Source organism: Harpia harpyja, chromosome 13, assembly GCF_026419915.1.
Source record: "Harpia harpyja isolate bHarHar1 chromosome 13, bHarHar1 primary haplotype, whole genome shotgun sequence".
Lineage (NCBI taxonomy): Eukaryota > Metazoa > Chordata > Aves > Accipitriformes > Accipitridae > Harpia > Harpia harpyja.
The window spans coordinates 34,955,252-35,243,609 of NC_068952.1; the positions used below are offsets into that span (position 1 = coordinate 34,955,252).

General features: G+C 40.3%; 1 protein-coding gene and 1 long non-coding RNA gene across 7 annotated transcripts in view; both read left to right on the forward strand.

Moving 5' to 3' along the window:
- Window positions 1-3,132, forward strand: part of LOC128150167 (uncharacterized) — a 4,083-nt gene extending 951 nt beyond the window's left edge. The window contains exons 2-3 of the long non-coding RNA XR_008237962.1: window positions 1,906-2,016; window positions 2,626-3,132. This is a non-coding gene — a long non-coding RNA (uncharacterized LOC128150167). The remainder of the gene's footprint in view (window positions 1-1,905; window positions 2,017-2,625) is intronic.
- Window positions 3,133-62,292: 59,160 nt separating this feature from the next.
- Window positions 62,293-215,100, forward strand: SIPA1L2 (signal induced proliferation associated 1 like 2). Of its 6 annotated transcripts, none has more exons than XM_052805827.1 (24): window positions 62,293-62,650; window positions 93,384-93,456; window positions 127,032-128,733; window positions 135,224-135,357; window positions 136,744-136,932; window positions 142,691-142,865; window positions 148,622-148,725; window positions 151,472-151,549; window positions 155,256-155,413; window positions 156,937-157,513; window positions 162,335-162,609; window positions 177,639-177,896; window positions 181,437-181,520; window positions 183,042-183,145; window positions 183,555-183,658; window positions 186,355-186,743; window positions 190,386-190,610; window positions 193,236-193,389; window positions 196,229-196,448; window positions 203,484-203,615; window positions 210,147-210,200; window positions 211,147-211,270; window positions 212,939-213,020; window positions 213,861-215,100. In XM_052805827.1, the coding sequence occupies exons 3-24, from the start codon at window positions 127,269-127,271 to the stop codon at window positions 214,005-214,007; spliced, it is 5,232 nt and encodes a 1,743-aa protein (XP_052661787.1). In that variant the 5' UTR covers window positions 62,293-62,650; window positions 93,384-93,456; window positions 127,032-127,268; the 3' UTR covers window positions 214,008-215,100. The 6 variants fall into 6 exon arrangements, with proteins under 6 accessions (XP_052661787.1, XP_052661789.1, XP_052661790.1 ...); XM_052805828.1 differs by lacking the exon at window positions 62,293-62,650 and adding an exon at window positions 63,475-63,582; XM_052805829.1 differs by lacking the exon at window positions 210,147-210,200 and having other exon boundaries at window positions 62,294-62,650.
- The last annotated feature ends 73,258 nt before the right edge of the window (window positions 215,101-288,358 follow it).

A 288,358-nucleotide genomic window follows, 5' to 3' on the forward strand; every position in this document is an offset into this window, starting at 1 on the left:
ATACAGTGGGTGAGCAATGTGCTGGCCTGCTGTATACACATTTCAAGTGTGTAGTTGCACCCCTACTGAGACCCAGGGAAAAGCAACAGCAGAAAAACAAGAGCTTTTGCAGGATGGACGGTTTCCTTTGAAATGTGGTAGGCATGTGATTTCTTTAAAGGGAAGAAAATCAATAGAAGGATTTTTTAGGTTGGAAAAAACACCATCCCCAGTGTTGTCTTTGGGAGTGAACTTTCAAAACACATCTCGGTTTGGGCAATACCCGCTGCTTATCCAGCACGCACACAACGTACAACTCGACTTTTTATTCAGCTGAACTTTTTGCCATGCTGGCAAAATTTCTTACATATAGCTGGTGTCATGAGTTTTTTCTGTTTAGGTGTAAAATCCTAGGAGGTTTCTGTAATACGCAGTTTAACCCACAACACACTGAACTGTAATCTGATTTTAAGCAAAATCTGACTGTGGCTCTTTCAGCACATCCATAATCCCAGCTAGCTTCCAGCAAATATTGTATACATCTACATTATATATGTATTTCTTCTGCTTTATATTAAACCTCTTGTTGGCTGTTAGGGTTTTTGCCATGCGTTTCTTTTTGAGTGCTTTTAACTTGTTTACTTTTGTTTTCCTAGCAGTTAGAATACAAGTTTAAAAAAGCATGTTAATGTGATACACCTTTTCAACTGAAGTAAAAGTCCTTTAGCATACACATTTACTCAAAGTGGGACTGAGGGAGGAACAGGATTTATCCTTACCAGTGTCATTCTTTCCTGTGGAAATTTCCCCTTAAAAATGATTTTGCATTTGGGACAGCTTCCTGTGGATCAAGCACTTTCTGCGTTTGGTGGTACAAGCCAGGATGTTTCCCCACCCTCAGTCAAACTGAGTGCAGTGCTGCCTGCTGGTTTTCCCCTATCAATAATTAATACATCAGTTGATAGGCAATGAACATTTTATAAAGGCCATTTAAACAAAACAGAACAGTGTCTTCATATATCAATGAGAAACTTTTTCATCTCTCTTTTGCAAATTCTCTCATTTTCCTTCTGAAAGTTGGAAACCTCTGCCAAGAAAACACAAATGGGAGACTCTCTGTTATCATAACACTGAGTTTTGAAGGAATGCTCTCACCTTAGACAACTACATTTCTGCCTGAAAGGTTTTACCTCAGTGTTATGAGGACAGCATGAAACTTACTGAAAGTTTAGGGGATATGTTTCTCCTTGTTTTTCACTTTTACTTCCTCCTTCTGACAGTTTTTTTTCTCACTACTTAGCCTCAAGGGTTCCCTACAGCCCATCACTGAGCTCCCTGTCCTTGTACAATGGGGGCACAGGCCAGTTTTAAACATACAGGTGCGGAACTCCACAACGTGTGCAGGAGTCACAGGTGTATTGCAGTAAAGCTGTTTTGAAATTAGGGTTGGGTTTTTGTTTTGGTTTTTAGTTTATCTGAAAATCTTGGTGGTTACTCTTTAGACAACCCTATATTTATCTGGAAAATAGGTCTGATGTGGACGGGGGTAGTTCTCACCCACAGATTCCCTCCTCCTGCAGCTGCATGCTACAGCATGGCCTGGAGGCCTCTGTAAAGGCACAGATATACCAGGGAAGGAGCTGGGAAGTCATACACTGTGGAGTTAGTAGCCCAGAGGGAGTGGTAGTGATGGATAGGAGCTATTTATATTTTGAGCAGTGACCACAAAAGTACGCTGCGGAGAGGCCTGGGACCACTGGCTGTACTTGCTTCTGCGTTGGAAGAGTCCCCAGGGAGTAGCACACCATGAGTGACCTCACACAGCTGGCAGAACCAACCAGCCTTGTGAAAATCTTCCTGCATATTCTCACTACTACAAGTGACAAAAAGCCTATTTATTATCCTGACAAAATGTTCTCTGCTCAGGTGGAAGTCTTAAACACTGAAATTTTTGGCCTTCGTCTGGACTTGCAGCATGGCCACAAAGTTGCTGTGTGCTGTTTCCAGATTGCTGGAGGTATCTGACCCACCTGCCAGGTGCCTTTTGTTTCTGTTTGCATGCCCTTGGTGTTGAGCTGTTTATGTGTTGTTGTTTGGTCCACTCTCAGCATTCCTGTGGGCAGTGCTGGTACCTGAGCTGAGTCATGGGTTGGTAACAACTGTCACTGGCTGAGGATCTGGCCCATCATGTGCTGCAGTGTCCTGGCAGAAAAAAGTCCAATAAATGAAACGCAGTATATAATCTGCACTTTGCAATGATGGATTTAATTAATTTATCTCTTAGCATTTTATGCTTGAGTTTTGCATGCTTTTCAAATCAAATGTAACACTTTCTGAGCTACATCAGACTCTTTTCCATTTTTGTTATGTTTCATGTCTTTTCCTCACACCATCTTTCAATGGCTAGCATTTCCCAAGTGTTTTCTAAGGGAGCTGTATAATCTTTTGATTATAGAAAGTATATAATAGTTGATGCAGTTTTACATAATTTGCTGTTTGTAGTGTACATTAACTTGTCCACTTGTGCCTTATTGAATAGGTTTTCTTTCTCATGGAGCTCAATACTGGGTTTTAGTTAAAGAAAAAACTGAGTGTCCCTTATCTTTCTCCCTCCCTTTTGTAATTATTATTATGCTTAATTTCTAGGTCATTTTCAACCAAAATTATGTGGCAGGCCAGTGAGGAGTTAAGATTCAGATAAAGCAGAATTGATACACCAGTTACTATTTTGGGGATAGGCACAGAAATATTTGGAATGCTATCAAGCAGCTGTTATGGTCTTTTAACCCCTCTAAGCTGGGAGCTACTTGGGTAGGGGAAGAAAATGAGTCTATCTTTTTTTCCCTGTAAGTCGGATGATGCATGTATATGGATTGCTTACTGATATGATTCAACTGTATGAGCAGAATAACAATGATGTTACTGTGTACTCATAGGAGTATTTCTCAAAGATTTCCTATATACCTGAATTTTGTCCCCCATCCCATTGCTCTGTCTTTTAATTAAATTCTACCCTGAATTGATTACATCTAGATTTTCCCATGAGGCTGTAGAAGTGAATTTACTTCTGTTCTTCTATCTGTAAAGCTTGTTGTTTAAATCTTTTCTCTCTCTGTCCTTTTTTTTAAAGAAGATTTGCTGATTGCAATTTGATTACCTGTTCAGCTTTTTACAAATTATGTTACTCTAACTGAAGCCTAGAAATAGAAATCCAATAAATGGCTCTAAAAGTAAACCTTAGAAATGTTTGATTTTGTATTATTCTATTCTGTTCATCTCAAGATTCCGTGTTATAGTAGACGATACTTTTTAAGCCTCTGTAGAAAATCCTGAATTAAAAAAACAACAAAGCAGAATACTTGCATTTATTCAGTAGCTCTCCTTAGAGACTGCAAATGTGGACAGATGCTGAGTCTATTGTCATTTTCTAAATAAGACCACTGTTATCTTGGTGGAAACCAGGACTTTTAGAGTCAGATTTTCAAAAAAGCTCCTAAGGAGTTTAGAGGCATGAGTTTCATTCAAAGGCAGATTTACACCAGCCAGAGATTCCTGTTATGTGTGGGGGGACACACGATGTTATCGGAGGGAAAAGCAAATTCACTTTGTATATGTCTCTGAGTGAATTTTGCTTGTGGGCAAATCTGGCTATCTGCAACAGAAACGTGATATTCTTCAGCATTTCAAGCTGTCCTGAAATCTCACTTCAGCATTAAGTTGCATGTAAACCCTTGTCTGGCTGGAAAGGCTTTTCTTCACAGCATGCTTTCCCAACGCCATTGTCCCAGCTGCACCGTCCCCAGCAGAGTGTGTCCCACGTGTTTCATACAGCAGCATTTCCCTATTAACCGTGTGCTGTGGGACACTGTGGAGCTGGCTGCTCTCTGGCTGTTCGCCTTTCAGTCCCATGCTCCTCTGTCTTCTGATGTATAGTACAGAATCTGTGTACTTCGCTGCAGCTTAACTGAATTACTCTTGTGTCACCCAGGCCCCGTAATGCTATAAAGGCTGGTTAACATATATATGAAAGCCATGGCTCACCACTGTGCTTTCTGTGACACATGCTCTTGTCAAAGGCTTTCATCACACAAAACCATTAAAAAGTCATGACCGCTACTGAAAAGATCCAGAAACAGGACTAACAAGTAAAGAAATCAAGAAGCAACCCCCCTTGGGTTTCGGATGGGGAGGGGAATCTCGTTTTAGTCACTTTTCATTTTCTGTGCCCCCTCAGTGCATGGTGCTAAAGCACTTAATGCCTCACTGGGCTCACGCTGAAGGCCTCTTGCTGCCAAACACCTGCAATCAGTAGCTGATCATTTGGCTGGGAAGTCAAAGGCAAGACACATGCGATGCTGAAACCACATCACGCCCTTCTCTGAATGCCACAAAGCTGCAGGAGGGGCACCCGACAGTGCCTTAGGGTATACAGTAAGCTATAGGGTGCATGTTTGTCTTACGTGTGGTCAACAGTTAAGTACAGAGAGCCTCTGTGGAAAGTATCACGTCCCCCAGGATCAGAGAGAGCGCACTACCTGTTGTGAAAATAGGATGATGACGACAATGCTGCTAAAGCACACTGAAGGCCGAATTGCAATATGTTGCTCGTATTGCTCGCTTGAGCAATTATTATAATCTGTTTGCCTGTAAATGCGCTTTCTGTTGTTATATCATTAACCTTAACAATGTCAGCGTGCTCCCCATATGCGGTTCCATTATACGACTTCATGGGGTAAGAGTGCGGAACACGTCTCATACAGGGAAGAGTGTTCAGAGCCCAAGCTTTACTGATGCCTGAGGAGAACAGCAAGTCCTATGGACGGAGCCCGGCGGCAGAGAGGTGCTTGTTTCGCTGTAAAGGGAAATGGGAAGCTGTTTAATCTGCTACTGCCTGATTGTTGCGAGGGGAGGCAGATTTTCTGCCAGAGGTGTGAGTCCTGGGAAGAGGCCACATCCCTGGGGAGCAGTGGTGTCCGCAGGGCAGTGTGGGCAAAGCAGCCGCAGGAGCACGTGGGAGATGTTTGTTTCCTCTTGTATTCAGCCGCATTACTCCCAGTTAGTACCTGTGGAAGCGAGAGAGGAGACGAACCATGTTTTCAAGGTTTTATGCTTTTCAGAGTGCTCTGAATGTGAAGAGGTTGTTTTGAGGCTATTAGTTACTTACACGTATAATAGAAATAAAAAAATGCAGACCAGCAACCTCAGACTGTTCTCTTCTGTGCAGAGGTCTGTTACATGACTCAGACTGTATATAGAGAGTCTTTACAATCAGCTAAAATGTAATGCAGAATATGATTTGTAAACATAAGCTTTTTTCCTCTCACAGCTCACAATATAGCAATGAAGTGGGTATTTTTTTTTTCACTGAAGTAGGTAAAAGCTTAATACTGGTTCCTGTACTTCCAGATAAAACAGGTTGGTCATTTCCAGAGGGACTATTGTCAAGAAGGTTTCTATGTAAAGATGGCTATTATTTACTGTATTCAAGATGTCTAAGTAGATGTAATAATACGTACTTATCTAAAGGGCTAGAGAACACTGGCCCTTTAAACGAAAGCTATGTGATGCTGAAGGATTTAAGACATTACTGAGCAGCTGTCTTTAGCTAATAGTGTCAGAAAAGGGACCGAATTGCTATCTGAAGTGCAGCAAGGATGCTTTGCACCCAGTGCCTACCTCATGCTGCAGAAAATAGTGTCCTTTCATCAGCCATACTCCAGCAGCCTCCGTGGAACTGCACAGAGTCTTGCGTTGCACCTCCGGCTTGGGGCTTGTCTGCAAGTGCCTGCTGGGGGATGACTGGGGTACTTGCAGCTGCATCTTACACTGTTTGCAGTAGGGGTAGCCACTGGATGTTTTGGGGCTTCCTTTATACCTCTGTGGCCTTTCTTTCTTACAGCACAGATCCAGAGCTGGGAGAAGTGATCTCAGCCTGGCTCTCTGCTTCCTACATTTTGGAGGGTGCCAGATCTTGCAGTGGGTATCTGGACAAAGCAGCTCAGAGGAGGATGCCCAGATTCATTCATGCAATGTGCTATGTTGGCCCTAGTGGTTAGTGGTAACTGATGTAGGAGTTGCTGATGGTCATTTTGGACAGAAACATTCAAGCACTGTGAGGATGGACTGCAGGCAGACCTCTGGGCACGATACTGCCCAGTTTCCTACTTTCACCTCTGCCATTTCCAACATATGGAAGATATGTTTGACTTCGTAAAAAGGGTCGCAGTAGGTCACCCATTCTACGTAGACTTTGTTGAGAATCACTAGCCAGAAGCTGTCTCTAGTCACAGCTTTTGGGAGATTTATGCTGGCGTTGGACAAGTGTCAGAAACGCAAAGAGCAACAAACTCAGGCTGTGGTGGGGATTTGTTCTAAGGCCACTCCCTGTCTGACACACGCGCTCTGGTGTCTGTCTTGTGCTTGCTGTGTCCGAGTTGTTACTGCCCCAGTTGTCCACCCCATTCCTTTGTCATGGTTTATCACCAGAAAATTAAGTGGTGGTGGACTAAAAAAAGAGACCTGTAACCATGTCAGGTGCTAGCATTGGTATTTCAGTGCAAACTGCCCTTCGCTCTGGTTTACTCATCTGCCCACTGCTGCCGGCTGAGGCGAGGGGACGTACGGCAGAGGACAGGGCTGAGGCGGTTTGCCCTGGTTTGGGGAAGACCCTGTCCTCTAGCCCAGACCTTGGCATTAGTCTCAGCACAGTTTCTATCTATCAGCACACTCTCTTCTATCCAAACACATGTGCAGAAATAAATTCAGAAGATTTAATTGGCCTTTCAGCAGGCCAGTCACTTAGCATTATCATCAGGCAGTTGACCATGGGCATGTTTGCCAGTGACCCAAAGGAAGGCAGAGTCCTCTTTCTTTCTCTCTCTCATTTAGCTTCCTTCAGATGGATGCTGCTGCTTCCATGCCTGGGTGCTGCAGGGGTCCGGGTGACGCCGCTTGGTGCAGGGCTGCCTGAGAGCAGGAGGAGCGTCGGGCCTGGGCGAGGCAGCACATCCCCCCTCTGCTTAAAGCCTGCCTGATGAGCACTACTCTTAACTCCATGCTGTTTCTCTTATCAGTGGAAAAGGGATTATTGGTGAGATTCTCAAGGCTGACTAGAAGACTGAGCTATATAGCTGCCATTGAAATTAATGACAGTTATACAGCTGAACCCACTGGCTGGCTTTGGGAGAGCCAGCTTCTCCCTGTCTGTGCTTGTTTACTGGAGAGCACTGTTGTAAGAAGCTGCAAAGTAGCCGAGGATGCAGTAGTATTCAGTTGCTGCAGAAGCTAAAGAGAATTAGATGCTCTTTTTTTGCCAGATCCCCAGCTGCCGTAAACTGGCTGCTCTCTGCCAAAGTCAATAGAGCTATACCAATTTGCTCCAGCTCAGGATTTGGATCTTTCAGGCTGTATCAGAGTATCTGCCATTTCCCTTTGCAGGCAGGTGAAACACTAATGAATATGGAAAAAGATCTTGCAGTCAGGGGATTTTAATAAATAAAAATATATTAACAAAAATCAATGCAGGGTCTTGCTCCTGTCAGCATTTGTTCTGTTTCCCCCACCCACCCTATTCCTTCTTTGTTCATTGTGATTGCATCTGCATCACTATGGTAACTAACGAATGATTATTTAATTTACCAATCTCTGGATGTGGCAGTTTAGTGTTTAAAATATTCCAGCACTGTCATACACATATGCACAAACACATACAGTCTGTCACACAGGAAATACTATAGGTGCTTGATATTCTTATTTTAAGCTAAATCTGTTTACCTGTCTCTTCAAATGGGACGTGAGAGCTTTATCTACAGTGATGATGGCCACAAGCTAAACAGTATGTGCAGATAAACATAGTTGTATTATTTCATGTTTACTGTCAGTATGTGTCAGCTGTCAGCCAGCACACCTGAAATGAAGGCAGCACCATTTACATCCCAGAGGATTTCTGCGCAACTCCCAGGTCTTAAGAGTTATTGCATGTTCACAGGAAGTTTTCAGAAGAAAAATGGTATCTCCTGTTTCTAAGAGCCAGTTTAAAACAGTTATGTTGGAGGAGTGAAAGGGGAAGAACAACTGCCACTGGCTTTTCAAAGGGATGGTGAGCCTTCAGCCATCTGAAGTCTTCAAGAAAAGGATAAGTAATTGCTGGAGGAATGCTAGGGCAGCTACATGCTCTTCCTTGGGGCTGATATAGGCAGGGACTGTCTGGAAAAGATAGATCAGCTTCTACTTTCATCATGTTTTCTCCCAGCTCTCTACCTATTTCAGTGCTTTGATGAACTGGAGATTTTCAGGAGATCCCTAGATACCCAGGTACGTTTTTGCTTGGAGGGGACTCAGTTTTATTCTATCCTAAAGAATTGTGCAGCTGACTTTTAATCTGCAAAGCGAATACTTTCTCAGTAGAATATATTCCTGCTACATGTGAAGCAGGTAGTTTTAATAAAGTTACTGGTTTCTTTTTTTTTTCTGTGACTGCTTGAGGAAATGCGGGTGAAAGAGTGAAGGGACAAGAGTGACAGTATACATCCAAGCATGGTACGCTCTTATGCCTGCTGCAAGAGAAGTGACATGTTTCCCTCCTGGAGGTGGTGGGACCTAAGACCTGACCATTTCAGAGGCACCTTGTTCAGGGCCTGGGGAGGCAGGTTTGCCTGGGCTTGAGGAGAAGGAGGAGATTTCAGGTTCTCTGGGAAGAGCTGTGAGAAGTTTAATGCTACACAGTCCTTCAGCTCTGCTCACGTGGCAATACACAGCAAATTGGACTGTGCAGCTACCTTGTTGGCCATGGGCTGCAGGAGGTAGCCTGCTTCTTTTGCCCATCCTTTGAGCCATCCTGGGATGCTCAAAGGTAAAAATTCCAGGCTGCATGCAGGCAGTTGTTCCTGCCTCACTTAGTTGTACATGTATATATGTATATATGCAGACTGTATTTGTAATGGCACAACTCAGAAACAGCTGATTTGCATAGGTGAAGCTGAAATCTGCTGGGTACACTGTACTTTGCCCAAACCCTGGCCCCAAGAGTGGCTTTTGACATGATGGCTATGCTCCATTGCAGTTTCATATCTGAAACAGCAGGACCAAGGACTCCTAAATCATGTCCTATTGTTGATATATGTGTGCAGTGATCCAGATGGGTAGTTTTATTGCTGGTTACATGAAACAATAACTGGTTGTATGATGGCCCCCAGTTAACCTGTGGTAAGGTGAAAGCAGGGGCACTAGACTAGAATGAACTGTTATATCCCAAGGTTGATTTAAGGCTAAAATGGCACCTAGATCCACCCAAACTGTGAAACTGCATGGTCCCTCTGCAACAAATGTTTTATGTCATTGCCCATATCCGAAGCAGGCTGCTTTAAAAAAAACATTCTCTTTCCTGAATCCTGATCCCCCTGAGCATGAGTAGAGCCCTGGTAGAGAGACAGGCAAAGTATAAACCCTGCAACTTCTCAGCTCCTGCAGCTCTCTCCCTCTAACTCCACGTTAAACCTGGATATCTGCTCCCAAACTCCAAGGAGCCTCATTTAATCCAGGCTTGCTTTAGAAGCCCCTACAGTTCAGGACATGCCCATTATGTGCTGCACTGCTGCTCACCTGGAAGCTATTGAACGTCCTAAAAGAAAATTACAGTCATGTTACAGGGATGAGTCATCTCTAACAGCTGGGTGAGAGATGATTTTCCAGTTGTACACAACTTTGAGGTTTAAAAAAAACAAACCCTTTTCTGTTCCGTATAGGGCTGAAACCACGTTCCTTCTGTTCTTACGGGGAAAAAATGCAGAAAGAAAGAAAGATCCTCACTTAACATATCCAACAGTTCATTAATCAACTCACATCAGGTGAAAAAGATTCAACATTGCCGGCCTCCCACATTCCAGAAAAGTGCTCTGACCACAGAAATAGCAGGGATCTTCTTTGCAGTCTTCAATTTTTTTAATGCAAAATGGAGCAGTGCCAACCTGTGAAAGTGAGAGGCTGACTTTGGTAGGTAGTTAATAGCTTGGTGATTTATAGAACCTGCCTAATACACAGGGTTCCTAAGTTCAGGTCTGTGAAAGCCCAGGACTTTAGGCTGTTGTCAATTCTAAGCCTTTCTCTGGTTTTGACCATAAATCACACCCTAGAGATGAAAAATCATTCCTGACAAAAGTTCTGGCAATGCTGCTATGTTTCCCTGCAAAACACTTGTTTCAGTCACTTGCTACTTTCTGATAAAAAAAATATTCATTGAAGAACTTCATGAACTTCTCTCTTAAGTGTTTGGCAGCATTGGATCTTTCGAAGAGCTCAGAAAAATTAAACTAATTTTATTGTATTTTGGATTGCGAAGTCTTTTGGGAGGTTTCCAAAGACCTTTTTTTTCAGGGTGGTACATTTTATATGGCTTGCTAGTATCTGATATGCATTTTTTATAACTTAGTTCGAGGACTTCGGAACAAGACCCCGGTGCACTGTGTAGTAAAAAGAAAGAGAATTTCCAAAGCTTGAAAAATTTACACTTCCATGTGGATGAAAAATGAGAGGAAATAGCTATTTTCTCCCATTTTTAGTAGAGCAAATTAAGAGAAATCTATTAGAGTACTTGATGCCACAGAAAGGTTTGGGGCTGGCTGATGACAAAGCATAATTTTGGTGGCTTTACTGGGATCCATGTGACCAGATTAAAAATTGCATCAACCATAAAAGCAGAGAGGCCGTTCTAGTGTCTGTGTGACTTCCAGCATAGCATAGACCTGGGATTCCCCTGCTGACCTGGTTGGGAAAGGAGAAGGTGGTCTGCTTTTCTCCTTTCTAATGAGTACCATTTGAAAAGTCTAGCTCTTCTGGCTCCTAAGCAAGGTGTCCTGCTTGTTTTCTCACCCGAGGACTCTCCCCTGCCTTCAGAAGAGGTCTGCTCAGAGGGCTCCTGCGTGGGATTTCTCAGCTCTTGAACAAATGAGAAAGGTTGATGAATCTTTAACAAATCCTTCCCTTCAGCTGTTTGTCAGACTGAGGAGATAAATAACACTGGCAGTCCCATCCCAAGTGCTTTTGCCCAAGACAAGTCCTATCTCAGCTACTAACAGAGAAGTGGCATTTTTTATTTTCCCCAAGAGACTCACTTAACCCATGATGGCTGCAGCCCATCATCGGGGATTTGTGTTCCTGATTTCAGCAGATGGACACAGAGCTGACTGAGGGCTATAAGACAATAGTTGAGCCTTACTTTTATGAATAAGCCTAGCAAGAAAAAGACAAAAGCATAAAGATAATTTAATCTGTTTGTCTGCTTGTGGGTACTGTACCAATGGGGAGAAAATCAATTTAGAAAGACTAGTGAGGATGCTGTAGGCAGACTGGATTAAGGAGAGAGAAAGCGTAGTCTTGGCAGTAACGCTGTAAGCACTGACCAGAAGGATGTTTCAAAAGGACTGTCTGCTCTTTGCATGCAGTGAATTCAAGGGGAGAGCATTTCCTTCTCCCCACACTGAGACCATCTCTGTGCTGAACAGTAGCAATGCAGTGCAGAGATGGCATCATGCCTCAGCCCTGCATATGGAAAACATGCACTTGGCTTGTGTCAGCCAGGCGTTTTAGTGCAGATGCTGTGTTGCCCTGTTCTGGCTGTACTTTTGCTGGCTCTGGAGCTAGCACAAGCATCTCTGCTCCACACCTCCATGCACAACGGAGGCATTTCCTTGGAGTTGAAGGAAAATCCTTGGGGGACTGCAGCTTGCATTACTCAAGGGGATTGCCTGCATGTGTGCATGGGTATATGACTGTTCTGTGTATAACTAATCTGTTTCGTGTCTTGAGATCAGGCCTGAAGTGTCTGTTTAACATCTTTGTCGGTGACACGGCCAGTGGGATTGAGCACACCCTCAGCAAGTGTGCCGAGGACACCAAGCTGTGTGGTGCGGTCGACACACTGGAGGGAAGGGATGTCATCCAGAGGGACCTTGACAGGCTTGAGAGGTGGGCCTGTGCCAACATCATGAAGTGCAACAAGGCCAAGTGCAAGGTCCTGCACATGGGTTGGGCTAATCCCAAGCACAAGCACAGGCTGGGCGATGAGTGGATTGAAAGCAGCCCTGTGGAGAAGGACTTGGGGGTATTAGCAGATGAAAAACTGAATATGAGCCAGCAATGTGTGCTTGCAGCCCAGAAAGCCAACCATATCCTGGGCTGCATCAAAAGAATTGTGGCCAGCAGGTCAAGGGAGGTGATTCTCCCCCTCTACTCTGCTCTCATGAGAGCCCAGCTGGAGTACTGTGCTCAGCTTTGGGGCCCCCAGCGTGAGAAAGACATGGACCTGCTTGAGTGGGTCCAGAGGAGGGCCACGAAGATGATCAGGGGGCTGGAGCACCTCTCCTATGAGGACAGGCTGAGAGAGTTGGGGTTGTTCAACCTGGAGAAGAGAAGGCTCCGGGGAGACCTTACAGCAGCCTTCCAGTACTTAAAGGGGGCCTACAGGAAAGATGGGGAGGGATTCTTTATCAGGGAGTGTAATGATAGGATGAAGGGTAATGGTTTTAAACTGAAAGAGAGTAGATTTAGATTAGACATTAGGAAGAAATTCTTCACTGTGAGGGTGGTGAGGCAGGTTGCCCAGAGAGATTGTGGATGCCCCATCCCTGGCAGTGTTCAAGGCCAGGTTGGAAGGGGCTTTGAGCAACCTGGTCTAGTAGAAGTTGTCCCTGCCCATGGCAGGGGGGCTGGAACTAAATGATCTTTAAGGTCCCTTCCAACCCAAACCATTCCATGGTTCTATGATTTCTGCGTCATTGGTTTCTTTCTGGGTTTGAGAAAGAGTGAGCTCACTAGCTTACATATTTTTATCTTTACTTAAATATCCTTAAAATAAATCTTTTACTTAACTATCTTTACTTAAAACTCCAGTGTTCATGACTAGCGTCAGCATTTTTAGTTAGTTTTCTACTCAGGAAGCACTGATACAACATGAACAAGGGCATAAAGGTCCTTTTACTCTCTGAGTACCAGCTAGCAGAGCTAGTCTTTGTGAGCTTCTGAAGTAGCCAGGGACACAAGAGAGATGAGTACACTTTAATGTTGTTCCTCTCAAGTGTCACATTGGGGTGACTTCTTACTTATAAAACTGCTTGGGGTTCTCTCAAGTTAAGATTGCTCCAAGGCAACACTTTTGATCAGGCATGACAGTGAAGTACATCCACCGAGGCATAACATTGTATGTGTCCTGCACAATAAATAGCAGTCAGATACAGGGACAAGCCGCAGCAAATCACTGCAGGCTATCACACAGCACTGCCGGCTGTCCCACGGGCATCCTGTGGCAGCCAGGACGCGCTAGTGGCCTTCCCCAGTGCTAGCTGCCAAACTGGGGTGCAAGTTTCAAAGGCAAAAAGAGCAGCGTTCTGAAATGCTGGTTACATTTTGTCTGTCTCTTGGACTTTCTTTTATTTCTTAACACTTCAGCAAGAAACAGCTTTGCTTTGCTTTTCCCCGCCCATCACTGGCTGTCTATTATTGCCTGGTGTGAACATTTTCAGTACTCTTTCTTTCTTCTTGCCAAGTACAGTAACAGGGGAAAGGGGAACAGACTTACACTGGTGGCAGTCTCTCTGTGCATCCGCTTCTTTGCAGAAAGGGGAAATGATGCTTCTTTTTTTTGCCATTTTTTGCCACATCGTGTTGAATTGCCACTCTATGCTGAGAAAGAGACTCATCGTCATTTTCCCTTTTGCCACCAGTGGATTGTAATACTGCAGTGTAAAAGCCTGAATCTGTTTCCAAGCTGATGGGAAAAGGAATGTACTGGCAAGCCAGGATGGTGTGTACTGAGCACAAATAAGGGTCAATACACAGTTTAAACAGTATATTTAAACACGAGTTTCTGTCTGAACATCAGGAAACACTTTTTTACTGTGAGGGTGACCAAGCGCTGGCACAGGTTGCCCAGGGAGGTTGTGGAGTCTCCGTCTTTGGAGATATTCAAAAGCCACCTGGACATGGTGTTAGGCAACCAGCCCTAGGTAACCCCGCTTGAGCAGGAGGGTTGGATGAGGTGACCTCCAGAGGTCCCTCCCAACCTCAACCCTTCTATGATCCTGTGATCATGCACTTTAGGCTGTTATAGCTATAGTTCTGTCAGGTCATAAGGGAGATAAGGTTTGTGAGTAGAGTAGTATTACTTTTTAATACACCAATAGTATTTTTAGGAAAAAAATGGACAGACTTTTGGACATAAGCTTTCATCATGTTCTATGTGCCTAAAATCTTGGGTATTTTTTTAAGTACGGTGGCTGTTTTAATAAAAGATGCTGACTTTATCCACAAAATTGTTTTGGCTTAATATGAACACATGCATACAATGCAGATCCTGATAGTCCTCAGAATTAAGGAGAAAGGTAACTAATTCCTTTATAATTTATGACTGTGAGCCATGATCAGCAAATGTGCACCCAGACCACAGTGACGTCCCCCTGATAGCAATAGCTGCTTTTTCCAAAGGAAAGCCCTGAACAGTCAGCTGTGGAAATGGAAAGTCCTCAGGAAACAGAAAAAAAGGGGTGTTCATTGCCAGTTTGAGTCAGTTTATCAGATAGTTGCTTCTAGTTAATATAGTCCATTATGCTGAGATATAAATGGTCTGAAGGAGTAAGGAAATTTTTAGCGGAATTGTTGGATTAGGCTTTTTGAATCAGCTAAGTAGATCCCCACAACATAGATGTGACCAGAAAGATACTCCAGTGAACAGTATGAGTTACAAGCATGAAGAACTTGCAAGATCTAAGCAAGTGACATGCTCAGTCATCAACTCTGCAAAATATGTAGCAAAGCAGGGGCTACATCGCAACTTCCAGATCAGTGCTGCTGGAAATTGTCTAACCTACAGCCAGTCATTGGACTCTCCGCTTCCTCAGCCTTGCCAAGTAGTCCCATACCTACCTAATTTATTTCTGACACATTTCCACAATGTTTAAATAATTTCTCCTCTCAGATATGACCAGTTTGCCAGAAACTGATGCCCCCCTCCAGGTAAAGCTGTGACTTGGTGCCAAAAATGATTGACTTCAGGGAAATGTACCCAGAGATGCAGAGGTGTTAAGACAGGAAAAAAAGAAAAAGGTAGAGGGGCTATTTCATGGCTTGCAGATTGACTTCTTTAATGACATTTTCATTAACAGTTCTTGCTGCTAAATGCCATGGGTTTCTCCCTTTACAGCTGTCTGCATTAATAATGTGTGACTACTGGGAAGTGATTTACATAAAACATGCTTCTCTCATTACAGACAGGAGCTCTGTGCTGGGCCAGAGAGAGAAGGAGAAGGAAGGTAAGTGCACTCTGTAAATGAAGGGCAGTTTCCTATGTTGGGCCATGAGTACCCGTGAAAAGTCTCCCTCCCCTCCACCAGCACCCTGGCCTGAAATGTTTCCCAGCTCAGAGTCCATACCTCATCAAGGCAAATGTTTTTACACAGGTCTGACACAGAGTATTGTGGTGGAAGGGCTGGGATCAGCTGATGCAGACCAACGCTGCAGAGAAGCTGTAGATGGGAGTAAACTCAGCTTCCCCTGAAGGGCCTTTTCTGCATGTTTTGCATCACTTTTGCAGTGCAAAGCGGCTGGGGCCTCTGATCACAGACTTCTGCGTTTCTCCAGCTTTAAGTGTCACAGAAATAGGTTCATATTTTGTGGTCTGTCAAGTTCTAGACAGACACCAATGTGAAACTAGAAAACAGAAAATAAAAAAATGTTTATTTAATTTCTTCCTAAATATGACTGGGAATTTACATTATGGCTTTTTTTCTAAGTTGGTTACAAAGCAGCCTGGACCATTTGTTGCTCAGTCATCCTCTGCATGCTTTTTTGTTACAGTTGAAATTGTTTATGTCGACTCATAAAGAGATGTACAGCTTCTTCCCACAATGTTGCAATAAATTAATAAGAAACATACTGCTGAGACTGTGCTCTCAAAGTAGATTCCAGTTAAAGTAGCTACCGAGATGTCAGTTAAGTTGAGCTTTCTGAGAGGTAGTGATCTAAGCTGTCCAATGCATGGTTTCCTAGAAGGAAACAGTGACCTCCAAAATGGCTCAGCTCTCTTATCTAAGCCACCTATTTTAAGATGAGATTAATTGTTTTCTGAGGGTTCTTATCTCTCTCCATTGACTATGGAGAAAGATACAGGTGACTTAGCTTAGATGTGAAGAATTTCAAAGATAGCTTGGTAGTTTGAGGGATTTTTTAAAGAGAGGATGGAATGGTTTGGAAATGGAAGTACAGCTGACATGAGATTAGTTTCATTTTATATTTTCATTTATATATATAAATAACATATATACACTTAGCACATTTTAAAGTGAAACAAAGATAAGATTGTCCATAAAGAGTCCTTGAAAAGGCAAAAATAATCATCTCTTGCCTGTGGTGGACACTTAAGCCATTGAAATTATGTTGTAGATACAGCCGAGAACTTTGATTTCTGAAAAATAACATCTTAGACCACTGGGAAGTTACTTACAGGAAAATAAGGCATCATTTGTGCATAATTAAGTAAACCCTTTCTGTTTCTCATATCTCCATGGAAATAGGTTTGTTATTCAGTTCATTAGAAATAAACATTTTGCTGGTACTTCCAACAGGAGGACTAGCCTGCCAATGCCATTAAGGATCAGAGAAGAAATCAAAGACTTTAGAAGAGAAGCACTTTTACTTCATGAACCCTTGTTAATTTGATAGTTGGAAATTAAGGACAGTGGATGAAAACTTGCACTGGCACCTGGATTCATCTCACAGAAAATGCCAGTAAAAATTCAGTTCATGCTTTCTAATTGATAGATTTGATTTCACAGTAGTAAGGAGGGTAGTCTTGTGTTCTCGGTCATGATGTCTTCTGTGAAACTACATGCAGACCAAAGTGATTTGTCCACATTGGTTTATTTGCTGAGTTTGGGCTTGTAGTACTGCACCCAAACTATCCTTTCAGCAGAATCAATTATAAAAAAATTGTTTCACATTTTGCCTTCCTTTTCTTTACCTAATTTCTACATCAGCTAAAAACATTGAAATCTAAAAAGTAACGTATCCCTGATTTTCCTGGGGGATTGTGCAGATCAACGTTTCTGGGAAGTTGACTGAAATGCAGCTGTAAGCTTTTGATTCTTTAAAAAGCCTTGATGAAATGTTAACAGTTCTTCTGTATCGTATCTGTAACAAAGTGGGAAGATTAGAAGTGAGTTTTGGATTCAGCAAATCATATTGTTGTCTTTTAAATTAGTTCTGCTGTGGGCATGGTGCCTGTAGTTTGCTTAATCTGTTAAACCTTTCTTGGTAAATTAATATTTTGGACAATGATGAATATAAATAATTTACATCTACAGCTTTCATGTTGCATGTTCGCTGAGCTGGATTTGCAAAGGCATCAAGCCAGGATGTAATTCCTGGCTTTATTAGGTTATGAAACAGAATCTAGCCAGAAAATATAATGTCCTTAAACTATAACATCAGCAGCAACAGACAGACCTTAATGCTGCTGGACCTAATGGAATTAGATTTCATGTATGCTTAATGAATGCAAATGCCACTTAATTTTTACAGCTTGAGTTGTAATACATTGCATGTGACACATCTGCTACTGAAAAAAATATTCAAATGTGTGATTCTTACACCCAGTGTCCAATTTCAGCACTGTAAAATGTATCCTCTTAGGGAAGAGGGACTGGAGAAACTTGCCAGCAATATTACTGCATAATTTAAAGCAGCCACCAAAGAGAAATGTTAAAATATGCACCAGGCAATTACAAGCGTTGTATATGTTTTTATTCTCCTTTGCTGCTGTTCAACAAGGAGTAGTAAAGAGATTTAGAGCAAGTGGCAACCATAGCAACAAGGAATTTTCAGTTCAACCTGGTGCTGTATAACTTCTGGCAGAGAAACACATTTCAGGACACTTTGTCAAGTGTTGATTCTTCCAAAAGATATGTGCAGCGCTTTCAGTTCTGCCTCTCAGGCACTGGTCCCACAGAGATACGTGAGAGCCAATTTCAGTGCAAGCCCAAGCAGAAGCAATTACAATCAGGTTACGCCAGAGCTGGTCATGGTACTTGTTCAGTGGTGGTCCTTCGGGTTTGTTAATTATCAGAGCTAGTAAGTCCCATTCTGCTCTCTGTGAGAGAGAAGGGAAATAGATGGGATGTGGAAGAAGGTCTCTATCCCTTACCAGTCCCCTGCTCCATCTGGCTGTGGCTGTGAGAAGTGCCAAGCAGAGCTTTGCTCCTCTGGCCTGGTCATAATAACTACCCTGCTGGGGGGGCACAACGGGCCCCCCCAAGCAGAAGCTCCTCAGGAGTGGTGATTACCAGAGTGACTGTGTCCTTAGACTTTTGTTTGTGCTTCCTGGCACGTCCATTTTACTTGCAGACAGCTAGGTGGGCCACTGACCCTGAAACCAAGTCAGTGAAAACTCAAGGGGAGTGTGGGTGGTATGCAGAAATCAATCATGTACGCAAAGAGCCCAGTATTCAGTCGAGGAGGGTCTGAGGGTTTTTCAAAGACAGTCCAGTGTTTAGTCACTGTGCATTTTACAAAATTGAGTGGGTATGCATAATATTCAAGATTATGGCAGGCATAGTAGTTGCGAAGAAGTCTGCCTACTGATCACAAACTAAGCTGTGCAAAGCCAGAAGGATCTGGGACTCTCACTTAGGTGAAGAAGTTGACCTTCACAGCTAGATGCCAAAATGAAATGTCCATTGCTTCTTGTGACAAAGAGTTAATTTGCACAGTTAATTCTGAAATGAGAACAGCAGCAAGATGACAGGACAACAAATGGTATGCAATTTTAAAGATGAGATCGATGTTATTCCAGAGAACATGTTAGAAACAACTGTCATTAAATGTCAGGTTTTTTCTAACTCTATTGGAGGCAATCCTTCTACTTTTCTGTATAAGACAGAGCTGTTCTACACACTGACTTAGAGCAGCCTGAGGGCTTTTTATTTTTATTTGATGGGCCTGACACATCCTCTGGTAGAGGTACTGAGGTATGTAAGCCTCTTACATTAATAGTCTTGTTTTCCTTAACCTTTCCTCGTGGTCATCTTGGGAAGATACTTTGTATGCCCCAGGTCTGCAGATCCCAGGCTGAAAGCCACTACATGATGAGGTGCCCCTTGAAAGTCCCTTAGCCAGGCATTAATTCTTGTCATTGAATAAGCAGCTCCATGCTTCCAGGGGTAGCTGGAGTCCTTAGTCACTAACCAAGGAACTCCCACATTTTTACAAGGAATTTGCCGATTGTTTTTTTCCAGACATGCAGAGTTGGGGATAGGTCGCAGAAACGATGCATGTAAAGTACACATCTGACCACTTTATCTAACACTCCTTTGAAGGTTACTTATCACGAGATGCTGTGATAGCACTCGTTACACCTTAATTTGGGATCCTGAGACTATAAAATTGTTTCGTAAATTATCTGGAAATAGCTGTGGCTGACTCTGCATCCTGGAGGGGGAAACCTATTGCCTTTTGGCAAGACTTATGAAGTTACCTATGATCAAGGCAGCACTTTCTTAAATACTTTATCTCCAATCGCTGTATCAAGTTACAACAGCAGGAAGTAGAAGAAAAGTATTGCCAACGCTTAAGAATATAGATGTTTAGAAAGGAGTGAATTAAGTGAGGCAGAAATCTAGGATCTGCTACTTTCATTTTTTTTCAGTAACACCATTTTTTGGACAGCCTGGGATAAAAAAAGCAGAAGGTGGGTAGTATTTGAACAAAGTTCCTAGCAACTATTGCCTTTGTATTGTGCAGATTGTTTTCCTCCACACACATATTTTGTTTCTTGCATTGGAGCACTTAATGCATATCCAGCAGAGTTATACATCTGCATAAATATTTGATAACTCTAATTGTGCAGCCTACACCATACTTTGACCCTTGGGCATGTAGTGCAAGTAAATGTGCATACCACCGTATAGAAAATGTTAAGGTGATCAGGGAATGTGTGAGATTGCCTGAAGCATCAATTTAAAGCAACAGCTCTATTTGTGCTGTTTCAAAATCAGAGGAAAGATATGTTCTTGTTTCATAATTAAAGCAAGTTACTGTTAAATGATTTCACATTATTTGTTAAATTAACATGAAAATCATCAACTTCTCATTGTCACTTCCATTATAAACACCTGTCCTTCAAAAATCTTTCACATGTGAAAGAATCTCATCTTTAGAAATGTAACAAGATAAGAAAGAGGTTTGGGGCATAGGATGGTCTAAATACCATTTTTGTTCTTAGCAAAAGTGTTGTTAGTCATGGATTTAATTTATCTTGAAAAGAGGTGAACTATAATTATACCTCCTAGAAATACATACTGCAGGATTTCTATCTTTTATTTTCTGCTAAATATAATTTTAAAACAAAAAAAAAAGCTGGCTATTTTCATTTTTAAAAAGCTGCCTCCGAATGTGTATCAGTAGACTCTGTTCTTCCTGAATCATTGATAAACTGAAATACTAATGTTGAGAAAGAAAAATCTCATTTTTTCACTTCCTGTCCACATCCATCTTAAATGCAGAGAACCTGAGGTCATTCTTGTAGGTGGGCGTAAGACCAGGATTTCCATTCTGTGGAAAATTCTGATACTTCTAATATTTCTTCCTCATGACTTGGGGAACTCCCAAACTTTCCAGTCTCACATTTACTTATAGTCCTTGTTTAACTGAAATGAAATGCTTCTTTTAATCTTGTTTGTTTGTTTTAAACCTGTAATGTGTCCAGAGGACTGAGAATCTGACTCTTGTGTGACTTTTACTTCCAGCTCCTCTGCTTTCAATTTTTCTCTCCAGGTTGAGTGTCTTGCTTGGACTGAACCTGTTTGGCCACACCACAGTCATGCACTGCCCATCTAGGTGTATTGTTTCAGCTGAAGGGGCAGCATGAGAAACTGTCCTCTTGGGAAAGCTCATGTTGTGCTGCAGTCTCATGTATAGCACTGTGGTGATTCAAGTGGACGCAGCTTAGTGCTGAACTGACACATCACAAATTCATCAGAGACCTTTCTGTTCAGGCCAACGTGATTCAAAGGCATTTCATTTCTGTGCTCTAATGAAAAACAGAAAACTTACTTTTGCCCACAGAAACTTTGACTTTTGAAGAGCTGCATTTCCAGTTATAAAGACAAAGATATTTTTTTCTGAACAGCATAAATCAAAGTTGTTTTCCTGTTTACAAACATCCCAGCCTTGCCTATGGAATAGAGAAAGCAGAGCATGTCCTCCTGTATTTCAGTGTAACTGCTCTCCATCAGCTGTCCTTCTCAGCCTGGTTGAGGGTAATGGGAAAGGACCCATACTAAAAAATAATACTACCTGCTTTTTGCTTTTCAAAAATAAGAAAACCTATGTGAAGAGTGGAATGTGCTTCTTTAACATGTCTCTGATAATCTAGGCCAAGCCCTTGGCCTTCCGCTTGAGTATCTTCCCCTTCAATCTGTCATAGCGCCTGGGGCCATTACCAGAATGAAGGCGGCAGGCAGTCCCGGTGGGACCCTTCTTGCTGAACGTGAAAGTCTCCAGCCTCCAAGAGCTGAACCGATCACCCTGCGCGCCCGTTATCGTTAAGGGAAGAAATAGTCCCTTTTATGGCTCAGTTCATTTGCCCTTTCCAGGCACCCATACTGGGACACGAGCATCATGCTCCGCAAGTGTCTGTTCGCTCCCCTGTCTGTGCAGAGACTCAAGGCAGCTATCACAGGGGAAGAGGTCTGTGTTTCGTTAAATCAGTCAAGGAGCCTGTGAAGATATCTCCTAACTCCAGACATAAGGAAGTATGACAAGTATTTTAAAATTGGTAACAATCCGTCATTATAAATGCTTCACTGAAATTGGTTTGTTACTTGTTATGCATTGTTACATTGACATCGTTATACTCTTAATGACATACTCTTAGCCTGAGAAATGTTAATAACTGTGAATAAGTGAGATTCAGATCCAGGAACCATCACCTTATGAAAGCAAAACATTTGCCTTCAGTTTCAACAGAGCTTTGCTTTTTATAGTAAAACTAGCTGGATATATGAAGCTACCACTCAATATACTGGGGCACACATAAGTAGTTTTGGCAAATCTCCGATTTCTAAATGGCCTGGCCTGTTTTACACAGAGGCATCCAAGACCCATCAGAGCTCCTGCACATATGTCTATAAATCTGAGAAAGTACATTTATAATAAGTTATCTATATCTGAGGTTGTTATGATTTTTAATTTGCTTCTGAAGGTGAAGCCCTCTGTGCTAAATTATATGGACTGAGGGTTTTCCAGGTTTTTGAACACACAAATGAACTTAGCAGCTAAGGAAATGTTCTTCTGTCCCTAGCGGAAAATTGACTTTAAGATGAAGCAGAGGGAGAGAGAGGCTGGATATGGAGTCTCCTGGGATAGTTGGCAGAGATTTTTTTAAGCTAAGAAACTGCCTGCTTTTCTTCACTGCAAGAAACAAGATTTGGGAAACTATTCAGCAATTTGCAAGCATGTCGCATCGTTTGAGGTGCTCTAACAGTATTCTACTTACTTAGACTCCTACCTCCCTCTCCAGCGGGCAATGGCCTCCCAGAAGTCCCATGTCAGATGTGGTTTGGATGTCCTAGGAGGTCTCAAATGGTGCTAGATATGTCCAATGTACTTTACATCTCACCCCAACAGAAAAAATCCAAAGCTCGCTGCTTGAGCCGAAGAAACAGCAATGTAGCACCCATGGAATGCTCTTTTTAAGCATTTGCCATCCTGCATAATATCAGTAATTTTCTCCTGTATTAAAAAACAGTAAATGCAAATGGGATTTCAGTGAATTTTTATACATATGGATTCTAAATCAAATATTCTGAGTGCACCAAATGTGCACTCTTTGCTTGAGAATGACAAATATATGGGGAAACATTAGGTTTTCTGGGGCAGAGGAAGAGGGCAGACAAACCTCTGAAGTAAAACAAAACCTTTCAAGACTTTTGTTCTCTAACACTGTATTTGGCTTCCTGTAAAAATTAACTGTGAGGAGTGGAGATGGTAAGTAGGATGTCTCTAAAAGCATTCACTGATGTCTTGACGCCTCATCTGCTGGGAGAGACTTCCAATAGAGCACCGTGCTGCACCCTGCGACTGGAGTCATCCAGGCTGCACTTAATGTCAGCTACATAGGAAACATTTGTAAGAAATCAGAAATTTGGGTAACCTGAGTATTTTTAATGAATTTAAATCATTACTTCCTTGGTTGTTGGTATACACACATACAGTCTGATTTTAGCAAAGCATTCAAGGGAATTGTCACTGTAAAGGGAGGTATTGGAGCACATATATTGGAGCAGGTGTGGTGGTAAATTCCTGGAATAAGTGATCAGTCTGATTGCTGTGAGTTAAGGCCAGGAGTCTCAGATGGCAGTACCTGATGTTAGCCCCAGTAAAGTAATATTTACGCCACTTTAGATATCTGACATTAAACCTAGTTGTCTGCAGAAGCAGCAACAGTCCAGCCATCCTGCCTTCCTAAGTGCTTATTAAAGACAAAAAGTGCTGCAACGCCAGCATATTTGTTGCTTTTCATGGCCAGCGTACAGACATCTTCCTCGTACCAGCAGAAGTAAAGGCTGAAGTTACGCCAACCTACCGCTCCCTGGCACCGAGGGCAGTGCCGGCTGATCTGGTTAGAGACCTCGGGGGAATCAGTGGGCAGCGACAGACGCTCGTCCTGCCAGAAGTGCCCTGTGCTGCCTATGGGCAGTGGGCTGCACCTTGATCTCAGGTTTGCTTAACCCGGTGCAATAAAGAGCATCGTAGATTTATTCGGGCTGGATGGGCCCTGAGGAGGTCATTTTCCCCTTGGATATAGGAGTCAGGGAAGGGTCATAGTTTTTTGCATGGTATGCATGTGCGTGGCTTTAGTGCCTCTGTGATTTGAATGAGGTCTGGTAGCACATGTTTAAAAGGAGGGGGCCTGACACTGGGGCTCAGGACATTCCCTACCTAGAGCTGTTACTGTGTCTTCGTCTGGACCAGCAACATTCCTGCTCTTCCAGTCCTAGGGTTTCTCTCAGGTGCGTTCCAAGTTGACGAATTTATGGTGGCTTGAATGCTGACGAATGACTGATTGCCAACATGAAACAGATGCTTCTTGTGATATTATGCTGGAATTGGACCCTGCTTTTGAGAACAAAACAAATGGATTAAACCCTTTCATTACTTTTGCCCTCCTGAGAGATAAAATGTCTGCTTGTCTTCTGGAAGACTGGCCAGGACATGCGATTGCTTGTGACATATTGCTCTGATCTTGCTCATCGCTGCAATCTCACATCACTTTGCAGAATTTTAGGTATGTGCTGTTCTATGCTGAAAATCTGTTTGATTTGGGAAGACTGCAATAGAGGTTTACCACTGTTCTGTGCTTTATTAGATGATCATGCTGGCAGGTTGCCATAGATGCAGGTGCCAAATAGACAGAGCTCTTCCTTTTCCATAAGGACTTCAACTTCTCTGTCGAAAGAAAGGAAATATTTTTTCTTTTGTCATTTACTGCAGCAGTTTACGTCATCGTTACCGAAGAGTATGTAGCAAGAACACAGGAAGTGATTCACCAGTGAGAAACAAGTATAAAGACAATTTAGAAAACTGTCATTTACATAGACTAATGGAGAGGTCTGATTTTATAGTGTCTTACACCTGCATTATTTGCAGAAAATAGTTGTATAAAGATGCAAGGCTTTGTATTCTGTGTTATTTTCTTCACACAATGTTATTTTTTTTCAGTTCTGCATTGCTCTGGTTTCATGAATAATTCAGGTTTCTGAAGCTTATTTTGTTCTATGGACAGTAAGTGACACAGCCATAATGATAACAGCCTTCTTGAAGTCATCACTCTGTCACGGTTGCCTGGAAGGAAACATTTCAGATGAGTGACTAGTGAGCTTTACCGTCACATTAACTAAAAAGTCACAGCCAGTTTGAATTTGCACTAATGTAAATCAGAAATGAATCAGCTTTACACCAGTGTGACTTTAGTGCCAAGCACACTGTTAATCTACGTTTCTCACATTGACTCCTCTAATATGCTCACTTATTTTCCTCCTGTAGTAAAATAAATCCACATTTCTGTAGGAAATCCTTTTGTATATACAGTTACCATGCATGTTATGTTAACTTGTTGCATGGATAAAATCAACAGGTAGTCTTTTGTGGTTTGTTTTCCCTGACACAAGATGTTCAAGATGTGTTGAAGTAAGCATTCTTGAGCAGACACAAGTCAAGTCCATGCTCCAAACCAATTAAAGAGATGGGTTTTTAGTCCTTGATATGGTGTAGTTTATAAAAAAGCAGACATAATGCTAGGCTTTAGGAGGATGGCTAGGAACTTTTTGCTCAAGTAGAAATGATGGAGAAAATAGCTGTTCAGTCTCTCCAGGTTTTATAGAACAAACAGTGGTGGAAATACAGAGGTTTTATTTCCCTCTGCTCTGTTTCATTAGTTTTAGACAGCTGACTGAGGTGAAGCCATCTTTTGTTAACATTAATGAAGGAAAGATCAGGATCGAGCTACATTTCCCTTGTAAAGTAAACTTTACTACTTGTAGACCAACAAAGCCAACAGGACCTTAGTGTGGAAGGTGATATCAAAATCTAGCCCTTCAGAGATTATAAAGGTAAAAACAAAACCCACCAAAATTCAAGTTCTTGTCACATTGAAGTAAGGAATCCAAAAAAACATGAGCTGAAGGGGAAAATAATTCGCAATTAAGAAAGCAATTTCAGTTTCAAAGAGTTTGTTTGTTTTGAATGAGTGGTCTCATTTCTTTTTAATTATGAAGATTGTATTGGTGAGTTTTTTCCTAAGCATCGTGAGTCCTACAATGTATTTCAGATGGGAAGCTGATTAATATTATATTGCTCATGTCTGAGCTGTGAACTTTCTGCCTTTTTTTTTTTTTTCTAATCAGCAAATGTTAATCACTACCTCACTAAGACTGAGTTTCAGACTGGAGAAACCAGAACCATCAGTCCCGTGCTAATCGGGCATCGCCCCTGCTCGCTTGCCTCTCGCGGAGCCCCAGAGCTGCTTCCCTGGGAGTGGGTGCAGGAGCCGAGCTGGGCACGGGCCGTTCACATCCCATAGGCAGCTGCTCAGGGACTCACCTGTGGCGGAGCTGAGCCCTTGCTTCGGCTTGAAATTCACCACATTCTCTTACTTTTGTATATCTGGCCACGGTGGAGCTGGCTGGTTTTCAGCTTTGGCTTCACTGGCTCTTTCCTCTGGGTCCTGAGGAGTCTCGTATTTTGGCTCAGCGATACTGACCCCTCTTCCAACTGCACTGCTGCTCCCCCGTGACGTTCCTTACAGCTGCCTTTCTTCTCTGGGTATTCGATCACTGAGGAACTCCTCTCCCACTGCCTAAACTCTGGGCTTCTCACTGACCCCGCTGCAAGTGTCCTGGCCCTTGTTTGGCTGCCGTCTTCCTCCGATTTCTGCCTGTGACAAGTGTCTAACGCTCCCATTTTCAGATGACCGAAATGGTACATTTTCTTCACAAACCATCTCATTGGTGCCAAATGCCCCTGTCCATGCACCCTAATTGTAAGTGCTACAGGCCTGTCAAATCTTGCACATCTGAAGCTTTGCACCTTGAGAGCTCTGAAGTGGAAAGAAACAAGTCTGTTATTAATGGACTCTCCTTTCCCCTCCAGACCTGATTCTTCTGGATGACCTACTGTGGCATTTCTCTAATCTTCCAGCTCGCCTTCATCTCTGGTTTTCAGACATACGAGTCCATCAACTTGAGTTGTACATGTTTGAGAAACTATGGATATTTCTCAGCAAGCCTGGAAAGGAGGGCAAGCAAGGCAATAGGCTGCAAGGGTGTAGAAGGAGGACTTGGAAAGGTATCTTAATTACTTATGTTCATTAAAATGAGGACGGGGGTATTTTATCTACATACCTGGTCTTTTAAGCGATATTGTTCACAGTCTGTGTTATGAGATACAGAAATTTGCATGACATCATGTCTGCCCAGATGTCATCAGGTGACAGCCTCATCCTGGTGATCCCTTTTCTGTATGCATTTGCTGATAAGTCCTGCTGGTGAAGGTAAAAAGGTAAAGACCTTCTAAATGCAGAGGGGACTGACTACATAGCAACATGAACAGAGCATCATAAATCAGTCTTTCCTCAGGAAAAAAAAAATATCCCTGCAGACTCCAGCCTGCTACAGAGGGAGCATAAATATCTTTTAAATACAGGAAGCAGATCACGTTTCTGGAAGAAACTTTACTCTCCAGAGTTTATATATTACGGATCTTCCTTCACATAAGTTGATGTAAAGCTGGGCTAAAATTGGTATAAGTGAGATCAGGCCCTTTGTTGTAGGCTGAGATATTTATAAACAGCTTTGTCTTCAAACAATGTGGGCCATCCATCATGTGTCTCAGCCTTAGAAAGTAGTGCACGGTTCTGAGGAGCGGGACTGGAGTTTAGTTTGCTTTGCAGGAGGCAACGTTCAAAGAAAAATGTCGTCTTTGCTCAGCAAAATCGTTCCGATTTCCATGGTACCACACCGAGCACATTCTAAAGGGAATGTTTCTCCCCATTAACCTTAGCCAGTGCTGCTGCTTCATCAGCTGCGTGAGGGCTCTTATTGCCTCAAATATATTAAGCTACATATTTCTCCCTGGCAAGCCCAGGTCAGCTAAGGAAACTAAAGGAATTCAATAAGTTAAATTTTGGAAGGAAATGTGTCATGGCCGTAAAAAAAGAACTCCCTACAGAAATATACTTCCAGCAATGAACTCTGAATGAGCTGTAGGAAGAGATATTATTTATTAAATGGACAAAGAAACAGTGAAAATTAGGTTGAACTATAAAACCATAGGGCACTTTGTCCGGCAAAACCCGGTTAGAAAATAGAAATTTGAAAACTGATATTCTGAAGAGGAATCAAAGTTTTAAAAGTACTGAAAAGGAAATTCCTGCTTAAAGTTCATTTGAAAATATTTAATTGTCTCATTCTAGTCACGTTGCAATAGTTTAGTATCAATTAGTAAACATAATGCCTTAGTATTTTAATAGAAAGTCAAAATAATCAGGTTAAATGTAAACAGTTTTGTCTCACAAAAACAATTTGGCCTGAATGGGATGGAACAGCTGATGTAAACGCAAAGCTGTGGAAATTATTTATTTAAGCTTTCACTTATTCATAACTTGGCCCAGATCAATGCGTTCCCTTTAAAAGTTTCACTTCTGGAGAAGCTTTAAAAAAACATTTGGCCACCGAATATTTTTTAACCAACACTAGGCTAATAATTGCGTCCTACCACAGGGCGGTAGGCTCGGGGTGTTCCTACCAGCAACCTGGCTGCTCCCAATTACTCCGTGAAACAGTGGTTCTCACAAACGGCAAGTGTCAGGCACCCTCTCACCGGTTTGAGATTCAGCCTCACAGCTGCCCCTCCAGAGCAGTAAATCACAGACCAAATTGTTTTGCTTTCTGCAAACATAGGTTGTCTTTTCTGGCTTTCAAAATTGTGCACACTTGCAATAACTAAAAGTCTAGCTCGGCTTTATTCTCTCTGTTAGAGCAAAACACAAGCAAACCAGCTTCCTTTCTGTTAGTTAAAGTTTACTGTTTCCTATAACTGTGACAATTAACAGGACTCATAAAAATAAATCCTGCAGGTTGCTGGGACTTTAAATAGTAAACGTGATAATCCTCTTATATTTATACTTCTCTTTCTAAAAGGAAATCCTTGAATCTGTGGTAGTGCTCTCATTTTCCACACAGAAGGAGCAAACAGTCAACTAACCTTAGAAGCCAGGCTCACAAAACTGACCAAAATAGACTTTTGCTGGAAGAACAGAGTAAAAAATAGTTTGCAAACCCCTCCTTCTCAAACTTTAAAGTAAGAAAACTGAAGTCCTGGGATAGGTCTCCTCTATTCTTTTCTGGGGAAGAAGATCTTTATGGGAACAAAGCATATGAGATGTAAAATAAGCAGAGATAATGCCAGTATATGTTCTGTTGAATTTTAATATGGATTTTTTCATATGGATAATTTACTCCAAGATTCTATGGAATTAAATATGCTGTATCTGCCTTTTTCCTTTTTTTTTCTTTTTTAACATGCCATAAAAAGTAATTTTAAGAACTTATTGCTTTAATACGTTTTATAGGAGCTTCTATAATGGAAATATTATTTCTTCTGTTGTGTTGTACAGTAATGCTTTAGCATTTTTTTTTTTGGTGTTTCAGCTTTACTACCTACAAAATGGAAATAACGTGTTACCTCCTATGAAAAGCAGTATAGAAGGAGCAATATAAAAGACCAAGATATTAGTGCTCTTCCTGTTTTTATCCTTTTTGACGCAAGCATTCAGCTAAATAAAAAGTGTCATGATAGATTGTTTCCATAGCTGGAGGAAATGGTGATGGAATCAAGAGTTTCTTTTAATTTCTTCTTCTTTGTCGAGCCAGAGTCTTGTTTTTCTGACGGCACAGGGATTCCAGCTACCTGTGGTGTTGAGCCCCTTTCCGCTCAGCACGTAGGTGCAGAAGTGTCTTTGTTTTAGTTTTCTTAGGACTGTGTGCCTAGTGTTGTCCTGCCTCTGATCTGGTGTTTCTTGGCAGCCTTCTCCCTTAGCTTCTCTGTTTCTTTTTGTGTTTGTAATTGATACTCAAGCCTTTGCAAATAGAGAAACCTTTCTGCACACACGTGCCTTTGTTTTGGGTGATCTGGGCTTGCTCGTGGGACAGGGGCTGCCTTGGACCTGCTCTCTGGTTCCATAAGGGCTCTCCTGGAACTCTCTGTAATCCATGGTAAATGACGGGCAGCAATTACACCCAACCTTTAGCACTGTTTTAAGAGGATAATGATACCTATTGTGAAAAAAATTATCCGTGATACTGCTGCAGCATCTGATCACCTAATTGCCTATTTCATCTTCTGCTCATATAAATAGCAGCCATGAAAGAAATATAATTAATATTGCAGCTAAGAAAATGTTCTAGCGGCTGTAATTAGGGCTGGATAAATTGTTAACTGTGAATAAATAATCCAAAGTGTTCTTGATCCTTTTGGTTTGTGCATCAATTAGGGAGTTTTAATTTCTCTCTTTTCTTCCCTCTCTCTTTCTTTTTTTCCCCTAAATGCAACTGTTATTAACATGGCAGAAAATGTCGAATTTCCATGGCGTTCAAATTATGTACTTCATGGGGTAGAATTGCTTAACCAAACTGCATGGTGCTGATGGGTAAAACTTTCTGAGGAGCATAACAAATAAAAAACCACCAGTAATGGGAGGGGATGGGTGCAAATCCTCAGGAGGTATGAATTTTCAAGGCAGCTGAAGACCTACCTTCAGCTGTCATTGGTGTCTTTGCCAGCATGAGAGCGTGTTCCCAGGGCTTCCCAAGCTTTATGGTGAATGAACTCTCATGTGAGTAAATAGCAATTAATAGTAGAGATGTGTGTGGTCAAGGTGAGCTATGTTTGGAGTTCAGGTGAACGTCCATCCCTGTTACCAGCCTGGATTGCTACTGCTCTGCATTTTATGTTGGTATTTCTACCAGCACAGAAGGGATCCTGTATGATGTTACAAAGTGGGAGAGTAATTTTTACAATTTTTCCTTGGCGTGAATATCTCTCTAAGGTCCATGACACCGAAGAATTCGGCTGTGCCACCACAGCATTTGCTTTAGGTCTGGTGCACCCAGCTCACACACAGACACTGCGTCGTCGGGATTTTAAACTCAGCTTATTCTTTTTTCTCTACTTTTGTCTTCTGTCCTGGTTTCAGCTGGGATAGAGTTAACTGTCTTCCTAGTAGCTGGTACAGTGCTATGTTTTGAGTTCAGAGCGAAGAATGTTGATAACACTGATGTTTTCAGTTGTTGCTCAGTAGTGTTTAGACTAATGTCAAGGATTTTTCAGCTTCTCATGCCCAGCCAGTGAGAAAGCTGGAGGGGCACAAGAAGTTGGCACAGGACACAGCCAGGGCACCTGACCCAAACTGGCCAACGGTGTATTCCATACCATGTGACGTCCCATCCAGTACAGAAACGGGGAAGTGGGGGGCAGGGATTCGCCGCTCAGGGACTGGCTGGGTGTCGGTCGGCGGGTGGTGAGCAATTGCACTGTGTATCATTTGTACATTCCAATCCTTTCATTATCGCTGTTGTCATTTTATTAGTGTTATCATTATCATTATTAGTTTCTTCTTTTCTGTTCTATTAAACCGTTCTTATCTCAACCCACGGGTTTTGCTTCTTTTCCCAATTTTCTCCCCCATCCCACTGGGTGGGGGGGAGTGAGTGAGCGGCTGCGTGGTGTTTAGTTGCTGGCTGGGGTTAAACCACGACATCTTCTAAAACTGTCTAGATCACCGGTTGCTCAAAGGAAAGGCTCACAGAAGGGCATTCCAAATTTACTGAAATGTACTGAAAACATTTCCTAAACTGTTATTGTTTTGCCACAGTGAACCCATCCCTCCAGGGACTGCTCTGACTGGATGATTTGAAACCACTTAAAATCAGCCGTTGCTTCAGACAAAATTTAGTCTGTGAATGCTAAGTCACGAGTCCCTCATTTCCCCCAATTTCCCACAAACGTGAGATTTCAAGAAACCTGCGCACAGCATTGGCGGAAAAATCATCGAAGGCAGTTCACAAGCTCCAGCTGTCACTTGAGAGGGCTGGCTTGTTGTCAGCATACCTTGAATTTCACTGTCATTAAGTGCCAATTGGTCCAGCAAGATGCAGAAGGTGCACTGCAGCATTGTGTTGGTTGTTGCACTTGCTGATATAAATTGACTAACCCTCTAATTACCCAAATCTTGGGACTAATAATTTACATACTTTATTTTCCACTCAGTAAAATTTATTTGAGACCCAGAGGAGCACAAACTCTATCTACTTAAATGCCAATTTTGAAAGCCAGAGGCTAACTACAAGTACTTCAACATATGTGTGGGGGTGTCAGAAGCATTTGGGCTCAGCCTTGAGCTGACTAAGCTCAGTTTGCAATTTAGCCTAGAGCTTATCTCCTGGTTTTGGCAGAAGCAGCAAAATTTATGATCTGTCCTGGTGACATTGGAAACACCCTCATGAACATGTCTGAATTGTTTTGTGAGCTTTGCAAATTCATGGCTGAAAAGATCAGGTCTCACCTTGAAGAAAGACCAGAACAGATCACATTTCAAGGTTCTGTAAAAATACTGAGAGAATAATCATATTTTTTCTAAGAGACTCCAGGCAGGCTATTCTCCAGAGGTAGGTAGGATATTCTCAGGTGGTGGGACAGGTGGTGAGAGATGCTAGTTGTATTGATCAAAGACATTGTGACAGATAAAACCAATAGAGTGGTCTCTTTGCCTGACCCATGTTACTTCCTCCTTAATCTAAACCACCAGCACTGCTACATTTGGTATTCAGATATAAATGTTTATTGACTCTGACATGATTACGAGCAAGGGAATGGTTTAAGATGTGACCTTCGCTACAAAGGCTACTGGGTAGTTCAGCCCGAGAGATCCATCATGTGCGTTTTTAAACCTCAGCCACCCTGCAACTCACAGTGGGGCCAACTCAATGAATCAAATGAAAAAAAATCAAAGCGGAGTGCAGAGAGGATAATTAATATCATCTTGGTTTCCTTTACATTGGCATAATTAACATTTATACATAAACATGCTTTTGTTGACATATTCTAAATAACTAACATGAAAAATATCTGCTAGGCGAGTGGCATTGTACTGTGCAAACAGAGGGGTGGCAAAATGCAATACCCACATGTTGTTCATTTGCTCATCTTGCCCTTCTAAGGTGTCTTGTCCTTGCCCTAAGCTGTAGCGGGGGGATTGTTTCACGTGCCATCTAGCACGGCGTTCCTAATGGCAGGGAGCAAATTACAAAAATACCACTGCTGACAGTGTTTAGCCATTACTGCAATATGAATATCTAATATGCTTTCATGGGAGGTTTGGGGTTGTGATGCCCCATATACATAAATACGAGTGTGTATATCTCTGAGCACTTAATTGAACTACACCGGTAATCTGATAGGATTTTGATCTTCATGGTTCCCGGACTACAATAGCATCACAGTCTAGGCTCTTACCTACTCTTTCTGCCCGACCAGTCAGACACTCCTTGAATCCACCTCATATCTTCCCAGATTAGAATTTCTTGCAACACTCTGAAAAAACCACGTGTCAGACAGTAAATGTGGTTTGCTGCAGAGGGACTCCACGATGTGGGCCGATTCTTTTCTGAATCTCTCATACTGGTTTTCCTGCCTCACTTCCAGCTTCCAAACTGCACCAAGAGAAAATTCAATAGAGTTGAATATTTATGACTTTTCAATATAAAAATGTTCTGGAGCTGACATGTAAAAAGGACTCCGCAGTTATGAACAGTAAAAGGCAGTCTGTAAAACTGAAAGTCTTTCCACCACTGTTAAATTCCAGCCTATGCAAAATGTAGCTATATTGGAAATCAATAGCAAAACCCCCATAGACTTTGATGGGAGAAAAATTAGGTCACTGTTGGTTGTCTTTGAATTCCCACCCTGGGTACGTCTATCGTTTGCTTGGCTGGCATTGTCTTGAAAAACCTACTGGCTTTTTTTCCTTTGTTCTGGGTTGCTTACATAGATTAACTGCAGTAATTCTTATACTAAAGCCTACTTGTAACGGAGGGGAATAGGCCAACTTTTAAATTGTATGTATGTGACTTGTTTCCTGGCCCTACTGTGGTTCAAAAGACTACTAGCACTGCAAAATGCTCATGTAACACCTCGTGCAGAGTTAATAAGCACAGTTATTTGAACCTTACTGTGCTTTCCTGTAGGATTATTGTGAAAAGAAGAAAGATAATAGCAGTTTTTCCATGCAGATATGAAATAACCCTCCTTTGAGGCACTCTAACACTATCTAGTGGCGACTTGCACCCACTTATGGTATCCTCACAGGAGCCTCAGGTATGAGTAAGAATTGGACCAAGGGTTGTGGATTCGCTCATCTGCTGCAAAGCAGAGGGTGTGGACTGGGGCAGGTGCCCGAGGCTGTGCTGTGTCAGCATAAGTACTCCTGCGCTGTGATTTGGGTCAGGGAACTGAAAGAGTTGACAACATTTTTATTTTATTTTATTTTATTTTATTTTATTTTACTTTATTTTATTTTATTTTATTTATGCTGAGTTGGATCTGCCCGTTCCCTTGATCACCCTGCAGCCAGATAATCACTAATGGTAGAACGGAGGAGGGAGTGGGGTACTTGGCGAGGTGGGAGGGAAGGTGGGCTCCCCCCTTTTCCCAGCAGCCCTAAAGCTGAAGTATGGTTTAGCAAGGGTGTAGGAGCCTGGGCACCTTACGGGAGGGCACAGGCGGACCTGGGTCCTGGGTGGAGGGGCCCCAGCTGAAGAGCACTCCCTGCTGTGCTGGGCAGGGCAGAGGCTGCTTGGGGTTGTTATCAATTAATATGTATAATATGACTGAAATAACCAGGGAGCTGCTGAAGTCCTGTTAGGACAACAGGGTGAGGAGGCTCTTGCCTGCCTGGGCTCCTCCCTTGGTGGCGAGCGAGAGCTGAGAGATGATATCCGCAGCTGGCCTAACTTGGGACAAAATCACTGAGATCAGAGGAGCTGCCCCATCTCGGTGAGCTGACAATATGAGCCTCTTTATGGCTGGATGAAACCCAGCACCGCTGAGCGGCACGGGGAAGCGTGAGGCAGGGGTGGTGGCCGCTTTCGCATGGGTGGAGGGCACCTTTTCACACATGGGGTCCCCCCTTTGTTTGCTGATCCCATCTAACTGGGTCCTCTGAGCCGGGGGGGGGGGAATCTGTGGTGCCTTCATGCTTTGTCAAGGCAAGGCTTGGTGGGAGGCTCTGTGGCAGCAGAGAATAGGGGGTCCATGGGGGTGGGACTGAATGTAACAGTGTGGGTAGGCTGCTGGGCTTGCACCTCTCTAATGTGCATGTATTTATTGTTTTCCTTTGCGCCTTGGGGTTTTCTCTTGGCCTGGGTGTTTTTTAAAGCTCACACAAAGCCTTGCCCTGGCACTGCCCTGGCATTAGGAAAGCAGAAGATAACAGAGCCTCCAGTTTGAAGAGACAAATATTCGTAAGTATGTCTTGGGTGGTTTTCCCTGCACAATATCCTCTTTCTGCGTGCTCGTTTGGAGAAGCTGTTCTTCAGTTCTCCTCTAAAATGCTTTTGTGCAGCATTGCTGATGCAGAATGGTTGTCACAGCCCCTGCAGAGGGGACTGATTGATCCCTACACATACACATATATAATCTGTTGAGTGACTCTTCACAATAAGAGGCACTTTGCAGAAGTAAATTATTATTACTATCATACCATTACTTCACTCCTTTGGAACAAGGCCATTTTCCCCCCACTATCAGCATTCCCTGCTAGACAAATAGTAGTGCAGATATTCTCAGGATGAGTCACCGGGCTGCTGCAATAGGATGGCAGCTCATCCTCAGATAAGAAGCCCATTACCAGTGCAATGTGTCCAGTCACCACTGACTCAGAAACTGGAATCCCAAGGTTGCTCTTGAGTCAGCATTGGTACGACTCCATCACTAGGCTGCCTTAGCTTGCCTGACATTTTCACTTATGATGAAAATACCAGGCTGTTGATGTCAAAGCAGGACCTGTGTGACTCCAGCGGACTCTGAATAACTACTCTAACACATTATCCTAGTGGAAATAATTCCAGGGTAGGGGTTTCCAAACCTGTGTTCATGCAGAGCTATCTCATGGCAACCTGAGAGCCATGCTACAAAATTAATCTTGAAAGCTGTACTTTTACATTTGGTCACATAAACAAGTGTTGTCCTGAAGGTGACAGCCCTGGCAATGGGACGTCCCTGGCAGCAGCTTGATGTTGTCACCCCCAGATATCCCTCGCTGTCCCCTGGGGCCTCTACTGAGTCCTGATACAACCCCGAAGAAGTTACCTGCAGACGCATCATCAGTCGTCCGATTCTCTCAATGATAGGCACAACTCAAAAACTATTTCTGGGCCTCATTCAAAAGCTTCACCGGCTTCTAGCAGCTGGCAAGCTGCTCTTTGGGAAGAATTTGGGGTGGGGTGGGGATTTGTTCCTTAAGTAATCCTGTAGCAGTAATGTCTGCTTTATTGTGTACTGAGGAATATCTTTAGATCTTACTTTCTCCTGACTTTTGATGACCAGGGCTTTGGCTGTCATTAATTTTCAGGTACCTTTTGTACTTGGGAAGGCTGTGGATTGAGCTCAACTGAGAGAGCAAAGATGCTTGTCTAAGGGATGCCTACCTTTCTCACTGTACTCTGTTTAGTCACTGTGGTATAGGGGAGGGTGCACTTTGTCCTGTAACGGCAGGATTCAGTGTGGTTTAATGTGCAGTGGTGTCTGAGCCGTGGGTAACAATAAGTGATCTGTGTCCAAAGACCTTGGCAGACAGTGGTTTGGAGATGGAGTGCTGGTACCTGTGCATGTTTGCCTCCTCTGGGGTATGATAAAGGGCCACGTCTCTACATCCGGAGCTGTGTGCTAATACGTAATGGAAATTACCACAAGGTCTAGAGCAAGCTTGTTCTGAGGAGTATGGCACACTGACTGTTGCCAACCAAACTGCTAGGAGGCTTGAAAAAGCTATTGAAAACCACATCTAGAAACCAGTGACGAATATGGAACCTGCTTGCCCTTAGTAATTTGGCTGATTTCACTACCTTGATTTAAGAATCATCAATAAAAAGAGGCTAGACCTGCAAGGTGGTGCAAGTCAGTGCAATTTCACTGAACTAAATGGAGCTGTGGAAACGTACACCAGTGAGCCATCGGGTTCAAGGCCTTAAAAGCTTTAAGTTGATGAAAATTCCCTGCTGATGGCTGATTATTATTGGTACGCTTTGGTACAATGCCTCTGAGATGCAGTACTCTATCAGTTCAGCACAGCATATGAGCCTCAGGCTTGCTTCACTTTTGTTCAACTTTTTTTGGGCACCAGAATTCATTCTCATTTTATGGTGATGTCAGTCTGGAATAAAGCCACAATACACTGGCAGCACTCCTTCAGGTATGGATTTGTGCAAACAAGGAGAAGTGTGTTTGTCCCTGTCTGAAAGTCCTTGCTGGCTTGATAAGTTGGGTGTTTTTCAGGTTATTTTTGTTTATTTATTTTCTTTTTCTTATTGCTCACTCACTGCAGCAAAAGGGCTAGCCACACTTACAGTATATACAGATGTACATGCCTTGCTTTCAGATTCCCCGCAGGCAAACGATGATAAATGTGGAGGAAAAGAAAGATGGCTTTTAAAGAATGACCTTAGGAAACAAAAACTGCAAAAATAGTTGCTGTGCCTGATGTTTCATCTATGAATACCCAGGGAAATCAATTCAAATGCAAGTGGGAAATGCATCCATATCTTTGGGTAGAGGAAACTGAATTTTTTTGCACAGCAGCTGGCTCTTTGGGGCCAGTCTTCCACTGATGTATCCATGGGTTTCTTCATTGAAAGCGGAAAGAGGTCATTGCTGGAAGATATTTTAAATGAAATATCAAATGTGCAGTAACTCTTTTATTGCCTAATAGTCCTCGTTTTTCTGGTCAGATCTCCCCTTGGCTTGAGAAGCAAGTATCTTCTGAGGTCAGTCTCCATCACACAGCAGCGGGGCTGTTTGTTTGGTTAACTATTTTCAAGACTTACATCTTCTTTTTCTTTTTCTTTCTGTGAAATATGTTTACGGTGTATTTGGCCTTATTGCCTTTGGCATTGGTTCTGAATGGTACCTGACCTAGCAGGACAGTTGCATCATTGGATATTTATATAAGGAATCAATGTTTGTTTCATTAGTTCCACAACTGAAGCTGGGATCCTAGAGTAAACCTTTTGTTGCCTTTGGGTATTTCTACCAGAATGTTCTTATGCATAAAATTTCTGAGATTCTCCTTGTTAAAAGAGAGAAATTAAAAAGTGAAATAATTACTGACAAAAGCCTAGAAGAACGCTCAGTTTGGAAACTCACTTTCACACAGGAGCATAGTTGTTAAATGCAGGTTAGCTATGCACATGGGGAGATAATTTTGCCTTGCTCTTGGCAATGGAGGCAGAGACACCATCACTTTCCCGTGCTCCCTTTGATCTCTGGTGTCACCTGCACATTTCTACGCTTTGCAAGCTCAGTGCCATTTTTCTGACTGCCATTTCTTGCTGAGGCTGAGATTATCTGACAAATGCACATTTGAACCTTATGCAACCTTCAGCTTTCTCAGAAGGGAAAGAAGCAGGGCTTGAAAGTCCTGTTGAGGGATCTTGAAAATAGGAGAGGGAGAAATAGTAGGCAGTAAAATCAAAGACTTTTCTGACCTTTTTTAGCCTGTTTTTAGTTACCTTGGCTGAATATAGCCTTGCCTGCCATTGGTCATATAGATTGGATGCTCGTCACCTTTCGGTCTACATCAGTCTACATGTGTCTGTGGGAAAGTAAATTCCATCTTCCAGGGAGTCAATCTCAACTTCTGCTGGGACATGAGAAAGTGGTAGAGGTAGTTCATAAATGATGCCAGGAAAGAGCTACTCTGAATAGGTATCTCTGAGGTAGTAACCTTAACTTCTCTTTAAAGTTAAAGAAGTGTTTTCCTTTCACGTATCCAAAACTGATTAGATGACTCATTTGCTAAAACTATTGATTTCTCTCCAAAGCCTATGAAGAAGACCTAGCTTAGCTTAGCTCAGTTGTAAATGTACGTTGACAGATGCCTTAAGGTCTGGTGAAGCCCACTCTTGATAGCTCTAAGGATGCAAAGAGGAGCTGAGGATACTTACAGTTTGCAGGAAGTGCCAACCCCAGATTTAGAACAAGGGAATAGCTGTTCAAATTAGACACAACTGACAAATGAGCCTTAATTCAGCAAATTTCTCGTAACATCACACTCAGCACAAAAAGAACATGATGTTTCCTGTTCTCTGTGGGCTTTTTTAGACATGGGAAAAAATCTGATATAGCATAAAATTGTCACAGAAGACTGCATATGGCTGATGCCTTAAATAGATTTAAAGGAAATTCCCACGACCGCATTTGACCTTCCTGTTTTTTAAAACACAGTCAGCATCCATATAGTTGTGCACCTGTGTATTATCATGTACTTTGCACATGATGAAGCTGCTGATTTATGTTAGAATTGGCGGGATGCAAGCTGATACACCTGCCAAGGCATGAGAAAAATTAAGTTGTCTGTAAAATACGTGCCTTCACTTTAACAAACTTGGTTTAGCTATGGCACAAAACACTCATCAGAGTGCTGAATAAAATAGTCATTTCAATGAGTACAGAAAGAATACCAGAGTGTGTTTTTTGAAATACACTCTCTTGATGCAATTCCCTTGCTGAGTACTTTCTTCTGGGAAATAAACATCGTCGTACATGGTCCATTTTGTTTGAAACTAATCTCATTTATTCACCTGAGTTTCACATAGGTCAGTTTTAAATCTGCAGAAGGAAAATCTTGCCATATAAAGGATGGGCTCCAAGCTGCTGTTTGACTACACAGAAAATCATACTATACCTTGAATCACAGATTTTTTGGTACTTACTGGATCTTTATTACTTCAGTGAAAAGAGTAGATGACATGAATAGTTGTTCTGATTGATAGATTGGGGCCAGAACACCCAGAACCTTGCGGGATTGAGTATCTAAGACCAAACCTGACAAGACTCATACCCAAAATTAACATCAGGCACTGTGCACAATCCTATTGACATCTCTGGAGACAGATGCCCAGCATACCATTAAGAACCTGTAGAAGTCTTTGAACAGCCAAAGTTTGAGCTTCCAGGTTAAGAAACGTGTATTTTAAATATAGCACTAACCCCCCCCAAAGGCTGAGTTCTAGTTTCCATTTGGCTCTAGACTAAGAGTTACTTCACCTGGGAAATGAATCATAACTCAGAAGAAAGGTGTGCTGTTTGACTGAATAGAGCAATTTGAATTCCCAGGATAAAATGTACTCAAGATACAATAGACACTTCTATAAATGCTTTGAATTTAAGTAGGAATAAATCACACGTAGGGATCAATTGGCCATTTATTTGTTCATTTATTTATTGACAGAATTGTATTTTTAGTACTGAAGAGTATAGATCCATACAAGTGGCGCTGCACTTCATTTGCTTTGACAGTAATTTTGTTTCTAAATATTTTACCGAGTTTTCTTGCAGCCGCAGAATTCCTGGCTGAACACTGAGGACACATCTGGTCTTGGCTGCTGCAGTTAGTAGTGCCACCGTCACCAAAGAATGAGTGGGCAAGCACACATTGCCAATGCCAGGCTCATGTTTGGGGATCTTTAACAGCATTGGATCAGGAGGATGGATCCTATATAGGATGGATGACTAGACGCAAAAGTAGGATCTGAAACTGTTTCAAGGAAAATACAAATGTGATTCCAGGCCTTTGCGTAAGAATTTCCTCCTGGGGAGAAGAAGGGCATCTAATCTCACCTCATGTTAGACAGCTGCAGTGCAGGTGCCTGCCTTTGGGATAACCTCCTCCATAAGAAGGGGAGAGAAAGAGGTGCCCAAAGGTCGTGATTGATTTGCCCTGTCCTACAATCTGTCTCAGGATGAGATTGATCACAGCTGCACTTACAAAATCCTGTTTCTCCATTGACTACAGAGAGACCCTGAAGGGTAGTTGAGGTGTACATGTTTACACTGCCATCATCTACAGTTAAGGGAGGTGAATGTTATCCCTGCACCTCTTGTCCCAGGACCCCTCTGTATCCCTGCAACTGAGTCAGGTAGCAATGTTCATCTGCTATGAAATACCTTCCTACAATTTTCCTAATTCTTCTGCTGAATTTTCTCTAGCCTCCAGATGACATGGAAAAATGCTTTCAAGAGGCCCCAGTTTGAATCAGGTCCATAACTTGAAGCTAGGAATATACTTAAATTACCTGATGAACTGATATCTCATCGATTTAGACATGACTTATCCACCTTTAAGCAGGCCGTGGGACAAAGCGCTCAGACCCCAAACCTATCAAACACTCACATGCATAAAATATTTCATCATAGGCAGAGTGATTTTAAATTGTTACAAGAAATAAGTAGATGGTAGTTTTACCTACTGTTGTGGAGAAACTGTTGGAACCAATTGTCCAAAGCCTTTGTTGTAACCACATTACAACATTATTATTTTCTCTGAGGGTGGTAATGACGATGAATTAGGCAATAGTGCAAATCCCTTTGAAAATGAAAAATAACACATAGGATCATTGTTTCTGCGCCCTTTGTGTGCAAAGGCTAAAATAAAGATCTAAGTCTTCTTCCTCTTCTTTCCAATAGCCTGTCTCTTTGCAACCTTAGGTTTATGATTTCCTCAAGCTCATAAATCTCATGCAAGAGGTAAGGATTGTAAGGAGAGAAAAATCACTCTATCAGGTGAGTTTACATCATTCCTCCTCATTGCCCTTGTGTTCAATTATTTTCGTGCTTAATGGTCTTGTTATTGTCCCTGTATATAAGTCAAACTACACTGACATGCAAAATTAAGTATAGGAAAATCAGGTACTTGCTTTATTACCTGATGAGGATGGACTACAGAGGTGTTTGATGCTACTAGCATCCGGGAAAAGGGACCTGAAAAAGAGTTGCCCTTTTGTGCAAAATTTTCTTGATACTGTCTGCACCTTCTAGCCTTCATCTTTAAAAAGAGGGAGAGTGTGATCTTGTTGCTGTTGTATTGGCCTGCAGATCAGTGGGTACCTTGGCCATGCCAGGGGCAGCTGACAGATCTTAGGCAAAGCTCCTTCACCTCTGTGTCTCTTTCCCACCTAAATACTTGCCTTTTAAAAGGTCCTCGTATTTTACACCAGTAAGACCTTCTATTTGCAGCTACAATTATTTTGATATGTTGTTCTTCATAAGAAATTGAATAGACAATTCTGGAGAGAGGGAAGATTTTAATTTATCTTTTTTACACAGCAGTTTTCTACTCAGTAAGTTGAGTTGGAGTGTAAAGTTCTGCTTTTTGGGTAAGCGTGTACGATTGCTTAAAAGAGTTGGCAGATTTTCCTACTCCTTTCCATTTTACCAACTGGAATGGTGTTTCAAACTTAACATGAACTGTTGGTACGCTTCCCAGTTCCCTCATTAGAACAAGCCTGATGGTGGTGCCTACTCATTTGATTGTAAGCTTTTCCCGACCCATTTCCTTTTCTTGTACACTTAAAAGCACTAAAGACGACAGGATCCGGATTCTAGTAGAGGCTTTTGGGCATTGCTACAGTAAAAAGACAATAAATGTTGAACTTCTGCAGCCCTTTAAGCCACAACAGAGTAGGTCAAATATTTGAACCGAGGTAGGAAATGTTAAATGTCATGTTGATTTGGAAATTGTATTTGATACTGTCTCAGAACATAGAACTGCATTTCAGCTGGTATAAGAGTTATAACTTTTTTGAGGTCAATGGATCTCATACTGATTTAACTATTACTATCTGTTTGGATAGTAATTGTTTGGAATGAATGAGACAGCTAAAGATTTTTCTACTATAGATGATGCCTCTTCTACATGATTTGAAAAAGAGCAAAGCTTAGAAGGAAGGAAGGGCAGAGACTGTAAAATAACATGGGCATGAGAAACCAAAGCATGTGTCTCGGAGGGAAAAGATGTTGAAGCTGGAGGACTCAAGATTTGTGCTCAGGTTTGGGACAGTCTAATTAGAGGAAGACTGAATGCTGAATGTTCACCTTTGTGCAAATCAATTGGGTATTTTGTACAGAGATCTTGGCAGCAGCACACTATGGGCCAAAGAACATTTGTTTGCTTTCAAATGATTTTCAAGAAATGAATGCTTTTTTGCATTGCTAGTGCCTAAGTATCATTGCATGCACTTCTCTTGGGAAACTCACAAGCTCTGTCACTCACTGGCTTTAATTTGCCTTCTTTGGTTTGTTTCTTTTAATTCTTCAATTTTCCTTTTTTTTGCTGGGGTGAACTTTATGCTTATGCTTCCCGGTCCATGATACTGTAAGCTTTTACTTAGGCACAGAAAGCTGTGATGCTGGCCACACAGGTGCAGGCTTTCACGCTCCATCCTGGCACATTGTTTGTGATTACCACTTTGCATTATCCACACACCCCTGACCTCTTTAGTGATCATCTGACAGTGCCAGCGAGCACCAGTTGTGATGGTACCTTCTTGCATCTTGACCACTTACCTACTTTGTATTGGATTGATGCTACCAGTTTTTTTAGGGCAGAGCTTCATATAGGCATGAGGCAGTAAAAATATGTTGAGTTTATTGTTCTGGAGCTGTGACACCAGATAAAAGAATCTGTAGCCCATATGGCCATCCATACCGTTCTTCTTTGACCGAGAGGTACCGGTACAGTCAGCACCTGGGAGGCTGCCTTGCAATGTTCTCTCTCCATATTTTGCCGCCTTACTGATTATTTACTGGAGTAACAAAGTTGGGTGGTTAAAACACTGGACTGAGATCCAGGAGAGACAGGATAACTTTTGCGTCAGCCACAGATGTTCCTTCTGATATTGGAGAAGTTGTTTGATGTCTCTGTGACTGTTGGGAGTAAGAGCTCTTCTCTGTCTTACAGGAGTGTGGACAGAGGGTTAACTTGTTTGTGGCAAATAGATCCTGCTAAAATTGGCTGAGGTGGAGAAGGCAACAAATGAGAAGGAAGGCAGAAGTTACTATAAGGGACAGGCTGAACACACAGGTCCAAGGCAACCAGGCTACGTCACTTAGTTTTATAAAGATAAATTGATTAATCCTTATGAGGTGCTGAGATATGTGAAAGCCACAGAAAATCCCAAATATAAATACACTGACTAACAGAATATCCACTTGCACTTCTATGAAAATCCCTGCCAGTTTTTTATTTTGAAACTGAACCTAGCGTGTACAGCATTTTTTTTTTTAGTCTGCAGAATTACACAGTGCAATATTCAGAGCAGGGAAAAGTTTAAATTCAAATAAACCTCAGGACTGAATTTTTGGCTATAAGACAAACTGAGCTGAAACTTAATTGCATCCTTGGAAGCTAATGTAATGGCCATTTGCAGTGTGGGGGCACATTAAGGAGTTTTTTTCCATTCACAGCTTTCTTTTCTAATATGTATTCAAATGTAAGAGCAACTTCTCATTTTAGAAATACATCCAGAAGTAAATCCTACTTCACCAGTGCAGTAACAGAGGTGGGTCTGGGGAGTGAGGAGTTATACTTGCAGTTCTCCATTTGCTGCTTTTGAAGGTGTCACCTTCACACGAAGCATCAATCTGTTCCACACTGCAGAGGCCAGAATGGCCTTTGCTACCTGCAAAATGTACGATGCTTCTGCTGCTCCCCCATTTCCACACTAATCAAAGTTCTTGGCACTGATTTCTTTAATTGCACAGGTGAGATGTGAATGAAAATTAACGTCTCATGGGTTCCAATCTGACTGAATTAGCCTACAACAGGATTCCCTCGATTTCTGAAACGGCTCAATGTCCTTTAGACTCTTAAATGAAAGAGTCATTTTTTTCACAAGCACTGTTCAAGTACAGTGCACAGTGATGGGGTGAGGGGTGTCTGTTTTTCTGGGCAGGGACATATATGAAAAAAAAATTATCACCTAACTGACCAGGAAAGCAACACTTTCACCCCCTCACACACTTAGTTTATACTTTTGCCAGTATTTCTGGGAGGTGGCGTACGTAGACTAGCACACTAATGACTTGCATCAATGACTTACTTAACTCAGGGGCTCTGCAAACGTGCTGGAGTTTTTGTAGTGTAAACAGATTCTGCAGGTGGATGCCTGGCTGTGAGGAGCTTTTGAAAAGTGCTCTGAAGGCAAGAACAGCTTCATGTTGGCATACCTCACATCAGTGCTTTTACACTAAGGGTGGACTTGGGTTTGTAACTGTTACCTGTCTTCAGCCTTCGTAACTCAAGGAACCAAGAGTGAAATAAAAGGCAATGAAGAAAGGGTCCCTTACTCACTCGGCAGCCAGCAGCAGGGAAGCAAAGAAGACAAGCCTGGGGCATGACCATGTGGGTGTTGGAAGTGATGCCTGGGACTCCCTGATTTCATTATGCTCCACTGTGCCGAGCAGCAAATGGGTCTCCATTCAACCCTTCTCTCCCACCTTCCCCCCTTATTTCCCTCTTTTCCCCTCCCTCTTTTTACTTATTCTCACAAGTTGCTCGCCTCCCCTTCTTCCTTCCTCTGCCTATATCGTCAACCGCTAAAAAACCTGCTTGCCTCAGGATGGCATTGGCTGGCAACTCTCTGGGAATACTACAGTTACCAGAGCACAGACACAAAACTTGGCCTTACAAAGTGCTCCCTGGGTTTGTACTCCATGCCCATGACTGTTGCTTGCCACCCCACTGAGCAGAATTAAGCAGGGAGCTAGAAGATGCTCTCTTCTCTCCTCTCAGCAGCTGTGTTTGCAGAGAGTAAAAACATGTCCAGGTTTTTTTCTACTTTTATCTCTTGATCATGTCTGATCATCCTGTCTGCCTCATGATTTATTTCCCTACATTGGAGGAAATTGCCATTGTTTATGAATTCTGATTTGCAGAGACCAAGGAGCTGAATGCAAAGGGCTTCCATACAGAACTCAATGCTTGCATCAAAGGTCAGGGGAAATGATCAGAAAAATAATCTGTCTTGGTCCATCACGTTCATTTTGCCTTGAGAAGATCAGAAAATCACACATACTTAGTCATATTGCTAACAGTAGTCCTTTGACTTCAGATTGGGCTAAGATCCTGATTTCTACTGACTTATCCTAGGTTGACAGTAATTAATTTCTTTGTTGTGACACAAAATAAACTATAAATTCTTAGTGAAAGACTGAAAGCAGATAGAAGCATATTCATCCTAAATCTGTTGACTTTTGCTGCTTTATCAAAATCAAAACATTTCAAAGAAATTTTCATTTTTGTTCTTCTTTTATTTGCTTTCACTTATTTTCAGATGTTCAGGTGAGCATTCCTGAAGACCAAAGCCTTCTGGTCAATTCTGATCAGAGGAAATAAGAACAACACAGATTAACAAAGAAAAAAACCAAAGAGCCCCTCTTTAGAGTTACAAATCCCATTTTGGTAAGATTGCATTTTACATAGGTTTGTGAATGCTTCTGCTTTTGTAACCGCTGATACTTTTTTTTTTTTTTTTGCAAAAAATGTTAGTCTCCAGGTAACTCACCTGAAACATTGGAAATGTCTTTGTTCCATAGTGAGAAAGATCCTTACCTCTGTGGGAACAGGTGGCTCAGACCATGAGTGCTTGTCACCTGGGGTAGATAAGCCTACTGCACTTACTCCTTTTATTTCTATCCTGATGCTGACATGACAATTCCATGCTTTTTTTTTAGAGAAAAGAGGTCAGTTTTAATTGTCATCTTAAATATAGTAGCAAATTTCAGTTGAACATTTGAATAGTCGTTCAAGGCCTATTTTTGTAAGTGAAGAAAATCTCATAGCCTTGATTTCTGCTGTTTTGACACTTTCTTTTATGAAGGTGTCAGCCTCTGACTTGTAGTGCAATTATTGCACTGACACTGACACTATATATTGGTGCTATTAACACTTCCATTTCATGTCCTCTAGATAAGAGCTGGATCTTGGAAATCCTTTGGTTATTTGCCTCAGGATGTGCCTGCAATGCAAAAATAAACAAACCATAGGATTTCTGGCTTTTTAAAACTGAAATGAAAATTTTAGTTGTCTTTATATGTGACACATTCAATGGTGCTAATTTTCAGTTGAAGCTGCATTTGTTATACGTGTTATTTAATGTGACGGTGTTGATAGAGAGACACAGAGGACTACAATAGTTTGTATTAAATTCCTGGAGGAAATTCCTCCTTAAAATACAAGGATCAGTTCAGATTGTTGCACTAGGTATAGAACTTGGCAATGGCACTTTCTGGCTGACTAGATCTTTGAATTTATGGTCCATCAACCAGAACCAGGAGGGAGAAGTTGAAAGACTGTCATGACATTCACTGGCATTTTCACCACTAAAACAGCATGGCTATACATAAGAGTAGATATTATTGCTGCACAACACAAGCAGCTGTCCTGGAGGGAAGCAGAAGAAATGCCCTTAGTGTGAGACTTCCAAACACAGCAGAATTTGTCAGTGTCTCTAGGACACTAGTAAAACTATAACCACAGAAATTCTCTCAAAAGCTGATGAAAGAAAAAAAAAAATTGCATTTTACTAAGCATATTACTTTAATCTGACATAAACTTGTGCTGCCATTTGTGCTGCCATGGGGTCATGTTCCTGCTCCTAACCCTTACTAACCACTTGTGCCTGCTGCTGCCTCTTTTCTGATGACATGAACATTGATATGATTCGTGATGAATCAGATGGGATAAGAGAAGGAGCTGAAAAGTACCTCATCTGAAAGTATGGTCTGCTGGGTCACTTGCATGTGCTTGCCCAACACTGGTGTTGGTACAAGGGAGGCACCAAAAGCAAGGAGCCAGATGAAGGAGCTCACTGGCCATGGCCTTGGTTATGCATTGCAGAGAATAAAAAAAGTGTACTTAAATCACAAGTATTCTCAGAAAGAGCTTGACCGGTCCCCCTGTAGAGAGCAAATTGGGTACAGGCTTGGTTTTTCTAGTCAGAAGAGTGGGTGAGGAAGATTCAGGGATTCTCAAGTCCTGACTCTCATGCCAGTGCATGACTCAGATACACAGAGGTGTACCAGGATCAACAGCAAGCTCAGACCTTCTCATGATGCTCATCACGATGCTCACGAAGTGCTTAGTTCAGTCTGAATCAGAAGCAACTCTTTCAGAGTCAGCAGAGTTATGCTATCATAAAACCAGCCTGACAGGACAATCAGGTCTTATGTTGATAATTATCCGGTTAATTCACTTTGAGCATTCCCAACCATTTTAGCAATCCTTTCCACATCTTCCCCATGTGTTGTTATCTTGTCTGGCGTACTGGGGTTGTTTGATTTTCTCCTGGTGCCAGCCATTGGACTCAACATTGGTTTTGTGGCTTTGTTTGAGGAGCAGAGGGCTGCCAGTGCTGCTTGCTGGGTTGGCAGCCTCCCCCATGTGTAGTCAGGGAGAATAGATAGATGATGCCTTAACGGTGATGTGGGAGAGGAGGTCTTGTGCTCACTCCTCTGCTGTGACAGGCACTCCAGCGAAAGTCTCGTAACTCCCTCTCATCTGAGTTGTCCTTTTGAACTCCAATTTCACTAGTTTGAAAATGGTTTCTGTATTAATTAGTTGATCTCTCCCCTTGAAATTTTCAAATCTAACAGTTGACAACACACACACATACAAACACAAACACATCTATGCTTATTCACTGCTATTAATAATTTTTTTAAAAAGATCGTGGGTAGACTGCAGTTTATGAATCTACATAAGGTAGCATAAAAAGAGGATGAATTAGTAGTTCTAGTATAAATCTCTTTTGCAGGAAAATACATTCTTTCATGCTGAGAGCTGCTGAAATGACAAGTTTTGATAAGCTTGCATCCACAATTTTATTTTTTTTAATATGTCTTCCTCTTTCTACGGTGCCAGTTGTGTGGCTTATTTAAGAAAATGTAACATATACACCTTCTTCTCCACTCCTTGCAGCCTCCTGGCAAAAGAGTCAGTGTTCTCAGAAAATTCAGAGGTGCCTAATCAGAGTTGCTAAAGGGCTTGACTCAACTTTTTTGAGACTTCATTGAACAAATTTTATTTTACCTGGAGGAACCGTCAGGTGCAACATAGCAGATGTCCAGACACCAGTGTCATTTGCTGCCTTGCCTCAGAATATTTTAGAGACAAAATACAATGCCTAGCTTTTTCCTCAACTTTTCTTTTTTGGACAGCTTAAGCTACGTGAGATGATTCTACCCTCCATAGCTTCCCGTTGCTGCCAGATGACTGAAAAAGAAAAGCTGAAGCTAAATTTGGGTGTGCTTTCTCTTTTGGAATACATTTAGTGTGCAGTCCCTTTTCTTTCTCAATTCAAGCATTGCTTCTAAAGCATATCTGTGAATCATTCTTAAAAGCATCAGCCACGGCCATTTCGAAGCATCATCTGCTTAACAAATTCAAAGCAGATTGACCTGTTTCCCTGTGCTAAAACAGTTTCACTGACTTGTTAATTTTAGAAGATGTTTCCAGACAGTAGCTTTCTTATTTCTAGAGCCTGATGGATCTGATTTTGATGCCCTCAAGTCAGTAATAATTTACCCCACATGCGCTAACATACCATTAAGTATGAATAAGAGTATCGCCATCAAGCCTTACGTAAACTTGTTTCAGACTCACCCAATATGCTTTATTCTGTTCTTTCCCCATTCTTATTTCTCTCTTCCCCCTTTGATTTTCTTATAGTCTTGTCAGTCGTTTCAACAGCAGATCCTGTCCTCTAGAACAACTTTCTGCTACTGGTCTTTTACTTTCCAAATCATTCCAGGTGGGATCTTATGGTAATGAAACCTGTTGTCAGTCAGGTGTAACATTTAAGCACTGTTAGAGAAGCAACAAATGTTGATTTGACATCACCTTGAGGTTCCTCAGTGCTGGCTGATCTTCCAGTGTCCAGAGCCTCCAGATGTGAAGAGAGTTGCAGGAGGTTGGCTTATGCAGCTGCACTATGATAGAAACACCCAAGAAGCTATTTTAGGTACTGAAAACAACATTAAAAAAAAAAAAAAAGCAGCACAGGGCTGGTCTGCTGCTGAGACCCATAGGAAACTTAGGTGGGTAGAGCACCATGGCTCGCTATGCTTCTGCAGCTTTCTCTGCCCAGCACTGCCCTCTGCACAGCGCCTGCTGGGTCCTGACATTGCAGCCTGAGAGAGGGGGGGAAGCAGGCCCAGACACCGGAGACCTGCATTCAGTTCTTGGCTGTGTCAAGGATTTCCTGTCCTTTACTTATCTTCTGTTACTATTTCCATCTGTAAAATAGGGAGAACATGTTTCAACTCCTCATAGAATAATTGTGAAGATAAATCCAAGAAAACATTCAAATACTATTATAATAAGTAATAATGCCAGTAATACAATTTATGAATCAGGTTGGAACAGAAGTTCCTGTTTCTGAAGAAGGCAAAGCTTATTCCAGTTTCTTTTTATAGTATTCTTTACTTTTCTAGAGGTGCTCCTGGTTTCCTAATTAAATAGTTTCATAAAGAGAGCTCTTCTTGGTGCCAATGCATTGGAACCCAGCAGTGGAGCACAGGCAGCTCATGGGTAACGTCTGTTGGTCGCAAGATCTCTTGGGGTTTGACTTCAAGCAAAATGTGTTTGTAGCCATTTAAAAGAAGGCCATGCTATGTAAACAAAAAGTTGCATTTTGGTGTCAGTGGAGATTCAAAAAGTTATCTCTGTCCTGGGCTTGATCCTGTTCCAGTTGGAGGTGATGGGAACTTTGCTGCTCATTTCACAGGGAGCTGAGGTGAGTAAGCTAGCAGTGACATTTAAAGAGAAGCAATGCCAGCCAGGTAATCACTTCCAGAGCTCTGGGGAAGGCGAGCGTGTTTTGTACCTTTCTGTCTGAAAACACAAGACTCTGACTAGTCCACACAGCCAGGGGCAGGCTCCAGAAATTAATCAGTCTCCCATGTTGGGTTCGCTAAGCCATTCTGCAAGAAGGCTTCATTCCCCTAAGGGTTCTTTTGTCTTCCTCTACACTCCTTCCCAAAGGATCGCTGCTAGTCCCCTGGAAACCTGCCTCAGGGCCACTGTCTGTGCTGGAGTCCTTGATTTACCCCCCCCAAGATCACTACTTTTCTTCAGCACCCATCCTGCTTGCAGCAGCACCGCTTTCAGTACGTAGTGCCTTGCAACCTTGCTGCAAAGCTGCTGCTGCATCCTTGTGCTACAGGGCTGCCAAGAGGCAGTGGTAGAGCTGAGGCAGCTTGCTGAGGAACAGAGTGGAAGGTGCTCCGTGTCTTAAACATGACACTTGCCTGATTGCTCATGAACCCAGTATCAGACTGTCTCCAAGAAGCTTCCCAGCACACAAAGGACAAGACCCCTGTAGGCCAGTCTTGGGGAGATGCTCTCTGCTTACGAGCTCCTTGCACTGCTCAGCCCTGCGTGGGATGTCCTGTGCCACACTTGTGAGGAAGGCAGGCAACTCTGCTTGACTTCCTCAGGATCAGCCCATGCACAAAAGGGTGCTGGCTCCCACCTTTTCTTCACCACTGTGCAAAGCAGGTTGGCACCTGGGTTGCCACATTGCATGCAGTGAAACCAACTGTGCTCAAGGAGCTAGACAGAGACGGCAGAGCTAAAGCTGGGTTGCTATATTTAGCACTTAACCAGTGAGCCACAGTTCGCATGAGGAAAGATGGATCTTCCTCACTGCTCAGGACAGATTTAGGAGTATGCATAGCAGCATTATCTCATGTTACTATGTCTTCATTATTTCAACAGTGGCCTGTTTCAACTGGCTGTAAGACAGCGCTTCATGAGGCATTAGGCATAATTAAAATTAACTTTCAACTGCCAAAACAAATAACCAGACTAAATGCATTTTCTTTTCCTTTATTTTGAGCTGTCTTTGTTCCTTTAGTGAGTGAAGTTACATGGTCCTTCAGAACTGTTTTCCCAACCCTTCTCAAGTTTGGAGTAACCTGAAGTAAAGAGCTGGAGATCACTTCTGCAGTATCAGCTTGGCTCCATCCACAATAAGAGCATATGCAAAATGAGGTGGGAGTTCCTGTCTGGGGAAAGGTGAAAGGCACAGTGCAAAAACAAAAGCCAATTTACAGCTTTTCTATAACTCATCATGGAGTGACATTGTTTTGACAGGTGAGAGGCAGTATAGCTCACTGTACTGAGGGAGGAATTTCTGAGTAGCCAGAATCTCCCTTTGTAATGTGTGTGAAAAGGAAAGTAGGCCAGGGAAAGAAATACTTCTCTCCTAGTACTGTCATGCTTGCTCAACAAAATTTAGAAGATAGTATCTACAGAAATACCAGCCTTTCAAAAGCAACAAGAATTAGGAGATTACCTGCATGTCACTACCTCATTTACTGGATCTCTGGAAAACTCTCTGGAAACTTGATCCACATGCCTGCTCATTTTTTGGCTATTATGCAAAGAGTAATTACATTATCAACCAACCAGTAAAACAGGCAGAAACCTGTGGTGAATGCTACTGTTCCACTGATCTATTTAATGGATGAATGATCTTTTTACTTCATCTGCATCTGACTTGTAAAGGAGAGAAGGCAAAATAGAGTAACAGCAATAAAATAATGAAAAAGGGGGATGGGGGTGTTCGCATTGTTCTATGACGCACTGTGCAAAGACCCACTTTTGTCCAAGTTTGCACTGATAAATACATGTGACTAAATTTAGCACTACGTGGACCTATGTGTCCTGAAAGCAGTACAGCCCTGTGACCATTACGCTCCAGACTCCACAGACCTACCCCTCAGCAGGGCTTGCTATTTTGGGTACTGCACTGCACCGCCTGGCTGGCACACCTCCTGCTCTGGCTCTAGGGCAGCCTCTCCAAGTTTAGGCCAACTCCATGGTGATTTGTAAACGTACCCAAGCTCTGAACCAGTGTGACGTTTTTCATGCAGGGAGGAGAATACAGGGAAAAGACCAATGTTATCTGGCATTTGAAAGCTGTGTACCTGACCTCTCTCTCCTTTTCTGTGTACTAGATTCTTGCTGTAATACTCCCATAGAAAACTCACTGAAGAAAAATAAAAGACTCCTACAACATCATTAAGCTTTTAATCGGGCCAAAAGAGCAAGGTTATGTGGTTGCCTAGCTGCTCCGGTTCTCCTATGTCCACAGTGGCAGGCTGTCAAATCCAGTAATTCACATAAAATAACCTTCTAGCATAAAATGGAAAAAGCAACAGCAACAAATGAAAATTATAAAACTGAGAAGAAAAAGAAAAAAAGGAAAAGAAGATGATGCATTCTTAAGTGTCTCAAATACACAAGTAGTTAAAGAATGAATAGCTGCAACTGAAAATATCATGGCTGACCTAATGCCATGTGTGTCTGTCATAACCCTCCCGTGATGCTGGTGTGATCAACCAGCCCAGAGAACCTGAAATGTCCCTCTTTTCCAGGCCTGGCAGGGCAAATGTGTCTCCTAGTGACTGGATCATTTTGCAAACTCTGGCCACCTAAGTAGCTGTGGGTAGCAGAGCTGCTCAAATTGACACCAGCTGGCTGAGCAATAAAGCCTCCACTATAAAGTTCCCTCTTGGGTTGACTACCCCAAACTTTTACTGCTCAAACCTGTCGTTGCCCCTGTGCAGGAAGTCTGCCCAGAATGGGCACGCAACTGAGCAAAACTGCCATTGCCCCAGCTCTCCTGGGGTGCCAAGCCTTGCTGCCAAAGTCATGCAAATAACTCGTTGGTGCGGAACAAAATCAGGTCAAAGAACTCCAGAATTTGGTCTGAATCACTTAAGCACAAAGAAGCCTGAGGGTATTTGCAATGTTTCTTCTCTGGCCTGCTCATTTCTGAAGCAGAGTACTCAATGAATTCACAAGTTTTAATGCAGCGTCAGAAGAAACATAAAGGTAATGTTGTTATACTACTCCAAGTGCTGGGTGAAGAGTCATGGCAGAAAAACAAACCTCACTGAACTGTTAGCTGTCTCATGATAGGTGAGTCAGAAACTCTTAGTTTCCTGCTACACTGTCACCAATTTAGCAGGCTGCAAAACGAGAAAATGGAGCTGTGGATGACAAAGAGGAGATAATTTGTGAAAAATGCCCACAGCTTGTGGGGTAGATGAAAGACAAGATACAGCAATTACAAAATACCAGGAGACACACTATGTGGGCAAAGGGTGTGTCCAGGTTCTTCAAGCATTTGAGCAATTAAAATCCAAGTTATCATTCTTTCCAATAGTTTTCAGTGAGCAGGAGCAGGTGCCTTCTCCGAAGACCACTAGTAGATACATCAGATCCACGTTGTGTCTGGCACCAAATGAAAGGCAAACATTTAGGATCTAGTGATCCTCAGTTTGCATCCTTTGTGAATTCCAGGGGGAAAAAGTGTTCCCTGCTAGGAAAGTGTAGAAAATAGTGCTATCAGTGGGATGTCACAGCACAGAACAAGAGCAGAAGTTCAGAGGTTATTATGAGGCCCAGGTTCAAGATTACTCACCTTTGCTTCTCTCGTGTGAGCCAGACTTACCAGTGAAATTCATTTCGTGTAGGTGATCCAAGCAAGGCTTCATCATCTACCACATAACCCCAAAGATAAAGAGTTAAATACTGCTTTGGGCCATGTGTGAACCACCAAAAGTAAGTGAATTTGCATTTTGATTACACTAGATATAGTTTGGTGAACTAAAACAAATGACTTCTATAAGATTTGTGAATCCCCCTGTGAATTAAAATGTTCTGTATTTCAACTCCAAATGTTGGTCAGCAGAGCAATGCTATATAATAGGTCTACAGAATAAGCCGTGATTGTTTCCTGTCATTCTGCTGTTTCAGACTGAATGCCTTAAAAACAAGAACTGGGAGACGCGAGGTAGCATGGGAGCTTAGATTCTATCGGCACAATCTGAAAAGGAACTAAACAGTTCAATAGCAACTTAACAAAGACCCATGCTTGAGGAAGACATCTCACCAGGGTTCTTGACAGTATGGTGTCTACATTCTCCTGTATTTCAGGAAGGAATTTAGAACGAGCTCAGAGGGAAAACAATTCAGAGAAAAGCCATGAGAATTATTATGGGAAATGAAAAACAGATCATACTGAAAAACTCTGAGTGCACTAATTCCTTTATAAAAGAACTGATTGAGGAGAAACAGAGTTACAGTCTGTATGTATCAGCACTGAGCACACAGCATGAATGAACTTTTCAGTATAGTGGACAAAAGTATAACAAGATACATTAACTGAAAGGCAGACAGTTCAAACTAGGAGTAAGGCACACATTTTTAACAGTGAAAGTAATTGAAACATTTACCAACGACTTCAGTGAATTTTCCATCAATGAGAATACATATAGAATGACTGGAAATTTTTCTAGAAGACACCTAGTTGAAACAAAAATTAATTCATGGCAGTTCAATGGCATGTCAAATATAGGAGCTCAGACTAGATTATCACAAATGCGCTCAAGTCTAAGAATTTATGGGAGATTGAAAAGATATTAACAAATTTTCTTCCAGTAGAATGCCCTTAATCAATCTCTCTATCTATCAATGGATTTTCCATACTTTCCATCACTGTCTTAAGTCTTTCCCAAATAAATTAGATGAGTGTAGTGAGATCAATAGGGATTTCATAGCGTCTTCTCTTTTTCAGCCTGCCTCAGTTATTGAAAGAACTATTTAGTCTAAATATATACAATCTTTTATTCCATTTGAGAAACAACCCATCCAATTATATCTCATTAAAGAATCTTAAAATGAAAGTTTTCATGAACATTAGTAAAACTGCCAACTAAGAAATGCCAAAACTTCAAAACTTCTTAAAAAATTAGCTCTGAACATTTTTCTATCAAGAGCTAAGTATTTTTACAAAATAATTTTGTTTACAGTTTCTAATTTCAGATTTTTCTGAGTTAGTCAAGTGAAAAAAATCTGGTTGGACCATGTGGAAAAAATTCTTTACATGCTTTAATAGCTCTGCTAACTTTCTTTCATCTTTCAAATACCACAAACTTGTCATGTGCTAAAACCAAGTCTGGAAAATGTCAGTCCCAGAAAACATGCCTGTCAAATTAATAGCAACCAAAAAAAGAGAGGAGTGGTCACATTAAAAACTGAACTCAGTGATAATTATAATGGACTTTTGGTATATATTATCAGTTTGCCTGACCTAAGATGCAGACATTAAGAGACGTGCCAGCAGAAGTTGCCGGGGAGATGTGTCAAAGCAGCCTGTCTAGTGATGCCTAGGCTGGCTTTTCTCTCTGGCTGACTTCATTCACATGCCTTGTCATGCCAATTTACTCCAGTCCTTTCCCCTCCCTCCTCAGCAGAGTCAGATGTTGCAACCTATTTACAGTGAGGAGATGCCCTTACTGGCTGAACTTTCTGTTACCTGGCAGGAGAAGTTCCTTGGGAATGAATGCGGTCTCAGTATCTGTGAAACAGCGAAGGGATTAGAGATGTCTTTTCAAGTCACTGAAGGTTTCTGATAAAGAGCACAGCAGCACTCTGCCGGAAGTGCGGAAGAGTACTGATCCCATAAAAGACTATGGGAGATTTTCTGCAAGTAGAAACTGAGCATCCATGCTAGATATTGGCTATTATTGCCCCAGTCCTGGTGAAAAGTGATGTATGCGATGGCTGCACATTTCACAGGCTTTATGCAAGTCAACTCACTTTGCTGCAGAGTGGTTATATGTTACCCAGCACGACAATGCATAGAGAATTCAGACTGGGAATATCCACAGTACAGTGAGATCCACATGGTGCAAGAGAAATTCACCTTTTTCCTGCTTCTGTCTGCCTCTCTTCTTTCATATATATACTCTTAAGGTTCTGTGTCCAGTGAAGGGCCCTCAGGTGGAACCTGTGGTAGAAATGTACGGAGCTAGGCACACTCTTGTCTCACCACCACTAGAAGGAAGCCACTTGGTGGCTTTCCAAGAGCTCCTTGGCAGAGGAGAGGCTACAGCTGCCTTGCTTTACCATAGTCTTACCCTTGGAGATACGTCCACTGCCAGGACACCCAGGTTCTGCTTCCTGCTACATTCAACTAGGGTGAACCTAGCTTATTATCTGAAGTGCATTTCAGTGGAAAAAAAAAAAAAATTGCCTGTCACAAGTGAAATAGTTGAGAATTAGTGTAATAGTGTGGACGCAAAAGAATGGCTTCTTTCCACAGTGAATGGAGGCCAAAATGGCTGTGAATCTCATTTCAGCATCTAGCAGAAAAACTGTCAGCCTGGTTATAGTAAAGATGATAATATTATGTTGTTTAATCTTATCTGGATATGTCCCCTCCAGTGGTTTCCTGCTGGTAAGCCACAGAGAAGAGAGGCAGTAGTAAGTAAACTAGAGGAAGTGAGATGAAATATAGCATGCTCCTTTGGTTAATAGGGGATTCATGTGAAGGATAAACCAATAGTATTTTCCTCTGTCTGGGCTTTCAAAACCAGTTTCAGAGGATACAGAGGATGTTTTGTTTCACTGAATTGCTCGTAGTTTAGGGAAGCCACTGGGATGAAATATTAGCATTGTGGTAAACTGTGCTTGTGCTTTAAGAGCAACATGTGAAATAGGCGCTTTACAGATTGTGAGTGCATGGTTTCACCCACATAATGTCCAAATGAAAGGGCAGCTTGGGGTTAGAAGAGCAAAATCCACCCTCAGCCTACTCTGAGGTACAAGAAACTGCCAAACAGTCGTGGTTACTCAAATAAGAGCTCTTGTGTCCCTAGGCTATGCCTGTGTGGCTCCAGGGCTGCTGGATCTACAGAAGCGTAAGTCTGGGGATTTGCCTGCAGTGCTGACCTTCAGACCAGCTTGTGGATGATTCACAGGGAATGTGCGAAGCCAGTGGCTGCCTCCCTGCTGCTGCTCACAGCTTTCCTCTGGTGTGACCAGACGGAGCTGAGGTTGCTCCAAAGACCTAGCCAGAATTCCCTTATAGAGCACCTCACCTTATTAACTTCATCAGGAAATACTGAGCAACGTCAGCAAAAAGATTTGTGAGTGAGATGACATCTTTATGCATTGGTGTGATCTTGTGCTCAGTGCTTGCTTAATTCACCTGGATTCTAGGCTTGTGCCCAAGGCTGAGGAAACAAACCTAAACTTTCTTCAGCTTGCCTATTCATGAGTGCCTTGTGTCAGCAAAACATGCCTCATCATGTGGCTACCGGATGTTTTCTCCACCTCCTGCACCACTTCCAAGGATCCCACTCTGACCCACTTCCCCAACAACGAATGGAAAAGTCCACTTTTGTTGTTAGAGTTGTCTTTACATCACTGGAAACAAACAGTCTGTAGGAGGTGTTGGAACGATTCCCTGCGTATTAATAGTGTCTGAAGACTGGCTTCAAATGTGGCTGAGCCGTGTACTTTGAAACTAAGTATGAACGGGAGAAGTGAAGAAAAGGTACTGCAGGAAAAAGTTGGCACCCCTCTTAATCAGAGCTGTCCAAGCTGTGGCCTGTGGGATGTCTTCTGTCTGGCTTCTGCTTGTATGTTACCTGGCCTATAGCTGAACCGTTGTAATACCTTCTGGGTCCATATCGTCAAAGGCTGGACTGTCCTGCTGTAAGTGACTTATCCCAAATTTGCGGCAAGTGATTGTCCTTCATGAGACAATTCAAGTAAAATACATGCATCCTGGAAGCATTAGAAGCTGACGGGAAAATCAGTCTCCTCCTTTCTCCCCACCCTTTTCAATTACATTTTTATGCTTATCAGTTTTTAGTTTGGGCAAGGGATTCCTCTTACCCCATTTGCTCTTGTGCTCTTGAGGCTTGAACAGCCCCTTATTATTGCAAGAAGCTCCTGTTTACCTCTTTTCACCTGTGTTCTGGTTTCTGGCTCTTGTTCTTCTCTTGTGACTCCTTGAGGGTACACAGATGGTAGCCTGGAAGCCAAAAGGAATGATACTGGAGGAGTGAGAGGGGAAAAATGTAAGAGAGGAAAAAAAAAAGACAGAAAAAAGAGTGGTGATCACAGCAAGCCTCCAGACTCTCCTAACAGCAAAACCCTAATACATATCAGTGTGCTGGATCTTGTCAAGGTGCAGGTAATGTATAATTTTGGGAATGCAACCTAAACAACATTTAGCTTGTTGGCTGTAAACGTTTAGACCTGTTACGTAAGGTGTCACAGTTCTGTCATGAAGTACATTCTGTCACCTGAGAAATATTTTTTTATTCACAGGCAGCGCCATAGTTAGTCTGTTCTTTAATGGTGGACGTCAGCCGCAGGGGCAGCACACGGCAGAATGCCTAAGGATTTCTCATGTCCACATTAAGCCCCCTCACACAGGTTGTGGGCACAGTATGCAGAGGGGCGAATTCACCCTGTGTGCAGGAAGGAGTTAATCTCACCACTGCAGTCTGGTGAGGATTGACTGGCATTTTCAACGCCTGACTTACAGGTAACTTCGGTCGGGTTTTTTTTAAGCATAGTGTTCTTCGGGATAGTAGGTGAAACACCGAAATATTCTTGGCGGAAGCTGATTTGCATCCACGGCGCTTTGTAAAACGAGCCTTTAAAAGACAACGCAGTAAGTAAACGCAAATACTGTTCTTAGCGTACAAAATACTCCAGCTCTGTTACCTATTAGTACGCTACCGGCTTCCTCAGTTTCCACATGAAACGTAGCCAAGCTTATAAAAGAACAACTTCGCTTCCCTGACGAAACAGGCAGCAGAAAATCAGCCACAGCAGAGATCGGTTAGTCATTACACCCAGGCAAGCGTAGCCAAGCGGAGGGAGAAGGCAGCCCCCGCGCAGAGCTCGCCGCCATTGCCAGCGGACGCTCTCCTCCCGCCATTGCCAGAGGACACCTAGCGGCCGTCCGCGCGCCAGCGCCTCACCGGGCGGGCCTCGCGCCGCTTCCCGCCCGCCTTCCCGCTGCTGCCCCGCAGGTAAGCCGGGCCTGGCCGGGCCGGGCCGGGCCGGGCCGAGGGGTCCCCAGCACAACGGCCCCGCGCCGTGCCCTGGGGAGAGCTCAGCAGCGAGGTCCGGCAGGACTTGCAGAAAACAAACGTCTGGTCAAGTTCTGCTCGGGCGTCCAGCCTCGACCGGACGCTGCCGAAAATAGCCTTCGGTCAAGAGTGCTTTGCGTAGCTCGGTATTCAGGCGGAGTTGTCAAGTGAGGGATGTTGATGACTGGGTGCAGAGAGGCGCTTTCAAACCTGAGCGGAAGGACGAAAATGCGTAGCACGATGTAGAGGGGGTGAGGGGTGGCTGAGAAGACTGAAAAAGAGAAGAGAAATGAGGAAGGGCTGGGGAGGGCGCTTGCTGAAGAAGGTCCTGACAGAGTCTGGAGAACAACTGTTCCGGTCATCCAGTTTTCCTTCAGAGCAAGAGATGCAGCGTACAACATGAATGACAGCAAGGAGAGAAAATTCAGCAATTGTTGCAAAGAGTCTGAACTCCAGAAAGGCAGCTTGTCCTCAGAGTGAAAGGGACTCATTGAAATAAGCAGCCGGAGCACTCCAGTAATGAGAACTTGGCCAGCGCAGAGATTGGAGACAAGTACTGCCTACCATACTCTGTGCACGCTTAACGCCTCTCCTGATTCCTTGTCTTTCCATCGACATTTTCTGGGCTAGTTTTTAAAGCAATGAATCTTCCAGGAAGGACACTGACTATAACATGATTAAAGTGGAAAAATACACCGTTCCTTTCACTTGCAGTGTTTTTTTCTGAGGCTCTTTGTCAAGACAGTAATAATATTATTCCTGTGGTCGTGCTTCGGTGCAGAGGCAGTCTGCTGCCTAACTGGACTAGTGATTTTGGGTAGAAATGGTAACATTCAACAATATCATTTTGACCAAAACAATAACATTCAAGAAGGCATCCAAACACTAACTAAGGAATGCAGTGTTTGCCAGTGCTTTTAGAGTAAATGTTGACACCGTCAAGTTTGTTCTAATAAGCCTGCATGAGCCTGTGCTTCAATTTATGATTGTGGACTGTATTTCTTGATTTAAAATGTGTATTAAAGGAACAGTTAAGCACAAGAATCTTAAAATTTGGCCTGCCCTGGGTGTTTTGGATCTTTGGCATACACGTGGCAGTTCCTTTCCACTAAAGCCTTCTGCTCTGTTTCCAGCTAAGGGCAGGCAGTGAGGAGAAGTTTACGAGGCAGCGGAATACTTGTAAATGTCAACACGCAGCCTGCTCACCAGAGCTGAGCGAACTGGTACAACCAGAAAGTTACATACCCATGAGAGGTGGGCGCGGGTGGAGGGGAAAGCAAGGGAGAGAGGACTAGAAAAACATAAAAGAATCCTGGGTTGTTTCTGTAGGGTTCTGTAGGAGTAGACTTTATTCCAATGATGTTGCAGGCCTTGTAATTTGGGGTAGCAGATGGGAGCAGCCACATCAGTCCTGATAACATCTGGTATTTTGCAACCTCTGCGTAGAAGTGGGCCCTATGATTGCAGATACAGCCCCTTGCAGAACTGGCCCGCAGAGCAGAAATCAGGAAATTCAAATTCCCAAACCAGACTTTGGTTTGCTTACCGGAACGCGTGGAGGAGGTGGGGGAAATGCGGATACCTAGCCATGGCTTATTTGGCAGGCAAACTAAACATGTTCCGGGCTGTACAACACAGAGGGAAAGCACTGCTGCTCCTGACCATGTGAAATTTAAGAGCGGTATACAGGAGGCAGAGCACACAGGGCGATTCCTAGGACTCCACTGCCATGTGTTTCTTCACTATAGGTATCTCCGGCTTCAAGCTATAGGTGAGAACAGTTGCTGCGGGATGCGAACAACGCTGAAGGCTTGGCTGGGGTCGCTCCCCACGGCAAGCCCAGAGGGTCTCTCTCGGACGGGCTTTCGCCGAGGCAACACAGAGCCCAGTAGGATGGCACAGAGGCCCGGTCACCCCGCTGCTCGACACCCCCGGGGCTCCCGAGGGAAGGAGCCGGGGAGGGCGGGCGGTGCCGGGCCCGCGCGCGGCAGCGGCGGTGTGCAGTAACGGCAGCGGGGCAGGGGCGGGGGCCGGGGCTGAGAGACCGGGTCGGGCCGGGTCGGGTCGGGCCCGGCCGGGCGGCGTTGTCCAGGGTCTTGAAAGCGAAGACGAAGACCCGTGCGGGGCAGGGGCCGTGCCGCCGCGCTGCAGCCGCGCCGCTCTGCCTCGGCGCTCCGCTGGGGCTTGGCTGGGCACGGCGGCGGCTGGGGGGCCCGATCCGGCTGAAGGACCGGGGCGGCAGCCCGCCCTCACCGGCTCGTTGCCGGGTAGGGCCCTTCCCGGTGACCCGTGCTCTCCTCTCCCTCCACCCCACCTGTTACTCGCTTCTGTTCGCAAACTCGCAGCCTGGCCCCGGGGAGCCCCGCGACGCCCCGGGGATCCCCTCCCGCGACCCGCGCCGCTGGTGGGTGACGGGCGGGGGGGGGGGGGGGGAGAGGAGGGAGGTGGCGGGCACGCCGCGGGGCGGGGCCCGGTGTTTTGGTTGCGCGACAGCGCGAGTGGCCAATGCGGAGTTCGCGTTCCCCCGGGGCCGAGCCGGCGAAGCCAATGAGAGGCGGGGCCGGCGCGGAGGGGTGGGGCTTACGGGTGTGCGAGGGAAGGCGAGAGCGTGTGTGTGTCGGTGCTGTTCCCGCCCCTCCCTCCGCCTCTCCTCCCTGTCCGGCGGCTGAGGCGCACTCGAGACCCAGCGCCGGGCAGAGCGCGAGGCAGCGGGCGAGCGCGAGGAAGGGGGTGGCGGGGGGACGAGAGGAGGAGGAGCAGGAGCGGCGCGCCCGCCTAGCCCGCGAGACCCCAACGGACACCCCCCTCACCCCCCCCCTCCCCCCGGTTCCGTTAACGGCTCCGGCGCCCCGCGGGCGGCGTGTCCCGCGGGAGGCGGCGAGGAGCGCGCGCCGCTGGCGGGGAGCGGAGCGGGGCGGGCGGGGGGGGGGGTGGGTGGGGGTGGAGCGCGGAGAGAAGCCTGTGTGCGCAGGAGGGGGGGGGGGGCGCGGGGAGCATGGGGGTCCCGCGGCGGGAGCAGCCGGAGAGCGGGCAGCAGCAGCGGCAGCACCAGGTAAGGAGCGGCGCCTGCCACCGCGTCCGTGCCCCGCGGCGCGGGGGGACGGGGACGGGCCGGGGACAGACGACGGGCGGGCGGGGTGCGGGCGTACGAGCGCTTTCCCTGCTGGGAAGGGCTCGGGAGCAGTTTGGGAGGGGGGGGGGGGGGGCTGCGCCATCTCCTCTCCCCTCAGGTGCCGTTGGGAGGGAGACGCGGCTTCTCCGGGCTCCGCGGGAGGACGGCCGGCTGCGGGCGGGGGAAGCGGCGGGGAGCCGCGGGTCCCCCTTCCCCACCGGCACCCCGTCCTCGCCCCAGCTCGCTCCTATTTATAAATAGCGTTGTGATCTGCTGCATAAATAATACCCGTGGCGGCGGCGGGGGTGTTCGTGGGGTCGCCGGTCACCTGCCGGGGCGGTTCTGCCACCGGCCGCAGCAGCTCTGCGCCCTGTCACGTTGCTGCCGTCTCCGAAGCGCACTTAAAGAATAATGGCAATTACGGAGTAAGTTTGCCCAGATCGGACGTCTCTGGGCTATAGCTGTTTTTCAGAGCGGAGACGGTGCGGTGGGGACCGCCAAGCGTTTGGGGTAGCCGAGGGAAAGATTCTTTAGCTCGTGCAGTTTCCTTAAGTGATTTTAATGTTATTTATTTAGTTACTGTATACGAGGCGCAACCTGTATCCTTTTGCACTCTTTGTTATCTTGCAGCACTCCAATACGTGTTCGGTGGTCCGTTCTCCAAACTTTGATTCGTGAAATGATAGTCAGCTGAGCTCAGCTTTGCTTTAGATTTTATTTTCCTGCCTCTGTACCTCTTCTGTGGTGCTCCGCAGCGTTTTGCTGAGGTGGTGTATGTCCGTGTGAATGTAGAAGTAGCCTTACGCAGTCTCGACAAAGACAACTCTGAAGTTGACAAATTTCAGATATGGCTATTAACGTTCACGGAGTAGGTCAGTAGACTAGCTTAGTACTTGATGCTGGATTATGTTAACACGCTAGTAGTTTGAATATTTGCTTTCAGCCTGGGTTTTCTAGAGGAAACGAGTTCTATTTTTTATGATGCAGAAGATACGCAAAGTTGAAGAGAATTGCACATGTAAATGCTCCCGAGCTCTTTTGTGCGCAATTTTCACTTCTAAAAGTTAACACTAGATGGCTTGCTTATATCAGATATCCAACAGAGAAGGAAAGCATGTAATCTCTCTCTGCAGCCTACTATTTCTCTATTTGTCTTTTTTTTTTTTTTTCCCTTCGCGTGAACAGTAACCTACCTTCTTGATCAGTTCTGCACTGACTGGACCAGAGCAGAATTTGAAGTTTGCTTACTAGCTGACATAATTCATTGTTTTGATCGGCTCATCTTGTTGCTTATGGACGTTATTTTATATATGTACTACCAATATCTAAAGGAGGTTTGTTGGAAGGTAGTGCTGCAAAATATTTAGGTTGCTTTAGAGGAAGGCAGCTGGATAAGGAGGGATGTTTGAAAATGAGGAAAAACCAAGAATTCAGTCACAGTTGTTGCTTAGTTTGAAGGACTTATTTTAGAAAGGACCATAGTGCATTAATGTTGTTTGTTCAGCTATTTTTTCCCAGATTCTGTACCTAACTGTCTTAGACTGAAGCATTTTGGAGTTGGATTCAGAAACATAGTGCATCACAGCCTGCTGGATATAGGAATGCCTAGGCCTGATGCCTTATTAATCTATTTCTCATGTTTTTCCAAACCTGTGACTGTTGTCAGTGAAATGAGTTATTTGCCCCCCGTTTGCTTCTCTAGTAGTAGCTCTCTCTGAAATACTTCAGTCTTAAATTTGATCTTTGAAAATCTTTTATTATTAATGCAAACATGTTTAAATCATCAAGAGCTGTAATGCATTATGGATATTTAAACATCACTTAGGCTCCACAACAGTTGATTTATAATTTATGTAGTATTCATATAAAGCTAGATTTCAGAGAGGTCGCTGAATGTATTGTCTTAGTTTTGCATGCCCAGTGGTTTACCTTACCAGGTCATGCAGCTCTTAGATGTAACAAGAAGAAATACTTACTTGTAAGGATGCCAGACTGTTTCACCAATCGCATTGGATCGATTAAAGATCATGTCATTCATCTATGTCAAGGGTATGATGTGAAACCTAGAACTAAACAAAACCTCAACTCTTTGTAGCTGGTATTTGCTTACTGTGCAAATCAGCGTGTTTTTAAAGGTTTCTGTTCTATTTTCCTGAAAGAAAGATAATATGGTCTTTTTTTGTAGACATTTACTGATATACCATTACTCAAGTGCATTGTGAAATACTCTTGCAAATGAAGAGAGTCAAATGAGGAACTAAGCAAAGCAGTGGTCAAACAGGCAAAACTATCCCTTTCTTTTGCTGTTTGACCTTTACAAGTGAACCGAGGCAGTTCGTTTTTTCACTTTCAGCTTCATATTGGACATAGCAGTTGGGCGTTGCACCTAAGCTTTTTAAGGGCAGATCAGCAGTTCAAACTGCAGGAGAAAGTAAATATTTCCTCCTTGCCTTGGCTAGAATTAATATTATATTTAGATGGTTGGATGTTTAAATATTTTTGGTAGGTTCCTACCTGTTACCAATGAGTGATCCAGTTTGGTAATATTGAGTGAGAAATGCTATGTTAATATGAAAATATAAGAGAAGTTACAGATTGTGGAAAGAGGGTGGGGCGCTGGGTTATCTAGTTTCTTGTGTTAGTCATCCAAGATTACCAACAGTAGCTGCATTGATAGCTTGAAATGAAATAATGATTTGAGAAATGCACTTTTCTCTTTCCATGCAATTTTTGCTTTTTGCAATTTAAAATGCTTTGCAATTTTAAAATATTTGGGCAAGCTGGGTTGTGAATCAGTGAAGTGGAGATGGCTGTTTATTTTATGTATTGCAGTATTGTACTCATAGTAGCAATTTTTGATATGTTAGGTAGCATAATTTATGTCTGATTCTTTAAAACATTACCTTTTGCAAAGTTAAGACAAACTTCAGTTTATCTCTCTATTTTTAAGGGAATTTTCATCCCATCTTATAAATCTGAACAGTTCAGGAAGTTTAGGGTAGGGGTGCCCCTCACAGTCTTTTTCTACCCTGTTTTTTCTACCCGAATTATTTTGATAAAATACTGTGAGGACTGTCTACCAAATCCAAGAATCCAATAAGAAGAATTCATGAGGACTGTTATGATGTATAGCTCTGACTGTAGAATTTGTATTCAGTAGATTGAAAAGTCTGTTTCACATTTTTCTTTATTTTAAAAATACTAGTTTTTCACATAGGTTGCATTAAGAATAACATTAATTCCTCATGACATTCAGTGTTGATGCTGTATGACTGGTTACATTTTCAAGAATTGCTAGGACTTCATATGAATAGCTGTCTTATTTTTTTAGTTTGTTGTGAAAGAGCGAACTGAATGTTAAACATCTGATTTACCCTGACAGAAGTAAATGAGAGAGACCCTGCCTTCCTTTGTAGTAAAGCACTGACCCCAGATTTAAAGGCGTTTTCAGGCATAATTGAATGAACTGAAGATTGAGAAGGATTATTATAATTGGTGATACTCTTGTAGTTTTTAGCTAAAGACACGACAGCAGTAGGCAGAAATGTCATTGTGATTATTTCGCACCATAGTTCTTGCTAGAAGATATGTAGACTCTTGTTTGGATCATGAAAGTGTAATTACATCAGCAGTTAGCTACTCATGATTTATACGTGGATTCTTCCGGTTTTCTGGAATTTCTTAAATAGTGATCAGTTCATACATAATCAAAGGTCTTGTTTAAAGAATGTCTTGAATCTGTATGGAGATAATCTTCTGAACATGTAATAAATGTAAGCAGCTGCTGTCCCATCTTTTTGGATCTGCAAGCAAACAGCTTGATTGGGTCTGATGCTTGTAAAACACTTTAAGAATAGTAGATGTTTGAAGTGAAGTAAGCATTTGTTTTTAGTTGCTGTTAACTGGGGATTCTATGTTCCTGAGGAAAATCACCTGTACTCCTTTTTTTTTTTTTTTTTCCGGGGGGGGGTGTGGGGTGGGGGGGTGGGGGCAGGGGAAGCTGAGAGATGCCATGTGGAAAGATACCATAGCTGTTCTGGAAGTAGGGGAATCTGGAAGGAGGCTGGAGGAAAGGTACAGTAAATTGTCCTGTGGTAGCTAAGAGGCTGGAAGGCGGCAGTAGCAGAAGTTACCATGATTTCCCCTCCCCCTCAGCAGCTCAAATGAAATTCTGAGCACAGGACTTGGAGTTTTGCCATTGACTTTGAATCTTTTCTTATATAATGTCTTCATTTGTTGTCCTGGATCTTGCAAAGTGACATATCCAGCTCTGCAGATATTTGTATAATCCTCCTAGATTATTTGCCGTTCCTTCCTTCCTCCCCCTCTCCCTTCACTGCCCGAATTCTCACTGGCACAGTGGCTGTGGATTGTGATAATGCCTGCCTGCTACCTCCTCTTTTAGGGAGGCTTTTGAATCACAGGTATTTCACAATGTGACTTTTCAGACTTAAGTTATATGAAAATGATTTGATGAGATTTATGTTAGAGGACACATAATAGAGATACAAAGCTCTCCTACAACTCAACAATTTGCCCTTCCGTTTCCCTTTTGGTTCATCAACCTTTATTTTAAACCTGATACAACCTGTGATGAAATTATAGAAGTCTTTTACAGTTTACATAAACAACAGATTACAGTACTTAATAAAATGTATTTATAGGGAAAGGTACTCTGAGAACGCTAGAGGTTCTGTGACAGATTAATTCAAATGGAATAAAATGGGTTTTTTTAAACCTAGTATATGCTCTTGAACACCTTCATAAAATTTTTCTGGTGGTTTTTTTATTGGTTTGTTGGTTTGTTTTTTTTTTTTTAAATACTTGTTTATTCCATATATATGAGAGGAAAAGGAGATTCTGGGCCACCTTGTATTTCATGTTGGATTTTTACATTCACTCCAATCAAATAGGATAAATTGTGAAATGATGTGAGAACGTAATGGCAATTAAGGTGAGTAAGGACAGAATAAAGCTTTCTGTAGGTGTTATAAATCCATGTATTGTTAAAATACTTTTGCTGTTTTTTTTCCTTTCATGTGGGGGAGTAAGAAGGAATCCTGCATTTAGAAAAACTGTCACTGCAAAAGCAGTTCTGTCTCCTATATTTTATGGAGAAGGCATTTGTGAGAGAGAGGAAATGTCAGTCTGTGTTTATTTGGTTTTGTGTTTTTTTCCATTTGTTTAGGTTGGGGTTTTTTTCACCTGAGAGTTACAAGTTATTTAATCACATTCTTCTTCTCTGGCTGTTTTCATTTATGGCTTTCTGTTCAAAACTAATTATTTCCTACTTTTAGATACCTAAAATACATTCAAGGAAAAGAGAGCTCCTAAGTATTTTTCTAGCCTCTCAGCACTGAAAATGAGTTCCTGACATGTTTTAGCATGAAATCTCATTACAATAGTAGTGTGACACAAAATGGGGGGGAAAAAGTGGGGGGGGAAGTGTGGCTGTGTATATGCATACATTCTCATGCATAATGTGCATATCATCTACAGCGTGTAGGAAATCGTACATATTTTGCTGTGCTGGTCTTGCTTATTGCAGTGGCCAGCTGCTCTTGAAGAATTAGGAACAGTTTATGGTGATCAGGTTATCCTTGCTCTTCTGCTGTAGTAAAGTAAGCCTTGGTTTTGCTTTGTAAGGTTGTCAGGACAACAGATTATTATTATTGTTCCTAGTGGTTTTTCTCTACAGCAATGGAGGGAGCTGTTTCAAAGAGAGTGGCTGCCTTGCCACATTGGGCTGCAGGATTGCCAGCTGTGATTTGGGTTCAGCAGGATGCTCTGGGTTTGTCATGTAAAAATTCTAATTGATGATGAATGCAAACCCAGTGTGAGAATAATTTTGTTCATTGGACTAATGCAAAACAACCCATTGTATTTACAAACCCATGGCCTATTTTCTCAGCAGTATTGTCATTACTCCTCTGTTCTCTTCTGTCTGAGGCTCAGAGAAAAATGTTTTATGTTTGACAGTATGGAGCATATGATATGAGTTGAGACAAGGTAGGAATTAGTTTAAGGCTATGTTACATGAGTGTGCTCCAGTCTGACACTGGAGCTAACAAGTGAAACCACTGGGGATTTCTGTTAGGTTTAGTTTGTCATGTCTTCGACAGAAACATCGTTATGAAGTTGGTGTTCAATGAGAAGCCATACAGTAACTGTTTTAGTGTTGTAATTTTGAAAAGCTACTGTTCTTGTTACATGGTAAATGAGAAAAAGAATGCCTGTTACTACATCTAGCAATCTAAATGACTACAAAGGTGCTTCTCTGCATGTGGTCATTATATGCAAGAGGTGCAATAATTTCAACTGAAATAACTCTAAGATTGTTGGCATGTTCAGGGGTGGGAAACTTGTTGTGATGTTCAGCAGGGAGAATTCTATGAAGAAAGCTTTCAAAAAACTTTGAGGAATTTTTTTTTATTTCATAAAATATGCTGACACATTGGACTTATTTTTGTACTTCCATAGCTTCCTTTATATTGTTGATATAAAGATATCCCTTAGTTTAATCTTCAAATTGTTTGATCTGGGTTGAGCTGTAGTAGTCAATTAAGTGATGTCCAGGTAGTTAAAATCCTTTATCAAAACAGTAACCTTCCATTTCAAATTCCCTTTTCAGACAACTGAAACAACAGTTCATTCACAGAGTAATTTGGCAGAGATACATAGGCATCTGCATTCAGTTGTGGAAGCTGGCTGACAGAATTAGAAGCTATTGGGATAAACCTGTCAATGCCGAAAATGTTTTCTCCTTTATCTGGCTGCCAGTTTTCTGAGATCAGGCAGGTTACTCCAGAGGTGTCTTCCCCCTCTCATATTCTCTGCTACTTGCCACCCCCTCCCCCCAACAACTTTTTTAGTATATTTGTGCATCTCCTTGAATCACACAGCCTTATAGGAAACCATTTCAAATGATTATTTTTTAAAGGTGGTGAGACAAAGTGGGGTAAATATAGTGATTGGTCTAATCTGTAACGATGTGAAAACAGGTTTGCTCATTTCTGCTTCTCGTCAAATGTAGAATTTAATCAGTTTGCCACAAGAAGGAAACAGGATAGATGAGATTATCTGAATTGGTCAAGAGCTGTACAGGTGGTTGCTCAGAATGCTACACTGAAAAACCCCAGGCTATCAAATATAAATCGAGCTCCAACAATGTTTTCTATATGAGATGAGGTTTCTACTGTTCGAGCAGAGGGATCTTCTGGAATTCTGAGCTTTTGCTGGCTTCTTACCCTGGACTCCTGGAAATCATTATTTTTGGTGGAGATTTCGGAGTGAAGGGCAAGCAGTACTTCATTAGTCTGTGAGATTCTCAGATTTGATAATTTTGCTAATGTCAGTGTTTCTCTTACACTTGGGACGCTTTGTGCTTTTTCTCTGTGGTTGTGTAACTTTTAAAATAAAGTTTCTATGAGCATAATTACCCTTGAAACTTTATCTTTTCTACCAAATTTTGCTGAGTCAAACAGCCGCCTCAAAAAATCTTAAGGCGGAGGGAGGTGTTGCACTGTGTGATTGCATAAGGCTTGTTTCCTTAGAAAATAACTCCTAAAAATAGCTGACCATTCTTTCCATCATACTGATTTGCAGCAAATGGATGCAACACTTTGTAAAGTGTTTTGGTTTTACTTTGAATTTTACTGCTGCATTTTTTTTAAGTATTGTTAAATATATAAGATTATATTAATGCTGTCAATGTAGAGAGTGTACTTTTGTGCCTGATAATGGGCATACAAACTGTGTCTTTGTATTCACAAACAGTTAATTGAATATCTGCCTTGCTTTGTGCCTATTAAAATATTGTGACTGAGTGTTAAAATAGAATATTTACATATATGCATAGTAATAATAATTTCTTCCTGGGAAAATAGATGCTTAATGGTAATGTTGTTCTCTTTCTTATGTAGACTGTACCCAACAGTGTCGATGTTCCTGTTTACTCATTTTACAACATTCAGTATGCCTGTAGGTCAGAGGTGTTTAAAGTTGCAAATTGGAGATTCTCAGAAACCACTTCTTTTCCATACCAGCTGTCTCAACCACATCTCTCTGTACAATTGTATGAATTTTTTGTGGCAGCTACAGGAATCACTGTGGGGAAAAGTAATAATAAGAGAGATCTAAAATATGTTAGATAGTCCTCTCTGTGACTTAACAGCAGGTTATAAGGTTGAAAAAACAACTCCACCAGACAAACCATTCTTAATGGACTCCCAGCAAGTGCTTTCCAGGCTCCTAGTCACCTGTGGGTCACTGTGTGAAAATTTGCTCAACTGGAAATCCCCTAAGTAGAGGTCAACATATCTGTTGCAGCTGTATATGAAATACTAATCAATTAAAATGATAAATAAGTTTTAACTTTCGTTTAAGTAATTCTTTATATTGCTTTTTTTTTGTCATAACGTGAAGTCTTGCCCATTTCATCATTCATGTATAAGGGGGATAATGACTTTGGGTTTCCCTGGTTGGGTGGTGAAATTAGTTTTTATTTTCATGGACTATATTTACAGATTCTGAAACTTAAAACCTTTCTGTTTTATGCATAAACATATTTTTCTTTAGTCCTATGTTTTCTTCCCTAATTGGAAGAAATCTAGTGCAATTGTTTTGTTATGGGGACTTTTTTTTTTTTCTTGCCCAAGCAGTAATTAAAATGGCCTTGCGTGAAGTTCCTGAGTACCTTTCGTATGCTTATCAATAGTCCTGGGACCTTTCTGTATACTGCTGAAACTGTAAATGCCATCAGATTAGATTTAATATTGCTTATGGCAGTTTACTCATAATCTACTTTGAGTTTATCGAGGCTTTTAGCGTGGTTTTCACAGCATCTGCATAACCAAGTTGCAATGTTGTGATTTGGATGGGAGGACCGGCTGGATTGTCAGGCTCAAAACATAGTAGTTAATGGTTCGTATTCCACCTGGAGAGCAGTTACAAGTGGAGTACTGTACTGTACTGCTGAACATCCCAACAAACTATCCTCTGTAGTACCTTGATGAATGACCTGGAGGAAGGGATGAAGTGCATCCTTATCAAATTTGCATGTGACATCACATTGGAGGAGTAGTTGACATGTTTGAGGACAGTGCTCTGCAGTTTAGAGAGGCTGGAGGAATGAACCATAACAGCATACTAGGCTTTATGAACAGGAGCATAGCCAGTGGATTGCCAGTATTCAGCATTCCTTAGACCACCACGTTGGATATACCCCATCCAGTTTTGGTTCCCCAAATACGTGAGAAACATTGAGTGAACTGAAGCTGGTTCAGTGGAGAGCCAGCAAAATGAGGGGCTTGCAGCACATAAGGAGAGGCTGAGAGAACTGGTTTTGCATAGCCTGGACAACAGAAAGCTCAGGGGATACTTCATAGCTGCCTCCTAAGGTGATACCTAAGAGGTTATTAAGAAGACAGAGCCAGGCCCTTTATAGAGGTACTTGGCAGGAGGAAAACAGACAGTAGTCATAATCTAAAACAGGTGAGGTTCTGATTTGGCACTAGGAAACAAAAATCACCCTGAGGACACTAAGGAATTGGAACAGGTAGTGCAGGCAGGTTGTGAAATCTACACCCTTTCCAGTTTTTAAGACCAGACTGGCCAAAGCCCTAAGCAAGTCGGTCTGAATTCAGTGCTTTGAGCAGGAGGCTGGGTTAGATGATGTTCTGTGGTGCCTTCCAGTGTGAATTATTCTGTGAAATATCACAACTTTTTTTCTGATAGTTGGTCTGATAATTGAGAATTTTAGCTGATATTCCAGTGTACTGTGTTTACACTTTATTATAGTACAGAATATCTGTATGGAATATTTCGCTATTATGAAGTTGGGAAGATTTTTTTTACAAGACTAAGAAATAGAAAATTATGTACTCATATTATACTTTGTTTAAACCAGTTGACAAGAATTCCCAAATAAATTATTGGCAGTTAAATATTTTATAACTATAGTACTTAACAAAAGAATAAGCACTTAAAGAAAATAGTATCCTTTCAGGTTTGGCTTCAGATACACTTTGCTCACCTTGTCACTGAATTCTAAAACATGATTAGCAATACTAGAATTTGAATGTGTGAACTTCTATTGAGTGATCCTGTTGGATCTCTTCCAAAAGATAGTTTTACTGTTAAAGAGCAGGACATGTGAGTTTGAAATTGGCTCTCAGCCAGTCAAACCTACATTTGTATTTAGTTCTTTTGCTTTGACTACTCATTTTAGTACTGTGAAACTTTTGATAATCTATGCTAGTCATCCACGTGGCTGGAAAAAAAATGTTGTGATTTGTCAAATTATTTAAAAATCCCAATTAAAGTTGTTCAGTTCTGAAAAGAGCTGCTGTTTGCACCTTTTTATGTTCAGTCTTAACCTCTTAGCTTTGTTAACTATAAACAAGAGCCAGCAGAACCTCAGAAGACTGAGATGATTCCTGTTCATCCAACTTCACAGTAATTATACTTCTAAGTATTTCTATGTTTACCAAAGCATGAACCAGATCTTCAGATCTCTGTTTTGGTTTTTATAATCCATTTTATTAAGTGTTTAAAAATTCAGGGTTTTGTATAACATTCAGCTTCAGTATGAAAGAGGTTGTAAATGAATGCTGAGTTAAGCATAACAAACAGGAAAGGGAATGGAAAGAATTTCCTTTAGGGTAAAATTCCTTAAAGTTGAAATAACCCTGATAATGCTTGTCACTTGGCAGAGAGGGTTATGACTTGGCTTCTGAAGGTTTTTTGCCTAAAGGTGAGAGGACATGGAGAAGCTCAGTCTGATATCCTTTTGAGTCATATTTTCAACAAAAGAAGTAAAACCATTAATTTTATTAAACTGATAGATCTCCAAAATTGTTGAATTAAGACTGATGATAGGTACAGATCAGCAGGCCTAGCCTGAAACTTCCTTTGCCCTGAACTGAACTACTCGGTTCTTTTCTAATCCAGTTGCTGTAGGAAACATCTACATCATTGATCTCTCTCATAAATCAGTTGCACTCAATTTGCATTTACTGATGGGTTGCTGTTGTTTTGGTTTGGTTTTGTTTTCTCCCACCTCATACTTGTAGGCTTCATACTTGAAGGCTGTTCAGGGACTCACTATACTGCGGACCAGAATTTCCTGTGAACCTGTATGTGGAGATTGCAGCTCATTTGTTTGATTTTACCAATATCCTTGTTTAACCTGAATACTTTTTCTTTCTTCCTGATACTTACAGACAACTTGCTGTGTCAGACCTCATTTTTCTGAGGTTAATGTAGCCAAATTTTTAGCCAGTCTTTAAACAAGACACTTAGCTTCCTCTTGTACAGTACAGTGGCTGGGGAACAGAAGGCCCTTTTCTACACTTGTTCTGTTTGTGTGTTTTTGTTATGGCTAAGAAGAATTTAAGCAGGATTCTACACAGTCTTGTCCATGGCAAATAAAATGGCATTAAAGCTTTGTCTCTACTGGAAATACTGTGCAGTTTTGTCTTCACGTTGAGTACAATGTCATGGTTATTCTCTTTCTGGTGTTTTCTGCTGATGTGCTGTCAGACTGATCAAAATTTTATCCTGTAGTTCTTGAGGGAGTGGCTTCAAACATAAAATAAAAGTGCAATGAAGTTGTTCCTCAAAAGTAACTTTGTTCTTTCTTGGTTATATTTTTTTTTTTACCATCCTTTGCAGTGCCAGTGCTTCTCAACTTTGTGTTGTATTTGTATTTCATTAATAACTTCCACTTTGTGTCAAGGTTGTTACTGAAAATACAAGGTAAGACTGATTCCAAGATTGATCTTAGGCCTCATCTAATAAAATGTTTTAGGGTTTTTTTTTTTTTTTTTTCAGGACAGCCTGTTGTCTCTTGTTGTATTTTCAGTATGGTACCGTATCAGATACTTTCTTAATTCCAGGTTGTACCACCAGCAATTTTTTTTGTATACCATTGATGAGCTGATCTAGGGAATCTTTCTACTGTGTAGAGCTGCAGCTCCTAAGCCAGCCTTTCCTTGATGCTTGTGGGAACCCAGCTGAAGCAGTAGCTCTTGCTGAGCTCCTAAATAGGTCAAGTATGGCTTATGTACCAAGCAGTGACAGTATAGTAATTCAAAATACAGTGGTAGGAGTATGGAAGGCTCCTGCACCTCAACAATAGTTGAGAAAGTAATCCATGAAAAGCAGGCTTCCAAAATCAACAGGGAATTGTTATGTCTTTGAAAAGATTTGATTTGACCAGTTATTGTTTATTTAAAACATTCTTCCAGCTTTGATATAAATAGAGATATGCTCCAAATTAATGTCCTGCTATTATGATTTTGATGCAGAATAGTACCTTAAGTGCAAAATGGTGTCCTAACATGTGGCCTTGGTTAGTGCAAGAATGAGGTTTTCACATGCAGAGTAGCTTCCAGTATTGTATAGGTCTCAGTATATTTACATCAGCTCACATCAAACCTTCAGAAAATGGCAGTACTGAATCCTGATTTCTTATGACATGTTTTTCAAACCAGTTATTTTGTTTCACCTTTGCTGAACCTAATCCTAGCTGCTGATATCAGAATCGGTAACTGTTTCCATCTGATGTGTAGTTTCAAACCTTTACCTAAAAACTAAAAAAAAAAAAAGCTTGAAAGCTCTATAAGTACTTGCTCACTTTGCAATTATCGGCTTTCCCACCTGTGAATATACATTGGAATATGGAATACAGTAACTGGTACTTGGTAAAGGATATAAAGTGATGCTGTCAAACTGGAAAGCCAGAAGGTAAACTATGGGTTTCTACTTAATCTGCCCAGTTTTTGAAGGGTGCTAGGTTTAGTTCCAAAGTGTGTTTCAACTGAAAATTTAAAGTCTGCCTAGAATTTTCGTAGCTGTGAAATGTGAGCTTCCTTGCTCTAAACTGTGTTCTTTCACACAGCCCAACTAATCTTTTGATTTTATTAAGGCTGGCACAATTGCTAATGGAATATACAGGACAAAGCAGACCTTGGAACATAATGTCAAACCAAGTTCTGCAGCTAGCCAGCTCACAAATGAGACAGAGTAGAGTTGCTGCTTTTTGTAAGTAAATGTGTCTTATAAAACCTGCAGAACTAAATCATAGAACCACAGGATGGTTTGGGTTGGAAGGGACCTTAAAGATCATCTAGTTCCAACCCTGCTGCCATGGGCAGGGACACCTTCCACTAGACCAGGCTTCTCAAAGCCCCATCCAACCTTGCTTTGAACACTGCCAGGGATGGAGCATCCACAGCCTCTCTGGGCAACCTGTGCCAGTGCCTCGCCACCCTCACAGGGAAGAATTTCTTACTTGCATCTAATCTGAATCTACCCTCTTTCAGTTTAAAGCCATTACCCCTTGTCCTATCACTACATGCCCTTGTAAAAAGCCCCTTTCCATCTTTCTTGGTAGCCCCCATTAGGTACTGGAAGGCAGCTGTATGGTCTCCCTGGAGCCTTCTCTTCTCCAGGCTGAACAACCTCAACTCTCTCAGCATGTCCTCATAGGGGAGGTGCTCCAGACCCCTGATCATCTTCGTGGCCCTCCTCTGGACTAGCTCCAACAGGTCCATGTCTTTCCTGTGCTGGAAGCCCCAGAGCTGAATGCAGTACTCCAGGTGGGGTCTCACCAGAGTAGAGCAGAGGGGCAGAATCGCCTCCCTCCACCTGCTGGTCACAATTCTTTTGATGCAGCCCAGGATGCAATTGGCTTTCTGGGCTGCGAGCGCACATTGCTGGCTCATACTCAGTTTTTCATCCACTAATACCCCCAAGTCCTTCTCCGCAGGGCTGCTCTCAATCCACTCATCGCCCAGCCTGTATTTGTGCTTGGGATTGCCCCGACCCATGTGCAGGACCTTGCACTTGGCCTTGTTGCACTTCATGATGTTGGCATGGGCCCACCGTGCCTCAAGCCTGTCAAGGTCCCTCTGGACGACATCCCTACCCTCCAGCATGTCAACCGCACCACACAGCTTGGTGTCCTCGGCACACTTGCTGAGGGTGTGCTCAATCCCACTGGCCGTGTTGTCGACAAAGATGTTAAACAGCACCGGTCCCAATACTGACCCCTGAGGAACGCCACTCAAGTTTCCAAAAATGCCAAACAAGTCAATAAAAGATCTGGTAAACTGTAAACTATACTGAAAATTATATTACAGGGAGCAAGGAGTTTTATTTTTCTTTTAAGGCTTTTGACTCTGATTCTTATGTCAGTTACTCATGATTTCCATTCATTAGTGGGTTTAAAAAGTTTGTTCATTGGCATTTTATTTTCAGAGCAAGACTAAGCTTTTGAAATTAATCTCATGATCTTCCCACTTACCAATATTTTGTTTGCATGATGGAACAGTTTCAGAGAATGTCAGTTATATTCCTTTGTAATGAAACTAACCCAAATAAAATGTTGACCTTAGCATAAACTGCATTTCTAATTCTGAATGCTATACAGTGTGGCTGAATAGTTGAGAAATGGAAGTTAAAAGCAATATGGCTGAAGGTGATATGCTTTACAAAAATTTAAGATGAATATGTGAGAAGAAAGCAAATAGCAAAAGGAAACAAAGTTTACAGAGTAAACGCTTATTTCTAAGTGTTCAGGAAGTAATTTTTTTCTCTAACTTGTTATGACTTGAACAGAATTATAAAAAGTATTGTGTCTTCATTTTGGCCAGCTCACTAAAATTGAGTTGTGTAATCTGAGATATGGTCACTCAATGGGAAGGGTACTTAAACAAAACAAACGAAACCCACCAAAAACCCCATACTACTAAGGAAGTGTGATTGAGAACTGTTGTACTGGAGGTTTAAAAGCATTATGTCAGCAGCACCTACTTTGCTCTTTATTTTTTTTGTTAAGGTTCAGCTTGAGGTGGAAAAAATACGTATCCCTTGGGCTGTCCCCCCATCTCTCCTCCCTTTTCTCCTCATAAAGGCAGTATGGCTGTCATTTAAATTCTTAATGGAAAGATCACAGATTACTATCTTGTAATGGTTACTTTTTTTCAGTGTTTTATTTTTACAGCTTTTGCTTGCTCTAATAGTTTGACTCACAGATCTGATCACATACCAGTGTTTTGGTTACGTACACCAAAATAAACACACGGCTTCCTGTATTTTTGTTTTGTGTTCATTTAAACTAGATTTCAACAAAATTGCAACTAATTGCCAGTAGCCTGGCTGATTTATAGCAATATTATAAAAATTCTCATTGTTGAGCTGACCACAGTAAAACCTTGCAGTTATAAGATGTTAAGAAACCTAAAACCTGAGCTTCTAATAAAACATTTATGGCCTTCAACTTTTTTGGCAATAAATTAAAAAAAATCTGTTTAGAATGCATTTTTTTCTTAAACTGTAATTACATAATTTCCACTCTAATACTTTCCTCCTCCCACGTACAGTCTTTCATTCTACAGTAAAACTTTTCATGCCCTTCACTCATGCTCTATTCTGTCTCCCACACCCCTCTACTGACTTGCCTTTACCCACTTGTAGAACAAAAAATCACTTCTCTTCTTTGTTTAAAAAGCGTAGGCCTGTGGTACAACAGCATAACTCACTTAAGACCTGGGTGTTTTATTGCACCCAGAGGGGCACGGGGTGTTGTTTGTCTCTCCAGAGGCTGGAGGCAGTGCGTACCTCCTGGTGAAAGACAGCTGACTGTCAGCTCATGGGTACCTTCTGGCTGGGAAGTGTGTGCTCAGATTTGCTTCTTGCCTTGTGCCCATAAGGTTTCACGTTTACTGTTGCCAAGAGGACATGCTCTCAGCCCCCGAGTAGGCCAACAGCACAGGTTGCCTCTTGACCACTGGCAAATCAGTGAAATTCCTTTTCGAGCTATGTGTTTTAGGGGACTTGTACAGTATGTAATGTAAGAGATCTCAGAGCAGAGTGAGGTTTTTTGCAGTTTTGTTTTAAAATTCTTTTTCCTGCGATAGCATGTCCTTTCGATAAAGGTGTAGATGGTAGTATGCTTTTTCTAAATTTATGGAGAATGTTCTGTCCTTTCAAGCTAGTTAGACTTTAAATGATTTTCTGTCTCATCAGTTAGAGGAAATAAAAACATTGCAGGAGGTTCCATAGATCAGAAAGTCTGTATATGGTTCACAAAGATGATGGGGTTTTTGTTTGTTTATTCAATGGATTTTAAATGCCTAAACACTTTTCAGGGTACAAATCTTGGCCTTTTTTTCTATATGATACCCATAGGATTAGTACCCTTTATCACATGGATGAAATATTAAAATAAATAAACAGTCTGATGTTCAGGTATGATGGTGGTGAAAGCCTCTTGAGCTCTGTATGTCATCAATATTTTGAATAATTTGACTGAAGGGTTTTGTCTCCTGTAGAATGAGGGGATTTTTTCTTTCTTTTTTTGTTGTTTTAACATCTTGCCTGGTACATACCGTTAGTATCTGTACTGTGGAGGTTATTCATAAGTTTAATGACAACCCTGGTATCCTTGACAGAGATTCCTTGTTCCTTCACTCTTCTTTTTCTCTCTCCTATGTGACTACTGTAGCCACTGGTATGTTTTAATAATATTTTTATGATCAAAGATGAGCAATTTGCAAAACTTACAAACTACTAGCACATGGAGAAGGTAAGTTAATAAAGATGCCATTATCTTATTAGAAAACTTGATACTATTTATGTTTATGAGGTAACAAGCTGTAGGGTTATGTCTTCTGGGAAGTTAGTATATTAACAGCAGTTTCTCTCTACAGACTGATGGGCTGTAGAATAGGTCCTCATTTGTTCAGCTCTCCATACTTCTATATATTGTATAAAAAGTGGATATTTGTTGCCTTCAAGATGCTCTTAAATGCAGGGAGAGTGAGAAGACCAAGTGAATGGAAACGTGTGGAATATGAAAGTATTTATTGAGAATACCCTCCATATATATAAAATGCTCTCAATTTTTCTGTTAGATTGAAAGAATTGTTCATCTGAAAAAAAAGATCACCTCAAGTTTCATTGTTAGATATTAAGCACTATGACAGGTGAATTTAGAAATTTTTTTTTTCTTATATCAAAAGAATCCCCTTCAGCTCTTTCCTGGCTGTTCTTTGACAAGTACAGATGAGTGCGCAGATCTGTATTTTGTGGTCATTGATATTTTGAGTAGAATATTTGAGAATTTGGACTCTATATAAAGCAAACCTCAAGCTTGCCTTGTATGGTCTTTACGTAATTTTTTTTTTCAAGACTACTTTTCCATTATTATACTGGGAGCAGTTTATGACAAAGTGGTGACCTATTTGTATAGGAGTTCACAAGTGAGTAACTGGTCTGAATGGCCTAACCTTATGGCCTTAACAGAACAGAAAAGATGTGTCTGAAACTTAATGCTATCTTTTGTGATTGAGTGATATATGAGAAAAATGAAAAACTTGCAAAATGAGCCTCTTTTTGTACAGAACTGTCACTGCTGTGCTTAGCTGATACAGACTCTTTTCAGCTGTCACTTTCAGTACAAAAGAGACGAAGTCCATGCCTGGACTTACTCCCACTATCCTAGTCTGATTTTTATCTAAAGCCAAGTCTGATGCCTGCAAGGTTATCGACCATTTGTCCCATCAGAGTGCCAAGGTCTAGAATCCTGACTTTTCTGTGTTTTGTAAGTTCATTGTCAGTTTTTAAAGTGTCTTTGTTTCAATAATCAACACTAGATACTATTTTTCTCCTGGTGGGGGATAAAAAAAATTGTCAAACACAAATATTCTGCTCTTTTCATACTCCAAAATATATGATGGTCTTTTAAGTTCTTTTTTCTTTTTGTCTATACATCTTAGAAGTATGTTAACTTGAAAATACTTCCGTTTTCAGCAAAAAGCAGCTGTGTACCTATTTCGTTCTTAAAAGTAGGAGCTGCTTTAAAGTCCTACAGCCAGTAATCATGACTGAAACAAGAAATACTAATCCCTTTGTGGGAAGGGGAAGGAAGGGCTGGGTGATATTTAGGATATTTGTGATAGCTGCAAAGTGTGTGTATTGCAATTGTACAGTTGTCTCAAGCATTTTTTTCAGTACTGCTTAGTCTTGATGTGCTGTTTTCTTGTCAATCCAGTCTCAACATTCTAGCTAAGTGGTAGGAATTTCTTCGGTAGAGCCTTCTGCTAGAAATAAATACAATAAAACAACAGTAATGCTTTTGGGTTGGGGAGTGGGGAAATATTTGCCAGACAGGAGAGGGATGAGTGAATGGGGTGTATATGAGTGCATGCCTCTGCACACATCTGAAATGTAGAAAGAGAAATAAAACATAACTGTGAGTGGCTGTTTCATTTTCTGTTCCACATGTGCAAAAGAAGCAAAACACTCTCAGGTCTGAAATAGAGCAGTGGTTCTTAATTGTTCTTTTGGTGATCTTGGTTTTATAAGTCAGCAGAAAGAGACAGTTTATCCTTGGTCTATGATGTTTATGATTTAGAATTTTTTTTTTTTTTGATTGCTAGAGAACAATTCCTGGTGGGAATGCTGTACTACTTGGCTGCTGGTTTTCATTACTCTTTCATCCTATTGCAGTTTTTAGAATGAAATATACTGTAGGTAGCATCTCTAATGGGTATAAATTGTTATACAAGTGCATTATTGAGATAACACTATATGGCGGCACATGCAGTTTCAAAATGCCTTGTAAATCAGGTAGTATTTTACTCCAACCTTCTTCCTAGTAGCAACTGAAGCTTTATAACAGAAGGGTTTGTCTTGGTTTAGTTTTGATTCAACGGTTGAGATAAAGGATGTGTTTCTAGAACTTTAGCAACCTTGAAAGTTTGTTTCAGGTCAGGTTAAATTCCTCTTAGTTACTGAATGTTTTTAACAAGACCAAAAGGCTGTGTTCACAACAACGCTGAAGATCAAGGCACTGAACAAGTGAGGGAGACTTACTTTTGAGGCAGAAATGTGGCATGGCATGGTGCCAAAGCTACTGAGCTCTCCTCAACCTGCGCTAGCTAGCAGAATGCACGAAGGTGCGGAGCCTTGCTGTCTTTCTCAAGTAACATTATCTGTAAAATGTTTGGGTATAAAAGATGGCAAGAAACTTGATGTCCTTTTAAATCCCAGTTAAGGTACGCAACACTCGTTACTTTAATTTGCAGTTTTTCCTATGCATGGACTAGGAGCATGAACCTTAAATTAGAGCTATTATAACTAATGTTTGGGATAAAAAGTACAACTCGTGACTTAGAAAACACACATTGAGAGAATAAGTTGTTCTTTCTATAAATGTAGTCATTTGCATTTTGTTTCACCAAAAACTTACTTGAATATATTGAACTATATTATCCTAATGTAGTCTCCTAATTTTATATTTACATTTATTTTGAAGCTCTTAAATAAATATGTCTAAAACCTGCTTACTATTGTTTTATTTAGAAGTAGGTTAGGTCATATCTGAATCATGTTGTAATCTGTTACATCTTAACTGTTAGAGTTTTAAACTGAGATTTTAAATGCCTTTTTTAACACTTTTTATTTCTGTGATGTGTGCTGATTTCTAAACTGTGTGCAAAAATATGGGGAATGGATTTGTCTCTTGGCCAACTATTTTTTTTTTTCCATCTTATAGGTGGCTATTATTCCTATTTCACAAATACTGAATAGCTGTAGTTGCTCCACAGTTAAGGACATTTATATAAAGTTCAGCAGCAGCAGATGACCGAGGGACTATCTTACGGAAGATGGAAAGAAAATTGCTGTATATGGCACATGGCAAAGTGAAACTGTTATCCCTACTAATTATTCAGTAATTTAGATGTGTTGTATTTTTTTTCTTTTCCCCAGACAGTAAAGTCTATAAAAGTCCGTGACAAATACTGCTTTCACATATTTCTGGTACAGCAAACAAACCTTGTTCTTAGTAAGTTTTTGTTTTACAGGAGGCAGGCTATTATCTGTGCCTTTCCTCATCTCTCTTCTTGTGCAATAGTGCCTTTGCGATGCTTCTAGTTTGATTGGCAGGTTGGCATATTTAGGCATGTCTGAAATACAGACTGTGTGTTTTTCATTCAGAATCACACAAACTATGCCATGTTTGAAGTAAGTTATTGAAGCTTTATCTGCAAGAATAATGTGTTTAAGAATTTAAACTGGAAAACTTGTACAATCAAAATTCTGTGGGTTTTTTTTTTTAAATAGAAGAGAAAAAATACATCCATCAAACATGAATGGAAAAGGAATCAAAAATGAGGCAATCCTGACCAGAAACCAAGTTCTAGTCTGAAGTTTCCTCACTGACTCTTCTTGTGTTTTGCCATTCAGTAAAAAACAAAGGGCTGGGAAGCAGCAGTAGAGGTGGCAACTCTAATTGCCTGTATTAATAATGCTTGTGAATGAGCCTTCTCTGCAGCTGTATCCGGGAGATGGGGGTGGGGGAGTGGAGGGGAACCAAACCCAACAACGTCCCCTGCCCGCCCAACAGAAACACTGGATGAGTGAAAGTGTGATGAGCAAATTTTTGGCTTTTTTGGTCAGGCAAACAGAATATACCCTAGACTGTAGTGTAAGTATATAAATATTGGGCTCTAGTTGCAATGGGAATCCAAAACATAGTAAAAATGTTTCCTTAGTCAAAGTAATTGAAGAAGAATTAGTTTAATTTTGTAAAGTATGTAAAGATGCGTTATCTCATTCCAACCTCCAAAACATGTTTATTCAAATAAAAATTGTTATATAAAATTTACACTTTCATGGACTTCAAGTTTTTTTAATGTAAGACAGCTACCATATCCTAAAACATCCAGTGTTACAACCTTCCTAAAAGATATTATTTCCCCCAGTTCACTTGATGGGTGAAATCATAGTGATTTTTGTCTATGACAGCCCTTCTTTGACTTCAGTGAAGGTAGGATCAATGTGTACCCAAAACCTGTCACCAAATCCTGTTGATCTATGGATATGGATTAATGGTATTTGGGATGCTGAAGGTTTTGGGCTGCTTCCAAGTTAGTCCCTCTGGACCTGAAAGAGGGATAGTGTTCTTGTTACAGTATGTTATAGTGTACTTATCAGCTTAGATGATAGCTCAGATCTCTGTACTCCTCAAAAGGGTCACTATTAATTCTTTATTTTCTATTGTGTAGTTACCTTATATATTCCACTTTGTTTTGCATTGTGTGTGTGTTTAATCCAGCTTATTCCACTCTACACCCTGTAATTGAGTGTTGACTATAAAAAGCAATGGTAGTAAATTATGAGACTTATATTCTTGGAATGAATTTGATGACCAATTATCCTATTTTTGTCTCTGATATTTGAAGGGAAATGGGAGACATTCAAATGCAATTCTGGGCATTGTCAATCTTTTCACTGTTGTTTCAGTATTCAGGTTGAAAGAGGACTATACAGAATTTTGAATAGGATTTTCAATCAAATGCGTAAGTTCAGTGTGTATGAAAAGCACTGTGAGGTGGTTATAATTGTGTTCAATGAAGAAATGATCAAATTAATTTCTATATTCGGCAAACTAGTAAGACCTAAGAGTATCCCATAGCTGCTTGAAGGATAGTTACAAAAATGATGGAGCTGAATTTTTCTCAGTGGCACCAGATTGGCCACAAACTGTGACATGGTATGTTCAGGTTAGACACGAGGAAGAAGTAGGAGGAACACTACTGGGAGGCCAATACAGTCCTGGAACAGGCTGCCTGGAGAAGCTGTTGAATTTTCCATCTTTGGAGGTCTTGAAGACTCAGCAAGACAAAGCCATGCCTGACCTTTTCTAGTGTTGATGACAGTCCTGCTCTGAGCAGAAGGCTGGACTGCATGACTTCCAGAAGTATCTCTCAGCTGCTCCAAAACTTAAACCAATGAGGTTTTTGTTCATCCTCTATTCTCTTTCTTTTATTTCCCCATTCTAAAGTGACTGTGGCTCATATGTTTATTTGAAAAAGCAAACACCACTATCAAAAGGCATATCCTACACAGAGTAAGACATTCACAAATGTCATTCACAAACTCTTCTTTCTGAGAGAAAATAATAATACCAAAAGAAAATTCCCTCCACTGATAGCATTTGAAAACCATCCTACTTTTCACTCTTGAAGAAAACAGAGCTGATAAAGAAATGTTTTGGGTTTTTCCATAGTACTTAAAATCTTGCTTTCCACTTGAAAAAATAACGAAAATATTTTTTTCACCCCAGAAAAAAGTTAATGACAAATAAAATATTAAGCAGACCTATGGGAACAATATATAAAAAAATTCATCTTATTATTTCTGTGAATAGCATTCACAACACTGTAATTTAGTTAAGTTTATTTCAAACCTGTTTTATGACCTGTGAATAATTTTTATATCTTTGCTGCTTTTAAGTAGTTGCCCTAAGTCAGTTGCCGTATTCTTCTTACCTTTAATTGGAAATTGTCAGGTACTACCTCATCCTCTAGCTGATTTTTTTTTTTTTTTTTAATCTGCTTTTCTGTGGATACCATCCATGATTTCTGTCTTGTTTAGTAACTTCAGTTCCAAGCTGGTAACTCATCTTTATCATTAATATTTTCAGGATTTACACTTTCACGAGGTTTCCTTTTTATTGTGTTTAGCACTGCAAATGTCTTATTGCTGTACTCTGAAATTCAGGGAAGTTAAGAGCCCCTGTCTCTTTCATGGTGAGGTGTGGTACGCAGCTTTTCTGTGGTTATACCAAGTCACTCACATTTCAGCTGTTTCCCTCTTCGTTTCTGTGATGAAGTCTGGCATAGTACAATGTAAAAAAATATAAACGTGAGGACTAAATGCTGAGCTATTCCTGGCAGAGAACAGAAAAGCAGCAAAGACAGAATAGATCTGAAAGGGGTTATACTATCTACTCAATGTTATCTACTGTATTTTTTGTAATTTGTGGTCCAAATGTGATATTTTGTAGTGCCAGAATTGATACTGTTTTGTGCTCTCTTTGTGGTCTTGATTATTACATGCTTTTGCTGTGTGGTCAAAATGAGGTGTTGCAGAGGGAGAAAAAAATGCCTGGAGCTGAACATTGTTTCATAGAAGAAAGATAAAAAACGGTGGGAGTGAAGGTGGTGTTCACATTATGTACATGAATGGCAGTGTGTGAAGTGGCATGTTGAAAATATAAATGATAAAGATTTAGCTCTTTGTTTATCGCCTTTTATTAAAAATAATTACATTCCATATTAATTGCCAATTTATAAAAAGACATCTAGCGAAATGATGGGCAATGTAGGGTGTTCTGTTCGTTTCTGACAAAAATCATTTTGGTGTAATGCACAAACCCTTTCCCAATGGAAAAGGCATTTCAAAAGGTAGAGCTATCTCTGCCTTACATTTTCTGTTTTCATAATGAAGAATATTCTTTACTTGAGGTGGTAGAACTCTTCCAGGTCAAAGCAGGGTTAGTTGATTTTTCGTATTCAGGAGAAAGGTATAGTTACATTTGAGTGCATATAAGAAAATTATGATGGCCTAAGGGTAGACCTATTTACACTACTAAAGAGTGAACCAAAAGTGTATATTGCACTGTCCACCTTATATGTCTCTTAGCAAGTGCTCTTTATTATCCAGCTCAGAGGAAGGGTCATCCAAAGTTACAGGTTGCTCAGCAGGTTCCATAAACAATTCTTCTCAGTCAATCTGAGACTTAAGCAGACAAAAGCTGAATGGATATTGCTTTTCAAATTAGTACTGCTGTGTAATTAATTGCCCTTAATTAGCAAATCTTTCTTTAAGTATTCAGACTGCAGTGATGTAATTTGTTTTGCCAGGTAACTCATCACATAACAGGACAGTTCAGCTTGGTATGGAAAGCTGCTTTTAACATACTCCAAGTAATTGCATGTTTCATTGAAAGTGTTTTGATTGAAACAGTGGTGATGTATCTGATGAGCCTCAAATTGTCTTGGGCCCACCCTGTCCTTCCAGCTGGCTTGCTGTTGCTTTATGATAAGAGATGAGTGTTTGGGCAGTGTGCTCTCTGGTAATTGAATGCTGTTCCCTGTGCTACGCTCAGCTAGATGCTCAGAGTTTGGAAGGGCATCCATGGGGGAGGCATCCCTCCTTTGCTGCACCCACAGGGACTGGTATGTGGAACTAGGAACAGTGTTTACTGTGATGGTGAAATACCTGCAAACTGACCTGTAGCTGGTGAGGTTAGGCCAGCCTGGATCAAATAAGGTATCCCTTCCACAGAGAGGCAAATTTAACTTTGTGATAGTATTTTTATATTTTATATAATTTTATATTGTGGCAGTATTTGTGATAGATGTGCTGTGGTAGTATGTGGTGGTGATAAAATTCTCAATTTCCTTTTAAACTGAGTGGTATGTGTAGCCTAGTACATAGTTAGTGCCCTCATCTACTTGAATTATTTTATTATTTGAATTTTCCACACACTACTGGGCAATAGAGAAATATAGATCTTGGAGAGATGAATGTAATTCTTACTATGATGAATGTTGGTATTTCTGAAACTCACAAACAAGCGTACAAACTGAGGTGCCAGGCATCCTGAACCAACACAAGTTATTTTGCACTGTGCTCGTGGCTTTGCTACAGCAGTTCAGAATAGAGTCCAAGAAAAATCTGTAAATGGGGTATTCCAGTTTCGGTTTTAAATAGACATTGTAACATTGCAACCAGCATTTGTATCAAAAAAAATCCCCCAACTTGTCAAATAAGGGAGGATTTTTTTTTTTTTTTTTTTTGTAGTCAGAGGTGGCTGGAACGTTGATTTTTACACGTTTATCTGGGCAGCATAAAAATAAGAAAGAACTTACAGATCTAGAAGGAAAACCCAGTTCACAAGTCAACATATAAAAGAATTGTGGTGCCCAAAGCCAGGGATTTTACAAGTTTTAAAGCAAAGATACTGCTTTGTTTAGCTTACATTTAGGACCTTGAAAAAACACTTCTGAGTGTGTTACAGCAGGAACTACATGGAAGAAGGAAAGACAGAGGGTGGAGTTTGGGGAGAACTGGAGTGCAGTACAAACCAAGTGAATGCCTGATCAGGAATATCTGTTGTTTTCTTGAGTCCATGCTTTTATTACATTTCACTTTCTGTCTTGGTGCCTTTTGTTTTTCTGTGTCTCATTATACAGAGCTGAGGGGGGAAAAATACATGTTGATCTTGTTTATGGCTTGTTTATTGTATATCTGTGTTTTGTTTCACAGTAAAGTGTGCTGCTACTTCCTTAACTTTATTGTTTTCTATTTCTCAGTCTGTATTTCAAAAAGAAGCTGCATGTTTTCTCTTCAAAATGAAGAATTACAATAGATTTCATGTATGAAACACCTGCACAGTAGGAAGTGAAACAGAACTTTTTAGCTCTCACTGTTTTATAGCAAGATTTCTGTTGCCTTTCCTTCCTGTAAACAAAAGGAGTCACTTAGAGAATAGGAAATAGGCTGTTTACAGGATATTTTCTGTATGAAAGGAAGGAAAAGTGCCTTTACAGAGATCAGCCTATTGTGTTGGGAGTATTGGAAGTTATATGCAGTTAAATTGAGTTTAGTGTTCGGAGCAAAAATAAACGGCAAAATACATGTAATCACTGCAGTGTTGACCCTGAGAAGCGCTAGGTGCCCCCATTAGTTGCTGAAATGAAAGCAGGAGTTAGGATATGGAGTGCTTTGGTTTGGTCCCCAATCCTATGTGTAACCTGTGATCATTGTAAGAACTTGATCAGGTATAAGCTACATGTCAAAATAAAAGCTAAGAGCTTATGGAATGTGGCTTTTATTTAAAAACAAGCACTTTTGATACTTGTACTTTTAATTACTGATTCAAGTTACTTTTGCACATCTGTCTTCCAGCTGGCTGTCTTTGAAATACAGTTGTCTTTGCTAAAAAAAGTCATAATTGGATTTGTCTTGAAAGTAACAGTTTCAAATGTATATGTAGAGTGTACATATTTTCAAAGTTCTGCTTCACCTGTGAAATATATTAACTATAATTCTGGTGTGCATCAGGATATCTTATTCTTGCCTGTGTTATAAAATGAATTTCTGTGAATGGCTATTTGATTTTCATTTATCTTTTGTAGCACTAGCAAGAACCTTTATCACCAGTAAGAATTGTGGATTAGGTATTTAACTCTAAATTCTGGTTAAGCATTGTAGAATAATCTGACTTTCTTGAAACTTCAGGTGTATATATAAGCTGATAGGACAGACAATAGTTTTGCCAATAAAACTGAGCAGGGTAGAGAAAAATATGCATACAATATTACTTGTCATTAGCTGTATCTTTTATCTGCAGTTCTTTTGCTGTAGTCACACCTGAAGATAGAAATTTGTTGTAGCAGGTTTTGCCATTTCTTTTGCTCCATATATTTAAAGTAGTTAATGCTTGAATACTGAGGAAAAGCAATTGTAAGCATGGAAATGAAGAAAGCAAAAAATCTTGCTTGCTTAATAGATACCGAACTCCACTTCTGGTTTCAAAAGTGGTACTTAAATACAAAAAGCCTTAACAGCAGTGTTCCCTGTTACAGAAATGATTTTTTTTTTTTTTTTTCTGCATGATGGATCCAGTTCCTCACACAGAAATCCTAATGCCTGGGTATTTCAGTCTAATTTGGCAAATAAGACTGGTGTGTGTGCATGTGTGTATGTAAATGGCAACTGAGAGTGGTCTATCTTCTGGCATGTCTTGGCGAATGGAGTATGTGCCCTGTCTTTGTCCTTATAGAAGAAACAGAATGATTCCTTTGCTGCCTGTGTTTGGTTTTGTGTTCTTCTAGGCCAGAAGTGTCTGTCTGCTTGTTTGCTTTCTCTCTGTATTTTTTAATTCTTTCTTCATTCTAGGTAGAGTGTTACCAAAAGAGCTACTGCAAGTCATGAATGAGACTTTGTCTAGGTGTAGAGGAAAGCATAAGGTTTCTTCTTAAAACTTAGGAGTCTTGAAGAAACAAATGCCCATAGTATCCTACAATCTAGACCAAATGACTCCAGCAAGGCATTAGTTAGTCTTTGTGGTGCTATGTGGAATTTATTTTGCTGGACTACCTATAATTTTGAACATAATATTTTTTCAAAGTGAATGGGATCTCAGATGTAATTATGTTCTTGTCCTGAATATTCTTTCATGAGGAAACTACTAGGTTTATATTTCACATGTAAGACACGGTTTCTTTATACATCTTGCAAATGTAATAAATCCAGCTTCTTTTTGTATGTATGGAGTTTGAGACAAACTTCTCTCGTAGATTTGCTAGGCTTACCTGTCAGAGATTCACTGCTGCTTCTTCCCTCCCATGAAAGTTCTTCTATTTTGCCTCAGATAACCCAACAGAAATATGGCCCCTATACTACGAGTCGAGCATGTTCAGGGTACATCAGACTTGCTGTGGAGACTGACTGCAGCAGGTTGATATTCTGGACATACTGAACTTGCTGTGGAGCTTACCTTTGCAGTGACTGTCCGTAGAGTGTTTCAGAGCACTAGGAAGCCTGCTTGCCACTGGGCTCTCCTGACTAGGATGCTGCCCTTATGCCCATTCTTTCTGGAATCAGTTTCTTCTGCATAGCCTAAACTTACAGGGTAGAGAAAGAAAACTGGGCTGAAGAAAATCAGTTGTCTGGTACTGGTATTATTCTCTCTTTCCACTTTTCCTATGATAACAAAGTAGGAATAGAAAATATTAAAAGATTGGACATAAGTAATATCAAAGATTCATGCAGAAAATTCATGTTTTCGTAGTTGAAAATGAGGTGCATTGTATGGCAGGCAACAGTTATGAATGTCTGACCTTTTGCCAAACAGGCGTACTAATAAGGATTGGCCTTCTTAATCTATTTAGGAATTACTTGTACCTGTGTTTCAGATTATCTTCTTACGTGAACTCTTCTTTGCCTTGTCATTGGCCAAGTTGGCTTCCTCATGACACACTGTAGAAGCAGGGCTCTAGTTTTCAATTCCAGAGGACATTTAGAACAAGAAAAGACTAACAAACCAGCAAACAAAATGCATGTATTACTTCCTGGAGAGTAAAGCAACCCAGGTGGGACTCTGGGAATAGTAAAAGATGAGATGTCCAATTAAAACAGATGTATGATAATCGCCTTAGGCACACAAGTCTTATGATGTCTAATGCTACAAATAAGTTTTAAAGTACATTTAGAGAAAATAGGCGTAGTTACTCCTGATTTCTGATTTAGAGTTTGTTACTTTATGTGAGTTTAAGGGAACATACATTACTTTAAGTTTTGAGTATTGTTTCTTCATTTGTGGACCTTCATGACTGTAGGGGTAAGATGTTATGAAGAAAACTCTTAGAATGCTGGTGAAATCATGAATTATTTTTTAAATACATTAAAATATTTTTCTTTTCAATTCTTAAATATTTTTTTTCCTGATGCAGTGTTCTGCATAAGACTTTGGATTAAAAAAAAATTAATATGTGGACAAAGCCTAGTGTTTTCCTTTTTGGCTGCCTCAGAAAAGAGCTACATAATCCTCTAAATCCTACTTTACTCTGTGGATCAATTGATTCCACTTTCTTCTCCCATAAACAGGCAATCTGGAAATTGTCTTTGAGACAGATATTTTGAAGCTTGATTTGCAATGTATGAAGACATTTTAAGGTTTTTTTTTTGTGAGAAAGACAATATTAATAATAATAATATTTTCACAAAATTATTTATAGAAAATTGAATCCAGTGTCTTTTGGAAAATTGACCAGATTCCATAGCCATTCAAAAAAATTTATCTTCCATTTTTGCGGTTGCTTTCTTCTTGTGTATTTACTTTTCTGGTTCTCCCTCTGTGCTGACTAATGGCTGATGTTTCCTCTTATCCGGATAATATAATTTATGAATCCAGAGGCTCCTATTGGAAAATAAGGATGGATTCTGGTTATTCTTATCTGTAACATAGCCTGGACAGGCTTATTGAATATTTTCATGTGTTTTTATATATATATATATATATATTTGATTTAGTTTATGATTAAATTTCAGTTTTACATTGGAATAAATGTCTATCTCACAGTGACACTATGACACTATAGGATGGAGTTGTACCTATGTTAGAAGTATGTGTATAATTTATGAATTGTGGTAATCCTTGTTTTAAATCATTGTCTCCGGTTTGTCAGATTAGACTAAAACACATGCTAGTCTACAATTGGTACAAGGATGTATAGTTTTGCTCCCAGTAATAATCTAGGTGAGAAAACAAATCTGTCCTGCTGCACTTCCTTTCATTCTTCAGCTGTTTGTTTTACCATATACAAGGATTGTTTAGAATTTGGATACTCTTATTTCTTAGGGGTTTTAGATGTTGTTAGTGTGTTCTCAAGTTCTTCCACGATTCATGAAGAAAAAAGTTAAAATGCTTGTCTCTGGCTTTAGTTTCAGCTTTTACTTGAGTGAGGTTTACGTTTGAAATTTGTCTTCATCACATGCAATTTTTAGGCTAGGAATGAGATTTTTCTTTTTAATATCCTGTTTTTTTAATTTTGTCTTCTGTTGGCAAACAGATTAGTCATCTAATGAGGTTTGTCAACACTACTACTGGTATAGTTTAGTTTAGTTTTACCTCTCCCATAAAAGCTATACTGGCAAAGTGTTTGCTCAAGCTCTAGGTTGTAACTACACCAGGAGGTTTTTGCTACTGTGAGCATACTGGTAAAATTAGACTTAAGTGGCTGCCTAGTTTTGGCTAGGCCTAAGATGAGGATGATGGTAAACTGTCCTGCGTTCCATCTGTATGGGCTTTTTGTTTGTTTATGTTACTGCTGTCTATAATACCTAGATTTGCAGTTGACTTAGGATTTTGAGGCTTTGTGGTGTTCTCCATTGTATGCACTATTCTGTAAAATACTCACTAGAATTATTTTTATACCTATGGTGGTGATTTAGTACAGGAAGTAACATCTGTTCCTGCTGTGTGTGTGTTTTCTTTTTCCTTTCTTTCAATATGAATGTAACATTGTGTATTTTCAAGCTAGATTTTACTATCTGAGGTCATGCTAAAATGAACTCCCTTTGAAACTGTGTTAGCACAGATATAAAATAGAAAGCCAAATCACCTTATCGGTACATGATAGTTTTATGTTCTATATCTCTGTACGTTGATCAGACAGACCTACCTAAAATATTTTTACTTTACATATACTTTTATTTTTCTTCATTCAGAAGTAAATGTAAAAATGTCAAATGTAAAGTTTGCAGTGTTAGATACTTTATTAGGTGTAAGTCATCCCACAGATTCTCACAGAATGTTTCTAAACTTTTTGGATGAACTGACCACTATCTTCCTTCAAAACATTTTATGGAACTTCACAAATTTTTCTCGTAATTGAAAACATTATTAGACCACTTGCTTTTTATAATATGGTTCTAGGAATAGCTGCGGATGCTTTATCATGACCTTTGAAGCAAAGCCGTAATGAAACAGTCTGATGGTTCAGTAGCTACTGGTTCATAACCTCTTCCCCTAGCAAAGCTTTTTTTCCAGTTATTGCCAGGAACTTGCAGAGATAACAGCTTTAAATTCTCTGTGGCAACACATACATATGGTATGTGTTACACCGCTGAATTTTAAAGCCATCGAGTTGTTCTTGATATTTTATTTTCACATATAAATTAGTAGATTCTCATTTTACACAAGTGTTCATTTAAGATTATTGTTTTTACTTATGCCTTAGTAGCATAAGTGGACAAGTTCACCTAAAAAGAAAAAAAACCCAAACCTTTTTCATTTGACTTGCAGGTATCTCCATTTTACTGATATCAGAAAAAAAGTGACTCAAGTTGGCATCCTTTGGGAATCCTTCTAGCCAAAGGTAAGCATAATTTCTAATGAGTGACAAATATATTTTTAGTATGTTTGTAGCATTACACTACCTTTTAGATAAAATGGCAGCTGTGCTACTATCTTTCTTGATGTTTGACATCTCACAAACAGAATTTCTTTGGGATATCTAGAGCATCTTAACAAACCCATAAGAGAATCGTTTACATGGCTCAGCATACAAGTGAAGTTCAGTCTTTTTTTTAAATCTGAACTTGGCAGATTGCCTCTCATTAATATTGAAGCATATGGTACAATGACTTTGAGGCAACATTTATTATACAGCTGTTATTATATAGAAGGATGATTGCATTCCTTAATGTATTGGATAAGCCAAAAATAAAATCATAATTTTGGTGATTTGGAAATTCTTGGCTTGGTCTTCCTCTGGAAAAGAGCTAATATGACCGGAAATAGACACTAGCATAATACGCTGAAAGAGCACCCTTTGTAAGGGCTAATTAGGCTGTTTTTAGAAAATCCTGAGCCTACAGTTGCCAAAAATCATGATATCTTGATATTTTCTGCAACAGAAATTAAGAGGTGCAGTCATTCTCCTATAGCTCCTAACTCTGCAAACTCTTTGATCTAGTCCAACTGGATTGCTTTATAGTTCTAGCGTGTGGCTCAGGTTTAGAAATGCCTCATGTTGGCTGAACACAATCTGTCATCTAATGAAGACATGCTCCCTTGCAGCACAGTGAAGAAATGAGTAATTTATTGGGGGATGAACACCTTCCTGTCCGTGTGTGCATGCGTGTTTATTCTAAACACTGAAAACAAAAACTGAATAAAACCTGCTTTTGGGCATTTATAGATAAATTGTTTACTTTCAACAACATGCAAACATTTGGGAAGTATTTCACTACAAACTTGAAAAACTTCATTCAAATTAATTCATTATATTTTCACTCCATGGGTTCACCAAGAATACTAAAATCTAGAGAGAAATCTGCCACGTAAATAATTCTTCAGTTAATATATCTAGTAATGTGGTCACTGTCAGACATTGTAGATATGTACTGTAACTACTTTTGTTGGAAGAATGGAGTATCATATTGATAATGATAAAAAGTGGAAAATAAATTATGTATAATTGTGTGAGACTTGAGTAAGAGTTTCAGAATTATGCTTGGTTGCTTGTGGTCCAGATGAAAAACTTCCAGTCTTTTACAAACTGTTGAAGAAAACTAACTTAAAAGAAAAGCAATGATATATGTGCAAAATTAGCAATATGGATTTCTCATATTACAAGGTGAGAGAGATAGTAGCGAGAAGGGAGTAGTAGTTGTGGGAGATTTCTCTTGTAGAGAAGAAATAGACTAGCATAGGGCCACAGTATAACTTGTGGCTCATGCAATGTTCCTGGGGTAGTCTAATGTCAAACATGTATCAGAGGTGTGTACCAAAAATTAAAGGTAAGAGGTAAATGTTTGTAGATTTAAGGCTACACTTTGATATAACTCAGGATTTCACAATTTTACAGCTGCTGTAGGAGAAAGTAGGAAAGTAAAATGCTGAAAACTTTTCTTGAAGACAAGCTCTCAAATTGTTCCCACTTTCATGTTAGCACTAAGTTACCCTTCAGTGGGTGTCATAGGAAGAAGTGCTGTACTTGTGTTCCCTCTTTCTATATAATGGCCAGGTTTGGAGGGGAAGGGGGGAAAGTTGAGTCCCTTCTACCTCCCTTCTTTCGAGATTAGTAATATTATGAGTATATGCCGAATCTGAAATCAAGTCGGTTAGAAGAAGGTAATCTTCTAAGCTAGGCTGCTAATTTTTGTAGTAGTCACTTCTTCTCTTTTCTCTTTTGTCTTTCTCTTTTGCACAAAGCACAAAAAAAAAGGAATGATATACCTTTATACCTAGGAAAATAGTAAATGTTCTGAGAAACTAGTTGAATTTAGCTTTTTTCAGATTATTGTTATAACTGAAATGTTGGGCTTTGTAAGAGTAGATAAATTTTATATAGACAAACTATAAATTATATATGATTATAAATAAATTATATTAAATAAGTTACACTTCATATTTTTGTGTTCATTCTAGTCTCTTCATTTCCAGTCTTTTCAAGCACCATACTTCTGCAGTAAATACAGTGTTCCACTACTCTATGTTCTTTTACACAAGAAGAATGTAAAAGATCATTACTGAAGCTGGTTAGAAGCTTCTATTTTATGACAAAAACTTATTTTGCATGATCCATTTTTTCTAAAATATTCCTATTTTGGAGCAGGAAAATAAAACTAGAATCTATTTCTTTCTTTCTTTTTTTTTTTTTTTTTTTTTTTTTTTTTTTAAATGGAACTATCCCAAAATCTTTCACTGTCTGTAAGTTCAACACTAAACTATGTTTGCCTAGGAGGCAAACTGAACTTGTAAAGTTGTGCTCAAGCATCTAATGTCCATGCTGGTGGCCAGCTTTTCTGACTAGGCTGCATCTGGTGTGAGGCAATAGTTTTCTTTCTGACTGAGCCTGGTATAGTCCTGCAGTTCCCATGACAGACATCTACAGCGTAGGCAAGATACCTGACCAGGGAGGCCAGCCAAACGTGGGAGATGGAGCAGAGAGAGGGCAGAATTTCTAACAACAGCTGCTTGTGAAGTACCCATGCCTGTTTAAGATACAGGACAGGGTTGTCCTTCCAGAATATTCCAGGTGTTCCAAATGCAGGCTTGAAGATAATTTCTGCTTTATACTTTATAATATTCTACATGCAATTGCAATTTGTACTTTTTTTTTTCCAGTGTAGTAGTTTTCTGTCTGTACCATATTGATGACACCAGTAAAACTTTTAACTTTCATTTCCAACTACATATTGTTTCTAGGAGAAAAAAAAATTCTGAAAGAAGGATTTTTTTTTTTTTATTTTATTTACATTTATTATGCATTCAGAGATTTGTATGAAGTAAGATAACCACTTTTGGATTCTGTACAGGTTTGTCAATCTATTCAAAAGATCGTAGATTTAGGGGAGTCTGAATGATTGACAGTACTTGCCCGTGGTTTGGCATGGTTGGCTTATGCTTTGATGCAAGAAAATCGAACTTTCTGTCCAGCCACCTGAGCCCCTCTGCCTTCTGTGTGCTACAGCAGTTAAACTAGGTGGATGCTCAATAGCTCAATCGTTTATCAGGTTTTAAGTGGCTTCCTTTGCTCAACTTAATAGTTTCTTTCCCCTTCTCATGTAAGACTCCATTTTTCAATGAATGGTCTGTTCTGTAATGTGAAATAAGATCACCAGACTCCTGTGTTACTGAGCCTGATGAAGCTCTGCTATATTAATCGCAGTGTAGAACATACCTCTGAAAATCTTACCTACTACTTTTCGCATAAACAATGTGTTTTGCTTCAGAAACAGTCAGACTGAGACAATATTGTAACATATTTTGTATTATGTGTTGTCAAGAATATCTGCATTTGAATAATGCTGATTATGTAATAAACAAGAACTTAACAGTGGTAAATCTAGTCTAGTATTGTATGATAACCACTTCTAGTATTGCATTTGCTTTATCTTTTGGCTGTATAGTTAGCCAAGGGATAGTAAGTGTTTAAAGAAATCTGGAAGAAGCTGAAAAATATAATTTGTAATTCTCTTTTGCTCTCTTTCAGTAGTTCAAAGTTAGAGTAGTTGTAATATAATAATGCTGCAAAAAGAATGAGGATTACAGATGTCTCATCTTGCACGTGCTGATATATTAATGAGGTGCATTCTTTTTCTTTCATAATTTGCAAGGTATGCAACACAAGGAATATTGCTGTTTACAGCTGGGAAAAGAAACTTGTGGTTTGCTCATCCATGAACTAAATACACATTGACTTTTGGTTTTTGTTTGTTTGGTTTTGTTCCATATATCCTGCGAAAATGCTTATGTCAAAATAATTCTCTGGGTATAGCTTACAATTATGGTAGCATTGGTACTGATTAGCAGTTTTGGGAATCCTGATTTTGAAGTACATAAACCTAGAGTATTTTGTAGACCATAAGAACTTAGTCACTCTTTTGCTATCATAAGTACAAGCATAAGAAGATAGGAAGTTATTCTCATTGTAGAAAACTGATAGTGGTTTTGCATCTGAAGACAATTAAGTAGTTAACCATTTATTAAAGAGTGGTAACACTAAAAAGTAAAAAATATCTGAAGTTTGTTTCTGTTTAAGAGGTATTTTAAAAGTGGTTACACAAAACTAAATGTTTGTGAAATGTTTACAATTTCAGCTACTTAAAAAGGAATCTAAATTACTTACATTAGGTTGTTTAGCTCTTGTGACTGCACAGGCCTACATTATGTCTGTAGATGTACTGTTAAGGCAGAGGAACAGATAATAAAATTAGAGGCTGTAAATCCACATAGAATATATAAGTGCCAGATTTAAGTGATAAACTTACCCATATTTGCCTAAGTCATCATCTGCTTCCTGGGTGACCTTTTCATTGGGAGTATGTGTCCTAACATATGAAGCGAATATAGAATCAGTAAACCTAAATGCAGCATTTGGTCTTAGTTTTGCATCTAGTGGCATATTCCCTTTTAATAATAATAAATAAATTTAAAATAAGTCCACCCCTTTTCACCTTTAGCTACTGATAAACTGAACCACTAGCTACTGAACCACTATTCCTTTCATATTTCTGATAGTTATTGTATAGGGACACAGGTAAGTGGGACAATTTATCCAATCTTGAAGTTTGGTATTTTGGTAGTATATTTGTGACCTGGGAAAGAACCTGCTTCTAGAGGCTTGTGTATTTATGTAAATTAATGAAAACCTAAACTATTGACAGTTTGTATATGGTGTTGATAGTTATACGGGTGTAGACAGAACATTGTAGTTTGTGCATAAACATACCATATTTTCAGAAACTAATGCAAAGAAAGAATGTGTAGCAGTAAATTTGATCCAATGATATATGTAGAGTATAGTGTGATATAACTTTTTCCTGGAAAACATGGCTTGCATTTGGTGCAAAGAAAATTGTTTTCAGAAGCTGAACTGTAGTAGGCAAATGACAGAATTGCAGAGGTGGGCAGGCACCTCTTGAGATCACGTAGTCCAACCCCGCTGCTTAAGGATGGTCAGCTAGAGCAGGTTGCTGACCGCCAAGTCCAGTCAGGTTTTAAATGTCTTCAAGCGTGGAGACTCCACAACCTCTCTGGGCCACCTGTTCTGTTGTCTGACTCTCGTGTTTTCTTATGTTTAGATGGAGTTTCACATGTTTCAGTTTGTGTTTATTGCCTCTTGTTCTGTCTTTGAACACCAATGAGAAGAGTCTGGCTCCCATTTCATTGCCCCTGATCAGGCACCGGTGAGATCCCCCCAGAGCCGTCTCTTCTCCAGGCCCAACAGTCCTAGCTCTCAGCCTTTCCTCGTGTGAAAAATGCTCCAATCTCTTAATCATTTTAGTGGTGCTTTGCTGGGTTTGCTTCAGTAATTCCACGTCTGTCTTGTACTGGGGAACCTAGAATGCAGTATTGCAGATGTGGTGAGGGAATGATGATGGAATTTTAGCTCTAACCAGTAAGTGAAAAATAACTAGCTAGAAATGCAGGTAGGCACATACTGTTTTTGTCAATAGCAATGTAATATATTCAGTAATTCTGTATGATGTCTGATGTCTCAAATATCCTTTTTCAATCTCCAAATTGTTATCCTTTATTTCCTCTGTGAGAAGAATTAAAATATACTTAGGTATAAATAAAATAGCAAGCTGCTTTATTTTTCAAGGCATGGTGTGCTACGTGCTTCAGTTTTGGAGCAGTACATTGTCATAATAGTTCTTTCATCTGTCACCTGGGTGGAGAGGTCATGGGTAAGGGATCCAATATTTTGTTAAGAAGTTATTAGGTCACATAGTACAAAATACTATTAATGTTATGGGTTGTTTGTTTGTTTTTGTAAAATCATATCAATCTGCAGAGTTGATTTTCCCAGTCTGATTCCCTTCTGACTGTCGTAAATCGGGCAGGACTTACCAGTTGAGGCAGAGGGCTATTTTGGTTCCGAAAGGCAGCGAGCCAGAAAAATACCTGTGCTGTGTTAGATTTCTCTGCACTGTGTTTCACAAAGTCTGCGGTTCTGCGAAGACTTATTAGTTTGACTGGATCTGTCCATTCAGCTCACTGAAGCTTGGAAAGTAGTAGGACCCTCTCACCTATTCCAATGCTATATCACTGTAATAAAGAGGTAACAGTAAGAAGCACTAGTAGACCACTTGTGAAGGCATGCATTATTAGTGAGGTTCACCAAAAATAGAAGTTAAGGTGGATTAACTTGCAAGTTAATAAAACAGAAGAGCTTACTAATTTGTGTTTTGTGCTAGCTGTTTTGGAGAGGGCATGGGGAAAAAAAGAGGGAGTGTTGGCAGGTTGGGTATAAGCAAAGGAGAGCTAGGATCAAGAGCTGGAGAGTGATGAGTCTTAGTAGGGAAAGGGATGGCTATTTTCAAAAAATTGGGAGAACCTAGTGTAAAATCTTTCCCTAGCTCTCAGCAAATGCAGTATGTATTTTCTTTTTGAGGAAGAGGCTGATGCACCACTGGTGCTAACTAAAAAGATGTAAGAAACAACAAATGCCCTTAATAACCAAATAAAAAGAATTGAAAGAAAGTTTTTGGGAGGGAGAGGGGAAAGGATGCACACCATCTTGATCTCTTAATTCATATAATCTAATTTATTTCAGTAAAATGAATTGTGTATTGTTCTTTTATACAAAGTGAAGGATTACAATAAATTATCTTAATTGAAGTCCTTTGTTTCTGGCTCATGCAGAAAAAGATCTCTAATGAAATATTTGAAATAATTAAGAATTAACGCAAATACTTTTGAAGATAAACTGAAGAATGGGTCAAAAACATATCCTATGAGCTTGTTTTTACTTGGTACCAGAACTGTGCAGAATGAGTGGGAAGGTTGGAAAAAAGAGCTATGCATTTGAGAAGGAGAGAATTCTCAGAGAAAGTTGGAGAAACAGAACATGTAACAGAATGGGAAAGATGAGAAATGAAAAAAAAAAACAAACCCAAAACAAACCAGAAAAAAACCCAAGAATTTGAAAGTGGTTCAGGGAGAGTGAAAGCCTTTCTGGAATTAAAGCTGGTGAAGGATGTGAAGGGCAAGAAAAAACCTGCTACAAGTACATAAGCAGTAGAAGGAATGCTAGGGAAAATGTGAGCCCACTGATGAATGGGGTAGGGGATCTGGTGACAAAGGACAAAGAAAAGGCTGAAGTACTCAATACATTTTTCACCTCAGTTTTCACTGGAAAGACTGGCCTTCAAGAATCCTGGAGAGTGTGAAGCAAGGAAGATTTACCCTCAATGGAGGAGGATTAAATTAAGGAATATTTAAACAAACTGAGCATAAAGAAGTCTGTGGGACTTGATAGGATGCACCCATGAATGCTGAGGGAGTTGACTGATGTCAGTGTGAGGGCACTCTTGATTTTCCTCAACAGGTCATGGAAATTTGGAGAGGTTCCTGAGGACTGGAGAAAAGCAAATGTCCAGGAAGGATCTGGGAAAGTACAGGCAGATCAGCCTTGCCTGTCTCTGTGAAGGTGACAGAGCAAGCAATCCTGGAAGGTATTTCCAGATATGTGAAGGAAAAGAATGTGACTAGGCGTAGTGAGCATGGATTTAAAAAGGGGAAAATCCTGCTTAACCCACCTGATAGCCTTCTATGATGAGATGGCTGTCTTGGTGGATGAGGGGAGATGGCCTTGATAAATGGACAGTGAGATAGACTGAAAACCAGCTGAACTGCCAGGCTCAGAGGGCTGTGATCAGCAGCACAAAGTTGAGTGGGAGGCCAGTTACTAGTGGTGTACCCTAGGGGCCGATACTGGGTTCAGTACTGTTTAATGTCTTCATTAGTGATCCAGATGATGGGACTGCGTGCATCCTCAGCAAGTTTTCTGGTGATACACAACTGGGGAGTGTGTGATATCCCAGATGGTTGGGCTGCCATCCAGAGGGACCTCGACAGGCTGGAGAAGTGGGCAGAGAAGAACCTCCCTAGTTCAACAAAGGAGAATGCCAAGTCCTGCAGCTGGAGAGAAGTAACCCTATGAACCAGTACGTACTGGAGGTCAACCATCTGGAAAGCAGCACTGCAGAAAAGGACCTGGAGATTTGGGTGGACAGCAAGTTGAACATGAGCCAGCAATGTGTCCTTGTGGCAAGGAAGGCTAATGGTGTTCTAGGCTGTATGAGGAAGAGTGTTGCCAGCAGGTTGAGAGGGGTGGTCCTACCCCTCAGCGCTGGTGAGGCCACACCTGGAATACTGTGTCTAGTTCTGGGTTTCTCGGTACAAGAGAGATGTAGACGTGCTGGAGAGCATCCAGTGCAGGCCACAAAGAAGGTTAAGGGAGGGGAGCATCTCTCATATGGGGAAAGGCTGAGTGAGCTGGGACTGTTTGGCCTACAGAAGGCTCAGGGGCATCTCATCAATGTGTAAGTTCTTGAAGGGAGGCTGTAAAGAGGATGGAACCAGGCTCTTTTCAGTGGTGCTCAGTGACAGAACAAGAGACAATGGGCATAAGTTGAAATACGTGAAATTCCATCTGAACATAAGAAAAGACTTCTACTGTAAGGGTGGTTGGGTACTGGAACAGGCTTCCAGGAGAGGTTGTGGATTCTGTATCCCTGAAGATACTTAAAACCTGACCGGACATGGGCATGAGCAGCCAATCTATCTGATCCAGCTTGAGCAGGGGGGTTGGGCTAGATAATCTCCAGTGGTCCCTTCCAACCTCAACTATGCAGTGATTCTGTGCAATTCTGAGAAAATTTACAGGAAAAGGGGAGAAACTGATGAGTGTTTTCCAAGCAGAAAAAAGCTAGAACATATCGATAAATTCCATGAATTAAAAAGCTTAAGTCAAGGTCACTTGCAGCTCTTTCTTAATCAAGTTGTAGGGAAAGTGCTCAGGTCATTTATTCCTTGGTTAGTGAGCTTAGATAGCAGGGTAATAGACATCAGAATTGTTTTTCAGGCTCAGTTCATTACGGGGGAAAGATTTAATGAGGTTTTGGAAACATTTTTCAGGGTCAAAATGGATTGTCTAAAAGAACTATCAGTGCTTTGAATTTTGTGAAACTGGCTATGCCGTAATATTTTTACCCTGTCTAGGGAATGTCTAAGTGTTTGTTTTCAGTAAATTTTAGTCTTGAAATATCGATAATATGATACAGGCGACCTCTTGTTATATTTGGTCTTCTCTTGGTAGCCTGTCACATCCACTCCTATCTAAAAAATGCAGACAGCTTAAAATAATCTCTTGCAGGCTGACCTGGTCTGGTTATTAACCCAGCACACTCGGAGCCCTGTCTATTTGCAAAGATGGGGGGGGAGAGGAGGGGGCAGGAGGAGAGGAAGGATCTAGTTTCAAAAATAGAAATCTCACAAGCACTCTATTTATCTTTGTTAGTCCTCTGAAAAGTTACTCATTTGCTATGAACCATACTTCATAGTTCTTACCTGTTAGACTTTTTGCAGTTTTTTCTTTGTCTTGCCATCTCACTGTTGTCATTTAGCCTGGTAAACTAAATTGCTGCCTTGTCAAATTCCTCCTTATGAATGGAGTGTGTACTCTGTCATGCCTGGGAGGGGCAGGGAAGGAGGAATACAACATTTTCCCAGATCCTCCACTTCATCTACTGTCTGCTTGTATACAGTTTTTGTATTTCACCTAATTGCAAATGGGAGAAAGTGCTATGGATGGAAAGGAATCATACTTTAAAAAAAATAAACAGGAAGATTTTCTTCTTGAAATTTCTTGAGATTTCTCTGTCATCTTTAAGACCAGTGACATGAACTGCTCTGCACAGCTTCAGGGAGGGCAGGGCTACATGCCAGCAAATGCTGAGGATCAAAGTCCACTGCAGCAACAAAGTTTTCTCAAAAATATAAACTAAATTTGTAAACATTTTTTGAAGTCATTATTTCTGAGAGGGGCAGGAACACATACTTCCATTTCATGTGCTTTTTGTTAAGCATATAAACTGACTGTCTCCTTAGAAGAAAGGAGGAGTTAGCCATTTCTGTATGAGACATCCTTTCGTCATTTGTCTCTTGGAGGTTGTAGAAAAGTGATCTTCATTATTGTTAATGATGATAATGGCTAATTATGTTTGGGTGACTGACAGATTAGATAGACTGTCTATTTCTACTTTGCCTTTATTTTTCAGTTGCCTCCAAAGCGCCATTCACAGATACTTACTTAATTTCTCTTACTTAGTGGTGAATGCTCCTCTCATATCATGTTTAGAAGCCCAGATACAAAGAATGCAACTTCGATTTTTTACTCTGTTTTCTCCTTCCCTAAAGTAGGATTTATTTATTTATTTTTTTAAGAAGAGAACATTTATAAATATCTTCCTGCTCATTTTAAAATTTAGAATACACCTGTAAATAGATTTCATTGTTTTTTCCTGTTTTGTTCTCTTTGGCAAGCTTTTTTTTTAGAATTTTGAAGGTCAGAGTGGGCTGTAGGTTTAATTCAAAACTATTTTCTAAGGAGCAGATAAACTGATGTCATAGTCTAGCCCTTTTGCTTTACATATGCTAATTATTAGATTACATTTGGCAGTTGGTAGCTTTGCCTGAGGAGGAGGAAGAGTGTGGATTATATGACAGCTGCATGCATTTCAGCTAACTTGGTCTCCAGGGCAGCCAGCATTTACAGTACTTTTAGATTTAGCAAGGTAGTCTTGGGTCTCTCTTACTTTGCATTTGATATAGTTTGACTTGGAAACAGTGTTCTTAAACTACATAATAGAAATAAGTGTTTGAAATACTTTGTTTTTCTTGAACAGGTTAGTATATGCAACCATGATAGATTTTAAGTTACTGAAGTGTGGTGTTACTGGATGACATTGAAAGGAAACTTGTTCTGTCATAGGATTATTACCACTATAATGAGTTGTTGGGATTGACGTTTTGTATCAAGGTAATGAAGTGATGTAGCTAAAAGAATTAAAATCAAGGCTGTTTTTTAATTTAAGCTTTCTTTTTTTCTTTTCTTTTTGGGGGGTTAGCAGAGTGTCTCTTCAAAGAAGTAACTGTGAAAATATAAAAATTGACAGACTGCGTACTGAAATTATGTTGTAGTTGACAAGTGTGTTTTATGAAATAAGATGATTTTGTCTTGAACCTCCATGTTTATATTCCTGTTGCCCTTGCATTTTTTTTGTTATAAGCTCACACAGGAAACTAAAATAGAATTCTCCATCATGTTAGGTGTTCGTGGCTTACTATGAGGTGTTGTGTGCATGGCTTCTAGAACTATATACTGAAGTAATTATTTCATTGTTGGAAGCTTCAGGTTTCCTGGTTTGACAAAAGTGAACTAAAGCACAATTTGAAACCAGATATATTCATGACAGAGGAACAACATGATAGTTACCAGTGGAACAGCTGCAAGTCTACAGAAAGTATAGGGCCTAGTGAAGTTATACCTGTGACTGTATTTCTGAAGCAAAAATGGAAAACTTAGTATTTTGGTGCTGCTATGATGCAGGGTGTGTGTGTGTATATATATATATATATATAAAATATATATATATAAATAAAAACCTTTTGCAGAGATATAGTTTGTTAGTTTCTAAATTTTTGAAGTCATCATCCAGAAAATTTAAAATCTTCAAGGAGATTAAAACTTTAAAGTTAGTTTTAAAATGAGAATGAATAAAGGTAAATATTTTAGTAGATCTTGTAGAAACATAATCAAACAAATATTCTGGATAGACATAAGGTGTTTTGTTCAGGGTCACATGAGGTATAGACCTTTGTGTAGAGCATTATTAGAAATAATGGTATCTTGGAGTATTGGGATAAAATGAGAGTTCCATCCCAGTAAAACCCCCATAATATCTTGTCTCTCTTCTTTGTGAATATCCAGCTGATGTGGATGATGTAGTATTAATGCATCACTCATCTGATTGATTTAAAATTAGGGGTTTTTTTAAATCTATTACTTTGGTGCTGAGTGAAATATGAATAAATCTTAACTAAACTGAATTTCTTTTTATTTCTTTTGCCAGAAAAATCAGTCCCTCATACTAACCCTCCCCCAGTGTTGGCCATAAGCTCACTGGATGGGTGGTGGGCTGGTGATAGGGTGTATTCCATAGGGACATGCATTCTACTGCATGTCCTCATTGCTCACATGCTCCCTTTTCTGGAGCTTTCTCATACTCTTTCCTTCTCTTTGTTTCACCCACTAATGCAATACTCTCCCCTGTCTTTTATCCCTTCCCTAAAATAATAAAATAATTGTCCAACAGCTTCTTTCCTTTTGCTTTAATTAAACCACAAGATTATGTGCATGTGATCCACACAGTTGCAAAAGAGAAGTGAACTGAGCTCGGCTGGCACGTGCAAACGTCCTGGCCCTACTGGTGCATGCATTTATATCTGGTATGTATTTTAGGCATATGTGTTCACATACTTCCTAACCTGAGGGATCAAGCAATCCAATCTTGCTCAGGCCGTGGGCAGAAGAGAGACTGCAGAACTGATTTGTTTTGGATATTGTATAGACTTGGAGGTTGAGAGAAACACTGGTAAGGAAATTATAATTTTAGTTAGAATTAATTGGTAGTGCTTAATTTAATTGTCTAGTCAGAGTAAAAATTATTTTCTCTAGCAGCTCACTTTATAGTTAATTTACTTTTTTCTTCCTCTTTTTCCCTTCTCCCAACTCCATGCCTGGACTGTTAACATGTAACTTAAGTTTTCTAACTGACAGATGATGATGATTTTTTTTCTTTATTTCTCTTACTGACTTCTGAGTGTTAGTGTTGACTAGAATATACTTACTGTCTCCTTTCAACCCCTGATAACCATGCTGATTTGCATGCAGGCAATAGCCCCATTATTTTCATTGAAGTGTTATCACCTTGATGCTCTGTCCTTTTTACATGGTACGTTTCCCTTAAGTATTCAGCCCTGCAACTGCCCAACTATGTTGGGCATACCGCTCAGTGAAGATTTTACTAAAATAGTTTTTTTACTTGGGATTTCTTCTCTAGTTAGCAGAAGTAGAGCTAAGCACAGTGTAAACAGATATTTCTCTACTTATGTTTAAATTACAGAATGGTGTAAATTGACCTTGTTTCATAGCATGGAAGGAGGCCTTACTGGTATCCCATACCTGCTATGAGGGCTATCTGTATGATGGATTGGGGGTGGGTGGTTGTTTTTGTTTCAGCACTTTTAGTTCTTGTGCTCTTTTAGAAAAAATGCCCTTACAAAGGCAGGATAGAAGTGTCTGTATGTATTTTATGGACGAATCTTTGCAGCGTATCATTCACACTTAATTTATTCCATAATGCGCATGCTACATTCTTTATTAAATTGTTATGAAATCTACTTATTAATTGAATCAGACAACATCTGTTTTTGATACTGATTCATGTTTAAAAAATCTTTCAGCTGACCACATATGTGGTCTGTCAAGTGGTATTCATTCCTTCTTTGGAAGCAAACATTCCCAGAAAAGTACTGCCTACATGTCCATTGCCCAGACTCAAGATCTACTTCCGTTGTCTTGTCTACAGTTATTAGATGTTGATGATAGCTGGAACTGGGAATAAATTGTTTTTTTTTTTTCCTGTTACATGAATATTTTGGTTTCTAAGTGTTTCTGTATTTGGTGAGGATGAAGCAGAGATCTGCAAACTTTCCTCTAGATGCATCCTCACTTCAGAGTAGCCAGTTGCTTGGTAGTTTTGGTATTTCACTGGGGTGTTGACTCCTGAGGTTCTGTTTTGTAGACTTGTTGCAATAAGATTTTATTTACTTCCCTGTATTAAACAGAGAAGTGAGAACTTACTTCTTACTGGAATCTGAATAATATTGCACGATAGCAGGAATACATAGGTATAAATGTAGCTTAGAAAACAAGCTGTATATTGGACAGACTGTACTCATTTTTTTTTATTAATAAAATAACTTTTTTCTAACCCCCCCCCCCCCAAAAAAAACCCAAACCCAAACCACAAACAAAAACAAGTAAACACACGCAAAAATCACCACCAAAAAACAAACTCAAATTCAGTTCCTTCTCAGAGTGTTTCAGAGTAGGAAGATGTTTCCTGTGTTGTACTGTGTAGCTGCTCTGGATAATTTTTTCTGTATTTGTACTTCAGTTCTGCAGTTTTCCACAAAGCTGCTTTTCTCCAGTAGACTCAGAATCTTTATGTTAATGTGTACTCTTTCCTCAGTCGCTTCACACTGTCACTGGGGTTCTATAGAGTTCAATGGAAATAATGCCTGTCTTGTTTAGCTTAAGCACAATATACTACTATAGTAGGTTTTACCCAACTTTTTTTTACGTGCAAAGCAGTTTGCATGGTGTATTGAATTCTCTCTCATTCTAATGTAGAGTCATTGTGTGTGTAGGAGCAATTAATTGTATATCAGTAAATTGCATTCAATTTTAGTGTGTTTGTTTAATAATGTGCATTTTTCTAACTTAGTTACAAGTGTTGTTGCTGATGCCTGCTTTAAAAATTAGGTTTATTAAAATTTATTAAAAATTAAAAGAGATTCAACAAAAACTCATTCAACTTATACCTTGTTTGAGCACCAAATATGAAAAGAACTGTTGCATTAAGATGACCTTTGCAGCTTTTAATTGCTTTTGTCTTAACTAGAAAGTCAGTTCTAATAATGCTTTAAGACAATATTAAACTACTGATACATTTTTAAGAAGTTAACTAACTTATTCTAGTTTCTGAAGTAGTTGGGGGGGAATTAGATGGACTCATTGCTTTACCTCCAGATGAGTTGGCAGGTATGTCTGACAAAGCACGTGGCCTTACGGCAGCCGTAATGTTAGCTGCTTGTACAGACTTGTGACGAAATTATGTTCTTGCGGAAAACACAGCAGTAAAGAACTATTCCCTTCTAAAATTTTCCCTTGAGTGGTTCCTGTGTACAACAAGGTTACCTCTTGGGTGCGGTTGGTGCTCGACTGAGTCCATTCAAATAGGAGAGACACTTTCATCTGAAATTGGTGAAGGGGGGAGTCAAACACAGCAAATGGGGAAGGGTCGGTGTTCTACCTGAGAAATGTGACTATAGATTTGCTTTTAATTTTCTGCGAAGACTAACAAATTGGTCTGCGGCCTCTTGCTATGACTAATTCTGTTAGTTCTATTTAACTGGCATTTGTTGGAAGGAATAGTATTTGGCTTAGTTTCAAATATTTTAGGACTTCCACATTGATTATTAGAATGGAAGAACTGATTGACTCATGAGTTGATAGGCCTTTATTTCTTTCATGAAGAGTTTTATTAGTAAGCATAGAGAGAGCCCCACTTTAATTTAATCAGTGGAAGAATTGTTTTGACTGGAACACTAAGTCTAGTCTTTATTATTAAATGGTATTTTTGAAGTGTCTTAGCAAGCAAAAACTAATTCCAGTTAACACATTACTCCTTTTATGAAATGCATGTTTCCAGGAAGATGTGGCAAAATAATATAGCATTCCCATTTCATCTTCAAGATGAGTTCTTGCATTCGTAAAGTACTTTGATCAAGAACAATTATTTCAGTTATTCTATTGATACAGGTGTTATAATTTTTTTTTCCTTCATACATGTTCCATTTGTTCAAATTATTTTGTGGCTTCGATATGCATCTTTGAAGTTTTTACATAGTAATCTCAGTGTTCAAACTTAAAGATTAATTGAACACTTTCAAGTAGCTTTAATCAGTTCTGAAGTATTTAATTATTATTTTTTTTTTTAAAAGCAAAGGCTAAATATTTGTTACATTTCCTCTAAAATTAATAGCTGAAAAGTGACATAGATTTAAAAAAATAATTCTAGTTTTTAAAAAAATGTATGATATAGCAACACAGGGCTACTATACATTCTGTTTTCTGTATTAATGTCTCATTTTATCTTTACTGAAACCGTGTAATTTGTGATCTTTAAGATCTTATTTGTGTTTACTTATTTTCTCACTAGGCTTGTCATTTTTTGTAATTCAAGGAGGGTTGCTGACAGTGGTCTCTGAGGGGCTTTGATCCTTGGAATTCTCTCTAAGCTATTGTTTGAAGTAGATAATTTGCTGACTTTAAGGACGCATTGAAGTACATATTTGTTTTGCCTTAGTTTTGACAGGAGATGGATGGATGGATTATCACCTAAGCGTAATGCATGGTATTAACTGTTGAGCAGAGCTACAGACCCTTCTCATTCAAAGGAAAATAAACAACATTTAAATAATTATACAGCATAGTGGACATTTTAAAAAGTCCCATAGCTTCCTTACTCGCCTGGAAAGAAGGATAAAGGAAAGTAAGGTAACTGATGCTAGTAATGTTGTACAGTGTCTCATCTGACTGTCTTGGATACCACAGAGATGTGTCTTGGTAGAATAGAAAGGACTGTTGAATGATATTTTAGGAAGATATTAATAAGAAAGAAAAAAAAATCAAGGTAAATGAAGCGGCAGTAGAGGAACAGTAGTGACATCAAAGAGGACAAAGCATTCAGTGAGGAAATGAATAATAAAACTGCAGAATGAAATAGGACTCAAACTGAATATTTCTAGGTAAGAAGGCTAAACCAAAGAGACGTGCTTTTAAAGTCAGCTGAACTTAAATGCTATGTTGGAAAGCTGGACTTTTGACAGGGTAGTAGACCTTGGAAAGGACAAGGAAAAGTATATTTATAGAAGAGGAAGAAATGGGCTTGGGGGAAGACAATGGTGTAGGATGTTTCTTTTGATTTCAGGATGTTATAGGAGGCTGAACTTGCCGAGACCAGATAGATCACTTCTTGATAACAGATCATTTTGAACAAGAAGTCGCATTAATTGTGAGTTTTCCAGGATGGTTTTAGGCACCAGTGTGCAGAAACCAATTGATTTGGGTGGAAAACAGAAAGAAGATAGTGTGGGCATGTGGGAGCTTTTGGCTGGTGATTAGCAAAGCTGCTAGCTTTTGCCATCTCTGTAATTGCCTGCAAATTAAATAAATGGTTGATGACAACCATTACCATCCTAACTTCTTCGGCGGGCATCTTAATTTACTTTATTGGCCTGTTTATGTTCTGAATAGCTATGCCTGAGTAACTGTTATTTGTGAACACTCTCATTCCAGACCAAAGGGTGTCGTGGTACTAACACATGTAAACTATCTGACTATCTGGCTTGTGCTCCTTGAAAGGAGAATGATTTAAGTATGGACTGAGAAGGAAAATGTTGCGTGAATTGGATATGATTTGGTGAATACATGGTTCCTAGTTTATGGAAATAGAGAAAAGAGGAAGTGAAGAAGCACACAGAATCCTCAACGTCAGATAAAAACGGGAGACTGAAAGACTCCTGCATTAGAAGGAAAACACTGGAATAAATATGGATGGGAGGAGCTACATCATGAGAGGCAAAGAATTCCAGGTGTAGGCAGCAAACATGGCATGCAGATGCACACTGTCACTTCTATGGAAAGTTAACAAATCCTTAGAATGGAAGGAAAACGGTATATATGCTATTTGTTTTGTAAATATAAATTTGCATAATGAAATCTTCCTAGTGAAGTGTGGACAACCCAGTTAGTTAATGATGTGATGAAAGGCTGCTATATGCTGAAACAGCAATTCGTGAGACTTTGGCACTGTTTTTTTCCCTCAAGACTTGGCATTTTGGATAGAAAATATGAGCAGATTCCTGAATAAGACTAATAAGAAAAATAAGACTGAAACTGCGCAACCTTCTTTTAAGCAGAATGACATGGTTCCTTAAAACATAGTTTTAGCGAGTGTCCCCCACACCCCCATTCTCAGAGCAGTCTGCTACAATTTACTAATTTAAATTTGTGTCACTGCCAATGCAGGCGTCATGTAATCAAGCCTTCTGAAGTGCAAGTAGCCTTTTAATTTTTCTAAATACAGCTTTAGATGGTTACTTAGCAAGTTTGCACCCCTCTGTTTTGACCCGGATTGCTGACTAAGCTTGTTATTTTAACATAGTTCTCTAGCTAAGGGCGGGGTGGGGGGGAAGCCTTGCTTCATGTAAAGTCAAAACTGTTGACCAGAAATTTAGTCTGCATTTTCAGAAAGCTATTTATCCTCTAGGAAGAAGAGGTGGTTTTCCTCTTAGATACCGTAGTCTTAAAAATATACTAGAGTCTATAAAATCTCTGCTTAGTTCAACTTAAGCCTATAAAACAGTGTTTAGAGTAGTTAAAGAACAAGATGAGAGGGAATTTGTGAATATATTTAACTTTAAAGATGGTACTAAAATTTACGTATGCTTTTTTTTGCAAAATCATTGTTAACATAGACATACAGACTGAGAGTTTGATGCATTTGTATGCAAAGGTATTTTTTCTTACTTATGCACACACTGTAGTGTGAGTGTCCATATTGAGGAATGCAGCCTTGAACATGCACAAAAAATTTGCTCCTGTACAGTTAAGCTGGAAGAAATTCAAACAACTGAACTATACACTTGCATAGAAAGATAAGCATTTATTAAAATTCTGGATATCTTTGGGGTTGGGTTGGTTTGTTCTGTTTGGTTTTTTTAAGTGAGAAATAACTTATCACAGTTGATGGTTATTAAGTCCCTGACTATTTTGATTTTATCGCCTTTTGCATTACAGAAGACTGTTGATCATAATTTATTCAAGCCAGTAGAAATTCACATTCACTTGTTGTATGGATATTTTAGTGCATCTTTAATTGCCTTGGTTGTTTGGATGTTTTATTCTCATGTACATTTATTTGTTTAAAAAATGCAGAAAAGCTAGCTGGGCAGATTCTGTAGAAAATTCTTTAAAATCACTCACATTATCAATTGCCCCAGATAAGGATACTTTTCTTAAAGGGTCATACATAATGTTGACATGAATAGCTGAGACCTTGTGGAAGCAATTTATAATTTGTTGACAAATATGCAGTCAGGGTTCAGTTTAAGGGGAAATATTTCTCTAGGTTCTAAAGAAAATAGGATTTATTTGATAATGTCCTAAATTTTGGGGAAAAATAATCTGTGGGTTTTACTGATAAAGTAGGTGAGTATGCATTGGGAAGGAGAAGGAATGCCATTTACTTAGGTTATATGTCTAATGTGTAGTTTCTCTTACAATGTAATATGAGCTTTCCAAGTCAGAAACTTAGCAAATGTGATTGTTCCTTTCTAAATTCAGATTTTTGAAATAAATCTGTAGTTTCTGTAATGCAAATATGCTGCAAAAAAGAGGGAGATATGCACTGACGCCAAGTAAAAACACAGTTCCAGAAATGTGTAGTCTGTATGAATGATATACAGTTTGTTGGCCGACCAGAAACTTTGTGCTAAATTGAGGCCAATAATGAAATTCAGAGGCAGATTTTTTTACAATGCCTACACTGCATTACTATGCCTGTGTGTGAACACTTTGGATCGGTTAATTATACCCTCCTATTTGAGCATTTTCATTTACATAAGGAACAGAACTTGATAAATCAAATATAAAATTCAGTGTCTGAATTATTGGATGGGGTGTTATGTAATCAGAATTTTAAAAGCAAAAGTTAAAACAAAATTGGCCTGATAAAGCAAACCAATCCAGATGAATGTGAATTTATAATCCATATTCCCCATGCTTACCAACAGCGGGCCACCGTTATATTTTTCATACTTCCTAATAGTGTTACTTCTTATTAGTGTTTTCATAGAGCTATTTAAAGGTAAATTACTGATTATTAAATTATTGAGTATTTCACTAAGTCATCTTAAAGCAAGACTTCTTTTTCCAAAAGTTTTGCCTTTTGGTCCTTTATCATAAAGCAGTGAAGCTCTGAAGATGATAGCACACTTACGATAGCTTGTAGCTATCATCTCATGTGTCATCCCATACAAGAGTTTTTCAGAATCCAAAGAAAGAGGTAAGACTGAGAGTAGCATGGGTGGGGGTGCAAAGAAGTAAGATTCCTGAATTATTAAAAACTTACTTTTAGGCTTATAGCTTTCTAAAGTCTAGTTTACTCCATTGTTGTCATGCTAAGAATCAAGAAAGGCTTATAGACGTTTTATTTAATGTCTCTCTAACAGGAAGGAATACAACATTGAATCTGCATTCCTTAACCCTAGTCATGATGATGACTTTGGAAAATGCATATATATGACAAGAAGACTTCTTTGCAATTTAGGAAAATGAAGTCTTGCTGATCTGGCCCAGAATTTGTGAAAGATGTGTTTCCACACTATAATTTTGAAGACAGTTATTTTCTTCCTGTTTCAAATGAAAATATACAGCGTATTTTCTCAGTAGGACAATTCCAGAAAGTTCTCTGACATGTGCTTTAACTTAAAAAACTAAAGGCAAAACTGTAGAGCAGTGATTAAGCTATCTTACTGGTGTTTTGTTTTTTGTTTTGTTTGGTTTGGGGTTTTTTGAGGGGGAGCAGAAGGAAGTGTTCCATAAAGTTTACACAAAACTTTAACCAAAATTATTTTCCGTTACCACCTTTTTAAGTCTCATCGATAACAAGTTTTTTAGATTGACAGCAATTTGATCCTAGATAAGATATCAAATGATCACTGAACAGATGGCAATGCCTTTTTATTGCTATCAGGTTGTGCCGAATTTGAGTGGACTGCTGAAAAATAAAGAACAATATTCTGCTAGCAACTCTCTCACTCCAGCTACTGTTCTTCTGTTTATGTCTAGAATTATGTGAAAAGGTTTCATTCATCAAAAAAGAACTGTGGCTCTACAAAGTAGTAGAACAACTGGCCTATAGGTTGGCTGTCTCAGAGAGGCACTTGTTTGCCCAAGCTGTATTGTTCAGTGCCAGGTGGTCCAGGCTCAATTGCATGTGCTTGGAAATGTCATGTGGACACGAGTTACCAAGTTAATTGGTAACTACCAAGATATTTAATGTATTTTGTTAATATTATGAAATCTGCTTTCCAAATTTACATTGTAAAATTAAGAACAAAATTGGTTTTATGTAGTAAGACTGTATGGATTAAGTGTATTATGGTTACCAGAGATTTCAATGTGTTTTCTTTCTATATGGAATTTCTGCTCTTTTGATTCAGAGAGAAAGGATAGAAAAAAGTGAAATCTCTGTTTTCAAAAAATAAATTATTTAAAAGATCTTGATATGCAGTGACCTGAAATAATACTTTAGAGCTCTAAAGTGATGCAGAAGTACATGAGAAGTTACTTGCTGACATCTGAAACTGCGGAACCCCAGTCAGTTTGAAAGACTCAGAAAACTGGCTGGTAACATTACCAGTTTATGCTACCTCACAGTTCATGCCAGTTAATAAAAAAAACAAGGTCAAACTAAAACAGTTTCCATAAAAAACAATGGAGATAAAGGCTAATGTTTCCTTTTTCTTTAAAACTTATTTTAATTTAACCAACCACTTCTTTCATTACTACTAAAAATAATTCAGAACGATGACATCAGAGCCATTCTACTGCCAAATGACATGGCATAAAACTTATTTTCTATTTTACTGTCTTGAAAACATAAGAAACAGAAGCAAAGCTAGTATTTCTATTTTTTTTTTCATAAAATGTGCCTCTATACTCCCTTCCTACTGAATAGTTTATATCTCTTCCACACTAGAATGTTTTGAGTTTTTGAACACTTCATCTGTTGTCATAGGCAGTCTTCAGTGTTTCTTTCTTAATTAGAGAGAGAGCATGTTCTTTTAGGTTTTTTCATTCTTGTGAACTTTTATGATGGGTGAGATTATTCAAATTCTCCTTTGCTTTAACAATGAAGTGGACTTCAGCTCTTTTTTTTTTTTCCCCTAGAAATGAACTAACTTGAACTTCTAAAACGGCATTTATCCACTTTGTGATTTCCTCATTGCCCAGAGGTTGCAAAATGTTAGAAAAAGTGGTGTTAGCTGCAGCAGCTCAGTTTCTGAAGAGTGTGTAAGTGAATGTCTGCAGTTGCATTTAGTGATTACAGACTATTTTCATCCATCCTGGAGGAACATGGCACAAAGACAGGATTTTTAACAGGACCCACACTGAAAAATTTTGGAAACACTGTGTTCCTTATTGTAAATACTCACTTGGTAAGAACTAGGTAATAGCCATATGAAGCTGTAGAACAGCCGGCCTCTAGGCTGGCTGTCTCAGAGGTGCTTTTTGCTCAAACTGTATTGTTGGGTGCCAGGTGGTGTTTGGAAATGTCAAGTGAATGTGATAGGTCTAGCAGAAGAAGGGAAGGGAATCAGCACATTGGCTTTGTGCATTCCATTGGGAAACTGTAGAATGTTTGAGGAATCACTGGATGATGCTGCATATATGCAGAGAGGCTGCATTGTGCATTTGCTGTTTGCCTATGTCGTGGTTTCAGCCCGGCCGGTAACAAAGGACCACGCAGCCGCTCGCTCACTCCTCCCGCCCCCCTCCGGTGGGATAGGGAGGAGACGGAGGAGAGAAAAGAAAAAAAACCTGGAACCTCGAGGGTTGAGACAAGGGCAGTTTACTGGGACAACACAAAAAAAAGTTACAACAACAACAACGGTACTAATGAAAGAATGTACAAAAAGAGTGATGCACAGTGCAACTGCTCACCACCCGGAACCCGACGCTCCGCCACCGAAAGTCGAGAGCCCTCCCCCCGGCCCGCTCCCCATTTATATACTGAGCATGATGTCACATGGTATGGAATAGCTCCTTGGCTAGTTCAGGTCGGCTGCCCCGGCTATGCCCCCCCCCCCCACCTCCCAGGTTCCTGTAAAAATTAACTCTATCCCAGCTGAACCCAGGACAGCCTAATTAGATGACAGGGTAGGAGCTGGAGGATAACCCTCTGCTTTCACAGGCCTACAGTTGTAAGGCCTGTCTATAGGAATTCTCTAGAGCATCACCAAAATAGTGTTTTTCTAGAATACTATTTTTTTCCCCAAAGAAGATGGAACAATTAACTTTGTGTAAGCCTTTCTAATAGATACAGAAATGGGAGTCCTGTGGTAGACCAACTTGAGTATCAGCAGATAGTGTTATTACAGGAAGACTCACAAAGAACATGAACATGTCTGATATTGGGGGGGAAATATAAGGACAAATCTAAAACAAAATCTGTGTTTAGCAAAGTTGCTCAAATCTTATTTTAATCATTGCAGTTTTCTCTCAAATATCCCTGTACAACAGGAAATGGGATAAAATAGTACGTGTAACAAAATAGTGTAATTTTGTAGGCACTCAGTATTAATGTCATATCCAGATGTTCTGTGGTACTCAGTTTTATACAGTTGATGGACCTTTGAGACGTTGTCTGTAAAATATATTCTTGTACATATGCCTTAAATGCAAATCTCTGATTATTTTAAGCCAGCAAGGTCTGCTGCAAGTAAGTATATGGCGACCTGCAGGATGACATATCCGTTTCTCATGAACATAAGCAGAACAAAAGTTCAGCCTTTTCTCGGTTATCACTTACAGTCCTTACAGTTTATACCGTTGAATCCGCTTTGGAATGTCTGTTTCCATTAGGCACTAACAGTCTTATTGATGGTAATTTGTCAAAACAGAAGATGTTTGGAATAGAATAGGGAGTTTGTTTCTCAAACTCAAGCCGTTGTGTCCCCATGATTAAAATCCATGCACCCTCTTTGGTTATCTCTTTCACTGATGGATGTACTGGTTGTGTCTTGTGCTTTAAGGAGGCTCGCTCTTTCTACTTCAGAAAAATTAGATGCCCTTAAAAGTCATATGCAGTATGCCTCATGATGCATTGGAGAGAGTATTTCTGGTGGAAGTAGTATACTGTTCTAGTACTAAGTATTTTGCTGTTTGGAGGAATTTAGGGATCTCTGGAGACAATGTCCAATGCATGGGTTTCTGAGCTCATACCACGGAATACAAGCAAGTGCTTAGGACAATACAAATAGTCTGACCTCTCCAAAGTGAACATGGCAGGCTTAATCTCTGCTCCTGTCTGAAGCAGCATTTTACTGTGAAACACAGTTATAACAGAAACATATGAAAGAACTTCCTTGTTCTGGCTAAAAATGGCTTTGTACATTTCAAAAGCACTCTTTGACTACTGAGTCAGAATCTGAAACCTGCTTCATGGAATAGGCAGCCTCAGCTGTTTAATAGATTTATTGTTTTATCTTTTCGCTGAGTGGATGAAAAAATTTTATTTTGGGCCTCACTGTAGTAGACTTATAAAAAGTGGAATTACCTCTTATGAATTTTTGTGACATACTGACTCTGAAAAGTCAAAGCTTGCAATCTTGTTCTCTCTTACTGAACAATTTCTTGTCTTCCAGTACTTGACTTTGTTATTCAACTTCATTGCAGCCTCTGAACCTGCTTCCAAATTTCTACCTCTGAATGTGAAATAGCAGTCAAAATGTTAGCACGTCTCTCCTTTCCTATCAACCTTTAATTAAAAACCGTTTCTTCAGATACCCCAGGAGGCACCAACTCCAATATTCTTTTTTTTTTTCAGAATAATCGAAAGCAATTGTATGCAGTATGTGAAAACAGCTTATACACACATATCCCCCCAAAAGTTCGAGATAATTTCTCTAGAAAATACAGTGCTAACACATTCAGGCAGAAATTTATGTAAACATTTTTCTGTTAGAAATCACCCTCTGTTTTATGTTTTTATAGATTGATAAGTATAGATTATGATGTTACTTAACTACTTCTAATTTTTCTATAATATCATTCCATCTGTAGCAATTTGTTATATATTGTGAGGGCAAAAATTCTTACAGTGCTACCTTTTTTTTTTGGTTTTTTTTTATGAACTGGACAAGACATTTCTTAATATTCTGTGGGTTGTTTTGTTTCTTTTTTCCCCCTGGTTTTTTCTATGCCTGCTCTTGGGCAGAGTGATTTTCCTTTGGAATTTTGACAACTGTTTTGTATGCTGAGCTAGAATTTTAACAAAGATGATAATTTCTGATGTGACTAATTCTGGAAGAAGGTAAGTATGTTCTTTTCATTGTTTTAAAATAACAGAATACACTTCCATTATTTCCATTATTTCCTCTAAATCACTGAGTTGATTTTTGTTTCTGCCAGTATTTTATAAGAACTACACAAAAACCCTAGCATTCTTAGTATTTGTTAATGTGTATTAGCTTGAAGGTAAGAAGTTTGTTTTGAAACGAAACATGTGTAGTATGTTCCTTTCTCAATATACAATATGACTATTCTCCTTTCTGTATAATCTTCTGCTAGTTGGTTTACAGCTCCTGAATTTCTCTTTTGAGTGTTATCCCAATACATACAGTTGGTTGTCAAAAGCTCATTTTCATGTGACAGGTTATTCAGCAACTACTGACTTTCCTTTTGGATTATGCAAATGACTGCTTAGAGTCAGTACATGTTAGTCCTTTTCCTTGTGTTTGAATGATGATGTGAATGTGGTGCACAAGTCCTGTCTATCTTTCTAAGCTTTGCCTCTGAAAGTGACTTGGTACACTTGTTGTTTACCAACTGGATTATCATAGTATTTAGCATCCTGTACAGTGGGGTCATCGTATGAGGATCCTGTTGGAGAAGGACAAAGAAATAGTCCCTGCCTTGGGGATTATACAATTTAAATGAGAATACATGCATGCAAGCAGGAAGGGGCAATTCAAGAATCAGTGGACATATGACAATTTCTGAGCCTGTACACAGTATGGTTTCTACTGAGGATTCGGAGGTTGTTCAACTTGCTTGAGAAGACCACTCAAAATGACTTTTTTGTTTTTGAGTGGAACTTGCTTCAATGCAATGTTTCAGTATTGTAACTGAAGGTGAATCATCTTTAGTCTTCCAGAATAATTCATGCTCTGTCTAATCTGAGCTCTCTTGCAGAATAGGTTCTACTAGCTGAGGAAAAGTACATGTCATGCAAACAGATCTTTACTCCCTGCTTTGTAAGCTGTTGAACTACACTGAATATATAAAGTATTATACAAAATTTACTTGTGTTTATCTGCTGACTGATATTTCTTTGTATTAATCTTGTTTGACATACCTGTGTCATTATGTGTTGAAGACTCTTTATTCTCAAAGATGAAACCAGAATTAAAATTCTGTATTATCAGTATTTTAAGGACAAATATATTTACAAGGAAATAGTAATTACTATGAAATGTTGGAAGCACAGAGATAATTTTAAGATAGGGAAATGTCTTAGAGTCATCCAGTCTGCCATACTTCTTTCTGTCCTGAAGAGATAATATGCATGCATGTAAATTATGTTCTGGATGTCATTTGAGTCTCCCTGTAGAAAACAGATTATTTAATGCTCAATAAGTAGGGTTCTTTTTTGTTATCCTGCCCTTTGACACTTTGATTCATGAATGGAAAGAATGAAAGGAAACAAAGACAGTTTGGATTCTGTTTGTTTAAAATTTTCACTGATACAAGAACTTGACTGACAGGTATATAGCTTCTATTTGCAATTAGTAAAGATTGCCAAAAAATGGTATTGGTTAATAATAATCTATGAGAAGTTTGGTGCATTCTTTTTTTTTTTTCTTTTTTTTTTTTTCTTCCCCCCCCCCCCCCCCCCCTCTCTCTCATGGGCTAATAAGTGGTCAGTGCTTGCAGATGTCTTTTCAACCCTTCCCTGGAAAAATTCCTTGGTCTAAGAATTTCGTGTTAAGATGTTTCCTTTTTACCTCATTAATTGCATTATGTTGTAGGCTTTACTGTATTTTGTTAGGTTCCATAACTTCAGTTAAAAATAACTGAACTGAATTGGAAGAGTACAAATGAAAGATTCTCAGTGTGTGTGTCAGTGATAGTTTTGCTATTGATTTCGCTCTGGTACTTTACATGGTTTAACCTGAACAAGATATAACTTCAGTTCCAGGTTTGTAGTTAAACTCTGCATGGGCTGCGTAATTGAACTGTTTATAATAGAGCTGTAAGAATAGGAGGATATCCAGTTTGTTCTGGAAATCGTATTAGCCTTAATGCATCTCAGTGTCAAAACTTGTGCTAATGGAACAATAGAATATTGGTATTAATATTCCAAGAAGAGTGCTAAAATACTCAGTCACAAATTTATCTAAACATATTTTTCAGTAACAGAAGGTGATTTCTAACAAAGTTTAAAATCAGTGACAGTAATGCTATAGTCAGTAGTAACTCTATATAAAACATTGATATTCACTGAGAGATAACCCAGGTTGCTTGATGAGAAACTTACATAGTGTTTTTTACACTTACACAGTGAAACAAAGCATGAATTGAGATACAATGTGTAGGAGTGAATATTCAGGGAAATTAATAGAAGATACGCTAAAGAGAAGCTGCTGGAACTTTGTGATAGGTATTCTTTGGTATAATGAGTTACACCAGAGAAAGTATATAACTTTCTGCTTTTTTAGTTCTTTTTAATAAATGGCTGTAGTATATTTAAAAAAAAACAAACCTAACTAATATTAGTGAGTTTAGTATTTAGTATTTGGAAGGTGTGATTTATAAATTATTTTCTCTGGAAAAGCCAAGGTGACAGGTGGGGGATCTTGACCATAAGACAAACACAAGTCTAACATTTTTGAGGGGGTCTGTTTTTTACTGTTAAATCTTATACAATTATTCTTGCAGATGATGATGATATTTTTCTCAGCCTGTAAATGAAGGAGAGCAGTTATGATAGGAGGTCTCTCTTTCTTAAAAATAAAACACCTTCCATTGAACAGTACTGAACAGCTGTGGATTTCAAAGTTCTGTTCTAAAGATCCATTGCTCCAAAATTACACGTTACATCTCTGTCTCAATATTTATGTGTATCTGCTATTTTCTTTGTTGGAGAAGGGAGCCGTATTTGAAGAACAAACAGAATATGATTTTTAAATTTTTTTTTTTTTTTTTTCCCCCCCCCCAAATCTTGCACCAATCCCAAACTAGTGCAATTCCACTGTTTTGGTAAGAAATGTGATGGTCTTACAGCAGCACTGGGAATCATGTAGGCTGTTGTCACTCTTAGTTATAACTTCTTCCCCCCAACCACCAAATCAGCTAAGCTGTGGTATGATTGTTGGTGGATTATTCTGTAGATACATTTCTATGCAACTATGTCATTTCAACAAAGGATTCTTTTCAGTTTCTATTCTTGGATTTCTCTCGCAAGCAAAGACTGTAAATGTGAAGAAATATGGCACAACTAAGGAAGTGTGCAACAATGTTCACTACACAGCAGCTCATATGTATTTCCATTAGTCAAATGAGGGGCTTCCCATCCGTCTTCTGGCTCTTGTCTATGTCTGCATATTAATCAAGTATCTGAAATATGCATATGAGAAGTAACCATTTATACTGTAGTGGTTATAGCTTTAATTGTAAATTTGATGTATAATAATTTGAACCATTTTTTTCATGAGCTGTGCTCATAATTTCTTCATTGTATTATTTCCAGTCCATTTTCCACAGCTGCAATCTGAATAAGTGGCTCAATTATAGTTAGTGTTATCCTTTAATATTCACTGTGCCTCATGGAAAACTTTGAAAGAAATATTCTATTTGAAGACAATCATGCTTAAATATCATGGTTTTCTAAAGACATTTGCATGAAAACAAATGCATGAAGAACTCATTTTTCTCTTCCATACTCCTATATCCAGTAATAATTCTCCTGTGTGACATCATAATCAACTGTCATATGATATGATATCACAGTTCAGTGTGACCAGAATTTTCTGGCTTGGACACACAAATAAGTAGCATGGCTTGAAAAGCAGGCATAGCCCTCATTTTGCTTCTGAAAATTGGATAGTTCTGATTTAGGAGTCATGAAGAGATAAATGTTGTTAACAGATATACTGAAAATATGTAAATCTAAAAACATTTGCTAACATAGTCTGTTTTGAAAAATAAGCAAACTGAAATAAGTTTGAACGTGCATTAAAAAACTTTTTTGTATGATTTTCTTCTTTTTCAAAAATTACTTACTTTTTTCTAGTGGCAACCTCAGTTTTAGGAAATGATACCTTTTGACAGATTTATTCAGTGGGTTGTCTGGTCCAGAACTTGTGAAAATACAGGCAGCTTACAAACCATGTTCATTTCTCCTTTGCACTGTTCTTTTTCATTGCACTTAAAAGTATGGGCCTGAAGGCAGAATTTTCTTGCAAACTTTGGATTCCCATAAAGTAGCCATTGTGTAACTGCTACTTAGCTATACTGGCAAAATACGTAAGGCTACTACCCTACTATGTTTCTCTGAAGAGTGGAAACTAACCTGAATCTGAGCACACAGAAAATGCTGTGTAGAATCAATTGAATGCAAATTAAATGTCTGGTCTTCAGCTTTTGGCATATTATTCCTGCCTATACTCCTATTTTATCAAATTGCACTTCCCATTTTTTAAGATTAGTAGAGCTTGAGAGTCATGGTTTATAGAATTGTCATCTTGATAAATAGTAGAGATTAATGCTTTCATCCAAATTATGCATTCTTTTTAGGATGATAACATTACATAATAATAGGGGCAGATTTCCAAAGTCTTGATCAACAAAATGATCACAGAAAGACTTCTTAAATAATTCATTTCCATCTATCAAGGCTGACATGAGGCAGCGTTACCAAACAGCCTCCTTTTGACAGGATAGTCCAATAGTACAGTTCTTATTCATTGCTCTGCTACTGGCACAGGAACATTTGCGGGCATGTGTCCAGGTCCCCAGGAAACTTGGAATCATTCCACGTTAAAGAACTGTAACTGTGGCTAACAAACCAGCTGCTGTATTGAACTCAGAAGGAAGTCTTTGTAGCTGTGGGGAAGGAACTTAAGTTATTTGCATAACATCCAGCAGCCTTAGTGGGAAGGGTTGGCAGGAGCACAACAGCAGGGTAGGCATCCAGCTTTTCTTCTCTGACCATATCTGTCAGTGATTCCATTCTTAAATGCTAGGATGAGACGAAAAGGGAGAGAAGTGAAGAACTTGACCAAAAGGACTGTACAGGTCTGAAGAGAAGGGTACTCATGATCATATTGACAGCATTCTTTGTGGAAGTAATAGTTTATTAAATTTCAGCAAACAAAATTGGTTTATAATAAATAGCATCGACATCAATAAGGGAATGTTTGTGAATTGCTAAATTCTTACCATGGAGAGAGAACAACAAATACAGGAGAATATCGTGCTATCCGTCGGCATAGGTCAGCTGTCAGCAAAAACATGCTGTTGCACTGAGTTATAGGAATTTACAGGAATGGTCATTTATATTAAAAAGAGGAATATTTTGTCAATTGGGCCAATTTCAGATTTTAAAAAAAATTTACTAGTATACCTTAAATATACTGCATCACATCTTCAAATACTAGTATTTCCAATAAAATGTCAATCTACAGTTCCAGAACAGGTATTTCTTTGGTCTTCTATCACCAACTGTACACCAACTGTACACTGTAAAGAAAAATAATTCCCTTTTTAAATACTACATTTTGCAATGTACCTTTGTTTTAAAGTACTCAGGCCATATTTCATCAAGTATTTAAGCTACCACCACCAAAAAAAAAAAAAAAGTCTTGTTTTCCTGTGGCCTTCAGTCTCTCTCCTGCTTTCCACAGATACAACTGTTTGTGAGGCCAAACAGTAAATCACATTGTGGATTTGAATTGAAAATAAATGGGGTGGTGGTGTGCATTTGTTGCTCTTTTCTTCTGCCTCCCACCACCTCATCCCAAATTTAATTTCAACCTGGATTTTGTTCCTGGTCCAATTCACTACTTTTGCACAAATACTTATGACAGAAAAAGGGTTAACACAAGGGAAGAAAAGACTGGAATTTTTACAGGATAGCCTTTTCTGACCTTATATGTATTTTCCCATTTTGTAAGAGACTATTTTTATTTTTAAAAAATGCATATACTAATGACTTCTATGAATGGTTTTTATGTAGGAGAAGGCAAAAAGGCTAGGAGATGTAATTCACCGTAATTTCAAAGAAAATTGAATTAATCTTCAATAAGAAGTTAAATATCTTTCCCAATAAATGAAATTGACCTTTCTGTGTTCTCACTATTTTATATTCTTGCAGAAACAGAAAAGGTGATTCTGGAATAGTTTAGTTTTCCTTCAGTGTTTTTATTTGGCAAAGGTTTCTCACACTTCTATGATTGTATAAAGAACGCTCTAAGAGATGATAAAATAGCTGTCAGCAGTTCATGTTAACGTCTATTCCACAGAAGTTTTCTTGTATTTCACCTTTATAGTATTACTTGTGCCCCCCAAATATTAAGCATATTGACGTATCTGGAGAAGGACTTAGGGGTATTGGTGGATGAAAATCTGGCCATGAGCCAGCAATGTGCGCTTGCAGCCCAGAAAGCCAATCACGTCCTGGGCTGCATCAAAAGCAGCGTGGCCAGTAGGTCGAGGGATGGGATTCTGCCCCTCTACTCCACTCTGGTGAGACCCCACCTGCAGTACTGTGTTCAGCTCTGGGGTCCCCAGCATAAGAAAGACATGGACCTGCGCCAGCGGGTCCAGAGGAGGGCCACAAAGATGATCAGGGGGCTGGAGCACCTCCCCTAAGAGGACAGGCTGAGAGAGTTGGGGTTTTTCAGCTTGGAGAAGAGAAGGCTCTGGGGAGACCTTACAGCAGCCTTCCAGTACTTAAAGGGGGGGCCTACAGGAAAGATGGGGAGGGATTCTTTAACAGAGATTCTAGTGATAGGACAAGGGGTAGCAGTTTTAAACTGAAAGAGGTTAGATTGAGATTAGATGTAAGGAAGAAATTCTTCCCTGTGAGGGTGGTGAGGCACTGGCACAGGTTGCCCAGAGAGGCTGTGGATGCTCCATCCCTGGCAGTGTTCGAGGCCAGGTTGGATGGGGCTTTGAGCAACCTGCTCTAGTGGAAGGTGTCCCTGCCCATGGCAGGGGGGTTGGAACTAGATGATCTTTAAGGTCCCTTCCAACCCAAATCATTCTGTGATTCTATGACTGATATTTTCCTTTTTGTGTTGTATTTTCATGAGTCAATGTTTAAAAATCCTACATGCCACTTGTGAAATAGTGTTTCTCTGAACACATCAGTTGTTTAAACGATCTTTTGGACTCCTGTAAGGAGTATTAATTAAAACTTGTTTTAATTGATTTCATTGGCCATCAAACAGGAGTTCTGAGGAATTCGTATGTAGCAAAAGTAAGCTGCAATGATATATTGTTCTTGTTACCTATTCCTAGTAACAGTCACATAGAAACTGTGTCAATCATGATGCTACTGTAACTCTAACGTGTTTATTAACCCATTACAGTAGAAGAGTCCTAAAGTTTGCTGTATCAAACACAACTTTGTGTTGATTTCTGACAAGCAGAAAAAATAATCTGTCAAGTCTTAATTTATATTATTCCTTTGCCCCCTTGCCTCACACTCTCTCTTCTTTCTTTCTTTCTTTTTTTTTTTTTTTTGAGAATTTTTCTGGTACTAAATGTAGAGGAAAAAACCATTTATCTTCTGAGCTCCTATTACCACCTCATATCTTCACTGAAGTAAGGGGAGAATTCATATTCCAGCGTAATTTGACTTGAACTTTTTTTCTAAACTCTGGTAAATGCATATTATGCTTATTTGCAGCATCTTAAAAGATCATTATGTTGGCATTTTTGTTCAAGGAACAAAAGCTGAAAAGGAAGTACATAACATGCTGTCTTGTCTCAAATTTTAGTCTAATTTTATGCAGTGGGTTAAAGGATGGCCTCTGCCTGCAAATGAATCTTCACAGCATGAGTCATGGTCATTCTTAAGACCATTACAGCCATTGAAGAATATTTTTATATCCTAACAATCCCAATTTTGAAATTAAATGAACACTTATTAAAAGGGCTACTATCTTTTCTTATTTGTGGAAGACAACAGACATGTTCTTTAGTACAGTAACTGAGTTAACAGTCAAGGTTTCCAACCGGAGGAAGGTAATGTAACAGAAACAACTATAGCTCTTTTACACAGCTAAATAATAATTTACACTCTAAAGGAATGTAAGTAAATCTCCCTTTGGGGGGGGGGGGGGGGGGGGGGAAGCGAAATACATTTTTTTCACTGAATTCTAGTGGAGAGCCTACTTATCTTTCAAATGTTCTTTTAAATGGGACAAAACACTTTTGTCTGTGTAAGGTGCGCTTTGTTTCATATACCTTACTTATATTTTCTACCAGTCTTGCCCCAGTAACTCCCGTGTGCATTAACCACTTTCAAGCAAACTTGAAAAAGGTGCTTAGAGATAGGTATGTTCTTTCATGTTATGTAAAAAACCCCAGTGATTAGACAGAGAATAAGAATCTGAGTTGCTGTCAGCATTGAAGGAAATGCAGAGAGAATTTTATGTGGCTATTCTGCTTGGCAGAACCTGGTCTGCTATTCAGTGTGTGTACTGGTTAGCCCATGAGAGAGATGCAGGTTCAAACTGCTCATATCCTGTGGGCATCATGGGAAACTGGGATTATTGCATTTGCTGGGTTTTAAGGAGGCAGAGGATAGAAAACCATACAAAGTAAGACTTATTAATTCCAGTTTCATGGGGTATTGTGTATATACAAGCAACATTGGAATCTTACCATTATTGACTAGAAACATTTTAATACACTTTCTCTTTTTTTTTTTTTTTTATGAACAGATAAATTTGTCTGGATTAATACTGAACTGAATGCGTCTGAACTGAAGGAAACATTTTAAGACTGGTCTCCCGACAGAAGTTGTAGAAAAATGGTACACTGAGGTTTCTGCTTGTACTTCTGGGAAGACTGTAACTGTATTTTTATATTGCAGTTTATTGGCCTACAAAAGACAATGTAATAACAAACGTAACAATAAATTTATGCAATAGTAGCAGTTCCCTTCCCACTGACTGGACATGAGTGATCAAAGGTCTTTGCAAGAAGATAAGCACAAAGTTAGCAGAACTTCCTCCAAGTTCAGGGAGTCTTCAAGAAGCATGCAATCTGATGATTATTTTGCTAGAAAACTTAAAACTTTGAATGGTAGCATGGGTCCTCCTGTTTCTTCAAATGCATCTAGCAAAACTGAAAATAATCAAACAAATGGTACACCAGCTGTGCCTAAAATGGGTGTTCGAGCAAGGGTATCTGAATGGCCTCCTAAAAAGGATTGCTCTAAAGAGCTGAGTAAAGCTGCTTGGGAAAACAGACCTCCAACCAGTTACGAAAGTGTTGTCTCAGTACTTCCAAATGGACAAAATGACCAAAGTGACGGACAGCAAGAAGAGCTAGAACTGGAATTTACAGAGGGAAAATATTCGATTGGAGATCTTTTTGTTCATTCGCCTCAAAGGGGACTTCATCCCATAAGGCAAAGAAGCAACAGTGATGTGACAATAAGTGATATTGATGCTGAAGATGTGTTAGACCAGAATGCTGTTAACCCAAATACTGGAGCAGCTCTTCATAGAGAATATGGCAGTACCTCTTCAATTGATAGACAAGGCTTGTCTGGAGAAAATTTTTTTGCAATGCTAAGAGGATACCGAGTAGAAAATTTTGAACATAAACCCCTTGCTCCATTTGGATTTTCTGAGTTTTTCCACTGTGATCCTACAGTTTCTCCAAGTCTTCATGCTGCTGCGCAGATTTCCAGGGGAGAATTTGTCAGGATTTCTGGCTTGGATTATATGGATAGTGCCCTGCTTATTGGTCGAGACAGGGAGAAATCTTTCAAGAGGAGACTAAAATCAGAAGCAGTAGAAACATCTCTATTTAGAAAATTGCGAACAGTTAAAAGTGAGCATGAAACTTTTAAGTTTTCATCTGATCTGGATGATAGACTTGACAGAAATGTTCGTTCTTGGAACTGTCAGAAATGTTTTGCACATTATGATGTTCAGAGCATTTTGTTTAACATAAATGAAGCAATGGCAACCAGACTAAATGTAGGAAAAAGAAAAAATATAACCACTGGGGCTTCAGCTGCGTCACAAACTCAGATGCCAGCAGGCCAAACGGGAAACTGTGAATCTCCTTTGGGAAGCAAAGAGGACCTCAATTCAAAAGAGAATTTAGATGCTGATGAGGGTGATGGGAAAAGCAATGATTTAGTATTGAGTTGCCCTTACTTCCGGAACGAAACTGGTGGGGAAGGAGATAGACGGATTGCACTTTCTAGGGCAAATTCAGCATCTTTTTCTTCAGGTGAAAGTTGTTCTTTTGAGTCCTCTCTGAGTTCCCATTGCACAAACGCTGGTGTTTCAGTACTGGAAGTACCAAGAGAAAACCAGTCCATTCACAGAGAGAAAGTGAAGCGTTACATCATAGAACACATTGATCTTGGAGCATATTATTACCGCAAGTTCTTCTATGGAAAAGGTAAATTTTTTCTGATGCAACTTTTCTGAGATATTCATGCATTAGATCTAAGTTGCTTAGTAAAGATTTTTTTTTTTCCTCTTTCTTCTCTATAGAGAGACCTAAGTATTACAGGGGATCCTGAAACTCTTTACTAAAATTAAGCCTGTTATTTTTGCTCTCCCAGAGGGATATTCAACAACCAGTGGGTTATGTATAAAGTTATGCAATACTTGTGTAAGTTCACTAAGTGTGGGGTCATTTAAATTAGTACGTAAACTAACTTCTCTGAACCAAATTTTCTTGGTGGGCAGGAGGAAAAGACGACATTTATATCCAGTAAATGCATTGGAAATATGGATATCCAGAGTGGAAATCAGTATTTCCTAAATGTGCCTCCAAAAGAGAAGGTTTTATTATGAGGCTTCTGACTCCCTTCTAGATTCTGTTGTCTCCAAGTGTCTCTTGGGGCCTTTCCTACTGTATACACATAAACATACTCCTTAAACAGAGAGCTTCTGATGACATTTAGTTTTTCAGATTAAAGAAGGTTCGTATATGCCTTTCTTTTATCCTTTTACCCTGTTCTTTTCGGATATGTTCACACTGCAAAATGCCAGGGTACTCTTCTCAGCAGAGTCATTATCTTGGTTTGAATCGTTATTCAGATAAACTGTTTCCACTCTGTGATCTACTTTGGCTGTCTACAGACAGGAGATTCAGTACTGCATCGTGCAGTGCGTGTGAAATCTCTGTTTTTGTGGGGACAACCCCAAAATACCTGTCTCTGTCCTTTCTGTATTATGAATTACAGCTCAGTCTTTTTGCTGCTATTAAAAGAAAAGAAAAAAAAAAATCTGCACCTGTCCTTAAAAGACTGTTTGTTACTGCCCAAGTCTTCCTGAAATCATACTTCCTCTGCTTTCTAACTATATTTGAACAGCAGGAAATAAGAACTATACTGTACTCCTTCCTCCCCTGACCCTTTAAGGGGGCTCGAAAGACGATCCAGTACAGTGCTTGTTTTCCCAATACAGAAGGCACCTAGAACATATTGGCTGTAAAAACACTGTATTTAAAAGGCAAGGAAGAAAAGAATCTTGATCTGTCATGGAAGAGGAAGAAAAAGACCCAGAGCTAAGGAAGGAATGGGCAGTAAATTTAGACGTTCAAAATGGCTTTTAAGCTAGGCAGGTTATAAAGGATAAAAAAGGGCTGAGGGAGTCAGAGTGGAAGAGAATGAATGGAAACTTGTAACAAAAGGGTAGCATATTTTTTGAGGGGCAGAGAGGAGAAAGGATTGGCATAGATGGAAATAAAAGGAAGATTGTCAATGGACAAAGGTGGTGGCAGGATAGGGAAAAAAAAAAAAAAAGACAAGGATTAAGCCAAATGATAGAGGACTTGTTTGTGAAATGTTTTTATCATGGATGAGTTCCAGGTTCTGAAGGGCTGAACATGTTTTGTGAAGAAAAAATCTTGTCAGAGAGATTAAGAAAAGGAAAATAGAAAGAGTACTCAAAACCACTTTAAATAATATACTATAAACAAACCTAATGACCTTTCTGGAAAGTTGATGGGACTGTAATTAGTTTTAATTAACTTCTGTTCTGGTGTTATGTATATAAGATCTCTTGACTAAAAGTAAAGTATGTTTATATTGATATAGTATTAAAAAGTTAAGAAGTAGCATCTGAGAATTTTATGCCACGTAGTATAACAGTAGGAAACTTAAATTGTTATGCCCTTGTTAGTAATTGTTCTGTAGGGGGAGTTCTTCAAAAGTAAATATGTTGTGATGCATTTAATATCCAGTAATAAATTGTTACCCTCTCACATTTACAGTGATATGTAAGTCATGCCCTGTTCCACATTATCTTTCTATAGAGCTGTGACAGAAGCTACATGAGAGAAATCTGTATTGGATGGCTCTTATGAGACAGATAGCAAGTCAGGGCAAACATGTTGGTGGAACTAAAAACTAAATTTTCAATACCAATTATCTCAAGGGATCAAGCATGTAAGGAATCTCCAGATAATTTCCAGCTGAACACAGTTCTTACCTAAGCAAAGTTTATTGTGGATGGAGGAAATAAACCAGGCATTTTGCCTTGGGCACCAAAATGTCTTGCTGCTGTGCTGATCTCTCCTATAAGAAAAAGTGACATTTATATGCATACTGAGTCTTACTTGATGCTCTTCCATGACAGTGAGCTCTCCTAGCTGATTGTTCATTGAACTGTAGATTTAATAGCACAGTTGAATCTAGCAAAATAATTGTGGAAGGATGAAATAAAAATTTAGCGAACAATATTCACTTGTATGTAGAGACATATGTAATGCCACCAATTTTCTTTGCCTTTAATAAGGTATCTATGAAAAAGAAGTAACTTTCTGAATATTTGATTTAGTTTGCAGTTTTATAATTGGCACTTGTCAGCATACAAGTTCTATTTCTGTTTTAAGATGCATGGAAGAAACACCCTGGCATGTATAGCACTAGTTATTCCATTCCCTTTCAAGAAATGAGAGATTTGGAATTCAGTGTCTTCTGAAATGAGCTGTAGTTTTATACTGCATATTTATAAGCTTTGTAACTATTGTTAAAATCAAATCCAACACGACTGATGTTAAAATATGTTAATGTTTATGGAAAATATCTTCTCAGTTTTCAGTTAAGGTTTGTAAAAGCTAGAATATTTTCTTTTATCTCATGGTCTTGATTTATTAATGGTGTCCTTTAGTGAACTATATTTTTGTGGGATAAAGGGGATAAGAAGGGGGGGGGAAAGCTATGCTGATTTTTAAAAAGGATAATTGAAATACACTTTTATTATCATTGATTTGTCCTTTTCCCCTTGTGCAATTATCCTCATAATACTTGAGACTTGACTATTACTACCATGCTTTTTATTTGAGGGGTGCTTGCAACCATTTCTTAATGTGCTATTGTATCTATCTGCTGATATGAGACTGAAAAAATATCCTAGAAGAAATGTACAGGCTTAGCAGGCTTTTGGTATTAACTAAGTTTTGTATAAGTAAGACTTTTGTATTAGAAGAAAAGTTGACAATTATTCCTCAGAATGAAAAAGTAAGAAATGAGGAATATTTTACCATTTCTCTTTAAACAGCTAGAAAATAGCACTTATTTTCTTCTCTTCTCTCCAGTCAATACTTTTAAATCAACATAAATACATTTAAATGAGCTTAATGAGTTTGTACTTTATGATATTTAAGAAAAAAAGCGCCTTGAATTAAAAATGTTTTCCCCAAATCCCAGAATATCAGTAGCCATGCTACTCTTTAATTTATTTCAGCTTCTTTAATTCCCATTCTTGAAACTGTTCTATCTATTTTAATTTTAATGTACATTAAAAATAACATCTTTGGGTTTGTGTCTTTCATATTGTACAAGAAATAAGCAGATATCTGCCAAGCTAGCATTTTTCTGCTCAGTAATACTGCAGCCAAGAAATCTAGTAACTGTGTAATACCCTTTTCTAGATTTACATCAAAATGGAAGGCTATAGAAACCCTAACTGAGAAGTTTACCTTTTGTCAAAGCCTGAATATGCAGCTGTGGGGAGTTTTTATGTTGTTGAATGTGTTTGGCCTCTGAATCTCTCTCTCTCTCGTCTGTGAAATCCTGTTCTATTTGATAAATTTGTCCATTAAAGCTCAAAGTTTTAATTTAACACTGGGAAATCCATGAGGTAAAATTTATCCATGCAGGTAGAATGCTCAGGTGGGGAAGGAATGTAGTTGATGAGCATGAGTGAACAATTTAATGTCTGTGCCCCTTTGATCCCAAGTGTTCCTTCCAAAAGTAGGATGCTAGTTGTAATGTCTTGCTACTCATTTTCTCTCCACTGGGAGATGGACTGTAACAACCAACTTACATAGACAGATTTTTTGAAAGGCTAATGGAAACTTAATTTAAACTTGATTTGACAAATAAGACTGTCATTTATGTAGAGATAACTTTATCTTTTTGTACCCATTCTGAGAGCATGGATGACTTCTCAGTGAAAGACATTTTGTGAAAACTTTCTTACGCATTTCTATAAATGCATTGTTAAAAAATATCAAACTAGCTCAAAATTGCTAGCAAGTGTTTTTTAATTGAGACAATCTGAAAAGGAGAAATTAGTCTATTACTTCATTGCTATTTAAAATATGGAGTTATAGCATAATTGGATTGGAAGACATTTTGGAGGTCATCCAGTCTTAATTCCCTGTTTGAAGCTGCTTTTAAAGGTAGATTCTGAACAGGTTGCTCAGAACCTATTCCCCTTTAGCTGTCCTTTTAGCTTTTGGCCATCTCTAAGGATGGAGATTTCACAAACCCTCCTGGCAACCTGTTGCTGTGTTTGATTCCCCTCAAGGCTTCACTTTATAATGGTTGCATTTTGTCCTTTCTGTACCTTGGAGAAGAGTCTGGCTCTCCCTTCTCCATTAACCCCCCATCAGCTAGTGGGATCCTGCAATTATTTCCTCCCTCAACCTGCTCTTCTCCAGGCTGCACAAGCCCATCTTCTTCAGCCTCTCCTCATCTGTTATATGCTCCAGCCCCTTAATTATCTTGGTAGTTGTCTGCTGGCCTTGTCCCACTCTGTCCAAAACTGAACGCTACTCCTTTTGTGGCTTCACAAGTGCCAAACAGAGGCATAATGTCTTCTCCTGACTTGCTGGTATGCTCTTGCTAGTGCAGCCCAGAGTGTGGTTAGCCTTCATCTCTGCAGGGGGTTCTGCTGGCTGCTGTGCAGCCTGTTGCTCACCAGGGTCCCCAGTACTTTGCTACAGAGCTGCTCCTGAGGCTCTTGGTCCCCAGCCTGTGCTGTTTTATGAGCTTGTTCTGCTCTAGATACAGGTCTATGTTTGTCTTCAGGAGATTTTTTTGTCAGTCCATTTTTTCAGATTGTCAAAGGGAGAGTTTGTTTTAACATGTCAGGTTGCAAACTTCAGTGGGTTAGGAGTTGCTTCACATGCAGCTCAGCTGTTCTGTCTCAGCAGCAGCTGCCTCCAGGGGAAGGGGAGAGTGGGCAGTGAAGCACAGAGACCCTCCAGCTATAGGACTCTACCTCTGTGGATGAGTTAAATGCCTTTGCCCGCTTCTGTAAAATACTGCAAGGTTTATGCATTTCAGTATCTGCCCTATGCACGTGTTACTCATTTGTTAAAAGCCTGCCGGTTATTCCCCTTCATCTGTTGCACCCAGCTACAGCCCTAACCTCTGTACATGAACTGTTCTCCTTGAGCTTGGTCATGTACATGAACTTGTTGAGGATGCATTCCATTCCATCATTTAGGTAATTTAAAAAAAATATTAAACAGTTACAGCTCCACTATCAACTTTTGTTAAACCTTTTAGTAACTGGCCACTAATTGGAACTTGTATTCCTGATCACAGTCCTTTGAGGCCAGCTGTCCAGCCAGTTTATGTCCACCTTGTAATTTGCATGTCCAAACCATGTCTTTTCAGTTTAGCTACACGGATACTGTGGGAGACTGTGTAAAAAGCATTGCTAAAATGAAAGTAGGTGACATTCATTGCTCCTTTCTCTCATCCATAAAGCCAGTCATCTCATTGTAGAAAGCAACTGGGTTGGTCATGCATGATTTGCGTTTGGTAAATCTATGCAGGCTGTTTCCAAGAATCTTTTTGTCCTTCATGTGTCTGGAAATGTCTTCCATGAGAATTTGTTCCTTAATCTCCCTGGGAACTGAAGTTTATGGTGACTAGTCTATAGCTTCCCAGACCCTCTTTCTTGCCTTTTTAAAGGTGGGTGTAACCACTCACTATGACCTTTCAAAGGTGATAAAGAGTGGCCTTACAGTGACACTAGCTAGTTCCCTCAACATGTATCCTGTTTGGTCCCATGGACTTGAGTGGGTCTAGTCTGCTTAAACAGTCTCTAACTTGATCTTTCTCTTCTGTCAGTAGCGCTTTACTCTTTCCCAGACTGGGACAGTTGGCTCAAGGATGGATTTAATTATTCATCAAAGACTGAAGAGTTACTAGCCTCAGTTTTCACTTGTTCAAGCTGAGTTGCTGCTTTGAATGTAAAGCTTTAAATAAGAATAAATTGAATGAAATGGAAGGGAGCTACATAGCACCTTATTTGTTTGAAGACTCTTAGCTTTTATTGACGACTCTATGTAGATATAGTTTCTCCAAAGTAGCTTCTTACAGCATCAAGCAAAATGATTAATTTCATAATAACAAAAAATGCAAAAACTGCAAAAAACTATTATTTCATAGTAGCAGCAATTGCAGTAATTTGAGCTATGTGATATGACTGGCCATTCTGCTCATCAAAATTAGCATTTTGTGATTTATGTACTTATTGTGCAGTTCAGAAGATCACAAGCTAGTGTATTTTACAAATCTCATAGCTCAAAAATAATATTTTTTTCTTGCTGAAGAAATTTTTAATGAGATTTGATAAACACTTTCTAGGAGACTCATAGTTCATTATTCTCTTCTCTCTTCACTCTTGTGCAAAAGAGCATCAGAACTACTTTGGAATAGATGAAAATCTTGGACCTGTAGCAGTCAGCATCCGGAGGGAGAAGGTTGAAGATGCCAAGGAGAAAGAAGGATCTCAGTTCAACTATCGTATAGTTTTCAGGACAAGTGAGGTAATGTTCTTTCAGTAATTCTGCAAAGGAATGGAAAAGTTAACTTAGATGTTAGGATACTAGTTGGTTGTCTGTGGATATGTTGCTAACTTTGAAAGTAAGTCTGTTAATGGGAAAGGGATGCATCTTGTACCATTAGTAAATGTAGTTGCTCCTGGAACAAAGTTTTCCTCTTCTGTACAGCATAAAATTTTTCTCTTTTTGAGTGGGCACGCAAAAGGAAGTAAGTTGGCTGAATGGAACTGCAAGGGGCAAGCAAGGGAACAGATAATAAGAACAAATCTGAAGATAAGTTTGGATCAAGCTACTTTATGTTAAGTTTCTAATCATAGAAAAAAAAGATTAAGAAATGTGGGGAAAAAAGGGAAGGGAAAAATATGAAAGCTAGTACTATGACTTATTTGTATTTTTCTGTTTTGTTTCAAAACACTTTCTAAGAAGCTTTTTTCTGTGAATTTTTTTTTATACTGCTACGTACATGATTTGTGGAAGGAATATTAATACGTTGATAAAATTAATTATCTTATTTGGAAGAATAGCTCACTTGTGATTGTTGTGGAAGGACATGTCTCTCAACTTCTATTTCAAGTGAATTAGTATCTCTTGCAAACTAATTTCTTCTTTATCACAGCAACTAGCTTTCATTTGTATGAAAATATGCGATGTTATTATTGTAGCAAGCAACTATAAATTTTCATAATCCTTAGGACTATTGCTTTTTATTGTGATTAGGACATAGAGAAGTGTTAGCTAGACCTCCTGATATCTCTGGCCTCATGTGCTTTTACAAACAGAGATAGAAACAGATATATATAAATTTTTTGTTTAGGCTAGGTTTTTCTTTTATTGTCAAACAAGGGGTGCCTCTGTAAGTATGTGTGGAGAGGTGATTCAGCTGACTCACTTCTGAGAAATGACTCTCTTTTTGCCAAATCCAATGAAGATAAAGCAACATGGTCTAAAACATAGGTGGATGGGTTAAATGAAGGTGCCATTAGCTGTGGCTTACCTCACCTGTCCAACCTCACATTCAACTACTGTGTCTGCTAGGGTAGTATGGCATTAAAACTAACAATTTTTAGTTTTCCTGGTGTTTTAAATATTTTTTTCCAAAAAAAGTAATAGTCTTAGGAATTAGAGTAAGTTAATAAGATCATCAGTGAATTTCTTTAAACAAAAAATATATTTGTCACTGAGACAATAAGAGCCTGTCTCCTCTTCAAAAGTTATTTAGTAATCTTTTTTTCTGGTTAAAAAAATTAAAAATAAGGACCTTTTTCTTCCCATTCTTTCTTCCATGCTTTTGCTAAAACCTGAAGTTTATATCTTTAAAAGTCATTGTAGTATTTGAACTAAAAATGTTTTGTGTGTTTTACTTTACTGCAGCTTACTACACTCAGAGGAGCAATTTTAGAAGATGCTATACCATCCACTGCTCGGCATGGCACAGCAAGAGGTCTGCCTCTCAAAGAGGTACTAGAGTATGTAATACCAGAGCTGAGCGTTCAGTGCCTGAGGCAGGCTTCCAACTCACCCAAAGTACCTGAACAGCTGCTTAAACTGGATGAACAAGGGGTATGTAGCACATGACTTTTCTTTAAAGACTATTCATTTAAAAAAAAATAAATGATCTTAAATATTTTGGAGGCAATGTTAATAAACATGGGTCTGTAATGCAAACCATTCACTTTCCTGGTTTTGGAGATACTTGTGTATTTTCATTGACAAAATGAGGTTTGCTTATCTAAGCAAATTATTTTTGAAATACATTGCAGCTTAGGAAAAAATTACTGGTCTATGGAGATTCTCTTTAGATCGAGTGAATGAGAGAAAGATTATAACTAAAGTTTTAACGTCAGTAAGAAGTGATTTTCATAATCTGTATGTGCACTTTAATGTGTACAAATGCTGAATGCAAATGAAAATACATCTAACGTTTTATTAATATTATGTATAGGTAAGGAGGCAAAAGGATATAACACATTATGTCTCCACATCTAAAATTTTGGGTTGCTTTTACAATAACATTTTCTGATTAACTTGCAGTAGTCTTACTAGAATATAATGCTTCTGGGTTCAAACAACTGAAATTGTGATTGAGACTAATGAATTCACTACATTGCAAGGAAATATTCGTATGGTTTAAATTTGGGGAGAAAATGGTGAGGCTTATTGGGTTCAATAGAGTGAATCTGCTTCATTCAGAGCTAGTGATTAAATTTATAGCTTCTGAGTATTTTGTGAAGGACAGGCTTGTGATGGCTTTTAAATCAATTTTTAAAACCATGTTTTTTAAAAAAATGTTCATTTAAAGTGAAGATTGCACTTTCTAGGCAAAAGTCAGTATCTATCTGTTGAAGTTGAATCAGCTGATGGATCCAGTTCATTATGATGGTGGTATAATTAATTTTTTTAATGCTAATTCCGTTTCGAATGTAGTGATTGCATCTAGCATTGATGTCTACCAGGATTCTTCTGTCTTCTCTTGTGGCTGTAACAATTGCTCAAAACCAAGTAAATGTAGGCAGAGGAAGAGAATTGCTTTTTGGGGTGGTTTGTTAAGCTGGTTTTGTATGTAACTTTTACTACTTTTGTTCACTGTAGTCTTTGAGGAGGACTTGTAATTGAAAATTCATTTTGCCAAATGTCCTTATTTTCTCCTGTGTTTGTCAGTTGTTCTGGTAAAACAATGAAGGGGAATCAGAAGCACTCAGTTCTGAATTTAAGAGTTCCTGATGTACTGTTGCTCTCTGTCTTTTCTGTTTGAGCTCCAGAGTAAATTTAGTTTAATCTAATAAATAATATTCACTGCTCAGAGGGGCAGTATGTTTTAGGCAGTATAGAGTACTACTTTATTTGACCTGACCTGAATATTTCCCAAACTCACTATAAGTATTTCCCCAAAATTGGAAATGGGGATTGTCCACTGAACCGACCAAAGTAATTATTTAATCATCAACCCCTGATTTTGAGAAACAGCAGTACCTAGCACTTCTTTTTATTTTGGGTGATCAATTCTGAAAATTCAATCCTGTTGTGAAATGGGCTGTCACCAGGCAAAATGTAATATTAATGTATCTTATGTGCTGCTTATTATGAGATAATTACTTGAACGTAGACAGAAAGCTGTGGATAGAACTGGCATGAGATCCATTTATGCTTTTAATCCTCTTATGTACTTGATGCTTTCAGTTTATTAATCAAGCAAATATAAAAAGAATTATGCTTGGCAACTGAAGGTGATGACTGGCTGAAGTGTCATGAATTTGAAAATATGAATCATGATCTGGAGGATTAATACTGTCATCAGAATAATATTCATTTTGCGTAACAGTGTATTAAAAGTTTGCGTAGTTCCTCAGCAGACTGAAGACTGTTCTGGTGTTTTGATTTCATTTTCTATCTGTCTCATAGTTTTCAGTGAAATCTAGTATGGATTATGGAGGAAATGTGTGGCTAAGACTTTGTCTCTAAAATGACAGTAGAAGGTAGATGCAAATTGGATGGTTGACCTAATTTGAATATATAAATAAAGAATCTGTATTTTCCCAATTTATTCTGTCATATGGTGATCAGCATTAGAATTGGCTGTAAATTTACAAGAAAAGTCAACTATTCATCTATAACCTGGACAGGATTTTATTTTTATTTTTTTTTACATCTCTCTAATTCCCCCCTAGTTCCCCCTCCCCATTTCTGCTAATGGTTGTTTATTGTATATATGCTTTTTGGTTCCTCTCACATCGCTCTGGGAATGTTCACTTCTTTCGAGGCCAAAGGCTGAAGTTTATGAAAAGCCCAAGGAAATTAGGAGCTTTGACTGCAGTGATATTTAGTGGCTATTGAGTGTCTAATCTCCTGAGATTCCTTGCCAGAAAAACTCTAAAATCTTCACATGATGAAAGTCAACCAGTTGTTGTTACATGGTAAAGAATCTATACTGTACAAGAAGACGACAAGATGCGAAGATTCAGTAGTGAGTGATTCTGACTAGAACATAGTCATTTTGAGTCAGGAAGGACTGCTATGCACCTTTAATACATATCATATACCCAAGTAGCTAAATGGGTTTGAAATTATTTTCCGATGTCACATTATTAAATTGTTCTCAGTGTTACACTAAATCTAAAATTTCTAATTTAGAAATCATGAAATCAGAACCATGTGTGCAATTATTTACTCAAAAAGACCTGAATAAGCATGCGGTACCATTTCAAAACTGGCCAACTTTATCAGTTTTAAATATTCTGATAGTTTTACATGCCAGTTAAATGCATCACATAAGAAGATCCTGCCAAAACTCATTTAGTTATTTCTTTCTTAGGCATTGATGTTCTAAAGGTACCTCGATTTCTGCTTCTGCACAGTCCCCATGACCTTGGCATGCAAGTTCTTTTGCTTAAGTCTTCTAATTTCATAGTCACGAGTGCTCCTAGAACACGGGTAGGAGGTTCAGATTACTACAAATGAGCTTGCAGCTGCTGCCTTGTTTAGGAATAGTGGTATTGGTAGAATCAAATTTGTACATAATTGCCTAGTGTTTACAGTACTTGTCCATGAAGTGAAAACCCAGGATTAGCTCCTTCCTTGGGCTGGGGGGTTTCAGATCCTCATCTTCAATGTCTCCTAGGACAATGTTTAAACCATGAGATGGTAGGTTGTTTTGGAAGATTGAGGCGTACTTCACTCCTGTTTTGGAACTATATTGATATTCATGAACAGATTCAGGAATGACTGGTGTCATTAGAAAGAATGAAGGAGTGTGACTGCGTATTTCTAGACCAAGTATTTTGCCCAGGTGCTTCTTTACTGTTAGCTGTTGCCCCTCTTGTTGGTGGCTCAGTTAGCATTTAACTTCTCCACTCCTCAATTCTAGTGTGAAGTCAAGGAAATTAACTTAAATTCCCTGTGGTTTAGGCTAAACTATTTGACACGGAGCTGGGATAGAGGTGGCAGTGTGCTCACAATCATTTTAAGTCTGCTGGGAAGTGTCAAGTAACAGCACTGCTTCCTGTAATCTAATGTTTATATGATCAGTTCTTTTCCAGTTTCCTGCATGAAATGTTCATGCTAGCTTTCCACTGAATAAAATAGTCACCAGTGTGCAATCTGGAACCTTTTGTTAAATACCTAACTCTCTCCAGGCAGTGCTTCAAAATGAGGATCAAACAAGGAAACACTCTGGATGGATAGCATCTAATGCCAGTCAAAAGGAAATGACAGTGAGCAAGCTGGTATCTTAACCCTGCCCTGCTCCAGAGTTCAGCAGTCTGACTCGGGCAGCTCCTACAAAATCTCCTTTTATTTCAGATGGTCATCGCTCCCATTCCACATCAAACTTTGGCACAGCTCCCAGTTCTTCCATGCTCTGTGCTGCCCAGGTGAAACCTTATTGCAGCACCATTCCTCATTCCTGTCCTTACTAAGCCTGTTCTTTGTCCCTAACTGCTCTGTGGTCAATGGCCTCCTGCCAGAGTATGTTCCACAGGGGCTCACCTCTACATAAAGAAGTGAACAGAGGCAGAGGATGGATTGGGGCTCACCAGAGTGGTGGGAGGGCTGCCATCATACATTACTCTTATTCCTGCTGTGCTGCAGGTTTTCTACACCAGTAGACCAAGTTCTGTAATGTGCATTGCTGTGAATATAGATCTGCTGAAATCAGAGTTAGGCCTGTTTGTATTAGTTAAAATGAGAAGAAATCATCCTACTGGTAGGCGTAACTTCATAGTAAGAAAAGAACTCCAGGCCCAATAGATGTTCTGAAGTCCCTGTTACTTCATTTTAATACATTTACCTTTTGGGCATGAGATTCTTAGTGTCAATGATTCTATCTATGGCCTTCAAAAATCTTCATTAACTTGGACATCTTGGGGATTCCTTGTGTGTTGGTTGTGCATGAAGGTAAATAGTTAAACCAAGAATGCTGTCAAGTTAAATCTTGAATTGCATGGGAGACAAAGAAAGAATACTAGCTTAAAAAAGCAGTAGCATCATGAAAACACAGAAGACTAGGTTAGTAAAAGCATAGTGAAAGCTTTTATTTCGCCAGGGGTGATGAGGATTTGGGTAGTGGTTTTCTTTTATTTTTGAACTGCCTTATATACAACTCTCCACTTACAATGGAGATATGCAGCATTTATTGAAAAGGGAAGGTTAAGGATTATTTGAAGTCTGGAATGATATTTTTGATACTTTCTTCTTTCATGTATGTATGTTTTCTTGACTTGGCCTTTAAGTATTCTCATCTTGTAGCTTTTTCTCAAAACTGGTGTGGTAAAACATTGGTGCAGTAGTATGTCTATGGATTTGAGTTTTACAGTATACTTGACATGGCAGACCTTGTGTTACATATGACTAAGGTGAAGCAGACTGTTCTTGTCACCTTTGCTCTAATAGGAATATATGCAGTCTTCGTATAACACGTTTTGGAGACTAATCCTGAAGTTTGATTAAGAGAAGTCTACAGCTGGAGAGTTGATTTGAGTTGTGAATATAGATAAATGTCTTAAGGGAATCTGGTGTGACTGATAGTCTCTGTCAGTTTGCAAAGCTCTTAAAAGTTGTCAGTTAAGAATAATAGGACTAATATATTCACGTGGAGGTTTCCTGTTTTTCATCTTAAGTATGCATTAAAGCTAAGAAAACAAGACAATACTCTGCTTAAGAAGTGATCACCTTTTTATACTTAACTTTTTATAGGTTTTATACTTATTTTTTTATAGAAGTAATTTATCTCTTTTTAATGTTCTGGAATTGAGACTGGTTTGTTTAACAAAACTATTTAACTGCAATCTGATTTCTAGCTTGAAGTATACTTTTGAAAATGGGGAATGATTTTTAACGGATGATTTTATGGGGAGGGTAAAAGATTACATATAATGGAAATTACTGTTCTGAGGGCCTGTTTGAACTGCATTGAACTTTAAAGGGTAGAAATAAGGGAAAATAAGCTCACCTGGTTTTGAATCTGAGAAAGAAGACAGTTATAAAAATATTGCCAGTTAAAGTTCTCATACGATAACATGCAGTAGAGTGTGCTTTTATAGATAACTGGCTAAGTCAAAAGTCTTCATGTACTGCTGTTATCTGTGTTTGGATAGTGACAATCCAGTTTTCTTTCAAGATAGTTGTTGTGGATTTTTTGTTTGTTTGTTTTCTTTGTGTGGTGACTTAATTTCCCAAATCAGAACACTTATTTTTTCACTTTCAGATAACTTCTGCCGGGGGTTATAACAGTGCTAATATTTTAATTGTTAATATTTGTTCTAGTATTGACTTTCCTTTGCTTCTATAATTTTTCTTTTCCTTTATTTATTTTTTTTTATTTCAGCTGAGTTTTCAACATAAGATTGGTATCCTATACTGCAAAGCAGGCCAAAGCACAGAGGAAGAAATGTATAACAATGAGATGGCAGGACCAGCTTTTGAAGAGTTCCTTGATCTGCTGGGTCAGAGAGTACGGCTAAAAGGATTTAGTAAATACAGGGCTCAGCTAGATAATAAAAGTAAGTTATGTTTCTGACCTATGGTAGAAACTATAATTATCCAGTTGATGTTCTGCAAATCCTGTTTTGTCTTTCCATGCTCTAGACTTTGGGTTTTGATTAGTAAGATTATATGGTAAGTGAAGAAAATGAAGCATATGATAAGAGCATGTATCACACCTTGTCTGAATGGTTATTTACCTTTTCTGTGGCATTAGTAGAACTGAAAATCAAAGCAACTTTTTTCATTTGATTGCACTTAGTTAAAATCGTACTGAGAGTGATATTTTTTATATATTTCAGTATTTCCCAGCTACACTTTAACTTCTTATCCTTAAAAAGGCAAAAGAAAAGATATGTATTTTAAAATACGGAGTCATGACAAGGGACCATTTTCATTTCAACGAAACTTTTGGGCTTCTTTTTAATCAACATACATATTGATGTTTATATTTGAGGAGCAATCAAGTTTTCTCAGTTTTCTAGTTTCTCACACATGCACAGTAGGCATGTTATCATTTGGCAGTTGATAAACATTCATTTACCTAACCACTGCATTATTAATGCCATTTCCTCAGGTCTTTCAGTTTCCCTAAGTGCAATAGTATAATAATTTAATTGCACAAATTTGTTGGGTTTTGTAGAAAAAATAGGAACTGAAGTATTGCTGTTAAAAAAGTCAATGATATGATAACGTACTTCTTTATTAGCACTGCTTTTCACTGCCCTTTAACTTGACTCATGCTTAGTTTAATGTAGTTTTAACAGGATTTTGACAACTGATCACTATGAGCTGTGATCTAAGAATATCTAGGTGTTCATCTACTTTATTGTAACATACTGGTTTTATAGGTATAAAGACTAGATATAAGGAAGAAATTTTTTACCATGAGGGTTGTGAAACACTGGCACAGGTTGCCCAGAGAGGTTGTGGCTGCCCCATCCCTGGCAGTGTTTGAGGCCAGGTTGGATGGGGCTTTGAGCAACCTGCTCTAGTGGAAGGTGTCCCTGCCCACGGCAGGGGAGTTGGAACTAGATGATCTTTAAGGTCCCTTCCAACCCAAACCATTCTATGATTTGTATCCTTATTTTTGTTGTAGCTTGCATATTACATTGTGAAAATAGAAATTTTTTTTTTATATACTGTATATGGCCTGTGTATAATAGAAAAGGAATATTTTTGTTAGTGAAGTACATCTTTTTAAACTATTAAATCATGCTACTTGTGTGTGTATTCTACTTACTCTTCTAATCAAATGGGAAAGTTCCTTGAACTGCCAGAGATAAGCTGCCAAGAAGAAAGCTTAGGAAGATGTACTTAAATGAAATTAAGGGAAGATCTTTTCTTGCAAGGGATATTTTGCCTTTCAGATAGTCACAGAAATCTAGTAATCAATAAGTCCTCTTACTTGCTTCTCTGTTCCTCCTGCCACTTATCCAGCTGATCTAGCCTGGCTCTTTGGAATCTGTTGCACGTTTTTCCTACTTCAATGTCAGTCTTCATTTAACTGGAATACATCTGAATTTTTTATTATTTTTTTTTAAATGGTACATTTGAACACTGATCAGTGTCATAGTCATAAAAGGATTTCTCTTCTGTTATCAAACTAGTAATGCCCTGATGGACTGTCATCTCCTGTACATTGTTAGGAGAGAGACTTAATGATTCATATTAGAATTTTTTGGAAATGTCTAGTGCCTGTACCTTGCGGTTGGTACCCAGTGCAGATAAACTGTCCGTAGGCCAATCTCCAGTGGGGAATGAGATATGTGAAGCTGGTGGTAAAACCTCATGCTTTTGCAAAGAAGGGAGACCAGCTTTGCAACACAAGAAGTCTTTCACACTCTGCATCTCTAGTAGTGGTGGGAAATGGTGAAAAAAGTGAGCTGAATCCTATGACAGATTCTAATTTATGACTTACAAGGTGGGAAAGCTGCAATTTCATAGCCCTGTCAACCTGCGTAAGCACCACATTTATTTTTATTAACATTATTGCCTCTTTGCTTAAATCCATGCTTGTTTCACTTTAATAATTCAGGCTTGATAGAGACTATTGCATCATATTTCAGTACCGAATACTAACTCATTTTTCAAATTAATGTGTAAAAATATTTATTAACATGCTGTGGATGTCAGACTTCTGGGATGAATTGATATATAGGAATGAAAAATTCAAAGGAGTAAGGGGTGTTTTGGTTTTGCTTTTTTTTCCCCAGTCAGAGCATGACTGAATATCACCTAGTAATTTTTACATATGAAAATATACGCTGGTCTGTCAAGCAAATTCAGTTTCTGTATTTGCCATGCTTCAGTATGAATGTACATTGCTGATTGGCATTGTGTACATATCATTCAGTAACATAATTTTAATGTTTTACTAATGCTGTGTGCCATTAATGATATTGGCCTGTAATAATAAGTTCTCATGTTTCTCATGTTCTCATAGTTTGCAACAAAGAGAATGGAATTAAGAGAGTTGACAAAAATATGGTCTTCAGTTTTGTATTAAATGTAAAATACTGAGTTAATTATCATCTTTTTTGTGTTATACTTGGTTTTTTTAATATAATGGCACAACAAGTATTGCTGCGTGTCATATTTATAATTGGATAATACGTTGATCTGACTGCCTGCAGGTTCAGAATAGTGTAATAATTTCATCTCTAGTAGCTAAATTTTTGGCATGCATAATGTTTCAGTAATAATTTATTTCTCAGTTTTCATAGGGTTCACATTTATTAAGTTTTTCTAGTCTCAAATGTTTGACTAGCTGTGGGTTTTTTCTTTAAAAAGTTCTGTTATTTTCATTTTTTATTTGGACTGTTTATTTAATATTTTGATAATTAATTATTTGGTCCATTTCTTATGGAATACAGAATATAGGAAGTTGTGGTGGGTTGACCTATCTGGCAGGTGAGCTCCCACCCACTTGTTTTCTCACTCACCCCCCCAACAGGGTGGAGGAGAAAATCAGAAGGGCAAAAGCAAGAAAATCTTGTGAGTTGAGATTAAGACAGTTCAATAAGTGAAGGAAAGAAAGGAAAAAAACCGCACACCACACCCCCAAAAAGAAACCCCACCAAAAAACCAAACCACCACCACAACAATCAACCGACAACCCCCACCCACCCCCCCACCCCAAAACAAGTGATGCAAAGGCAATCACTTGCCACCTCCCGTCAGCAGACTGATGCCCAGCCAGTCTCTGAGCAACAGCTACCATGGAAAAACTCCCCCCGCTCCAGTTTTACTGCAGAGCATGACGTTTTATGGTATGGAATATGTCTTTGGTCAGGTTGAGTCAGCTGTCCTGGCTGTGTCCCATCCCAAACTCTTGCCCACCTACCTACACACTTGCCTAGCCTACTCCCGGGGGCGGGGGGGGACAGTGTGAGCAACAGAGAAAGCCCTGATGCTGCACAAGCACTCTTCAGCAATAGCTAAAACAATCGTGTGTTATCAGCGCCGTTTTGATCACATATAGAAAACACAGCACCAGATGGGCTGCTATGAAGAAAATTAACTCCATCCAAGCCAGACCCAGTGCAAATGTGAAGAACATGTGGAATATGTTAACTACAAACTCTTTTCTGCCGTTCTTTAGTGCAGTTTTAATGGCATGTAATTCTAAATCCCAAGATCAAGAAATAAGAAAGTTAGAGGAAATTTTACCAATTCAACACTATATAATTTGTTTAGTATATGTTTTAAAACATATCCATCTACTAGAAATGAGGAATTAAAGTGTTGTTATTGGAACATTAATATTCTCATTTGTAATGTTCAGATTTTCATTATGGATTATATTATGGGTAAATTGGATTATGTTTGCATTTAATTTCCTTATACCTGTAAAGAGAGAAATGAAGGTGAAAGAAATTGAGGAAACGTTGCAATTTTATATCTACAGAGGAATAGTGCTGTTTCACTTTGTTTGGTAAAAGGTGCTTTTCTGCAAAAAAGCAGCAATGTTTCATAACTAAAAAAAAAATTAGCCAATTTTTCTCAAACTTTGTGAAATAAAACTAATGTTCAGAAAGCAATGAGGTGCAAAAATGTCAGCCCAGATACAATTTTTTTTCCCACTAAAATTGTCAGCAGAGTAATGTTTGTAGTAGCAACCGTTATGTAAATGTAATCACAGTGGGCCTTTAGTAGGTGTTCAGTAAAGCATCTGTTGAGTTAGAAGATTTCAGCTTGCTTAGTGTAAGGAAGGGACTAAATTTCAGAAGAAAAACTTGCTAGCTCATTTCCAGACAGGTGCTAAATCAAAAGTATTCAACTAAGTAGGATGTTGTATTAGGAAAGCATTGATTTAAGGGTAAGGAATCTGCCTTTTGGTAATAAGTATTTAAAGGGACTGTTTTGTGCAGTATCTGTTCAAGAAAATTTGGCTTTATTTAATATCTAATTGCAAAAGGAGTCAGGGAGTAGGGTTGCTGAGATCAGTGTAGTTTAGGCAGATACTTGCATTTCACAATATAATTTATTCCCTCCTATCTCTTCAAAACTCTGTCTTTCTAAAATGCCATGGAAAGGTTATAATGGAATTACATTTTCAACAAAGATTTTAAAATAGAGGAGTGCAATAATGTTTGCTTTTTTTTGGTAACACTTAAGTAAGAAACTTCAGTGGAAATTATGCTCCTATTTCTTATGTAAGTGTAATTTATATTACATCAATATTAATAAATGAATTTTATTATTGTACAAACATAACTGATAAAGCCAGTTGTAATGTGAATGTGTTCAAAATTATACATGCACATAGATATTTTCAGATTTAGGACTGCAGATACAGTATTGTTACTGTTGAATTTTATACTTAAGTGTATGTTTATATACTTGTAACCGGAGAACTAACATGGCCAATCGATTTCTATTTGGAATACAGTTACTATTTAAAAGAAATCAAACCCCCAAAACCTTAAACAGTGTGTGGAAGAGAGTGCAGGAGAACATTTATTGGTGTAGATGATAAAAAACTGTATTAAAAGATGAGTGAACATGGAAAAAGAGAAGAAAAATTGATAGTTGTCTTGACTCAATAGTGTGTTCGCAACCTCCTGCTTTAAAGTTAATTGTACTTACTTAAATAATCCATACGTATTAAAGAAGGTGAATAAAAAGGATTAATTTACAACTACAGAGTAAAACTCATCTAATTTGCTGTAAACGTTCTGAAATGCTATCCCTATTTATAAACTTCCTAAATAAAATAAATAAAAATATTAAGTCATATTGTATATGAAATGTATTTTAATAATTTTTAAAGATCTGAAAATTCCCAATAAAATTATTTGACATTGTACTACAATGTATTATGTACATATTTCATGTTTTAAAAATGTCTGATCTGAGGTATGTGTTTTAATGTCAGATTTGGAGTAGCATTGTCAGTTTATTTTTGGTAAAGTATGGGATTAGTCAATTGTCCTTATTAATGTTTTAAATAATGAAAATATTTATTATATAAAACTATTCTCAAGTAGCTAAGTGATTGTTCTTTTTGTTGTGAAATGCCAATATATTCAAAATTAGATCACTTAGGCCTCATAGATAGCAAACTCTTTGGGCAATTTCTTGCAGGACCCTTCTATGTCATAATACGAAGCTAAGAGCAGATCTTTAGCTGATGCAAACTGGTTTTGTTCTGTTGAAAAAGGTTTTAAATTGCATTAATAGATTTAAATCATAGCTTGTGAAGAGTGGTGTCCTAAAAAGTAGTATGAATGTTCTATTTTACTGACCTTCTTGCAATTAAATCCATTTTCAGCTGATTCAACAGGAACTCATTCCCTCTATACTACCTATAAAGATTATGAGTTAATGTTTCATGTATCAACAATGCTTCCATACATGCCCAGTAACAGGCAACAGGTATGTTTTTTAACTTTTCATTGTAATTTTACACTATAACTATTGGAGATTGAGGGGTTTTTTTAAAAGTAATACTGTTTTAAAACTGAATTGTTTTATATGAAGTATGACTCAATTGTATTTTATTTTTTTCTTGAAATATTGTAAGGCATTAGAAATCTCATAGGATAAGTTCCTGAATTATATAATATAAAAATCCTATCTCCCCCATATCATGATATTATTAAAAGGTAATGTTGCCTGTGGTGAAGAGTTATTTTCAGTTTGGACTGGATTTACATCTTATGTATGTTTTAAACATTAAATGGAATGAAGCTTGAAAATAGTCTGATGGTTAAAATATGCATGTAATAAGATTTTTGAAACGATTCCACTTAATCCTTATATAACAGATCTTGAAATGTTTATTAATGTGACAGCTTAGTAATAAATGCTTAACTTTATCCTTCAAGGTGTCTGCTTGTGAAGACAGAAAACTGCAGTGTACTTATTTTATTTCTGGAGTATTCCCTTTGCTTGTATAATAATTCAGGATATCTTTAAAGCATTAAGGATGGCTAAAAAACAGCACAGCATCCAAAGTGTGCAGTGCACCAGTAAGGTTACTCTGTCTTGCCTGTCTCGAATATTTCTTGTGACTGAATAAAAAAGTACAAGCACATTTGGTATAATATATCAACATTAACACTTTAAAAAAAAAAAAAAAAGTGGTAGAATTGCTCATAGGTCAGACTGATGATAGTTCGTAACTTTCTGCGCTGCCACTCTGCATTTTTCTAGGTCTGCAGAAATAAGTGTTGGATTTATTTAGTTAGTTTTAGAATATTCTCTCATTGCCATGCAAGATACAAAGATTTCAGTCATTTTGGAGGGTTCTAATGAAAAAAAGACGCTATCTCACTTTCTTTTTGAACAGCATACAAAAGATGGTTACTGATTGTTAAACCATATGTGAGTTGTATCTTTCATGTCTACCCCATCAATAGGTCTTGTGGGAAGGAAAAGAGATGTGTCAAGGCAGCAAAAAAAAGATAAAGGAAAATGATTAAAATTCTTGAGAAAGGATAAATGAAAACTGAAATGGAAGAAAGTATATAATGTATTTATGTGTTTTAAATAGTCAGTGCATAATGTTCTGAACTGTTTGAAGAACTGTTTCAAGTGAACAGTTAAGACAACTGCAAATTTTACTCCATTACACTTACGATTTAGATGTGGTTTAAAGAAACTAAATTAAGAATCAAAAGGCAGAAACTCTTCACCATATGAATAATATGAATGTTTAGATGACTCACATCTTAAAATGTGTGGCTTTCAGAAGACAGAATGTTCAGCTATATCACACACTCAACTGTGCCAATAGCTAGGAATCAAGGTAGAGGATCATCATCACTGATTTGAGATTGCTTCACTTCTCTAAACTTTCACTTAATCCTGTATTGTGATAAGGTGTAATTTAGTAAGCGCACTAGGAGTTGTTCTGTCTGTAATCAGCCATAACACACTTTGACTGGAAAGGACATGTAAATAGGGAAAACTGTACACTGTTAAGAAGATATAATACACCGAATGAGCTTGCCTTAAAAGGAAAAAAAAATAATATTTGCATGGCTAATCACAGGCACTGACAGTAAATATGGCCTTACTTGGAGTTTATTACTTTTGTTGTCTTTCGTGACTTTCCCTTGTTTGTGAGAACAGGATATCCTCTCGCCACGATCCACTAATTTTCATGATTTTTTGCTGTTTGTCAACTTCACTCCTGTGTTGCTCAGCCACCTCCTATTACTGTCCTTTCACTTCTTCCCATGCTTTCCTTTCATTCTCATAATTTCCTTATGCGTCTTTCTTTATAGTCAGGTGCTGATTCTTGTGTATAGCAAAATCTTCCAATTTTAACTTAATGATTTTCCCCAGCAACAAGCAGTCCCTTTCCACAGTGTTGTAAGCTCTCATCATTGTCACTTTAACAGGTTCAATATTTAGTAAAGCACCATGTTGTTATTCATGCCTTTCTTGAGATCAAAATAATGTGGCAGTTTTCCAAGTTCAAGTAGCATGCCTATCTGAAGACCCACCACATTATTTTTTTAGGTGCTGGAATCTAGCAGTGTTTGCACAGCATGGACACTCTCTTAATGAAATGTGACAAGTGCACCCAAATGACCAGAATTTAGCCAGCCTTAATGTGCAAAAGGGTTCTGTAATCATTGTTTAATTTTCTCCTATTACTGTTTAGTTCCAAAATACATACTGAAGTGTGAAATGTATCAACAGTGTTATTTCTCACAAGCTAGGATAAAATTCGATTAGGTCTTTTTCCTTGAGACACTTTAGATGCTGAAGACCACAGATGCAGTTGCATCAGTTGTGCTCAAGACAGAGAGAGAGATTACAGGTGCTGTGGAATATGAATGTTGTTTGTCTCTTCAGGGTTTGGCTCACTAACTCTACATATCCAAGCAAGGAGAAGTTAGACCCCATGGTAATTTTCCTTTTAGGTTATGTTAGCAATGAAGACCCCCATTCAATAGTTATTTTCTGCTAGCATATTGTGTATGTACTGGCAATGAGGTTATTGCATCCTATCCCTATGTCCCTTGTTTGGTAATGACTGGGCAAGGTATTGAGTCACTCTTCATCTAGGACTACAGCCTTCAATGAGCAAGCACTAAGCATTGCTTAGCTTCCAAATACCTGTGAGCCAAAAATAGGCCACACCAGAACTGTTTGTTGCTTCTTCCAGGACATAACTACGCCCTGCTTGGTCCCTGATCAGGACATCCCTCTAGTTTTAGAGCCAGCAGGAGATCCAAAGAGCAAGGTAATTTTCACTTTGGCTGCAACATAGGCTGGGAACTTTCAAGTCAGCTGCTCCTTCCCTAGGACAGAAAAGACTACCAGCCCTGGTGTGGCCAGTTTTCTTTCCTTTACTGGCCTTTTCTTCAAATCATAGTTCAAGGCTTTCCCCTTTAAACTTTACCTTTGCAACGTCCCTTTCCAAGTCATTCCCTTGCAAGTTTCCCATTCACACATTTGCAGTCTGCTTGTGTACACATGGTCAGACCTGATTGATCCAAATCAGTTCAAATAATCGGTTTTCACCTGGTTTAATGAAAACTTAAAAATGAAACAGATATGCAATTATGAAATAAACATGTTGAATTTAAGCTACTGTTAGAATGGTTGGGATAATGAGACATGTGGTTATACCAAACTCAGTTTAACCAGATCTGATGAAATATCTTTTGCCCTTTGTTTCTGGTTTTGGTACTGCTTAAGAACAAAAATTGAAAATAAAATTTTTGAAACCACTTATTTTAGAAATGTACTAAAATAAGTTTGACATTTTTCTTATTTCACTCTTAACATTTCATCATTTAATTGAACAAAGAATATATTTCACTGCTATTGCAACAAGATTTCCTTGTTGTTTCGCAGTTTGACTAGGCAATTAAAATTCCACAGAAGTGGGTAGATTTTTATGGCTGGGCGTAACCTGTAAATATGCTAAGTTTTAAGACAGTACTTTTCTTCAGAGATGCATATCTGAAAATTAAGAATGGAGTAGTTAAAATTCTTTATACCAAATAATAGAAGCTATATTAACTTTGAGATTTTAATCTAATGGATTCTGCTTTTCTAACATATTTTCCTTACTGGACTCCCCTTTGCTTGTCTTGTATTCTTACATAAAACTTCACTGATTTCCCCTTGGTTGCTTATCGTACTTGATTGGGTTCATTTTCAAATTCTACCATGCCAATTTAGACTGATACTAGAACGATGTCAAAGTGTGTTTGATGTCTCCTTACTGTAAGTAATCCTCTGTAATCTGTGCACCCTGTTGAGTGTTCCTATTGTGCTCTGCATTGGCATGAGACTTTTTAGAATATGTTAGAAAGGCAGATAAAAAAAATAATAATAATACAACAACCCCCCAAACCCCCAAATCTGAGCAGACCTCAAAATGGGAGAGGAAGGGGAAACTGAGAACCTAAAAAAAAAAACCTCGGAGGTAAAAGTTGGGAGGAAAATCTAGGTTATAGGATGGAAACTAGAAAAGGGTTTCTTATAAATCTTTTTGCTTAGTTCCGGTTTCCTTCAATTCCTTTTTCATTTTCAGTATGCTATCCTTATCTCACATTTCCCAGGGAAGTATGTGTTCCCTCCTTCTTCTCCATTCAATACTTTATTCTTTTCCTATTCCTTTATCCTATCCAGAGCACTTCTTTCCATCTTCCAGTTTATTTCTCTCCCCTTTCCAAGTTCTTTGCATTATGATACTCTGCGCACAGCCACAACTGTGCTTTGCCTTGCATTGTGTTGAAGTGCACTGACCACTTATGCATGACAGTTATTTATAACAGTGTTACACTGCTTTTATTTTAAAATGTTGAAGAAGTCACTAAGATCTCTGCAAGCTTGGTAAGGTTCTTAAAAATGATGACCTGACTTCCTGTTTTCTATTTTTGTGCCTCTTAGAGGTTTAAGCTCTTGAAAAATAGTTTAGAGATAGGATATGGGAACTGCCATAATTCTGAAAAGACTCTTTTTGCTAGTAAAATCTCAAATGTTTCTAAAACTTACCTCATATTAAGTGACTGCTATTCTCACTTAAGTAACCTATGATGGCAAGCAGAACCTCCTAAAGAGGTCTACAAAAGCAGAAAATATTCTTGAAAACAGTGATTGTCTTGAGAAATAAATATAACTTTAAACAGGATGTTGCTTTCTAATTTTGTAATTTTGCTCTGTGGAAATGTATAGGCATAGGCGTGAACCACTATAGCAAGAAAGAGTAATTGGGCAGTTAGTTATATAACAAAAGCAGAAATGAATCACCTCATACCTTATAATTGGAAGGTTTCTTACAAATTTAACTGAGGTGTAAATTCCAACCTGTGAGATAATAATAGCCTCTAAACATGAACTTGTGCTTCACTACTATGATCTAATTGTATGGCTCAGCAAATTAAAGTATACCTGACATACTTAGTTCTGTGATCAGTTCCATGTAGTGTACTTCTACTGTAATTTGTACGCAACAGGATGTATATCTTAAATTGCTCAAAGCCAGTTATTTTGATTTTAGTCTTAAAAACCTGAAAACTTGACTGAGCCACATGACTGACTTACACCAAATATTATGTTCTGGTTTAAAGTTTCATCAGAAGTCTTATTTCTTTAATCTGCATTTGGGATTTTGATTATGTTTGAAATAATACAGATATACTGAGTGCTTTAAAATTGTGGCTTTGGCCCTTCTTACTACCTTTAGAATACCAATCTTTGTGTTATTTTAGGAGATATAATGAAACATAATTATGGGTCTTAGGCTTTAGCATGTGCAACTTTGCTTTTTTTGTTGGTAGCTGACATACTAACTTTTGATGGAACTGAGAAGATACAAGCAAATACTCTTTTATTAGAAAGATTATGTTCTGTAAAATCAGCTCGATAGAGAAATGTTTACTTGTTCTGTTATAAAGTTTTCAAATAAATTTATTCTTGTATCCTTTTTAGTTACACATGAACGAAGGTAAAGCTTTAAGTGTCTGTATGCTTTATCAGTTGACAATGCAAGGTCTTTGACAGACTTTGGGTGGATATTTAAAATGTAGCACATGCTATACTGCTTTTTTCCATCTGTTAATATACATGGATGTTTTATAAGCAAAGGTATTTAAGAAAAGAGTGTAAAAAATTTGAGAGGTACAATATACTTCCATGAGGAAAGTGAACATCATTTTACTGTGTTTTGGGGGTTATTTTGGGAGAGAGAGAAGTGGTCCCTTATTTCTGGACATGTTTTGTAGTTTTTATTAAGTTTTAGCCTGTAACAATGCTTTAATACTTTAAATTATTCCTTAAATATATTTTGATGATAATAACTACCAATTACAAGAATAAGTTTTTAATTAATGAGTTTCTAATAGCTATTGTTTCTCAATGAGCCTCAGCTCTGTTCCTCAAACTGCAGTTGTTAAAATTTGTGATAAGTATTAATGATAATCTATTTTAAAAAAAAATTAAGCTCATAATATTAAGGACAATGTTTAATAAAAATGCAACATGGAAAAGGAAGGTTCATTGAGAAAGAAAAGCAGTATTGTATTTTTTATATAGAAGCAAATATACTGTAAAGAGGGAACTGATGTACAGTTCTCTGGATAGTAAGAAATGTGAAGTGATGTAACTTTTTTTATTACTAACATGATGCACTAAAGTAAGAGAAATATATTTTTCTTATAGAATAAAAGAGAAATGAGCAGAAACTATGCAGAACTAGTGTGGGGATGTGAGAGAACACACTAGTATTTTTGTGAACTTAGCCCAGTTTCCTATCCCTATCTTTTTGCAGTTCAGTCCAATATCCTTTATCTGTAGCTATCCAGGATATGGCTAATTAAAAGTTATTTCTGAAAAGTTAAGCTTCATTTATTTTGGTTTGGGGATTTTTTTGCTAAAATGAAGAAACTGTGATTATTTTTTTATAACTAATTTTTCAATGCATGTTTCTTGTCTAGCTGCTAAGGAAAAGGCATATAGGAAATGATATAGTTACCATTGTCTTCCAAGAGCCAGGAGCACTTCCTTTTACTCCAAAAAATATTCGTTCCCACTTTCAACATGTATTTGTCATAGTCAAAGTGCATAATCCTTGCACTGAAAATGTGTGCTATAGGTGAGTAGAGCCTTATAACTATTTAAGTTTGTTATTAAGACTACAATGGCACTGCCTCTTCTAACAGTTTGGTGTTTTCTAGAGATACTATGTATACAGTTTTAAAATTTCTCCTACATTTTCTGTGAGTTTGAAACCCTAATGTCTCCCTTGCACACATCTAGAGTTATGGGGCAGAGTTTGTGGACTTAAATGGGTATATGCAGAACTCTGTGTTGCTGACTTATGCAGAAAATGGGGATATAATAAGTCAGTGAAAAATAAGATTTGCAGACATAGCAATAGAAATTAATTTAGAATTTGTATTGCACATTTCCTTTTTCAAAGAAAGTGATTTAAAATAAAGTATTTTAGAAGGCTATTAACCTGTATAAATCCCCGAGTATGACAATATGGCACCAGGATGAGTCATGACCTTTAAGCACATGAATGAGGACTTTTGGGGAGTATAAAAACATCTCAAATTTCAGATGACCATAACTCTCACATTTAAGTTACTGGATCATGAATTCTAGCAAGGTAACCAGGGTGGAAGCGTAGTTTTGAACTGATTGGGAATTGTGCAAATAATGATAAGTACTTGAAGCATAATGGTGCAGATTTAGCATGTATAAATGTTATTTATTCATTGTTTACAATGAAATTAAAGTACATCATGAGGTCAGGTCATATTGCTGTCTTTTAGCTGTCTTTTAGAACTTAATTTTGTTTCAGTAGCTCTTCTGTGTTTAATAATACATGATATTTCATAAGTTACATATTTCTTACTACTAAATGATGTCTGTCTGTGATCCCAAATGTGACTGCGTTTCAGTCAAACTAGTAGTAGTTCTATGTAGGTCACACAGTATTTTGAAATCCTTTTTCAGTTGAAATACATTATGTAGATATCAATTGTATAAATGAGAAAATATTCCTATTCCTTTTACATCTTGCTGTGAATTGTCCATATCAAGAACTGCAGGTATTTTGAAATTTTATGAAGATAGAGTAGGCAGCTTAAACAGGTGCAGAATGCTCCCATTATAGACACGTTTGACACCAATACTTTGTCTTCACACTTCATTGTAGCGAAATGTCTGAGGATTAAAATAAATTCTGTTTCTATATATACATTTCTTAGTTTTAAGATCATGCAACTGAGTGACAGCTGAAAATGATACAGACTTAAATAAAAAATAGAATTTTTAAAAACACTTCTCTCATTTAAGTCTCACAAAGCATTCTCATATTTATTCCATTAACGAAAGGAGGCAGTGACACCCTAAGAAGTCATCCTTGATATTTTTGGTGTTAGTAAGATACATCCATAAAGTCTTTCATATATTTAAAAGAAAAAAGCCATTTGAAAACAGACAACCCAATCATTTTTATTGGATGTGTCTAAAAAGTCTGAAAATTGACATGTCAAAGCTAAACCCAGCTATGTAAATGGACTGCACAGATCACAGTTCTACTTATCATCTGATCTTTTTTTTTTTTTTAAGGAATTAACCATTGTATTTTTTTCTTTCTATTTCCAGTGTTGGTGTTTCACGATCAAAAGATGTGCCTCCGTTCGGTCCACCCATTCCCAAAGGAGTAACTTTCCCCAAATCAGCAGTCTTTAGGGACTTCCTTTTAGCCAAAGTTATTAATGCTGAAAATGCGGCACATAAGTCAGAAAAATTTCGAGCCATGGCCACAAGGACACGTCAAGAATACTTGAAAGATCTGGCAGAAAATTTTGTTACCACAGCTACAGTGGATACTTCAGCAAAGTTTAGCTTTATTACTTTGGGGGCAAAAAAAAAGGAAAAAGTGAAACCAAGGAAAGATGCACATCTATTCAGTGTTGGAGCAATTATGTGGAATGTGATTGCACGAGATTTTGGCCAGTCTGCTGACATTGAATGTCTCCTTGGAATCTCCAATGAGTTTATCATGTTGATTGAAAAGGAATCAAAAAATGTTGTGTTTAACTGCTCCTGCAGAGATGTTATTGGATGGACGTCTGGATTAATGAGCATCAAAATATTTTATGAAAGAGGAGAATGTATTCTTCTGTCTGCAGCAGATAATTGTACTGAAGACATCAGAGAAATTGTTCAAAGGCTTGAAGTAAGTATAGTTTCTAAACTGGAATTCCAAACTTTTTATGAAGTGTTACTTGTCTCCATCTTCTTTGAGATACAATTAAAAATCTCCTACGTTTATACTTTGGGAGTGTTTTCAGAGAGCATTACAAACAATAATCCTCACAACAGTGTATGAGATAAGTGTTATCAACCCATTTTCAGGGATCAGGAATCTGATACCAATAATCTGATAGATTTACCTAAGGCCATGGATGGTTTCAGTGTTGAAATCAGGATTGAAAGGCTAAGCTTTTGTCTTCTCTTGCTGTAGCCTGTTCTCAGATCACACTTTTGTAGGTAGAAATATACCTTAATTTAAAAATATACAAAATCTGAATGTGTAAAATATACTCATTTGGACTTTTTGTGAATATTAGCAGAAAAAATTGTATAAGTGATTCTGCTGATTTGTTCCTCTATACTGAGCAACTGCAGGAAGTAAAGAAAACTAGAGCAATTAAAGCCAGTTTTTACGGCTGACTGAATAAAGTTTTTCAGATGCTTGCTGACCCTATTAGCACAACTGTCCTGTAACTATTTCAGTCAGTACAAATGAACAGACAGGAACTCCAAGGTAAAAGTGCTGATGCATCTACTTCATGTGGTTATGCTTCACCCTTTGATCGTAATTTAAGTGATCTAGATGGTCTCAGTTTTGTTTCTATTAGAAAGCCCGGTACTGAAAAGAAATCATTACGCTTACCGTTATCACACTGGAACAGCTGGATTGCAGCTGGTGTTTTAGGGCCTCTCTAGTTCTTCAGTCACGTTTAGTTAGCATTGCTCAATATCATGCTCTAAATAACAACCTTTTTCTTCCAAAGTACAATTAATCTTTCAATAGATGAATGTCTTTAAACTCTTCTTGCCACTGTTATATTATCCTTTCCTTAGACAGATATTTCCCTTCTGAAAAATAGTGTACATGTAGTACACTCCTGTGAAGTATTGCTAAATGAACTATATAAATTGCTTAACACAGATGGAAAACAAGATTCAAAGTTCCAGTGAAAACTTAATGCTGTCATCAGTGATGACAATTCCTTTTGCTGTTTTTTACTTCTTTGGTTTTACAAAACATGGAAATAGCCCAGTTGCTGAGGATAGATCTTTAAAATTCAGTAATTAAAAACATGAAATGGTTATATTTACTTGAATACTTCCTCTTTTTTATGGTCAGGTTTTGAGTTAAATAATGTCAAAATGGCTTTAAGCCTCAAAAATTTAGCATCAGTTACTGCAAAGTTAACTGAATATTAGCTTCAAGTATCTGTTCCAATGAACTCTGGCCACCTTCTCTCTTTTGCTGCCGCCTATCCAACTTTCACATTGCTTAAAAAAATTAGCTGTCACTACTTGTTTTAAAACTTTTTTCATTCCTGTTTCTTACCTCATATTTTTCTCCTTTTTTCTGTGCTGCTTCCTCTCTTTTGAAAGCTGCATGTTAATGTTGTTCCCTAGTTGTTTTATGATGTTGAATGCTTTCTAAACAGTCATTATATACATTTTGATATAGAAGCTCAGAGGTGACCATTACAGCCACTAAAAAGTATTTAAATCTCTGATTCCACACTTCATATGCATCCTTTAAAAACCTTTTAAGTGACTCAGAATGCAGCTAAGGTCAACAACCACATGTGCCAGCAGATGCTAAAGATGAAAGCTCAAATTGTGACATAATATTAAACTTCAGTGACCAAATGATTAACCCTTTTCAGTCACTAGTAAAAACATTTCTTAAAACCAGTGAGTAAAATGTTGCAGTTACTAAGGGAGATTGTCAAAGAAATAACTACATTTTATTGCCTAGTTTTAAATCATGCAGATGAATAGGAAACCTATCTGAATATTCAGATAAAGCAAAGATATGAAAAGCTGAGACTGTAATTTTGGTTTGAACCAAAAGAAACAGTTCAGGACTAAAAAAAGAGGTGGGATTTGTCAGTCTAGAGTCAGATCTGTGTTTGTGGGGGAGAATATCTAGTGATATAAAGTAGAAAGAGCAGCTGTGTTTGAAGGCAGAAAAAGCAGTGGTTCTGACCTTTAGGGTAACAGAGAATGGCAGAGTGATATAAAATTAAATTAAAACCCTGAATGGATCTTTAGGCAAGAATCTGAGTCGGCAAAATTTCCTTAGAAGCCTGTATACTAAAAACCTCTTCACTTTCATCATGGGACTTAGAGGATCTCTGGCTTTTAATTTCATCTGCATTAAGTGCATTCAGAGAAGCCAGCTCTTAGTTCATGCACAGCCATGAGTTCAGTGAAATGGCAACCAAGTAAGCAGAATGACCTATTTTGAAGTGGAGCAGTACTATGTTTTATGTGACATTACTATGTAACGTGCAGTGTCACCTTTCAGGGGATATACCTGTGGAGGACTTGATCTCCTGGAATCCTTTCCATTGGGAATAGATGAATCTTTGGCAGGAATGTTTATCTTCCTTCTCTTTTAACCTTTGAATATTTAACTAACTTGAAGAGATTTTGAGTGCTCTTGAGTTGGGAAAATCCATATATTTTGGCTGGTGCATTCATTCTGCAGTAGTCTATAATTGTGACATAATGATAAAGAGGTGCCTGCCCCCCCCCAAAGAATATTATGTAATTTCATAAGGATAAAATTCCATCCCTCAGCTGAGCTCCTGACTCTCATAGCATGTTCTTCTCTTCACTGCATGACTAAATACTGTATATATTTTAGAAACTTGTGACAGAAGTGTAGGGAAACTAATGAAGAGCTGAAAATTTCCTTTTCACTTATCCAGTTCATAAATGATGAAAGTCATGTTGAAAATTATTTGTGACTGAAGATGAACCTCAGAGCTGGAAAAAAAAGAGTTAAAGCTTAGTGCTTTCAGCATACCTTATAGCTCTTAATATTATATGCACAGTTATAAGCACAAAAGAAAGTTCTGTTTAAAATGGAAAGTTTCTAAAAGATACCAAAAACTCTGAGCTAAATAATGACAAAGGAAATAGCTGCTTTGTTTGATAGGAAGACCCAGAACACGATTTTGTGAACAAAACCTCCAGAGTACATTTTGGACATCTCAAGAATGACATTCACTTTTTAACTTTGAAGCCTACATCTTCAGAAATAACTGGAACATTTATGAAGTCAAAGTGCTACAGTTTAAGCAGCCTAAATTTGCCAGGCAATGATTCTCAGATCATCTATGAGATCCTTGCAAGATTTTTCTCCAGTGTTTCACAGCTCAATGAAGATAAGCCTGTAATGAATGAGGGCTAACTGTATTTCATTACCTTGGGTTTATCGCACGTTGAAAGCATGAGCATGGACCATCTCCCTCAGATCAGCAAACTTACAATAACTCATGGTTTTGTGGCACTTTGTTCTCATGTGTGCAAGTTTTAATTTTTTCTGATGAGTGACAGATATCCATATAGAAATATTCTATAAAGGCAATAGCACTGTAAAACTCACTAAGGTACTGAAAAGTAGGCAATGGAGGGGGAGAATAACTCTTCCGAAATAGCCTTCTGAATTAAGCTCAAGCTATAAAACAGTCTTTGCAAAGACCTGTCCTATATAAATGACTACACAGGACAGTAGCCTCTTAACTTAAGCACCTTGAATTAGATGCCTGAAGTTGAGTAATGTGTGCATCTTTGTAATGCACACTAAAAGCAACCATCAACAGCGTGAACGCCTTTGTGGTACAAGGTGCACTGTAGAACTGCTCTTAATGCAGCGTGACCTTGGGAAGATCCCTTGATCTGTATCATAACATATGCATCGTTAAAGGACAGATATTTGCCTTGCGGGAGTGTTATAAAGCACTGTGAGATCTTTGAATGATATGCGTTATGAACAAAGACTTTTAATAATGTTGTTTCACAGTGGTTAAGTTTTTGTTCCAATTGTACTAATGGAGCTAAAATACATACTGGTTTTGTGACACTGACAGAAGGGAATGTTAGGGTAACTCTTAAACTTACCTTGTAATGTGGACTAGAATTTGGCATTCTGAGTCTGGTGCAGTATCCCAGCATACACACTATTGTATGATTTTTTTTTTTTACTGGGCAAAACTGTTGAGGACTTGTTACATAGAATATAGAAATGAGCCTGCCTAGCAAAGTCTGAATTTGAAGGATTTTGGCTACTCTGTATAATGACAGAATTACATTTTCCTTGAAGGTGAAGAAAATAACTTTTTTGTTTCTATATTTCCCAGTGACATGAAAGCTCTTACCCATTTTAGTGATGTCCACATTGGAGATGGTGGTAGTTAGGAATCTGACTACAAGGCAAAATAAATCAAAATTATCTTCATTGCTGTGTTCTTGAGGAAGAAAAGCTCCTAGAACTGAAGCATTTCACTCAATTTGGCTCATGTTATAGCTCAAGTTTTTTAATACTGTCTAATACTGAATAAAAAATGCCTGCACACCTGCAGTCAGTCAGCCAACAAGAATGAAGTAACTGACAGGACAGCATTTTGCTTGCTTTGTGTTTTGAAACTAAAGCAGCTGTTAAGTTTTCAATAAAATATAAATGGTATTGTGTTAATGTTGGGTAAGGGGGAAGGAACTTGACACCGGTCAGCTGCTTGCTCTGGGGATGTAAGATTTTGAGCATTGTGAAATGTTTTGTTCATTTTGTTTTATGCAGAAACCTTCATTCAACCACAAATGTTAAAATAATTTAGTATTAGTATATTAAAGATATTTAATGTCAAGCCATACATGGCTTTATAGTGTTTGAAAACAGACCTGTTTGTTTGTCCAAAGAAGTGGCTGTCCTGACAATAGCATTAACAATCTGATACTTCTTTAGATAGTGACCAGAGGATGTGAAACCACAGAAATGACCCTGCGGAGGAATGGGTTGGGCCAGCTTGGATTCCACGTGAATTTTGAAGGGATAGTGGCAGACGTGGAGCCCTTTGGTTTTGCATGGAAGGCAGGCCTAAGGCAAGGGAGCCGCCTGGTTGAGATCTGTAAAGTGGCTGTGGCAACTTTGACTCATGAACAAATGATTGATCTTTTACGTACATCAGTGACAGTAAAAGTGGTGATTATTCAACCACACGAGGATGGAGCGCCTAGAAGGTAACGAGCAACAGTTCTCAATGTGACATTTGTATCTGTTTGGTTTTTTTTTTTTTTTTCTCTGCTGCTGCTTAAACAATGGCTCTTTTATTGGAGGCCCTCAGGAAATTGATATTGTCTCTCATGTTTGGTGATAATATTATTGAGGCTCTTAAAGCAATCTTTTCCTCAAAACCCCTATTGGCTTGTAATAGAAGATAAAATGGGATCCTGTAAGAAATTTAATGGGAAACTTACTTTCATATGGCTTTGAAAGAGTAAGAAGTAAACTTCAGTGCATCATGACTAAGCTGTTATGAAAGCTGATACGACTTTTCTTCCACAGGAGAATTTTATATTTTAATACTAAATTTGAAAATTGGGAATCCTTCTCTGAAAACTGTACCTTGTCCATCGCTGACATTGACTCCTGACTATTGAAAAAGATTTGGTTTATTTTTTCTTATGTTGAAACTTTAACAAAAGTAGTGAAATACTGGGTTCTGGACATATATGGTACCAAGTCTTAGAGTTGTCCTCACTTTCTACAGATATCTAATTTAGTCATATTAAATAGTGAATTACATCAATGAAATCGTCAGCTAAAGCAAAGAAATCTTGCCGCAACTGAAATAAATGCTCACACACTCAGGAAAAGACTGTAATGAAGATTATTATAGTGACTGTACCATTGTTTTCAGGGATGAAATGCAGTTTTCTTTTGTCAGTGTTCCTTTTGGTGACAAAAAGATTTTTGCTCCTCTCTCCATTTTTGAATATTAAGAGGTAGAGAAGAAGTAGAGAAAAATAAAAACTTTATAATAGTGTGACTTTATTTCTCACATACCTTGTCTAGGCACTGTTAATTTGGCTCATTCTAAATGAGAACTGTACCAGAGTAAATTGAATTACTTGTCATGTTGTAGAAGGCCAACTTTAAATCTCTTGTTGATTTTTAATTTAACAGAAAAAACATTAGATGTGTTGCTTTTGGCAAGACAACAAGCCATAAAATTTTACGTAGCATGCAGCACTGTGAAGTCGGTGCCAACTGTACACGAATACTGTTTAATTGGTGGCGATTCTCCAAGTAGTCATTGGCCTGATGAATGACACAGAAATGCCCTCCCCTGCCTCAACCTGCATGTTGATGCATTGGGTTCCTTTCTGAAGAAAATGCCTGCAAATGTAGAGTACCACCGTTTTGCTTAGTTGGATAGAATTTGCAATTAAGCCTCCTTTGCTTAGCTTTGCTATTCTCACCATCTGCTTCTGGGTATGAATTTCCACTGACTTGTTTGGTATACATTTCCAAGCTGTTTACAGAATATGAGCCTAATGAGCTGATCCTATTATATTGAAGGTAAAAACGTGTATTTTATAGGCCCTGATGGAAAAATACATACTGTATGAATTGTTTATATCTTCTTTGATACGTTTTTAGAAATAAAATGTTAAAATCCCAAATCAGCATGATACATGGCACGCAGTCTATGTGTAGGAGGAGTTTTAACTGAGTGCCACCAAACTGGGAAAAAACTGCAAAAGCTGTTATTGTTTATAAATTTTTTGCATTTTTAAAACTGTGTGACTAATTACTAAGGAAAATGATTTTTTTTTTTTTAAAAAAACCTATGTTTCTATTCTAAAATACAAAAAACACCAAGGCATTCATGTTATGAATATGAACATGCAGGGGAATGAGGAGAAGGCAGAAAGGCATAAATTACCAGAGGTTTAGAGAAAGAAGGTAGTCTATCACAGCTACTTACTAGTTAAAACTTGTGCAAATCTGTCTCCCTGTCTCCTACTCAATTGCTTGTCTTAGCCATCTGCAATGTCTTATCTTGCAGAATCGTAGAAACAGAGAATAGCTGAGGTTGGAAGGGACCTCTGGCGATTGTTGAGTCCAACCCCATTGCTCAAAGCAAGGTTAGGCTGCTCAGGGACATGTTCACTGGGTTTTGAATATCTCCAAGGATGGAGACTCCACAACTTTGGTTCCAGTGCTTGATCATCCTTACAATAAAAAATGGGTTTACTTATACTTAAGTAGAATTGCCTGTATTTCCATTTGTGCACGTTGCCTGCTGTGCTTTCGCTGGATACAACTCTGAAGAGTCTTACTCTGTCATCTTTTCTCCCCATCACCCCATCAGGTATTTATACACACACATTGATAAGATCCCTCCTGAGCCTTCTCTTTCCCAGGCTGAACAATCCCAGTGCTCTCAGCCTTTCCTTGTGTTTCAGATGCTCTGATCCCTTTATCATCTTTGTAGCCCTTTGCTGGACTTGCTCCAGTATATTCATGTCTGTCTTGTAGTCTGGTATCAGGTTTACCCAGAAATTTACAGGCGGTAATTTTGGATGTAAAACAGGAGTATCTGGAGAAATAGAATCCATTTCACCTTCATTTGACAAGAAATGTCACTGTCCTTGGAGAATCCATGCGTGGCTATACAGGATAGAATCGGGTCTCTCTGAGTGATTTCCAACACGTATCTGTGAGCTACAGTTAAGGCAGGTGTGCCAGCTCATCAGGAGAGAACTTTTTTACTGTCAAGTAGCCCTAATAATTATCAAATAACACTCAAAACAGACATACAGATATTTCCTTCAAAGTTGTGAGTTCATCAATCCTTGATCCACATGCTACACGTGCCTAGAAGAATGATGGTTCAAAAGCAGGAGAAAGCTTCACATGTATGCTTCAATAATTATTGCTTTCATTTACAGCTTTTTTAGAGATTTTCTTCTAAGAAATGATACTTCAGTCTATCTGACATACGTAGAAGAGTAGATTTGGAGGCTGAAATAAGTACCTTGAAAGTTTGACTGGTACTACAGAGCATATGATCTTCTGACAGTTGGGTTTTGGTTTTTTTTCCTCTGTATTTCAGCCTTATTTCTCAGGGTAGATATTAGTAGTTTATAAAAAATGTTTGCTTTAAATGCCATAATCTGGGGTTTCAAATTTTTGTCCACAGTGCATAGATATAAAAATACATTCATCTTTGTTTCTACAAGAATCAGTTGCAATAAAAATTGACATCCATTTACAAGAATATAAATAATAATTTTAGCAAAAAGAAAATTCATAGTTTCATGAAAAATCCCCATGTATCATTTTATTAATGCCTGTCTTTTATTTACTGAGATAATCAGATGATTTCCACTGCTTGAAAGAGTAGTTTCTGCTTAGCTGTGCTGGGTTTATAGGAATACGAAGCAATGAGGACTTTCTCTTTAGGTTGCTTATTAGCACTGGTTCCTTGCTGGGACCAAATTCTGAAGTGAGTTTACACAGATTGGACATGAGTGCCATGGAGTGTCTTGGGAACTCTACCCTTCAAATGAAAATGAATTTCAAGTGTGCAAGGGTGTTTCCAAAGCAGTCCCAGTCCCTTGGAAAAGTATCAGCTGAAGTGGAGATCTTTAATCGAGTTCTTAACTTGATTTTATTTTTTCATCTGTTAGCTTACCCACAAATCATCCTCAGTCTATCAGCCCTTTATATTTTAAAAGAAAACCAACAAAGTGTAAGTGTGCGTACACTGAGAAAATTAGCAATGAACTATTAACAATCAATTTATTTTTTGCTGCAAACTGTCTTGTATTAATTTATTTCAGCATGAAAATAAATTATTTGGAATGTTGAAGGTGCTTACAAAGGAATGTTCCAGAGTGATTAGGAAATTAGAGGAAAATTCTGCTCAGTAAATGCTTTCCATTACTTAATGTAGATACTTCTACCTATAGTCTTGATAACAGTATATGCAAAAGCAATCCTGGAATAAGGCCTTTCATTTACTATCCTGTAAAATTAATGAACTTGAGACAAAGCTCCTGCTGTTTTCAGTTTGCCCCAGCAATTAAATAATCACGCTGTCCTGGTTTCAGCTGGGATAGAGTTAACCGTCTTCCTAGTAGCTGGTACAGTGCTATGTTTTGAGTTCAGTATGTGAAGAATGTTGATAACACTGATGTTTTCAGTTGTTGCTCAGTAGTGTTTAGACTAAAGTCAAGGATTTTTCAGCTTCTCATGCCCAGCCAGCGAGAAAGCTGGAGGGGCACAAGAAGTTGACACGGGACACAGCCAGGGCACCTGACCCAACCTGGCCAACAGGGTATTCCATACCATGTGACATCCCATCCAGTACAGGAACTGGGAAGTGGGGGCGGGGAATCGCCGCTGGGGGACTGGCTGGGTGTCGGTCGGCGGGTGGTGGGCAATTGCACTGCGCATCATTTGTACGTTCCAATCCTTTCATTATTGCTGTTGTCATTTTATTAGTGTTATCATTATTATTAGTTTCTTCTTTTCTGTTCTATTAAACCGTTCTTATCTCAACCCACGGGTTTTGCTTCTTCTCCCGATTTTCTCCCCCATCCCACTGGGTGGGGGGGAGTGAGTGAGCGGCTGTGTGGTGTTTAGTTGCTGGCTGGGGTTAAACCATGACATACGCACAAATTGAGAAATCATAATTATTTGCATGGCACCAGGCTGATATTTAGATAGAAAGAAGAAATTGCTATTTAAAACATAAATTCTTTAAATGACAAAGCTGTATTAGAACAAACATGCTGGTCATTGTATTCAGATCTGAATAAGTATCCTTGTGTCACATTTGTTTCTTTACTATGTTTTTCCCTTCAGAACTGTTGATTTGTTCTTCTGTTGTTGTCAATATTAGCTAGTACTGCAGTGCAGTAGCTAGAATTATACACATTTTAACAGGAGAATAGTGATGTTCATTCTAATTTGCTTTTAGTGGTGATGTCACAGGAATGCTCAAGGACACTATATCCTTAATCAGTCAAATCCAGTCAAGGAATTCAAGTACTTCTAAATCCATTTTAATCTGTAGATTCTACTAGAATCTTACTACATTGAAACTTATGTTGAACATAGTTCAACTACCGTTATATATAAAAAGAAACTGCTTAAGAAACAATTTCTAGAAAGTTTAGAAAACAAATGAAACTTCAAGCAAAATTTCCAGGCATGGGCGAGAAACAGAAGCTCCAGTACAACCACTGTAAGAGATGTAGCAGCGGTAGTTTCCACCTGTTGATCTGAACAATTAACAGACTTTTTTCCTGCTGTTGTAGCTAATTTTGAAAATGGAAATATTTCAGTAACTATGACTGAAACTGCCTGTGGGCCATTACTAAGTACTACTGCATTTCTTTTGAGATTGTTTTATTCTCTTGAACTTTGCAAACTCTTCCTTACAAATAAAATAGGTGTAATGAATTCCTGTATTTTCCAGTCCTGATGCTTGTTCCTCTTAAATGATTGTGATCTTAATAGGCAATTTTGTTTCTAGGGCTCTTTAAAGTAACAGAAAACCAACAGAGTATAGAATGTTTGGAAAAATGTCTTTAAGGGGAAGGGTTTACTGTGTGGAGGAGTTCAAGTCTTCTCCCTAGGGTGTTTGCCATAAGCTGGTGGGATAGTTCATAAGACCTTCAGATTATTTAATTTTTTTTTTTTTTTTTTTTTTAATTAAGCCATCTGAGCTAGAAAGAAGTCAGGTCTAGAATTGCTGGCAGGATACTGCCAGACTAGCACCACTTGAGGCAGGTTAAAGCAGAAAAACCTGAAACTGAACTTTTGGTTGTAAAAGTAGAATTTGAACGTACCAAAAGCTTTTAATTACCACCCCTGCTACTAACCTAAGAAGGCTGTAAATACCTGAAGACTCTAGCTCATGATGTTTTTTAGAGGTAACTGAAAGAACTAGCACTAAGGAAATATAGTGATATTAATTGGAAGCCATATCACTTGCAAAAGTTTATCCTCTGGACCAAACAAAAAATAAAATGGTAGAAAATGCTTAACTGTCTTTACTGTCAGAATTACTGTGCTACTTATAACATTGTTAGATTCAGGGAATGAGACATACGCACTGTGATTTAGCCTGATGGAGGCTCTTGGCAAAAACAAACTCTGTCAGAACTCTGATTAGCACCAGAGATTTCAACCTAGGCTGTTACATTTGAAGTGCAAGTCCTAATAGAAGGTCGATGTCAAAGGGCGGCAGCACCAGCAAACAACAGAGCTTTAGGCATAAGGTATGGCCTGCCCTCTTCCCTATCTCTAATACATCACACACCATGTGCTTTTTCTCTTCTCTAAATAACCAAAACATCATGGTTTTCTTCTGCATAAAAGAAAAAGAGTTCTTTTATTGTTTAAAAAAATAAAGAATTGTTTTCTGACACTTCTTAGAAATTCTTTTGAGCTTTATTCTTCCCAATATAGTTTTCAAGGAAAAGGATGTGTAAACATGGCATTTGCCAGTATATACAATTTGCATTTTAACATCTTTCCTTAAATTCATTGTACTTAAGAGAGTAAGGCTAAGTATGCAGTGTTACTACAATCCTTGGGAAGCTGAAACTTTATTGTACGAGCATCTTTTTCTATTTTGATTTGCATCAAAACAAAGGAAAACCTAGGCAATGTATGTAACATATGGTCTCCACCCAGAAATAGTCTAACAAAAGAAATATAAACTAAAAAGATACAAAGTTGAAAACAATTCTCTGATGCTTATCATATTTCTCATCCAAATAAAAAGTCTTTGAGTTTTTCTTACATTTAGTTATGAATGAACTCCTACTAGGAGTTAGTTATAATTACTGAAGCTTACTCTGTGTACAGTTGTTACAGTCAAGCAGAAAAAACCCCAAAATGCCAGGCAAACCTCTGATTGTCTCTGTGGAGAGATGTAAATAGGAGTTCCAGACTCTCTCTTTTTTTTTTTTTTTTTTTTCTTCCTTCTCTCTATTATTCAGCATGATTGAAAAGACTTGTGGTGGGTTGACCCTGGCTGGATGCCAGGTGCCCACCAAAGCCGCTCCATCACTCCCTTCCTCAGCTGGACAGGAGAAAGAAAATATAATGAAAGGCTTGTGGGTCGAGATAAGGACAGGGAGAAATCACTCAAGCAATTACCGTCACAAGCAAAACAGACTTGACTTAAGTTAATATTCCCTAATTTATTGCCAATCAACCAGAGCAATGAGAAATAAAACCAAATCTTAAAACACCTTCCCCCCACCTCTCCCTTCTTCTTGAGCACAGCTTCACTCCCAGATTCTCTACCTATCCCCGAGCAGCACAGGGGGATGGGGAATGAGGGTTGGGCTCAGTTCAACACATGTTGTCTCTGCTGCTTCATCCTCCTGAGGGGCAGGACTCATCACACTCTTCCCCTGCTCCAGCATGGGGTCCCTCCCCCAGGAGGCAGTCCTCCACGAACTTCTCCAATTGTGGGTCCTTCCCACAGGCTGCAGTTCTTCACAAAATGCTCCAGCATCGGTCCCTTCCATGGGCTGCAGTCCTTCAGGCACAGACTGTTCCAGCACGGGCTTTCCCTTGGAGTCACGGCCATCTTCAGGGGCATCCAACTGCTCCGGTGTGGGCTCCTCCCCGGGCTGCAGGTGGATATCTGCTCCACCATGGACCTCCCTGGGCTGCAGGGGGACAGCCTGCCTCACCATGGTCTTCCCCACAGACTGCAGGGGAATCTCTGCTCCAGCGCCTGGAGCACCTCCTCCCCCTCCTTCTTCACTGACCTGGGGGTCTGCAGGGTTGTTTCTCTTACATGTTCTCACTCCTTTCTGTGGCTGAAGTTTTTGTTGTGCAGGTTTTTTTCCCCTTCTTAAATCTGTTATCCCAGAGGCACTACCACCATTGCTGATGGGCTCGGCCTTGGCCAGCGGTGGGTCCGTCTTGGAGCCGGCTGGTATTGGCTCTGTCGGACATAGGAGAAGCTTCTAGCAGCTTCTCACAGAAGCCACCCCTGTAGCCCCCCCCTTGCTACCAAAACCTTGCCACAAAAACCCAATACAAAACTCAAAGAACCACATTTTTGGCATTTTGAAGCTTAATATATTGCCTACTCAATTCTGGGTCAGCAAAGAAGTTTTTCATTCTAAATAACCTGGGGTATATATACCTACTATTATATAAAGCATTTTTTAGGATCCATTTTTGTTATTTCTGGGTTGGAATGTGCAACATTTCTGCAGAAATTGGAAGTGATCTGATCTTTACCTCATTGAAAAACTTTTGGGTTCATGGAATCACAGGATAATTTAGTTTGGAAAGGACCATAGAGGATTATCTGGTTCAACCTCCTGCTCAAAACAGAGTCAGCTGTGAGGTCAAGCCAGTTATTCAGGGCTTTATCCAGTCGGGGATTCAAAAACTCCAGGGATAGAGACTGCGTAACCTCTCCCTGGGAAACATGTTCTGCTTCAATTTCTGTGATGAGGATCATTTGTGTTTTCCTGTATCTCCTCATGTGTGGTCGTATTCCTAATCTTGTCTCTCCAGTATCTTAAAAGACTACTTCACAATCAGGATTCATTCTGAACTCAGTCCTTTCGGAGCTCAAAGTCTTAAGTCTCCATTTGGTACTGTTCCCCCTACTTCCTTTGTCCTCTCCCTTACTCATCATTTCCATTTCTTAAGTTGGAGCATAATATAACTTTTACATCCCTGCCGCTGTTTTTCCAGCTCTTCTCCATCTTACAGTCTCATGGTGAATTTTGAAGGCTTTTCTCTTTAATGTCACAAAAATCTTTCCTATTTATCTATTTTTCCCAGTGATTTTTCCTTCTTCCCAATAGCATCTCAAGCCTTTATTCCCCATAATTGTCTTTTGGTGTAGCTGTTTTCCTGTTCTCTGGGATTTGGAAATGTGACTTGCTCTGCTCATGTCCTAGTTTCCATCAGCAGAGACTGCAGCAGTTGTTAACTGCCTTACTGATCATGCAAGTATGCCAAATACTTTGGTTGTTTTGGGTTTTTTTTCCTCCTCTTATTTCCTGACTAGCTCCTTTCACCCAACATCCTGTGTGTATTTCTCTTGTCTCATTCATACAACAGTGCAGGTGTAGAGGCTTTTAGGAGGCCTCTAAATTGTTGTCAGCTCACCAACACAAAGATTGTGTTTAAAACTGAATAGTAACAAAGATCAGAAGGACAATGAGTGTATATCTTCATAAAAGAGGGATTGTCTGCTTCAACTCCTCAGCTCTGTGAAGAAACTGCCAGAGAGTTATCACTCGCCTCAAACCAGGAGTGGTGAAGTGGGCAGCAGCCTTATCTGAGGTTGCCCATAAGCAATCACGTACATCTATTGTGCTGTGAAATTATTTTAAAGTAAAACTGATTTACTATTTTTCCAATGACATCTCTTTCTTTTTTGATGCAGTGTGACTACTGTTAATAGGTTTCCGAGATGTCAGAACTGGGAATTTTTGTCTTGACTTTTTGACCAAAGTTCTCTTAGGCCATTTGAATCTTATCCAGTGTCTTGGGCTCGTGATTTAGTTGGTGTAGGGAGCCAATGGAGTCCAGGAGGTGGTTCAGAGTGTCAGAGAAGGGAAAATGTGTGTATGTCTTAACTACACAGTAAGTCTAAGGAAAACTACTAAATTGTGCTTTTCAGTTAAGTCCCTACAATTATGTGAAACTAACCTATGTTTTATAATGTGGATTTAATAGATTCCATGATAAGTCCTCAGTCTCATTACGGCACTTGGTGGGAGCTGCTATAGCATAAGAACAAACATGCACTGTAATAGAAGTGATTACTTTTAAACACAAAGTTTGAGTTAGAAGAATGCAATTACATATTGTACTGCTAGATATAGATAAAGACTCCTTATTGAGCAAGATTACATGTTTTGAATTGAAATGGTGATAGTACGGGATAATTTACCAGGGTAGTACAAGTGGTGAACACCAACGATTGCTCGTCTGTGCCTACATCCCCCTTAGTGGTTCAGATCTGTGATACATTGAACTAAAGTTAAATTGTAACCAGTTATTCTAGTTTTGTTATTACCCTAAAAACCATTCATGATGCATGAAATCTATAGATAGCTGGTGTCCAAATACCAAAGTCATACTGAGTAGTTGATAGTGGTAGGATCTAACAGAAAAGAAGGCTTTTGTGTAGTTACCAAGGTGGCAAACTGCTGGTCATAGTATATGAAAGCTTCTAACTTTTCTATGGTGATGAACATTTACCTTTTTTAACTAGCATCCTTGCCTAATATAGGCCCTTCACAGAGCCGTTTACAGAACTTTTCTATGGAATCTTAAATTAATATTGAAAGCTTTGGTTAACGTAGTTTGAAAAATATAATGGACTGCTTGATAATTGTTTCAGAACATAATGCTCCGTGCAGTAACATTTGAATATTGCAGATTTTTATAGTGGACTCTTAAATTTTAATATGCAGTCATGACCTGCTGGCTGTATCATAGAGTCATGCTCTGTGTAATTGCAGAGTAGGTTTTATTAACCAAATGTTTTTATAGGATAATATGGCTCTTGAACCAAAGATATTAGTAGGAGCCTGTGCTTTATGTTGGAGGATTGATTTAATTAATACCAAACTATAGCAAAAGATAGAAAGTGCTATCATTTCTGATGTGTAGTTAAGACTTGGTCACACTTGCTTGATAAATAACATGAGTCTGTTTTTCAAAATGTTATATTGAATATAATTGAGAAAGATGTTTGATAGCCTATACTCGTTTAGCATAAATTTAAATATCTTTTTAAGATCATAAAATATAGATTTGTCTTTACATATTCTTGAATTTAAAAAAAATTAAAATTAAAAAGTGAATTAAAAGCTATTATTCAAAACCGGTGCCAATGTATATTCTTCATCCAGTGGAAAAAGTAACAGTATTATAAATAGAAGTTAGATAATGGTCAAATTAAATATTTAATAGGAAATGTCATTTAATTTTGTGGTTCTTTTCATGCAAGATAACTTGCAGTTTGATCCATGGCGGGGGGTGGGATCCTTATTGGATTGCAGGCATGAAGTAATTGATTCTCTTTGTTTCTGATATAGGAGGTAGCTACAATTATAACTTTATATATCTCAGTATACTGCAGTATCTGTTCTTTAGGCAGCACTTGTGAAGCAATAAAGCATAATTTTTCATATAAATGTTGAACTTATTGGTTTGGCACTTTTAAAATTAAAAAGTCTATTTGACAAAGGAAGCCATATGAAGTAGTTCCATTTTAACCATGGAAATTTTGGGGGGGCCAGTTACAACAGTCACATTGGGGATCCATTTTGAATTTAAAAGTAACTTTGTTAGATTTTTATAGTGACTTGAAATAGGGTTGTTTTGTAAGCCTTTTTTTGCAGGAACAGTGTCCTGAATAATTTTTTCATTTGTCGGAGGAATATATTTTCATGATGTAAACAAACACAAAATTTTACAAAATTTTAAATTCTTATTCTTTGTGGGAAAGCTTGTTGTTTACTATTTTTATATCATGCTTTAGTTATTCAGTTAGCAAGCTGAGTCAAACTAAATAGTAGCAACAATCCCTTTTGCCTTCAAAACCCATGGCTATTTTTACAGCACTTAAAGTACTTTACGGGGACTATCTAATAAGGGATACAATGACAAGTACATGCTATAACTTTCTCAATTACCAAGACAGACTGAAATCAGTATCTTAATAAAAGTTGGGGAAGGGATGGTTTGTTTCTAACACTTAAGGTCTATAGGAATGAAGAAGGGGGTGAAATGGTACTAAGAAATCAGCAGAAGGGTGATTGAAATTGTAGCCTACATAATTGTCCAACTTCCTAGTCAGATAAGGACACTGTATATATGGCCACATGAAAAATTATGCAGTGCACTAAACTAATACTAACCTTGCTATGTCATCTGTGCATTCTTTGTTCTGTTTGTTTTGTATATAAAGCTTTATGAAAGTCTTTAATTGAATAATCAATCTTAGGTTATTTTTTCCTTTAAGAACTTTTCTACATTCATGTAACATGAACCTGCTCTGGGAATGAGTCAAGGTTGTGTTGCTGGAGGCTATTGTCTCCTACGCCTTGGTCGTCTTTGTTGCAGGCAGTGAATGAGGCAGGGAACATCTATGAAGACTATTCAGTCTTGGGATATAAGCAGTTGAATATTGCACTGGAGAAAACTATTCTATATATGCTTCAGCAGTAGAAATGTTTGCACAATGCTATGCAATTTGCTTAACTTGGCCTTTCTATGATGTTCATCATTCTAAGAGCCCAACATGTATTTTGTTATTTTCAGAAGTGTGAAACAATTTAAAAAAACAGATACGTGAACTGAGGTAATTTGAAGTGGTGGTCTGAATAACTGTGGCATTTTCAGGGCAGGGGGGAAGGCTATAGATACATCAAATTGACCTTCTGAAATTAATTGGCAATTCTATAACATTGGTTTCTCTGTAGCTCCATTCCTTGTCTGTGGGAGGAGACTATTGGGGTGGTCTTACCTCCGTAGGGAAGCTAAAACCAGAAAATCATTATAGTGAATTTCTCTGATGCTTCCAGCATGTCCAGCTGTGATTTGTCAGCGAGTTTACACATGTCAAATTTTACTGGTGTGTTTAATACTGATACTTCTGATCAAAGAATAACCTTGAAAAAGAGGAATTCTGAGTTCTGTTTTGGAGCATTCTAGTGACTCCTCTTCAGCTCGTGTTCATCACAGTGTCTTCTACCCTCCATTGGCTACTAATGTCCACTCTTAGTGCTTTATTCTCTGTATTTTATAGTTCTTTACATTTTTCATGTGTTTGAGTGCCAGCAGAGACTGAGATTTAATGCTACAGGATAAACAGTTTGCCTCTGCTATGGTTTAAACCCAGCCAGCAGCAAAACACCACGAAGCTGCTCGCTCACTCCTCCCCCCCGGCCCTGGTGGAATGAGGAGGAGAAAATGCAAGGACAGGCTCGTGGGTCGATACAAGGACAGGGAGGGATCACTCACCACTTATGGTCACAGGCAAAAAACAGGCCTAACTTAGGGAAAAAACAAAATCAATTTAATTTACTGCCAATCAAATCAAAACAGGATAATGAGAAGTAAAACCAAATCTTAAAACACCTCCCCCCATCCCTCCCTCCTTCCCAGCTCAACTCCACTCCCAGTTTTCTCTACCACTTGCTCCTTCCTCCTCAGGGCAGGACTCCTCACACTCTTCCCCTACTCCACTGTGGGGTCCCTCCCATGGGAGACAGTCCTTCATGAACTGCTCCAGCATGGGTCCTTTCTGCAGGCTGCAGTCCTTCAGGCACAGCCTACTCCAGCGTGGGCTTTCCCATGGAGTCACAGCCATCTTGGGGGGCATCCCCCTGCTCCAGCGTGGGCTCCTCCCCAGGCTGCAGGTGGGCATCTGCTCCCCCGCTCCCCTCCATGGGCTGGGGGGGGACAGCCTGCTGTCTCACCACGGGTTGCAGAGGCATCCCCTCCTCTGGTGCACCTCCTCCCCCTCCTTCCTCACTGACCTCGGGGTCTGCAGAGGGGTTCCTCTCACATTCCAATCCCCCTACTCACTACCGGTTCCCCTTCTCAAATACATTCTCTCAGAGGCGCTACCACCGTCGCTCATGGGCTCGGCCTTGGCCAGAGACGGGTCCAACTTGGAGCCGGGGAAGCTTCTAGCAGCTTCTCACAGGAGCCACCCCTGCGGCCCCCTTCCCTGCTACCAAAACCCCACCACACAAACCCAAACCCTGCCTATTTAGTACCACAAAATTCAGCAGCCTGGGCATGTACAGGGTATCTAGAATGTAACTGCTACAGCTGCACGTGCATCTTCTCTTCAACAACCTTGAATAACATAGTTAGCATTTTTATATCTCTTTTTTTTTTTGTCTGCTTACCAGAACACTGACAATGAAAATGTTCTTTTGGGTTTGGTTCAGAAGCTTGGGGGCGCAGTAATTTAATGTATGAGAACCTATACAATTTATTTGAACTGCACATTTGTGTTAAATCATTTGTGCCAAAACTTTTCAGGATTAAGACTGCAAACACTTTACACACACTCTATTACGCTTTCTCTAGGTGATTTTAATTTAGTCGGAAATGGTGAATGTTGAGTTTTCAACAAAAGCAAAGCTCGATCAAGACACAGCTCAAGGGATAGAGCAGAATTGTTAGTTGAGACAGAGAAGCAAATTTTCACTATTTCTTACTTAATTCTAACACAATGCATGAAGTTTATTTAGGGTGTTTTCTTTATAGATGTTGATTTAGTACGCACTGCCTGTCAGACAAATAATGGAGGAGATATGCGAGAATATAAAATATCTGCAATGATAATCAGTGCTGGCTTAAAATGGGTGTGAAGCTTCTATTAACTAATTTCTGAAACAGTAACCCTTAATTCAAGTCCAGCCTGAGTTTACAGCAAATATCCCACAGGCAGACCGATCTTTTGGGGAACACTGTCACTACTTTTACCTGAGTTTATGCTTCCTGGGAATACTGTTAGTATTTAACCACGCTGTAAGCTTCAAGCAGAGGTTGTAAACCAGACTGTTTCTGATTTATCTCTTCCTTCCACTTCCCCGTTTCTCTTCCAGGCGTAGAGACACCCAGGAAGAGAGACATTAGAAAGTATACTTTGAAAACAAACAGAAAAATATTTAGATGCCACTTAATCATTTGCATCGCAGTGTATATGCTCTGTCATTCGGTGGGGACAAGGTGGGATTCAAAAGGAAAGTTCTCAATACTGCTAAAAAACATTCAGTTTGCTGCAAAGCAGCAAACATGTTTTGTAATTTTGGATACGTACATTTTTACATTAAGAAATTATTTGTATTTATGCAATTTAAACAAACTAAAGCTGTTATAGAAGAACTTGAGCTTTCTGACTTCTGAATGCTTTGTTTCTACTCGTTTTTATTATGTAAAATTCAAGCTGCAGATTAATTTGTAAAAGCTTAATATTTTCTCCTTTTTGAAGGGTAAGGCGAGAGGTCAAAAACCTTTGAGCACATGAGAGCAGATCCTTTATTTTGAAATGTTTCCCACCTGGTTGGCATGATAGTTTTGAAGCGTTCGAAGGGTTGTACGATGCTATATGAACACCTTTGGTCACCTGAAAGAAAAATATGCCTATACTTCTGACTGTAGAGTGCAAGATTTCTTTTTCTGTTCCCTCCAGTGAGACTGATCAGCATTTTTGTTTGTCCCACAGGGGTTGTTCAGAACTTTGTCGTATACCCATGGTGGAATACAAACTTGACAGTGAAGGCACCCCATGTGAGTATAAAACCCCTTTCAGAAGGAATACCACTTGGCATCGGGTGCCGACTCCCGCTGGGCAGCCTCTCTCTCGTGCCTCTCCAATCCTAGGAACATCTGACAGACTGCAGTGCCAGCAGCTTCTCCAGCAGGCTCAGACAGCCATTCCTCGCAGCACTTCCTTTGATAGAAAACTGCCAGATGGTGCAAGGTAGTATGCTCTCTGCTTAATGCCTGTCATTTTCCTAATGTGCCTTACTTTAGGTATCTCTGCTTTCTAGAACTTTGGTATACTTATTTTTTAAACTTTATTTTGTTGAGTTTTGACAGTAATTTTAATTCTGAGGTTGTATTAAAGGGCGTTCACTGAGCCCAGTTCCCTCTACTTGAAACAAGTGACTTTTGTCATTTGTGATGGAAGTGGACTGTACTGAGGAGCCTACTGCTGAGGACAGCCAACCTTTCCCTTTAGTCCCAAATCAATAAAGTGGGAAACTGCCTTGTGACTTCTTGATCTCAGCAATGTCCTGTCCCCCACCTTTTGAGAGCCTATTTAAACAAATAATGAGTGTAAATAAAATGAGCTCATCCCTTTAAAAATGAATTATTTAATCTCATTACCAAGCTATTGGCATAGTTTCAAAGGGTTCTGTAACTCATTACCAGTCCTTATGCTTTGCTTTGCTTTTAATTAAACAAAGCAGAGCTTGTGATTTGAATATGTAACACCTCTTAGATGATGGGATGGTATCCTTAAATATTAGCTCTGTTCTAATTTAATCATAATTTTTCATAAGATAAAAATTATTTTTAAAGTTAAAAATTTGTAAATACATGACCTTTGAATTATTTAGGGAAACCATATGTCTTGAGCAGAACTCTCTGTCCTTTATTGTTTGCAATTATTTCTGTTTATGCCCTTTTTCCATGGGGTGAGGTAGTTCTAATTTCCAAGGAAAAAAATACTGCATTTTGCAAATATCTAATTGATATGAAAATCTAAAATACTGGTCTTAAATAGCTTTTAAAATATTCTGGACGAAATCATGACATACCGCTATTGCTACACTATCTATCTTATTTAGTAAAAAAGAATTAGTGACTTTTTAGATTGTTTGAAATGTATGCAGGTAATAGTAGTACATATTTGAAAATATGTCTATGTCATGGTCTGGGGAAGGCAGACTCCCAGTTATGACCATTTGATCATTTGTATTCTCCTTCTCCCCTACCGCCCTCCTCACCCCCTGAAAAAAGGAGAGGTGCGTTTCTGTAAGCATGTATATACCATTATAGGGCTTCAGCTTTTCCTAATGTCTTGTTACTGAAATTCTCGGTAACATCTAGCATAAGGGGACAATGTATCAAGTGTCTAGAAATACTTCAGGATTTATGGAGCTTTCTTAAGCATACTGTATGCCTATACAGAGAAAAAATGAAAGGTTTCTGACATACTACTCATCTCCAGAAGCCTTCACAAACATAAGTTGCGCTTCTCCTAACACTCAGGGAAGCATGTGAAAAAATGCTGAGACAGAGGCTATCTCTTGTCATGAAGAAATTCCTGTATCACTTAAACAAAACAAGTACAAAGCAGAAGTGCTAGTCTGGGGAAGACATGGTACAGAGTATAAATAATGAAAAGAGAGGAAAATGATGAACTGTGACATGTGGGTCTTGAAACATGAAAAGAAAGATACCTAATTGGCAAGGTCTTTCCACATGGGAAGAGGCATAGTTGATGGCTTGGCAGAGAGATGGGCTTAAAACCAAAGAGTTTGAAGTAGGGTTGATTAGTACTTGTAAGTAGTCTTGCAAGGGTGAAAATGTATACTCCGGCTCGGAAAATGATGAAGAGAGTTTAGAGGGTCAGAGACCCAATATCAATTTAGACAAATTGAAGAGTGCAGGCAGGTTGATAAACAGGGGAGTTATAGCAACGGATCTGAAAATGAGCTAACATTGAACTTGGTGATAAAATGGTTGTTTTTAGAGATAAAAAGAGGAAGAAGCAACAGAAATGTGGGCTAGATATAGTAAAAGACTTAAGCAGCAACAGTTCAACTACAGTGACATGTAGCAGTTAGGTGCCCAGTCACTGGAGTGAAATTAAAAACTGGGAGGTGAACGCCTATGCTCCTAGTACAGTTCCTGAGGAGAGTTAAGTGTTTTGAGAAGGCAATACAAATGTTTTTGTGTTGATCAAGGAGTTTCCTCTAATTAGTCACTAAGAAATACAAGGATGTCCTTGAGCTCTACTCCTGTTTTTACAAAATGCGTAATTCTGTGACAGCCGCTCATAGCGGGTGCCTAAGAGTGAAGCTTCAGACTCACTCTTCTGGTTTTTCGCACCAAGAAGTCTCTGTGTACTTTAGTCCCTGAGTCACACTTGTAGGCAAGTGTGTCCTTTCACCTGGGGTCTGGAATCCATTCCTGAGAGCAGGTAGCTGCAACTCTTCCATAAAGGAACTGCGTGAGGCATTCACTGACTGGATTTCTGTGGTTCTCCTTTTGTAGCCACCTACTGTTTAGTAGGCTAATGGCTAGACACTTCTCCAGCAATTGGGAGGCTTGGGATCTAGACATTCTCCAGCCTGGGATAGTACAAACCAATGTCCCAGTTTTGAGGACAATGTCCTAAACATCAGTCTGGAGACTGGAAACACATGGGATCATAACTTACCCATCCCTTAATGCTGGTTCACTTAAGCTGTGCAAGAAATGCAAAGTTCTTGGTTGTAAGAAGCACGAACATGCAACTGAATTCAACTGTAGCCTATAGACTATTTCAGTTGGTTGAGAGAGGCTCAGTACTGTCAATGCTTATCAGAGGGAGACATGATGAAAAATTAGGCGCTACACTATCTACTTACTGTATATGTGTTTGGCTGTTAGACAAAATACAATAGCTACTGTCTTTAAAATTTTCAAGCTGAACAGTAAAGTTGCTTATTGAATGTCACGTCCTTGGGAAAGTGTTGTGCATAAATCCAAAACTACCTCTTTTCACCTCTTCCCTAAGTACCTACATTAATTTCTACATATAGCCTTTAAAAAAAAAAAAAGTAATGTCACTGAGGGAAATTGTATTGTAGTTATGGACTGATATGCACAGAAGTGAAGGACAGGAGGGTGGTCCAAACCAAATTTGAGCATTGCATTTCAACCGTCTGGAAATCCAAGAAGAGTAATTGGAGACATTGTTAAGACATGAGGCACAAAAGTTTAAATAATAAGTACAAAAAATACTATTCATGAAAATGTTTTCTTATTGCTCTTCTATGTTGAAGAATTAATAAAAAAAAGTATTGTTATTACCTCTTTTAAATTACTATGTTGAAAATTGGAATACATGCAAAGCAACTAACAATCATTTCTGATCCATCATGAGAGCTTCCAACATGTAAATTTAGAGACCTAACCCAGCTGCTTTGACTCCTGAGTAATCCCACTCAGAAGTAAAGCTAGCTATAAGAAAAATAGGATATGGTACTTAGTCTTCCTCTTTTTGTGCCTTTTTCATATATTCAGTTGGAAAGATTTTATTTGTGATGAAATAAATAATATACTTTAAAAATTCTTGTTTGAGTTTTATGAAATGAAGATAAAACTGTAAATTCACAAGTGTTCATACTACATCTGCATTATTTGTAAAAATGAATGTATTTCATAAAAGAATCACAGCCCAGTTCAAATCTGAAACCCCACAAATACCTCAGTGCACTGTTAATGACTCTAGTCAACATTACAGAAGTTCTCCGAGCAACCAGTCCTCCTCCAGTGACCCAGGACCCAGTGGGAGCAGCCAGTGGAGACAGCAAGTGGGATATGATGGGTATTGGTGATTTTTTATTTTTATTTTTTTTTTTTTTAAATCTTGCTATAGCTCCCATGCATCTTCTTTCTGAAACAAAATTTATGTGAATGTTGTGTATCATAGATTTATTTGCAAACTCCGTTAGTATATTTTCAGATGTACAGGTTTACTGATCTTTAATGTAACATGTATGCCAATAAAATTTTAAAGCCATACCACTTTAACTCTTTAGGACCAAATTGTTATTTCACAATTTAGGTAAATAACAAACAGTTCTTCGGTTTGCTTTCCCAGAAACAGGCCACAAATCAGCTAGTAACTCAGAACTGGAATAAAATAATAATATCTCCTTCTTTTGCTTCAGTGGAAGGGTATTTGATTAAAAAATTATCTTCCTGGTCTTCAAAGGTTTTATTTCCTACTGTGCTTGTTCCAGTGGCATCCATTCCCTGGCAGCTCTCCTCAAAAAAGTAGCACTCTGAAAGAGGTCTCTTCTCCCTAAAAGGCTGTTGTGGTATATAGATGGTTCTTTCACATCCCTGTTAATTTCTTGGGGCTGAAGTTTCAGAAGTTAGCTATCTGTGTATAAAAGACCACCCCAATATACTGTCCATGTTATAAGAATATTATGTGAGACATCTGTTCTAAATTACTTTAAATTTATCACTTTGTTGTATAAATATAGCTGCTGAAAACACTCCTGTTATAAAATGTTGAGCTATGGCAGTATCTACATAGCATAATATAAAAGCATTCCAGACTTGCCACGTGGCTTTCAGAAGCTGCTTTTCAGAAAAAATGTGAATATTGAAAACATCAGCTTGACTCCTTGTCTGTAAGCGTAATATTGCTTTGGCATGACTGTTTGTCGATAAGATATTCCATGTAGCAGATACATATGCAATATCTTGGAGACTCCTCAAGGAATTTCAGAATACTCGCTGAAATCTCTGGCAGCTAAATAGATGCTAATAATTCAAATAAAACTTTGGCAAATTTTTTTATGGTAAACATATGAAAATGCATCTTATGCCATTTTTCCAGCACAATTATTTCTAATAGCAGCTTTGGTTTTAGTGTGTTGCTTTGTGAAATAATTTAACTTTTGCAATACAATGCAAAGCAATGGATCTGGTACTAGCTTACATGTTCTGAGTGTGCAAACCTGCAAAACTGCAGGGTTACTTTCTGTGGGGCTTAGTTAATAAAGCGGTTAAGCATATATTACCATAGTTCTCCATTGCAAAAACCTTTGGATATATAGCCCCAAGAATGCATTTCTTCTTAAAGTTCAGTGTCTTCTTGTCCTGTTTACACTTAAGATATAACAGTGTGCTGCTGAATAAATTGCATGTAAATATTTCCATGCAGTGTTTGGAAATGTTAGTATACTTACTTGGGGGGGGGGGTGGTGATGGTTGTTGAAACAAATCACTTGCAAAATACTTTCTTTGAAGAGTAAAAAGTGTTGTTGTTCATCATGTAACTAGTTTTCTAGGAAAAAAACCCAACAGCTTAATCTTCTGTTTATGTTTAAAGGTGCCAATCCCCTTTGCTCCATGAACACCACCAAGGTTCAGGCTCACTGGAGTGTGAAGGAGGCAGAGAACGAGAGGAAACTTTGGAAGGAACTAGACATTCTGGTAATAAAAACCACTGTATCTTAAAAATAAATGTTCTTTGCAATGCAGTGCCTGTTGAAGTGCAGCCACCTTCCGATGTGGAGGTTTCATACGCAAAGAGCATGTAATACAACTGTGAAAGCGAGGACTGTTACAGACAGTCTAACAGAATATGGTGTGGGATATTTAGATAATACTTGGAACAAACTACTCCTGAACTTCAGAAAGCCTCGTGAATGATGAAAAGCAGGTTGAACTTCATTTGATTATCATTGAAAAACTAGATCTTAGGAAATTCTGCAAAGATACACATCTGATTCCAAAGAGTGTACAGGTTTGAAACCTGATGCTAAGCCATGTGCCTTTTTTCTTTGTACAGTATACTTATCTTTTTAGCATTCAGAAATTAAAACACAATTATTTATGGCAGAAACCAAGTGGCATGCACCATCGACCAAAGTCCTGAGCTCCTACAAAGACCGGGCTTTACAGAAAGAAGGCAGTGGCAAGGAGTCGCCAAACAAACTTTCACATGTAAGTCTTTTACTTGGATGTCATTCAAAACTCTAAAAAAAAACCCAAAACCAAAACAAAACCCACCCTGGACTTAAAAAAATACATATTGAAAATACATTTTAGTAATTTCTGAAGACCACTGTGTGTTTTGGGAGGCATGGAGTATGCTCACCTGCATGTGGGGTGAATTGAGTATGCTTAATCTGTGTTTAAAAACTAAGAACTCCAAGAAGGCTTGGGTCTGGGGCACTGAGGAGATAAAACTAGCATAGTCTACACTCAGCTGTGTATTTACAGCTTCATTTGTACTGGCTTGCTTACTCTGTGAAGTATTTCATATCCTTTCCAAAAAAAAAATGTTCCCCATACCACTTGTCATGTTGTGTGAAATACCCATGTAGTATAATTATCAATAAGCACCGTAAAAATGTAGTTTGTATGTTGGGAATGCTGAACAGATTTCTAGTCTAGCTAGTTTAGTGGCTTGTCTTCAGTAATGGCAAAATCCTCAATGACTTAGTGATGGAAAGTACATTAATGATATGCATGGTCTTTTTCTATTTTTTTTGTGTGTTTGTTACATGGACAAACCTGCTATATGTAGTAGGAATCTGTACACTATTTGTAGATTTATATTGGTAAGAATATGAGGCCTGTTTCTCATCTTATGTACATTGATACTTTATGATAATCTAGGTTGATACTTCTCGAAAAAAGTACTATCATAAACAGAACCATGCTGTAGAGTTACACACATGAAGACAAAAATACTTTCTTTTACTTTAAGCCAAAGTTGACAGGAAGCTAGAATCAGTATATGTAACAATCAGTACTAAACAGAGCACCGATACCAAAGTTAAATGATGAGTTTGCTTAACTTCAATCAGAGTTTTAGGCTAATGGCAGCTCTCATGCTTTTGGGATGGTGGGGGTCTGAACAGAAAATTTCATAATGGCCTTATGTTTGTGTTTGCCTGCCTATGCATATATGTAGTGCAGGTGCAAAAGAACTGTATTGTACAAAGTAAGAACCAGCATTATTATAAAGATAATACTAATAAAATGAGGCTATTTTGTTGTTTGATGCTGTAAAACAGGAAAAAAATGTAATCACCTTGTAAAGGACCTTGTAATGTTCTCTTGTGCATCCCCTTTTTGTTCAGCTCAATTTGCCATATGAGACTCTGCCAGCCAGTGAAATTCACAGAGAGGGCTACAGCAAATGTACGAGAACTTTGTAAAATATTTACCCATTAGAAAAAAATGTCTATGCTCTCTTTTTATAAGTTTTAACTTGGGAAGGAGAGTGGGGGGAATTTCACTGGCTATCTTCAAGATATCTTTGTTCTCGTGGAACAAATATCATATTCCTGCTGGGTTTTGGTTGGTTTGTTAGTTTGGGTGGTTTTTTTTGTGGGGTGGTGGTTTCTTGGGGGTTTTTTTGGTTTTTAATCTTGCTCCACAACACAGTCTTTAACAACATATAACAATTAGGGTCATGGTGAGCTTTCATACAATAATTTCTCTTAGCACAAGGAAATGCATAAAATGATCCTCAGCTATGGCCATAGTGAACTTTGAGCAGTTCAAGATGTCTGTATCAATAGCTGTTGTCCAGATTCTCTGCTGCTTGCAGGGTCAGGAAGGTACCTAAGCGTGTATTTTCAGCAACATAGAGGAAATTTTGGGGAAGGTTCATACATACAATACGTCTTCTGAGGCTAATGTTATGCCTTTGAGCTTTTTTGGTTTTCCCTCTCTTGTTTCTTTCCACTTTGGTTCCATTTTACATTTACAGTAAGAAGTGACCTGCCTTTTCTCCAGACACCTTTTTCCAAGTCCCTGTCCTTGGAAAAACTGCTCACTGTATTTTTGTCAATTGTTCCATTGTTTTTAAGGTGACAGCCATCTTGTAAAGGTTAGAATGAATGCAAGTGTAACCCCTCCTTTTTTTCTAAAATAATTTTCTCAAATTTTGAGTCCTGTTAATTTCACTTATATTCTACCTAATAGAAGTCCATCTGCCCTTATTCTGTCTACTGTGTCACAGAGATAAGTTAATCCAACTCTCTATAAAATCTCTTTTAAAAAACCAGCAAAACCCCCCAACTTTATTGACACAAATGCCTGACATAATTATTCCACTTCAATAGCCATGCTATGTGACTTAAGTTACTTTCATCTGGTACACACACATCGCAATTGGCTTCAGTTTAACTAGCCACACATCCAATTGGATTTGATCCAATAAGCTGCATATTTCACCCACACTGAGAAAAAGCCAACGATAATTCAGTCTTCGGTGTTTTTCAGATTTGCAGTAGAACTTGTTTTAACACATAATTACCAATGCTTCTAGCTTTAACAAATGCTTATTTCAACTGTTCAGAAATGCAATTTTATGGATGTTAAGCAGGTCCTATAATCAGAAAATTCAAGTGTGATCTTAAGATTTGCCATAGAAGATGGAACTAGAGCCTTTTTATTTGCAGTGACATCAACCTTTAATGTGTCTAGCCAGCTGTGCAATTCATTTCATAGAAACTGGTGGTATAATTAGCTCTTTTCATACTTTGCAGTTATATTATAGCATACTGTAAAAAATAACAGAATGGTCTTTGAATGGCACAGATTCAGTAATTTATATGAAAATAAATATTTTACTGTTTAACTTGAGGGGGCTCTTTTTTTTTGTTTGTTTTCTTGTTGTTAAGATTGGAGACAAAAGCTGTTCAAGCCACTCAAGCAGCAACACCCTATCCAGTAATACATCCAGCAACAGTGATGAAAAACACTTTGGTTCTGGAGATCTGATGGATCCTGAGCTGCTTGGATTAACATATATAAAGGGGGCTTCTACTGACAGTGGAATTGATACGGCTCCCTGCATGCCTGCTCCTCTTCTGGCCCCTTTGCACCTTGCTGGCAGCAGGTCTGGAGTACATTGTCATACTGAGCAGTGGACCGAGTCTTCTGAAACTCCTGGGCCAGATGATGATCCAGCTAAAATCTATGCTGTTCATAGCTATGCCTCTGCTATTTCTACCAGTCATACAGCTGAAGGCAGTATGGGAGACCTAAGTGAAATTTCCTCTCACTCCAGGTATGTGTTTCTTACAAATTAGGGATTATGGATTACAGATTAACATACAGAGAACTTTTTCATTGTTGTTACTCTGTTTACCTTTCTTTGAAAGTGCACTTAACTGTTTTTGATTTTTTTGTCATATTTAAATGCCGATATGAGCAATTTTCAGGCAATTTCTGATGACTCTGCCTAAAAAGCGTAGCTAGCCCTACTCCCAGAGCTGATGGAGACTTTATATGTGACCTTGTGCACATTGCTTAGGTTTTTAAAGTTGGGAAACATCCCTGAATAAAAGGGAAGTTTGCACCTAGAACTTAATTCAATTTTTTTTTTTTTTTAGTACAGTGCAACAAATTACCTGGGAGCTAATGCTGACGGAAATCAGAAAAATTGCAAAGGACAATTTTTACATATAGTGATGGACAATTTTTACATATAGTGAAACTGCATTGCATACTGTCCCCCCTAATTTACATTATTGTGATGTATGCTTTACAATTTTGTTTGTTGAACTGAATTTCTGATTGATTTTCAGCTCTTTTTGTTACCAGTGGAATGTGTGCATGGTACATCTGTTGTAAAGCAAACTTTGAAAGTACTCTTTTACAGCTGGTTGCCTTTATGTCCCAATTCCCATTTTATGGTGACTTTGAAGTTGAAGCTTTGGTCTATGTGTTAAGGTTTTTACTCTGTAAAGGATGGAAGGAAATTATTCTTCTTTCCCTCTTATTTTCCTGTTTTCAATGTCAATCAGTACAGGAAAATAACCAAATAATATCTTGTGTCCTCATTTCTTTATATGTTAGACATGAGTGAATTAGTATTGTATACTTATTCTAACTTGCAGATATTTTTTTTTTGCAAGTTATAGAAGATAGTATAGACTATTGTGAAGACTAGGTAAATGCTTTGACATTAAACTTTTGCTACCTGTGTGATAATGCAGATGCTCCAGCTTTACTCTGTTTTGTGTGTGTTGAGATCTAATTGTATATATTGAGACTTCTAAAGCACTAGAAGTAAGCTCTGTGTTTCTAGGACTTCATAATCATGAGCTGAAATAGATTTCTAATGGCTAGAATACATATTCTCAACACTTGTGTGGCAGCTGTCATATTTAAAGTGCCAGACAGCCATTAAGTAATCTGCTGCTCACTTCTATGGAATAAACATTTTATGGATTAATTAAAAATTAAAAAAAAAAGAAGCAGCATGTAGATTTTAAGTAAGCTTAGCTAGGCATTTCCAAAGTAGCAATTATTGTTGAGATGACGACTCACATTAGGATTGCCCAATTCCACTTTGGCAAGATCAATGTTTTCAAATGATCACCTTCTAATTTGTGTGCCAAATCCTTTTACTATAGGAAAATGTCTGACTTACTTATGTTATGTGACCCAACTGTTCTATTTAACTTTGCTTACATATCCTTCAAATTATGTTGGAGTGATAAATAATTTTGCAGTTGGGTTTAAAAGATAGCATCACCTATACAGCACCCACAGGCATACATTACTAAAAAATACCTCATTTTATAGCTGTGATGCTGCAACAGTGATGTGTTCAAATAGAGATAAGAAAGTTGAGTTAACATATAAGCATGTGATATCTACTGCTGAATCCTATATGTATTTTCCAACTGGTCAGACACTGAGTTTGTATTTCTTTGTAATCTATAATGATGAAACTCTAACACTTGAGGCATTCATTCACAATTATTTTACAAATGTTAAATAGTAAACTCGTTCTTCGGTAGCTAACCAGTGTAAAACTTCAAGAAACAAGCTCACAGACTGGTGGAATGTGATTGATCTATAAATGGAACATTTCTGTATTGAAATTGTGTTCGGTTTACTGAATAGATAAAGTGCAATGCACAGGAAAGATGTTGGTTGAAAGGTACTGGCCTGATTCTCTAACATCATCAGATAACGAACCCCCTGAAAAAACTAATACTATAGTGTCCGAGTGAGATTTACAGAATTAAACCTGCTGTGGGAAACAGTATCTCAAGCTACAATCCTGACTTGAGCTATGCACAACATTATGTCTCACAGCTCTGTTATTAATTGTTTTCTCTCTCCTGTTTGATATTAATTGTGCAAATGAATTATCAAATACCTTCATGTTACTGTAGCTGAAACAGCTTAGCTTCATTGCCTTTAGTTTTGCTTTGTTTCTTACATAGAACATCTTTTGGATCCTAAAAATATATACTGCTTGTTCCAACCATTGCGTTGAACTCGTTATCTAAAACTAGGCTTTTATAGGCATTTTATTTCTTCACTTCAAAAATATTCCCTTGTTTAAAACCTACAGAATGAGGTTGGATGCTCAAATTTTCTTAAATGTAGTTGCAAGTAGAAGTCTAAAATTCTCTGGATAATGTCCTTGCTGTTGATCTGATATGTATTTTACATTGTGCTTCAGTGTTTGCTTCATCTTTAGATTTCAGTTTTTCATAACTGAATTATTTTATTCATCACATATTTACATAATTTATTTGCCTATTTGCAAGGATAGCAAGCGAAACACCTTTTAACATCACACCCATTATTTTCTTCCCCCAAAACCTCAGCCTTGTTTCTGCTTTTTGGGGAGGAAGAGGGAGGAGAGAAAATAAATTGGTTTTAAGATTAAATGCACGTACTAACTGTGATTAAAATTATTAATCCATTGCCTTAATGATTCAACTTTCTACCACAATAGGCCCTTTAATTTGATCTAATGATGTGCATTGCTTGTATTTGACTCTGCATGGACAGCAAAGTAGCCATGTCTGTTACACTTTAAAGAACACCTCCTGGTCCTCTGAATTAATCCAATGCTCTTGGGATTAGATTAAAAGATAGCACTGTGTTTGGTATTTGTAGACCAACAACGAAAGTTAGGAGCTGCTGCTTCAGGTTCCAGCCTCTGATTTTAGGCCAGGCACTTGGGTTCTGAATGCTTTGCTTACTTCACCTCCAAGGTGAAAAGAAGAAGTTTATTCTTCAAGGACGTGTTTGCTTTAGTTCATTTTAAATCATTTTGAGAGTCTTCAGTAAAAGGTTTCATTAGTGCCTACTAGTGCTATTATTCATAATAAAAGAGGCTATTAAAATTATCCAGAGGACTGTTTTTGTTGAACTGAAATTTACTTCTGTTAATATTAAATTCTCAACGGTACTGAATGAAAGACACAGCTTAAACTGGCGTGAACTGGCAAAATTAACATGAAGTGGAAAAGCACATAAGTTTTATGATTAGAGAGATATTTGGGGTAATTCCCTATGTAGTTCTTGATGTAAATGGAATTATACCATTAATAATGTGTGTGTACATATTTACTTAAAATTGCACACACAAATTCTATATATATGTCTTGAACTTAGTCTTTTAATTTTAATTCATATCAGTTTGCATTGGCATTTCAGCAAGTTGAATTATATACATTATTTTTTTTTAGAAACTCATCAGAATTCTGTTCTCAAAGAGCTTTAATGTATACACTGCTCGTGTGTAGAAAATTACTGTACCAATATTGCTACCTTGATTTTAATCTTGAGAAAAACTTAACATTAAGAATTATAGCTGCATACCAGGTGAAGCGTTTCTGATTTGTTGTTGTATAGCAGATTTCATTTTTGCTTTTGTGTGTTTTCTTTACTTTTGCAGTGGGTCACATCATTCAGGAAGCCCATCAACACATTGCTCTAAAAAGAGTGGCTCCCTAGATACCTCTAAAGTCTATATAGTGTCGCAGAATAGCAGTCAACAGATTTCTGGGTCAGTTTCAAAACCATACCACAGACAAGGAGCAGTGAGTAAATATGTCATTGGATGGAAAAAATCAGAAGGAAGTCCTACACCTGAAGAATCTGAAGTTTCTGAATGCCATGAGTAAGAACACTGTTTCATTTTGTTGGGGGAAGTAGGGTAATGAAAATAAATTTTAAAATAGGATAGAAAAATTAAAAATTACAAATTCCATTTTGCTTTTAAATGTTTGGGGGTTTTTATGTACCTTTATGTACCAAAGATACGTCCAAAAAAAAAAAGAAAAAAAGGCAACAACTGCACAGGATGCAGTTTTCTCCTCTGTTCTCTCCACCTGCATCTTTTTCCCCATGTGTCAAATACAGCAAGCTGACAGAAATTTCTGAAAGTGTGTGTAGGCAAAAATGTATGGCTACATCAGACATTCTGAATTTCTATTTTGAATCTCTAGTAAATAATTGGGAAGGTACAATTTTATTGAGGTCTTCAAGACCTTTTCTGCAAATCTTCAGGAACTTTAGTTAGTTGAAAAAAGCTTACTTCCTAATGTTTCTGTGTTAAACCTTACTACCTTGTTGCCTATCACATCAGCTAATACATTACAGATGAGAGAGATGACCATAAACATATCAGTGATCTATGGTAGATAATTCTAAAAAATTAGTGCCAGTTGGGGGTATTTTAGTGGTTCTTTGGTATCTTTTTCTGGCTTTGTTTTTAATGAACAGGTACGAACTGGTGGTTAGGACCCCACAAGAAAAAGATCAAGTGTGGATATATCTGACCCTCTCTTCACGAGACTACAAAATGTGCAGGCTTCAATAAAACTACATATTTTTCTAGCAAGCAACATTTAGACAAAAATATTCAGAGCAGTTCTAACGAACACCTATATGTGCAGTTTAACACAGGAATAGCTCATGAGAAATGTATTCTTCTTAGGTGGAAGAAAAAGGCTTGTACTCAAAGGATAAGGTGCAGTATCTCAAATATGGATAGAGATGATACTTTCACAGTGCTGCAGCAGTAATAAGTAATGTTTGAATCTGCTGTTTAAAACTAACCTTTAAATTCCTGTTATCTTCAAAATCATCTTCTCAAATAACCTCCTTGCTTTCTTTTTGTGCATAAGCTGTTCAGTTCTATCTCTCAGTAAATCATAGTCAGCCCTATATATCTCGATAAATTGACAAGAGGACATGCAGTACCTGATTTTCAAATGTTTGATATGGGATTACTCTTTGTTTAATGGGAATGGGTTATTTGCATCTAATGTCTCATATTGCATATATGTGCATATTTATGGCAAGATTCGTATTTAAAAATACAAGCTCAAATATATATGCTATGAAATATGACCCTGAAGTTAAGCTCCTAAATTCCTAATTTTCAAAAGTAGATGTTACTACCTTCCTGTCCTGGTTATTTGTGTTTCTTTGAGTTACTGTACTAGTGATTTCATATTTCCCCCCCCAATGTTTGAATTGCTTAAATGGTTCAGTCATAGTAGTATTTGCATTTAAAAAGTGGCAACTTCATTGATTCCCACAAGTTTTTGCATTTTGAAGTTGATGAACTCCTGCAACAATTTCTCTTTATTTTGAATGGAACCCTTAAAACAAAATTGTGTAATGAATCATGGTATTTAGACTGAAACCACAGCAATTTAGAAAAGTATCTTCAAGAGCTAGTTCTATCTAAGAAATATTAATTTAATATGGCAGCACTTCATATATCAGAAAATATTTTCAGATTTTTCCATGGCGTACAGCATTGCTTCACCTCTTTCTTTCTAGGAAAGCTTTCTATACATCACAGAGAGGAAGTATCTCTCTGAGGATAATTACATTGAAATAAAATAACATCTCTAATTAGCAGTGATGATGAAAATCAGGTCAATTGCTGAATGTTGTGCCACTATAGGATATAATTCACTGAGAATTACACTTTACCATAGCAAAGCTTGTTTCCTCTCTGCTGAAGACAGAGTCACTGATTATGCTACACTTGGCAGTAAGTAATGCCTTCAAATGTGTGTTCTGTGTGACTGGGAATCTCTAGTTCCTTCGACTGCATTTCCAGAGTAAACCTGTTAAAATTCTCTCCCTCCTTTCTCACTAGAAGGAAGCTGAAAGATAATAATTCAGTTTGACGTTCTTTTGTTGACTGTAAATAAATTTTTATATGCTGGTAATTAAGGAAGACAGCTGTTTTATTCATCTGAAGTGCTTTATGAAATTGCTGATAATAAAACACACTTGGCACATGGCACAATCGATTACCAATACACTTCAAACATTGCCATTGATGACCATAGTAATTTTGCCAGATTGTGAAGCTGGATACAATATCACACTATAAAATACTGGTTTTCTTATTTGCTAAGGAAGTCAAAGTTAAAATATTTTGCGATGAACTATTGGAAATGTTGCTATAAATACAACTTTTACAATAGAGAAGTATGGTGTGTAAAAAAGAGAGAGGCAAGCTAGGAGAAACAAGCATTATGCTTTTTTAAATTGTTCTTTAGAATACCTAAAATTGATTTTTCAGTCATTTAAGAATTTCATTTTGGACCCAAAACCAGTTTCATAAATATAAAATGATCAAAAAAATGTTCTAAATAAGTGTGTGCTGTGTTAGGAGATAATTCTAACAATTTTTACTTGGTGACAGAAGATGAATGCAGTCTTCCAAATCCAAGAGCACTATTGCTTCTCTTGCTAAAACCACCAATTGTCTCAACAGAGTGTATGATGATATTGATGCTGTGTCTGCATCAAGTCCACTCCAAACTTCTGTGAGGAATGCGATTGTTGAAAGCCAGCAAGTCTTGTCCAAAGAAGATTTTCTGAAGTTGATGCTGCCAGACAGCCTCTCTATGGAGGAGGGGAGAAGAAAGGTTAGCTACTTTCTTTGGCTCTTTGTATCTCAGACACATTTACCTTAGAAATGAATTTCTGGTATTCCCAAAATTGCTGTAGAGAAGGCAATATCATTTTGTAGAAGTTAAGTATATTCTGTGAGGATGCTGTAAGTACTGACCATAAGTCCCAAAATATCATTTCCACAATATGAAAATGGTATCTAGTTTGATGGTTATGTATGAAACACAGTATTATTTAAGTATGTCTTTGCTTAGCTTGAGCAGAGACGGGTGCAGGCTGAGCAACTTAATTATAGTTTCAAAGATTAAAAGTAACATTTTCAAGGTTGGACGCCTGAATTTATGCACCTCACAAGATACTAAGGCACATGAATAGAAGTAGCCCGCTTTCCCCTGCCCTGTGATTCTCAGTACCACCAATTTCGTTGGAAGTCTGAATTCATGTAGGTATCAATGGCAACTGCTCAAAAGGCTTAATTGTCAGTGCTAGTGGAGAACATACATCTAATCTTTATAGTATGAGGACAATCGGTAATATTTAAAAGTTCACAAAAAGTGGATAGAGAACTTAAAATTTACTACTCCCCAAAGTATACATGATTCTGAATTCTGTGCTTAATGTGGAATACAGCACAAAGCAGTTAAATTACTTGAGATAGTTGTCACACTTCGATATTAACTCAATGTGCCCTTAACCCACTGTGTTTATACAATGTGCTAAATAGCATAATCATCATGTCTGAACAAAAGTAACACATGGGAATCCTCTAAGTGCAGAATTGAATTTAAAATTCAGATCATATATATTTTTTAACGTGCAGTATGTTAAGTAGGCGTTATATGTGTTTGAATTCCCATGAATAATGTCCTAAAGGTTTTTATGATTTATGATTGATACAATAATAGGTTTTCTGTGATGATTTCAAGAGCTGCCAATGTTTCTGGCTACCTAAATAAGAAACAACAAGGAGTGAGGAGGTGTGGCAATCCTGAGATAAACTACTGCTCTCCCCTTCCCCTCCCAAGACACTCCAATAAAAGCTCACAAAGTGAGAGAGACCATAGGCCCTGACTCGCAGGGGATCCCCAGCCGTATGGCTTGGCAGTATCCAGTCTTTGATTATGCCTTCATAGAGCATAGTAATCTTGGTATGGGTGAGTCAGTTGTCTTTGACAGCGAAGCCAGAAAGGGATTTTCTGAATATGTAAGATTCTACAGAATCAAATCACATTTTTTGTTTGGTTTGGTTTTACCTTCTTCATAGATTGGGGAATAATGAGCCCTCTAGGTAACGTTTAATTTTTGTCGCACCCTGAAAGGAAACTCGGTAAAGCTCCAACAATTAACATTCAACATGTTTGGATAGCTAGTGAACAACCTTTATAGATAGAAGATGCAGTATAAGGTTGAGGAGAGTTGAGTAACAGGCAAGAACTGCAGCAGGATGCTTGCTGGGAATCTTATTTCAGGAAAGAGGGTCGGAGACCCTTCAATTCAGAGGGTGAAGGCTTTCAACCCTTTGCCAAATGTGGGCCCTAATTAGGCTCAGTGTCTTTTGATATTCTGTAACCACTGCTTATAGAAGGATACCGTATATCCATGCATTTAAGGATGCTCTGTATGTCCTCTATCCATTCGTTTAGGGATGCTGCTTATGTCTATTGTTGTGACCATTTTACATATATGTTAAAATAGTTTTGGATTATGTTTATTCCACGGCCCGTATCTGTTTCAGACAAATCTCTAGAACCGATGTAGAATTTTGATGCTTTCCTAGATTAGAATCTGAATATCCCCCAATTTTCTGTGGGACACAGCTAAGCATTCTAACTATGGTTCTGAGTTGTCATCAAGATAGATGCTTTCCTGAACTAGCACTATGAAGTGTATTTAAGCGTTTTGTAAAGACTGTGTCTTGTGGCATGATTGAGTGTTTCTGTGTATTCCTTTTAGAAGTATTCATCAGTGAGCAAGTTTTGTCAGAAATATAGCAATGTAGATCTCTTTAATTCTATGCTATATTCACTGTTTTGAAAAGCCACTGCTCTTAAGCATACATTCTGCACAGGGAGTGTGCAACGCCTAATTAATTACAAAGAAAACAGGACAGGACATTAAATTGTTATGTGCAGGACAAACCAGTTAAAATAATTAAGGCAATAAATGACATTTGTAGATGTGAAGAATAACTGGATTTGCAGTGCTGAAGAATGACTTAGAGGTGGAATGGCCCAGTTTTACAATACAGTAACATCTTGTTTTACTGTAGATATTTGGGTTGTGGTCTAAGTAATTTTTTGAAAAGCATAAACAGTTTTCACTGAACTCCATTATCCTCTTTTCTAAGCCTATTTTGTGATATCTGGAGAGTTGCAGTGTCTCAAGTCACTTTATCGTCCAATGAATTATACTGCACCATATATCAGTTCAGAATGTTTAACATTAAAGCATAGTCATTTCAAATTAAAATCAAACAGTTCTATGTATAGTCTTGAATAAATGTTGCCAGAGCTGGTAATCTCATATATATATATTTCCGGAAAACATTGCTGTCATAAGGCTATGGAGGTTTCATTTAACATTTCAGAATTAATAAAACTATACAGTATCTGATAAATTCATGGTGACATGTTCCAAAATATCAAGAGGAAGTATGAAAATCTAGTTCAGTAATTCTTTTGAGGCCCCAGTAGATCTGATATGGTGGAACAAATCCCTGATCTTCTATATTAGCTCAAGAATTCCAGAGTTGCCTGCCCAGAAAAATACTCCCAACACTGATGATGTGATATGATTGTGTGAATTATTTATCCAGTAATATGTGTTCTTATATCTTCATATCTTGATGTTTAGTTTGCATTTTATGGAAACCTTTCTCCACGGAGGACACTTTACCGTACCCTATCTGATGAGAGTATATGTAGCAATCGAAGAGGATCTTCATATGCTAGCTCTCGAAGCTCAATGCTAGACCAGGCCTTGCCAAATGATATCTTGTTCAGCACTACTCCACCGTATCACAGCACATTGCCTCCCAGAATGAGCCTGACTCCTGGAATGGGAAATCTGAGAAGTAAGTGATGTTGCTGTCATTGCTGAGTTTGGAATATTTGTAATAAACTCAAACCACCAAATATTAAGTTAGATTTTACTTTTAAGGTGAAATTATGAAATGTCAGATCAGTGTTCTAGATATCCTAGTAAAAGCTTATTAGGTCAGCAGCACATGCTTATGCTTGCCCTACTGATCAATTCAGATTTATCATATTTGGAGATAGCATTCACTTTACTTCCCAAAAAACTTCATGAGACCAGTGATAGGCAACGAACATTTCTCTGAAGATATTTCTTGTTATCATTTTATTTTCCAGTGGTGACCTAATTAAGCCAAGCTAGCCTGTTTTATTTTAATATTTTTATTTGTTTATTTTTTATGTGCATTCAAATTACCGAAATATTCACGAATATATTCAAAATAATAGCTAAATGGGACAGCTTCTATTTAGATGGTTACATCTAAATGTTACATTTTGGTAACATCTTAAAAGGAAATGTGTACTAGTTGTTGTCATCATCTCCAATTTCAAAACTGAATTTGCTGATACTTTTTTTAACATGTTAGTAGAACCTTTGCAAATAACACTTCTTTTTTAATGGCAGAAAAAGAGTAGTCTGGGGTGCTAAATTAAAACCATTTTATGAAGGTTACTCTTTACTTGTGAGGTCTTCGTAAGCAAGATCTTTTTTATATGCTTATCTTGCAATAATTCCAATATGGAGTGATGAACTATAAAGTTTGTAGTAATTTTGTGGGAAAAATTGAATGAAAATTAAAAAAAAAAAAGGAAATTGTGAAAAATATATATATATGCTGATATACCACAGCCCAAATCTACACAGCCAGATACATAGATGTAGGCTACATATCCATATTTATATATTTAATAAGAGTTAATTTAAAAAAAAAAATGCTAAATCTCTTCACTTCTCAGTTATTTTAGGCTGACGTAATAGGGGACACCCAATCTAGAAAAAAAAAAAAGGCACTTTTAGTTAGTTAGCTACTTTAATATTGCATCACAGCTGACCACAATTTAAAAACACAGTAGAGCAACTGTGGACTCTGAAGTCCATAGTTAAGAAGCTGTAGGTGGATTTCTTGAAGGCATTAAGGACTTTTGTAGGTGCACGTTCAGAGAGAATGCAGACAGATGACTTAAAAGAAATCGTAATGAAAAGGGCTCTGTCATTCATCATGTCCTTCAGGAACTGGCAGTCACTTGCTAACTTTCAGAAGTAAGTCTTATATACAAAACACTTTTCTAGTTATAGTGGCGTCAGCTATGAGATTGAGTTTTAGTCACTAACCACTGGTTAATTTTAAACTAGTATTAGAAACAAGTGCTAAATTCCTGCTTCAGATGGGAATGCATGCTTGGTGTATCTTTTGCCATTCTAAAAATATTCTTCTATCAAAGTGAAACTCTTTACTATAAATTTAATATGAAAAGATTCTTTGCTTTTACTGATAGAGAATGAAGACCCATTTTGTTTCATTTGAGACTAATTCAGTAGATTTTGTAGTCTACGAAGGAGCTATGTATATAATCAGACATCCTGATTGTATTTTTTTTTTTTTTTTACTATGATAGGCCTGTGTTTTTAGAGCCATTTCTTTTAAAGGTAAATGTGCAATGGGATGAAACCTGCAGTGTGCTTTTATTCTGGAGATTGACAGAAGGCAATTAATGGTGTACACTCAAGCTGCATACTGCTTCTCCAGCAGTGAAACTTTAGTGTTTGGTGTATTAGTTCTGTCTTAAACACCTCATTTTCCATTCTTGCTGCTTCTTAGATATGGAAAGTTATTTATAAACATAGCTGGGAAAAAACATGAAAATAGTATCCTGTCAGTCAAAATGAAGCTGATTGTTGATATCCAAGGTAGTTCATGCTATTTTCATATAGAATCATAGAATAATTCAACCTCTATTGATATAAAACCTCTATGATATACAACCTCTATTTTCTGCTTCTGGTTTTGTATTATAAAAGTGCCTTGCAATGCCAGCAATATTGGATCTTTTATGATGGCTGTTTCAATGAAGAATTAATTGGTTATCTGTAATTACACTCTGAAAACAAACACATCATGACTTGCCTACCTTTGTTTTCAAAATAAGGTTAGTCAGTGTCTCTGTGTAAGAAACTAACTTCAGCTCTTGTCAGGAAGGGTTTTGTAATCAATGTATAGCAGGTATTTCCATTCTATAGCGGTGGTGGTGTGAGAGGTTTCCTTTTCATTTAGAATCTTAGCTTGAGGTTGTAGTTTCAGGGACCAGGATTCTTAGCTGTCATAGTAAAGTCTTTTGTAAAATACATGTTTGTGATCTTAAAAATTGTAATTTTACCGATATTTAATGTTTACTGAAATCAGTGGAAATAGTGTGGTTTTGGCTGGAATTCATTTTAGAAAGATATGTTTTTGCATGTTATTATCCAGCATGTGGTACATGAAATATTGTGGCAGCAGCAAGTCTCGTGAGATCCCTCTAGCAAGGAAAAGAGTGTGATTAATAGGTAAGCGAGGCAGCACCAAAACCAAAGCATAATAGGCAACTTGAAGGGTTTCAGTTTACTGGGAAATCAGAATTATCAGACAGAATGACCATGCAAATATGGAAACAGAAACTTCAACTCTGCGTGATGTTGTCTGCGAGACGGAGATGAGAAAGTGAAGCTGTAGGATTTTTTAATTATTTTATCGCTGGGGGAAGTGAAGTGAAAGAAGAGTTGCTTTCAGTAAAGCCTGAAATGCAAGCTCTGACAGTTGAGTGCTGTTGATTGCACACAATACACAAATGTAGAAAGGTTTATTTCATTTTATCTTATTTTTAACTTTTTAACAGAAAGCAGAACTCGTGTAGCTGAGAACTCTGGAATTTTACCTTAGGGACATTAAAGATTCCTGAACTGAGACAGTGCTGTTCACGTTGAGTGATTCTAGCATGCTATACGTGGTTGCAGATACAAATCTATCCCCGTCTTGCAAATTCATGGCAGCTGAACTAGCAGGGAAAGAATGAAAACAATGAGAACCACTGATACAGAACTAGTGTACTAACACAAGTCAGAAACCCAGCAAGACGCATGGAGACAGTCTGACTGACATTGCAGGCACCATGGTCCACTCCTATTATGAAACACAAAAAGAAAGGGGAAAGGAAAATACCCTAAGTGATACACTGGCATGACATTCCTGTGCTGTGAGGAAGGGAGCAAGGTGCAGGATACTTGCAGTGGAGGGTCATAAGGAAGGGAATATTTTGCAATGATACACTAACAAATCCTGAAAGTTCTCAGATTATATGTGCCATAGGGAAAAGGCTGCCAGAAGTGCAGCTGATATATCTGCAACAATGTTATTAGATGAAAGTCTATCTTAAAACTGGCTTACTACCAGTGTTAGCTTCAATCCAAAACTAACCTCATTGATAAAGGGCAGTATTAAAATGGAAGAGTATCACTGTGTATTGATGTTGTACAACGTGAACAATTTGGAAATCAGTTTTTCAGTAAATGAATAAAGGCTGTTGATTAAATAATTCATGCAACCAAAGGAGTATATATGTTGTCTGTTACAGACTCTCACGCAGTGAATAATCCACCATACCAGACCATGAGACTATTTTCGATAGCAAAAGGGAAGGGAAAAGTAGTTACTGGGAGCACTTGTCCACTATTCTAACAGTAATGCGAGCATATGTCCATGAGAAGGTCTGGCATCTTTGAAGGGGACTTTGGGCAACCTTAGATAATACTGAAGAAGGGAAGGGTTTGGCAGGCAGAAGCTGTTGTTTAAGAGGACCATAGAGATATAATTGCTGATTGCAGGAAAGAAGAACAGGGAGCAGACAATGCGATTTATGTCTGCGTATGACTTGATATGTTCCTTCAGCTGCAGCATCTTTTGAGATAATCTACTTGTTAAATGACATGTCTAGGATGAGCATGGTAAGTGAGGAGTTCTTAGCAGATATTTTTTCATGATCTGCAGTTTCTACATAAAAGTAGCAGTTCCAACTGAAGCAGGATATTTGTCTTGGAAGTAGAAAAGGTTAAGTCAGGTGAACTTTTCTTCTTTCTGTATAACAGTTACTTTTTGAATACAGAGGTCTGTGGGACCGATAACAGTCAATTTGAGGAGCTCTGTTGGAAACTGAAGTGACCATATAATTTTGGTGAAAATAAGGACTCTTCAAAATGCTTTATACTTTTATGTATCAATAATAAAAATACAGAAAATTCCTAAGTGTAGGAAGAGAGTGACATAACTGAAGACCAGAGACCAGAAGATCTATGATTTTGTGCCAAAAAGAGTACAGCAAATAAAATAATCTTTAAAACTGAAAGATAACACATTATTTCCTCAAAGGAAATAAGGGGTAAGCCTGTGTTGCTTCAAGACCAATCTTGTGGGCAATGAAGATAGCGGCCTACGAGATTAGGCATATCCTCCTGGACACACAGAGGTGGGCATGCTCAAGCATAACTTGCCACCTTTGCACAAATCAAAAAGGAAGACAACAGGCAGCCTGCAGCTGCTAATGCAGCAGTCATACAGAGAAAAAGGGGAGGTAAGAGGAGCAGGGAGGAAATGCAAATACAGGAGGCTAGAAATAATTCATCTCACCCAGAGCATTCCTGAAATACAAACCATGTTCTCCGAAATTCAGAAGCACAGAGAGGCCTATATCATTAGAGCTCCTTTTTTTTTTTTTCCTTTTTTTTTTTCCCTTTTTCCTCCCCTCCCCACCCCACATTGCACAAGAACACGTAATATATATCTTGAAAATTAATTATTCTGTGGTGGCATACTCACGCCTGTTCAGTTATTCCGCTTATAATTTCAGCCATCAGCATGAGCACTTGCGTTTTCAGAGCTATCAATATTCAAATCTCTACTCTGGCAGGCTTTCTGCAGTTGAGTTGCTCTGTCAGGTCTTATGCGGGACTGAATAGGATCCACCCTAAGGTGAACTGAGGTTCTCACAAAGACAGTGCATAATGAAGGATGACTACTGGTGAATTTGTCACTCCTACACTTTAATTTGGAAAGCCAGCAGAATCGCACTGGGAGCAGGCATCTTCCTGACAGGTTTCACAATCAGGCTCTGTAGGCTGATCACACAAAAGCAAGGGCTGTCCCTTAGGGCCTGCCTGCTGGTCTCCAACCAAAAGCTGGCTTGCCAGCCTTTCAAATAAGGCATTCTGTCTATTTTCCACAACAGGGATGTAAAAAACATTTGCACTTGCATAAATAAGGTTCTTATAATTCCCAGGTCATATACAAAAGTTCAGACTGCTCTAATGTTGAGCTTCCAATGTATTTGCACCCCAAGGTAACCTTAGATAAGATTTTATGTATGTTTATAAGGAACTGAAAATAAAATCTTAGTACAGATGTATGGGTAGAATATATTTGTATATTACATTTCCCATTTCATATAACATCCACTTTTGCAAACTAAGAGTGGGTATTGAGAAAGATATTTCTACAAAGATTTGTCAAGCCACTTTCACTTGTAATATGACAATACTGCATCTTTCATATAAGATGTAGAACAAGATAAATTCCACAGTAAACAGGATTTCTACCTCTTCTGCATTGTTTTTGCTTTGTGGGACTCCTGATTTTTGACAGAGGATTGCAAACCTCCTTCACTTTCCTGTTCCTGATTTTTTTTTTTTTAAACAAGCTTTCTGCAAAGAATATGATCTGCTCTAATCATTGCTCCATGGAGTAGAATGCTCTGTAACAGGCTACTGCTTTGGAATTTTTAGGTCAGAAATCTTTAATTCAAATGGACTTTGGTATTCTTTTTCATTGGTATCAGGACAATGACAACAGGCCATTTTCTTAAACTATAATGTATCTTCCACTTGTATGTATGCATTTTTTCCTTCATTGATTTTTGTGTTTGGTGTTTTCCTGGAAAAATTACTCCTCATAAATTTTATACTCTGAATCACTAGAATAACTAGATGGAAATTTCTTTCTGAAATATTTGAGGAAAAATTACTATTTTGACCTTTTTATTTAATAGAAGTAGATACATCTGAAGCAAAATTTCTTTTTTCCTGACTATACTATATAATAAAAATACAATATTGTATCACTAGCTTTATGTTTAAGATGAAATGTGATTATAAATAATGTGTTTGGTTTATGTTTAGTTTTAAGAACCTCTGTGTGCCTGTTCAGCAGTATTGATTTTAATCTGTTCACATTGATCAGAGTGAAGATTGCTTTGGATAGATAAGGAAAATGTAAAACTATTTAAGATAATTATGAAAATTACCATCTCCTCTACCAAGATGTATGTTCATGGTACCTTTCTAAAAGACTGCATAACTGAAAGCTGTGTTTGAACTAACTTTATAGTGTATACATTTTAATTAATACACAATCTATCTTCAGTATACAATGTGTTACTGCTCATTCTGGAGCTTAGAGATCAGCACACAAGTCTTATGTCCTCAGGTGCACAGCTACAAATATTAGACTAATAGGGTAGTATTTTCAATGTGAAAGTGAGTTTTGGATATAGGCTAGAATTTACAAATGCATTAAAAGAAAAGCAGTTGATATTTTTAAAATTACTTCTGGAGCTGAAATATTTGAGTTTCAGAATAAAACTCTGCATGTAAATATTTTGTATGTTGTTTCACAGCCTTCTTAAAAATATAACTTTGTGTATCTAGCAACTTTTCTGCTCAGTGCTCAGGTTTAATATGGTATGATTTGTTTAATATGGTATGCTTTAAGAATGAATGCTGCCTACTCACACAGCATTCACGTGAAAATGCGAAGAACACATCATGTGCAAAGTGGCACAAAAAAACTTTAGAAACCCTTCCCATCTTATTTTGCCAAAGTTTAAAAATTGTTCCACCCATACTGAGTATTGAACAGGAAAAGACAGAAACAAGAGAAATTAAGATAAGCACTCTTTGCTTATACATTTTTTACAGTTCATTATAATAGCTTCAAAATTAATTGTACATCATTGTTATAGGAAGACTAATTATTGTGTTTATTGTTTAGATGAATTCTGGTTCTCAGATGGGTCCTTATCTGATAAAGCCAAATTCAATGATCCTGGCCTGATGCCCCTGCCAGACACTGCCACAGGGCTAGACTGGTCCCACCTGGTAGATGCTGCACGAGCGTTTGAAGGTAACAGGAAAATTTGAATAAAGATCAATGTTCAGTACACAAACTTCTTTTTCAAAATATATATTGTGTAGCCACATTTTTAATTACAAAAGTCCAGTGTTTGCTTCCGTAGCCCTTTAGTTCGTTTGGCAGTATCACTTCAGTGCGGAAGATTGTCACTGAAAATTTGGGGTATTCACGATACTTTCAGTATCTATCTTAGATACAGCTCATCCACTTAGGGGCCTAAGTTCCTTCTGTAATCACTTGGAAAAATCAGGTGCTTTGAAGGAGAAATTCAGAGCATTTAAGTTAGATGTTTAAAATGAAACTGGGAGTAAAACTTCCCTGAGCTTATTGTGTTGTGTTTATGAACTTGTATGTGTAGTCCAAATGATGTTGCAGTCCCTCTCAGTTTTCATAATGAGCCCTTGAAAAACAGCAAAAATGTACGCTATATTTTCCAGTAGCAGAACTTGAGCTGCAGGATACAGACCAGGTTTGCATTATTAAATTGTAAGACCAGGTTAACTAAGAAAAAAACCTCATTCGCCGCTCTGAGAGCTAAACCTATGCATCATGTATAAACACAGAAAGGCAGATGTTGGTTTGAGTGTATATATGAATATATACAGTTGAATGTTTGTGTTTTGCTGTTTCTCAGGGGGTTTTGGTTAGGTCGCTGTGCTGTCCTAAAATTTCCAACATTTCTTGACTGGTGTTACTCTCATTAGTGAATGTGTGGGAAGTCAGAGGTATCTGTGAATAAGGATGACATTATCACAGTCATCATTATATAAGATGCAGGTCTTTATGAGGAGAACTGGCTATGAAGTTAGAGATGAGATTTTTTTTAACTAAAAGAAACCATAGGAATTGGTTTTCTGGTACCTGATTTCCTCCCTAAGTATGAAGTGATTAAATTTCAATTTGATCTAAAGCTCTTCAGAACTATTTACTATACTAATTTAAATGGCATTGTTAAAAACCAAAACCAATGGTGATGATTAGCAATCTAAAGTACTGTTTTGTTTCTTAACCTGATTAACCGTATGTGCATTCATTACTATTCAGTACTACTCAAACGGGCCTGTTGTAGCGGGCAGGAAGGGCTGTGATGCTGAGAATCTGACAACTGTTCCCATGCATTTCTAAGTTTGATTGCTCAGGGAACATCCTGCTATTTGTTATTGACGTCTTAACTGAAAATAGATTTGGATCAGTAAATGACTAACTGTAACTTTGTGCTTGAAGAATATTTTTAAATGCTAATAAATATTTTTAGTTCAGCTGACCAAAAGGTCGTTCTGTACCAGTTATGCTCCTGTATTTTTAGATTTCTTTGAAAACTTCAGTAGATTTTCATTATTTCTACTATTTAATTTCATGATTAAAATAATTTCACTTTGGTAAGTGTAATGTGAATGTAATTACCATTTGAATTTGAGAGAGAGATATAACAACATAGTTATCCATGGTGGCCTATCCTAGGGAGAAGGAGTATTCACTTGTTGGGTTTTAATTGCAAAAATCTTAGATAAATCTGTGGATAATGCTGAATAACTGGTGGTCTGAATTGCAAGATAGAAACTTTTTATTGGTTGGGTTTTTTTAATTATTGTGAGAATTTGAGTAGTAAATAATCTAGTTTTGTATGAAAGAAGGTAATTCTTTAGTGTTTAGGACTGCAATAGAGGCATCTGTGTATATGTTAGGTGATTTATAAAATGTTTTGAGTAAATTCATAGTACTGCGAAATTTTTACAAGGAATGGAATTTTTAAGCCCTTGTTCAACTTTCTCTATCCTGCGTCTTGCAATTTGAAAGTCATTTCAAAAGGAATAACTGATAGGCACGTCATAAAAAAAATCACTTGGAGGGAATGTGTTGGATATGAATTAGCAGATGCAGTTTCCTTATGTATTTTAATGTTGTTGACTTAGGAGTTGCTTCAACTTACTATTTAAAAATAGCTTGGAACTACTGTTCTGCATTCTATCAATTTGACAAGAAGAGTGGATGATTCTGAAGTTTGTCCACTTCTGAATATAAAACTGCTTTGATCTTTTTATTAAACTGGGTGGAAATATGATCACATTTTATATAGACCTGTCTCAAAAAAACCCCAAACAAACAACATATCCCCCCCCCCAAAACCTTCAATGAAAAAGATAAAAAAGTGGATAGGACTTGTTTAATACTGATTTAAGCAATTAACAACGTTAGAGTTTTCTAGTTTGGCTTTGCCAACCCCATCTTTCAAAGTTGTGTTTTGTTCTAGAACCTAGATACAAGACTTAGTTTTATTTTTTTTCTTTGTACAAGGTCTTTTCTTAATATTGGTTTATTAGAATTACCAATCTGACTCCAAGGTCAGGGTTTTTCTCCTGTGATCTCTCTAGATTGTAGGTTGACAACTTACATATTTTGATCAGTTCAACATCCATAATGTGGGCCTCACAATCCTTCATCTGTCTGTCTTAAATTGCAATTGTATCTCAAATAATGTTAAATATAGCCTTTTTAGGTGCTTATAATGTTGGCATTAATTGGATTAAGAATTAAATATAGTAGCAAGACTTTTGCTACCATCATCTGTACTCAGAGTTTACTCATGGGTGTAACAAGAATAGTGGTCTCATTTTTAGCTTCACCACCTCCCCCCCCAGATGAACAGTTGACTAGGTTGTTTATTAATTAGTATTAGCTTTTATCTAACTGAAGCCTTGGTGCTATGTAGAACAGCAGTTTTTAAACTGTGGTCCATGGGGGTGGAGTAAGTCATTTTTTTTTTTTTTTAATTGAAAATATGATGATAATGCTTTTCACTTTGTGAGGATTTCATTTTCACTGCTTTTGCTTGGCAAGAATTTTTGTGGGAAGCTGAATATTTACTTCAAACTTTTCCTGAAAATCCTTTGTTATTCCTAAGACAGGTCTTCCCAGCGCAATGGAGAGCTGCACAGGTGTTAACTCCACAGGCTCCAGAAGCTGCATCAGTAAGGGGTTTTGCTTGAGCTGTGTCTGTTGAGGGTCAGTGTCCACAAGCTGGAGCACAGTGCAACATTATTTTAAGTCTTCGCACTGCCTTCCTTTGCAGGACATAGTTTTGACTCTGATATTTATCCAGAGATCATCTTTAGCATGCATACAGTCAGTAGCAAGGGGTACCCTTCCATTTCCTTCGTACATGGATAGGCTACTTCCAGTTCTTTTCTCTTATTTTGGTGGGAGCTGCAGAGAGGCAGTAACTAGGGAGCAGTTGACATGCCAGAAGTACACTGTTGTAATATTTTTGTATCCATCCCTGAAGCAAACAATAAAAAACAGAACTGGATGTGACTGTACATCAAAAGAGGTAGGGTTTTAGGGAGGGTAGTTGGGGTGAAAAAGGAGAAGCTAAAGAAGCAAAATGAAAGAAAGCATGTTGAACTGAGGAAAGGTAAAGATATGGTGATTTATAGACTAAATTGGGAAGCCGAATTAGAAAAAGGAGAACAAAGAAATGTCAGAAAAGAATAAGGCAAAAGGAGAGAATGTATTTTTTTAATTCTCTTTTTCTATTATCCTTCCAATAGATCTCCAAGTTAGGGAAGAAGGACTGGCTTTCAAGATGTGTATTATGTTGCTGATGGCTAATTTTGGATCTTTTCGAAGTTTGGGGGAACAAAAGGAGAAGCCTTTCTAGATGTCTGTGTCTGTTACTGTCATTGTAGAAGAGATTTGACACAAACATAAATATTGATTATTATTATTATGAATAGAACTTTGTACTATTTGTGCTACTTTAAACTGGGTTTATTGTGCTTAAAAAAACCTGTTTAGTGTTTGGTAAATCATATTGCAGGAATTAACAGCCTAAGAAAGTCCCTCTGATGTTTCTGATTTAGTTCATTAAAATAGGTGGTTTCAACTTCTGATTTTTTTCCCAGTTTTTTTTTTGTGAACATCTACTAGTGCCAATCACAATCCAGTGTTTCTTACTGCCAATTTATCTATGCAGAAACATCTGTGCTACTATAATTAATATTATTTTAATACTTCAATTTAAAATCTTTATAGCTTAATGTGAGTAACGCTACACATAACATAATGAGAAAGAAGTGAAGCATTCAGCATGAGAGATAATTATTTTAACCAAATTAGTATGTTAAACTGCTAGAAAAAGAAAAAATGAAAATATTTAGTTAACATTTGGTCATTTCTAGTGCATGCATGTGGAATGCTTTTTGCTTCAGTGCATATGTCAATGTGTGTTTGTGGGTAGACTTCGCCTTAATAATGAGAGAGCAGCCTCATGCAATACACTCATTTTAGCCTTTTCTGCTCTCCAGTATATCAAAATTGTCTGGAGTTTTTTCTGGCCTCTGTTAGTGGTCTGGAACAGTGAAAATCCAGATTCAAATTCTTAGTGGTTACAACTGTACAATTCTATTACTTTAGAGTGAGACTTGAATTTTGTCTCATCTTTGGTCTTGCTAAGTCAGCTGTTACTTAAACTTCTAATATAAACACCAATATATTTTTGCAAATAGTTTTCTATGCATGGGTCCTGTGTGGGGTTTGGCAAGGGTGTCCCGGGTAAAAATAAGAGCTCTGAGATTTACATGTATTGTCTTCTGTTTAGTATGTACATATCACTTGAATTGAATACGAGGTATCCCTGTAGTTTGGGGGAAGCAGAACTTAGGTCTACTGCATCATAGTCAGAAATACACTTGTTTCTTCTTTCAAAAAATTAACTGTTGGTGAAAGTAGCTTTGAGTTCATTTTCGTGAATATAAAGTCAAGCCAATTCTGTTAAGAACAAATAAAACAAAAATCAGTAGGAAGATTTTGCTCTTTGAAGCACAAGTTCAACCTTCACCACAATTCAGGTTTAAAAACAATTCTGATTTAAATAGTAAATTGGTGAAGTTATTGCTAAGCATGGATACTTATAGGGAGATTGGTGATATTTGATATAGTCCAGGATCTTGTTGGTGTACTAGTCATTACAGAGATTTATTGTGTTACTAACTTGTTCAGAGAATGATTTTGACACTAACCTGGCTTTTGAAAATTAAGGAACTACTCTTTGAAGAGCAACACAGGGATTTACATAGTATGTTATATGACTGGAGACTTCTGGTTGTTGGTGGCCATGTAGTGACTTTGTTCCTCACCTGATGAATATGAGAATATGGTTTTATTATTTTATAAAGATATGAATATTGGAAAAATATATTTCATTTGTACTAGGAAAATAGAAAAGGTTTAACAATTAATTTCCTACTCTAAGTGTTAATATTATTTTTAAATTATGTGGAGTTGAAATTCATTAGGGATTACACAAGGAAGAAAAAGTTAATTCACACCTTATACTTCATTGCAAGCACCCATGGTTTTATATTATTGTTGTGTGTTGAAATAATAAGAAAATATTTTAAAATACTGTGTTTAAAAATGGCATCACACGATTTCATTAACAGCTGCATGTACCTGTTCTTGCACCTGCTTTTTATCCATTGAGAAAAAGATGCTTTCAAATACTGCTGAGGAGATCAAACTGACAAAACGTTTTCTCAACTGACAAATTAAACCAGACAAGTGGCCATTCTCTTTAATTAAGCTTACTCAGCAGAGAGTGAAAAATGCATATTTTTTTTATATTACAGTAGAATTGCCTCTGAGACGCAATGTCGCATGTCACGTATTGTTGGCCATCGAAAAAATAGCAACAGCATAACATTTGCTTCTGGCTTTGTTTTCTGCTATCAAGTGGTAATGAAACTGTGAACAGTACAAAGGTGAAATCAATAATTAGATGTGTACTTCAGACTGATTGTTTTCACAGTCTTGTTTCTGGCCTACATACTGCCTTTGATCTGGAAAACTAGTTTTAGTTTATCTGTACTAATTAAATCTATTCAACTTAATAAGTTTCAAATCTGTAAATGATGTCATTGATTATGTGTTTAAAGTTATGTTCTCAACTTATTGTCAGCCCATATGAAAAAGTCGTGTTTATATTTGCTGAGATCCATCACTAGTCAGAAATAAGGATAAAAGCAAGGGAATTCAGCTGTGGTCTTTAAAACTGGACAAAAAATGACATGCAACTTTTCTTCATTGTATTATAAATGAATTGTCAATCTTTGCTATTCCTTAAAAGTATTCATTTAAAAAAAATCCCTTTAAAGAGCTTTCTAGTGATTTCCTATTTTCTTTTGGTAGAACTTTTAAACCAAAATTTCCTTCCTAGTTAAAATGATCTGGCCTGTATTCACTGTTTGGGTGCTTAGAGGTTGGAGGGTTGTCTTTTCATGTATCACGCCAAGTTGTCATGTTGTGTCGCAATACTGGGTATTACTATTAGAAACATGGGGCATGACACCTCATGCTTTACTGTAATGTCAGTGGTGTGTAAAAATGACGTTGCAAGGCTGAGGGTGAGAGCCAGCATGAGTTGCACGGGGAGTATCCCACGGTGTGCGTTGTCCATGAGGGCCACAGCTGCTCCAGTGGAGATGGACTGTCTTGTTTATAGGAACATTCTAAATCTTATTCCAGGTTTTGACTCAGATGAAGAATTTGGGCCGTTCTGTCATCACACGCCGTTTCTAGGTGATGGTCTGGGATTGATGACTTTTGCCTTTTGTAAACTTTCTTTAATATTTCCTATGTTTGCACGTTTGCATGATAATGCAAGCTTCGGGCCTGTGGGGTGGTACAGCAAGGGGAGAAAGGGCAAGGCAGGCATGTTATCGCCAGAATTTATACCAGCCTACAGACATGGATTTTGTTTGACAGAAATAAGTTAAATCAATCTCCACAGAATATGGATTTTTTTGTTTTTTTTAAAGACGACAAATTAAATCCTAATGAATGCATCATTTACTCTTGTTCTGTGCAATGATGATCTGCATGGCATACTTCTATTATGTGGTGACTGATGTATTTTGGCAACCACACTGTATATCCATAGGTAATTACATCTGTGCTTGTTAGATTATGTTCTACTGGAATCCAATGTAGGTAATAGCGTGCCTTAGTACTATATATAACAAAACCTCAATTGATAAAAATAGTGTGAATTTATTGTTTTTCAAGTATGCAGATTACCATTAGGTTCTGCAAATACTTGAGACAGTAAAACAGTATGAAATGAACAGTGCAGATTTCTGAGGAATCTGGTGGCTTTAAGTCCATGGAAAATGCAAACCTTTTTGCTGAATTATTATTGTCATTGGTTGTGACCCTGAATTCTCAAAGGGTTTTCTGCAGATTTCATCAAGACCAATTTACTGTTCATATCAGTATTAACTGGTCCAAACCAATCTGTCTTACTCTGCTGATAGACACAAAAAATTGCTTTGGGGTTGCCTTTGGATGCAGATGTGGGGAAGCCAACTAGTTGGAATATACTTTACATCTGCTGATTATCTTCAAAGCTGTGATGTAGAAACCTACATCCATTTCTCTAACTGAACCAGGATAATGGCTGTAATATAGGCTTTTATTTTGTATATATGTCCAGCTTTAAACGTATCCTTACATTACTTTTTTACAGATCAGAGAGTAGCATCTTTTTGCACCTTGAATGATATGCAGCAAGCTCAGGGCTTGGAAGGAGCACAAGAGTTACCTTTGGATGAGAGTCCCACAGATGGAAAAGATTTCCTTGAGGCTACTGGGTATGTCAGAATTAAAGCGTGTTTCTTACAAAAATATTTTAAGAAAAGATTTTCTCTTCATGTTGCATGTCAGATTGCCTGTATGCATGTTTCACTGCTATTTGATGGCAGACCTGTTACCTTGACTGATCATGTCTTTAATTCTGAAAAATGTTGTTTCTTGGAATCGACCTCTGAGCAGTTCTGTCTAGAAAATTTGTGATATAGTCAGATAAAGTTCTCTCACTAGAATAGGCCTCTAATGCAGAGTACGGTTAGATGCAGAGTTTTGGCTAATCAAATCTTTCACTGTATTCCTTCTATACAATAATTTGTTACGCTTATTTCTATTTTCATTTCAATAGAACTGATAACAGGAGCTCAACTCTGTAGTATGCAATAACCCTAACTGCAGCAAATGTCTCAGGCCTTGGAACAGGTGTTCCTACCTATCTTTTGCAACTATTCGCTACTTGCAAATCCATATTTTTTCATTTGTACAGAGGTAAATTAATCAAGAGAACCTGTAACTGAGGACTGCAGGAAATCTTCATGCCAAACTGCCCAATTCTTCAAATTCTTCCCAGTGCTCTGGGAGAGATTATGCTCTTTTTTTTTTTTCCTTTTTTTTTTTTCCTCCCCCTGTCTTCCCTGCTGTGAAGAGTATACTTGTTAAAAACACAGATTCAACAGTGTAATCTGTCCACTAGCATGCTTTAAAAGAAAAACACATCTTTGGTTTTGCTCTTCAGCTGCAGGAATGGAAGAAGAGGAAATGGAGGGAAAAGTCTTCTTGCTTGTTAGACTATCACATTTTAGTTTGAACCAATTTTACACAAATAAACTTACATGGTAAAGCGCATTTATTGTAATGACTTCTAAGTCCACATCTTTCCCTCGCCTAGTGATCAGTAAAGGATTGCAAAAGACTGGTAAATATGTTCCACTTTAGCATTGGCGAATCTGTCAGATTTGTGCAGTTGCTTGAAGCAGCTGATTCAGCTTTGTATATAAAGCTTCTCTCTTCAGCTTCTCTCTTCTAGACAAAATGATTCACATTATGGCTAATTTCATCTATAACGTCTATGAACCTGTCTCCCATGGTGTTCATTGTCATACAGGAAAGAGGAGCTATTCTCAGTATTTTCCTGCAGTCATGCATTTGATTAACCTGTGGCAATATTTCATATGTGTTGACCTTTAAACAAAATATTTGTCTCCATAAAGCCATAGGTTTATCCTTCACTGAAAATGACACAACTGCAGGCCAAACAAAAGAACTCTTAACAGCTCTTTTGGTTTACAATAATTGCTGCTGCAGCTTGCTTCAGATTAGTACAGTCCTTATCAGAAAGCAGCTTGTTAATAAGCGTGCTCGGCACACCATTTAGCAGCAAGTTTGACTTGCACTGTGAGGGTACGTGCAAATAATTCCTAAAACATTCCTTCTTAAAATCATTGTAATTTCTGCCTGATTTGCATGAGAAGCAGTGTCATATTTCAGATATTGCAGCAATGGGCTTATGTTCCAGTAATAGTCTTTTGCTGATGCTGGTTTTGTCTGTGTTTTCCTAACTATGCCTAAACTGATTTGTTTCCTTTGCTGTCACTAAATGTGTTACTCTGCAAAACCCAGGGGAGAAAATGTTTTTCGCTAACCCAGAGTGAAGGTAGTGGTTTACTTTACAGGGAACATGCTCCAAGTACTCTGACTGGGAAAGTAAACCAACTAGAAGTCATCCTCCGGCAACTACAGACCGACCTGAGAAAGGCAAGAGATCGTTAGCGATATTATTTCTTCCCAGTTTTAATAGTTGTATTTTTATGCAGAGTTCATTCAGGGCTTGAGAAAAGTACATCAGTTAAGCTAGCTAGTGTAATTAATGAATGGTAGAGCCCAGGGGTTGATCAGAACACTAAGGTGCCCAAGGTCCTGTGGGAATGGTTATGTGAACAAACTGCTAACTAGTTTATGGGTCTTTACTCCAGAGTAACTGCCCCCCATACAGTCATACCTCAGAAAGAACTAGTCACTCTATCGCCATTTATGGTACTTTGGATTTAACAAAGGATAGGATATGGACACAGGCACTATTGCTAAGTAGTTAACACTCCAGATTTGTCATCCTCGTTGACTTGTGGTATCTTGATCATGTAACAATGACTTGCTTTGAGTCTCATTTGCTGACTAATTTCTGAGCTGGAGACAATGCCAGGACTGGTAGAAACGAGAGTGCTTTTGTTAAGAAAATAATCGTGTAAAGGAAAATTTTGAAATTAGATATTTTTCTTCCTTAGCGTATGCTTGAAATCAGTTCCTTATGTTATGACTTGGGCTCTCACATATGATTTGTAATAGCTAAAAGCTTCTTATCCTTTTAGTGCTTGACTTTTTTTTTTGTTAAATGGAGTAAACTATAATTTTTGTATTAAAGTAGCATCCAGTTTTCTTTTTAGTTTGCAGTATTTTCTCAGAATGAATTAATTACAGTTAGTAGTTATCAGAACAGATTAGGGAGCTCAACAAAATATAGCGGTATGACTTAACAACAAAAATAAGTGCTGTCATCACGACTACTCACTTTACTCAACTTGTATCTTTGTTAACCAGGAAAAACAGGACAAGGCAGTTCTCCAAGCAGAGGTACAGCATCTGAGACAAGATAACATGAGACTTCAGGAGGAGTCTCAAACAGCAGCTGCTCAGCTGAGGAAATTTACAGAATGGTTTTTCAATACGATAGACAAAAAACCCTAATGACTGGGCCTCTGGAAGATACTTATTTGAACAATATAACAGCTGTATTTTTTGAATTAGCGGGGTAATAATTTCACTGTGTTCACAATCCATTTTAGGTGTTTCTGCTACATTCTCTATCCAGCTTTATTCATTTGAAAAGGAGAGAGAACTGTGGTAATCCGTCTTTAAATTCATATGAAGAAAGCAGAGAATAGCAGATATTTGTTTGTGTGCAGATGAATGTAAAAAATCCTTAGTGTCATTTTAGACATTTTTAGAAGATGCTCTGGCTGGGGCTTGCCTGAAGAGGAATATTTGGGATTTTAGTTCCTGCATTTCAGGTGCGCTGGTGAAGATGTTAAAGCAATTTACATTAGCTTGGGCTTCAGTATTGTAAGATAAAAAGAATAACCAGACATATACTTTAATGTTTAAAAGGTGCTCTATTTTTTTGTATGTACAGTAGTTTTATTTCCACAGTCCACATTGTCATAGCAATAAGAATGGAGGTATAGTGAATAGTCACAAAGCTGTGTTTATAAAATGTTAGCACTGATGTGTTTAACACTAGTTTGGATGCAGATACATTAGAGATTATTTATTTGCAGGAACAAATGGTGCCTGAATATAAACAGTGTTCTGATTTTCTAAAAATACACATGCCTTGTAAATGGCTCACTGGGGTTAGCCCACTCCCAACTTCAGTTACTTTTGTATAGTTGATGTTCAGCTAAACCGTTATACTGCTTAACTATTGAAATCATGTATGGTGTGAGCCAGCCAATCAATTGTACAATGCCAAATTTGTTTATCTTTGTACAGAAGCTTTGATCAAGTGTCTTGTATTTAACACCTTTATTTAAGCTTATTTAACCTTAAATTGTTGTTTTTATAAAGTTTGTTTTATCTGCACTATGGTGAGGTCAGTTGGTTGCAAGTTGTAATATTTTTAGCTTGCCAAGACTGTACTGAGGAGTTCTAGAAAATTCTAACAATTGGATGCTGCTAGTACACAATTGATTTGTTTGTATGCTTTAACATTTTTAACTGTTTAATTTGAAATGAACATACATCCTGCTTTTTTAATAAATGTTAAAAATCTAAACCTGAATTATTTTATCCTGTATTATCTATAATCACTGTCATCAGTAATATCTCAGGTTTCTGTTCAGCCCACCCTCTAGGTTCTCAGTCCAGAGACAGTCCAACCCCCCAGAGCTCTCATGATCCCTTGTTAGCAAGGGGGGATTGTCAACATTATCAAACTTAATTTCTTTCATGTGTCCTGTCCTATAACTGAGGAGGTAGCTTCACGGGTCAAGGAACAAAAGCTGTTTTGGCTGTTCACAGGCATTGATTAGTGACCTAGGAGAAAAAAAAAAGTTTTACCCAAAAATATGTCCTAAAGAAAGTTTTCAAAAGGGGTCTAGTTTTCTCATATTACTTTACTTCAGTTGTAGCAGCAAATAGCTTGCCATCTTCTTGTGCCTGCAGTTGAGGATTTAATTGCAGTGTTAGCCTATGTGACATGTTTTGTTTATAGTACTGAGCTTAAAGTCTACACCAAAAAAGTACGGTTTTGCAAAATGAAATGAAGCTAATGAGCACATTTGAGTTACCCTTCTGAGAGAAAAAAAAAAATAGTTCAAGATCATGGTTGTATTCCAGTTTCCTTTTAGCAGCTGAATGCATTCAGGCAAACCTACAGAAAACTGTTGACTAGTTAAAAAATATATCCAACTGATGCAAGTAAAATTCTGTGTCCATTGTTAGGGCACACTGGCTAAGAAGTGTTTTCCAAGTTGAACAAATGTCTGCCTGCTCTGTAACAATTTTTCTGAATGATGGCTCTTAGGAAAGGTTATACATGGGCAGATAATCAAGGCTTTGGTATCCTTACATTCAAATGAAAAAGACTATTTTGTCATTGTATTTTTCATCAAAAACACTGACTTTTACATACCAAATGATATCTATTAAGCTGTATTAACAGGGTAATTAAACATGGCAGTCGTGTTACACTAGATTCTGATTTAAGCACCTTGCAGGAATCATTAGCAAACCCATCTGGCTGGAGACCTTGCCAAATAACAGTGCTGAACAACTTGGGCAATTTGTCTGTGAGCATGTTTCTGTGAGGGTTGGTTTGTCCACTTTGAAAAGCCGTGCTAACTGAAATGAATTTGAGAATAAGCTTGTTCTGAAGGGATGCTTTTAGGTTTGTATGAGAGTTTATAGTCCAATATTCATTTTAGCTCTTTATCTCTCACTTACTGAAAACAAGCATTATTATAACTACCTGCACAAAAAAGATTTTCAGTAATTTTCTTTCTTCTTTTCCCATCCAACTGAAAACATTTTATTCCTAAAAGTGACACAAAACTTTGTCTATAAATCCCTTATTCCCTTTGCTGACAAAAGCAGTTGTGTTTGAGGCACATGGTTCTTCCTTGAGTAACTTTCACCATGGGGAAAAAGTTTTTAGTCTGGCTGTTACTGTTTTAATGACATGTGAATACAATATTTATCAGAGACCATAATACGGTTTTGGCATAGGTAAAGGACATGGACCTGTTGGAGCGAGTCCAGAGGAGGGCCGTGGTGATGATTCATGGTTAGACTCGATGATCTTAAAGGTCTTTTCCAACCTAAATGATTCTGTGATTCTATGATCAAAGGTCTTTTCCAACCTAAATGATTCTGTGATTCTATGATCAGGGGGCTGGAGCACCTCTCCTATGAGGACAGGCTGAGAGAGTTGGGCTTGTTCAGCCTGGAGAAGAGAAGGCTCTGGGGAGACCTTACAGCAGCCTTCCAGTACTTAAAGGGGGCCTACAGGAAAGATGGGGAGGGACTCTTTATCAGGGAGTGTAGCAGTAGGATGAAGGGTAACGGTTTTAAACTGATAGAGGGTAGATTTAGATTAGATATTAGGAAGAAATTTTTTACCATGAGGGTGGTGAGGCACTGGAACAGGTTGCCCAGAGAGGCTGTGGATGCTCCATCCCTGGCAGTGTTCGAGGCCAGGTTGGATGGGGCTTTGAGCAACCTGCTCTAGTGGAAGGTGTCCCTGCCCATGGCAGGGGGGGTTGGAACTAGATGACCTTTAAGGTCCCTTCCAACCCAAACCATCCTGTGGTTCTATGACAACTGGACATTTTAATGAACTGGTTTTTAAGACTAATCCTCTCAGAGACATTTTGCTAACAAAAATACCTGTTTCAGACATGTGCAGATAAAGGCTAAGTCTACATAAGCAACTAGTGTCGAGCACTAGGAAAATTTAAAGCATTGCCAACCCAGGTTTTGGGGGTGGGAGGAGATCTTTCAGGGTCTTTCTTACTGGTCCCATGACTGGACACCTTTTCATCGTATGTTAGGTGGGCTCTGGCTTAGCTTCATCTGGAAGCTCTGTGCTCTAAGACCAATCCATATGAACCAAAGCGGAGTAAGTGGGGATGATTGGGAAGTTCACTTTTCAAAGATGTGTTTGTGATCTGAATTAAAACAGTAATATGGAAGTGGTTTAAATGTCAACAAAGTCTTCCCAGCACAACAGGCCGTGCTGTGAAGTACTGAGATGCAGAAATCAAACATGTGAGCCAATGCAGGTGTTTAGTTCTGTAAAAGGGTCAAATACAAATCCTGGCAAAATTACAAAATGCTTTGCTTCTGCCTTAAAAGTGGCACCCTAATTTATATGTAGATCTTTATTGAAGGGATCCTTACTGAGACATTTCTCACAATGTGGACTGTATTTTATTATGTATAGTTTTTTCTGAGACCACTATTACAAACATAAGGGATAATTTTTGGTATTTTTTCTGTTCCTGAGAGCATAGTCATGCTGTGGTTTAGGCATGTAATAGCTTTATACAGAAGCTATCTACGTCCTCTGTGTATTATTAAATATAAATTCTCAAAGTAGTTAATCTTTTTTGTGCTTAAAATCCAGTTATGTGGGAAAAATGTTTGAAATATTTGTAATACAAACTAGCTTATTGTAGAGCAGTTGCTTAGGAAAACAATTTTCAGTCTGGAAAAAAAGAAGAGAATTGCTATGTGCATTATGTTGGTGCAGCATTTCTTGAGCTCTCAGTGCTGACTGGTTCTAATATATAAGAAAGTCAATGAAACTCAGGAATTGGTGGTGTACAATTTGAAACTATTAGAACCATTAATGATTGCCAAAGCAAGTTATTCTTCACCCCAGCTTCTCTCTTCCACAGCAAAGTCTAGAAGAAAAAGAATGTCTTTCAACTCAAAAGCAAACAAAAGCTTACTTCTGTGTGTTTGGGAGCAGATTGCGGAAACTGAGAGGGAAGGGTATACTTTAGTAATCCTAGAAATAAATTTGTGAGGAATATAAATCTAAATCTCAGCTCTTTTCTCTATGTACACAAGTTGTATTTTTCATTCAATTCCTCACACTTCGTTTATTTCACTCCCTCACCATGGTCCCTTGCTTTTCTCTCAAGAAGAATCCAATGACACATGAACCAGAAGGAAGATTTCTGCAATAGATCCCTGGTCTGGACAGCCAGGGAGAGGTCTGTGGGGGCTTAGACAAAGCCATAGAGAGGCAGAGCCTAAATGTTTTGCAGTCTTTGCTCCTATGTTGTTCTCCACAGTGCCTGCAGAACAGAAAGCGAGGCAGGTACGATTCCATGCAGCCTTGCAAATGTAAATATTGGCTGTTTTGCAGACTCTGGTGTCACTCACTGTCTTACCACAGTACTAGATTTCTGAATCAGTTTTTGAGTCATGGGTAAAGCAATCAAGCAAGAATGTGTATTGCCAAAATAACTGTATCGAGCAGATTTCCAAAAGCTTCACCAGGGAAGCAATTTTTAAAAAAAAGAGAAAAGGGGTTGGGGATAGAGAAGACATTTTCTTGGGTTTTATTTTGATACTCCTTTCAGACAGACAACCAACGTTGCTGGCTATTGCACCAACTTATGGGAACATAACAGGACCAGAGAATGGAATGAACAGGCCAAATTGCTCATAGCTTTCCATTTTAGAAATCACTCAAAGGTTTCAAACATATCAGTGTTGGAATCCTATTTATTTTATTGACTTCTCTAAGGAAATACTTTTATGTCCTTTCTTCCATTTTTTTAACATGTGAGCCTTTTTCCTCCGCTAACCATTGATATTTAAAGGCTTCTTTGCTATATAGCATCACAGAATTAATCTAGTAGTAGTCATATTGACCTTGTCCTCATTGGAACAAACTGGGGCTGATTGATAGATGAATGATACAAATGTGTTAGTTTTGCAGATAGGCTATAAATCTATTTCATGTTTTTCCTTGTTCCTGCTCTACAATAGCAAATCATTAAATCTCAGAAACTGAAAAACAGCAGATGGGCATTTTCTGATCAGTGTCATAAAAAATTTAAAAAAAATTCTTGAATATGCTGTTGATACTAGTTCAGGTGTCCTTGTGTCTAGACATCAGCTGGAGGTGTTTAAAATAAATCTGAAGAGAGGTGATAGAAAGTAAGGAGACAAAAACATGCCATGTCAGAAAGTGGGACATGCAAAGTGCACCAGTAGTAATGATGGGCACTGTATGAGTTGTGCTTTTACTGGTGCCAGATGACTATGTCCAAAGACTAGAACTTTAATAAATTAGGAAATTTTCATGTAACTTGTTTATCTTTTGTAAATCCACTGTTTGGAACCCAGAAAGCAAGTGTGAGAATACCTCAGGAAAAACTTTTGTCATGAGTTAGCCCTGACCAGAAATCTGGGAGAAGGTCTGCAGTACTCGGATAGTTATGACTTAATGTCTAAGCAGTGGGGCTTGGTTATACTGAACCCATATTTAAAGTGTTAGAAGCTCACTCCTTTTCGTCTTTGATTCCTGTTTTGAAACTGATGAAAGTGTGTGACTATTTGAGTGACCAAAGCTGTTAATAATAGAATAAATAAGTGACCCTAGAGTTGTCCAGTAGTAAACCCTAGTCTAGCCATCTGAGGTTCTTGTTACCACTAACACTGTAGTCTCGCTTTCAGCTCAGGCGTAACTTTGATTGATAGAGAATATTTTCTGAAGATTTTTTTGTGGAAGCCTGAGATATCTGTGCTCTCATCAATGCCGTGTTTCTCCCTCTAGACAGATGTTTTATTCAAGGTGATGGATGTTCCTTTCACAAACCCAAGATGCAGTGTTTCTTTTCAACAAGAAATGTTTCTTGTGTGTGTAAGAACAGTGCTCCAGGAAGTATATTCTACCACTAGCGCAACTCTTAAGCTGTTTGTACTCAAGGTTGACTATCTATCTTCTGCCACACAGCTCCCAGATTCTTGGTCTTCCCTTCCTTTGCCAAGAGCTGACTTTCTGAGAGTAGGGGTTTCAGTAAAAATAAGCACAAATCGAAAAGTCCTTCAGACTTGCAACACCTTCGTTTTGTAGGAAATGCAGGGGGTTTTTTGAAGGTACAAATATCTTGTTCTTTTCTGTGCCTTCTCCTGTCAGGAAGCTTAAAAAGGAACTTCAGAGTGTCTCGGCGCTTAAGCAATTCAAAGCCTGTTTACTGAAATGCTTGTGTATGAGTAGGGGATCTTAAACATAAGCACTATTTAATACAAAAATTTGTTCAGCATGCTTTCAGTCTGCATACAGACCAGAGGCAGCCTTGTTTCCAATGATGGAAATGCTGTTCCATCAACTCTGATCCATGTTGGCTTGGACAATGAGGAATGAGTAATCTGCTATTCAAAGGAGAAAGCAAACAATGGGCTCATTCCTATGTATTTTAATGTCGCATAGCTAACAGAAGCTGTATATCATGTAGCCAGAAAAGCTCCGAATGGCACCATTAAATTGGACTGTGCTTTGTGGGCTGGGTGGCTGATTTCTTTGAAAATATCAGCAAATATATTCCTCAGGTGTAAATCAGGTTTAATATAATTGAAATTACTGAAGAGAGTAAAACTGGGAAAAAGAATCAGTCTCTTTGTGTGGAATGGTGAATTACATCCAGGCTGTGTTTAAAAATGAGGTCAAGTGATTAGACCAAAAGCAGGATGTGAAAATAAAATTGAAGTCTTTCTTTATTAACCATGACCTCAGTAGGCCACAGTTTTTTGGCTCATTGATTTCTAATGTTAATGTGTTTTAAACTTCTTACTAAGCTCTGAAGAATGTTCTTTCAACAGAACCATATCTATTAAATGAGTCATTTGCTCTTTAAAACTAGATAGCTTCACAGCACAGCATGCAGTAAGCCTCCTAACGTCTCGCCAATTGTCCAGCAAGATTGTTGATATTTATACAGAGAAACTTTAAAGGGATGCTGACAGGAGAGTTTCATCATCTGTAAATAGCCTTATTAAGGTTCATGCATAAAATCCTCTTGGATTCCTGAAGTGTGAATTCTTGCTAAGACTATGTCAGTACCTTCCTACCTTCCCAGTCCGTCCTAGTTTGTTGTTACAGAGCAACCCAGAGTTGTTCAGCTACTGGTATTTTTTTTTTTTAATAAACCAAACATGAAATAGAAGAGACTGAAAGAAACCTAAGCAGAGAAATCAATCTTCAGACTAGCACAGATGAGCATCTGTCCTGGTTTCAGCTGGGATAGAGTTAACTGTCTTCCTAGTAGCTGGTACAGTGCTGGGGGACTGGCTGGGTGTCGGTCGGCGGGTGGTGAGCAATTGCACTGCGCATCATTTGCACGTTCCAATCCTTTCATTATTACTGTTGTCGTTTTATTAGTGTTATCATTATAATTATTAGTTTCTTCTTTTCTGTTCTATTAAACCGTTCTTATCTCAACCCACGGGTTTTGCTTCTTTTCCCAATTTTCTCCCCCATCCCACTGGGGGGCGGGGGGGGTGAGGGAGCGGCTGCGTGGTGTTTAGTTGCTGGCTGGGGTTAAACCACGACAGCATCCTTTCTAAATGTTTTTATAACGTCATAGAGATGCTTTCTCTCTTAGAGAGAAAAAAAGAGAAATAACTAGGCTTGCATATTTAACAGGCCAGTGTATAATTCCTGACTGCACCACAGGTTCTCTGTCAAGCCATGCAGACAGCAAACCACATTGCAGTGAATGACTAACAATATGGTAATAATGACTTGCCCACATGTTTTACAAGAAATGTTACAGATTTCCTCCATAAAAATCACTATTTTTCATCTCTAGGAAAGTTCTCAGAAATACCCAAGCTGCATTTTTTAAAGTGATGGGGAAATGCTCCCTTATTGTTCATGGTATGAACCCCTTCGTCAGTGTTGTGAATGAGAGTGAGATCGCTGAGCTGTGCTGACAGGAAACTGCGATGCTCCGAGGCATCAGAGGCACAGATATACCTGCACCTTTTCCTCGGAGGGAATATGCCTGAAATAGCAAAAGGGCATCCAATCTCTAACGCTTGATTTGATGAGAATTCAGGTGAGAGCAAGGTAACTGCTGACAGAGAGATGCTGATCTTCTGATGGAGACAAATATATTTTTTTCCTAGAGTTCACAACCAAATCTTTGCTCCATGCCCATGAGGGTTGGCTTTTTCCTCTTGCTCATACTGTGGAGCTTTGAGCAGCTTCCCGGATTGCACAGTCCCGCCTGACACCTGAGGAAAGTGTCATTTCTCCTGGCAGCGTGCTGGTTATTTGTGAGTCTTTCTGTTACAGGCAAGATCCCTGTTCCTTTCTGGAGTCTCCAGCTGGGCTGCAAGCTCCCTGCTCTCTATTGCTGCCCTTCCTCCAGTGGCTTTCACCTGCTGCCTGGGCTGCAGCAAGCTGCTTGCTTGCATGGCGGAGTGAAGCAGCCTGCCTTTCTGCTGTCCTCCTGTAGCCTTTTAAACTGTCCGTAACATGCAACACACATGCAGTAAACAGTGAGCAAATGCTGGGTGCTGGGCCATCTTGTCTCGACCATGCTTTTGCTAAGAAAGGTTGGACCAGATGATCCCTGAGGTCCCTTCCAACCTGGTATTCTGTGATTCTATGAAATACGAGAGATACTATCCTTCCCACTTACCTAAGTGATTTTGAAACATTTGCTTGCGGTCATGTAATGATAACTCTGGACAATCTGATGTTACCAGTACTGAGCACCAACTGTGGACTGCAGCTGGAAATGCAGGAAATAATGTGGGTTTGAAAAAATGTAAACAGCTTAGTCTCATTAAAGTCATCTACAGGGAGAAGCAGCACAAGAAACTTCAGATATTTTGAGGAAAAACTATATTCCTTGGCCAACTGGTCTTCACTGGCTAAATAGGATTATTTTTTTTCTTTTTCTATGTGGTTTTATTTTTTAACAAACTATTACAGAAGCCCTGAGACGATTCAGAACTTGACTGTAGAACTTTGCCTAGTGGCAGACAAATAATTCAGGGTTCCTAGGTTATTTTGGAAGTAACCATAGGACTTATATTCAATGTGCATGAAGTATCTTTTCTGGTGGCCAAAGCAGTTGACTGCACAGCTGAAGAGCTATCCCTTTGAAAGTATATTTAACCCCCAGTATGTATAAGGTATTGTACTGTTGAAAAAAGCCCTCCTTTATGAACCTTGTATGTCTGGGGCTTTATATTCCAACTCTGAGCAGGAAATATCGAGAACTCTGATTTTTAGTGAGGCTGCTTTTTGTTCTCTTAAAATTATCTGATGACCTTAAACTTGCTAAGGCAACATTGCCAGAAAAGCAAACGCTCTCTCTCTCATTTCTAAGTGCATTTTCTTCATTTGGCCTGTATGGATTTGCAGGGTCCAGAGTCCATTTTTCATACATGCATAGGCATTTTTTCCTCCCCTGTGAGCAACCACATTTCCTTTTGAAGTTGTTTCAGTTACTGTCAATTAACAGGACTTATAGTTTGTGACAGAAATGTTGGCTGGAAGGAATGTCTGGAGGTCATCCTGTCCAACCTCCTGAACTAGCACTGCCACTTCACCAGGTTAGGGATGGCTTTGTCTAGCCAAGTCTCATAAACCTGCAAGGACAGTGATTCCACAGCCTCCCTGGGGACCCCATATTATCCCCCAGTAAAGTTTTTTTTTCTAATGGCCACGCAAGCCACAGTCTGTGGTTGTTGCCCCTTGTTATCAGCTGGCAGCAGCAAGATTTTGGCTGTTTTGTGTGGGTAAATGCCTTACAAATAGTTGTAGACTACTATTAAATCATCCCTTAGTCTTTTCTTCATCAGATTAAACAAGCCCAATTCTCTCAGCTGCCCCTTTTTGGCCATATGCTTAAGGCCCCTGACCATCTTAGCAATGCTCTGCTGTTCTCTCTCCAGTTTATTACCATCCATCTCGTACTGGGAGTCCAAAACTGAACACAATATTCCAGTTGAATGCTTACCAGTACGGTTAATTACCCCATATATCCAGGGACATGCTGCATAACTGTAGTTTCTGCCACTTCCCTTCCTTTTCCAACCAACCCCAATGCTCTTTGGAGATGCAGCAGTGTTTTTTCTGTTACATCTGGGATTTTGTTGGCTATGGTTTGAGGACAAGAGATGCTTTGCTATTTATGTCATCTGTGGCGGTAGCAACAAGGGTAAAGACATCCACAGATGCACACATGGTCCTGATAGACACAATAAAAAATGTTGGTGTTGGGCAGAAGTTGAAGTAAAAAACACATACGTACACCTTCTGTGAGATCCACATTAGCTGAAACTCCCCAGAGGAGTGTGGTTACTGAAAGGAAAATAACCTCCTTTAGTTTAAGACTGTTTTCAAACAGGCTGTTGCTATTTGCTGCAAATCCAAGAAGGGTGCTGGGTAGCAATCCTTTCACTTGTCTTTCTACTACAGATTCCCAAGGGAGATCAGTCCGGATGAAGCCTCCTACGTCTGAACTCATCATGTACATTTTCTTAATAGCTGGAGAATGATAACAAGGGTTTGCAGAGGGTGCTTCAGCTGAACAATATCCTGGAGCTTCTCTGAAGTGAGTCACCCAGTGACAGACCCTCTTTCTCCCTCTTCAACATGAGAGGAGCACTGAAAAAGGAGCTCAGGTGTAGAGTTCTGCAGTATGGTCTGTTTTCCTGAGTTTTTTGTTGTTCATCACTTTTGTTGCCTTTAATGTTTAAATGAATATTTATGAACATCTTGAACAAAATGAGAAACACCCTGACCTGCTTTAGCTAGCAAGCAAGATCAGTGTTTGGATTAGTTGAAGTCAGTCCTGGTTTGTGTTCTGCACAAGGTATTATCCCATTTTGAACAAATGAGGAGATGTGAGAGATGCACTCACATAACTTATCTTGGCTGAGACAAATTTGAAGCCTTGTTGGATGTCTCAGTAAATGATATCTGATCATCTGGAAACAGATTTTTGTAACCCAGGATTTCTATCCTTTTCAGACGGGTTATTATAAGGAGCACAGTTCAGCTGGATTCAAGCTGGTGTTAAAGTAGAATCTAGCAGAGGCTCTAATAGAGTATCTAATAAACAAAGACACTTTGAGCCTGATCTGCCAGTGTGTTATTCTAGTTTACTTCTAGAGTAACTTAATTCATTTAATGTTATTATACTTTATATTAGCTTCAAACTAGAGCTGCTCATTGTTGAATCAAGTCCCGTGTTTTGATCAAGATACAGAGAACTGTGTTTTTAAAAGTGCTGAAGTCTTTGTTTGTTTGTTTTGGAAGATGTTAAAACATGTTAAAGAAAATTAGTTCTAGGCTGAATATTTGTATGACAAGTTCTGCCTACAGCAAATCGCTATGAGTGAGCTGCAGATCTCTAAAAATAAGATTTAAAATTGGAATGTTTATGCAAGTCTTAACGCTTGTGGTACCAGTGCATGTTGCCATAATAATAAGTGGAATAACAGAGTGTTGTCACACTGCGTTGAATTTCTGACCTCTGATTTGTCTTGTGAGACAAATGGATCCTCGAACATTAAGGCCATAAAGGATTATCTGAATATAAATGTTTTCTAGATACTTGTAATGAAACTCAATATGCTACATGATTCAAGTAACCAATAAATGAATTCATTATTATGATCACTTTGTAAATGACATTAGCAGCAAAGCAGAAGCACCATCAAATAAAAAAGCAGGTAATAACAGGGATTTTTTTCCTATGCCTTTGTCTTACACTCCACAGATGAAAGTTTCTAAAGAGCAAAAATGTACAAAATCCAATAACTGTGTGTGGCAATTAACTCTTGCGGTTCCAGAGCAAGTTATTTCTAATGCACATCAATGTGAAACAGTGAACTGTTTCTGGGTTTGCCCCCCCCAAAGGGGGCCATCAGTGGCCAAATATAGCAACTGTTGAAAATATGTTAAGGGGAGTTGTGCTTTCTCTGTTACCTCAAGGGTCGCTGGTGCTCAGAGCCCCTCAGGCTGCGCGGGAAGCAGAGGAGAACGGGGACGACCGAGATATGTCAGTACATTTCTGCCCCATGGCACCAAGATACTGAATCACCTCTGAATCTTCTTTGTACTCTTTCAATCATGCTACTGGAGTTGTTTGGATCGTTCTTCAAGGTAATGGAAATTATGCTGGGGAGCAGAGCCAGGATCTCAAGAGCCAGAGTAGCTGAAAGAGCAACAGCTCTACTTGCCTTTCCCTCTTCACGCTCTGGGCTCCCTTGCTGCAGCCTGGGGTATGTGCCGTAGATCTGAGTCCCAGGAGGCTGGAGTGCCTTAGCCACCGATCTGTAGAGAGGTTGAAGGCTCCTCCCCTTCTCCTGTTTATACCTATGGAAAACTTTGGCTGGGAATATCGTTATTTTGATTTACTAACGTGGGGCTGTGCTTGGGGCAGGCCATGCTGCTGCACTGGCTGAGTTGAGTCTCCTTTCTTCAGAGCCTGGAGAGAACTAACTACGTGCATTCCCTAAACAGAAACGGGTGTCGAAAGGCGCTGCCTTCAGTCTGGCAGGACATGCCTTTGATGTTAACTGGTGCTGTAGCAGGAAAACTAGCCCAGCTCTGTGGAGCCTGGAGTTCTGTCCCTCCTTCCAGAAACCAGAGGGCAGAGCATCTTTGGTTTTGCTGACAGAGCCTCTTACCCCAGAGGTGATGGTACTGGTGCCAGGCACTGGCTTGAGGGGTACAAATGACCCATAATCCAACAGTGATTATGGGAACAGTGTGTGCGATATCCCCTGTCAAAAGACCATATTTGTTTCTCCAAAATTAGTTGCTTTTTGCAAGACTACCCTTAGCCGATAAGTATTCCTTCTTTTACGTGTATTTCTCCAGCAGCGCACCCAGTGCAGGCTTTAGGAACAGTGATGTTATGAGATAGTGTCAAGCCTCGTGGGAGAATCTCCTTTTGGGGCTATCCTGTATTTCAGATCATTTGGCCTTCCTTCCATATGCTCCACAGACTCAGGGATGAAGGCCCTTTTGCACTTAAAGGTTTTGGTGCCTAGATCTGATAACCAATGTAGAGAAGGCAATCTTGTATTAGGCAAATGTCTTAAGGAAAATCTTACATCTTTTTAAGCAACCACAAGTCAATGAGCTTCTAAAAGAACTGGGGTTTCTGTTGCGCTCTGTTTTCTCCGATAATGTCCAAGGATGAGTTGGGAGTTTCAAAACTAGAGGAGTCTTTCTTTGCTTGTTCTGCTTGTCACTCCACAGAAAAACTTTCACCTTTTGTCCTTACCTCTCAAATGAAATCCCAGTGCTCTCGGTCAGGTGATCTACTTTGATTCGCTTGCAAAGTGAAATCAATAATCTCATTTTAAAAAGTTGCTGAAGGCAGGGAATCTCCCTCATATTGGACGTGCTATCAGAGAAGAATCTGCCATTCTGGGTGCAACCTGACCTCCAGCCTGCAAGGATAAGTAGCCTGAGAAAGCAGGAGGGATTTAGTAGCAAAATCAAATGAGTGGAGAGATTGTGTTAAGATCTATGTAAGGTTACCGAGGAGTTATTAGGATTATACCATGTTTCAGGTTTTTGGTCACACACTTTTTTTCCACAGATTTTCTAAATAATTGTGTTTGAGCCAATATACACAGGATGATGTAAGGTATATATAGGTGAATATGTTGACAGACCAAAAGTGTAAGTAGCAGGAGACATGCTGTTTCTATTGCTCGCCTCATTATACACAGGTGACAGTCAAAGTCACGGTGTTTCTGTGGAATCATGAGTTTCTTTGATTATCACTGAGAAAATGTCCATTTCCCTTTTTCAGAAGGCTGTTTCAGCTGCGGAAGAAAACCAAACCAGCTGAAAATGCTATATTTTGGATTCCCAATGCAGAAAAAGCCCCAGATTTTGTTGTTAAGTACGAATACACACTGCTAGTCTCATGGCAGAGGAGACCTATTTTCAGAATGGGAAAGCACGCTGTCCCTGACTTCCAGTCTATATCTGGTACTTATCCTTTAGGGAAGGAATACAAGAGTTTTCCAAGACCAGGTTTGGGACCAGACGTATGTTTTATAATAATCCCTAACAATATATAAAATGTCCTTTTAGATTTAAAGAGTGCAGGATTTCATAGAGTGACTTCATCTCCTGAGGCCTTAAAAAATGCTCATTGATAGTCTTGGAGTAAATGGCATCGCTGCTGAAGGAAATAGGACACTTGAAGATAAAGGAGAGTGCAAATTGAAAAAAACCCTGCTCTATGAATCTGTAAATGATCAGTCAGATTTACTGAGATGAAATCTCCACCTCTCCCATTAATACCTTGTGGGAGGGTGCAGGGTCCCATGCACTTCCCATGCTGCAATGCAGCCACGCAGCCTGAGTGGCTCCGGGCGAGTAACTTCACCACATTTGTCAGCTACCAGATCTGAGGAGCCCTGAGCTCATCCTGAGGAGTCATGTGAAGCTACATAGCATGTGTTACAGCAGGAGCATTTGAACTCTGTGGTCCTCTTTGCCTAACCCCCACTGAGTGTAGTAGAGCTGGGTACCTCCCTGCTTGCTGTGACTCTGAGGTCCTTCATACACCACATCAGTTCTTGAGGTATAGGGTCAAGCTGGCAACTGATGTAAACCAGTAGAGCCACTGATGGGCAATGATAGCAGATTCCTCAGCACGGAGTCATGGTTACATGTCCTCTGGATGTTCTGCAATGCAAACACTGCCTCTGCTTTGCCTGTCTGAAGGGTACTTATCTGGTTTTTTGCTGAGCTGACGTTGTGCTTGCTAATGACTTGCATGAACTCTGCTCTTAGGTTGGGGATTGAAGACACTGAAGGGTATTTTGTGAAGTCCCCAGTGGTTGGCAGGGAATGTGGGTTACCCCACCCGTGGCTGCAAACAACACAAGACTCTCTGATGTTGCCATCATCCAGGGGAAATTAGAAAGTTACAAACTGAAGTAAATAGGGAGAGCAAAGCATGACATCCATTACCTTGACCGTGCTTTTGCTCAGTGTTGTTAATGGGTGAGTAAAGGTTGGTTATCTTGGACATAAAGAGAAGTGAGGCAAAAATATGAAGAATCCCCAGAAACGTGGTGAGACTGCGATCTCCCCATGGAGAATGAGGAGGAATGATATTTTCCTGGCAGGAATGGCATTTTCCTACCACTTAAGTAGAACTGCTGCAGTGAGGACTCCTGACCTGGCTGCTCACACTGCAGACTATTGACTTCATCATTTCAGACACCAGCAAGAATTGTGCATGCATGGGAAAGCCAGGGGAGCTTCAAAGGCAGTTGGCCGTGAAAGTCTAGAGCTTTTTAAAAAATGGAAGGTGGGGGCTAGGGGGATGTAAGTGCAGCCACAGCAACAGGGAAGCAATGGAGAGCATGGGAGTGACAGGCTTTGTTCAGTTATTCCTCCTGGAGCTCTGGGCTGATGTGTTTTTACATCTGCTGGTGGTCCCATGTGGCTTCCCATCCCAGGTGGAGCAGGCTGTTACACCTCCCAGGAGTGCCCAACATGCAGATTGCCATGGCCAGATGTGACTCAAGCACCACCACTGTGCATGAAGGCATACCAACATTTGTTTTAAGAATGAAAAACCAGTGACACAACTCATTAATATGTCAGACATCTGACTTGTTTCTGGAGGTATACCTCTTTCCTCAGCAGCCGATTTCTGCTGCTTCAAGCTGCAGACAGCTAGGGTAGCAATGGTCTTCTTAAAATGACTCTTGTCTCAGTGTTTTCTCTGCTTGGGCCAGAGCCCTGGACAGCCAGACCTGGGAGAGGGAATTGAGTTAAATTGAGTAGAAGATGGGGAGACCGTCCTGGAAACCAGAGTCACTGCCACCCCCACCATATATTCTGCTGACAGCCTGCTCCAAGCCAGGTCCTTAAGGCTCTCTCTTGACCCTGGAGAAGCCTTGAGTCAGATTTGGGTGGTTCCATGGGTCTAAGTACGTCATTAAGTCTCAATCTGGTAGCAGGTTCAATGGCACTTTGATATGAATTGGAGCCAGGAAAATGTTAAATTGAAATCTGTTTATTTATCTTCCACACAGATGAACAATGCATAAAGCTTTGTTCCCTCTCTAGTGCAGGAAGTGAACAACAAACTCAATTTCACCCGAGAGCAGCCAAGAACAAGGAGTTGAATTTGTCTTTGAAGCCTGAGAATTGATCATAAAATATATGATACTATTACAGTGCGTGCTTCCTCCAGGTGCACGGAGGGAGTCTCTGTAGCCACAATGTAAGGGACGTCCTGCTGTTTCTTGGTTATTTCATGTTGTACAAGGCAACTACTCCTATTTATAACACCTGAAATGTTCAGCCACTGGAGTTTTCTGCCTGGCTGATTCTGCCTTAATTTACAATGAACATTAATCTTGTGATTTACGGACTGCCAGATTCCCTGAGTAGGATAACTCCCTTGAAGAAAGCTTCTCACCCACAGGATGGCTCAGACAGGGAGTTTCGCTTGCCTCTGCCAGCTCTAGCCTGGGATCTCGCAAGAAGAAAAGGGCAGGCAGGATGTGGCAGGTGAAGCAGCAGTCTTGGCACAGCAGACGGCATTTGCTTTGGGTGAAAGGTCTCACATGGGTTCATTCCTCCTCTCTCTTGTTACTTACTTCCAGGTGCCTCCCTGGAACACATGTGTTCTGGCCAGCCCCAAAGTGAAATTGCAGATCTGTATTTATGTCTTCTGAAACTTTCATATGGGAGAATTCATCAAATGGTTTGCACTTTTATAGCTCAAGGGCTTGCGCCTGCTCCTCTTAGGAGACAAGGTGGAATGTCTTCATTCAGGAGCCCGGATCTAAGGTCGCCCACAGTCAGGCATTACCATTGATTTACACAGGGGTATAAAAGCAGAGTCAGATGCCAGATCCCACAGCCTGCAAATCCTTGGGAACTAGTTCTCCTGTTCGGTTACCTGGTGTGGCATCAGCATTGCGCTTTGAGGAGGCCATGGCTCCAGAGGAGCACCGCTCAAAGGAACTCCATCTTCAGTGAGCAATTTGGCAGGCACAACACCTTTGATGACTTAACATTGTGCTCAGAAAGACAGTAACTACTTCTGGCTTAAGAATAAAGTAAAGGACAGAGAAAGAGGAGGATTCAGGGGTTTGGTTGTACCTTACATGCTTAGAGCAGCAGTCCTTCCTCCTCCTCCCTGCCCCACTCCCCGCACTTCTCCCTGAGCTGCAGGGAGCAAAGAAAGCAGCAGGTTTTTTGGTAGCCTAGATGTGGTAAGGCAGTATGTTGTCATACTCCAATTACATACTTAGAAATGGCTCTAAAAGGTACTAATATCACAACTGCTGCTAGCGGGCACTTTTGTTTTCGGTCTTGAAAGAGAGGCAAAAGGCTGAGTTACAGACAGGAGACTCAACCCAAATGTGCTTCGTCCAGTTCAGACGTGAAATGTGATCATTGCATGGCGTGAGGGAACTCACACTCTGGCTGCTCAAGCTCCACGTGTCCTGTGTGACTGTGCACAGTGCTGCTGTGTCAGGACTGGCGCTGAGGAGGCTCTCAAAAGCTCCAAATCCATGTCAGTAAAACAAAACAAAAGTGAAGGCTGCTGGTGTGTTTATCAGCCTAAATTCCCATAGCACTGGGAACCAGAGGCTCTGATCAGATGTTTATGATGGTTCATTGTAAGTGCATGTAAAGAGGTGAACATCACATGTGTCAAGAGAGATTATCCGGGGTAGCTTCTCTCACTAATCCAGCTGGATGCAATCAGCTCATGAGAATTTCTTCCAAAGCAAATTGCCAGGGCTATGGCAGATGCCCAGGGTTCACAGGACTACTTTGTGGATGAAAAGGCCTTGCCATTTGAACACGTCAGGAAACTGTCTCACTTCCTCCTGGAAATTTTCAAAGACTGAAGGGCAGTTATATTATTTTGGCCACCTTACATGTCCTCCATTTCCAGGTGTTGGAGCACCTCATGAGACTCAGCTGTATGGTCTGCCCAGCTCCCTATTGGGAAAAAAATTGTTCATGATGGTCTTTTGCCAGATGCCTAAGAGCTTGGGGTCTGAGAAAACACGATTATAGTACTGGTTCCTGATCTGGTGAGGGGCTAAAATTCAAGGACACCAAAACCAGAGGTGGAAAAAAAAGAGAATATTCTCACTGCTGTGTTATTCAAACCAGGCCAAAAATGCTGTGAATCTTGGAGGAAATTCTATTTACAGCAGTTTTCCTAAACCAAGGCGGTGGGCATGCCTTGAAAGGATTTAGTGGCCAACGTTTAGAAATTTCATCTATCTCTTTAGCTTGTGCTTTAACTGTGGTTTCATTGTCTGGGCAAGTTTTCACATCACAGAAACTAGAACTTATTAGAGTAACTGGCTCATCCATGTGATCCTGTAACTTTACTGAATCATCTCTTGTCACTAGATTGGGCTTTGATAAACATAAGAAATATGCTATTTTATAGGACGAGCCTAAAGACGCCTCTCACATTGTCTATTGCTAGGAGAATTTTTCTCCAAGTGCCAATTACAAAATTATTTTCATTAGCGTGAGAATGTCTTGATTAAAAAACAGTTTTCAAACAAGGCTCTTGTCCTGGCAGAGGTCGCATCAAATGAACAGATCTGTGCTGAGCGCTCTCTTTCTAGCCTGTATGTATGAAGTACCCAGAGGTTTGAAGCAAAACAATCAGCCGCACAAAACAAGCCTGTTTTGGTGGACTTCAGCCAGGCCATTAACATAACAAAGAAAATATGTGCTTATTCAGATTCTATTCATGATCCATATTTCATAACTTCTAAAGAAGGAATTGCTTGAATAATGGCAGTAATAATACATTAGTAAAGTTACTTGTTGTAATCTTCAATGTGACCTGACAACTACAGAAAAATACGGCATGCTGTTGAGCATCTTAAAGTGTGTGTATGTGTGTGTTGGTGGGGGAGGGGATATGCAGAAAGGTGTATCTATCACAAACATCATAGGAATCCTTGCTAAAAATACTGTTAAGTGCTTAGTGATGTACAGTTCACAAGAATATTCTTCTTTTTTTTGGTCGTCTTTTTCTTCTTTTTTTTTTTTTGGTCGTCTTTGCTGCCAGCCTGAGGAGCTCCTCTCCAGTTTTCTAGCTCAGCACTGTGGACTCTGTCCTCGGACATATCTGCAACAGCGAAAGCCCTGTAGACCACATGAGGGTTTTGCCACTGCTCACATGGGAGTACTGCCTATTCGGGGTTTACGTGACATAGCTGCCCGGCACTCAGTGTATAGCTATGGAGGTAACTCAAAAGAAGGCTATTGAAAAGAGCCAGTGGGCTGCAATAAAAAGAATCAAATCTACATGACAATGCCCTGGAATAATGTCTGTATTCCAGCAAAGACAACACATTCACTAGCTTGACTTGCATTTCTTTAAAAATAAAAATCCAAGTAACTTTTCACTGACAGGTTTTCATATCCCTCTTCTGCCTGGTACAGAAACTCAAATAAAGCAAGAGCTTTGTGAGGTGCTTTCTCCTTCAGTTTCCTAAGTTTTGTTTTAAACAGTAGAGCCTGGGGGTTGCTCATATCTACCTATATAGTTGGACTGCTGCATGCTTTCCTGTACAAGAGATTATTTTTTTTAGGGATTTTTTTTTTCTGTCATTGCCAATAGCAGATGGTTAGAATTTGGCATCTGGAGAGATGCTGATCTACAGATATACCTCGACTTCACCCACAAAAATCTGTTTTAGAATTAGCTCACTTATAAACTGCTATGGATGTTTTTTTCCTTCATTAACCTTCTCCAAAGTTGGCAGCATCCCAAAATAACAAGCGAATGTGGCCATTGCAAGGTGCAGGTTTCAGCACCTGCAGGTACAAGGGGTGGTGAAGGATGGAGAGCGAGCTAAGCCTGCCCACACCTCTCAAACCTTCCAGGCAGCTGGGTTGTGGTTTGAGCAGCTGGGTTGCCTTTCAGAGGTAGCAGACTTTGCAGCAGTGAGGCATTGCTGTCAGTGTGCTGGTTCAGAGAGCATCACTCTGCCTCTAAATACAGGAGCCCAGTCCCACAGAGGCAGATGGGGGGCATGGGAGGGGAGGCTCACTGCTCTCTAATGGAATAAATTGTTTGAACCGTCTTCTGCTTAAAAATGTAGAAAACTGCATGTTTAAGCTAATAGGGTTCCCAGAAGAAAGGACTGGCCAGTTTTGGTTGCTTCTGCCCTGTTGAAGATGTGGGTGCGTTGTGGTCTGGTCACATGTGGTTTTGTCCCAGGACCTTTGCCTCCCACAGTGCAGTGGCTGGTTGGGTAGAAATGCAGAAATAACATAGCTAAGGACAGGCTCTGTATTTTGTTTTAACGACTTTGTGGTACAACACTAACAATTGTCTTCAACATGGCTTAACAGCATGCAGTATGGTAAAGTGGATGAAACAAACAGAATATCCTCAAAACACAATCATCTCTCTTCCCAATCAAGTAGCTTCCTATGCATTACCTGAAGCGATACCAGTGAGAGAATAGCTACAATCACTGTGATTCCCTTAAAGGTACAATTTATCATGCACCTTAATAAATTTAAAGGTCTTCTTTTTGTTCTTTCACTGATTCAGAACATTATTTTTTCATCTACGATGAGTTATTTACTGTTGTACACTGTGCTGCTTCTCAGGTTGGCCAGGTCTCAGGGACTAGGTCTCTTGCTGTGCCAGGAAAACTTCCCCAGGAAACTCCATCTGTTTTAGTTTGTATAGGATCTTCTCAATCGTCCCTTTGTAAGAGAGGGAAGGGTAGAGAGTGGGATCTGGGGTGATGTTTGAAATAGTGGTCAGGGTAGGGTTAGTAGGTATGCAGACTTAAGAGAACTTAAAACCACCAGCTTAGAACCTGAAACACCCCAAAATAAAAAGCAAGAGACTGTTTGCAGGGCGCTGCTGGCCACGCTCCTTTGCCAGCTGGTGTAATGGACACACAAAAATGGGCATGTGGGAAAAAGTATGCCTGGCTAAAGGATCCTTGTTTTGTTTTCAGAATGGAAGTGTTGATGCCAACATAAACATGTACCAAGATCAGCTGCGCTAGACTTGGGCTCTGATTCAGCCCTACCCTGGATTACAGAGGCAGAAGACACTGTAACTATAGATACACTGTAAGGTCTGGTGTTTCTCCTTAGGAGCGGCCAGACAACAACCTCTGGTGAACCTAGGGCTTTCCTCAGTACAGTGCTGCCTGCATCTCCATCAGGACATCTGCATTCTCAGCGGGAGAGAGTCATCTCCCATGGGTCACTCGTTGCTCTATAAAGGCTCTCCCTTGGACCACTGACCAGGTCTGGCTCTCCTTAGGGTAAGATAGTTGATTCATAAATGATCAGGTTCAAATGGAGCACAGCAGCTGCCACGTTTCATCTCCGGTGTCAAACAGGACCAAAGAGTTTCTCTTGCCTCTAACTTGCAGTGTGTTTAAACCTCTGCTGTGCTTACAGCCTGAGATGGTATGGCAGCTTGCCATCTCTTTTCCAGATTTGTACAGGCATCTTCAATTTCTGATGTGTGGTATGACAAGGCACGTTTATGTATGATGAGGCTTGCAAAGAGGGCAGAGGTACTCCAAGCATTATGCTTGAAGGCATGCCCCATCCACAGCAATTCCTTAATTACTGGGGAAATTGTGTGTACCAAGTCCATGTAATACACACTGAAAACTCCAGCTGGATTTGAACCATGAATAATACAATCAATTCCATTTGATGAGGCAGAAACAAAGTCATGAAAAAAATCGAGTCATATATTAAAAATGCTACCGTGGGCATAATAAACTCATCAGAAAACACTGAGTGCAGATGATAACCATTGTTGCTCTGGAAAGAGCCAACAAATTCCTGTGCATTCAGGGGTTTGATAAAGGGAACTCAAAACTCATAAGGCCAAGTTCTGGGCTGGCTATTTTGCAGCGAGCCAATAACTTCTTTTTGGTCCTAGCTGCATTTAATGAAGATCAGGTTCAGAAACTCAATTTAGATCCCCCTTCCACTAAATAGTTTGAATTAGGGGTATACATTGCTGATATTACTCAGTTCCCTGAATATTACAGTTGAGTGAGTGCATCAGAACATGAGAAGAATTGCATTTAGGAGCATGTTGTTCCTATCTAAATTAAAACTTATTAAGGAATATTACAACGTTCTTCAAGGCAAAGATAATGGGAAGGATTAAAATGTTTAGTTACTGCAGCCTCAGTCGTGAGGCATCAGGACACAGAAGTAACAAGGTTTTTTTCTATCTTCTAAGAAGCTCCCAGGGTCATCAGTTGCGGAGCTGATCCTTCTGTGCAGGTGGGAAAGGGAGCGTTGGGCAGAGGAGTGATCGGCTCCACTTTGCTGAACTCCTGCTGATGGAAAGAGATGAAGATCTGGCATCCCTTTGCCAATATAGCAAGAGAAAGAAAGGGCTGGGCGCGACTTTTCCAGGAAGTTTTCAAGGCATCCAGCTTGCCTGAGAAAACCAGATCTATGTCTAAATGAAGTATCTCCCCAAAGTGAAGGTCTGGATTGGTTTAACCATTCCCAAAAGGCAAAGCAGCTGGCCACGCAGGTATGCAGAGTCCCTAAGCCTGATGCCATCTCTGCTGAGGTCGGCAGTCAACAGGGTGGGGTCAGGTCTTTCTGGTGGTAGCTTTCTGGTGGTGTTGGGTAAATATAGCTCTGTGTGATGACTAGTGACCAACAAACAATAACCAAGTGTATATTTTTATTGACTAATTAATTAATTACATGCCTCTGTCTCAGAGGAGTGCTCAGGCTGAGTATGTGAGCAGGCTGGTGTGTGCATTTGAGCTGGCTGAGGTTTGAACTGCAGCAGCTGCAGCAGCGTGCTGATACCTGCATTACTTTCCTCACATCCCTGCACGTATCTTCTCCTAATCCAAGTACTGTGACATTCCAGTGTGCTGTCTCAAAGCCAAGCAAAGCTGACACAGCTGAGGAGATGGTTATGTTTGACCCCATCATCTGCAGAGCACGCACCAGCCCAGGCATGGGGAGGCTTTCACTCCTCCTTGCATGCCCAGGGTGGGGGCCTGGGATAAGAAGCCTTTGCTCATTCAAAACTGATTCAGAGCACAGTGTGGACTGAAAATTAGTTCCTCCAACTCTCTGATTTTGGTCTGGTGTAAAACAGGTGTACCTTTGCTGAGAAGAGGATTGTGGAAATAACAAAATGCTTGTGCTTAATGCCTGCATGCTTTGCGCAGGCACAGTAACTGTATATGGTAAAGAGCTGCCATACACAAATATATCAGACCGCAGTGGTGTTTTTTCTCTCTGTTAACCCTCTGGATTCACTATGATGCTGTCATCATCAGTTTTGTGGACAGAAGGAGTCACAGGTACAGTATCAGAGCCATCAGCTCAGGCTGGGGCTGTATGTCTGACAGCAGGCAGCTCAGATTGCCGTCAGCTCCATCAGTGCGCCCGGCAAGACGTGTGTTGTACGAGCAGGTAGCACAAGTCAATGTTTTAAACAGACAAGCAGGAATGAAGCCCCAGTCCCTGTCACAGTAGACAGGAGCTCATATCCCACCTAGCACTAATTGGTACCTTTGCTCTTGCCCTCTCTCTCCTCAGCTCTGCCCTACATCACCATGATAGCAAAGCACTGATTAACGACCCCAGTGGAAGTGCGGGACCCTGCGTGGCATGGAGCTGAATGCTTTAGACAGCCCCTGGGTGTCAGAGATGAGGCATGTGGAGGGGGTTTTCTGCTGCCCTTGGACCACTGATAAACAACAATGACATTCTTTGAGTCTCTTCAGTGTGATCCCTGTGTGTATTTATGCAAATAAGTTGGTAAGGACTACTAATCAGCCCCTTTTGGGCTTTAGCGACAGAGGAGAGTATGTGCATTGCATGTGAGGCCGGTACCTGCTGAGACAACTGTCATGGTTTTTTGTATTTCTTAGGAAAATTTTGATGTCTCCTGCTGATAGTGTTAATAAACCAGAAGGGAATTGCACAGGCAGTGCTGCCAGACATACAAATGGAGATGTTACTCTAAAGGAAAAATGTGTGATGTTGGGATACATTTGCACATTCTGTCAGTCATTTTCCCCAACTTCACATGCAATACTAACCAGGTAAATGACTACACATGAAGGAAAACAGAAGCTGGAAGAGAGGAGAGGATGGCATCAACAGCTTTCTCTGGCTGGACCATCAGGGTGAAAGGGTAGCGGTCAACAGTTCAAAGTCTAACTGGCAACTTGTTATGAAGTCTTCAAGGGTTGGTACTTGGGCTTATACTATTTAGCATGATCATCAACAGCCAGGATGATGGGATGGAGTGCACCTTCAACAAATCTGGATGACACCAAACTGTGGTGGTGGGGAGTGGTCACCATATTGGACATTAGGGCTGCCATTCAGAGGGACTTCAACAATCTGAGAAAATGAACTGACAAAAACCTTACGAAGACCAACATAGACCTGTATCTAGAGCAGAACAAGCTCATAAAACAGCACAGGCTGGGGACCAAGAGCCTCAGGAGCAGCTCTGTAGCAAAGTACCGGGGACCCTGGTGAGCAACAGGCTGCACAGCAGCCAGCAGAACCCCCTGCAGAGATGAAGGCTAACCACACTCTGGGCTGCACTAGCAAGAGCATACCAGCAAGTCAGGAGAAGACATTATGCCTCTGTTTGGCACTTGTGAAGCCACAGAAGGAGTAGCGTTCAGTTTTGGACAGAGTGGGACAAGGCCAGCAGACAACTACCAAGATAATTAAGGGGCTGGAGCATATAACAGATGAGGAGAGGCTGAAGAAGATGGGCTTGTGCAGCCTGGAGAAGAGCAGGTTGAGGGAGGAAATAATTGCAGGATCCCACTAGCTGATGGGGCGTTTAATAGAGAAGGGAGAGGCAGACTCATCTCCAAGGTACAGAAAGGACAAAATGCAATCACAAGATGGAACAAGGAACATTTGGGCTAGGTATCAGGAAAACAATTGCAGTGAGAATGGTTCCTCACTGAGATGTGTTGCCCCTTGAGGTGGCTGGACCTCCATCTCTGGAGGAGATGGTCAGAGGTTTACTTCTCAAGGCCCTAAGCAATCTGCTCTCACTTTGCAAGTGGGCCTGCTTTGAGAAGTGGGTTGGACTGGGTGAAGTCCAGAGGCAAAATTACTTCATGACCGTGTTGTTCAGACTGTCACTTCCCATTCCACTTGCAGCCTGAATACCTCAGACTTTTCTCTTCTTCTTCTAGCTCACTCTTCGTGTGTCAGGAGTACCTTGGCTTGTATGCCTTGGCCTTGGGACAAAAAAATTCAGTTTAGTCTTCAGTCAGCTCTGCCTCGTCACACTGCTGCGCATTTGGTCAGATATTTGTGTGGAGGGGTCATATGGTTTTGTTCATTTGCCACCATTACTGCAAGGATAACTTGAGCTGAGGAGCTGCTTCTGACAGCTGGATTGCAGCCATTGAGGGAAAACTGGTAGTAGTGGGGCAGTTGGATCATCAAGTTGCTTACAGAAACTGCTGTGAGCTGTAAAATGTGATTTATTTCAATCACTCTGTCCCTCAGAAGGCGTCAACTGCTGTTCTCAAAGCCCAGATTCTCATTTCAGGTAGATTAATACGCTTTCCTGTTGTCTTCAAGATAACATCAATAAACCAGGACCTGGCCATTCTGGCAGAAAAGATAACAAATGTTCCTGCTGTCTTTCCAAACAGGATGTCAGCTACTGTTAAAATTGTTATTGTTTTTCTTCAAAATTGCTATTGCCTGTCCTTCTTCAGTCTAATTGTGCTTCCTTCTCTCTCAGCATCTGTACGAACCCTCACCCTCTCTCAGTTGCCAAAGGCACCTCAATGTTGCCCACTACGGGATGAAGATGCACATAAATATACACATAAAAGCATGCACGGACAGGGGAATATCATTAGCCAGCCCTCCGTAGCCAGCTACCGCAGCTGCTGGGGAGCTTCAAGCCTCAGGGAAGTCACAAAACCACTGGGCCATGGGGAAGAAAGCAATGGCACTTATAGCAGCATTAAGTTCATCCCAGGCCTCCCCAGAGCGAGCCTTGAGCCTCTCCCAAAAAGGAGAGGTACCGATGTCAGAGGGTCAGGGATGGCAGGACTGGAATCTGCCGCACTGCTCCAACACAGCGTTACCACACAGGTGCTGCCTTCTCCTGGGGCTCAGCCCACCCCAGGAAGCCAACATGGCTCCGCTCACCACCTTCCTCGGGAGCTGCGCACAGCCCACTCACAATGGTGTTTGTTCAGCTGTAGACGAAAGCTGCAATAATGAATGGCGTGGAGCTCATCAACAGCTTGCAGAGACCTGAACATTTCAAATGCGGTGCTACAGAGGCACCAAGTACCGTTTAAACATGGTGTGAAAAACTGCTCTTCCCAAGCCATCCTCCCCTCTCCTTCCTACCGACATGGCCTTCACAGAGGGGCCAGGCACCTTTGAGGTCACTGCTCCTGCTCTCCTCTGGCGTTTTCTGAGCTGTTTCTTTGAAGCGAGGCCCAGAGGGACCTCTCCTCCTCAGGCCTGATGGCTGGGCTGTCACTTATACCTTCGCTTCCTCGTCTGCCTCTCCTCTTGTCCCCCGAGAGCTGCCAGGCACCGCTTGTCGTTCTCCTGCAGAAAGCACAGCAGTCCTTTGTGCTCATAAGGAAATGGCACTTCTAATGACAGCAAAGAAAGTCCTCAGGAAAGGGACGGTACAAATCACTAATTCAGGAGAGTTCAGGGAGGTGGGCAGGCTCTCTGCATTTAATCCTGCACCAGCGGTGAGGAGCAGGTGAGCATCAGTGAGGGCTCTGCAGGGGATCCTCAGAGCATTTGAAGGGGCTGCCATTATCCAGAGCCGGAGGAACGGGCCAGCTCCTTGGGCAGAGTTAACACCGTCACGGCAAGCAAGGCTCTGGCTCTGCGATCCTTGCTATCCTGGGAACAGCAGAAGAAAAGGTGAAGCTTTCCCCGGTTACTTTCTTTGAAACCATCAGTAACTGACTACTCCACCCAAGAAGCTGTTGATGCAGTTTGCCCCACTCGTGCCCGGGATGGAGGAGGCCCGCCGGGAGTCAGAGGCTGGTCTGCTCTCGGCTGCAGCCTGCCTGCATCTGCCTGCTGCGGGGCTAGCGGGGAACACTGCACCTGTCCTTCCAAAGGCTGCCTGTGCCCTGCCGTCCTCCCCTCCGGGGACATTCCCACAGCCAGCACTTACCCTGTGCTCTGTTGTGGTGAGCTTGCCTTTCATTTAGGGTGTTAAAAGCTTTCTAAATCTGGTTTGGGTTTTTCTGTTGGTTTTTTTTTTTTTGTCTTGCAGTTCCCCCAAAGGTAAACACCTCAATTTCAGTCTGAGTCATATCGCCTTACGCCACTTGTGCTGACATGCTGGGGTAAGTGGTGTGAAGTACCTATCTCTGGCTAGATGCTGCAACCCAGCATCCCACAAGCGTGAGAGCCTTCAAAGTGATATAACAACCCAGGAGCTGAAGCTATCCAGTTTTTTAAGACTGAGATGCAGACAACAGCTCATCATTAGCATTGCAGTCATAGTGAAATGCTGCACTGGTTCCTGTAATGCCACAAAGCAGGCACTGCTCTCCCACCCTGCTCTTTCTGCCTGACAGCAGGGACATCACTCACTGGCTTTCCTTTTCTTTTGCGATAGCTGCTGTAGCTGCTTCATGGGACTATTGGCAGCCCACAATAAATTACAGCAGCCTTCAGGTAGCTGTGACTTATGCCAAGGGCATGGCCTTTGTCTGGGCAGCATGGGATCGAGGGTGCACAAGTCAGATGGCCTCTGGCTGCAGCATGAACTTCTCTTGCTCTTCTTTATTTCACTGGGTTTCGTCCACCCATCAGCTCTTCCTTTCTTGGTTTCCCTTGTTTCAATCTGTCTTTCTTAGTCAAAAGCTTATTTGTTCCCTGCAAAGTCACCCTATAACTGTATTGCACTATTGCACTTTGGGCCGTCACGGCGGGGTTTGAAGGAGAATTGTCCAGGACAGAGGAGGCACCCTGAGTGCAGCCCCACAGAGGGTGGTGAGACACAGCACCTGCTCCTCCTCCTGTGGGAGTGAAAGCCCAAGTATCCTGCACCACTGCCCCTTAGGAGAGTGCAGAAGAGGGAAGCTCCCAGTGAAAGAAGTAGAGTGAAGAGGAGAGAAGACCATGTCACCACCAAAAAAGGCAGGTGGCCTGTTCTGCTTAGGTGTCTACGCTCAGCAGCAGTCCCATGAGAGCAAAACTTGACGACGCCAAACTGTGCTATAAAGTCAGTATTAGGAGTCCAAAGTCAGGGAGGAACATTAAGGAACAGCTTTTGCTGCCGTGCCACCTTCCAGGTGACAAGACGTTACTCTGTCTGTGTACTCAAAGCCTTGCTTTTCTCATCTCCAGTTCCTGAGCCAGCTCTTCCCAGGAGCACCTCGCTGGTGTGCAGACCAGGACCTGGTCCACGCTCTGCCTTGAGCAGCTGTGGACTCAACGGCAGCTCTTTTCCAGTCTCGCACAGCCATCTCTGGCTATAGACTCAGAAGCAGCAATATTATTACATTAGATCAATATTATACAGATTAACTCTGTTCCCAAGGTCTTATTTAGAGAAGGATTGAGAAGATTTTCATACTGGCTTGTGTTTCTCGCAGCTGATCCCTCACAGTCTGGTGTTTCTCTTGATTTCTTCACTTTCCTTGTGCAGCTGCCAGGTTTTCTGAGCTACCTCAGAAGCTAATTGGCCTGGATTTTGCCTTTCTCCCCTTAAGTAGACTTACTGATGACTTTCTTCTCCTGTGCATGCCAGTGTGACTGCAATGGCAATGCTAAGCCCACACACGTTGCTCTCTTAAGTTTGTCTGCTGTGTGATGCCATTTTCCCAAGGCAAATAGAAAGCATTTTGGTCTGTCGCTAACCCAGCAGGTGTCTGCAGGGTTTCTAGCGAGCAGAACAAATGGAAACCTCTTCTCTTTTCCTTGCTATTTATTTGATTTTGCCGTCATTTAATTGTTCTTCCTTAATTTAGAGGAGGTGAAGAGTCCAATATATAGAGCTTATTTTGTCACTGTATACTCACATTCCCATGACACTGCTGGTGGTCAGTGACAAACTGAGTGGAGGTCTCAGAGACACAGCCCATGTTTGATCTTCTTTTAGCTACGGAGGCCCTCTTAGCTTCTTGGACTTACTTTCTGAAGCTTGTTCTCTCACCAGCCCACCCAGGGTCATATTCATAAAATAGGTTGTCAAAATGGGTGGCATATATTGACTTCTAGAAGTCATTGTCTGTCATTCTCCTATAACTGTTAAAGGCACCCATGCAGACTAGCTAAACCTTTGTGATGGGTTGACCCTGGCTGGACGCCAGGTGCCCACCAAAGCCGTTCTATCACTCCCCCTCCTCAGCTGGACAGGGGAGAGAAAATATAACAAAGAGCTTGTGGGTCGAGATAAGGACAGGAGAGATCACTCACCAATTACCGTCACAGGCAAAACAGACTCAGCTTGAGGAAAATTAACTCAATTTATTACAAATCAACCAGAGTAGGGTAATGAGAAATAAAACCAAATCTCAGAACACCTTCCCTCCACCCCTCCCTTCTTCCTGGGCACAACTTCACTCCCGGATTCTCTACCAACCCCCCAGCGGCACAGGGGGACGGGGATGGGTTTACGGTCAGTTCATCACACGTTATTTTCTGCCGCTTCATCCTCCTCAGGGGGAGGACTCATCACACTCTTCCCCTGCTCCAGGGTGGGGTCCCACCCACGGGAGACAGTCCTCCATGAACTTCTCCAACGTGGGTCCTTCCCATGGGCTGCAGCTCTTGACGAACTGCTCCAGCATGGGTCCTTTCCACGGTGTGCAGTCCTTCAGGCACAGACTGCTCCAGCATGGGTCCCCCATGGGGTCACAAGTCCTGCCAGAAAACCTGCTCCATGGGCTCCTCTCTCCACAGATCCGCAGGTCCTGCCAGGAGCCTGCTCCAGCGCGGGGTTCCCACGGGGTCACAGCCTCCTTCGGGAACCCACCTGCTCTGGCGTGGGGTCCTCCCCGGGCTGCAGGTGGAGATCTGCTCCACCGTGGACCTCCCTGGGCTGCAGGGGGACAGCCTGCCTCACCATGGTCTTCCCCACGGGCTGCAGAGGAATCTCTGCTCCGGCGCCTGGAGCACCTCCTCCCCCTCCTTCTTCACTGACCTTGGTGTCCGCAGGGTTGTTTCTCTTACATGTTCTCCTCTCTCCGGCTGCCGTTTTCCTCTGTCCCAACTTTTTTTCCTTCTTAAAAATGTTATCACAGAGGCGTTACCACTGTTGCTGATTGGCTCAGCCCTGGCCTGTGGTGGGTCCGTCTTAGAGCCAGCTGGTATGGGCTCTCTCGAACACAGGGGAAGCTTCCAGCAGCTTCTTACAGAAGCCACCCCTGTAACCCCCCCCCGCTACCAAAACCTTGCCACACAAAGCCAATACAACCTTACACCCCTAAAAGGAGAGAGGTGAATTCCAACCTCGAGTGCTCAAACCTGAGTGTTACTCCTGGCCAAGGAGAGGTGGCTGTGCTACCTCCAAGGCATGGGGGAGAAATACAGAAACAGGCAGAGCTGGTGGGGGACTAGTGCTTTCCCCATCTCTCATTCTTTTGTCCCCATTTGGTGACCCTACCACTCCTCCCTTTGCTGTACTACAGAGTATGTAGCCTCAGGGGAGCTTTAGCCTAGAAGCTTGAAACCTTTCAGCCCAAGGGGTCTGTTTTCCTGGCAGGATTCACATGGCAGAAACCCTTGCTAAACACTTGTAACTCCTAGTTCAAGGAGTTACGGGCTGCAGTAACATGTCCTTCCAGCCTTCAGCAATCTTGGGTCTTTTTGTAGCTGGGCAGTAGAAAAACTAGACAGTAATATGATTCTGTGAGGTTTCAGAGGTGCTTTTCCTGAGACCATAAGGAGGAGTCATCATTATCCAAAGAGCAGATTTACCTCCCATTTATTGAGTTGTGCACATCAGATACTTGTCGAGCCACTATTTTGCCTGTTAAGACACTTGGCCCTGGGCTTGTCCTGGGTCCCTACTCAACTCAGTTCCCATGCCCCAGTGGGGAAGTTGGTGGCCCCGTGGGGTGCTTGGTGGCTAATGGTGCTTCCCAGGAGTCCTGTGCATGCCCTGGAGGCGGGTGGCTCCTAGGGTGGGCAAGGCTGTGGGTGCTGGAAGCCAGATCCCTGCAGCAGGAAGGGCGGTGGCACCACTGGGGCCATACAGTGGGTGTAAACCACAAATGAAACGTGGGTAGTGAAAAATAAATAAGTAAAAAATGAAACTGAAGGCTCATCCTAAGGAGGTACCATGACAGAGCACTGATTTTACTCAGAATTTTTTCCCTTACACTCTTCTATGTAACAATTCAATTCTTTTGTTCTTACTCTGCCAGGACTGGAAGAGATGCATTTTCCATGCAGTGACTCCCTTGGGATTTGGAAACATACCCTGCTTCCCTGCTCCCTCCCTGCCTCTCAGCATTTCCCACGGGCCTGATCCTGTGCCATGCTGTGCATCTGGCTGCTCTGGGGGCAAAAGACAGGGTCCCTGCCTGAGTAGCAGCAAGACAATGCAGGAACATTGATGTGTACCTTTAATGAACGGCAAGACAGAAGTAGCATTTGCTAGGAATAGTCTTGTGACGCAGATTTCTGGTGTATATTTGGCTCATATCTGCTACAATAGTTTAACAGATACTTGCCATTAATATACTTCTGTTAAAAAGGAAAAAAAAAAAAGGAATAAAAGGAGATTATTCTTGGAAGCAAATCTTACAGTTTTCTATGCTTCTCCGCTGGCCACATTATTTTGATCCCACCGAGGCAGTGATCTCACTGAAGCCGTGGTGTTGGCCAGGGGCCAGCTCGTGAGGCTGGCTGCAGCTGCAGCCTCCCAGAAGCGAACACCTTGAGGGAGGTGGGGGGGATGAACCTGCCCATCCTTCCATGCCACTATCAAGCTGTGAGTGGGGCAAGAACCAGGCAACGTAGCACTGCTGAGCCCATCACATAGGGCTACGGTGGGACCTGGGGGCAGAGGGGCTGCAGCAGGACTCTCAAGGACGCTGTGGCCTGGATATTTTTCCCAGCAAAATCATTGTCTTTATCGGCAGTCCCACAATGTGCCGAGCCTGTAGCTCCGTTCAAGAAGCAGAGATGTGGTGATGCAGTGAACTTCCAGCATAATCCGGCTCCTTGCAGTGGCCTGGCTGTCCATAAAACAGTGATGGCAGTGCATAGGCATCAGCCTCACACAGGGAAAACGATGGATCAGCAGTTTCACTGGACACTCTTTTGCACAAGGGGCTATGTAATGGATGTTCCCATAAACATAGTGTGGTCTGGATCCTGCCATTGCCCTAGCAAAACTGAAAAGAGAAAGAAAAGAGGTGCAAAACCTCATTGCATTGCATTGCACAAGGCCAACCTTTCTGCAAAGACAGAGGAAAGCAAAACTCCCTTTTCTCTTGTGTTAAGGGATCCCACTCCCCCGCCTGACTTCCACTACCACCAGTCTCTCCATTGGCTTAAAGCTATAAAGTTTTCCTGGTTAGAAGCACTGCTGTAATAGTACCTCTGGGAGAAACGGTAAGCACAGCTGGATCCTGCCAGTGTTTTATGCACAGGCGTATATACACATGCACATGTGCGTTTGCCTGGCTGTGTTTGGGGAACGTGGTCTCCTGTTGGAGACTTTTTTTGCCATGTCCCCCTTCTCCTCCCCACTCTCTCACATGAGACATGTGACACATGACAGGACCACCACTTTATTACATGATGATAACCCTTTCACATCAGCTTCCCTTCTCCTGTTTTAACTTAAAAGCTCTTAAAAAAACTTAGGGAAAAAAAAAGTCCTTTTTGCGTGAGATGATACACAAATTTCAGCCTGTAACTAAAGGAGTAATTGCATATGTGCCATTTGCACATGACCTAATCCAGTGTTTCTCTGTGTTGCCAAAACAGTCTTTGCTGTGACTGATGTTCTCAGCTGCTGTTTTGTTTCCTTAAAAATCTGAGCCTGGGGAATGCATTTCGGTCCATTTGGGAGCTGCCAAGGGTCACTTTGAGAAACGCCTAGAAGCTAGTTAGGGTAGGGGGGGTTGCTGCTGCTGTTTAAACATCTCTGGGCCAATATTTTCAAATGCATTTAGAAACTTAAGGGTTTAGAGCAGCTAGGTGCCTAGGGGATTTTAAAGAAAACCTGCACTTATCTGTAAATCGCAACCTTTAAGTACTTCTGAAAATCCGTCCCTAAGTAAGTCATGGGCTGAATGAAAGCAGAGCCATCATGACAGGCATTGGCAGAGCTCTCGGTGATGCCCGGGTGCAGCACCATGAGACATGCCAGCAAAATCATTTCCCCGTGGAGTCGTACAGCTGACTTTGCTTTGGCTTGCCGGGATGAAACACCACACCAAGGCAGGCAGAGAGTGAGAAACTGTGAGGGGAAGGCTTTTATTGATGATCTGGAAGGGGAAAAAATGTTTTGGGTCAGATCAGAGCTGTTAAGTTCCTTGACATAAGGCTGGACAGGAAGGGCAACTTTTTAAAGATAAATAACCAATTCACCAATTAAGCTGGTGCCGTAGCAGTCCAAGCACAGCTGTCTGTAGGTGGTTGCTTGAGAGCAGCATGGAGATCCCTGCAAGGGGAGGGGGGACCCTGCCTCCGGCTGCTGTTTTCCTGGTCTCTCGGAGGAGGGAAGGCAGGTCTCTCAGCCTGGCAGTCTCGCCTGACCCAAATCCACAGCACGGTCACTGTACGCCACCCAAAAAATATGGGAGCCTCTCTGGTTGCTGGATCCATGCATAGCTACCAAAGCTGTGATGCTTGGCAGTCTTCCTCCTCTCCTGCTTAGTACCTGTGCCCGTACTTCAATATTCCCAAACCCCATCCCACCTGCTGTGGCTCACTGAGGCGTAGCTCCTGGTGATGTCTTCCCTTCCTTTCTTTTTTGGGAAGGGTCACCAGCCCCTTGTGTGCCCCAGCTTACTCTCCTCTTTAGTGCAAAAGCTCTCACGCCCCGACCCCCTGGGAACTGCAGACAAAATGTAGTTTCCACTTCAGAGCACGCACAGGCTCTTGAAAAGCCTCCCTGGCTGTTTGTCTGGGGCTTTGTTTGGAGGAGGCTCTTGGGATGTCGGGGAGCATGGGAGGAAATAATGGCCCCAGGTGTTACGTGAGGAGCCCCGAGCCGGGCTGCGCGCTCAGGATGCACTCCGCAAAATGGAAAATAATTTGGAAATGATTATCATTCCCAAAGGCCAAAATCCTGGACTCGGCACCGGTGAGCAGCGGCCAAGCTGTGCGCTGAGGGGAAGGAGTCTTGCTACTGAGTGGAAGAGAAATTGCTTCACCACCGTTAGGTCAGCCTGGGGCCGAGAGAGAAAAACAGGTGCCCTATTTAAGCATTGCCAGCAAGATTTTTACATCCTGGAAGGGGAAGCACTGATTCAGATCAGAGCACTGTTATCTGAGCCTGGGCCTCTGAGAGCACCTCCAGGCCAGCAGGTCTCCAGCTGCTTTCTGCAAAGGGATGAGTTGCCTCCGACATCCCTCAGCCACGGGCTTTTCCCTGGTCTGAAGTGGAAGCTGCTGCGAGACACATCCTGCTCTTCTTGCTAAGGAAAGGCAAAGTTTCCCTGTGGGCTACTTGAGAGTGGAGAGGCTTATCCCGAATGTGCTGCCCTGTGCTGGGTGTGCAGGCAGGGGAAGACACAGCTCTCGCTCCCATAAACTGTTCAGTGCAAAGCAAACAGAGCGCGACATCCCACACTGCCCGAGCGAGCATCCTGGGGAGCATGTGTCGGGGGATGACTCTGCTACACGGCATCTCTTTCAGCAAAGAAAGCTAAACCTTGTGCTACCTGCAGCTCTCCCAGAAGAGTGCTGGCAAGAGGCAGGCTGGGGGAGCACTAGCCGGCACTCCGCAGGAGCGGGCAGGAGAGCAGAGAGAAGAGAAGCCCTGAAGCCCAGGAAGGGAAATGGGCTTGTAGAAACACACTCACACAAGCAGCAGGGAGACATGGTGGGAAAAAAAACATAGGTTGTTGAAAGAGACATGAGTCAACTCAGCAAACAGCAAGCAGGACAGAAAAATCCAAGGCCTCTCCTCTCCTTGGGGTGCAAGCAAGCTGGAGAGGGGTTGCAAAGCACTTGTTGCCCTGACTTGGATATTTCTGGCACGAGTATTTTCCTGTTGCCGGTGTCCTGTCAGCTCAGTGAGGGGAGGAAGATGGGAATGCAGCCGCCGTGAACAGCACGGGCCCTTTTGTGTACCTGGCTGCTGTGCCTGACAGCCCATTTTGCGGGTGAAGGCAGACAGGCTGCAGGAAACTGGGAGAAACAATGAGGTTCTGCTTTGCTCGCGCAACAGCTTGACGAGTGGCAGAGAGGAAACACTTCGATGACAAGGGCAGGGTGAGCCAGAGGCCAGAGGGCACATTTTTCATGCTGCGAGGGCTTTTTGGTGTCAGCAGTGCACTCACATAATAAAGCCCAGCACAGGGCAGTGCTTGGCAGGTGGGGTCGGCGTCTCTCAGCGGGGTGGGGGGCAGGGGGTTCCAAGTTTCAGAACTGGGGAAGACAACAGGAAAAAAAGCCTTATGAGTTGTCCCTGAGAAGGGACAAGCAGCCCCTGTGAGAGGTGGCAATGCTGCCTCCTTGTGCAAACCTGAACCAGAGACAAATAGCCCCAGAAATCATCTGCTAGCAGAGGGAAGGAGGCACTGCCTAAGACCCATTGCAGGTCTGGAGCTGCATTCAGTGCCCATCTGAAAATCTGACTCATGCTGAGGCATTTCAGGGGGAACTAAATGCTTTAGAAACTCTAGCCTGAATTACAAGCGCCCATCTCCTTCAGCTCTGCCCCTACCGAGCCTTTAACTTCCCCACCCAGCTCGGGGTGGTATTATGAGGGTGAAATCGTTGACATTTATGAAGTGCTTTGAAGATAAAAAGAGTTGTTAAGTTTTACTGGGCCAAGATCTGAGGCCCACATTTAATCTTCCTCGAGCTGTCAGACACAAATCTCACACCAGGAGTTTACCACATGCTGCTTGTAAGCAGTGCAAGGAGCTGCCCCCCTGTTCCCATGCCCACACTGCCCTGATGCAGCCCCGTGTCCTGCCAGCTCTCCCATCACAACTCTTTCCTGCGCTGGCTCTAAGCCAGAGCACCGAGACGAGCCCAGCAACATTGCAGAATTGCAGCCTCATTAAAACAAAGAGGGAAAACAGGAGGCAAAGGGGAAGTTACACAAGAGAGAGAAGACTGGCCCAAGGTTTGTGTACATGTTTGTATTATCCCAGTCATTTAGGATACACATTGAAGTAGCCTCTGAAACTTGTTTTCGGCTGGGGATCCTGGTGTGCTCAGAGCTGTCTCAACATAAGCCATCACCTGCCCCGTCCCTGCTCCAAAGTGGTAGACAAGGCAAATGATGGATCCGAATACATGAAGGAGTGGAGGAAGAAAGCACCCGTCAACAAGGCAAGCCAGGAGTCTAGAGCACCAGCCTCCTTATCGCTTGTCAAATTTCCTGCAGGCATTGCAAGGAAGAGAAGTTTTAAATTGCTTTTACACACCCCTCCCTGCTTGAGTGCACAGGAAAGAGAAGTGGATTCAGAAGCAACTGGCTGGTATTTTGTTCAGTATGTGGCCCCATGCCTTACTTGCAGTTTGCCATGTAAGCACTGTTGTCAAGCAGGAGCTATTCATTTAGTCCAGGCTTTTTTGTGGGACTCATCGCTATGACGAGAGGACTTCAGACATCAATTAAATTCTTTCCAGAACAACCCTGTGAGACTGAGGAAGGGGAAACAAAAGGAAAAGCTTTGTGCCTCTGAGGGCTCATCTCTGCTGCAAACCAAGCCAAAAATTCAAGCTAGGTACACGGACAAAAAGAAACTATGATGACCTTTGGGTTAAGTGACTCACCCAGCTTTGCCCAGGGATCTTGTAGTAAAGGCTGGACTAACAGCTAGTGCTCCTGGACAGTATTCAGATCCTTCTCCTTGTGAAGTCCCTTCCCTCCCTCATTCGTTCCACAGCTCCTTCACCAAGAGACTCCCTCTCTACCCAGCCATGGTGCATCCATAAGGTGTCCATATCCTGTGTGCTACAGGGACTGAATAAATGGTTCTAAAGACTGTATGCAATCAATGGGCAAAGAAAAAGGAAAAACTGGATTCACACAGGCATCTCCTAGACTTTGAGTACCTGGAATTTATGCTCCTTTAAAAAGGAGCATAAAAGGAATCCCTTTTTCTGCACTGAGGGATGTATGTGGGGAACATGGGGGGGGGGGAACGTGTAGCAGAGTGTGCAATCTTTTTAGTTTTCCTGCCTTCCCTGCTCCTTCTCTGAAGCAACTCTCCTTGTCCATTTTGCTTGGAGTTGGGCAGCACCCTCCCAGCCTCACGTTGCCTGCACCCAGCAGTGACACCACTGAAGTTTTAGCTATGCAACCTGGGGATGTCTCCCTGCTCCTGAGGCTGAGACATACGACACAGCTTGTATTGCCCACCAAAGCTTTCTCCTGCCCCTGGGCAGGCTTTGTCTGTGGGGAGCCGTCCCTGGCATGTGCCACTGAACCATGCCCAGGTACTGTTGGCCGTGGACCAACACCATGCCAAGGAGCATGCATATTATTTGTGTGCAGATGATCAAAGGCTGGTATTTCAGCCCACACCCTGGTCTTATTTCATACACTAGTACAAAGGTAGCTGGAGAGGCCAGGAGAGGCAAGCTTCTCATTTCTAGTGACCATGACCCGAAGAAGGATGCTACCAGAGAGGTAAGTGGGAGGATAGGGCTTGTAGAAGGTGAGGGTCATCTGGCACAGCCCAGCCCCATTTGCCCTCACAGCACCGAGGGCGTGTTGTGGTCTGTGAGGCACCGCAGGGTCTCGTGAGCTCTTCCAGAGCCTCAGAGGTGCAGATGCTCCCCACCAAAACCTGCTGTGCAGGCGCTCTGCCCCATCTGCCCCCCTGGGGCCACACAGAGCAGGGCAGGGGACTCGGCGTGGGGCACAATGCTGGCGTAAGGCAGCCAGATGTTTTGGGGGAGGACAGGGCTCGTCGCTGCTTGCCGAAGCTGCTGTGAGCACAGACCCACCACCGTGGGAATGTCACGCTCTCCCTGGGCCAGACCCTGCCCACAGCTAAGTAAGCAGCTAGCAGTCTTTGATGAGCTTCGTCAAACTGACATTATGGTCAAATTGAGGTCGCTTTTTTATGGGAATGATAAAGCGAAAATTGTCCCTGACAAAAGGCAACTCCTGCTGCAGGTTTCAGGCTTTGACTTTGAAGTATGGTGTCGTGGGTTCTTTAAACCAACCCTAAAATAGGTAATTTTTTTACCAAAATATTTTTGCTTGGCTATGCTTTTTGGGGGTTTGGGTTTCTTTTCCAAAAACAGATAAGATTTTTTGACTGAAGCTCTCCCTCACTGTGTGGAGGACACAGGGGCATGGAAAATTTCAGGATCTAAAGCCTTAAAGCATTTGTCAAAATTATAATCAGCAGACAGAAAAGGTTTATACCAAGAAGCATGAGGCGGTCTCAACAATAAGTGACACTACCAGTTCAGCTTAAAATACATCTAAAATATATTTTATAAGGCCTCATATACTCTGTTAGATTGTGTTTCTACAGCACTAGTGTACTTCACCCCTGAGAGAAGTGTGTGGGCTTCTGGCAGGAGAGGAAGCAAAAGCTAGGAGGAAAGGATGTGAAAGAAGAACTAGATGCTGCCTTGCTTTTCAGTCAGCTAGCTCTCCCTGGTCCCTGCAGCTGCCAAGAACTTTTGTATGACAATAGCAATAACAAAAACCTGTTAAATTTAGATTCAACTGAATTTAAATTGAGGAACATCTATAGTAATCAAGGTTTGGTGGATATGTCTTGAATATGGCATTGTTCTTAATTATCGAGCTCTGCACACCTGCAGCAAATGTATTAAAAGAAAAAAAGTTTTCCAGCACGCTGCTGCTTGCTAAGTGAAATGAAGGCATGACAGCTCTGTGTGGTTTTGCCCTTACAAACTCAAGACAGTGAAACTTTACCAGTTCTGTCTCCAGCCTTTTGCTTCCCAAGATGTCAGTTATGGCTTAGGTCTCCAACACATTCCAGACTCTTTTGTACTCGGTCTTTAAAAAACCTTTATGAGAAGGGGCACAACGGCTTATCAAGATGCTCGTGAGCTGTGACCATGCAGGCTGAAAACTAGAGCTGAATAGATCTGAGAAGAGCCAGACTCTTTGTGAGATTTGGCAAACAGCAGCTACAGACAATACTGTGTGCATACTTGAAACCCTTTCCTGGGGCTTTGCTAAGACCAACACGATGTGCTGAGGAGCTCCAGCAGTGCTGTTGGGTCTCCGCACTAGGGGCAGCTCATGGATGTGCTGGAAGACAGAGGAATGGAAATCCTTTGCAAGATGGTGTGCCTCCTCCACCGCCTGAAAGTCACAGCACAAGCTCTTTCCTCCCCCCAGGGAGGGGGGGGAAGGTGACTATGCTTTTCCCCTGCTGCCATGGCCACATCTCCTGGAGATAACCCTCCTCTCACCTTTGATCTCAGGAGTCCAAATACCTGGGGTGGGGTGCTCCCCGTGCCACCAAGCTGGGCACTCCCGCAATACCTGGCTGGGGCAGGCAGCACCTTCGGTTGTATCCACACAGACGCAGCCACAGTTTAGTGTGCAAATTCCTCAGCCAGGACTAATCTAACTGGCTTCAGCAGTGGTAAGTCTGTAGCTGCAGTGGTACAGAGCTTGGAGCTGGCCAGATCAGCCCATAGGGAAGTCTGTTGTGTGATAGCAATGCAGACACACTCTTACTTTAGGAGTAACCCATAAATACATTTCAGGAAAAGAAACCAGAAGTACTATACGCTAAAAAGCAAAGGTTTACAGTAAGGTATTCTCTCCAGGAGGCCCCTGAAACAGCCCAATAGCATGATGGGCACGTGAACTTGCCAATCCTTCCATTGCCAGGGTTACTGTGCAGAAAACAAATGGAGTAAAAATGGAGAAGTAATGCTCTAAGTAAAAAAACTGATCTGAGCATACCCATGCCTGAAGCCATATTTAAATGCATGGCTTGCTTCACTGGATGGTGCTGGGCATGGAAAGGCTTGGCTTTGTTTCCCCCCCTTTTTTTTCAGTCTTCGTGGCTGACAGTAACAGCATTGCTTGAGTATTCGTAGAAGCATGCACATACCTCGGTACATGGGCAATTCCCTTAGAAAAGAGTTCCCTCACCTTAGGCTGCGATGGGAGTGGATCTGGTTTCGGCCACCGTGCAAACCGCCAAGCACCGTGGTTACTTCTGCAGCTCTCTCATGTGATGGGACTCGGGCATCAGCCTTTACCATGCTGCCAGGGAGGAGAAAGCAAGCCCCGGAGGGTGACTTTGCTGGATGTGCTTGCCTTTCTGATTCCTGGCTCCTGAGCCTACCACAGAGATGGGTTGGGGGAGCAGTGCGGAGAGGGTGGGGATGTCTCGTCTGATGCGTTGACACTGCCTACAGCAATCAGTGATGCTGAGCTTGGTAGCTGGGCTTGGTAGCAGGGCTGAGCAGAGGGGAAAGCTGTGGCCACCTGGCCAAGGACAGCTGCAGAGTGGGTCCTCCAGGGATCAGAGGCAACTAGGGAGCAGACTGTGCCTTGGGGCACTTTTTCATTCTGAATAGCACCTTATTTGCCCCACAGCCCGGGGGGAATCAGGAGAATTGCTCGTGCCTTGTGGCAGGAAGGAAGAATGAACAAGAACGATGCCTTCAGTGACTGCCTTCAGCCCAGCATCCTTTTTCTATTATATCCATGCAGCAGACTTTTCACCTGTGATTGCCTCTTTTACTTCCATCTGTATGCCAGATGATCTTTTATTTTGTATCCATATGGTGCTAACAATGTGGGATTCATGAGGAGAGCTGACGGGCAATGCAGAGATACAATACCCGCATACAAGTACATCGTAGTGGCAGCACGAGGAACTGGGAAGGTCTCTGCTTTGCCAAACGGGGAACCACTACAGCAGGACAATTTGGTGTTTCCAGGTTATTTACAGCTAGTGCTGAAAAGCTTGTGCTGGGCTGTGTTGTTAACCTGTTTGGATGCACTTATGGAGAAGAAATATGAAGCCAGAGGCTGGCACAGCCATCGTTTGTCTGATTTCTGTGTGTGGTTCCTGAAAACAGGGGAACTGAAATTTGTGTTCGCAAGTACCCAGTTTATGGTACCTGTGCACCTTCAGTGCTGCAAAGCTTCATATATTTACTTTCATCATGGGCACTGAAGGGCAATGAAGTGTGCAACGTATAGACTTTTCCATCAGTTAAAAGGAAAGGTGGTGATCCCTCTGCTCTTCTTTATGATCATCCTGTTCCCTGAGTCCCTTAGGAAAAAACTACAAGGAAGAAGAAATTACTTGCAGTTGCCATCACTGAACACAAACTGAAGCTCTGGCAGACAGTGGGCCAGACAAAAGTCACCCAAGACAAAATGCCGTTGCAGCCATCAGTGGTGGAGCTGAACACTCAGCTTTTGTTTCTTGTCCTGAAGAAAGGAATAAAACAATCTGATGGAAGCTCCCAGGGTGGCTCTCAGCAGACAGATCCTCTGAAGAGCAAAGCGATGAACAACAGTATCAATCAAACTTGCCTATGGTCTATTTCGGAGCTGGCTAAATGCTGAAAAAGGTGTGGCAGGTACAGATCCTTTCCGAATTGTGATGCCTTCCTTGTCCTCCTCCCTTTCATTCTCTCCTCTCCATCCACCCACATTTCCTGCAGGGCAACACGAGGGGCACAGAGCGGTGTCACTCCTTTTGAAACCTGGCTACCAAAGGCCATGATTGACCCACAGCCCTGTCCTAGTGGAATATTTGACCTTGTTGATTATTAACAGTGTGTTATGCAAGGGATAAAATCCTGCCTCCTGGGACCAAGATCCTGTGCCTATAAAAGAGTGCAGCTAGTGAGGGTGTCCCCCTCCGTACGAGCGTGACTTGGCTGACCTATGGATATTTCTGACATGTAGCTGGATGTCGAGCCAGCCAAATAGCAAGAGTCACCTTCCTTTTGTTTTTCTTCATTTCAGAAAAGAAAGAATTGCAAAGACATACAAAGAGCTTGGAGCTGTTGTTGCACTGACATTTTGTTCCACAAAGCGACATGAAATGAAGGGCTCCTCCCTAGTGCCAGCGTTTAAAAGCTTTGGGATTGGAAATTTATGTGACTTTTAACCCCTCATGTTGTTACGGACTGTGACCCCAGACAGTTTAATAAGGCTTTTAAATAGAGGCTCCCCTCTCCGCTCCATCAGAAGGCTGCTCAGGGGAGATAAGGAGGCAGGATTCAGTCTCAAGCCTCCCATTTGCTGTCAACAGCAGTGGCAGGCAGCTGGGGCCGCTGCCTTCGGGGCTGCCTGGCTGCTGGGGAGGTAGTGCTGGGCTCTGCCTCTCTCCCAGCTCAGCTCCAGCCAGCTCAACCATCGGCACCCTCGAAACTCTGCTCGGCAGTGGCTGAGCCTCCGAGGCGCTTATTTCCACCCTCCCCATGGCTCCAAAACCACTGGGAGCTCCCTGCTCCTGCCTCAGGGGATGAAGTTGGACCATGCCGGACATCAACAGAGGCTGCATCCACTGCAGGCTCCCACCAGGAGCCCAGGCAAGTAGGGGCAGGCAGTGTTGTTCTGTTCAGCATGTGTGAATTGGAGGCCTTGCTCCCGCTGAGGAGGGGAGGCAGCTTGGACACAGGTGTCTCCTGCTCAGGCAGTGCCCCACCACCACATATCTGCTGCGTGGGGATTCTCCTCTATCTGCCTCGGGGAAGGGAGTGCATACCTGCCTTTGGCCAGAATGATGGGACCAGCCATGTCTCCTTCCCCCTTTCCTCCGCATTTCATTCTGCTTTGGTCTGGCAGCTTCCTTCTCCCCTTGAGGGCCCCAACCACCTCACCTACCTCAGACACCGTGTTGGAGCCTCTAATTCAGCCATGCCGGGGCTGCTGGTTGCAGCACATTTCCTCACCACAGTCAGCCAAGGTGAGGACTGAGGAGCTGCTGGTGCGCTGTGAAGGAGGGAGGGGAGGAAAGTGGGTGATTTCCATCCATTTTTCTCCTCCTAGCAGCTTTCTTCTAGGCCTCATCAAGGCGGCAACCACTGGGTAGCAACACCTTTGCCTGTGGTCAGAGGGAGCCACCAGGTCTGGGGAGCAGACCTGGCCAATTGCCTCGGTGTTCCCTTGCTAAGCAGCATCAGCAAGTCCCACACACCAGGGCCACTCGTGCCACCAAAACCCGCTGCACCATCAACTGTCCCATGCTGCAAGGTTGCACAAGATGGCACACATCAGGCTTGGCAGCGCAAGCATGCATTCCTCCTCACGTGTGTAGGCTGGCTATTGAAGCTCAGTTCTTGTTGCACAACCGGTGATGTTGTGCCTTTGCGTCAAATAAATCTGGTGCCTGGTTTGAGTTTTGAGGTCACAGTAAATTGCAGAGCCCTGGGAAGAAAAACGTTGGTTCAGCTTGGCAGCAGTATACAGCTGGCTTGGCTAGTCAAGGTGGACCAGACCTCAGAGCCCAGGCCCCGGCACTGAGCTCAGCCGTGGTCCATGGGGCTCCTCATTTTGTGGCCAAGCCCCAGACCCGCAGTGCAGGGGCCTGGTACAGTGGGGCAAATTTGGAGATGTTGCCTTGGGAAACACCAGGCTTGCAGGGAGCCGCTAGGTGAGCTGGCAGCCCACAGCTAAACCAGCTCTTCCAGAGGTTACACGGTCTTGGCATCTTCCAGCAGAACCTTGCTTTACAGGACAATCTTGGGCCATGTCTACTTTAGCACCGTTATTGTGGTGCTAAATAATGGTTTAAGTCTATCAAGCTTTTCAAAGTTATCTTTGAAGGGAAGAGGACTAAAAATGTACTGTTATTTGTCCCATGTATATTTTTGAGTGGAAGTCAGATGCTTTTTCTCTAGCGGTTGATATTAAACACATTTAACAAAGTGTTCCCTTTCCCCGTCCCACACGGTGCTCTTTGCAGCACAGCCCCTTCACCTGCCTGCTGACAGCAGTGAGGACAACATCACCCAAATGGCACCTGAGGAGAAACTGAGCTGTTATTAATCATGCTTGTGTTTCTCATTGCAAAGCCTGGGGCTTTGGTATTACTGTTCCTTTCCTCTGCTCCTGGTTTGAACTCCCCAGCTTCAGTACAAACCAGCCTCACTTAAATCACAGTCAGAAAGAGCCATGCACAACAATCCCAAGGCACAATGCTGAGTTGTGGAGAAGCAGGGCTGAGCTTTGCAAGAAGTAAAGGTCTGAGTGTGTTTCTGTGGCAGAATAATACCAAATGCAATGATTTAAGGAGAAAAGATGAGTTCTGACAGGTGATCTGAGCTCAGGCAGAGAGTCAGCCTCCCCTGTCACTGGGGAGACAGAGGACCATATGACCAAAATCAATGTTCTGGACTTTGTGATGTAGTTATTGGGATTATTAAGATGACTGGATTTGCCCATTGGAGTGTACAGGATGAAACATATGGTACTAAACAAGCCAGCAAAGCAGTCAAGGGGCTGCTACATGAAGGGATTTGTATGTAAACATAGTGGGGCAAGGCAAAAGCCATGCTCCTGTAAGTTAATTTAGCTGCGTTTGCTGTAATGACAATGTAATTATAGGAGTGCAATTCAGGAGATTTATCTTTTTAATTAGTACACTCCTGTGTCCTTCAAAAATCTTCTTTCACAGCTATGGAGCCACCTGCGTCAAAGTGCAGCGGGGAGCCCTCGCTTACTCACGGCTCCTGTGCTCCGGCTCGCCCCACGCTGCAGAACTGCCACAGCTCTGAGCAGATGGTCCCGCATCAAACGTTTCCTTCCCGTGTCACTTACCATTAATTAATTGGAACATTGTTAGTGCGCATCATAATTTCTTTGGGCATTTTCCTCATGTCAGTATATTTCCTTTCAGTTGTACCTTAAATACATATACATATAAACCTATATTGCCTGGCAGCTGAAGTTTCCTAATGGTAATTTCAGCTGAAAAGATATTTTTTTCCTGAGAAAACTCAGTGTGTTAGCAGCAGTCCCTGAGCTTGCTAGGCAGGAGCAGGCTAAACTCTAGGAGCTCTGCCAAGAGCCAGAGCCCACCCCTATAAAAGATGAGTTGTGCCCAAGCAGTACATGCTTGCTCTCACAGAGAAGCGGACGCTGTCAGAGGGGCACCGTCACTCACACACATGGGAACCCAAGAGACACACAGTTTATCTATCTGAGCCCTGTCCTGGCCATTTTTTGTGACCCTGTATGTGCTTCCTCCCCTCACTGCAGTCAGTTTAACTACATTGTGTGGGACCTGCTGGAAGAAAAGCCTAACGAAGCCCTCAAAAGTAGCATAACATTGTCATTGCATTTTGAAATAGTGGCTATAAACTTTCCTTATCCTGGAGTTGCAAAAGAGTAAAGGCTTGTGACCCCATCCTTGCTGTGTTTCTGGTAGCACCCATACCCACAGCACAGAGGGACTCTGTGTGCGTGTGGTGAAGGATCTAGCTTGGTGGCTCTATCGTAAGAAGCTAACAACAGGGATGACAATAAAACTTAGCACCAGTGCAGAATTGCCTTGGTTAAAAACATGATGCTGTTATTTGCCTTCTTTTTAAGTGCTGAGAGGGGAGGAAGGAGCTCCTCCATGCACAAAGGTCCAAAGAGACCCCACGAAGGGTCTGTGCCATGGCAAAGCATCACTCGCCTGCCCTCGGGGAGCGGGGGGCCTGGACACCTCGCATAAGGCGCATGTTGTCCCCGTGCCTCAGCCCCTGGGGAGACCTTGGTGCTGAGCAGATGCGTGGGTTCAGGTTCAGTGTGTCCCAGCTGGCAGCTGCAGGGCGGCTGGGAAGGTGGGTAGCTGCTGGCATCCCGCAGCTCCCTGCGTGGCAGTTCAAGCCCCCGTTTCCCATGTTGGCAGGAAAAACACCCGGACTGGAAGGTGGGGAAAGGTGCATGAGCTGGAGTGACTGAAGCGGGTGCTTCCTCCAGCTTCACCAGTTGCCAGGGTGGCTGTGTCCTTACCACCAACGGCAGCCAAAAAAGAAACATTTACAAATGCTTCCTGACATTATCACTTCCTCCGCGGCATTGCTGGAGGTGTCCTACCCGTGCCAACCTGCTGGCAGCACCGGGCCCTCGGGAGGCTGTTAGAGCAAAAGCACCATTTAGGTGTTGCTGGCACTCAGGCAGTCCCTGGACTGGCAGGTGGAAGAGCACAACAAGCTGTAAAGATGAAGACATAGCAGGAAAAATGATAATCCCCAGAGCAAATAAACTTTCAGGCAAAACCTCTAAGCCTTGACACACACAGACTGCAACACCAAAAATGCAAATGACAGATCAGTCCAGAAAGGTCTTTTGTTTTTCTTCTCACAATGTTTTTACTTACAGCTGAGATCGCAAGGCAAGCAGAACTAACAACATCAACGCTTATGAGGAATGAGCATATTAGAGTATGCCAAAAGAGAAATATTATTTTTTAGGCGATGCAAGATTTTTCACTCCTGCTGAGTTTAACACTGGTTTGAGCACAAGATTTCCTCTAAAAGATGATCAGACAAAGCTGCATCATAGCAAAGGGTGGGTGAGCTAACCTGACCTTATGCATACCCACTAATTTCCTCCCCTTCACGAATCTCAAAGCCATTTACAAGAGGAGTGAGCAGATGAATGGGTGAATTAAATCTTGCATAACCTTTGGGAGGTGGAGACAGGCAACACTATTTTCCCATTTTGAAGGTGGCAATTAAAGCAGTAGCCTGTCACCAATGGTTTGTTTCAAAGGTGTCAACTGGCGGGAGCAGAGGAAACCTAGCTAACCTAACACAGCTCTTTCTCTCCACAGAGTATAAAGTGAGCTGAGGGCAACTAACTCAGATGAATCCAACTCCAGCAATTTTTTGGCTGATTTTGAATCATGCCCCCAAACAGCAGCAAGACGAGAAAAAGCTGAGCTCATAAATGCCCCTTTCAGTTTTGATTAGAAAAGATGCTCTTCCAGGCCTGGCCGGGTAATGACAGCAATGTATGAAGTGACCAAGGGCGTTCGGTGTCTGTAATTAAATAGATCTGGTCCTTGGGTGAACCAGCTTACCAGCCAGGCGGGAGCTGCTGGCCCAGATGTGTCTGTGGTCCATCCACCCCTGTTACTTGTAGCTCTCCCAGCCACGTGTTGTACTGCTGGCTCACGTGTTGTCGGCACCAGCACGAGATTGATCCCTGAATCACGCAGGAGTACAAGGTGAAGGTAGAAGTGCAATAGCCACCCAATACCTTCATCAGCTTCTGCGCCATGATATCAAAGGGGCTGGTATCACAGGTTTCTTCTTGGACTGAAGTCCGCAGCCCTGTGTTGAAGGAGGTAAAAAGGGAGGGAAAGAAGAGAAAGATCCCAGGGCCACACTTCTTACTTGACAACCCTTTTGGTTTGCTTGTCCTGTAAGAGTTGTTATTTTGTTCCCTCACCCCCCCAATTCTTACTAGGACATGGATATACCTTTCATCAGAAACATGGCCAAACTCAATGCTATGCCTGAGTTAGACATAGACATCTCCTGTTTGACCACCAGCTATTTGAAATTATATTTGAGCTATAGCCTGTGACTACTGAGTGTTTTTTAAAAGGCCTTCAAACCAAATGTTGCTTAAATTTGGTATGATTTCGATCTGGATGGGAATCCAAACTTCGTCTCCTTTTTTTAAAAATCTATTTAAATGGGACTTGCATTAGCAAAGTGCTGTTTTGGGGCAGTACCTTGCCTTGTGGTTAACTTTAAGCAAGTCTCAGTGGCCAAATATTTATTTTAAATTTGATATTCCTGAGGTCTGTGCACGTCTAGTAGCTAGAAGGATTTGCAGTATACTGGATCACAGCATGACACTGAGAAAGGCCTTATTCATTGCTTCCAAAAAGGCTATTAAAAATATCTCATAAGATATTGTATAAGATAAGTTGCTTAGAAGGTGTCTGTGTAGCAGAAGATTAAACATACCTCAGCCAGGCAATGCTTCATGGTTAGACCAGCCAGGCACTGCCTCTTCTCTTCATAAACCCCAATCCACTATATCATTTCTTCTTTAATGTGCTCTACCTGGCTTCCTGCTGAGGATGATCTATGTGCTTTGTGGAAGCAGAAGCTAATATTATTCTGGGGAAGGGAAGAGGAAATAGAGCTTAAGCTGATTGTTTAATTTTCGTCCAGAAAATTTTGAAGACTGAGCAGGTTTTTTTGCAGAAGAAGTTGTGGCTTTTTCTCTTTACTTTTACTGAGAATGTGATAAATATGCCTTTTCTAAGCTATATTTTGCATAAGGGGTTATATCAAAGGATAAAACCCAATGAACCAAATTTGCTTCTGGGAAGGTCATGTATAACTCCAGGAAAGTGTGTGGAGATAAAATACACCTGTGGTTAAATTATCTGGGGAGAGGATTGAAGTGCTTACTGAAATCAATGAAGCAGCCTTTTACAGCAGGAGAGGCTGTGGTCTGCAGGCTGCTAAGTGAATCATACAGCTATTTGCAAGTGGTAAAGCAGAGGAGCTCCATTGCCAGGGTATTGCAGTTGCTTTTACCTTGGCACCATACTAGGTGGGAACCAGAGAAATGTGGCGGTCCGTCTGTCCTCTGTGGCTTGCACCATCCTCCCGTCAGCTGTGAGTAGACAAGATTCAATAAAAAAGCAGTAAGGACAGGCACTGGGGGCATCTTAGTGACTTGGCCGAGGTGACACGGGAGCAGTGGCAGAGCTCAGGTTGCCCAACTCTGACATCTGCCCCTTAGCCACAAACCCAGCCATCATCACTAGTGCTCTGCAGCTCATGGCAGGCAGATTATAAGACTGAGGTTCAAGCCTGCAGGCCTCCGGGAGTTAAAAGTTCGCAGTGGCTTTAATGACATAAAGTCAATAGTGCCCAACTCTTCCCTCAGTCTTTTTTATTCATGTTATTTAAAAAGACCAGATTATGAAAATAAACCTATTTGTCTGAAAAAGGAATTCAGTCATGTGGTAGAGAAGAAAAGGGGAGGAACAGTAAATGCTCATGGTGTTTTAGTTTATGTGCCAAGGCTAGAGACTTGTTCCTAGACTCTGTCTATAGTCAATGGCAAGAGGATTTCCTCCAAAAAGAGATTCAGAGCCCTCCCACTAGCTGCCTGCAGCTAGAGAGTGTGATCACCCTGCAGCGGGTCAGCTCCCAGCTCTGTGCCATGCCCATGGGCCGCATCCATGGTAAGTACTGCATCTTCCTGAAAAGGTCCTTCTCTTTCCCTTCCCTTCCCTTCCCTTCCCTTCCCTTCCCTTCCCTTCCCTTCCCTTCCCTTCCCTTCCCTTCCCTTCCCTTCCCTTCCCTTCCCTTCCCTTCCCTTCCCTTCCCTTCCCTTCCCTTCCCTTCCCTTCCCTTCCCTTCCCTTCCCTTCCCTTCCCTTCCCTTCCCTTCCCTTCCCTTCCCTTCCCTTCCCTTCCCTTCCCTTCCCTTCCCTTCCCTTCCCTTCCCCTCTCCCTGCATGCAGAGCGGTCTTTGAGAGTTTAGGGATCTGGGTTTAGGTAGGACGCATCAGAGCTCTCTGATTTATTAATCATTGTTATTCCTGTCTATCCTATCACCAAAGTAATAGTCTTTCCAGGCCACCTGCGTCCTTACCAGGCTGTAAAGAAAACCATTATTGTTTTGGCCACTGTGATTAAAGCACCTACATGAGCAAAGGCACATATTTTCACCAGCCTTGCCAGCCCTGCACGGAGTAGTCCTGGTGCACATCTGTTGGACTTCTATACACTCTCCATTTTAGGCGCTGTCTTTAACTTACCCCTTCATTGACATGGGGCAAGCAGGTCCCATTTGTAACAAGTATTTCCACCCAGGGTCAGAAAGTTATCTTACTAAGATTATTTTTCAACTGAAAGTCAATTTCTTCTTTTGGGGGGGAAGGGGGGGGGTGAGGACTGAGGAAAAGGAGAAGATGCCAAACAGACAGAGAATGATGGGCAGCTGCTAGATAAGGGAAGCAGTGAAGTGGAAATGAAAGCTTCCATATCATTGCAAACAGATAAATTCATGCACTGCACTAGGATGTCACAGGCTGTAATCATAAAAAGAATCAAAGATACATAATAGCACCATTACTGGAAAATATGAGAAAGACTTGAAAGATAAGGTGTCATCAAAACTCTCTTACACTGAATATTTTGCCTCTGTTTTGTGCAAAAATAGGCAAGGAAATTGTTCTTTCTGCCCCCTATTATAGGCAAGTTATTGCCCTTTCTCCACATATCCTCCGGTTTAAAGCACAAATAAACGCAGTACCTAAGATAAAACTATATGACAAATGAAGCCATAAAACACCATACCAAAAGTCCAATATTAGAAGAACATTTAGGTTTTCAAGGCTGCAAAGCCAGCTGCAGGGAAATGACTGTGATAAAGTTGCCCTTGGAGTTTTCACACCTGTAACCCTCTGTGTGTGTGTGTGCGCGCGCACATGTGTGCCCATTACAATACAGACTTTCACTGGACCCTCACATAATTGTTTTGTCAGGACCTTTACCTCTTCCTTTGGAAGGATGGACACTGTGCAGCTGTGCAATGAACAGTGTACCTGTTCTGGTTTTCTTTCTAGCCTTATCAGAAAACGCATAGCCCGGTGTCTCATGCTGAGCCTGATAAAATGCCCATATCAGTCATCAGGAACTTCCTATGAAACCTTGAACATGCCTCAAGTGGTGTCCTCTGTTTTTATCCTAGGGGTTTCCATCTTTCTCCTTCCAGCACCTGAGACACCTTGAAGAGCTGTATATGTGGATCTGGTTTCCCCATTTTCCAGCCACAGAGCTGTAGCAGAGAGATGAAGCAACTTGCTCAGATCTGCCACAGTTCAGTCAGAAAGTTTAATGACTGAGAAAGTTTTCAGCAATTAATATGATTATTTTTTCAAATGGAAATTCCTGGGCAGCACTTTCTGCAATGTAAGAAATTGTACAGAAAACTGCACATGTAGGTACACATGTATATGTAGCTCTGTGTGTGTAGGTGTCCTTCTGTAATTATACATACACTCCAAATTCCACCTAAAAGCTGGCAAGTGGCAAGAGATGAGCTTTTGGAATAGAGGACAGTTAATAAACGATATAAACCAGCAGCAAAAGTAGGAGATTATCTGTGTCCATAATCCTCCCACATTTAGCAAAATACATGCTTGCACTGAGTGGATCTACTTTTCCACAGCAATAAAGCTTTTCTATGTGACAGATTTGTGAATTAGGCTTTAGCAGAGAGTTATTAAAATATCTCTGACAGATTTACTAACTCCTGGGCTTCTTGTGGATGGACATAAATGCTGAACAGAAATCTGTAGTATGAATCACTTTTGCTTCATGCCTTTGCAAAATCCAGATCTTTACAGTAACTTAGGTCTCTGAATAAAAGTCATCTCTCTGGTGGTCTGATTTTTAACCCTCAGCAAAGATTTGTGATATTCTTGGGGTCACAAGAAGCTGAAATCAGAAATGCTTGGCCAGTAGCTCCTTCCTCTCTGCACCAGTGATCCAGGGTCACTTCCCGACTTTAAAGACTCCTCTGGGAAACAGCGCTAGCAACCTGATGGAGAAGCCAGATGGCTGGCTGGGTCCTTCCAGCACTTCCCAGTTGAGGTAAGGATGAACCACGTCCTTGAATCTTCTTGCAGCTCAAGGTCTGCGATTCCCGCCTGAAGGGATGGAGCCGAGAGGGGAAGGAGGCAGGATGGCTCCCACGGACCATCTGCAGTCAAGTCCTCAGGGCAGCAGCTCCAGCAGAGCTGCCTGCCCATCCTCGCCCAGCGCTGGCGATGCGTGGCGTGGAGTTGGAGGTCAGCGGCTTATGCAGCAGACGGGGTTATAACCCCTAGGCACGGAGAAGGGCACTTCCATTCAGGCTTTCACCGCTTCATGACTTTCCAGAGATATGAAAGCAACTGACACTGCAGACATCGCCTGTGTCCCAGACATACCCTCAAGGCTCCGCTTTGGTTTCTGTGAAATGCTAGTGCAGAAGATGAACGTTTCCCCACAAAAAGGCTGTAATGGATAAATAGCGAGGAAATGGTTAACAGTGAAGAAAACAAAAGCTAGGGGTTTTGAAACTGGAGGCTAAATGGCAGGTAAGGAGGATGCTTAATTTCTACTTTCTAGATTACAAACAGCCGAGTAAGAGGCCCACAGCCCACGTCATGAAAAATAGTGTGGGTTTGGCAGTGGATAGTTATAATTTAAGAAAGCTCAGCTCTCTATTCAGACCCAAAGATTTCCTACAACAAAAAGGCCTGGAACGATGTGCCTGACTGAGGTATGGCAAGTCATTCAGACAAAAGGCCCTTGTGTGGCATTAAAGGGAACATGTTTAATACCGTGTGCCATGCACGGCTATGGGTTGGGTGCATTTTCTTCATTATGCTTTCCATGAAGGTGCTTCACAAACAAGCAGGTACCAATGGAAAATGATCATGATGATTCATGACAAAGTACTAAACCAGTAAGCCCAGTGGGCAACAGGGATCCCTGTGTGGCTGGTGTTGCTGTTTGTCAGTGGAGCTGCAGAGCAGTGATGTGGGTACAGTCATTAGTGATTCTCTGGCACACATTACAGCAGTGTAACCCTTTGTTGTGGAGACCCAGTTGGACTCTCCAAAGATCTCACTTTAAAATCATGTAAGATTGCTTCTGTGTACCTGTCACACCTGTCTTGCTTTCCTGCCCCTCTCCCTGCCTTGAGGGCTGTAAAAAGGAGATTAGCCAAATGCATCTTGGAGGACTGGTGCGGATTATCAGTGAGGTGACATTAAACCGCTTAGAGGTACCCCCAAGGAAAGAGCATGAGAAGTGCCAACTGTTGCTATTTCAGCATCTTTGAAGGCACTAAAAGGTGCCTTATTTGTGCTAACCCGAACCGTCCTGCCCTGATATGGAGGCCGTAGTATGAAATTCTGTAAATCCATGTCCCCATTCACTCTTTTGTTTCTCCCTGGGTTTGTCCTTTGGGATGAAATCCTTAGCTGGAATTTTTCCACCGACCAAAGAAAAAGGAGCCGGGACTTCCTCCAGTGTCTGCTGTAATAACCTGTCATACAACATGATGCATAGGGACTGTACGGCCCAAGTGAACAAGATCAGCTGGCTGCATTATCATAGTGCGCTGAGTCCTCCATAGTGATGCAGCATATAGGAAAACCTGTACCATGCTGGAAACAGGAGCTGCTTCATCTATGCCTCCTCTCTCCTTCTCGGTGAAGGAATCTGCAGCTTTTATGGTCCTCCCCATTATATTCAGTAATTTGGGCTTTGCTGTATAACTATACCCTGTTCAGAGCTTCTCATTTACTTCAAAAGAAATTTTGTCCGGAAAAAAAGAGCTAAAGAGGGCTTGGTCAGAGATACCATGGATTGCAAATACACATCCCCCTAACTGCAACCTGCCCATGATAAGATGGAAAGTGATGCCTTTGAAAACAAACTGCCTTCAATTTTTTTTAGCACTTCTCTGACTAAGAGACCTTGCGCACATTGTAAGGACTACCAGCATCACTGCACTGAAGGTTGTGTCAGCAACACTTGTGTTATAAAGCCTCCTTTTCCCCAGAAGCCTAGAGCTCAGCTGTGAAATTTCCTACAGGCTCAAGCTTCCTTTCAAAGTGCTAGCTAGGAAGTGATTTTGTTTTCATTAGTTTTGACTATTTTTACAATATAAACAGGAAGGTGAGTATGTGTAAATTATACCGGAAGGCAAAAAAGAAAGGCGCATATTTTTATTTAAACCACTTTGTTTTTCTCACTTTCTCACATTTTGAAAGATTTACATTTAAAATAGCATGCCACAGCAGCTGATCACACGTAATGAGGTCTTGTCTTTAATCACTGGGTGAAAAAAAAGAAAAAAATCTGAAAGGCTACGCCCAGCTCTGATCTCATGGATCTGACTTCAAATATTTGACTTGGTGGGGGCTCTCCTAGTAAATGAAATCAGAACCAGACCTATTGTCGTGCAGAAAACAGTGGCTCTCCTTTATGTAGCATATTTAACCTGCAGCCCCTAATTGGTCTAATGATTAAGTAGCACATTATTTTTCAGACACCCAAGCTCTTACAGATAAATCTCAAAGAGACATTATTTGATTTAAAATCAGTATTAGTGATTTGATGGCTAATGACTTGCTATTAAGTTCCACTGGCACGGAGACAATACAACCTACTCTGGTAACAAAGCATCGTATATGAGTGTCTCATAGACTTTTAATTATGATTATCAATCTTCTTTTCTGTCTCATTCTCTCTCTCATCCATGTGTTAATCTGTGTGTTGCTCTCTAAATAACTGGGCAAAGTCAGATCCTGTCCTAAGGAACCTGCCGTGATTTTCCATGAGGCTAAGGATCTGTTCCTTCCAACTCACTTTTGAACAGGGGATGTTTGAATGTTTTGCCCAGGCTGCGCAGCACCTCAGCCATGCCGTAGCAAGCAAGACATAAAGATGGAAGCGACAGCAGGCCCCGTTCCCCTGCCACCCCTCGTTGCTGTGCTCCAGCTCCGAGTCCCTGCAGCTGGTGTCCGTATGTGCGAGCGGGCAGCCCCATGGCCCTGCACCGCGTCCTGGGGGGTGTGTGGCAATGTCGCGACTCTGCCTGATGAACGAGACCTGCAAATGCACCCATCTTTTGCAGATGTTGCTCTACACCACGCCCCGAACCTCACAAGGGGTCCCCACTCAGTGTTACTCTGGTTTACCAGCACAGCGTTGATGAAGCTTAGTCAGTCTTTCGTGTGCTCCTGAAGTATCTCAGAAATCCTGCAAAGCAAAATATCTTCTGGTGAGTCCTGGTGGTTAAAAGACAAGACAGGTGAAGCGGGACTTTTCCTGCATGTTTTGTGTGTTTCTTGTGTGTCTCTTTACCCTTCATTTTCTTCTGCTGGCCGATTGCTTTCTCTCTCAGTTGCACTCACAGGTACCTTTCACAGAGAGAAGAAGAACAGATGTTTAAAGATTCATTGGTAAAACATATGTGCATTAGAATAGCATTAATTTGCAGTGAATCACTATATGTTGCAAATTAGGAAGTGACTAAATGCAATATAAGAGCAAGAATCATGCATTATAAAACATACTCTTTTCATTTATTTGGACAGTTGTAGTTCAGTTTTTAATTATTGATGGTAATACTCCTTAATGTGCTGTTTTATATTTAGTAAAAAATGAAGTCTTAGTAAAACATGAAGTCATTACAGCACTCAGCTGTTAATTATTGCTTAGGGATAGAGGGAAGACTACAAATTTTGTGCAGGTTAATGAAGCATGAATCAGCTGGCTCCTACTGCAAGGAATAACTGAATATCTTATGTGCTACTGCAGATATACGCATTCTGCAGTCTTTGTTTTTGCACTGGCTTGAACATCAGCATCTGAAAACAGGTTTAAAGAGATGCATTTCAGAACTGCGAAAGGCTGCTAATAGCAGTGAAAAATCTGATTTGATCCAGCTCCCACTGAATTCAAGGGGACTTTGATGGAGAGTTCACGATGTCCATGTTGGGCCACTAAAAGAGTCACTGACATTTCTCTTGTGCTCTTTGGAGAAGTAAGAAGTGTGGATTGTCTGCATTGAATCCAGTCAGTCTTACCAGGTGGACTGATAATGCAGTATGCAACCGTCTCCTCCACGTTTGTGTGCATGCATAGGAGCATGTGTGCCCAATCATCAAGAGCACTAGGAATTGAAACAAAAAAGTTTGGATACCCTCTGCTGAACCGTTTGTTCCTCAGGTAGTGGACAGAAAGGCCGGAGAGACACTCACTTTGCAATGCTATCTAAAGCTACCACAAAAAATTTTGAGTATGCTGCTAACTTGGCCATTTGCTTAGATGAGATTTTCATACAGCCTCTGTGATAGCATTTCATCTACCTTACAACTTGCCACCTTTGGTTGGCAAGAGAGACCCTTTGGTTAATACAACAAATGAGTAGTCACAAGAGCATGTAAAAATAAAAGCTGCTGACTCACATCACTGGTGCGTTTAGTCCCTTTTATTGCCTTTTACAGGCATGAATGGGTTCTGACTTGCAGAATTACTTGTAGAAACCAAAACATCATAAATACCAGCAGTCAAAAAAAGCTGTGTCCGCATAGCATTCCTAGGTCTATTTTTAAAACAACTCCAAAAATCATGTTAGATTTACTCAGCAATTGCAAATGGGAGACAATGCAAGTCCTGCTTGCAATTCTTTAGTTGTCGCAACCAAACAAGAAATTGGATGGCAGCTTTGGTCACAGGTTGTACAGCAAATAACTGCTAATGCTCAGAGCTATTAGCTCTAAAACAATGAACTAATGCAAACTCTTGTAAGGAAAGAACATGCTTGTAAAAGACATTTCCTCTTTGCAGAGGCTTCATGAATGGGAACAAAAAGTTGCATTCATTATATAAATTAGTACCAGTAAATAATTCAAGGTGCTCCAGTCCTGAGCATTCACGTTCGAGGGAATGAATTCTGACCCTGCAGGAAGCTACTGAGGGACCTTTACCTGCAGCCCAGGTCTGGAGGGAAAAAGGAGGTGTGCTCGCTCTCCTCCCGCTGGCACAGAGAGATGGGCATGGGCTAGGGTGGGTAGAAGGACCACCCGTCTGAAAGGTTTTGTGGGAATGGCTGTCTGCTTACGTACAATAGGATTCTCTGCTATTAACAGGCACCTTTCAGTTCTTTGTTACCATATCAAACCAGGCTGTTCATGGAAGGTAAAAGGTTTCTTTCTGTACTTACCTAGCAGGAACAGAAATTACCTACCACAGGAAAGTTCTGCCACAGGAAGGTTTACCCCTCGTTATTTCATGGTGTCTCTAATGAAAGGAGCTGGTCTCTTCACCCAAGCTGCTGGTAGTGAGGTTTGCACAGAACGACAAACTGCTTTTCATGATTGGCATTGTTAGCTGGCAATATCACCACCTAGTCCTTGGTCTGAATAGAAATCAAAGAATTTTTTTCCAAATATTCTGCAATTTTTTTTCCACCTAGATTTTAAGCAATTTGGGAGGGGCAGTACCTCGGAAGAGAGGGTGTCATGTGTGAAATCAAGCAGCAATTGTTAAATATGTTAATTATTTATATCAGCTGGTGTTTTCCTAATATTTTCCTGGTCTGTGAATGTGTTGTGAGTGACATTTCCTATACACAAAGGGATGCTATGAAGAAACCTGACCTTCAACGGCTGAAGCCCCTCAGGCCAGCCTGAACATGTAGCTGGGTCGTGACCCCCTTACATGGCGGGACCCCCCCAAGCTGGCAGTGCCCTTGCCACACCACCTGAACACCCTTGACCACCGAGGAGCAATTCAGCCCCTGAGGGCTGCATCTGCCCCAGCAGTGGTTCTCTCTGTGATTCCTGTAAAGGGTTTTGTCAGGGTTTGTGTGCTGCGAAGGCTCAGATCCCGTCAGGATGGGAACAGCCTGGCTTCCCTCTTCTCCCTGTTTTTCTGCTTTTGGGTGTGCAGATGACCAGCCCTCATGATCCTGGGACAGAGCTTAGAAAGTGCTGATGGTGCAAGTCAAAATGAGACGTTCCTGAGGTTCTGTATTTAATCTGGCGTCTCCAGGGACACCGCCTCTTGCATACCATGTGTCTGCCTTCTCCTGAGGATCAAGGGGTCACATTAGACAAAAACATGTTAAAATGGTACCTGTTTCTGCCCTCTCCAGAGCCACCATCTGGCAGCCATCAGTCATGGAGATGCGACTCATCTGGGACACGCTCTTGAGTAATCATCTGGGGTCACATTGCAAAACTTTCCTCAGGTTTGACAAAATCTGTCATCAGATAAAATTCTGGCATCACTTTCCAAGTGAAAGGCAAAGTAAAACCTGAGTAAGAGCACCTGTGCTGGAGATGACTGTGACTATTAACCAAACTACACCTTTTTGAATTGTTTGTGCTACACTGAAAAGGTGCTTAACTCATAAGCGAGACAGACTATGAGAAAAAAGACATGACTCTGGTCTTATGCTATTTACATACCTGAAGTAAGACACTTTAGCAGAGCCCAGTTAGGCCTTGTAGGATCCTAAAGACAAGATTCATAGAAGAACCGCTGCTGTGGGAGTCGTTGGGGGGGGCTGCCTTCACAAATGAGAAGAGGTAGGGAAACATTTGGCTGGAATGTGTTCAGGAGGAGACACAATGACAAAACAAGGTTTCTTCCCCCATCATTACCTCTGCATCAGCCGAGTAGGCAGGGTGTTGTCTGTGCCGCTTGCCGTTGGCGTGCAGAATCTAATTCAGCAGCCTCACTGCAGATGGTGTCATCCCCCGGGACCTCAGCGGGCTCGTGATCGGTGCCAGCATCCTCACGGGGAGAGGGGAGGGGAGCGGGGAGGCTGAGAGAAAGCATGCAAATGCTTCTGACTCGGGATGCCACGTCCTGCTGCCATCCCTCTTTGCCTTTCCTCCACACAGCTGAAGAAGGCAAAGCCAATGCTGCCATTCCCAAAGACTGTGGGGGCAGCCGGACTTTAAAATTAAGGTGAACTTTTAGACAGCTGCTGCTGTGCCTTCCTCAGAGCAAGGAGGTGCTCCAGGGACCGAGCATCAAGACTGGGTGTTGCATCTGCTTCTTGTTTGCTAAAGCCTTTGTCCTCTCTGGCAGCCCAGGCAGCGGCTGTTAACGGTGCCTGGCTACAGGGGAGCGAAGATTCCCTCACCAGTGAGAACTGGGCTGTAGGAGCTGGGACAGCGGTGACGGTGCTGCCTGCTGATGGTCTGGGCACTGCTTGGCAAGGCAGGCATTTCCCCTTCATGTTCACTTTGTATGGGAGAAAGGCTTCTCTTTTATATGCCCTTAGAAGCAGGACTGGGAGTCAATGGACGTATTAGAAATAAATACAGAAACAAAGAGCAAAAGTGGACAGTGGAGATGGTCAGGCAGATTTCTAGGGGTCTAATGCAACCGACAGATTTCTGGGTGTTGCAGAAGGCTGGGAGCACTGCGGGGCATCAGGTCCTACCAGGGCTCTGCTGTCCCATCAGGGGACTGCCCTTCCTCACATACACACCATTCATACTGTTCGTAAAATCGATATATGCATGAGCAAAGAAGTAGCCCCAAGTTTGCTTTCCTTATAAGCTCCCACGGGGAAAAAGCACTGTGAAAAGAAAAGGAAGAAAGTTTCAACTAAGTTGTTATATTTATGAAAAAAAAAAAAAAAAAGCGCCTCATCCTTGTAAAGAAATATTTCCTCCGCCCCTTCCCTGCCTTCAAAAGGAATTAAATAGCTATTAAAAAGTACCTTCCTTTTAAAAAGGACAATGAACATTTTGATTAAAAGGAGCTTTTAAGTATTTATGATTACCTCTTTTGTCCCCCTGGCAGCATCTGTCTTGTTGACTGTTCAGCATCTGGCGTGTGCTGCCTCATGTCAAGAAGGCCCTGATTTCTCATTCAGACAGGGGGTGGGTGGGGGAACAGGCATATGTATACATGGAGAGGCTTTTGCCAAAAGAATAAGGCCATTTCCCTGGCTGCCACTGCTGCTGGTTGTTTGGCCACAGTACTGCTGGAAAACAACACCCCTTTCTTCCCGCTGCAGCAGGCTGCGTGTACCAGATGGCCGGCTCGTCGGGGTCAGCTCTCCATCAGCGCGCTTCTGTGTGTAGCGTGGCCAGGCGGGGCATCTGAGGTCGGTATTCCCCAAATTTCCTCTGCTTGTGGATGAGATGCCTTTTTCCCCTTACTTCCAGGCTTTTCTTGTTTTTCCACGGATCATGAGGAGGCATGGCGGGACATCCAAAGCACTCAGCCTTGGCCTGGCAGTCGGCGTTTTCCCTCCTGGGGCAGCAGAAGCAGGCTGGAGGAGGATGTCACGGGGCACCTGGGAAAATCCCAGCACACCGTTTGGTGTGCTCACATCCACTGTACACACAGGAGGAGATCCTTGGGTTTTGCAGGATCAGCCTTATTTTGTGCACATTCGTTTCTCTAAAACTATCTTTGGTAACACGGTCGATGACTCACACAAACGTTAGTCATACTTTGCACTGTGTATAATTCCTTGCCTTGCAGAATTTCAGAGTGTTTCAAAGATTATTTAAAATATCCACTATCCGTGAAAGACCAACTGGAATAGGTCCATTTCAAGTGTAGCTACTTAATGAAGGCTGAGAGAGCAGTGACTTGCCCAAGTAAGACAGAAGTCAACTGTCAAGGCATGAGTCCTGAATCTCCAACTGCTGGGCAATATGCACACTCCTCCTGTACTGAGTCTCTTCCTAATTTCATTTTAAGGTATAATATGTACCAGCAACCCTACTTAGAAGTCAGCAAAACAGTAAGAGAAACCTTTTTGACTCCTACTCCATCATCCCCATGCTTAGGAAGTTTTGCTTCCAAACCGAAAATTGCACTTCTACCTGCTTTCCCTCTGCCAAGTCCCCAAGTGAAGAAATCTGCTTGTCGTGGGGATGGTTGTGCCTTCTTGAATCATCCTCCAATATCTAAAGTAGACTGTTTCATTAATTCTCATTATTAAAGGCTTACTTCTGCTGGCTTCCTCAAGATTTGGACAGAACCCTAAGTCACATGCTGAAATACAATAGAAGATTTTCTTGTTTTGGGGGGGTGGGGAAAGGCTTTGACCTGCAGTTGATTATAGGAGCCTTCTAGCCTGAAGGAATGGATAGCTAATGAGGTAACAAGTCAAAGTAGGACTATTTTGTCTGGCCCACTGCTGTGTGACTCTTCCATGTGACTGGGGACCCATGTAACCTTGGTTGCATCTGTTGCAGCACAAGGAAACACAACAGGCTAAGGAATCTTTTTGAACTCTCTTCTATTTTCACACATCAGCCCAATTAACAAGCAACAGCCAGAGACGGTCTCTGAGCTTTGCACATGGCCCCTGTGTGTGAAAGAAAATAGAAGGAAAATCCTGGAGGGTCCAGCTCATGAAGGAGCAGGTGGCAAAGCTAATGGTTTTGGTGCCATTCATTGACCATGCTGTAATGGATACTACAGCTCAAGACTGGTTTTTTTAACTATAAGTTTGCAAGATATCTTAGGGTTCATTCTGCTTTTTTATCGAGCAGAACTACTGAAAGCAAAAGGAAGAAAATCTTGGGTCAGACTTGAAAACCAGGTTAAAATGAAGGAGAGTTGTTCTTTTTTAGTATATCCTGGGTACTTTTTATTTGCGTTTGACTTCTTTTTTTCTTGTATAGCACACTCAGATCATGCTTTTTCATGCTTGTTTTCCAGATGACTAGAAGCATAAACTTCTGGTTTATATTAAAAAAGGAAGGTGGTATGCCCAAGGCTTCAAGAAACAGAACATATTGTGAGAGACCAGCAATAAGATACAAAAAATTGGCAATATTGCATCAGTGATTTAGATGTCTTCTCTCATCTTACCTGTTGTATCAGAGAGCAGTGATCCACCCATCAGAACAAATACCATAGCTGGAAAACAAATAACAAAGTTATTTTTTTTACTGAGGTGAAGAACAGTGTCTCTCTTCAAATTTTGTGCAATCATTAGCCTTTCCCATTACAGTGCAACACAGGGAGGGATTAATTTAACCTAATTTTACTCTGAAATGAAGCATCTGACCTAAGTTAGTTGCCTAATTCTTTCTGCAGTCAATGGAGGCAGTGCCAGACAGTGATTCATCCCACCTACCCTTATACCTGGCTTAAAAGGGGATGAATCAGCCTTCCTCCATTGCCGCTGGCTACACAGGCAGCGCAAGACACTAGTTCGGATGAGAGACCTTGCTTCTGGCCAGGTACATTTGGGCGAGGTGAAGCCCTTTGTGTGCTGGCTGAGGGGCCAGACTGCCCCTGGCTCATGGGAACCTCCCTGGGGTCATTGAGCCCGGGTGTCTTCTCTGACTAAAGAAGAAGTAGAGGGAGCTGAGCCAGCCCTTTTAGCCACCTAATGCGTAGGCTGATGTGTCTCCCTGTGACACACTGGGCCAGTTCCCCACATGTCTGGGAAACGCAGCTGGATCCCAAAATCAAAAGCAAAACAGGCTTAAGAGCGTTTCCCAGAGGAAGCATAAGCTGCATGGGAGCAGAAGCCACATCACGCTGCAGGCAGAGAAGTACAGCATTGCTGGTTAATACAGTCAAGCGGTTCCCAAACCGTTGAAGCCTGGAGGTCCTCGATGGTGAAGGGTCCCATCATGCTTACCCTCTTGGTTTCAAGCACAATGGGGTCACCACTTGTGCTCTGTGATTAAACTGTAGCTACTCATAATAGAAGTATTTCAACCTACCTGTGCTGATCATTGCCTTACTCACAGAAGCATGAAGCTGTGTATCCCTGCTTAAAAACCTCCAAACTTATGTAATGTAACTGTAAGTGGTTTTATTGTCCACATACACATCTAGACTCTTTTTCTTTACTCTCAAAATCAAGGTCTCAGTGGTATCATGTGACTAGATCTCTATCAGCTTATTATGCATACTGCAAAACTAATGCTTTGTTCAGCAGCTTCAGATGTCCTATTCATCCCATATCCTGGAAAGCTAAAGAGAAACACCTAGTTTGCTTTCTGGTTATCCTTAATCATTACCTAGATTGTATTTCTACCAAATGTCTACCCTGAGGATGAGGTTTACCACAGTTTACCCACATTTTACCACTCTTTGAGAAACTGCAATGGGATATTTATGAAAACAGCTACTCTTCTGGAGCAAGGATGTGTAACAGAATTGGTACCAAACCCTCTGTGCTCCTCTGTGTAGGAATCTGTGCCCTGATTGTACATTCTGGCTGTGGATGAACCTCATTGTCTTCTCCATTCCTGTTAAAATGGGGTAACATGGGATTACAGAGTGGTTCGCGTTAACAGTATTTTGCTCCATTTTACTAATGCAGCTGCTAATTGCACCTCTGGAGACTTCTTAGACAAATACAAGGTAGACTTTTTTCCAGTTTCCATCAGTCTCAGGATTGGAAGCAAGTTACTGAGTGAAGAGAACAGCAGCAGGTAGGAAACAGAAAATAAAATAGATCTTCAAAAGATGTAGAGGAAATAATGGAGAAGTCAAACAAGGTGGTTGCAGAGGTCAAGAGATGTGAATCCAAGGACTGGGATTAGATTACTGGAAGGGAGATGCTGCAGAAGACACCCAAATGGGTGGATGCATGAAAACCTTGCAAACTAAGGAACGTCCAGGGAAAAGCTGAACTGATGTATGGACTTTATATGCAGATACATAAAAAGCTCAGCTTATGAAGAAAAAAGGTGTAAGTAGAAATGAAGGGTAATACCGCCATGGTCCCTGGTCTGTGAGAATGCTCTAGAATGAAGAAAACAGGAGGAACCTCCTCTGTTAGTGTCCAGCCTCACTCTAGGCAGTGCTATTTGTAATTAGGTCTCAGAAGGAAATTTATTACTAGCAATTAATAAGAAACTGTAAAGAAATCCAGAACATGCCAAACCAAAGCGTGGTTTGGAAGGGGGTTATTAGTTTACAAGGAAACAGTTATGGTGTCTACCCAGTTTGACCCTTACTGAGTGGAACAAAAATAAGTAACTGACTTGCTTTTGGGGCAGAGTCTCCTCCGGAAAGGCATTAGCTAACTGACTGGATCATTTGGGGTGTAGCATTGGATTCCCTTTGGTGACCATTACCCTGTTGCTGACATTCAGCTAATGAAGAAGAGCTTTTTAATATGTTTTCATGGGCTATTTTAATTCACACTCATAATAATTTCCAGTGTGATTCATGTACTGGAGCAGGAAGCTGGAATCCCAGAGCAGCAAGTTTTGCCTGTCTCGAGTTGGGGGTGACCCTGGTGAAGAGCCCAGAGCTCGGACAGCGGGGAACAGGCAGCCTTTCATTTGTGTAATGTCAGCATGAGGATGGGGCAGAGGGGTGGGTGACGCTATTTGGAACGACTTGCTATTTAAAAGAATAAATCGGCATTACGGAAGATGACTTTTTGAAGGGTAAGCGACATAAAGCATACTTACGGCTCAGAAGCTTTCCATGCGCTGAAGGGAAAGAACAGCAAAGCTCTGCTCCCAAGCACCCACCCACAGCTGCTGGCTGCAACCCTGGCGTAGTGAGCACATCCCTGGAGCGAGCACAAGGCGGCCTAAGTGGTAATAAAGGCAAACGCAAGCAGTGGACTCTAGTAAGCTAATTCACTTTGCGGCTTGTTTATCTGCAACTTAGAAACAAGTGCGACTTAGAAATTGTGAAAGTAATAGAGTCCCATTTCAAGGTGATCTGACCAGTACGAGTAGTGTATGTTCCCTTTAGGAGCTTGCCAAAATTTTATCTTAACCTGTAAAAATTCAGGCTCTCTAAAAAGAGATCTTTTTCCTACTTTTTTTCAATTTTGTTTTGCTGTAATCTTCTGGATTCCAATCCTGTGGTAATTGAAATGTAAATACTTGCAAAGGCTATAACTTTCAAAGCTCCTAATTCTGCTCTCACTAGAGGCTGGTACACAGGACGGTATTTTTGCCAACTCATTAGCTCCCTCAACCAAGGGTGTTACTCTCCCATCTCTCCTCACTATCCTGCCAAAAGCTAATGCAGACACAACTCCTCCAGCAAAAACATTTTTGACAACGTGTTAAGACTAAATTCTGGGAACTGATTTAAGCTCTACCTGAAAAAGACTGTTTGTATCGGTGTGTGTCTATGTCTCTGTGTGTGGGTGCACGCAGGAGGGGGAGCCTGAATTAGTTTTTCTGCTGACTTTGTCAGTTCATCAAGACATGCTGTTCCATAACAGAGAGCTGGTCCAGGCCTGCGTCCAGGTGCTCTTCACCTTCATGGAGTTTAGAGACTAAATACAGACCTACCTTTGGGGACTGTCTCTAATCCATGTTCACACTTGCTATTGCTAAACCAGAACCCAATTCTGCAGTTCCTCTGTGGGAAGCAGAACTGTGTCCAAGGAGGCAAGTGGAGCTAGTGTGGATATTTTACGGCAGCGTGAGTAAAGGGGGCAGAAATGGCTTGTGGTGACAGCTCAGCCACCTGCCTGCTTTACCCATTAACATATAACATATAAATGCTGAGGTCCTAATGTTGAGTCTGGAGTCAAAATGGGGAATGCACAGGCACACAGCTGTGAGCTACAGCTTTAGACTATGAAAAATGTCTTCCACACTTTTTAAATCTTGGTTTATCTCTTCAGGAAACACTGAATATGGCAATGGGAAAGTGGTATTAAAAAAGTAAAATGGGAAACTTTCTGTATTGCCCTGGTAACCACGCAAGCTTTGAAAAAAGCATCACGAGAATAAGTGACCTTCTGTCACTCCTTAGCCAGAAGTTAAATTTGGAAAATAACAGGGCATCCTGCAAGGATGGGATAGGAGGCAGAGAGGCTTTCTGCATGCTGCCCTGGTTTCGTCCTTTCTTCACCCGTTCTCCTTTGTGTTTACGTGAACAGGATATTGATTCCAGAGGTGACAAAGACAAGATAAGTCAAAGCTCCTCTTTGTTTTTCTGGAGGGAGGAGGTTACCCTTGTTTCAAATCTAATGCTCCTGGCAGGCTCTCCTCCTCCTCCTTGTGCTGCCTGAGAAGTCACAGAGTTAGCTGCAGGTTGCATTTACACTAATGACTGTTTTTCTCCCCCTGCCCCCCCCTCCAAGCTTACTAAGCTTTTTCTCTCAGCATGACCAATAAAGCATGAATGCAAATAGGCCTGGAGTTCCCCCCCCCCTTTCATTTTTATTTTGCCACTTTTAGAAGTTACTGAAGAAAATAGTGTCATTCTGTTCCAGAAGAGCTTTTATACCAAGCTGACACTGTACATTTAAATATGTATTGCTTCCTCTATCATTTGCATTTTAATGTTCCAAACCAATAATCATGAAGCCTTGTGTGAAAATGTAAAATAATAAGGATGGGGAGAAACTTGGATCTGATTCTAAACCTTGCTGAATTACACCTAGAGGTGGCAACTCGGTGAGAAACCCCCCTAAGAAATTTATTTAGATAAATGTAGGTCTTCTGAGAGAGGCTGAGCTGAATCACCCTGGGTGTTTGCATTCTTCCCTTTAGATACTGAGTCGGCACAGCCTAGCAGGCTTTTTCCTATGCAGCTGGTGCCCTGGCAAAGTGTCTTAACTCTGCTTTGGAAGAGTCACCCTCCAGGCATGCTGAGACTACAGACTCCACAATCATTCATTATTTGGCCAATTAGTATCGATAGCATTAGTCTGGTGACATTTCATATGTATGTAGCCATCAACGCGAAGTTGGTCTGAAAACAGCGCATGTGGTTAACGTTGCAAAAAACAAGTGCCATCCAAAGTTATAGTCATAATATTTTTGTGTTCTGCTTCATTATTACCATCATTTAGCTTCACAGTATAGAAAAGAAGAGCAGAATATCCAAATCAGAATTTACCCTGTGGACTGAAGAATTTTGTCTTATGTGCAAAGTCACCCACTTGCAAGAAATTGGTCTCTTGGAGGTATTGTGCAATGTAAGAAAAGGTTTTTTCTGTGCTTCTGTTGAATAGTCTCTGTAGGTGAAGGCTTAGCTTGGAAGAAATAACTAGTGGTGGCCCAGTTCTACCAAAACATTGTTGTCCGCATTTTATTCTGCTTTTTTTTTTGCTTTCAGGAGAAAAAGAAATCCAGCTATAAAAGCAAAATACATTTCTTGTATCACAGCTGTCATGAATTTAAATTCCCTCTTGGATCCTTACCACACAGTGTATCTTCGCTGCAACATTTTGCTCCTTTTATAAGTATAAAGTGCTGAAGAACAAGATATTGAATATTTGAGGTGTAAATCTGACAGAATAGTTTTCTTCTCAGTCTTAAGATGGAACCAGAAACAAATGCAGAAGGATGAGCCCCTCAGGTAGCATAATAACCCATATGGATATTTACTTAGAGCTGGAATGAAGCTCAAGATATTTCTGAACCTGGCCACATATACACACAGGGCTTTATGTATGACTGCTTGCTTGTGGCTCCAGCTATGAAAATGACCTGGAAATACTGTAAGATTATTTTCTGCAAATTCCCTATCTGACTGCAGCCAGGAAGCCTTGGAAAACATAGAAAAGCATCTGTTTACATCAGCTTTCCATCCATAACCTGGCTACATAAATCATTAAAATCTGAGAGAAATGTCTGAGCAATTTGAGATCCATCCTTTCCTCACACACTCTCAATTAAACTGTTTTAGTGGTTCTTTGCCTGCTTTAGCCTGGTTTCCTTCCAGGCTTTCCTCCAGGTCACAGATCAACACTTTCACGAAGACCAACCTTAACATGAAGTTAACCAGACCTTGCCCCAACAGTATACAGTTATGAGTGATCTATCTCTTCTTCAACATCTTCCCTCTCTCTTCCCCTTTTATCTCGGTAATAATGCAATCAGTGTCAGGAGAAGATGAAAGTAGGAGGAGAGCAAGTAAAGGGAAACATGAACAGAGTTAGAATAAGAAAAGAGTTGATACCTGAAATTTCCCCTGCTTTATACCTACAGATTTACTTTTCCTATGCTTTGTATTGTATTTCATTTCCAGTAAGGTTTCTCAGACATTTTGAAAAGCAGCTATATTATAATTAATGAAAATAAGTCTCTGTATTTGCTGCTAACAAGATATTATCTTCATCATTCTTGGAAGCTTGTCTCTGGTTGTGGGTTGATGTGGCTTTGCCACAGGCACAGAAGCATTTCCTGCACGAACACAAAATCGCTAAAGCTCCCCGTTTCCTGGCTCAGTGTGACACACCGCTCAGCTCCTTGCATTTAGGTAATAGGATTAAATGCACGGATCCATCAGATGGGCTGAGTGTTGGCCGATAGCGATCTTGGCAGAAAGGAATGTTTAGTTCAGGCGGGTGGTTGGGCTTGATGCTGTAACCTCAGGTGCCCCGGTGGAATTCACCGCTGGGACGCACAGACCTGGCAAGGGTCGGGCGCCGAGCACGAGCCCCGCTCGGCAGCATCCCGCCCCATCCACCCTCGCAGATCTATCTGGGGTTACATCTCAGCCCATCTGCAGCACCGTGCTGTGGCCTGGCTCCTGCCCTGTGCCCACGGCACAGCCTCTTGCCCTGGGAAAGAAGCTCGGTGAGAGGTCTGAGCTCGTGGGGTGAGGCGGGCACCTGCGAATAGGATTTGCCAAAGCCGGCATGCCGATCAGGCGCTGCCTAAAATAGACATTAGGAAACAAAACTTTAAGGAAAGGGGATGGATCTGGCATGAAACTTATTTGTGAGCTCAGCCCTTGAGCTAGATCAGCCCTTTCTTGCAGAAAGCGGTGGTGTTTGTCTCCCTGTGAAGCACTCTCTCCAGGAACAAGTATGTGCTTCCAAAGCCCCCAGCACCGTGGGTCTCACTTTTCCCAGGTATTCCTCATCCGACCTCCCCGCTCACAAGGGTGGGATGTTTTCAGGACCTCTCCTTGAAGCTGTACTAGTCTACACTGGGTTTGTTACACCCGTAGGACCAGGCGCTGACCCTCCCGTGTCCCTGGTGGATCCCCTGGTCGAGTGCATGGGGGAAAGTGGCAGTGCTACCGTGGGGTCTTCGGCGCCATGTAACTCAGGGAGCCATGTAGAGCTGTGGCCATGCACCGCTCTGGAAGTGAGGATGCACTTGTCCAAAGCCCTGATCTCATGTGGCCAAAGCAGGTGACCATGTAAAAAGGATTTCTTATCACTCTGTGAAGACCTTGGCCTCTGAGGGTGTGTTTACTAGCCTTGTCTGTGCTGAAAGAATTGGAGGGGATATTAGCTTGCAAAACCAGCCAGGACTGAGACATCAGGCAGGTTTTGAGACTCTGGCTTTGGGATGCAGATGCTGGAAACATCAGTGAGACACCTGAATCCTGCTTGGGAGCCTAGCCTCAAACATTGCAAGAGCACACCTGAATGTTGCACCATCACATAATCCTTTTGTTGGAGACAGAGTCCCTGCCTTGCTTTCTGCCTCTTTTCAGGGGTGGAAGGACATTCCCTGGCTTTCCACAGTTTCTGTGAAATGCTTTGAGATATTTGGTATTTATAGAGTATTTCTGTCCCACATGTTGATCTACACTGAAGTTACAACTCTCTGTAGAAAATGGAGACTATAGCATATTTTTAAGGTGAAAAGTTAAGAAAGGCTTATTAAAAGAGCTACCTTTGTAAATTCTGTGCCTGACTCAAAGCTATCAAGAATCACTGGAGAGTTTGCTGTTGCAGTTCTTGGGTTTTTGATCTGGCCTTTCAAGAGAGCTGGTAGGAAATTGCACACCTAAAGATGTGCCTGCAGGAGCAAACCCAGCAGTTAGACATACACGTGCACACCTCCTTATCTGTCATAAGCAGGCAGTTATTCTGTGTACCCAGGAATATGAACTTCTTTATTCACATGCCTGTGAATGCTTCTGTCTGCATGGTATTCAACCATAGTCAGTGTTAAGACTGAAACGATCCAATGTGTTTGGAGAATAAAGGGATCTGCTAAAAAGAGAGGGCCTAGGACAAACCACAAATGTCTGGGGCTCAGCTGTGAACCAAGAACAGTCCAAGCAGTCATACAGAAATAGGAAGTCTTGACCCATTTACAATATAGACGGGAGGAAAGGAGATGAACAAAAAGGGTAGTGAATATGGGAAGTATTTTTAGGCTTTAAGGATGTTGCCTTATTGCGGAGGGTCATAGTATGTGAACATTGACCCTGCACGGGGTGGAAGTCTTCTTTGCAGTTTCTAATTGCCTGTGCTGTTAGCCACTATAAGAAAAACGAGACGTGCAATACTGTTCTGCATGCTCCTTATGACTCTTGTGCTTGTTCCTGGTTTTCTGGTGTATGCAAGGGATAGGAAACCAAAAAACCTGGTGCTTTTTCTGTGCTCCTCAGGCTGCTGGTTATAAACTAGTTTGGCTGTTTCCTTCCATGCCATTTCCACTGAATTTGAAGATGGTTCAAGGAGCATTACTCTGGTTTGCCACTGTGGCTACACCTAAGCAAGACCCCTGGGATCATTTCTGATCCCCCAGGTAATGGTCATCGCCGTGATTGTCTTAGAGAGGGAGAAAAATATGTGAACAAACCTATTGTGTGCTGTTGCTGTCTGATGGATAGAGTTCCAGTGATAAAATATGAGGGAATTATAAAGTTAGTAAGTTATGGATATGATTCTGACACCCTTCCCTGCATAAAGCAGCACAAAAAGTCTCAGGGAGGATTTCTGTGGAATAAGGTGCTTCTCAGTATGAGCCAAGACTGCAGATCTTCCTATGCAAATTATATTTATCTTCTTTGAGGGTACACATACAGGATCAAAATCTGGTCCTTGGGGAAATCCATCTGGTAAAAGAACACATGTCACTCTGTAGTAATGCAATTGTAAAGCTATAATGGAGGTCTAAACAGATCCAAATAGAGTAATTTAGAAAACTTCTATTCCAATTTTAGCTATTTTATCTTCAGCTTTCCTTTAAATTCTGTTTACATTTTCCAGCTAGAAGTCAGTTTGAATTGGAAACAAAGCAGAATCTTTTATTCAAAAATGAAACAATGCCATATCTCTATATTCCAGTATTTTGAAGTCTTCCCACCCCAAAGTATTTGATCGTGTGCCAGTAGATAGAGCACAACAGACCCTCAGTAACAAGTTGGAGATTCAAGGCATCAGTCATTTCAGTGAATAGTATTTAATTCTTAACTAAATTTATTTTAAACCATTATTAAAAATACAGTGATTAATAAGCCATAAGATTTCAAGCAAGTACTTGAGCATGACGTTGAGAACATCAGTTCTTTTGTCCATTGCAATTCCTATGCAATGTGTCTAAAAGTTTATAGAACACAGAATTTGGGTAGTCTTTTTCTGTGGTTAATGCAGAAGTCTAGCTATTCTGTAATTATTATAATATACAATAATGAAACAATAATTTCATTCCTGCTACGTAATGCACTCTACCAGCTTTAATTAAACCTAACAACCTCATTAGTGAATATCATTATATTGGCTTTAGGGAGGCAATACTATCTAGTGAATAAAGGATTATTACATGACTTTGGAGATCTGGCACACCAGATGTGCCACTGGGCTGCTGTTTGACCTTGGGCGATTTGTTTAAAATCTCTGGGCCGCTTTTTGCCCACTGGCCAAGTGAGAACCCTGATGTTTAGTGTCCTTTGTAAAACACTCTGCTTTACATGGATTACAAATGTCCTGTCTGAGCACCGTGTGTTTGCAAACGAACTAACAACAGAGACACAGAGAAGTCCTGCCCCAAATTGCAAAATAAGACATCGTCAGTTCCTGGAATAGAGGTCCCCAGATGCTCGGTAACTTCAGTAAAAATTCATTTTCCATGAATTAAAAGAACATTCATTCTGCAGTGTCTTTCTTTCTTTGTGCTGGTTGGGAGCATGCTGCACGCACTGTGCAGACACCCGGAGCGCTCCTGGTCCTTGGATGCCCATGCGGAGGCATGGCCTGGGTTCACATGCCCACCCACCAGCAGAAGAGAGTGCCTCTGCCCCACCGCTTCACCCATGGTTGTAAAAGGGATTAGGTTGAGCTTTGTCTCCTCTTGCAGTTTAATTGACGTTGTGAACCTTGCCCGGAATGCAGCAGAGGGCTTTGCCTGGGTGGCTGGATGCTTGTGTCAGGCAACATGAGAGACCCGAAAAACTGCAGAGATTCAACGTGAAGGTGCTGTTAGGACTTCAGAACTGGAATTGGAGCCACTGCCCTGATGTGAGCAGCTCCTAAGTGGTTGCTTCCAAATGGAAAAGGGGCATGATTTTTAAAAGAAAAGGGAAACAGGGCAGGAAAGGGTCACATCAGGCTGTCAGCAGGTGCTGGGGACCGGAGGGGAAAGCATCAAGGCACCAGCAGGTGAAAAAGCCTGAAGGAGGGCAGCAGCAGGTGGAGACAACAGCAGGGGTTGATAATGCTTGAGCTACTGGAACTCACTTTTCCCTCAAATGTCACATATTTGGTATTGTTACCAGCAGCAGGGAGCCTGTTTTAACAGAACTGCTTTTTCTAGTTGCCTCTTTATTTCACCTCCCTCGCTGCAGACTGCAGAGGGTACAGCTGAAGAGCCCCAGTTTTGCTGTGCTCTTTCTGAGATGGAAGATGCTTCAAATCAATGTTTGTGGGGCACAAAATATTTAGCTCCGCTGAGCACAGTTCCTGGTGAAGCAGGCTATAGAAGCAAGCGGGACAGGGCTTCTGAAGTTCAAAGCACTGACTAGGGTGCAGTTTGTACAAAGACACTTACACATACTGCCATTTCTGGCAGTTTTAAAGTGAGAAGAAGAACCAGCTGCAGTATGAGGATCATTGACATCCTTGGTGCTTGCAAGGAGGATACTACCTGGTTAGTGGTTGCAGCAAACTGGTCATTCAATGCTACTAACTTGTTGTAATGGCAGGAGAGCAGCACAGAAATGTAGATTTGTCAGAAATGCACAGCCATAAACTTCAGGTTATGAAAATTGCCTGTCAGGAGTGAAATAGTTCATGGAAAACTTAACATATAATATTTGAACATTAGTATGTTTAAGATGGCGTGTGTCTGACTTTCTCCTCTTATTTACAGTAGCTTAAATCTCAAATATTCATTGAAGTTAAACTCATACCACCAGTGTGAAACTGCCATGAATTTAAGGTTTGTGCCTCCAGTCTCAGGGGGCTTAGCAGTGGAAAAGTGTGGATGGTTGCAAGTTGCAACATGAAGTTGCAATCTTTTCAGCTTTACCCTCTAGTGATTTGAAGTGATTCATTCATCATGTTGGCTCAGTCCCTGGTTTCTTCTGAAGGAAGAACATGCCAAAACAGAGGGTCATGTGAATGTCTGTCTACTTTCAAACACTGACTGCCACAATTTTCCAGTAAGTTGGAACCCAAGCAAACTTTATCCAGTTCTGACGTTGATACCCAAGCTGGCTATCTGTGCTCCCAATTGAACCTATGAAATGCAGCTAGTAACATCATCATTGCTATTATTAGATGTTATTAATATTAATATTTTGCATAAAGTAGCTGTGACCAGTCAGGGGTAGCCAAAGATGATGAGCTGAGACAAATTTCCACTAGAGAAGCCCAGTGTCCAACCCTCCAGTTTTTCCCCTTGCCGGACTTAATACAAATAGGTTTGTACTTATTTGATGTACAACCAGAGACTAAAAGTCAGGATACACTTTCCATGGAGCAACATGCCAAAGCCTCAGCCTTGTTTTGGGGGCTTGATTTCCATGCTGATGGTGTAGCTCTGCCTTGGTGTCCATGTCAGTCCTCAAGTGGGCCATGAGCCTGCTGCTGGACACAGGACCTGTGCCCTGGAGGGATATCTTGTGTGGCCCGGGCTGCAAGTGCTTTGAGTGAAGGAAGCAGCTTCCTTCCATTCCCTCTACGTCCGCAGGCTGAGCTGGTAATGTGGGCACATATCTGTGACAATTACCTGGCGTGCTAATGGAAAATCCAAGGGAGTTATCTCAGGGAAAACCACAAGAATTCGTGGATCACCTAGTATCTCCCTGCATCTGCCATGCAGATACAGTAGCGTATCTGCGTACAGCTCTGCCCTCCACCTCCTGCCACAAGTCACGAGTTCGTTGCCACCACATCCATCACTGGTCGCTGCCAGCCTGTGCGGAGTTCAGCTTCACAATGAAGGTTTCTGAAGCTCCCACTCAGAAGTAAGTATTCATTTGCTGACATGTACATATTTGACTAGTGTTTATGAACAGCTTTGTCTCAATATTAGCTTGGTTTCCTAAGAAAACAGATAAATGAGTTTGCAGCTTTCATCTACCTATCTGTGTCCACCTCTCTGTCCATCTGCACACATGCCTATTATTAAACCTCCCAAAAAACTTTTACCCCCCTTAGACTTTTTTCAGCTACATTTGCTGAAGCATTAGAGAGAGCTCTGAGACATTAAATTCCCAACTGTATTGTGAAAATCAGTGGGAGAGTGCAAGAG

Bases quoted from the DNA above. Each gene is read 5' to 3' on its own strand.
- SIPA1L2 (XM_052805827.1), top strand. From the start codon at position 127,269: ATGAGTGATCAAAGGTCTTTGCAAGAAGATAAGCACAAAGTTAGCAGA. The intron at 142,866-148,621 runs GTAAGTTATGTT...ATCCATTTTCAG, and splicing joins GGCTCAGCTAGATAATAAAA to CTGATTCAACAGGAACTCAT. The intron at 213,021-213,860 runs GCAAGAGATCGT...TTTGTTAACCAG, and splicing joins TACAGACCGACCTGAGAAAG to GAAAAACAGGACAAGGCAGT.